The 288,358-nt window shown below is 35.5% G+C and overlaps 1 protein-coding gene across 4 annotated transcripts; it reads left to right on the forward strand.

Annotated features, from left to right (window-relative positions):
• Positions 1 to 37,894: 37,894 nt before the first annotated feature.
• COL11A1 (collagen type XI alpha 1 chain) lies at positions 37,895 to 216,578 on the forward strand (the record flags this gene model as incomplete). 4 transcript variants are annotated; one of them, XM_080916365.1, is made up of 67 exons in its annotated part: positions 37,895 to 37,997; positions 60,090 to 60,257; positions 66,588 to 66,801; positions 72,414 to 72,576; positions 92,821 to 92,946; positions 98,001 to 98,117; positions 98,677 to 98,769; positions 100,440 to 100,694; positions 101,294 to 101,356; positions 102,456 to 102,497; positions 103,209 to 103,271; positions 104,625 to 104,699; positions 105,669 to 105,752; positions 107,726 to 107,782; positions 110,451 to 110,504; positions 113,507 to 113,560; positions 113,665 to 113,718; positions 113,892 to 113,945; positions 115,020 to 115,073; positions 115,170 to 115,214; positions 116,313 to 116,366; positions 116,869 to 116,913; positions 117,116 to 117,169; positions 117,671 to 117,715; positions 122,798 to 122,851; positions 125,499 to 125,543; positions 125,936 to 125,989; positions 126,102 to 126,146; positions 131,824 to 131,877; positions 133,815 to 133,922; positions 136,720 to 136,773; positions 141,204 to 141,257; positions 141,382 to 141,426; positions 141,534 to 141,587; positions 141,708 to 141,752; positions 146,156 to 146,209; positions 150,785 to 150,838; positions 156,983 to 157,036; positions 158,200 to 158,307; positions 158,689 to 158,778; positions 159,045 to 159,098; positions 169,709 to 169,816; positions 174,713 to 174,820; positions 175,603 to 175,656; positions 177,290 to 177,343; positions 177,676 to 177,783; positions 184,600 to 184,653; positions 186,432 to 186,485; positions 187,695 to 187,748; positions 189,891 to 189,944; positions 190,529 to 190,636; positions 190,911 to 190,964; positions 191,547 to 191,600; positions 192,703 to 192,756; positions 196,090 to 196,143; positions 196,262 to 196,369; positions 196,926 to 196,979; positions 205,677 to 205,730; positions 206,630 to 206,737; positions 207,206 to 207,259; positions 207,354 to 207,389; positions 207,483 to 207,536; positions 207,854 to 208,103; positions 212,693 to 212,805; positions 213,865 to 213,933; positions 214,760 to 214,993; positions 216,432 to 216,578. In XM_080916365.1, 67 exons carry the CDS (start codon positions 37,895 to 37,897, stop codon positions 216,576 to 216,578), a joined length of 5,415 nt encoding a protein of 1,804 aa, XP_080772491.1. The 4 variants fall into 4 exon arrangements, with proteins under 4 accessions (XP_080772491.1, XP_080772490.1, XP_080772492.1 ...); XM_080916364.1 differs by lacking the exon at positions 98,001 to 98,117 and adding an exon at positions 98,338 to 98,490; XM_080916366.1 differs by lacking the exon at positions 98,001 to 98,117.
• Positions 216,579 to 288,358: the final 71,780 nt, after the last annotated feature.

Below are 288,358 nucleotides of genomic sequence, written 5' to 3' on the forward strand. Positions count from 1 at the left end.
GCAAACCTGAAATCTAGAAGGAATGCTAACAAGAGCAACTGCCCAGATCATGGTAGCAAGAAAGAAGGAATAGAGAATCCAATATCCTTTTTGAGGCTGTGTCTCTGGAGACCTCATGTTCTTAAACTGACTCCCTTCACTTTAAAGTTCCATCAACTCCAAGTAGTACCCAGGGTGGTACCCGACGAGAATGTTTTATATCTAACCCATAGTATTCTTACCTATGACTTTCGAAAAGATTTTTCCCATTTTACAATTCAAAAATACGTTAGCCCACTTTCTGCCAGGGACACCCTCTCACCAGCCTTGACACCTAGCTAGCCTCAAAGCTGCAAGGGGAACAACCCCCAACATGAGTGCTAAAGAATAAGATTTGGACGGTATCATCTTTGGGAGTTCTGGGTTGTAACATCTCAATGTGCTTTTCTTACATATTTAAACATAGTAGAATTTGTAGTCTCTGTTAAACAGAGCTAGGGCCTAGAGGAAGAATATGAGGGGATAAGCATAAGAAAAGATTTTATTAGTAGAGGATAAAAGTTATGTGGGGCCTCTTTCATAGTGATGTGTTCCATTCCCTGTACGATTGTGGCCTAAAGAATGCTCAGGTTATAGAGGAATTAGATGTAGGTTGGCTCCTAATAGAATAAGAGAAGATCTCCAGTTTGTTTGACCACAAGCATTCCAGTCCAGATAATCAGGCATCATTTATTTGATTTCATTGAAAAAACAGGTTCCTGGTGTGGACAATCCAAGTCTCTCCAATGCTTAATTTATGATGTGCTTCATGCAATTTTCCATTATCCCCACTGATAATATCCATTATCTAAAGATGTAGAAAATATTTGTGACAATTATGATTCTCTTGTTCTCCATCTTTCTGTCTCACATGCTTTCCTCAATTCTCAAACCCATACAACCCACTACAAAACAAAGAGAACATGATACTAATATTTCAAAGACAGAGTAACAGACACTCACTTCTCGTTAACAGAAATACATTGACATACACATGAAAATACATTTGGCATTTTTTTAAAGATAAAGGTAGTCTTACAAAAACCTCCAAAAGTTATAATTTATTAAAATGATTTGAACTTGGAAATGCACAAAATCATGTCCAAAAGTATTGGAATAGGCATTGGCCCTATTTTTCAAACTGTGAAAACAAAACAACAAAGATATCCTTCAAAAATTGAAAGGTTGGATAAAGTATGACACATCAGTGCAATGAAATTTTATTCACAACACAAATTATTTATCAAGTACCATCTAAAATAAGGAAGTCTGTCAATTGCATAATAATAAATGAAAAGAATACATACTAAAGAGGCTTTTAATAAAACTTTAATATGATTATATTCATTGATGAGACGAGAACAATTACAAAATCAGTTACTGACAATCATTTCTGGGTCTGATTAAGTGAAAAAAGATATTTTTATTATGTAGAGCTACTTTGAATGACATTGAAAGCCAATTATACCGCATAAAATTTGACTTAATGTATGTGAATAAAAATGATAGTATCCTTGACTGGAAGTAAGAATTTTGAAATCATTCTTCATAGAAGATGATGATGGTGATGATGATTCTGGTGATGATGGTTGTAGTGGTGGTGGTGATGGTGATTGTGGCATTTGTTGAAAGGAAATAGGATCCAAAAAATTGTTCAAAATAACTCCCCAAATCTATCCCATTTCCTATCTCTGTGTAAGAAATTAGAACTTTTCTAACAACTTAAAGCAACTTACTTTATTTTATATAGCTAAAATGAATCTCACCAAACTGTAAGTTGTCAACTAGCCACAGCTTCATCTGGAATATTAAATAGAGAATGATATTTTGGGTCTGGGACAGTATTCATTTGCTTTCATATAAAGAATTGGAATGTTCATGTGTTGTAGCCATTCTTTTCAGATTGTTCTTGGCTTCTGGACGACATCACTAGTCTTATGTCACACAGCCTTCATCCTAGGCTGTTCAAAATATGTTGCCAACTTTTCCAGGGCCCGTGGGAGACCAAGTTCAAGTTTTCTCCTGAAATGTCATAGCACTGTTCAGATCAGTCTAATCATACAATACAGGATAACAATTGCAGCTGTGTACATCTGCTTTATCACACTGTATTGGTACACAAATGGCAAAACAAAAAACAAAAGCCTTCCTTCTGTGTTTTGTATCTTTCTGTTACTGTAAAAATCCCTAAGATAATCATGTTATAAATAAAATGGTTTTATTTTGGCTGTGTCTTTATAGTGTCAGTTCTTTGGGCCCATGGCAACCAATCTAACATGTCATGATGGTTGAGTCTGGAATCTCAGAAACAGACAAGAGAATAAAGTCTCATAATGTAATCACTTTAAGAACGTCAGTGACTTAAGATCTTCCACTTGGCGCAACCACTTAAAATTTCTCCTACCTAACTGAGAACCAAGACTCAATGGATGAGCCTTTTGGGGAGGAGCACCCCAGATGTAAACTTTAGTATTGATGTAATGTGGAGTCAAAATCCATATTTTTTAGAGACCACAGTGTGTAAGGCAAGAATTGTACTTAATGGCCAGGCCATCTGCTCTCCTTGGGATCAGGAACAAGCAAGTGACTCCCGCCCCAGCTGCAACAGGGAGACTCTTATAAGGTCTTTCAAGACTTTTGCAAGCAAACATATATTAATAGAAGAGAATTTTTTACAATTAGCATAGACCAGGTCAGAAAGACCTGTGCTAGAGTAGATAAATATACACCATGATGGCCTAATATTTTCAGACGTGTTTTATTGGATTGAACTCAGGACCTCATGCTTATGCAAGGACTATGCTGATGGAGCCATCTTACCAGCCCTTTGTTGCCCTTTTAAGATGAAACAAAGGTCTGTACGTATGTGACTCAGAACTAGAGGCTGGTATTACATGCAACTGGTTAGGCAATACAAAGATTAGAGCAGTAAACATCCCAGTAATATCTCTTTAGTCATTTTACTTTTGATGTTTTTGTTCTGATAAATCTGCATCGTCTATAGTGTTTTTTGCAGATCTACTTTCATGTTAACTGGATGCACTGTACTTAAATATAGGGAAAGACTTATGCTAGCAACATATGAAAACTATACTATGGGGTAAGTTTAAAGGGCTTTACAACTAACTATGTACCATTTTATTATAAAATAGTACTACATATTCAAGAAAAATTAAAATATTCATTTCTACTTAATATATGAATAATAAAACTATTTTGAAAGTTTGAATGATCCGAATGCAATAGAAAATACATAATTAAATATGTATCACCTCAACTGGGTTTGATAGGTTAAACACTTTATAATATAACTCTGGGCTAGATTGAAATCATGATGTAACTAGGTTCTTTCACACTTCTATCGAAATGGATAAAATCCTCTATTATGATGCATTTGAATCCCCAAAAACTGTGGCCCAGAATAAGTCTGTTTTCTCTTAAGGTATTTCTGTCAAGTGCTTTTGTCATAGCAAAAAAGCATGATACAGGTTCATAGGAATGTAAGGCTATGAGGAAAAGAAGGTATTTAATGGTCATGCATGGATTATCAGGTGCTAGTGCTTCAGTGATACAAACTAAAGAACAGCTGGCATGAAAATGGAAGCTTGGGTCTTCAAGCTGCTGGGAGATTTTACATAGACTATTGCTGGTGTTCTTTGACAAAATCTTTCAGTGGTATGTCATCCAATAGTCTAAAAAAATATGTTTTTAAACCTATTTTTTGTAGTATCACTAGAAAACAACGAACATAAATCTGAGGTATCAACAAGGTTTTATTGACAAGAAGAGAAAAGATTTGTTGACCTCTATGCTGAGTTCTTTTAGCCATATTGTGATTTTCAAAGCCAAACTATGGCCATAATCTCTGAACTACTAACTTAGTATCAAAAGAACATGCTTCTGAATTCTTACATTACTTTTTAAAGCAATTTTTATTTAAGTGACTTTAGCCTGTTCTATTGTTTTTGTTGATATTTGTGACGAAGTTGCCAAATATATTATAAAACCTTCATGATTTTTTAGCAGAAAGAATTAATTTTATCCTTCTATAATTCCCTTTCTTCTTGTCTTCTGGTAGCTATAAAATATAATGCTAGTTAGTTATTTATTTACTTTCAAACTAGCCCATGCATTCATTGACAGTAGAGACACCCTTATATTTCATTTGTATACTTAGCCATGGTTATAGTAAGTAGCGATGTAACATGGTTCAGGAATATAGTCCTATGAGGAGCATATAGTTTTTGAGAACAACTCAAGAAAAACAGTCTTGATTTTCTTTTCCTCAAACCAGGGAATTATCCTTGGGATGTTTTTTTGTGTTCTGCGCCAGGTGTAGTGGGTAGGAGTGTGTTAACTTAAGATTACGCATTATAGTTTTCTGTTGACATTCAGTTGTTTAAACTATCCTCTATAGGCTTCCATGGTTTTGCCATGGACTCCTCCATGCCAACTCACCATAAAATATACCAGCAGAGTATGTCAAGAAGTTTTGCACCTAAGGACCAAAATTCACTCCATTTCTCATTTAATACTTGTGTATTTGAACAGTTTATTTTACTATTATGAAAAGAACTGGTGAACTCTTTCAAATATATTTCTTTGTGCTCTAAGTTTGCCATGGAGTTTCAGTTATCCACAGCAAGGTAAACCTTAGAATATTGGGATATATGGGCTGGAGAAAGCATCATTAGAGTGGCTTGTGATTATTGCACATGGTAGGTGCACATAAGTGAAGTAAGAAGAGTCATGGAAGTAAGGCGTTGTAATGATCATATCACTGAAGACTGTTAAGGAGACACATTTTAGAGAAAACTTTAGTTTCAGCTGCATAGGTTACATAATGCACAGTATTCTTGATGAATGCAGAACGGTCACTCACAACGGCAAGTTGTTAGGTAGACAAAACAGTCTATAAGTATGAAAGTAACTATTTTCAACCACAGGATTGCCAGACGTTAAGACAGAAATAGAACTCAAAAAAAAATAAGTTACAAATCCCCCCTCCCTAACCACTAATGCCACACCCTTCCCACTGTGCATTTAGTGTGAAATAGTTTTTAGGTTTCCTTTCATGCTTGTAGGCAACTGAACTGGGGTGGAAAAATTAAAAACAGACTCAGCACTACAAATTCATTTTTTCCTTTCCATTTAAGGACCTTGAATCTAAAACAAAAATAATTTCAAAGATTTCATAGAAATTAGAGACCAAAAAATGCAGTTTTATTCTAAAAGATCTCTTTTGAAAACACACTGCTGCTCCTAAAAATAAGCAAAGAGACTGTTCTGTTGAAAGAGGACCATACAGATTTCTATTCCTGGGAAGTGCTATCTTTCATAGAGACACATTAATAAGGATTTTATTTCTTCAGACAAACCTTGACAGCAGATTATTCAAAAGACGAAGCTACCCTTGCTGCTTTCATTACATTAAACTATTAATTGGCTGAATGCTCTAATTTTTCCAGTATAAAGGTTCATTGGTGTATTTTCTTACAGAGAATTCAGAGGTGAAAGGAGCCTGGAGTCCGGAGACCTAGTAATTCATGAAAGGGCTTCTTTTTTCTCCATCTATTTCCTGTTTTCCTACTCCTTCCCCAGCACCAGTCCAGCTCAGAGTAACACAGTGCTGCTGCAGAAATAGCTGAAAGCGACATTAATTATTGTATTTATTTACTTTTTGTCATTTTTGGGTGGCCTGCCTGGAGACGGTGAAGTTTGGCTAGCGGTACTGCCTTACAGATGTGCTAAGTTTAATTTCTTTTCTCTGACACAAATGATAGCTTAATGATACTAATTTCAGCTAGACAGGAGACTTGACTCCTGAAGCTTGAAGTCACAGATTAGAAATATTTGTCCAACTCAATACCAAACAGTCAAACCAGGAATTTTCATGGCTATGTATTTATCATATATTAAGTTGGAGACAAGTGATTAAACATACATTTTTGAATTCCAGTGTTGTGACAATTAGTGTATACCATAAGAATTCATTTTGTTGTTCACAAAGACTCAAACCTCAAAGTCCTTCAGATGTTACAGGATGATTATCTTCTTAAAACATGTATTGCATTTTCTCAAACATGTATGTAGTAAATCAGTAGTAAATAAATTTCTCTTTTAAACAATGAAGTCTTTTTGAACTAAATGCATTTATTAAAGAGATTTTAATGGAGTAAAGTTGTGATTAAAATAAGGCATATGAAACTGAAGAGTCATGAATAGAAGTATTCAGAACACCACGAGTCTGGAAAGGGTTGTTTTAGGGTACCCATGGTTTTCCCAGAGTTCACGCCTAGACTAATTTACTTTGGTATTTCAAACCTCACATTCTTTTTCTCACCTCAGACTTCGTGCTCTCAAGACTTTTGAATTCTTCTTTCATAATTTTAGTCTTTCTTGTCTTTTTGAAATGTGAACTTTCCAAAAATAGTGTATTTGTACAACGAAGGAAGTCAGTTTTCTTTCTTCATCATAACCCCCCCTCCCAATTCCAGTTTGTTCCATAATAACTGATCTTTAAAGCAATGAGATCAGATTTGCAGACTGGCTGGAATTTTCCACATCGTTTACCTACCTGCTTAGGCTTTGGTTTTTGCTAACCCCTCTACTTTATTAATTGTAAGGGTTACACAGATGAAAGGAAACATTTCATTCTGAGATTAAATAATTTTCAATTGCATTTTAAAATATTTTGGTATTATATTTTATGACATGTTGACAAATGTTTTCTGAACATGGTCAAAGACAGCTGACCGGTGTCGGGGTGGAGGAAGCATGTCATGAAAATATGAACTTGGTAATGGTAGTACTTTTCTCTCCCCTTTAAGAAACATGTTCCCGGGGGTAATGCTAAATGTTTCCTATACTCGATTTGCAGGGAATATTTGTTTAATATTCCAGAAAATTAATCACCAAACCTTTTTCTGACTTTCTGATATAGACACATTGAGAATGTATCTCTGGTGTCTGTTGGGAACAGAGTTTTTACCCAGTTTTAAATTTAATGAGAATATGTCAAATTTTTTAAATTCAGTTACTTTTTAATTTTTAAATAATGAGTAGATCAGTTACTGATGTTGAACAAATTCACTTCTACAACATTTATTGGTGAATAAAATTAGATTTTTTTAAAACTCTTGAAAGCCATGTTTGCATAACTTCAACCATGGTAAGATATTTCTGTTTCATAGCTTGAAAAAAATATATATAAACCTACTTCCTCACACATGCTTTTCTGAACACTTTACTACATGAGAAGTTAAGAGAATTACTTCCTTTTGTATAACCTTTATACTGATACTACATTTGGATTAAAATCTTACAGAAGTATAATTGTTTATGTCCTATTTTGCTCACATTTTTCTTTGATTTCTTAGTCCAAGATTTCCATCCGTGAAATTGCTAAGACAAATTAGAACAATTTTCTTATTTTTACTAATTCAATTTAGTTTAGATCATTTTGACAGTCTCAAATATATACAAACCTTACCAACAACTCATACTTTACTCCACTCTATCACCACTTTGAGCTCACAAATTTCTCTCACACATTTGTGAGTTGTAGAGGAATTTTAATCCAGCAACATGAATGCTTTGGCTGGAATACATTAGAACTCATCTTTAATCCCAAACAATGTATGTAAGGATATTTGGCATAAGGAAGCAGCCATGTTTGAAAGTGACATTTAATCAAGGGACAGACATAGTGAGATGAGATAGGAAAACATTTGACAGAATGAGTCAATACACCCAACTCTCTTGAGAAGCACACAGGGAAGAGGCTTTATTTAAGGGTGCATGCAGATAGAGTCAGGGAGACAGAGTCAGTCAGATCTGTTAAGTCAATTCAGTTCAGTGCAATGGAGTTGAATTTGTTCATGAGTCCATGTACTATACTGTAGGTCAACATAGGCAAGTGAAGAAAGAGAATAAGATGGAGCAAGTTGAGAACAAATTGCCAGAGTTAGTCTGCGGTCAAGCAGAGTAATTCAGTGAGGTGTTGATAGAAGGCAGATTGAATCAGTCAGTTCAGAGAAGAGTTTGAGCCAGACTGGCTGAGTTGAACCAGCCAGCCAGAGGTCAGAAAGAAGTAGAAAGGGTGAACTTACTCAGCAGTAAACTTCTGTGACAACAATTACATTGAGATTAAGCAGGGCTATCTGTGTGGTCATTGGTTTGAAGCATCTGTTAGAACCTGGTGAGCTCACAGTGGGGACATGAGTAATGACAATGGCTTCTTTTCCAGAGTCTAGTATATCAGAGGTAAATAACCAGTATATCAGAGGTAAAAAGTCTCCCTGTGAGACTCACTCATTGTTGGTAGAATGGGTGTTATTGGTTGGGTAAGTAGTGTGTGAGCCCAGAGCACAATTTTATTACTCCATCATATTAAAAGTGGATACAAGTTTGGAATTTCCAGAAATAAATGTATTCTTAATGCTGCATCATATTCCATGTCCATCCCCATAAAGTTTCCACCATAGTCTACAGTGCTTTTCCATTTCTCCATTAAAACCCATAGTAAAAAGTATAACAGAAGACCTGGGTGTCACTGTAGGCAAGTTTACATCAGAATTTCCACCAGTAATTTCCACCAATAATTGCTAACTTCAGTGATTAATCTGAGATGTACTCTGACCCCAACAAAAGAGGTGACCTTAATTTACACTGTAAAAATGCCATAAATTTTTAAGTATATTCATAAAAGAAATACTAGTATTTTGTGGAAAAATAATTAAAATCTCACCATGTTTGATTTTATATCCAGTAAAAATGCACTTTTTTTACTTTGAGTGTAGAGACAAACTTAATTTTGAATGAGATCTTTGTAGATTTACAAAGATCATTTTGTTTAGGTCTTCTTCTGAGGCTCAGCTGGGATCCAATTATGTAAATTAACATTTTTCTTTGAAAATGCTAAATATTTAATGTAAAGTTTATAATACTTTTAGTAAGTAGTTGTGTGAGAATTTTAAGAATGTTTGTATTGTACACCACTACTATTTAAAGTGTATTTGACATGATTGATTTATCCACAGGAGTAGAATTTTTTAGAGTATTCTAATAACATCTCTATATGTGAGTCACAAAGTCTTGTAAATAGTTCTCATTTTCCCAGTGTAAGGGAATGCCAAGGTGCTGAGGTGGGGGAGGGTGGCTGGAAGAGGGAGAACCTTCATGGAGGCAATGGGAGGGGGGAGGAGAGATGGGATTGGGGGAAAGGGGATATCTGGAATGTAAATATAGCGAATACCAATAAAAACAAGAAAAAGAAAAAAAGAAAGTATATCATAATGTCTTACTACCTTTTAGAATAGGTTACAACACAGAGAATGGGTTAATTTGATAATAGAAAGTCCCCAAATCTTACTTACAACATATACTTTATATATTTTTAAGCACAAATAGACCTCATTCCTTGAATGAGGAATATTGGAAAGACATCTTGAAGTGTGCTGGACAGAGTAGAATGTGCCTGGTGTACCTATTTTCTTATTTTGCCAACTCTATGGTGCTCTTGATGTTCTCAGGGGTCTCATAGATAGACCCATGTTGTAGCTTTTCCTCTGATGGAGCTTACTTTTGCTCAAGAATCCCTCTCTCATTATCTATGATCAGCAGGAATGCTATGTAGTCAAAGTTGCATATTAGACACCACTGTCTGTTGATTATTTAGGCTACTTACATCCATAGAAATATTATATGCCTGATACTGCAAAGTTTGTTGCCAGTCACATCATTGTGGAATATGCAATACTCCTCCTTTTAGGTATCACTTAAGCTTAATTTCTCTCTAATGACCATACAGGAACACCAACTGCCATCTATCTATATGTTATGTAGATTGAATTAAGATTATATCTGTTCTTTAGTCTGAATTGTATCAATATGCTTGAGCTTTTTTATATTAAACTATACCTACATTAATTCTTCTTTCCAACAAAAATTTACCTAGACCAAAAAACAAAACAAATAAAAAACAAAACAAAGAAATCAAAATACGTACAAACTTACTAACCTGAAGATTTCTGATTAGACAGTGCATACAACCACTTAAGTGCTGGTTAGAGATTCATTGCACATGTATAGCATTCATCAGCTACTAATTTGAGTTAATGACAAGAAAAAGAAAGAAAACATTGAAAGCAGCTGAACTTATGACATAGTACATTGAAAAAGCATGCAGGTCCTTATAGTGGATTTTTCTACATAATATAAAATGTGTTTAGATACATACTTACTAAACTGTTATTTACTAATCTGTTGTAAATATCTAATATATTTTGACCTAATGTTTAACTACATTTTTATAAACCTATCTCTATCTCTTTTGGTTTGCTTGTTTTTGTTTTGTTTTGTTTTTCCACTGATAAGTGGATATTAGCCCAAAAGCTCAGATATAAATCACAGACCATATGAAGCTCAAGAAGAAGAAAGACCAAAATAAGTCCTTATTAGAAAGGGAACAAAATACTCGGGAGGAAATACAGGGACAAAGAGTGGAGCAGAGACAGAAGGCCATCCAGTGACTGCCTCACCTATGGGTCAGTCCTTTATGGAACCACCAAACACAGTCTCTGCTGATGCCATGAATTACTTGCTGTCAGGAGCCAGATATGAATGTCTTTTGAGAGGATCTGCCAGAGTCTTACTGATACAGATTAAGATGCTTGCAGCTAATGATCAGACTGAGCATGTGGACCCCAATGGAGGAGTTAGTGAAAGTACTTAAGGAGCTGAAGGGGTTTGCATCCTCACAGGAAGAACAGCAATACCAACCAAACAGACCCCACAGAGTTCCCAAGGACTAAACCACCAACTCAAAGTGTACACGTGGAGGTACCCATTCCTCCAGCCACATTTGCAACAGAGGGTGGCATAGTCTGGAATCAATAGGAGGGAAAGTTCTTAGTCCTGTGAAGGCTCGATGCCCCTGTGTCAGGGAATGCCAGGGAAGGGAGGCAGGAGTAGATAGTTGGAAGGGGGAGTACCCTAATAAAAGCAGAGGGAAGAGGATCAAAGAGTTGGAAGGGGGAGTACCCTAATAAAAGCAGAGGGAAGAGGATCAAAGAGGGGCGAACCGGAAATGGAATAACATTTAAAATGTACATACATAAACTCTCCAACAAAAAAAGACAGAAAGAAAGAAGGAAGGAAGCAAGGAAGGAAGGAAGGAAGGAAGGAAGGAAGGGAGGAAGGGAGGAAGGAACGAACGAACGAACGAATGAAAGAACGAACGAAACAGGGTTTCTCTTTGTAGCCCGAGCTGCCCTGGAACTCGTTCTGTAGATCTGCCTGTCCTTGTACTTATTGACCCTGACTCTGGAGTTATTAGATTAAAGTCAGGCACCACCACCACCACCACCATCACCACCCATAAAACTATTTCTAAATAGAAGTTTCTTGGTTTGTAGTCTATAATAAGAGAGGCAATTAATTATTAAAATTGATAAAAATTACTTATTAACCAATAAAATTATTTTTTTGCATAAAATCGAAAGTGTCGAGTCTACTTGAAATTGAATCATTAGAAATTAGCAATGGTACAGTACAGCACGTCAATATAATAAGGAATTCAAGACTAATGGCCACAAGTTATAACCATCAAGGGAAAATAATGGATACGTATGATTGACTAATCTTAATCACAGTATAGGAGGAACATTTTAGAGAATACCAATAAGACAGATAAGTCAGAGAGAAACTGTAAATTTTAGGAAAGAACACACTAACTTTTATTTATAAAAGTTTAGAAGCCAGGCATGTCATGACTTCAGGACAAGGGAACTCAAAGAATTAAGATCAAGAGTCCAAGGACATTCTTGACTACTCAGTGAATTCTCTACCAGCGTTGGGACTATGCATAACCAACCCATCCCTTAAGAACATTGTGAATCAATAGAACAAATACGTCAGAAAAACAGCTGGGCAGTAGTTGCAAAGAGGAAAAAAATATAACTGAAAATACTCAAAGTACATATACAAAGCTCTAGTCCTTGTAAATTCACTGGTAAATTAAAACAATAGAGAATTTCTCTCTTGACAGTACCAATTGACAGTACCAATGTGGCATATCTATTTTTGTTGTGAATAGAATAAACAACTCTTGCTTACATAATTAAAGTAGAGCCTATTTTGTCATATATGGGAGGCCTTGGTAAGATAAATGTCTAGTAAGCTTTTGCTTAGACCTATAACTTTCAGTTTTATAAGTATATTTCAGTTACATAAAATTTAAAGGGGAAAATGAGCAAACAAGAATGTATTGTGACTGCATATTATGTCTGTTCTTTTGTGACTGGGTTATCTCACTCAGGATGATATTCTCTAGATGCAGTCACTGATAATTGGATACTAACCCCAGAAAGCTCTGAACACACCAGAAGCAACTCACAGGCTGAGGAACCGCCAGACTCATTTCCAGAGTGGTTGTACCAGTTTATGACCCCACCAGCAGTGGAGAAGTGTTACTCTTTCTCCATATCCTCGCCAGCATCTATGGTCATCTGAGTTTTGTATCTTGGCCAATCTGACTGGTGTGAGGTGGAATCTCAGGGTTGTTTTGATTTGCATTTCCCTGATGCCTAAGGATGTTGAGCACTTCCTTAGATGTTTCTCAGCCATTCGATAATCCTCAATTAAAAAATTTTTGTTTAAGTCTGTACCCCATTTTTTAATAGGGTTGTTTGATTCTCTGGTATCTCGCTTTTTGAGTTCTTTGTATACCTTGGATATTAGGCCTCTATCTGATGTGGGGTTGGTAAATATCTTTTCCCACTCTGTTGGCTGTCATTTTGTTCTCATGATAGTGTCTTTAGCCTTACAGAAACTTTGCAATCTCATTAAGTCCCATTTGTCAAACTTTGACCTTAGAGCTCGAGTTATTGGAGTTCTGTTTAGGAAATTTTCTCCTGTGCCTATGAGTTCTAAGGTTTTCCCTAATTTCTCATCTAATAGTTTCATTGTACCTGGTTTACTGTGGAGATCTTTGATTCACTTGCACTTGAGCTTTGTACAAGGAGATAAGAAAGGGTCTATTTTCATTCTTCTACATGCTGAGTGCCAGTTGGACAACACCATTTGTTGAATAGGCTGTCCTTTTTCCATTGAATGTTTACAGCTCCTTTGTCAAAAATCAGGTGACCATATATGTGAGGGCTCATTTCTGGATTTTCTATTCTATTCTATTGATCCACGTGCCTATTTCAGTACCAGTACCATGCAGTTTTCAGCACAATTGGCCTGTAATACAGCTTAAGGTCAGGGCTAGTGATTACTGCAGATGTTTTCTTGTTGTTGAGTATGCATTTCACTATTCTAGGTCTTTTGTTATTCCAAATGAAATTGCACATTGCTCTTTAAACACACTTTTATGACGTTTGCATGTATTGGAGTAAATTGAGGCATCAAACAAGTCTCATTATTCAGATTTGTAAGTTGGAAATGATCACCTTATTCAGCAGAGATGATCGGTTGCTAATATCCTGAATAAATCATACTTTTGATTCTTTATATTTCTTCAAATCCTTTCAAAATGAAACTAGTAATCCAGACCTGTTGCTACTGTGCAATTTTCTAAGCAGAAGGCACAGTGACACTTGATATGGTTACTTCTTAGGTAATACTATTGTGGAGGCCAAGTTCAGCTATGTATCCCTGTTATAATTCCAAAAAGTGCCATTTATAGAAGGTCATCACTTTACAGACAATGACATTTAGTAACAATATTTTCTTTGATTACGTGTTGGTCCTATAATTGAGGAACACTTATCATTGGAAAAACAAAGACACAAAGACAGAAATCATAGTTGCATGCATTATATTAAAAATAAATTAATATTAATTAATTAATACTAATTGATAATTAATAAGCCTAGCTACTGTGTGCATGACTGCTAAAAAAATCCTGTGTAAATAGAAAGGACACATCTCTCTATCTCATCCAAGAGCATTTCTGAACTGATACAGGTTGTGTTTTGAACTTCCACATCAGCTCCCAAAATCATTGGTAGCATCTGATCAAGTTAGAGCACAGGTGATTTTATTTACGTCTAAAAAGAAAGTGGGGATTTCTTTTTACCTGCTACCATATGTTATAACTAAAAATATTTGCAAACTACTCTCCTATACTTTTGCAAAAAGTATCAATATTATAACATTTGCCTTTTTGAAAGGTGAGTGACATGTATAATTATTAATGTGATAAGGAACTTTTTTTCAATCTGCACCTTTCAGATTCAAGACTCTGTGTGTTATGTATGCACTTCTGTAGTAAGGAGAGAGAAGAAATAAATCGGTTTTCTTCTGACCTCCAGATAGAAAGTAGCTTGTTTATTCTAAACATTCAGGATAATTATAGTCACATAAACACATTACATGTTCAATAGTTGACTCCTGGTCTCCACCCTTGTGCTTCAGCGTATGTGTGTCCCCACATATATTAATAATTATAATTTTAATAATAATGCTTTAAACGTGTATAAAATGGATTTATAGATATGTCTTAGGCAAAGACACCCATAAAATAAAACAAATTAAAATAAATTGGTTTAAAATAGAAGAATATAAAAATGTTAAGGTAATAGTTTCATGTATTAAAGGCATGAAAAAGTTTTATAACAGAATTTCTTCTTACCATTTGTGTTTATTTTTTAATAAATTTTAATATAGTTGATATTAAGTAATTATGTAGCATTGTATGTATCAATATATTGTACTTAGGAAGCTGACCATGTAAACAGTAAAGCCCATATATTAATATATTTAATATATTGTTTAATTATATCTACATATTAGTATATATTAATAGTACAGGAGAGGTCAATTCCAAGTTGTTATCTTTATAAAATTACTCTATCACTGTCTCTAGCCAAAAGCTTTTCACATATTATGTGAAAGGACAGTATATTCCACAAAATATTCTTATTGCTAAACAAATTTCATTTACTTTACTAAAGTATACATTTGGCCAAATGTAATGTGCTCCAAGTGATCTCATTGACTAATTACACTACCATCAGGGATACCTATGGAGGTGATGAGTCAGAGTCAAAAGAAATAGCTAGCAGTTTGAAAGGTAGCTAGCTATACAATGTCATCAGTTTGTCAAAAAAAAAGGCTGTTGGGTTTCTTAGAAAGATACTATTATGCTGTCAGCCAGCACTAATCATGACTTGGCTAGACATCCTGAATATTGATAACTTCATATTCTACACCACACTGAGCCTGCTCACCATCGGGCTTACTGTGTGATACTCACTGCTTTAACAATATGGTAAATTACAGATGCTGGGCTTAGTCCCACTTTTTATATGTTTATATTTTTTTCTTCATCGTAGATGGTCTCTTGCCCACAAAACAGATTTAAACTCCATTCTTATTCCAGTAGTTCAGAATCTTTGATAATCCTTTTAATAAAATGCTCACAGAATTATTTAGCCCTGGTGGTACTGTAATACATTAAAAATTTCTACATATCAGATCCTTGATCCTCCATAGAGCCTTTTCCAAATCTAGCTTTACAGAGGGCAAAAAAAGTAAAAGCCTAGCATAAGGAGGGAAACTACGCCCCCCAAAAAGCAATCAATTTTTTCACAACAAACCCAAAAGAAGAGAAACACAAAAACAGAATTCAACCTCTAACAACAAAAATGACAGGAATAACAAATTTCTGTCAGCCTATGTCTTTTTATTGGGGAATTGAGTCCATTGGTGTTAAGAGATGTTAAAGAAAAGTGATTGTTGCTTCCTGTTATATTTGTTGTTAGGGGTGGAATGATGTTTGTGTACCTACTTTTGAGATTGTTCTGAAAAGATACCATTCTTGATTTATCTAGGTTATACTTTCCCTCCTTGTGTTAGAGTTTCCAATCTATTATTTTTGGTAGGGCCGAATTTGTGAAAAGATATCGTATAAATTTGTTTTTGTCATAGAGTATGTTGGTTTCTCCATCTATGGTAATTGACAGTCTTGCTGGGTATAGTAGCCTGGGCTGGAACTTATATTCCCTAAGGGTATATATGATATCTTCCCAGGATCTTCTAGATTTCATTGCCTCTGTTGAGAATTCTGGTGTAATTCTGGTAGGTCTGACTTCATAGGTTACTTGACCGTTTTACCTTACTGCTTTTAATATTCTTTCTTTTGTTTTGAGCGTATAGTATTTTGACTATTATATAATGGGACAAATTTCTTTTCTTTTCTTTTCTTTTCTTTCTTTTTTTTTTTTTTTTTTTTTTTGTAGTATGGACAAAGCCAACCCTCCTACCCCATCGACACATCTGACGAGAAGTCTGAGATACTCTAAAGCCTTTATCCTGCACATGTCTAGCTATCATTGTGTGCAGCTTTCCTTATTCTCAATCTATGTCTAATCTGTCACTTGTGCCTTGTCATTGATCTGAAACTTGGGACAAATAAGTTATCAGTATCACTGGTTTTACTTCCAGATTGTGTCTTCATATCTGCCTAAGAATATGATGTTTTTTTTTTAAACGACTTTATTTTACAAAACAAAGATAAATGTACAGATTTTAAGCATTTTTTGCTTAAAATTATACATTTTTGTCAGTACTGTTTTTCAGACATTGAGATAATTTTTACATAAAACCATGTGAATATATTTTTTTAGTCAGTACTTGATTTTTTTCAAGGGCTTGACAGTATGCATTGAAAACCTAATAGTTAAAATAAGCTTAAAGTACATGCAAAACAAAACGCAACATGGAAAAAGTCAAAGTCTTCTTGTTATGTAAATATATGTATATTTTTTGTTTTCTTTATTTCTTGGACTTCACACAGTCTGTGAGTTGTTTCTGGGGGAGTGCAAGCCTCTGGGGTTAGCATCCCACTATCAGTGACTGCATATTATGTCTGTTCTTTTGTGACTGGGTTATCTCACTCAGGATGATATTCTCTAGATGCAGCCATTTTCTTAAGAATTTGGTCAAGTCATTGTTTCTGGTGGCTGAGTAGTATTCCATTGTGTATATGTACCACAATTTTTGTATCCATTCATCTTCTGAAGGACATCTGGGTTCCTTCCAGCTTCTGGCTATTATAAATAGAGCCGCTATGAACATTGTGGTGCATACATCTTTGTTGTGTATTAAAGTGTCTCTGCGGTATATGCCCAGAAGTGGAATAGCTGGGTCTTCAGGTAGTACTATATCCAATTTTCTGAGGTATCGCCAGACAGATTTCCAGAGTGGTTGTATTATCTTGCAACCCCACCAACAGTGGAAAAGTGTTCCTCTTTCTCCGCAGCCTTGCCAGCATCTGCTGTCATCTGAGTTGTGGATCTTGGCCAATCTGACTGGTGTGAAGTGGAATCTCAGGGTTGTTTTGATTTGCATTTCCCTGATGGCTAAGGATGTGGAGCACTTCCTCAGGTGTTTCTCGGCCAATCGGTGTTCCTCAACTGAAAACGTTTTGTTTAGCTCTGTACCCCATTTTTTAATAGGGTTATTTGATTCTCTGATGTCTAGCTTTTTGAGTTCCTTGTCCACCTTGGATATTAGGCCTCTATCTGATGTGGTGTTGGTAAAGATCTTTTCCCATTCTGTTGGTTGCCGTTTTGTTTTCTTGACAATTTCTTTAGCCTTACAGAAACTTTGCAATCTCATTAAGTCCCATTTGTTAATCTTTGACCTTAGAGCTTGAGCCATTGGTGTTTTGTTCAGGAAATTTTCTCTTGTACCTATGTGTTCTAAGGTGTTCCCTAATTTCTCATCTAATAGTTTCAGTGTATCTGATATAATGTGGAGATCTTTGATCCACTTACACTTGAGCTTTGTACAAGGAGATAAGAAAGGGTCTATTTTCATTCTTTTGCATGCTGAGTGTCAGTTGGACCAGCACCATTTGTTGAATAGGCTGTCCTTTTTCCATTGAATTTTTACTGCTCCTTTGTCAAAAATCAGGTGACCATATACATGAGGGCTCATTTCTGGATCTTCTATTTTATTCCATTGATCCACATGCCTATTTCTGTACCAGTACCATGCAGTTTTCAGCACAATTGCCTTGTAATATAGCTTCAGGTCAGGGATAGTGATTCCCGCAGATGATTTTTTGTTGTTGAGGATGGATTTCGCTATTCTAGGTCTTTTGTTATTCCATATGAAATTGCACATTGATCTTTCCAATTCCATGAAGAACTGGGTTGGAATTTTGATGGGGATTGCATTGAATCTGTAGATTGCTTTTGGTAGGATGACCATTTTTAAGATGTTGATTTTTCCAATCCATGAGCATGGGAGATCTTTCCATTTTCTGAGATCCTCCTCAATTTCTTTTTTTAGAGGTTTGAAGTTCTTGTCATACAGGTCCTTCACTTGCTTAGTTAGAGTCACACCAAGGTATTTCATACTTTTTGTGACGATTGTGAAGGGTACGTTTTCCCTAATTTATTTCTCCACATGTTTGTCCTTTGAGTACAGGAAGACTACTGATTTGTTTGAGTTAATTTTGTATCCAGCCACTTTGCTGAACTTGTTTATCAGCTGTAGGAGTTCTCTGGTGGAATTTTTGGGGTCACTCAAGTACACTATCATGTCATTGGCAAAGAGTGATGTTTTTATCTCTTCCTTTCCGATTTGTACACTCTTGATCTCCTTTTGCTGTCTAATTGCTCCAGGCAGGACTTCCAGTACTATGTTGAATAGGTAGGGGGAGAGTGGGCAGCCTTGTCGAGTCCCTGATTTTAGTGGGATTGCTTCAAGTCTCTCACCATTAAGTTTGATGTTGGCTGTTGGTTTGCTGTATATTGCTTTTATTATGGTTAAATATGGGCCTTGGATTCCTGTTCTTTCCAGGACTTTTAACATGAAGGGGTGTTGGATTTTGTCAAATGCTTTCTCAGAGTCTAGTGAGATGACCATGTGATTTTGGTCTTTGAGTTTGTTTATATGGTGGATTACGTTGATGGATTTCCTTATGTTAAACCATCCCTGCATCCCAGGGATGAAGCCTACTTGGTCATGATGAATGATCATTTTTATGTGTTCTTGGATTCGGTTTGCAAGGATTTTGTTGAGTATTTTTGCATCAATGTTCATAAGTGAGATTGGTCTGAAGTTCTCTTTCCTTGTAGGGTCTTCGTGTGATTTAGGTACGAGGGTTATTGTAGCCTCAAAAAATGAGTTGGGTAATATTCCATCTGATTCTATCTTTTGGAATAGTTTGGCGAGTATTGGTGTTATATCCTCAATAAAAGTCTGATAAAATTCTGCACTGAACCCGTCATGACTTGGGCCTTTTTGGGTTGGGAGGCTTTTGATGACTTCTTCTATTTCTTCAGGTGTTATAGGGTTATTTAGATGGTTTACTTGATCTTGGTTTAACTTTGGGACCTTGTATCTGTCTAGGAATTTGTCCATTTCCTCCAGATTTTCCAATTTTGTTGAGTATAAGTTTTTGTAGTAGGATCTGATGATTTCTTGAATTTCCTCAGTTTCAGTTGTTATGTCCCCACTTTCCTTTCTGATTTTGTTAATTTGGATACTCTCTCTTTGCCCTCTAGTTAGTCTGGCTAGGGGTTTATCAATCTTGTTGATTCTCTCAAAGACACAACTCTTGGTTTTGTTGATTATTTCAATGGTTCTTTTTGTTTCTATTTGCTCTATTTCTGCCCTAATTTTGATTATTTCTTTCCGTCTACTCTTTTTGGGTATATCTGCTTCCTTTTGTTCTAGGGCTTTTAGCTGTGCTGTCAGGTTGCTGATGTGAGCTCTCTCCAGTTTCTTTTTGGAAGCACTTAGGGCTATGAGTTTTCCTCTCAATACTGCTTTCATTGCATCCCATAGGTTTGGGTATGTTGTGTTTTCGTTTTCGTGGAATTCTAGAAAATCCTAATTTCTTTCTTTATTTCTTCTTTGACCCTGCTATCCTTTAACAGAGCATTGTTTAGTTTCCATGTGTATGTGGGCTTTTTGTTGTCTTTGTTGTTGTTAAAGACCAGCCGTAGACCATGGTGATCTGAGAGGATGCATGGGAGTATTTCAATCTTCTTATATCGATGGAGGCTCGTTCTGTGTCCAATTATGTGGTCAATTTTCGAGAAGGTGCCATGGGGTGGTGAGAAGAAGGTGTATTCTTTTACTTTGGGATAGTATGTTCTGTATATATCTATTAATTCTAGTTGGTTCAAAGTCTCTGCTAGTTTTGCAGTGTCCTTGTTCAGTTTCTGTTTCCCTGATCTGTCTATTGGTGAGAGTGGGGTATTAAAGTCTCCCACTAATATTGTGTGGGGTGAAATGTATTTTTTCAGCTTTAGTAGGGTTTCTTTTATGAATGTGGGTGATTTTTTATTTGGAGCATATATGTTAAGGATTGAGAGTTCCTCCTGACAGATTTCCCCGGTAATGAGTAAAAAGTGTCCTTCCTTTTCTTTTTTTGATAACTTTTGGTTGGAAATTTACTTTATTCGATATTGGAATAGCCACTCCAGCTTGCTTCTTGGAGCTGTTTGCTTGGAAGTTTTTTTCTCACCCTTTTACTCTGAGATAGTGTCTGTCTTTGTCTCTGAGATGAGTTTCCTGTATGCAGCAAAAGGCTGGATTTTGTTTATGTATCCAGTCTGATAGTCTATGTCTCTTTATTGGGGAGTTGAGACCATTTATGTTAATAGATATCAAGGAATAGTTGTTTCTGTTTCCTGCCATTATTGCTTTTTTGGGTTGAGTTGTGTCTGTGTTTTTTTCTTCTCTTAGTTTTCTTGTTTAGGAGTTTTCTTGTTCTTACTAGGCTGTATTTTCCCTCATTGTATTGGGTTTTCCACCTATAATTCGTTGTAGTGCTGGGTTTGTGGTCAAATATTGTGTGAATTTTGATTTGTCTTGAAATATCTTCGTCTCTCCATCGATGGTGATTGATAGTTTTGCTGGGTATAGCAGCTTGTGCTGGCACTTGTGCTCTTTTAAGGAGTGCATGATGTCTGTCCAGACTCTTCTAGCTTTCATAGCCTCTGTTGAGAAATCGGGTGTGATTCTGATTGGTCTGCCTTTATATGTTACCTGACCTTTTTCCCTTACTGCTTTTAGTACTTTTTCTTTACTTTGGGGGCTTGATGTTTTTACAATTATGTGTCGGGAGGTTTTTCTTTTCTGGTCCAACCTATTTGGAGTTCTGAAGGCTTCTTTTATGCTCGTGGTCATCTCATTCTTGAGGGTAGGGAAGTTTTCTTCTATGATTTTGTTGAAGATATTTACTGTGCCCCTAGTTGATACTCTTCTCCCTCTTCTATTCCTATTATCCTTAGGTTCAGTCTTCTCATTGTGTCTTGGATTTCCTGGACATTTTGGGTTAGGCGCTTTTTGTTTTTTGCATCTTCTCTGGCTGTTATGTCTATGTTTGCAATGTTGTCTTCTGCCCTCGAGATTCTCTCCTCGTTCTCTTGTAATCTGTTGGAAGTGCTTGCTCCTGTGACTCCTGATTTCTTTTTTTGGTGTTCTGACTCTAGGGTTATTCTTTTAGTGTTTTCTTTATTGTGTCAATCTCTTTTTTAATTTCCCTCTTCCATTCCTTTATTTCTTTGGTTCTGTTTTCCTCTAGTTCTTTGAGTTCTTTGAGTGTTTTTCTTGTTTTTTCTTTAAAAGCTTCTGAATTTTTTTGCTTTTCCTCCCTTTCTTGTTTAAGTAACTCTATCAGCGTCTTGAGGCATGATTTCAGGTCTGTGTCTTCTTTTTCTGGAGTGTTTAGAGTTCCGATGTTTGCTGTTATGGGAGAGCTGGGCTCTGGTGTTGCTAGATTGTCTTGGTTCCCTTGGGATATACTCTTTCTCTTTCCTCTTGCCATTTTGTTGTCAGTGATATGTTCTTACCTTTCCCTTGTATCTGGTCTGTGTCCCTGGTTCTCCACTGGTTGAGGTGTCAGATGGGTCGAGACCTGTTTTATGCCTCAGAGTTGTCGGGTGTGAGCAGAAGTTCCAACGTTCTGTTTCTGTTTGCTGGATCAGGCATGGCAGGGCAGGGCAAGGCAGGGGGTGCACTTGTGTACTCCACAGAGATCTTTCTGCTCCCCTGCAGCCCAGGTCTCCCACCCACCAGTTGCTCAGCCTCTATGAGCCGCTGATCTGCCTGGCAGGTAGGCCAGGCTCCGCTCTGCGTCCGGAAGTCGCCTCCGGGTGGAAACAGAATTTCTAAATTTTCTGTTCTCAATCGCAGTTGCTCAGCCTCTATGAGCCTCCGTTCTGCCTGGCAGGTAGGCCAGGCTCCGCTCTGAGTCCCCAAATTTCTTTTCTTGTTCAATCTATTTGGAGTTCTGTAGGCTTCTCATGTGTTTATGAGCATCTACTTCTTTAGGTTTTAGGAAGATTTTTCTATAATTTTCTTGAGGATATTTACTGGTCCTTTAAGTTGGGAATCTTCACTCTCTTCTATACCTATTTAATCATAGGTTTGGTCTTCTCATTATGTCCTGGATTTCCTGAATGATTTAGGTTGGGAGCTCATGGGTTTTTGCCTTTCGCATTTTCTTTGACTAGTGTGTCAATATTTTCTATGGCCTTTCCTGCCCCTGAGATTCTCTCTTCTATTTCTTTTATTCTGCTGGTGATGCTTGTATCATTAATTCCTGATCCTTTCCTGGGTTTTCTATTTCCAGAGAACTGTTGTTGTTTCCCTTTGTGATTTCTTTATTGTTTCTATTTCCTGTTTTATATCCTGGAACAATTGGGGACAGGCTCCTTCTACTGTCAAACTGAACACCCCAGAATTAACCATGTGGCACAGATCTCAGGACACAAATACTGTCCAGAGAGAGAGCTGTTCTCCCAGAAGTACTGACACACCTGAAATTGAGACTTACAGGAGGAAGAGGCTCCAGTCAGAAACAGTAAAACCAATTAACACCAGAGACAACCAGATGGTGAGAGTAAAGCTCAAGAACCTAAGCAAAAGAAACCAAATCTACAGGTATCATCAGAACCCAGTTTGCCTACTGCAGCAAGTCCTGGATACCGCAATACACCTGAAAAGTAAAATATTCAGATTTCAAAACACATCTCAGGATGATGATAGAGGACTTTAAGAAGGGCACAAATAACTCCCTTAAAGAAATACAGGAGAACACAGGTAAACAAGTAGAATCTCTTAATTGGGTACACAAAAATTGTTTAAAGAATTTCAGAAAAACATAACCAAACAGGTGAAGGAATTGAACAAATCGATTTATTCTTATTTCTTTTTACAATGCTGAAGTCCAAGTAGATCAACAACCTCCACATAAATCCAGATATGATGAATCTAAAGAAGAGAATGTGGGGAAAAGCTTTGAATACTTGGGTACAGAAGAATACTTCCTGAACAGTACACCAATGGCTTATGCTTTAAGAGCAACAATTAACTAATATGGGACCTTATAAAATTTAAAACCTTATATAAAGCAAAGAACACTGTCAATAGAACAAAACAGCAACTGACAGATTGTGAAAAGATATTTACTAACCCTACATCAAATAGAGTGCTAATATTCAAAATATACAAAAAAAAAAAAAAAAAAAAAAAAAAAAAAAAAAAAAAAAAAAAAAAAAACCCCTCAGGAAGGTAGACTCCCGAGAACCATTAAAAAGTGGAGTACAGAGTTAAATCGAGAATTCTCAACTGAGGAATCTCAAATGGCTGAGAAGCATCTAAAGAAATGTTCAGCACCCTTAGTCATCAGGGAAATGCAAATTAAAATGACCCTGACATTTCACCTCATACCAGAAATGGCTAAGATAAAAATGCAGGTGACAATAGATGTTGGCTGGTAGGAGTGCAAGCTGGTAAAACCACTTTGGAAATCAGTCTGGAGGTTTCTGAGAAAATTGGAAATAGTTCTATCTGAGGACTCAGCTATACTACTCCTACGTATATATCCAAAATATGCTCCAACATATAACTAGGGCACATGCTCCTTTATGTTCATAGAGGTCTTATTTATAATAGCTAGTGGCTGGAAAGAGCCCAGAGGTTTGCAACAGAGGAATGGATACAGAAAATATGGTATATTTACACAATTGAGTACTATTCAGCTATTAAAAACAATGGCTCCATGAAATTTGCAGGCAAATAGATGAAACTAGAAAATATCCAGAGTGAGGTAACTCAATCACAAAAGAATACACATGGCATATACTCATTAATAAGTGGATATTAGCCCAACAGTTCAGAGTAATCATAATTCAACCCACAGACTATGTGGAACATATGGAAGAAATACCAGGGTCTTGATAATTCAGTCCTGCATGTGGGGGGGGGGCAATATGATTGTGGGAGGTAGAGGGAGAGGAAGACCAAGAAGGGAGGAAGGATGGGGAATAAATAAGTGTAAAGTATCAGAATATGGAGGAAATGTGAGAGAGGGACGGAAGGTTAGGAAGTTGAACAAAAATATATAGCAGGGAGTGATGAGGAATTGGGGAAAGACACCAGAGTATCCTAGACATTAGGGAAATGTGAGGCTCCTAGGACTCCACAGGGATGACTTTGGGCAAATTGCGCAGAGAAGGGACAGATAGATAGAACCTGCTGAGACAACCTATAGTAAATAGACAAGGCCCCTTGGTTAAGGGATGGGGCCACCTACACATCTCAAAGTTTTTAACCCAGAAATGCTTCTGTCCAAAGGAACAACAAAGACAAAAAATTGAAACAGAAGAAAGGGCCAGCAAGAAACTGTCCCACCTGGGCATCCATGATGTCTACAGACATAATACCCAACAATGTCGCCGTGGTAAAGAAGTGCTTGCTGACAGGAATTTAGTGTGTTGGTTCCTGATAAAGTTCAGTCAGCAACTGACCAATGCAGATGTAGATGCTTGGCACCAACCATTCTTCTTGAAACCAGGAAAATTGAGGACATGCTTTATTTTGATCCCTTATGCTGTTTAGTGTGCCTTATTGTGGTTGTGAATTTTAGGTCATCTGGGAATATGAAACCTCAATTGAGAAGATACTTATATCAGATTGGTTTGTAGGCAAGTCTGAATTTTCTTGGTTAGTGATTGATGTGGGAGGACCAAACCCAGGATGGATAGCATAATCCTGAGCAGGTATAGTAAAGGTAGATGAGTTTAAAGAGCAAAAATTGAGGTAGGGCATTCCCAGTGCCATTGGGACACAAAAATCAGTGCCTGCGGGAAACTGATCACCCGGGAGTACTCTCACTCCTAAGCCCATAGGTGAGATGCCACTTTCTCTCCACTGGAGTATCCAAAGACAGACCCGCAGGATCTCACAGGGCATAGGAATCTCAGGGCTGCCTGGGACTGAACCCTTCCTGTCTCCATCTGTGCCCAGAGCTAGGGCAGTCCCACTGCCACTGGGACACAAAACCTGCTCCCAAAGAGCTGATAACTCAGGGGCATTCTCACGCCTAAGCCCACAGGCTCACAGGCACATATAAAGGACAAGCTCCAGCCAGAGACAGCAAGACCAACTAAAATCACAGATAACAAGATCAAAAGAGATGAACACAAAAATCAAAGCAACAAAAACCAAGACTACCTGGCAACATCAAAACCCAGTTTTCCAACCACAGCAAATAGTGGATTATCCAACACACAAGAAAAGCAAGATTTGGATTTAAAATAATACATCATTATGACAATAGAGGACTTTAAAAAGGAAATGAGTAACTCCATAAAGAAATACAGGAGGACACAGGTAAACAAGTAGAAGCCCTTAAAGTGAAAACACAAAAATCCCTTAAGGGGCTACAGGAAAAACACAGGTGAAGAAATTGAACAAAACCATTCAGGATCATAAAATGTAAATAGAAGCAATAAAGAAATCACAATAAAATACAACCCTGAAGATAGAAAACTTAGGAAAGGGGTCAGGAGTCCTACATGCAAGCATCACCAATGAAATACAAGAGAGAGAAAAGATAATCTCAGGGGCAGAAGATACCATAGAAAACACTGACATAGTAGTCAAAGAAAATATAAAACACAAACGTCTCCTAACCCAAAACATCCAGGAAATCCAAGACACAATGAGAAGACCAAACCTAAATATAATAGGTATAAAAGAGAGTGAAGATTCCCAACTTAAAGGACCAGTCAATATATTAAAGAAAATTATAGAAGAAACCTCCATAACCTAAAGAAAGAGATCACTAAAGAAAGAGTCACTGTTGCTGATGCCAAGAAGTGCTTACTAACAGGAGCCTGATGTGAATGTCTCTTCAGAGTGTCTGCCTGAGCCATAGCCATACAGTTGAGAATGCTTGCAGCTAACCATTGGACTGAGCACTGGGACTCCAATGGAGGAGTTAGAGAAAGGACTGAAGGAACTGAAAGGGTTTGCAACCCCATGGGAAGAACAACAATATCAGCCAACCAAACCCTCCAGAGCTCTCAGGGACTAAAACAACAACCAAAGTGCACACATGGAGGGACCCATGGCTCCAGCTGCATATGTAGCAGAAGATGACAGTGTCTTGCATCAATGGGAGAAGAGACCTTTCATCCTGCGAAGGCTCATTTTTCCAGTGTAGGGGAATTCCAAGGTAATGGGGTGGGAGTGGGTGGTTGGGAGTGGGGTATGAGGAGAAGGTATGAGAGGGGGAAATGGATAACATTTAAAATGTAATTACACAAATTTCCCAATAAAAATGAAAAGAGCAAAAAAAAAAAAAAAAAAAAAAAAAAAAAGCAAGATTTCTGTATAGTCTCTCCTTTAGTTCCAGCCTCTATGATCCTGGCACAACTTTCGTCATTATCAACAATGTATGAGTTAGGGTTTTATTGCTGTGGATAGACACCATGACCAAGGCAAGTATTATAAATAACAACATTTAAATGTGATTGGCTTACAGGTTCAGAGGTTAAGTCTATTATGAAGGCAAGAGCATAGCAGTGTCCATGCAGGCATGGTGCAGAAGGAGCTGGGAGTTATACATCTGCATCTGAAGTAAACTAGAAACAGACTGAGCATCCTCAGACAGCTAGGAGGACTGTCTCCAAGGCCACCCCCAGAGTGATACACTTCTTTCAATAAGACCACACCTTATCATAGTGTCACTCCTTGGTCCAAGTATAATTAAACCATCACAAACTGATCCACAAGCTACAGAAACGACATTTTACTCTAAGGCAGTTTTAGTCAATGGTTTACCTCAGTGATTGAAAGATCTATCTGAGATAGTTTTCAACTAAACAGTAGTTTACAAGCACATCATCTTAAAAAGCAGAACCTCCTATTCAGATAAAAATCTGCCTGAGAAAAATTCTCACTATGACCACAGAACCTTATGTTAGATTTATGAAACTATCTTTTCCCCCTTTGATATGGGGTGTTGTAACTGAGCTATGGTTAGTCTCAAACTTATGTAGATACTGACTTAGTCCTCAAATACTCTAATCATAGACATAAATAAGTGCTTTCTATAAAATTTTTGAAAATAGTCTCAGCAAAGATGATACTATTTGACCCAGTTCAATCAATACAAGTGAAAAGGAAAAGAAACCATAGAAAGTGTCCCAAATGGGCTGTACATAAAGACAGTTGTTAGAGTATATTTTAGGAGAATATACCCATAATTCAGGAAGCTAGACTCGGAACTACAGATAATAAAATATCAAAATTTCACTGGACATCATCATTGGGTTAAAGGGAAAAAACATGTCTTGCTTCAGGAGGATAAAGAACAGTATTTGAAGTCAAATTTTCTGATAGTTTCAAGTGATGCAAACTCATGTGGTGTTTTGCTGAGGAAAGGCCCATGGGAGGACATATGATATTTGGAGAGAGCATGAATAAGAGTCAGTGGACAGTGATGGTTGCCTGCATAACTAGTAATGTAATGCTTCATCAGTCTGGTATCTTGTTGACCTTCATTTCTTTAAGCGAGACAGTGAAGAGAACTGGAGTCCTGGCTGGTTCTGCTTTCTTCCGCTGACTTGTGCCAATTCAGCAGAGGCCTGGCAGTTTCTACTGGATCATGCCACCACTGCAGATTCATATTTGCTATCCTAATATGACTGAACTGGACTGCTGGCATCCTGATAAATGGAGATTAGAATTGCTTCACAGAACTATTTCTAAAGAGGTCCACACCACCTTGTCCTATTTACCATCTTTTTCTCTCCTACCTTTGGATGGTAGACTAGAATGGGGCTCCAAATATTGGAGAACTTTTATTACAAGTAGGTTTTGAATTGCTTGCCTTTTGAGTTTGTACTTTTTTGAATGAACTAAAGTGTAATGGTGGTTTGAAAGACAATGGTCCCCATAGGATTACAGGCAGTGACACTATAAGAATGTGTGACAATTGTTTGAATATATGTGGCCTTGTTGAACAATGTATGTCACTAGTGGATGGGCTTAGAGGACTGCGTGAACTGTGAAGCCTGGCCAATGTTTCTGACACTTTCTACTATCTGTAGATCCAAATGTAGAAGTCTCAGCTATGCCTCCAGCACCATGTCTGCCTTCGTGACACCATGCTTTTTGCCATGACAATAAACTTCAAAACTATAAGCTAGTCCCAATTAAACATTTTCCTTTATAAAAGTTGCTATGTTATGATGAGAAACCAAGTATTGGTTGATATTTTCTTTTCATAACCATTTGCTTGTGATCATAAAATGAAACTTCATTTGTGAGTATTAGAAACATTATAAGAAGTGACTAATAAAAACTGTATCTTCAAATTTCAAAATAAATAAATAAAAGTCACTATGGTACTGATATATATATATATATATATATATATATATATATATATATATATATATAATTCTCAAACTTCGTAATATTATATTGGGTAAAATACACAATTAATGGCAGGGGGTGGTAATAATGTTTGCACAGGCAGTCAGAAGTATGGCTCTGCAAAGTCACTTCTAAGGAGAACTACTGGTGCTTCTCCCTTTACCTGCATGGGTACATTAGTATTTTCCTTCCAGTGAACCACAGATCACCTTATTATTGGGTTAGGTCTGAATAATGGAACACAGGTAAGATTTTATCACTTGTGAGCCTGTCTTTAAGATGCCCAAGGTTTATTGTCCTAGAGCCCTGAACAAACAATTAGGACCACCAGCTAGCTAGCTGGCTGTTGAAGCTACAGTCAGAATTCAGCATTTCTAGCTTCTTCAGCTGAGGCAGCAATCATAAAAAAAATTATCTTTTATATGTCAGCTCTAGCCAACTCTCAGTTCCTGTTACTGTGTGAATGAACAGGCTGATTTTTTTGTTCCCCCACAACAGTCTAACAGAGCCCAACAGACCTACAGCATCATGACAATTTAAGTACTTGAAGTACTTAATTATAAGTTGGGTTGTTTTGCTTCTCAGATAATTGACATAAGATGTTAATGGCATTTCATTTTTAGTTGGAGACACTGGAATTTCCTCAGCTGTAATTTCCTTACACAGTGGGTCATTCTTATCTAGCTGAATGCCAGTGGACAGCTAACTTAACTTTTGTGTTTTCTAGCACATTCTCAGACACCTTTGTCAGTGCCTTCTTTTCCACAGAAATCCCCCAAGTTTTTTGGACACAAACTTTTCAAAAACTAAGTATTTCTCCTGACTTGGGGGAGGATACACTTAGAAATGAAGGCCATCAAGCAGCATTTCCTAGACACATTTCGAGCTTCTCTTCTTCCAGTTCTTTGCATATACTTGCTGCCAGGGTCTTCCTGATCACACATGATCTCTTCTTTTCTATTCTCTGACTATGCCCTAGCATTTTCCCCGGAGAGCTGCAATTTTCTCTCATGCTGATTGCTTTTCTTGAAAAATACCCTTTTATCTTTGTCCTAACCACTGAGACTGTGAGGAATACAATCTTCTTTCAAGACAAGACATAGGAGGATGTCTTAGTAATACAGCTGGAATGCAGGTTAAGACCATATGTTAAGACTATACACAGTAAGGGCAAAAGGACATTCCAAGCTTGAATTTAGTAGAAAATTAATCAGGTTTAAAATATATATATCTTTCTATTCTGCAGTTAGAAATTTTAAAAACACACATTCTATATATCATTCCAACTGCATATACCAATTTTCCAAATTGGAATTGTATTTTACTTTATTTTGTATATTTATTTGAGCTTGCTGTTTCCAAATATGTGTGTGTGTGTGTGTGTGTGTGTGTGTGCTTACATATTTAAAATGTGTTTCATTATCAATTTATTAAAATAAAATTTATTTCTTCCCAATAATACTTCATTTAAGACCACACTAATAAAAAAATTTGCTTCCAACTGTGATTTCTTACAGAAAAATAATTTTTTTCATGGTCGTTAATTAATTCATTATTAAAATTTTACTCCCTTGAATATAAGTAAACTTGTATATTTTAGGCCAATATAAATATTTATATATAACATACTACCTACTTAATTTATGATACTGCTTTTTATGTTCACTTAAACATATTGTATTACCACAATAAACATTTTTTTATTTGTAACTCAATGCTTGAAACCTTACAAAGAATCCTCTGATATTTTCTTCCCTCTATTCTGAACCAGGTATTGAAATATTTACAAAAATGCAGCTACAATTTGTTGAGAACAAATAACAAAGTGGGACCTGGTCAATGCAAATGCCCGTGGTTACTGGTTGTGTTACAAGCATATACACAACCTACACAGAATCTATATTTTGGGCAGGAGGACATTGGTGCTGTAGGGAACTTAGTTGGAAGGACTAATATTTCTGATTCTTTTTCTATTCTGATACTTAAATATCCCAGTAAACTTTGACCCATGCAATGTCAAACTGTCAAACTCTCTTGATTTTCCTGGGTTGAAAAGTACTGTTTCCACATGACCGCATCTGGGACTAGCTGTGATAATTATTTTATATGTGCCTTAGAAACATATGACATCCTGAAAGGATGTGTCCACATATATTGTTGGGTAGTGAATTTTCTTACTGTGCTTATGTAGATTAGTTATTCGAGTGTGGAACAGAGTTAACACCTGTCTTGTTTTTGACTGACTGACATACACTCTGAAAATTAGTATACCAAGAATTTGCAGACAAGATGACTCATACTAATACTGAATGTCTTACAATGGTATAGGTATCCTGTTGGAGTGTGCACAACCACCTCTCAAGCTGTGGTTCTAAAAGGATTTTTAAATTCCAAAGATAGACAATAAAGGTTTGTGTGTGAAAAAAGAAAAGTACTATTATGTAAGTGGAAGAATAAACTATTTAATCTTTCTTCTGGATTGGAAGGATCCCCTTAGTACTTAGGTGCTGCAGTGTTATTGTTCAAATCCAGGCCTCAGACAGAGAAAGCCAGAGATTCATATATAAGAAGACAGTTCTCTTGAACAATAGTGAAAAAACTCAAACTCTTTTGTGTATCAAGGAGCATAATCAAAAGGGACACTTATTTAAATGTCAGTAAACCCTTAGGGCAGATAATGAGAAATGGAGATAACATTTAAGATAAAGTGAGGTTTCTGGTCACAGAGTTTGTATTATGTAAGGAGACAGTTTTTAAATTTTATAATCCTGAAAACTTAAAATATGTTCATATTTTTTGTTATTGAAACCTTCCTTTAAAACTTTGTGATCTTGTTTATTTAATATGAGTATACTTGATCTAATGATTGGTTGACTAATTGTATTCAGTTATCTGTATGTATGTTATGCGAACTTAAGTCTGCTGTGGAGCATGTATATTTAAAGTGCATTTTTTCAAAAGACAAAATTAATAACAAAAACAGAATTGTGCAGATTCAAATGAGTTTCACATATTCCATCTGTTTCTGTATTCCTAATTGGAACGTTGAATGTCCCAGATCCTAACCTTAAAAATGAAAGCACTTAAGTTGGCATTTTTTTAACCTCATGAAGATGCTATAAAGACTAAAAAAAAACATTAAATAATTTTCAAAAATATTTTGCTTATAATAACAAATATGTTCCACTTTTGGTGAAAGAAATTGTTCAGATTAAAAGTTACTTTACCAATGTTTATGTCCATATGTGGTTCACAGTCTTTGCAGATTAGATTGTAAAAGCTTTTGTAATAAGATCTATTGTTTGTCCAGTATTTAAATGTGCAATAAATTGACCATACTGGAACTGGCAGAAGATACATTGTTGGGAGGAATTTTAAGCACTGAGGAACTGTAAAACAAATTAAGTTGAAGTTATTCAATACAGATGTTTTTAAGAATAAGATTAATTTCACGTTTTTAACTATATTTACCTGTTTTAAATATCATGTGGTATCTGTTGGGAAACATATAAGAAGAACATATATATATATGTATATAATTACAATAGACTTGATGAATAATATTAACAAACTGTTTTATGTGATTCTTCAGGTTTTCAGCATATTTTTACTATCTCTTATTAAGAAAAGATTTCAGAAGTATTAATAGTTGGTTTTATTTATGTAATAGCAATGGAATGGATGCACATGGGAACAGTCTCTCTGGATGACTTTTTCTTCAGTCTCTTCTTTACTCGTCCCTGTATTTCCTTTATAGAGGAACGATTCTGGGTTAAAATTTTGAGAAGGGTGGGTCATCCCATCCCTCAATGGGAGGCAGTGCCTAACCTCTGAATATGGTCTGTGCAGGTTCTCTCTCTCCTTTGTGGATATTTCAGCTAATGTCATCCCTGTTGGGTGCTGAGAGCCTCTTGCTTTTCAGGCATCTGGGACTGTCTGTTGGCTGACCCCAGTTCCACATCCCCCATTGCTACACACCTCTGTTTGATTTTCTGACATTCTGTACAACTCCTCCATCCCCTCCCATACGTGATCCTGCCTTCCTTTATTTTCCCCCTTCTTCTCTCAAAATATGTCTATTTTTTGAGTAAAATTTTCACTTAAAGTGTTTTTTCCCCATTCCTTCAGAGTTTCCTATACATATACAATATACTTTGGTTCCTTTGCTTCATCCAAAGAATCATGTAAATAATTCCATTTAATGATGCTAAAATTCTTACATCAACCAGCCCTGGGAATGAAACTAACAAATCTCAAGTTTAATTAGAACAACCTTAAATAAAAAAACAGCATTGTAGGTCATCAGTGAAGTATTACCCTTTGAAAGGTCATAATGTCAACAGAAAATTTAAAACGCTGTATTTTCCTTTTGATGGTGGAGATGTTAGTGCTTTTCTGTCATTTTGTAAGACAGTTTATTATATGTTTGAGCACTCACAAATCTCCATGGTATCCAAAGACTCTATTAAATCCCAAACCCACTCATAAATGACAAAGCCAAATAGTAAAGTTTTAGCCTGAGTCAGTTCTTTCTTTTTTTCTTCTTCTTCTTCTACTGTTGATTGGAAAATTAGGAAACAGAAGTCTCTTACCTTCAATGAATGTAGTGTGTACATGGTGTGTGTGTGTGTGTGTGTGTGTGTGTGTGTGTGTATGTGTGTGTGTGCATGCGCACACGCACGCATGTGTGTACAAAGATCATAAGGCATCAGATCTGTAGCAGGAATTACAGCTGGTTTTTGTCAGCTCACAGTGGCGTCAAGAACAGAACTTTGGTTTTTTTTAGTTGAGCAGCACGTGCCTAAGCATATCTTCAGCCCCACTAAAGGGACTTTAAGAGCAAAATTATTAAAGAATTGAAACAAGTAAATGGACATGACCAAGCCCTTTTCTTTGCGGGGGTTCACGTATTCTTAAATTTACATTAAGCCCTTTCAGATAGTGTGCACCTACAATCTCTCTCAGTTGGCTCACCCAATGTTGCAAATGTGAAGTGTTCGTCAGAAAATTCTGATGGAAATTGGCCTAAATATGAGTTTCTTTGAAGTTCTGTGAATGATTTCATAGACAAAGTACAAAAACAACACTCAGTTGTCATTGTGAGTTCTTGTGAGTGTGGTTATGCTATGGAAACAAACAGAACTGGCATCTTTGAGCTTCCACTTCCTACAAGACAATGACCCATCTGTGAAGGAGGAAGGCTGACTGCAGGCTTGAGCAGACGAACTTCTTCCACTTATGTAAGAGGAAAACTGTAAAGTGAATGTCAAACTGCTTTTTCAGTTTTTCCTCAAAACAAATGGCCTTAAGTTCAGAAATAAACATTAAAGTCTAACCCTGAGAGTTTTGTAAGAAAAAGACAAGATTAAAAAGAGTTTAAAAGTATTTCTACAAAGTTCAAGTCTTCTCTTAGTAATTAGTATATTAAAAGATGGAAAAACCATAGAATTTTAAAAAATTTTTGTTTGGTTAAAGTGTGTGTGTTTGTGTGTGTGTGTGTGTGTGTGTGTGTGTGTGTTCCTATTCATCTATTAAAACTAAGAAGGTAGAGGAGATATGCAGATAGTTTAGGAGTACAATTTTTGTAGCATATAAAAAGTGCTTGATTCTGTCCCCAACACTGCAGGAAGGAAAAGGAGGCGGTTAACATGGGAAAAGGAGGATGAAGAGCAAATGTTTTAGAAGATGACGTGCTTTTTATGGCATCTACTTCCTTTCCTTAATTCTACCTATTGTAATTTAAGGTTAGTGAATAGCTCTCGACCTCTGTTCTAACAGTGTTTGCACTGGGACACCAATCTTAGATATTGTGTCTTTAGTGTCTGAGTTATTGAGGTCCCAGTACATGAAACCTTGGCTCGAAAACAGGACTGTCTTGATTCCTAGAATTTGTAAGGACATTAAGGAGGAGCTGTCGGATTTCCCCAATATTTAATAATGATCCATGGCTCTGAAGATTATCTAAGAATTCAATTTCTTTATCTCACTTGTTAATTAATCCACAATTAATATTGCTGTATTAGTTCTCTTATAAGGCAATACAGTTAAATTATTTAAAATATCGTTATAAAGAAAGCAGTTATTCTTTATATGGTTTTATGTGTTTGTATGAATCTTACATATCAGAATTTATTGTACAATGTTGACAGCATGCCTTTAGCATTTCTTCATTGTCATAATATACTTCATATCATTAACTGTTCTGCAATCCTGAGACCTGCATCAAAGCCACTGTCATATTCTGTGACATTTTGAATGTTTGTATTAATAATTATCAGTGTCAAACAGAGAAGTCACCTAGGAATAACTACTGGGCATTTTTCAGAGTGAAGCTAAAGGCAGCTTGGATGGATCACTCTCTTTGGTTTCTTCCTGTTTGCTGCATTTATCCATTCTTTCATTGGGTTCATCTGAAAGTCTATGGCAGGTTTCTGGGAGACACACCATCTGGCGGTCAGCTACAGGCTAAAGAGGTTAGACATAATTACACTTCACTGTGATTCCAGTATGCTTCCTTCCAGAGGCATTAATTCAGACCCAGGTTATGCCTAGTTGGGTAAAGGCCAGAGGAATTCAGACCACAGAGTACAGACGCATAAGACAGCAATAACTCTATTCACTCAAGACATTTTACCTGAAAGAACCCTTTCACATGGAATGAGGTCTGAGATGTGAGCAGAAGGCAGTGCCTGAATCCTTCTCTCCCTGAATAGGACCATGCCACAGAGCTCTCCATACACAGGAGAGTGAGGGGAAAAGAATTTAGAACACTGGATATGTTGCTGTGAGCTCTGTAACTGGCCAGCTCACAGGTATTAATTAAATTAAAATTAATTAAAATTAAATTAATTAAAAATGCCCAGTAGTTATTCCTAGGTGACTTCTCTGTTTGACACTGATAATTATTAATACATATTAATTTAGTAGTCCTAAATTAATATGTACTCATTTCATGGTTTTATATTTAATTGAAGACTTAGAAAATGACTTTTACATGCAAACAAAATTGGGCCGAAAAGGCAAGTATAAGAGAAACTATGAATTCATACACAATTTCCATCTCAAACTATGAGGCATTACAAAGGTGCTGAGTTACTTATATTTCCAACACAAAATCTTTAATTTGTATTTAGACAAATTAACAGGTTCAAATACAACATGTTGGCAAACTATTTTGGTAAAAATATGTCAATTGATGATTTGAAGAAGTTGTTGGCCCCAATTTTCTTATAAATGGCACTCCAACATTCTGCTGTGCTTATTACAAGAAATAGGTGGCTCTTTGGCATCAAACTGTGATATCAAGAAACTTCATGATTAGAAAATAGTTCTTTGGTGAAGAGAAATATATTTATATGGAAGTATTTCTAGTTGCTTTTAATATACTCCACTTCCAATTTTTATTAATTCCAGCTAGTCTGCCAGCCATTAAAATCGTATGAAAGCATTTTATATGGTCCAGTGATTCATATTTTAACGGATCACCTACAAAAGACTCCATGGTTTAAAGCTTGGCATCAAATAACAAATTTAGGGGGATAACATTTGAAATATAAATATTTTTAAAAGATAAGCTTAATTAAGGGCTCTTAAGCATTGATACAGCTTAAATACTCACAATAGGTCCGTGATTCTAGTCTCTCTGTCTGTAGGGGGAAAAATTCATTTACCCAAAACATCTCTATTGAGTGGCTAATGTGTGCTGCTACCCCATTGGACGCTGTTCCTACTTCTGTCCATTGCTGAACATTGAACGTGGCACTGACTGTCGGAGAGGCATGTTTCAGAAATAATTAAAACCAGAAAGACCAATCAAAGGATGGAATAATTACAGTATGGGAAAAACTCACCAGGGACTCTAAGGTGTAGATTTAAGGGCAGTTCAGTGAGGAGGAGATGGGTTATTTAGAAACATGTCACACTTGTTTGGCTTTCCTTGTGGAGGGACCAAGTTTTCAGCCCTAGCTCAGAGCCAGACCCAGGAGAGAAACTGGTCTCTGCTGCTTGGAGTGTTGCAGGTAGCTTTTCTGTCTTTAGTCCCTCCGTTTCAGTTTCAGGAATTGCTGGCAGAGTGACTAATCCTTTAGTTTCTGCTGCTATGGGTTCTTGCTCTCTCCTTTTCTCACAGGCAAGTCCCTCTGTGAGCTCCGAGCAATCTTTGACCATCTGTGAGCTTAACTTTCAGCTCACCAACTAGATTTTACCTACAAGATTAGGATTTCGATCTTTAGAGCTTTTTCATACCACCTTCATTCGTGTCTGGTTAAAATTATTAGTAAAATACTTTTGGGTGCAGGCAGCACAGAGCCCACTGGTTCCAGGTTCTATGGATGTTAGGAAGGAAGGTTTTTGGAGAGGGATAAAGTTACCGCTGCTGGTCCAGGACTCCAGCCCTGTGGCCAGTCGCTGGCTTCCACCCTTCTTTCCCTTCCCCCCACCCCCCTCCGAAGAAAGAGGGGCTCCCAGACAGTGCAAGTAGAGTACTTGGTTTTTATTGAATACAGAAGCTACTCGAACATCCCGTGTGCTCCAGGGCTGTCTTGCAATTCCTTTCATTCCCAAAGAGCAGGAGCCCAGCATTGGTCCCGCCTAACTCCCTCCCATTTTTTCTTCGGGGATTTGGGGAGGGGAGAGGAGAGGGGAGATGCGGAGTGGCTGGTGGGCTGGGCCTGCAGAAGTCTGGGTCCTCCTGGGAGAGACTGGGCGGGCTCAAGGCTGCGGGGAGGCCTGTGATTGGGTGTGACATTCAGTCGGCTTGTCAGTTTCGCGGACACGGGGGAGGGGTGCGGGGAAGTGGGCGGAGGAGGGGGCTGCGCGAGTCTCTTGTCCAGCCCACCCGCAGCATGAAGCCTTTAGGGGTGCTCAGTGCTTTCAGCTTTTTTTCTTGAAATCCTTCATCTGTCCTCAGTCTGAAGGCAGGGTCAGGCGTAGGACGGGTCTCAGGGTCGCAGTCTTCTGCGGGGCCACCCCAGAGGGAGAGGAGGGGGCGAGAGACAGGAAGGAAGCGAACCATCAAATTAAAAAAAAAAAAAAATTAGAACCCTTTGACTTTTTTACTCCCTCTCCCTTCCGGATGGCTGTGTAGCAAACGTAGGCGACACCTTTGAAGGGACGAAGTTGGTCTGCAGTGGCAATTTCCTGGGGTTCACAGTTGTGAGCGCCGGGTTTGGAGATGGAGCCCTGGTCCAGGTGGAAAACGAAACGGTGGATCTGGGATCTCACCATCTCAGCCCTCGCCTTGACTTTTCTCTTCCAAGCTAGAGAGGTCAGAGGAGGTAAGTAGAAAAAAGAAAGTTTTTGGGGAGGTGGGACATTGCCACCAGGCTTTCTTCCTTTGGGGCCCTTCCCCCTTGTCTTCTCCCCCACCACTTCTTTTAAATAAAATCCAGATTGTAGCTGCTAGCAGGTTAAGAGTGGAAACTGGAGAGACAGCGAGATGGATGTAGGCGGATCAGTAATGGGCTAGGAGATAGGTAGCAGGAAAAAGATCTGTCAGCCTCCCAGTAGGAGCCCGTCATCCCTTTTCATTTTCTTTGCAAAAAGAAAAAAGAAAAAAGAGAAAAAAAAGATTACCTTGAACAGGAAAGTAGTTGTTCAAAGCTTTTGTTTTGGCAACAGTCTTTACTCAGAGTCCTCTGTCCTTTGAACAAGTCTTTGGGTATCTTCGGATTCTAAAGGGGATATCTGTTGAAGGGTGAACTGAGGAGAAAATACAGAGAAAGCGTATAAAGTGAACCGTGATAAACTTCTTTGTCTGCAAGGAAGTGAAACACACGGGCTGTTTTTACTTTGGGGGATATAAGAGAAACCAGGGGGATGGAGCTGGAAGATTGGAAGCAGTTTGTGTGTGGCATTTTGAAATGCTTCTCAGTGGAACACATTTCACAGATGATAAAGTGGAGTTCAGAACTGCTTGGGGCTGGGGGGGGGCAGTTTCCCCTAGATGTTTAGCCCCTTTCCTCCTTTACAGGAACCCCCTCATCCTTACTTCTCTCTCTCCCCCCTCAAACAGCTTCTTCTTGCAGGTTGGATATACAGCTCTCTTGAAGGGTGATGAAAGTCTCCAAGCAAATGGGGTGGGGGGCGGACAACTAGGGATTGGGAGGAAGAGGAGGGGTCCCGGGATGGGAGGAGGAAGGTAAGAAAAAGTTCCTACGTGGCACTACCAAATATTGAATGGCCAGACCTGTGTAGCTGACTGTAGCCCTGTCAGTACCAGAGGAGGGAGAGCGACTTCACTCCTCCCTCTGCCTGCCTCCTCCCTCCCCTGCCCCCGCCCTTTCCCGAAAAGGCATCTGGCTGCAGCGGTCCCTTAGGTGCTGTAGAGTCGGCTGGCAGGAGAAAGCCCTTTGAGTTGGTGAGCCTTAGCAATTCACAGTAGAAAACCAGCTTTGTCAGGACTGCAGAGAGAAGCAGGGGAATAGGGAGGGTAGGAGTGAATGGGTTGGAAATGCCAACCCAACTCTGGAAGCACAGCTTTAGTAGAAATCTGAGCCTGGCCTTTGGTCTTGATGCCCATGTCTGAAGCGCTCCCAGGACAGAGTTAGCACATCAGGAGGCCTAGCCCTAACACTGGACCTCACACTCCCCAGGAATAGGCTGTTCATCTTGTGATGAGCTTTAGTAACCCTGTGCCATAGAGGGGCTCAGTTCGAATTTTGCAGTGATTTAAGCTAATTTACATTGATTCATTTCAACTTCAAGGATAACTATAAGCATCTTTGAAAGTAGTCTACTTCAAAAGTTGGCAGTTTAAGTTTTGGGATTCTGTCGCCTGTTGGGTTGGGCGTTTGGTTAGCAGTTCTGCCCTCTGCTGGTTTTCTACCGCAAAGGAAAGTCTATTGGTGATACTGAAACAGCCTCACTTGCCTAAGGAAGAATCCCAGCTTGTCCACATACACGGGCACATACGAATATTCTAGTGACAGTTATTTGAGGGTACAGAATCTGAGGCATTCTGCAGTGATTGCCCATACATTGGTTATCTGAATGCCTTTTCTTCCCCGAGATATTTACTTTTCCCTACTAGGGTTTCCAGTCAATCAAATTAACTTTTCCTATTGTATAAAGCTAAAGAGTGTGAGAAAAGGTGAAGCATAGGCCATGTTCTTCCTAATGAAGTAGTTTGAAAATAGTATAAGTCATCAGATAGCTTCCTGGCAAGATCTGGGTGTTTATTTTTATGAAGTTGGCAGGTACTCACTACATAGTGGAAAACACTATTTTTAAATAACTCAGTCTTCTGGGCATTCATTCTTTATACTTATTAAAATTCATAACAGAAATAATAGTAAGTAAATGCTTAAAAGGGAAACACCCTCTCAAATCCCCAACCACCACAGAAAGAGAAACTGACTTTGTCTCTAGTATTTAGGACCATAGCTAAAGGGCTGAGTGAAATTTAACACGGCTTTCTAAATGCAGGAATCTTACTCTGGTGTTCTAGTGTTCTCTTGACTTAATGGGTTTCCCAAAGGTGTGTGGCTTAACCAGAAGAAAATTTAAAATGGGCTGGTTTCCATATAAAATTGGAACACTCATAAACTTTATAATATATTTCATAATTTTTATAATGAAATTAGACTCTTAAAAACAATGCATAGAAGAAGGTTTTTGTGGATTTTTTGGAAGAGAATGGATTAATGACATAAATTAATATGTTGATTTCACATATTATTTTATTCTGAAAATCTAAAGTAACTTGAAATACTTAAATACACAGTCTCTACTATGATTTCACACACACACACACACACACACACACACACACACAAGGAAAGAGAGAGCGATCCTGAGAAATGCTGTTATTTAAAGGGTACATTGACATCAACTTTTGTTTGATATATTTGCCTATCTATTCTTCACCTCAGGAATTCAGGGATTAAGTGTCTGCATAATTAGTACATAACTTACATAAACAGGACCTGGGATTTATGTGAGATTTACAGTGACTGATCTTTGCTTGTGTTAAAATACATACTTTATTGTGTGTGCTTGAAATCACAGTCTCAAGAAAAACTGATTAAAGCTTAATATTGTGACCCATAATACCTAGTTGAACTAAAACAAACAAACAAACTAACTAACTAATTATAATGGCCTTCTGCCTTTACTTGTTAAGCCAAATGTGTCTTGTAAACTGTTGGTAAGTTCTAAGAGGAATTTGAATGGCTTGCCAGCAGTGAGTAGACAGGGCCGCATAGCGCTGTTCTGAGTGCCCGGGATCAGCAGGAGAAATGGTGTTGGCTCCCAGAGTGTGCTGATTCAACCTGTGAGGAACTCAGATGAGTCTCTGTAGTTCAGCAATTAGAGTAATTAAAATAGTAGATATGTTCTTGCGAATATGTGCAGTACTTGGTAGAATAATTAATATTGTGGTTTTTAATAAAATGTAAGAGCTCGTGAGTGAAACCATTTTGGCCAGGGTTACATATCAAGGATTAGTTGGGATAGTGTATATTTATTTAGTTAACAAGGATTCTTTAATAGACTGCCAATTTTGTTTAGTATTGTAGTATGAAATTTACAACAGTTTGAAACAAGTTTATGTAGAAATGAGAAATATATGTAAAAAGACTGTGATTGCTTATTGTCTTTTTTTTTGATTCCTTATTTTTCTGAACTTGTGAGTAAAATCAAAGGGCAACACTGTTTAAATTATTCTTAAAACACAGCAAAGTAAACACCACTGAGTTTTGTACTGTGTGGATGGAATTTATTTTCTAAAGTTTTCTTTTCTGACACAAATTTTAGTCTCGTTAATTTTTTAAGGCTCTAGTTTGTTTATCATGGTGTATTTAAAAAGAATTCAAGTGTTTTTTTTAAAACAGGCTGACTTATTTAAAGGAGTAAAAAGTACTCAGATAAAATTTCTCTCCTGAGAATTCTAGGGTTAGAATTTGCAGTAAATGCTAACAGTCCTCCTATTCATTTTACTCAAGAGGAAACAGAGGCACAAAATGGTGCTTTTTAAGTAATCCTTCTCAGAAGGAACTTAAATATTGTAAAAGATTTTCTGAGTGAGTAGGATGGAACCATATAATATCGAGATACATTTCTTTTATATACATCAAACTTGATCACATGGCCAAGTCCATGTGATGTGCTGGGGTTTTCATTGGCAAAGTGGAATTTGATATGATACTGTAAGAAAATCAGGTAACATGCATGCATGTTAAAATTTCAATTTTCTGAGTTTGGAGAAAAGCAGTGTCTTGTCATTTGATCATGTACACATTGCTACTTCACCCTGTGAAGTAAACACCCGATTACCAGCATTGGAGTAGAAAGGGCAACTGACTCTAAAATTTTTGTGTACATTTATTACTGGTTGAAGACATAGTATTTAGTGATAGTAATAGAAATAATAGTAAGAGAAGACACAATTTCAAAATATAAATAGCCCAAGGATATATATATATATATATATATGCATGTTCATGTATGTGTAATATATATGTATATATATGTATATATATTCCAATGAAGATATGTCATTTCTGTTCTCTTTCTAACAATTCTAATCATATAATATATACTGTATACATCATAAGGCTTTTATTTATGTGTCAGAATAATTATGTTGCACTTTCATACATGTCAATCATTTTCTAAATATACAGTTGATTTCAAAAATAAGAGAATATGGTAGCTAAGAGTCAAATGAAAGTTTTTATTCTGGATTGGTAAAATATTTAAAACTACAGAAGAAGCCTTTACATTGGGAATAACTGTGCAGTTAATTAAGGAAGAACTCGGCCTGATGATGTCTGCTGTACTGTGTGTGTCTAGTGTCACATAAGTAATTGTTAGCACATAAGAAAAGACTACATTAACTTCAAGAAATACTATCTTCAAGAGCTAGCATATTTCGGAATGACGGGTCGTCCTTTTCTTCAGGAATTAATGTTCCTAGGGACCCGTGGCTGTTACTATGGAAGGAGCCATCAAGTTTTTGTAATATTATTTAACAGTACTTAGGGATATGAGGGTCGTAGTCTTAACTCTTAAATTTTTGACTGATTTATTTTTAGGTACTTCGAAGGCAGAATTTTATTGTATCGAATGTGAGCTGCTTTTCTCCTGCCAGTCACCTATGGAGAAGTAATTAAAGGCAGTTCACCTAACCATTAAGTATTCAAGCTGAGGGCTGCTCTGCATTTCTGCCTTTACTTCCCCCATTTACTACTGGGAAAATGTGACCTAGGCTTAAGTGGAAGAGGCAACTTTATCTGTCCCTCTCTGTCTTCCTCCCTCTTTCCTTCCTTCTTCTGCTTGCTAGCTTTTTTTCTTAATATTTTCAAATCATAGTAGTTTTATTTCCTAATAAAGAGGATGCACTGACACAGACACAGACACAGACACACACACACACACACACACACACACACACAGAGAGAGAGAGAGAGAGAGAGAGAGAGAGAGAGAGAGAGAGAGGTTATAAATAGAAATGTCATAACCTTCCTTAAAAAACCCTCTTCAATCTATTTAAGTGAAATTAAGGGTCACTTCCTGTATCCTCCCTAAACTGAGACTTTTCATTTTCCTTGCAAGTTAATTAAAAATATATGGCATTTATTTTAATTTATAATTGTCTATATTATTAGAATGCACCTAGTAATTCACTTCTCCTTTCACAACAGGAGTATGGTTTGATTTGTAAGGGTAAGAGGTTTCTTATAAGATTATTCTCTAATTTTCAGTTGGGCCAGGATAACATGAACAATACTAGCTTGCAGAGAAAATGAAAAGACAATTTTAGAGGGATTTAGAGAGTAATATCTATCGATCAGTTGCAGTCTCTGGCTTACTACTGACTTGGCTAATGGTTCTTTAGACATTGGCTGATCACCAGACCTACTGTTATCTGGTAAAACAAACTCATTGCTTGCTGCGTGTGGAATTAGAGACAGTGCTATTAGTTTAGCAGAAAGAACTCGGAGAAAAGAAAGGTTATCGGATTTCAGAGTAAGAGAGCAGCTTAAATACACCTTGACAAATGAGAACTAAACAAACCTGTGTAAAAGTGCCCTAGCACGATCTACTTATGCAATCGCCTCAAACCCACCTTTTTTCTTTCCTTTCCCACCCCCTTAAAAAGCATTTCTTTCTTATTTTAACCAAATTTAATTGCTCTTGAATGGCCCCGGGACTGTTCAGCAAATGAAGGTCCCTATTCACAGAACCTGAGCTCACAGAGTATCAGTAGAAGCTTCCTTCCTCTGTCTCCCTAGTAAACTGACATCCGGGCTTCAGGGAGCGAACCCTAGACAGCATGTGTCGGTTGGCTCTGCTTCCTCACTGTGATTTCACATACAACTTCCTGAGAGAATGACTGCCAAAAAGAGCCCTAGTTGCAGTCTTGGACAAGGCTGGTAGGAATTCTACCAGCATTTTCGTACCTGGTGATCTTAGTCTCTGCAGAAAAACAGTAAAACTGGTGCTTGCCTTTTCTAGGTAGACTGGAGTCTGACAGAGGAGCACAGCCTACTGTCTGCTGTCATAGTTCTTTTGAGATGTTGATGGTGATTTATTTTCATTGAGAACTAGAGTTACTGTCTAAATGACTAGTGTTGTATAGAGTAGCCCTGTGTGTCCAGCCTATGATAGATCTTTTCTCATCGTTCCAATCACACCCTCATTGACCCTACAGTTGTGCCATGGTAAGGCTCTTGCTTTTCTTCTCCTTGTTATGGATCTGGTTCTCGAAATTATTTGTTTTCTTCTTATGCATCACGGACACACTCATGCTTTATGTCTCAAGCTTTAACTCCAATATCACAGACACATAAAACTCTTCTCCATATTCTCTGGCTCATATAACAGCGAGAATGTACACAGCATACTTGCTTGTTATATACCAGGCTGTGTTGGGTATACTTTATACAGAATATTTCCTCATTATGATGCATTTCTCCAGAATAAACTGACATAAAAGACCCAGACTATTTGTGAGGTGACTGAAATCAGCAAGTAATCATAAATTGTCTACTCAAGTGTCAGGCATGGTCTTGTATTAAAGTCTTAGCATTTGTCTTGCCTATTTCAATGAATATTTCCTGTGGTTTTTTGTTTTGTTTTGTTTTGTTTTGATTATGGTGCACTGATGCCTAAAATTAATGTGCAAATCTTATACCAGTTCAACTGTATAAATACCTGAGTGCCTCTATAGGGAACTAAACAGAGCTCTTGCTAAACTACTGTCTTACAAATCAAATTTCTCCTCTCCTTACATTTTAGTTTAATGATAAAAGTCTAGTGCTCTTACTCTTTGTGCAAACCTAAATCACAAAGTTTCGGGAAACCTAAAATGATTGTTGTTGGGAGCTGTGATTTCGGCTCCCACTGATTTAATAAACAATATCTGTTAGATTCATGTTCTGATTGGCTTACTCAGCTAACAATGGCACTCGGTGACTGTTACTTCTTCTAATCTATACCAAGAAGCTTAAGTCATTTTTCAGGGAATTGATGGTTGTGACCTGGTTTATTACCTCCAGTGTGTAAGGGTCTGCCCAGATAAGCCAAAGAGATCCTTTGAATGTTACCAACAAGAGTAATGCAGAAAAAGACAAAAGAAGAACAAAAATTGAAACACTATCATTATTCTGAAATTCCTTATTTCTTTCAGCAGTTGCTGTATAAACAGTAACTGATACAGATTATTTATGTTCCTGTTGTCTATCATGGAGGCAGATAGAATGTATATATTCACAGTCTGGCTTATAGTATCTTCTTCCACCATTTCAAAGACTGAAACAAGATAAAAATTTAGTTGTTAGTCATGTGAAGCTAAAGTTTGAGGACTTTCTCATGTAATGGTATCAGTAATGACTATATTTCTCCTCTTCATCCTCCTCCTCACCCTTCTTTCTATTCACCATCCTCTTTTATTTTTTATTTTCATTCCTTTGTTCATTCTCCTCCTCTACGCCATCCCTCCTTCCCTTCCTTTCTCCTTTCCTTCTTTTAGGAGACAGGGTTGTTCTATGTATCCCTACTAACTTGAAACTCTCAATGTAGATAGGGCTGGCCTCCAATTTAGAGATCCTTTTAGCTTTGTCTAGCAATTGCTCTGATTAAAGATATGTACTACCATGTCAACATTTTTAAAAAAATCTTTGTTGTTTGTGTCTGTCTGTGCATAAGGAAACACCCTAAGCTATTATTTCCAAGGATACACCAATCTCAGCCTTGAATCCCCACCCAAGGGTCTCTTTCCAAGTAGCCTAGGCTGGCCAGAAACTCCAAAAATACACTTGTCTCCACCTTTCTTTAATGGATATGAGAATTTAAGGATATGCTTTTGCTAATATTTCATTGATAATCTTGTATTCTGTATAAATTCATGTAATTAAAAAAAAGACAAAACCCTTTAACTTTAGCTAATTTTTTCAGGGCCCATGAATACTATATATCAGCACATGGACATCAGAGAATTGGTTGTCACCCAAGATTCTCAACTGTAATGGATTTATTTTAAAATCACACCTCACATACAGTTGTATTCACAATGCACCTATAAATATATAAATTAATAATCTTATTTTATAAGGGAATAGTTTAAGCAAATGTGCCTAGACATTTGTAAAACCCCTTTGCAAGACACGTAGTTAAAATTTCTAAATCTTGTGAGATTTTTCATGCAGTCACCCACAGCATCCAATCAGCACACAATTATGATATATTTTTTAATTTCTGATAATTTGTACTTTTAGTCCCACTTTGACTTAAAAACCAAAGTATTTATTAAAAAATTGCTACATTCCAATGATTTCCTGAAGATGAAGTTATATTCATATTGTTTAAAATAACTATATTATTAATTAAATGGCTTTGTATGATATTGGTAGACTCTCAACTCCTACCATTGTTTTTTAACCTGTATCTCTGTCCTTAGTTAAGGTTTATAAATTTGATTGCCTTCTCATCCATTTGTTGTACATTGAAGCTAGTCCAGCCTTTGTATTCTCTAAACTGAATCACTGTCTTCCTAACCTGTCCGTCTGTCGTCTTCTGAATTTCTCAGCTCATGGCAATGTAATTAGTTGTGGTGTTCAAACAAAAATCAAACTCTCAGAACTTGCCTTTTGGATTTTGATCCCTTTCTTTTGTAGCCCACACACAGCTCATTCCTACTACTGTATACTCTCTCTTCCCAGGGTATCCAGAATCTGACACAGTAATGCATCTTTTACCCCCAGATTATACCATCTCATACCTGCAGGATTGCAAATGCTTCTTTATGACTATCTGGCTGGGTCTCATGCTCTGAATTTTCTCAGGATTTTCTCAACTTTGAAGTCTTAGTAGTTTGACAAAGTTACTTAAATGAGAGAGCTTTATTTCACCTTAGTTTTCTGTGCATTTAAAAACTGATTGGAAAATAGAAATATAAAATTTCAATCCTATCACTTGTCTCTCATGTAACCTTCCAGTGGATTTCCAAATCAGTTCAATAAAATTCAGTTTCCATGGACACTTTATAAAATGTACACCTTACACTTATATCTCTGACCTCACCTCTTGAAGCCCTCCATTCTCTTAGGCTTTGTTTTATCCTGTGTCTCCACAGTTCTGAGTTGGTTCTTGCACTAGGTTCCTTGTACACATTCCTGTTGCTTCCAATGCAGTTAAGCACAAACAGTCAGGCAGAGTGCTTTCTCTGATGTCAGAATTAACTCAAATGTCATTTGATCATGGTGGAGTTTCTTGTCTTTCTTGTTTGATGCCACAATTCATGCTATAGTAAACTTTCATGAACTCTTTTTTATGTTTGCTCACTTCTTGAAACACTGTAGGTTTGAAATCTGTTCCATGTAACAAATTAAGTACTAACATTTAAAGATGGAGAAGTTATTTTCTTTTCCATAAAATGTAGAACTGATTATTTTGACCTATGTTATAAATTATTTGTGCTTTCGAGTGTTAATAGAATCCAAGTGTCACAGCTAACAATTCCCATCTTGATACCACTTTAGCTTTATACATTTTCACACACTTACAATAAACAGTCAAAAAAGCTACAGCCTTTCTCATCTGATGAGTACAATGGCCATCTATTCATGTGTTTAGAAAGACCATACTGTGTTGAAATTGCCATATTAGCTCTCTATTTTTTCCCCAGGGCTTTTTGCTGTGATGGCAGCTAGATTTAGATATTCTTACTCAAAGAACTAGAAATCAAATTAAGTATTGTCAAGGATATAAAGACACAGAAAATTATTTTTATTGATTATTTTATTTATTTACATTTCAAATGTTATCCCTTTTCCCAGTTTTCCTTCCATAAACCACTATCCTCTGCCCCTCCTCCTGCCTTTATGAGGGTTCTCCCCCACCTCCCACCCACTACTGCCTGAGCACCATAACTTTTCCCTACCCTGGGTCATCAAGCCTCCACAGGACAGAGAAGATCCCCTCTCAGTAATGCCCACCAAGGCAATGCTTTGCTAAATATTCAGCTGGAGTTATGGAACTTCCCATGTGTACTCTTTGGCCGGTAGTTTAGTCTCTGCAGCTTTATGGGGTCTGATTGGTTGATATTATTATTCTTCGTATGGGTTTGCAAACTCCCTTAGTTCCATCAGTCCTTGTCCTAACTTCTACATTGGGGTCCCCATTCTTATTCAGATGTTTGGCTGTATACATCTATATCTGTATTGGTCAGGCTCTAGCAGAGCCTCTCAGAGGACAGCTATACCAGGCTCCTGCCAGTAAGTACTTCTTGGCAGGAGCAATGGTGTTTGGGTTTGGTGTCTGCAGATGGAATGTATTCCTAGGTGAGGTAGTCTTTGGATGGCCTTTCCTTCAGTCTCTGCTTCATTCTTTTTCTTTGCATTTCCTTTTGACAAGAGGAATTCTGAATTAATATTTTATCTCTCTTTTTTATTAGATACTCTGTATTTACATTTAAAGTCTTATCCCTTTACCCCACCCCACTCCCATCCCCCTCCCCCTCGATTTGTCTTCACAAAGGTGCATTCCCTTCTGATCCCCCTCTCTACCTCATTACCTTGTCATTCCCCTACATTGGGAAAACATGCCCTCTCTGGAACAAAAGCCTCTTCTGAGTTAATATTTTTGAGGTGGGTGAGTAGCCCCATCCCTCAACCAGTAGCTGTGCCTATCCACTGGATATAGTCTCCATTTCAGTTAATTCCTTTCCTGTTGCGTCCTGGAAACCTCTTGGGCCAGGAATCTGGAACTTTCTAGTAGCTACCACTAGTTCCCCTTCCCCACTGCTACATGCCTATTTTCAAATTCCTAACCCTCTGTATTTCTCCTGTTTCCTTCCATCTAAACCAGCCCTCTTTTTACCTCCCATTCCCCTCTCCCTTCTAGATCCCTCTCTCCCTCTACTTCTCAAGATTATTTTCTTCTGCTTTCTGAGAAGGACTGTATCATCCGCACTTTGATGTGGTCTTCTTTCTTCTTAGGTTTCATATGATTTGTGAACTGCATCATGGGTATTCTGAGTTTCTTTTTAGCTAATAGCCACTTATCAGTGACTACATACCATGTGTGTTTTTTTGTGACTGGGTTACTTCACTCCAAAGGATATCTTCAAGTTCCATTCATTCTTCATTAGGATTCAACTCAAGATTTTGTGCTTTATTTATTTTCTCCATCTCTAGATAGTTAGGATAACAAACAGCTACTAAGGGAGTATCCATACATTTCATTTTTTAAGAAGTACTTTGTTTTGTTTACATATATATATATATATATATATATATATATATATATATATATATATATGGAAATGAGAATGGGGATAGAGATGGAGTATAGTTTATTTTTTGTTATTTAAATAAAAATGTTTGTTGTGAAATAGATTAAAAATATTTTCAAAATATTTTTAGAGGTCATAATTGCATTTGATGATTTTGGTTTATTTTTTCTGAAGAGATTTTCAAAATAGGATTATATTTTTTTAACTGACAAAATTAATTATAAAATTCAGAAAACTCCAGGCGATCAACTGAACAGTTTTTGTCTATGCCATTCTCAGCTTGATGCTCATCACTGTTTGAATATCAGATACTCATGTTTTGTTTTTTCAGGATGGCTATTATAATGTGTAGCCTTAAAATACTTACAATTATTTTGATTTGTAGAAATTAGTATGTAAGTAAATATACAAACTTAGTGTTAATGGTCATATATTTAAGATGATAATAAAATTGTTTTTGTAAAAGTGAATTAAAATGATTATTGACCTGAGCATTCAGGAATAATTAATACAAACTGAATAACTGTAATTATTTAAAAAGTATTTATTTATTTTATGTACATTGCTGTTTTGACTTCATGTATGTCTTTTTGTGGGTGTCGGATCCCCTGGAACAGGAACTAAAGACAATTGAGTGCTGCTTTGTGAGTGTTGGGAATTGAACTTGTGACCTGTGGAAGAGCAGCCAGTGACCCACCTCTCTAAACTGCAATTGTAATTGTTTTTAGAAATATATTGCAATATGATGCTGTTTATAAGCTGCCCATTCTTGCATATACATAGCACATCAAACAAATTAGCAGTAGGAATGGCTAGTCTTGGCAATTCAAGTTGACGCTGAACGTTCAATCCCTAGGAACCAGAGTAATGGATTATTGCAATGCATCATATAGATGCTGGTTTCGAATCTAGTTCTCTTCAACTGCAGCAGACGCTTCTAACTTTGGAGCATCTCTCTAGCTGAGTCCCTCTCCTCCTACTGAGGCATGATCTCACTCTCTATCCCAGGCTGCCTGGAGTTCATTACATAGTTTAGACTGGCCTCACACTTCATGGACTCTTTCTGTCTCAACTTAAGTACTGAGATTACAGGAATGAACAACTGTTGCAAAATTGAATATTATATGTTTTATGAAATAAAATATTTTAAATATGAATGTTATATGTAAGAACAGCAATAAAAGGGTAATACTATCAGTATTTTATCTTCATACTGTGCTGTGGGGTGGGAAAGATGAACATGAAAGTGGAGCTTCTAGAATCATTGATATATTAGCTAATTAATTGCAAATAAGACAATATCAAAGCCAAAGGACAGAAAAAACACCAAAAAGCCCTTTGGGGCATTGTGTATCTGTAGAATATAAGCACATGCTTTTTGGTTTACTTTGTTTTATGATTTAAATTTAATTTTCTTTTGAGAATTTTATATATAAATAAAATATACATTTTTATGCCTTCCTTTTTTTCTTGTCTTCCCTCCAACTTCTCCTGTATTTCTCGCAACCTCCCCTCATACTTATGAGTTCTCTTTCTTTAAATAATATATATTATTTTATATTTATTATCTAAAGAAATATATAAACATTATATTAAAGAGGTATAGAAATATTGCACACATGAAAACACCACAGGCACACACACACACACACACACACACACACACACACACACAGAGTCTGTTTTGTATTGGCCAAATACTCCTCAGTGTAATTGATATACTCAGTGGCACTTCATTGGAGAAAACTGATTTATTTCTCTCCCAGCAGGTATAATTTGAAATAGCCTCTTGGTTAGGGATAAGACTTTGTGTTCATTTCCTCTTCACAGTCCTGGGATTTTGTCTGGTTTGAATGCTATTGCAGTCTCTATGAGTTCATTTTTTTTCTGCAGTGTCTGGAAGACATTGTTTCCTTGAAGTTATTCATCATGCATGGATCTAATATTTTTTCAACCTGGGGGGCTTCGAGGGAAGGGATCTGATAAAGTCATTCCATTTAGGATGGATTTCTCTATGTGTGTATGTCTGTGTATGTCAGTGTGTGTGTATGCATGTGTGTAATATTTGTTTATTTCTTTAATAAATGATCCAATGTTCCTTTAGATAATAAATGTAAAATATTGATATTTATTATTCAAAAAATAATTCATGAGTATGAGGGAGGTTCTGAGAAATACAGGAGGAACTGAAGGTGAAACAAAGGAGGCAGGCATGAAAATGTATATATTTTATTCACATATAAAATTCTCAGAAGAAAATTAATTTAAATTATAAAAGCAAACCAAAACAGAATTTTTGTGTGTTTGTGTGTGTTCTAGAGATGAGTGTTCCAAACTCACTTTCTCACATTTCTCTCTGCATATTGTTTAGTTTTGGGTCCCTGTGTTTTCCTCTCGGGTTATGACATATCCAGTCTCGGTGTCTTGACCACCTTAACAATGTTGGATATGGGCTGCATCTCATGGAGTGGGCCTTCCATCCAAACCATAAGTGTTCAGTTCCTCCTGAAACATTTATGCTACATTTGCACGAGCGTACCCTGCATTCAGGTTGCTGATATAAAGTATAGGGTTTGTAGCTGGGTGATATTAATCATCACTGCCCTTTTCTGGTGTATACATACAGAGTGCCTTCCAGCACCATGAACACTGAGTAGAAGTGAAGTTTCTAGTCAGGCAACAGCATTAACTTCTCCATGCTTTCTGACATTACTAAGTGCTGTCTTCAGCAATAGGGCCGTCCCATCGGGTGATGGAAGTATGCAGGTCGGCTTGGCAATAGCTGTGAAGGGGGTGATTTAAGGGGCACTTTGGGCAATGGTTCTGCAAATTTTAACTCATTCCTGGGACTGGAGATTTTCCTTGTTCCATGAGATGTCTAGTTGGAGCTTTATTTCCTTCATTATATGGTGACTCCATTTAAATTATTTCATATACACATTAGTAGGTTTCCATATGGGTTTTCAAATGTTCTTTAGTGGTAGTTGTTTCTCTTTTTAGTCCCTCTATTACTCTGACAGCCCATCCTCTTCCCAATTTTGTTCTTCTATTCTAATCCCCGCCCCCTTTCTCTTTGTAACACTATACTCTATGTTCCAGTCCTTCATAGAGACATCTTCTTCTCTGCCCTGGTCCTTAACCTGATACCTAACCTCTGTGCTCATTTGTATTTCAACACACAAGTGTAAAAATAAAAGTTAGCATGTGTATGTAAAACAAAACGTGAAATATTTGTCATTTTAGGATGATCATTTTTAGTTTTGCAGTTGTGAATTTATATGTGAGATTCACCTCCTGCAAAAAGAAGCTTCATTGATGAGCTCGGGGAGAGACCTTCTCTAGGTCTGTGACCTCACCAGCAATCAGTAGTTTGTCGGGTTCAAGTACCAGGTATGGGTTCCCTCTGATGGAGCAGGCATTAAGTTCAACAGGTTACCCCCAAGACAAAGGGAGTATGAACTGTTGCACTAATGGGAGACTTGCTGCTTGGTTGTTTTCATGGTCATAGGCTGATTGCTTTTTTAACCTTGGCAGCTTATGTACCACCAGTGGCTAATATGGAAGCTAGGTCTTCGGGTCCTTTCTGGCTAATTCCTCCATGTATGTCCTATGTCCAATGTGTGTGCGTCTTCTCCAGTAGAGTTCTACCTTCAAGTTCTAGGAAGAAACCAAGGGCATAATTTTTATGCAGGTTTGTTGTAAATAATTGGCAACATCAAACCATTTATAATTTTTTCATTCTGTTAAAGAACTTCCTAATGAAGTCAGTAAAAGAAGATAACAGGAACCACCTTGATCACAGCTTAGGAAAACTGGAATTTTCGAAAGCAATTATTTGTAGTGGTTCTTTTTTTTTTTGGAGAATATTTATATATTTTAGCTTCTTTTCTCTGGGATTAAGAATTATTATCACACTAAATTCTCAAAAAAGGAGGCTAAGTTGGATATGTGATCCAGGAAGGGTTTTAAGAAGCTTACACAAAGTTGTTTCATTGTTGCAGTTGTAAACTTGGTGAAGAGAATGCTTGCTATTCAAGCATGAAGCCTTCAGAGCACCAGCATCTATGTACAGTTTGGGTATGGTGGAGTCTATCTTTAACTCCTGTGTTGGGTCAGGGTGTGCAGAGCCAGGTGGGTTGGAGGAGCTAAACCTCTAGCCAGCTTAGCTCTCAACTGGTGAGCTGTGTGTTTAGTGAGAGATGTTGCCTGAAAATATAATGGGAGTGTTAGAAACAGTCATGCTGTGTTAACTAACACTGTCACACACAAGTATGTGCCCACAGCCACAAACACAGGTATGCACATTAACATATACACATTTGTGCACAAAAATTATAGCTTTTGAGCTTGACTTGGAACTTTGACAGTGTCACCTACAGAAATTGAGTTAATAATTACATGTATAGTGGGCAGACAACTTTTGTTAAGACCTCTCATGAATTTTGAGAACTGTCTGTATGTTGATAATCAGTAAATTATAATATATGCTCACTGTCTCTTATGGTTCAATACCATATAATACATACATTAGAATTATAATTTTTAAGAATTATTTTTATTTATTAAATTTTACTTAGGAGGAATATGTGGGGGAGTGAGGAGGGAAAGGAAAAGGATTTAGGGGTATACTGAAGAAAATGATAATATGACATACAATACAGATCACATTGAAAGAATTATACAAATACAATGGAGTGTGTTACCTTGGGGAGAAGACTGCATGTCAAGAGGTTGACATAACCTTCATGAAGGAATAAAGAATTTCTGAAGGATTCTCTGGTGGACATTTAATAAAGATATTTACTAGATCTTAGCCTACCGGATATCATCACTGCTGTGTATTAAATTCATCTGAAAAAAAAGAAGTGTGTTTGTGTGTGTGTGTGTGTGTGTGTGTGTGTGTGTGTGTCTGTGTGATAGTTTGTGCTGGATTCCCAGGTATGCAGTACCCAGAAGCAGGAGTGTAAATTGAATGTCATTTTGTGCAGCAGTGTCACTTCAAAGCCAATCTGCTCAAATTAGTAAGGTTTAGTCCAGAAAAGAAATTGTAAAGAAAAAGTGATAGGCTTATAGGTTATTTTAGGTCAGACAAAGAGGGCTTAACATGTATGAGGCCCTAAATAAAATCCCAGGCTGACCCAAACAAAAGAAACCAAGAACAGCAACAAATCCCAGAGCCAAACAAATAAAGCCCAAAGGAAACAAAGCAAAAGACTATAGTTACGTTCATTTTTATGATCTATACTGACTTTGTTGAAGCCTTGGAGAAGTAGCTTTAGTGTGTGAAGAAGAGCCATAGGTAACCAGAAAATGTATGTAACTCTTTCCCAGTCTTTACAGGTGGATACTCAGTTTATGTTGCATATATGTCTCAAGTCAGAGAAGGCCTTTTGCCATTTAATAATGCACAACCACTTTTATGTCAATAAAAATCCAGGAAAGGAAGAAGGCAGTGCTGCTTCCTTAGAACAGTCTTCCAAGGCTTGTCCTTTAAGGTGTGGTAACAAATTCATCCAGGAGAAAGGTCTTTGGGGTCAAGAGCTTTATTTGTACCTTTTTACCGGTTCTGAAATTGTGGTAGATGTATTTTCTGTGTTCACACCTCACAGGCACTAAATGGTGGAGGTAAAACTCAGAAGCAGTCAGAATTTCTAATCCTATAGTATACAGGCTTTCACAGTATATGGAGAAGTTGGGGGAAATGCCAAGATAATATGAGAATCAAAATAGTGGGTGATATTAGGATGAGGCAGAAAGATTCAACAGAAAGAAAGGATTAGAAACCTAGGACCAAACTTCTGAAATGGTGTGAATATCTAAGAGGCTACTTGAAAACACAGGAAGAACATGAAGACCCTCAGAAGCCTTGTTTCTTGATGAGAAAGTATACGGCACTCAGAGAAAGATACTTCCATATATTTTCACATGTATTTTGCTCATTTGGTCATATATATATATATATATAGTCTGTGTGTGTGCACATGACTGTGTGTGTTTGTGTTTTTTTACCAGTTATGTACAATTTTATGTATGTGTGAGTATGTGAGTGTAGTATACATTTCTGTGTATACATCTATTATCTACTACTTCTGGAATACATATCAAAAGATAGACAAATACCTTAAAATATATGAATGGCACAATGCCAGTATAGGCACACTACATGAATGTTCAAAAAAAAAAAAAAAAAGACAATATATTTTAAAGATACCATATTGGATCTATCCTACTTCTGACTCAGGCAAAGTGTTAATTTTTTCACATAGTGGGTAAGGATAAATATGTGTGTATATGTCCATATCCTCAGAGTAGACAAAAGTGTTTGGTGCATCTCTTTTAAGTCCCACCTAATATTTCTACAGTGCTGACTGTGGTAGTATTTCTGGGACAGTGAATATCAGAATGACATGCACTGGGGTGGAGTGGGGGTTGAAACTAGGAGGAAAATTAGGCATGACCAGGCCAACAAGATTTTCTATGCGTGGAATGTGGATGCCCTTTGGAAGTCAGAGGGGTGCACTGAAGGAATTTCAGCAGCAGAGTTGCTTGAAGGCTAGAATTTAGGAAGCTTAATCAAGCAGTGGAATGCAGAGGGACCAGGAAAGTCACTAATGCTCTTGAATGGCTTCTGTAGGAATGATTAGACGCCCGTGTCCTGGTTTCCTCTTTGATGACCTCATTGTCTATAATAGAAGACAGGAAAAGTTACTGAATACAATACTGTACCGAGTTAGGTATGCCTGAAGATGCTTCACCATGGGCAAGGAAATAGAAATAAAATACCAAAGCCATTGCTTTGAAGTTTTAAACAGTTGGAACTAAGAAAGCCAGAAGAACTTTTTTGCACATACTGTACATATATGCGGAAAGCAACAGGAACTACATTATAAGTGTTTAATAAGTGCTGTGGCTCCTGGGATGGCAGGAGGAAGCTACAGGCACAGTTTCAAAATGAGTTACACTAGTTGTGTAGAAAGAAAGAAAACAGAATTTGTTAGCTGAATTTTACTTTCTTTTTTAAAGAAAATATTTCCTTTTAGAAAATTAATTTAAATTGAAACTTAAAAGAGCAACAACAACAACAAAAACCAACAGCTGTGAATTGGGGACTGAGTGGTGACATCACACATTGTCCCATCAAAGAAATTTGTCAAACTTCAAGGGTAGAGTCTCTACATTGAATTCAGAAAAAGGAAGATGCTCGCATAATATCCATTTCAAACTGGAAACGGATACTGTTTGTGTCCTTGTAGATGTCTTGTGTTAGCAGTCACTCGTATGAAAGCTCTGCTTCATCCTGTGCATGGGTGATGGATGTTCAGTTTGAGCACAACTTGTGCTTTATTTTTTATCATTGGATTCCAGCCTCTTAGGCCCTGTTCATATGTACTCTAGAGACTCCTTCAGCTCACAGCAAGAAGATAAAATAAAATAAGTTGATAATATGTTGTGGTTTTCAGTCACATTACTTCTCTGGGTAATTTATATCCTGAAATGTGAATTGAGCTTAACTTAAAATAAATATCAGCATCAGGAATCAATTAACTGGCTTACAATAATTTCAGACTATGTTCAGTACACTTTAAGTTTCCTTCTGTGGTTTTCATCTGTGGGTTATTGCAGTTACAGTGGGGGTGCAAAAAAAGACTGCACTTACACAGAGCCCGAGAGTACCCTTAGCTTAGCCTTTGATGCTCAGCTCTTTCCTCTGCATAGCAGGAAAAGGACATGTTATTCATGAAGATTCCTGCCTTTAAAGTACTGAGGCTGGTGACAAGCCACATGTTAGGAACTTTGTATCTGGTTGTTAGTTTAAGTGTTATTTTCTTAGTTTTATGACATGACAAAGTAAGATAGTAAGAATTGTCTACAAATAGTCTTTTTAAGGAGTTTTAGTGAAAACCAAGTTGTAAAAGACGATTCAGATTTTGAAACAAATATTTAAAAACTGAACTAAAGGGCGCCTATATTTGAAGCCTTCAGCCTTTCTTATATTCACAAATATTATTTTTAACACTATATGTTATATTGACTCATACACAGATTTTTATGTATCAGCTACAATCCATACATGCAAAGGAGTTTGTTATTAGAGAAAATTCTATTTGTTATTAGAGGAAATTATATAAAAGGCATGGTCAGTAAAGAGCTACCTATGTACATATACAGATGTACAAGTCAGTGTTCCTTGAATTAATGAACTAAGGGAGAAATCATGCCCTCTTTTCCTCAACTCTCATTCAGTTGCTCATTCATAGTTTCTGTGAGAAATTGAGTGTCCTTATAAGTAAATATTCACTGAAGTTACAATTTTCAAAGAACCAGAAGCTGGTGAGTTTGTCCCTTGAGAAATGAGATTAGGATGCTGGCTTCTTATTTCTAGAATCAATCCCAATTTCCTTCTCATCAAGTCCTTGCATAAATAATATACTAAGGTGTGTACTGTGGTAGCAGTTCCTGTTAACCTACTATATTAGAGAGAATTTTCAGTCATAAATAAAAAAGATAGCAGTTTCTGTATACTCTTAAAAGTACACATGGCCTCTTACCTAGTGACCAAAGCATTTTAGCACCAGCCCAGTTAAAATCTAAGAATTTTAAGGGCTATATCTCAGTCATGGTGACTAACACATTGGGTAGCAAATAGACTAATTGGAACATTTTATTTTGAAGACACACAGAAACAAACACATGATAAGTATACTGATATGACAGGTTCTAACACTCATTTGTAACAAGGGTTATTCTACTTGGTTCATGTATTAACTCAGAGGCATGAATGCATTGTCTTGAAACAGAGATTCTTTTTTTAAAAACAACTTTATTTTACAAAACAAAGATAAATGTACAGATTTTAAACATTTTTTGCTTAAAATTATATTTTTGTCAGTACTTTTTTTCAGATTTTAACATAATTTTTACAAAAAACTATATGAATATATTTTTTAGTCAGTACTTGATTTTTTTCAAGGTTTGATGGTATGCCTTGAAAACTTAATAGTTACAATGAGCTAAAGTACATGTAAAACAAAATGTAACATGGAAATAGTTAAAGTTTTCTTGTTTTGTAAATATTTTTTTTGTTTTGTTTTGTTTTATTTCTTGGACTTCATACAGTCTATGAGTTGTTTCTGGGGGAGTGCAAGCCTCTGGGGTTAGCATCCCACTATCAGTGACTGCATTTTATGTCTGTTCTTTTGTGACTGGGTTATCTCACTCAGGATGATCCTCTCTAGATGCAGCCACTTTTTTAAGAATTTGGTTGTCATTGTTTCTGGTGGCTGAGTAGTATTCCATTGTGTATATGTACCACAATTTTTGTATCCATTCATCTTCTGAAGGACATCTGGGTTCCTTCCAGCTTCTGGCTATTATAAATAGAGCCGCTATGAACATTGTGGTGCATATATCTTTGTGGTGTATTAAAGTGTCTCTGGGGTATATGCCCAGAAGTGGAATAGCTGGGTCTTCAGGTAGTACTATATCCAATTTTCTGAGGTATCGCCAGACAGATTTCCAGAGTGGTTGTATTAGCTTGCAACCCCACCAACAGTGGAGAAGTGTTCCTCTTTCTCCGCAGCCTCGCCAGCATGTGCTGTCATCTGAGTTTTGGATCTTGGCCAATCTGACTGGTGTGAGGTGGAATCTCAGGGTGAAACAGAGATTCTTAATGTTCAAAGCGATCATGTATGTCTTCATCTTTGTGGTTTATTGAATGTAATGAACCTACAAATTGTTTGTTTGTGATCATTGTTTTTAGCACCCCACAGAAGTAGTTAGATGATTTCATGGATCAGAACTCCATGACTTTTAATAATTGAATACAATTCTTATCGTATGTATCACATGAGATTCATTCATTTAATTCTTTCTTTGTTTCAGAATTTTGCTGCAATGAGTAATGCCAGAGTGGACACACTTTGAATTCTTTAGACAAGTAGCTTTTGGAATTTTGAAGTTCAATGTTGCTTTGTTGTTTTGAGAAAATATGTAATATTACTTTAAAAAAATCTTAGAATAAGGAACTTTATGATATTGCAGATTTAAAATTTATATTAGGGAATGTTTGATACTGATAGTTCAGGATAAGAAGATGGAGTGTTGCCTGCAATTGTGCACCTATCAACAACTGAACTAGCTACTATGAATGTACTTCAACCCAGTAGTCACACCGTTGGCCCTGGTTAAACTAAATATGTCATAAAATCTGAGAAATAGACTGGTAGTGATGAAGAAGGCTTGATAGGAATAGAGGATAAAGGAAAGTATGAGTAAATGTTATTCAGAATGCATCATTTAATATAGGTATAGAATTGTTAAGCCACCAACCAAAGAGTAACCATGGAGCAATGCCGCATATGTAGCAGAGCCCTTGCTTCTGGGAAGGCTCGATGCCCCAGTATAGGGAAGACGTGGAGGGAGTGGGTGGGTAGGTGGGGGGACACCCTCATACAGGCAGGGGGCTGGGGGATGGGATAGGGGCTTTCCAGAAGGGAATAACATTTGAAATGTAAGTAAATAAAATATCCAATAAAAAAGAATTGTCAACAATATTAAATAATTAAAATATCAAAACTAAACTGGTATGTTAAACTATTAAATTATTTTAAATTTTTTTTCACTTATTTTTCAGCTGCTCCAGTTGATATACTAAAAGCCTTAGATTTTCACAATTCTCCAGTGGGAATATCTAAAACAACGGGATTTTGCACAAACAGAAAGAATTCTAAAGATGCAGATGTTGCGTATAGAGTCACAGAGGAAGCACAAATCAGCGCCCCAACGAAGCAGTTATTTCCAGGTAGGTCTCCTTTATTCTTGACCTATTGCTCATGTTGCTGCCATTGTCGATACAACTTCTATTCGTTATTTGCCTAACAGTCTTTCTAATGTGCTATGAAATATCCAGTGACAGTATGGAATATAATTTTTCATATAACAAAACCCAAAGCAATTCTAATCACCAATGATATAATGAAAATATCTAACTGCCAGGCTAATTTAATCTGCTAACAGAGACATGCTTATTTTCAATGTTTAATCAAACAATTCGTTATGCTTTCAATAGAATATAGAAAGGCAGTGTTTTATGACTATTTCATATTCATGGAGTGGGGATTGAAGGAAACTGTTACAATTAATAATTGATCATTTAACAGTCAGGTAGATTAAGACAAACAGTGCATATTTTCCTAATATTAGTGTAACTATTTACTTTTAAAGAAACTATGTTTTTCATTTTGGTAAATGTCCACTTTGAATCTTTTTACACATTAGTCTTATATGAAGTTTAATATAGGGTGATAATTTGAGAATGAATGGCCTCTATAAATATGTGAGTTGTTTCCCAGTTTTGGAACTGTTTAGGAAGGCTTAGAAAGTTTGGCCTTGTTGGAATAGGTGTGGCCTTGTTAGAGGAAGTGTGTTACTGGGAGTAGGCTTTGAAATTTCAAAAGTCCACATCAAGCTTGGTTTCACTCTCTCTACTTCCAACTTATGGATCAGACATGAGTGTTTAACTACTGTTTCAGTGCCATATGTGTCTGGCACCATGCTACCCGCCATGATGATCAGAGGCTGTCTGAAACTGTAAAGAATGAATTCCTTTTTTGTTATAAATTCCCTTGTTCATGTTGTCTCTTCACAGCAGTAAAATAATAACTGAGACTAGGCACCACTCACACATACTCAGAATTCTGGTATTAAGAGTTTTGTGAGACTTTACCTGGTAAATCTTCATGTGATTTTGATCAATTTCTGAAGATTATTTTTCCCCTATGGGAGAGAGTTGAATCCAATGTTATAAAATCTTTTGAAATAATAATAATACAGAAAAAGATGATGGAGTGCAGAAATAAGAATTCCTGATACTGCGTTGTCTAATCATGCAGCCCATCACAATGAATGCTGTTGATGTATGTCAGGTGTTTAGCCTTTAATTTGTGCTTTTGTCCCTATTTAACAGAGGGGTAAACTGAGATCCACAGATGCTTTTTAACTTAACCAATTTTATTTAGTTATGGTGATATAAGATAATATAATATCAGTATTGCATATTTAATCAGACTTCATTTTTATGTTTTATGATTTTCCTCCAAAATTAACATTTCAATGTTCCATATTGTTTGTTCTTTCACTGTATGAAGAGCTCACTTCTGACTCTATGCATCCGTTTTTAAAAGTGAAAAAACAGGATAAAGCAATTCAATATAATAAGCAAAATATTATTTTCATGGGATATTAGCTTCTTACCTTTTTTTTCTTCCCTCTTCTTTCCTTCTTCCTTCTTCCTTCCTTCCTTCTGTCCTTCCTTCCTTCCTTCATTTCTTATATTTTCCTTCTGTTTGTTTCATTTTTGCCTTTTTTGTTTTATTTATTTTCTTTCTTTCTCTTTCTATATCTTTTTTCTGCTTTCTCTTCTTTCCTCTGTTTGTGTGTCCCTAACAATGCCCCCCTTTCCTTCCTTCTTGCTATGAGGGTCTCACTCTGTATTTCAGGATGGTTCTCAAACAAATAAACTTTCTGTCATAGCCATCTGAGACACTACCATAGTCTGTTCTAAGGTATTTGCAAAACATATTTATCCTGGAACTCACTAAAATTTTCATTATGTTTTTGGATTTCCATTAGTTTTCGCTGAGAAAAAGCAATATATTGACACAAAATATTATAAGCAATAATTCTTTTGTACTGATAATTTAAAAGTTGAAAGTCTTTAACATATTAAGTCCATACCATGTTTTGAAATTTAATTAAAAACCTTAAATAATTATAATGTGGCATTCACTTTTCATGTCCATGGATAGCTTCTATAGCTAATAAGAAATTTGCATAGAAAGCAAAACTAGATGTGAAGTAGTGGAACTTTTTTAGCAATAGTAGATAAGATATAGTTCATAATATTTTATAATTGGCTCATTATTTCAAAGTCATAATAATTTAATTAGTATGGTGTTTGATCTTTTCTTCTTTGAGAATTATTATAGTTTATGCTGTGGAATCCTGTCTCATCCTAATTAGCAGAACTTATCTGTGCGATTGCTTTATACCAGCCAGGACTCTTGTGTTCTGGCGATGGTTCTTGTAATGATATTTTAGATAAGAGATCTGTATGACAGGAGTCTTATTTCAGATAAGAGACTCCTATAATAGGTAATCCAAATAAATCCCTTCTTAGTGATAACTTCTTACAGATATTGAATACATTCTAATTTGTAATGATGATAATAATAACAACAACAACAGCAGCAGCAACAATAATAATAATAATAATAATAATAATAATAATGATAATATGCCATTAAATATATCAAATTAGTGAGCATTATTTAAAAAGTGGTGCATTTTTTGATAAAAAGCTTCAGAGGATTGGGCACTTCAGCAGGCATCATTGATAGCAGCCATGATTTTCAGGAAAAAAGGTTAGTATAATGTTGCAGAATTGAAATATATGTCTTGCAGCAATCTAGGCTGAGACTTTAAACTAAAAAAACAAAACAAAAATAACCTCAAATGTGCAATGCAATGAAATAGAGCTCATGTTTTAAAGTCTCATTGACACCTTTGGAAAATATGATATAAATATTCTGAAAAAAAAAAGAAAAGGAAGAAAGAAAAACCCTGAATTTTGACTTACATCTTTACAACTCTGAAAGGAGGAGGGTATTTCAGCTCAATTTATGGATGAAGAGTTGAATGGATGGAGTGCTTTAGTTGGGTAGCAATGCATAACCATCTAAGGCACCATATATAATAAGACATATGAAGTATCTAAACATGCTTACAGAGCCAATAGCTAATGGAACTGGAGCCAAATTCTTTTTTCTCCAACTAAAGTATAATTTTCAATGAATGCAAAAATGTTCTTATTCCTAAATTTCAAAATTAGCCATAACCATTAAAACATAAAAATTTTTTTGAAAGTTATTTTCTGCTTGGAAAAATATTGAACAAAATTTAAATCCCTAAAATTATTTTTACTGTGAGTTTTCATATACTATTTACTAGTGGAGGAACATCTGTTATTAAAAACCCATTGTAAGAGTAATGTCAGAATGTGTGATACGCTTGGAGAAAATCATGCTGCTTAATACAGATACAAATTCTTTGAAATGAAAATCAATTTTAAATATCAGCTTGTGACTTTGCAAGTATTTTCTATTGTCTTAAGTCTATGTTTATATTTCAATATGTGAATATTTAAGATGTTAAACTTTCTACCTGATTTTCATATTAAATATTGATAACTATTGTTTCATATATTTAATATAGTGTAGGACTAGTATTGTATTAACTTTTGTTAAATTATAATTAGAGTTTTCAAAATTTATACTGTATAAACTCAGTGGCTTATTAAATGTTCATGCTTCCCTCATGAATACAATGTTTTCTGATGTCTCATCTTCCCTAAATGTGTTTCTGTTAATTTTCTCAATAAAGTGAACAAGTTATCTTTTATGCAGCTCATAATTTAATGCCTTTTTTTACATTATGAGATCATAGAACATTAGAAGTTATTTACCTTGGGTCCTCTTCAGTTATAAACTAACTTACTTAAGTATATATTACATTAGCATAGAAATTACAAAGCATGTTGTTAAGCAATGTTCTTTGTAGATTTTCTATCTCACTTCTATGGTTATTTCTCTTCTAATGATATTCAATATAAAATTTCTAATATATTTAAGTCAAGTTAGAAGACAGAGATATACTAGAGAAAAACATTCTTGACCAGTATGTGTGAGATCCTGGGCCATCACACTAAAAGTTGAAATTGAAGAATATATATCTATATGCATAAATGCTTAGTATATTCTAACTGGTTGGAAACAATGACTGGATAGGTAGGTTGAGAGATTCTGTAATTAACACCCAAAATTAAAAACAAACACTTTTTAGTGTGGTGTTTAGTACTGACTTAAAAATATATAGGAGCCAATTTGTCAATGCTGACTCCTTTTTGGTAGCATGACATTTAATTTTCACAAAGACTCTGTAGTTCAGTCTACATCATTTGCCTAGTGAAAGGGAAATCTGTAGTCTGCTAAGAATATCTTGTGGCCGGTGGATCTGACAAGACAGGATTCTTTTTTATGACAATTTATTTATTTTTAGTTGTGTGAAAGAGTACATTCATTTGTATGCATGTGTGTGTGTTTATGTGTATCCTTTGTGTATGTACGTTCATCTGTATGCCTGTTTGTATATGCATATCTCTGTCTCAGTCTTTCTGTCTCTGTCTCTGTCTCTTTGTCTGTCTGTTTATCTCTTTCTCTCTGTGTGTATGTGTGTGTGTGTATCTATGACAGAGGACAATTATAAGTTTTGATTCTCTTTTTTCACCATCTGTGAAAATACCTGGGTATTAAATTCTGGTCATCATTGTTCTTAGCAGCCCAAGATCTCAGATTATGTGAGCTACCATATTAGTTCCCACTCACCTAGTTTGTTCATATATGTGCAGTTAATAAAAACAAAACCAAAACACATTCTTACTTCCTGTCACTGTTCCTTTCTGAATACATTTAAAAAGCTTCCCATCCAGAAAACATCTTCCTCCTACTGTTATTCCCAGTAGACTCATAGAGTTCCTTTTTAAATGATGCTCACTGAGGCAGCCATAGTCATTCCAGTGTATTTTAAAGAGTGTTTTCACCATAAGAAATAGTGCTTTGATGACCATTAAATATCTCTGCAAAGAAGCATCTTCTCATAATTAACAGAAATAGAACTGCATAACTGTGTTATCTTTGGAATTTGTACCCATGATAGTCATATTTATAATGCCATTTTAAATATCATTTTACATTACAACTTCTAATTTAATTAAAGAATGAATGGACTTGGTATTAAAGCTTTTGATATTGGTTCAGATAACAAAAACATGTATTTGTGAATGGATAATATTTTAACTGAAGCAATAAAATTCTAAATAATAAAATAGTACATGTACATATATATGCATATATATATAATATATAGTTAGTGGTTACATATCATATATAGTTACTTTGAAAAATAAAACCTACAACTCAGATTGTAATGTTTCCATTGTAATAATAGCGGTTCAAATATGAAAAAGGTATATTGTATTTAAGGCAATTTTTGAAATGACAAATTTATCAATTGCTTAGTAAGCACCTGTGTAGGTCAGGTGACATTCTAGGTACTTGAAGTAAGATCATAGAAAGAGAAAACAAACATGACAGTGTGCCTTTCTTACCCAATAACTCTGATTTTCAGTAGCATGCTTTTCAATAATGAAACTGAACTGTGTTCAAAAATCTCCTAAGTATTTAGAGAGATATTGAAATTAATGATTTTATATTACCTTATCATAGTGCCTTTTCACAATGAGCATGTACAAGAACAGTGTAGACAAAGTTGCAATATACAGCATTGATATCATAGGAGTGGTAAATAATATGGTTTCGGGTGCTGGAGAGATTCCTCTGCAGTCAAGAGCCCTTTCTGTTCTTGCAGAGAACTGGAGATTAGTGCCCAGTGACCATGTTAGGTGGGCCGTAATGCATGCAACCTCATTTCTATATAATGTGATGTCACTGACCTCCTCAGACACCTGCTTGTCATGGATTCACAACACACAGATACAAATACTCTAAAGAATAAAATAGGGCCTGCAAGTTGACTAAGTGCTCAACTAAGAGTTCATGCTGTTCTTGAGGACCTACATTCTGTACCCAGCATCTTCACTGGACAATGCAAAGCCACCAGTAACTTCATATTCAGGGTTACTGACACCTCCACCCTCCTTGGGTACCTGCACTAATATGCCCCCTTCTATTTCCTGTCTGCTCAGATACAAATACTTAAAAAGAGTTTAATAAAGTGCTCTGTTGTGATGGAAATTGTACTGTCATCATGATAAGCTTTTCAGAGTGTGGGCTCAGTTTCTCACAATCATTATACTTTAAATAAATAACATTTGGACTTAATTTAAATTATTACACAGAGAAAGCTTGGTGCTCATATGATTTCCTCTCCAACCACACTACCAGTTAAACTGTTTCTTGCTTGAATTGAGTTATCAGGGCCCCATAAATGGTTCAGATAAAATGGTCTGGGTACAATTTGGAAATCTGTAATTTCTAACTCATTTTGGTCTTTTCAGGAGGAACTTTTCCGCAAGATTTTTCAATACTGTTTACAATAAAACCCAAGAAAGGAACGCAAGCTTTCCTCTTGTCTCTCTATAATGAACATGGCATTCAGCAACTCGGTGTTGAGGTTGGGAGATCACCTGTTTTTCTATTTGAAGACCACACTGGAAAACCCACGCCAGAAAACTATCCTCTCTTCTCAACAGTTAACATCGCCGATGGCAAGTAAGTCACAGAGTGACCAAATATGGTAACCATATTAAAAGCGATTCTATTAACCTTCATATAGTCTTTGTGAATTGTCTGTTCTAGTGGTTATTGATGGAAAACACTGATGTAGTCCACTTCATAGTCTGGGACAATAAAGGACAACAAGGCAGTAGTGAGAATAGGAAATTAAATGTTGGTAATGTTTAAAGAAATGATAAGAGAGAAGTCCACTCTCAGAATGGAATCCAGTGGGTTAAGACACTTGGGCTAAGAATGTCTATCTGGGTTCAGTCTGTTGGACTGACATGGTGAAAGCAAAGAACCAAATCCCACATGTTGTTTGTTTACCTCACCATGCACCCAGCATGTGTGTATTCCTCAATTGATAAATGAGTACGTGTTGCAAAAATTAAAAATCAGCCAACTAAAGAACAATAATGTATTAGCATGGGGGTATGATAGGCACACTGGGCCAAGACTTGCATGCCTACTGCTTTAGCTAGAGAGGAAGCAAAGGCAAATGATCCTGATCCAGATATTCTGAAAAGCAAGGCTGGAACAGAGAATGAGGAGGATACAAATTGTCAGGAGTCCCAGAGGCAAATCACATTGTAGTGTCTGGAACAAGTTGGAGTTTGATTCTGGGTGAGCTGTGACCTCATTTAACTATTCTAAGCAAAGAAATGGCCTGATAGGAATACATATTTTATTGTTATTTATGTGTATATGTGTGTGCCTGGTCTTTTATAGGTGTCATCTGAGTATATATGGAGGTCATAAGAGGGCACTAAGGACCTTGCGACAGGAAAAATTGGCACTTGTAAGCTGCTCAGTGAGGGTTATAGGAACAAAATGTGAGGTTTTTATTTTTTATTTTTATTTTTTATTTTTTGCAAGAGCAACAAGTGCTCCTAATCTCTTAGTCGTTTCTCAGTAGTAGTAATATTGTGTAGGCAGACCTTATAAATTTGACTCGTGCTGTATACTATTTTAAGCACTTAATACACTGCCATCTTAGCTAGTAAAGTTTATATTTGATGGGAACTGAAGCACGAAAATTTCAAATGACTTAAATGTAACAGAGATGACATTTGAAGCTTATGCTATACGCTTGTCAATTCTGGATATTCTGAACCATAGATTACGTTACAATCATGTCCTTTTCCTTAGAGGCTCATTAACCATGAGCAAATGTGTGTTAAATTTGCATGATGCTTAAGTATTGCACGTGGAACTGCAAAATCAGCTTTAAGGGATATAGAGCATCTGGTTATAGGAGTTGAAGGCAGTGTAAAATAAAATAAAGATTCATTTTGTTCTTAGGTAGGATGACCAAACTCTCTCATTTCAGTTATAGGGAAAACTAAGCATCTATAGCCATTTGTGTTATGATATTATGAGCATAATAAGCTCATGTAAAGAAATATAAAATATGAGTCACGTTGCTTCTATTCCAATACAGAGATTTTTATTTCTGGAAGATATTTATTTATTTATTTATTTATTTATTTATTTATTTATTTATTTATCTATCTATTTATTTATTTATTTAGCTTTTAGGCAGAGGTGTGTGTGTGTGTGTGTGTGTGTGTGTGTGTGTTATCATTTTTTAAAGAATGGGGTCCCCAATGGAAGAGTTAAAAAAAGGACTCAAGGGGCTGAAGGGGTTTGCAGTCCCATAGGAAGAGCAACAATATCAACCAGAGCTTCCAGGGACTAAACCACCAACCAAAGTGGAACCAATGGCTCCAGCCCCATATGTATCAGAGGTTGGTCTTGTCAGACATCAATGGGAGGAGAGACCCTTGGTCCTCTGAAAGCTCCAAACCCCAGTGTAGGGGAATGACAGGTCAGGGAGGCACAAGGGAATAGGTGGGTGGGTGGGAGAGCACCCTCACAGAATCAGGAGGGGGGTGTCATAGGGGTTTTTTAGAAGAGAAACTGGGAAGGGGTAAAACATTTGAAATGTAAATTTAAAAATCCAATAGAAGAAAAAAAAAGAATTTCATGCATACTGTCTGAGGTACTGTATTTACATCATTTCTAAACCACCTTCTCTCTCCTGCAACCCCTTCTTCATCAATGGAAGAACTGCATAGTGCGGTGTGGTATGTCAGTGTGAGAGACTCTTATGAGGAGGTTTTTAGAAAGAAAATATAGGAGCAAGTTTCTGTTTGTATTGGAATGTAAAGGAAGTGTGCTCCTACAGAGTGTGTTTGCAGGAAGCAAGTATGTGATCAGCTATAGGGTAACACAAAGCAAAACTTCCAAGAGGTTTCAAGAGCACCAGGAGGCTTCTAGGAGACAGAAAACAGAGATGAGCATCTCTGTGGAAAGTTGCTAGGTTTCATCAACATAAATTATAAATTTATAATTCATAAATAATGTGATTTTTATTTATTTATATTTTTGGGTCTTATTTATTTGGGGTGTGTGTATATGGAGAGAGAGAGAGAGAGAGAGAGAGAGAGAGAGAGAGAGAGAGAGAGAAAGAGTGAGAGAGAGAGAGAGAGAGAGAGAGAGAGAGAGAGAGAGAGAGAGAGAGGGAGGGAGGGAGAGAAGAGGGAGAGATGGATCTTTGTGCATGTTGATGTGGGTGGGGTGGTGCGTGTTTGTGTATGCACTTGAAGGCATGAGCACGTGGAGGTCACAGGGGACGGCAACCTTGGGTATTGGTCCTCAGTAGCCATTTGTCTTCTTTATTTACTTATTTACATTCCAAACAATGTCCCTTTCTCTCCCCTAACACCACTCCAGTTCTGAGGCCCACTGAGTATCCATCCACTCTGACCTAGGGTTTGGCACATCCTCTCTCACTGAGGCCCTACAAGGCAGCACTATTGCAGAACAGGTACCACAGTCAGGCTTCAGCTGTAGAAGAGAGTCTCTGCTCCAGTTGTTGGGACACACACATAGAGACTGAGATCCATGTCTGCTATGTATGTGCCTACCCTGGAATCCAACCCTGGAATGCTCTTTGGTTGGCTGCTCAATCTCTGAGAGCTCCAAAGGGTCAAGACTGTTGGTCTTCTTGTGGGGTTCATTTCCCTTTCAGGGCTTTTAAATTTCCTCCTAACTCTTCAATGAGGATCCCTCTGTCCAATGTTTGACTGTGGGTGTCTGTAACTGTCTCTGTCAGCTATTGGGTAGAACCTCTCCCAGGACAGTCATGCTAGTGTCCTGTCTGCTACCATTACAGAGTATCATAAATAGTGCCAGAGACTGGTGCTTGCCTATGGGATGGGTCCCAAGTTAGGATGGGTATTGGTTAGCTATCTCCTCTGTCGGCTTCATCTTTGTCCCTGAATTTCTTATATTCAGGACAAAGTTTGAGTGACAGATTTGTGGTAGGATTGTTGTCTTTATCCTTTCATTAGGAGTCATGCCACCTACAGATGGTGGCCTCTTTGTGTTCCATGTCCCCACTGTTAGACATCTCAGCTAAGGTCAACTGCATTGATTCCTGGGAGTCTCCCCAGACTAGATCTCTGGGATTTCGTACAGATTCCTCTTGACTGCGAATAGTGACAGATTTCCATTCTTTTTTTCTGACCCTCTGCATCTAACTCCTGGATCTCTCTACACCGTGTCCTGCCTCTGCTCTCTTCTCTCCCTTGCCTCTCCTACCCGGGTACTTCTCTCCCTCTGTCTCCCAAGACTGTCTTGTTCCCCCTTCTAAGTGAGATACAAGCATCCCTGCTTAAGCCTTCTTGCTTAACTTTTTTGGGTCTATGAGGTGTATCATGTGCGTTCTGTACTTTATAGCTAATATTCACTTATAACTGAATAAATACTATGTATATACTTTGATGTTTGGGTTACCTCACTGTGGATGATATTTTCTAGTTCCATCCATTTGCCTGATTTTATTTTTTTCTGAGTCAGGGTCTTACAGTGGTATGGAATATTATTTTAAGGATTAGGCTAAACTGTCTCTGCCATCTTGGCACTGGTATTAGAGCACTGGACAATTCTTTGTCCACTTGTTTACAAGAAGCTAGGTATTGGACTCACATCTTGATTGCGTAGCAAGTACCTTATTGACTAAGCTATTGTCTCAGCCCCGACATTCATGTTTTGATAGTTGCTATCATTACAAAGGTATAGAAGCACAGACCATTTACTACTAATAGGCTAAAGAGATGATGAATTCTCCTAATCCAAGAATCACCAGCATTTGTTTCACCATAAAACAATTGTGATGTTTTATTGATGGTATAATAGCATGAAAGAAAAGGAGCAATTAAGCACTGAAAACTCAGTTATTCTAGTATTATTTAAATGATTGTTAATTTGCATGCTAAACCTAATTTTTGTCATATTATTAGGAAATCTTAAAATAATAAAAAAACAATCAAGTTTAGTGTTCAGATAAGACATTAGCAATTAAAATTACTTTTTATTTTTTTTTACTAATGAGAAGAACATCCCTCAAGACAAGGAATGGTTTAAGTTAGCATACAGCTTTCTTGGCATAAAGTATGTGTAAATTTTACTCCCAGTGTATGATGTTGCTCCAATGATTCTTCTATAAGTCTTTGCTCAATTCAAACCTTTCCTAGTTGAATGTGCTCGTGGAAATACCAAAGATAAAGTGTGTATGGAAATGTACTTGGTTGTTACCACGAGCCGTGCCAAATATCATGAAACAGACATTCGGGAACGCTCAGGAAAGTTTCTGGGCATTTTATTTTATGGTTCTACTCCTAGACACTTCTGGAATATTAATCTAGCACTTTGATTTGGAAGAAAATATAAAGCACAGTGGCTTAAAAATCCAAGAGAATTTCACTTAGTGGTTTCTGTGAGCACCAGACATTGTTAATAAAACCCTTTCTAGGATGCAGGGCGAGCATGCATGCTTCCAAGGGCTGGCCATATTCCCCCTTCTAAGCCTGTCATCACTACCCTGAATTAACTCGGGCAGTAGCTGCAGAGTGAACTGAGCCTCCCACTCCACACATGCTCTGACTGCTTTCTCTCAGTGTTTCCTCCTCTTGCCAGCTCCAAAGAGAAGGAAAGATATTGTGTCTCAGTTTGGATCCTGCCCACGGTGGTGATCTATAACTGTCTTGAAATTAAAGTGGAAAAAGAACATGAAAACACTTGAAATAAATGGAGCTCGGGACAGAGTAGCACATTGTGTTTTACAATTAGAACATTCAGCTGCTCCAGATGGAGCAGCCATTCAGTCAGGAGACAGACCCTTTTATAGCCGCTCTCAGGGGATCACCGGAGCAGAAGTTTTTCTCGTGGAATTCCACTTTGGAAGAAAGCATTTACGCACAGAGAAACTATTGGTTACCCATATCTATCTCAATCTCTGTCAAATGTGCTCATCAGAAAACAGCGAGATTAAGCTTTGGTTTCTGCCCCACAAAGTAACACCGAGGATGGGCAGTCCTTATCTGCACAGGTGCTTAATCCTTCCTCCCATTTTAGGAAACTGTGTCCTTTTGAGTACCTGGTGCTGGACTGGGTAAACAGTAAATTGTCGCTAAGCAAACTACTGAGGCACAAGTGTGCCTCTGTTTTTGTACCATTCCAGCTCACCGTTGACATTTAAAGCTGATTTGGCAGCCAGAGCCTTTGAAGCTTACAAAAAGCATTACTTCGGTTTTTTACAGGTGGCACCGGGTGGCAATCAGTGTGGAGAAGAAAACTGTGACAATGATTGTTGATTGTAAGAAGAAAATCACAAAACCCCTCGATAGAAGTGAGAGATCGATAGTTGATACCAACGGAATCCTGGTGTTTGGAACAAGAATTTTAGAAACAGATGTTTTCCAGGTAAAAATAAATCATGTTTATTTAAGCTGACTGTTGTTACATCAAGTGGGTTAAGAATTCTAGCAATCCCTATGTAGTAAAAGGAAGTTCAAACTCCAGAGGGTGACCTACTTTCTTCCTCTTTCAGTGGAGTGGTGATGTTTTCTATTGTTGGGCCAAAGGATGATTAGACAGTGGTTACTGCAGGGCTTTATTTGAGCACAAACATCCAATTCTCCTGGCAAGACAATCCATTTCAGTCCTGAACTTTATGGTTAGTACTTTAGCTTAGAGAAAAGACTTTGACTTCCTTTTCTAGATGATTAATTCAGAGAATATCCCAGTCATCTACTCTGCCTAACTACCTTTTTCTCTTAGAGTGTTTTCTAATAGAGATTATGTTGAATTATGTATCTAATAGAGAGATGAATTTAGGTTTTAAAATCTCCCTTTACAAAATAAAGAGAAAGTCCTGGTGGAAGCTTTTACAGTTTCATTGGCTAATTATCACTGACTCTCAATCTGTCATTGTATTTGGTAACTTTTGGTTCTCTGTCTTTTTATAGTATAAACAGAACTGAGCTCTGACTTTATTAAGGGATGTACAGAATTGCTAGTGACACAGATTCTGACTTAATTTTTGTGATATAACCACATATAGCTTTATAATGTGATTTTATTTATGTTGTTTATGTGTGATACACATGAACATGTATTAATGTGAACATATGTCTACAAATGTAGATAGTATATATTTTTAAAGATACTGAAGTACTGCATATGTTTATATGGATCATCTGTGGCACAGCACTTAATACAATGAAATCTCATGATATTTTCAGGTTCTATATTTAGGATAATATTCATTGTGACTTTTTAAATTACTGTAGCCTTAACCCTTTGACTATATGTGCTATTATGATAAATTATTTTATGGGTGAATTGTGAGAATACGTAGTTATAATATACTTTTGTACATTGTTATATGTTAATTTAGTATGCAAGAATAAATAACTTATTGGATGTGCGGATATTATAGAAAAGTTGTATAACTTCTACTTTTGCAAAATCTAACTTTATAAGTTCATGAACAGTTTCATAGGCTACTTTACTTTTGTGATCCAAACAAATCTAATTTTCTAGCTTTGTGAGTGAGTGAAATGTAAGAACCTTAATAGAATTTTTCCTTCTCTTCTGCCTTTCCTTTTTCTCCTCCCTGCTTCCAGTGACTGATTTTATAACATAACATTTAAAATCTCAAATAACCACAACTGTTAATTTGAAGAGTGTATTAAAAATTAAAAGTTTCCCTCTGTGAAATTTGTAGTTAACATGACAGTGAGCAGTGAGAAATTATTCTTCCAATCTGTTTTGCATTTTGAGTATTGTTGGCACCCCATGAAACTTTTTATAGGGCACTGATTTACTGTTAATCATTCAAATGTAAATTAACTTACCTTTTTTATCTCTTCCAAAAGAAAATGCTCTTATTTTTACATTGTAAAGTCATTGAGCAACTGAGGGTAAAATAATGAATTGAATAGAATTTCATATTTATCTAATCCAACTATCTGCAGCCATCCTCTTTAAAAGGCTGACATGTACTTTTCTTGACAAATATTGTTGCTGTCTGGATGTATAAAATGCCACACTGGACATTTTTGTATGTGAAAATATGTTATGGAAAAATAAATGCATCAAATAAATACACTTCTTCAACACTGTGAGCTTAGTCTATCATATCTAAATATGTGGTCACTGATGTAGTTTTTCTAAAAGTTTAGTCAAAGTTCTTTTGCTTTTGTTTTTATTTATACCTTGGCTCTTGTGTCGAACTTCTAGTCCTTTGAATTTTTTTTGTGTGAACCATACATAGTGAAGCATGTAATAGTTTAATGTTTGATTAATAATTACAGTGATCATGCAGCTGTGACAACATTAGATATTCATTATCCTGAACACCGCCAGGTCACTTTTTCAGAAATAGTGTGACTCATTTAACTGGGACTGACTTAGTGTATTTAATTTCACGGATACCCTGACCCACATTTCTAGAATGATACCATTATGCTACAGTGGACATCACATATCTCTTTGTTTGTATCACAATGTGATTTTTAAGAAGAATTCAAAGCAAACATAATCAAAAAATGATTTAAGTTTCTCTGAAATGGTTTCCATGAACCCTCTGTGGGACATATGCATTTCCAGTCTACACAGTGTGTCTTTGGCATAGCGGAAGAGTAATTCTGCAGATGTATTCTGGAATGACGACCTTCTGATTTTTAACCCCAGGAACTGGCTTCTCATGAAGCTCTCTATATTTCAGTTCCCCATTTTTTACTTGAGTAATTGAAAAAAATCATGCAGCGGGTGCAGATGATGCCCTTATGCAAATGTGTGCATTTGTAATTCGTAAATTATTATGGTTGATAATTTACTCTCGTACTAATGTACCAAAGTGTCTTTCATTATGATTTCATGTCTTTTGATAACATGGAATTTCAAATATTTTTGTGCTGTTTTTTCCACTGGGGTAACTAGCAGGGTCCTCTGTCTTAATGGAAATTTCTAGTGGGTCTTTTTGTTTGTCCTGAAAAAAAGGAGTTATTTTTTTTTTCTGTCCCACTGCTCATGTATCAAGAACTTTGGACAGTTAAAACCTGTCTGTACCCTCTGGTAGTAACAGCAGCTGAACTCAGGCCATATTAAGAGGAAGCTGGTCTGGCTGGAGGTAGATACACAGAACACAAGGTCCATCCAACGGGAATTCACAGGCCTGGTTTATCTACCCAGAGTAGATGCTTTAAAGATGAGATCAGGACAACTCCTTCCTTAAATCAGAGCTCAGAGCCATGGTTTCTTAAGTTTCCGAAGCACTATCCATTTATTCTTCAGCATTTTAAACGCTGTCAATCAAAGACTCATTTACTTCTAAGACAAACTGTTGTCAGGGTGGCTGTCTTATGAGCTGCCAGCCAATTGTGATGGCAGACAGGAAACCAGTCAGGAAAATTCTCAGAAAACATGAAAGATTTACATTGTTGTTGTTGAATTCACACCAGTCTGTGAGGGTAATCACAGAAGAATTAAGTGGCCAGCTATGAGATATCCTCTGGCTGGTGCTGAGGCTTTCTGAGCTGATAGGTGTGTGTGCTGGGTTAGGACTCAGCCCTTGGTAAGAGCAGTAAAGACTCTTATCTGCCAAGCCACTTTTGTATCTCCTCACAAAACATTTCCCATTTTCTGTGAAGAAATCAAGGGATGACACATTTAGAAGTTATTCTATTTTGGTAGTATTGGAAGACCCCTCAAATGTTAAATAATAACAAATGATAAAATTACCTTAAAGCCATTAAGTTCTAAACAGGTCAGAAACTTTATGCTTTCTTTGTGATAATTTCTGAGATGCACCTTCAAGGAGCTGTACAGGAGTAGACGTAATTTTCCTATGGAGCAATGACATAGGATGAAGGTAGTATTTCATTTTATCCATGTCTTTCATTTAGATGAGTTTGGATGTAAATCAGTAAAGCGTCATAGAAAATTTTGAATTGAATTATAATTGCTCGTTTGTCTCTGTTAGAGCTTCTCTCTCTGCTTGCACAGAAGTCCCTGAGATTGTATTAGCTTCCAGAGTGAGTTGGGGGGACTAACAGCAGAACTGTTGACTGTGCCCTCCACAAACATGGCTGTCTTTTCCATTTAGGGAGTTTCTTACAGAGTTCTTTAGTTATTCATATTCTTAAATGCCACGTTTACTGCTTATTTGCAAAAAAAAAAAAAAAAAAAAAAAAAAAAAAAAAAAAAAAACCCAAAAACTGATTGACTTTTTGTGTGAAATTTATATGTTGGAATGGTTTTTAATCTTTTCTGAGTTCCAACTTTTATTTTGTTTCCCCTTTGATTAAGACAAAGATGATCCTATCAGTTACAGATAGTCAGTAGAACTTACAGACCACTGTGCATTCTGTCTCTTACTTCTTTAGTGCATTAACAGATGAAATGGGCTGATTCCTTGAGAGACACAATCAGCAAACCTCACACTGGAAGAACTAATGGAGCTGAGAAAACACATACCCAATACAGAAACCTTCCTAAGTGTCTAAAAGTTCTCTGTGATAGGAGAACATGGGAATACTTTTCACCTCATGGAAAATGACGTCACTACAGCACCCAATTTTTTACAGATGAAAAAATTAAAAAGTAATTTGTAGACTATTGTTCCTCATGAAATTTTATAAAGAGCAACAATGTAGCTGTAGATTAAACCACATAATTTAGAAAAACAGCTATATATTATTGCTAGGTATAATAATATTTCCTGAATTCCTTTCAACAATTGAAAGTCAATGAACATAATCACACCACTTTGCTAAAAGAAAAGAGAAGGGGGCAGGGTATGGTGAGCCACACATTTGAACTAAGTCCTGGAAATCGAGAGCCAGAACAGTCGGTGTATCATAACCAGCCTGGTCTACAAGGAGGGTCATGCCTTCTAACTGTAGTTGGAAAGCTATGAGTGTGTCACTATGAAGTATGATATCAGCTATAAATTTTATAAATACTCTTTTGTCAATTTGAGGAATATTTTTGTATTAATTGTGCTGAAATATTTCTACAGTGACAAATTACTGTCCACTGTGCAGCCCTAGCTGGTGATTCAGAGCCTTTAGTAATGTCTCCTCTGTTTTTCAGTTATTATTTTCATTTTCATTCTATTATTATCTGAGAAATAAAATTATATAATTAAGTTTTTTTTTAATTTTCAAAAGGGAATTTGGCTCACACCATGGTTCATTTCAATGTGAATATCTGTCCACTTTAGGTTGGTATATATTTAAAAGGAAATGCCAACTATATCTAATTGACTAATAGTGACGGTTAGTGGACTCATGTCTTTCCTAGGCTCTCCTTGCTGTCTATGACTGGTTTTGATGGAGGCTTGTTTATTAAGTACCCAAGAGCATTAGTCATTCATCTGCCCATTCTCAAAACGGCAGTTCTGTGGCCTTGTGCATTTATTAGTTAGGATCATGAATTAGGGATTTTTTTTTTGGCCAGATTATTTCCAAATTTAGTTTTTAAAAATATATTCAGTCATTGTCAGCAACTTAGGGCAGGAAAAACATCAGATCTGTAGCAACAGGTTACTGCTATGTGATTATGTCTCCTGGGATTGTCTGAAGCTCAAATCATCAGGTACTCACCAACCTAACTACCTAAACAAAATCTTTCTTATAGTTCTTAAATATTCTGTTCTATATTTTGTGTTACCTGGTATTTCTTGTGGGGAAATAGATCCCTCTCCGCCCCACCCCCAACCTTGAGTCTCCTGCATGTTACTATACAAATTCTATACCACTGCACCACACTCAATGTTTCCTCTTTTCATTAAGTTCTTTTGTGCACTTTGCATTTAGTCTGAGTAGTTTTTTTCACCATTGCTTCAAATGAGATTCTTTGTCCTGCTGTATCTATGCTTTTCATATTCTTATAAACTTACACCATATTTCTGCTAGTTTTATTGGTCTATAACATGGATTTTTGAGTGATTATTTTGTACTTGTAATTAATTAACCATCTGTGCTTCCTTACCGTACTTTGTTTAATTAAAATTGTAAACATAGTCATCAGACATATAAAAAAATCCTGTTATGTCAATTCTGACCTTCCTATATCTGATTCTAGTTTTGATGTTATTTCTTCACTATAAATTGTGTGTCTTGCCTAATAATATGTCTTGTAAATTTTCTATTGAAAGGCAAACATGGTAGACTGAGTAAAATGATCTGTGGTAAGTGTCAAGAAGAGAGAGCAACCGGTAGTCATTGTAAAGATGAACCTTCTGGGGCCTCTGAGCTTGAGGAATGTTTGCTTTTTCAGTGCTTCTTAGTTCTGTATCCTTAGGTGAACGGCAAGACTCAGGTGGGCTGGAAACTACCCATTTTTCTCGCTCTAGGTCAAAGGCTGAATTTTGATGGCCAGCTCTGCATGTTTTAGCAGATTTAAAAGCAATTCTTCTGCACTTTCGTTACTAGGCATCTGCCAGAATTAGCTCTCTGATTGTTACTGTAAAAAAATAGAACTCTGTTGTTATTTATAGAACTCTTGAAGATAACTTACAAAGGGGTGTGCACTTTACTAAGTTTCAGTGGAGCATTTAACTTCTGGGTAGGTTGGTATTTCATACAATCTTGTCTGTTTCATAAAAGGAAGGTGAAGGAGGCATGTAAAATAGTTTTTATTTTCAGTTCATCCCCTTTTAGTATTCTTTAAATTGGTTTCAATATATAGCACATGATGCGGTTTTAGAAATAGATTAAAGTTCTTGTTATTCCCAAATATTTAGATGCTTCTCTTGTTTATTTTTTTTCTTACATCACATTCAATCTTTAACTTTTCTCCCTGTTCTATGAACAGACTCAGAATTTCTTCCGAAGTTTTAGTCACAGCACTTCTTACCTTTTTATCAGACTCAAATCCTGGATTCTGCTCAGGTAACTCAGCACCTATAGAGAGCCTAAGTCTGACTCTCCTCCACAATGTGCCTATCTTTGCAGACCTCAGGCCATTTTCTATTTCACTTCTTCCAGAAACCGCTGCTATCATCATCAGCCTAGCTAGGGTGTATTGGAATCTCCTGCCATAGGATTAATGGCAGTTCTAATGATGAAACTTGAAGGTGTAATTCTTTATGATATAAACCAAGCACTAATAGCAAATTTTGTTTTGCCTCATTCTCAACCTCCAAAAGTGGTATAATCACATGATATTAGAATTCATTTATGGAACAATATTGTTCTGAGTTCTCTGTGAAATGTCTCTGATTACAAAATACAAATGTAAATTGTATTGTACAAAATCTTGTCTGTGTCCCATCCATATTGAGGAAGCGTTGCACAGGATATGACTCTTAGGAGGGTGAAAGTGAATAGAGAATGAACAATAACCATTTCAGATGTTTCTCTTGGGAAGTTACAAATGAAGCTACACACATCATTCAGTGTCTAAGTAGCACAATAGCTGTTTAGGGAAGGGAGTTATGATGAGGGTAACCAAGTGTTGTGATTTTGTAGTTAAACTATATTTGGAGGGATTAAAGCTGTTTCCCTGTAGGATTCCAAACTGATTTGTTATTTCCTACTGAAATCATTTGGGTAACTTACTGAACTGAGGACCATTTGCAGTTCTTTGAGAGATATATCTTTCCCAAGTTAAGGTACAATGTAGTCTTAATCACCAGAGATGTGTAACTGAGGCTTCAGTGAACTGAAATAACTGAATCTTTGTCTGCTGATGAGTTTCACAACCTCCCACATGTCTCATGAAATCTATAAAGTTTACCCTAGTACAAGGACCAAGTTCTTTACCATTCCTTGTGAACTGTTGATTTTTTTTTTTTTTTTTTTTTTTTTTTGAGAAGTGCGAAATGAGGAAAGAATGATTCTATCTTTCTCCTCCCAACTGGTAAGTTTCCCAAGCTCTAGTGGATGGCCTTGCCCTCTCTACTAAGGGGCAGCACTAACTGAATTTAGTGGGTCATTAAAACAAACGCACAAAACAAAAACATAATAACACTGAAATGAAAATGAAAAGGTTTATAAAGGAGATTATGGAGGTGAGGCACGGAAGTAGTGTGGGAGGCATGTATGACCAAATTTGCTATACATGTGTGAAATTCTCAAAAATAAGAAAAATATAGGAAATAGCATTTTAGCCAATCACTTCCTTCATTGTGCTATTTTCCGGTCCTTACTCAAACTACTTTGTCAAAATTCACTGTTCTATTTTCGAGCCTAGCATATCACTTACCTAGTTATAGAAGAGGTGCTTTTCAATCCACAAATTACAAATAAAAGTGACTTGCATAATTAAAAAAATAATATCACTTTGCTATGGTCTCCAAGTATATATAAATGTATATCTTTTCGTTCTCATCCTCCCATTGATGCCAGACAATGCTATCCTCTGCTGCATATGCACCTCTCTATATAGCAGTTTTTATAAAACAGTTTTACTGCTTTCATGTGTGGACATGCTTCTTTTGTGTGTGCATACAGCTGTGTCCTTACGAGTGCATGCATACAAAGGCATTAGGTGGAGATCAGGTGTGTAATTCACTGTCTTTATGGTTTAGTTTTTGAGACAGACTCTCACAGAACTTACTGTCATTGCTTGATTACACTGGCTAGCCAGTCAGTTCCAGAGATCCTTCTGTCTCCACTTACTTGGTAAGAGGTTTACAAGGCACATGCTTCCAGACCAGGCTTCTTCTTTTTTTTTTTAGTGGGTTCTGGGAATTGACTTCACATCCCCATGCTTATACCTCAAGCAAGTAATCAACAGAGCCATCACTCCTTGGCCTCTCAATCTTGTCAGCTCCTAGTTTAACTCGTCAGGCTTTGTTTAGAATTGGGGTGCCTAATTGGTACATGACCCTTTCTCTTGGCTTTTCTGTTTTAAGAGACCCTTAAGTATGCTCTGGGCCATATGCACACAACACTGGTTATATCAATTCTTGAGAGTTTCCTTTCATCATGACTGGAAGGAGCATCTGGTTTTGACTTTTGAACATGTAATCACATTCCTGAATACTGCAGACTGAGTTCATATGACATGTGTGGTGAATAACAAGACATAAAATGTAACAGATGACTTACACCCAGCCTTGAGGACATGGGTGGGCGCTCCCTCCTCCTTTCCATCAGAAGGCTGTGTGATGTCCTGTTGCCCACCTGCACGTAGAATCACTGCTGCCTCAGTGCATTTTGATTATGAGATGGGGGTATGTGCTTTATATTTTAGGGCTTTATTGACTTCATATTAAAATTTCCAATATAGTGTATATTTTGACTGAGATTGCTTGTAGAAGAAAGAGGAAGCATTTAAAGTAGAGTTAGATTCTAGGACTCTGTACAGATTACAAAATCTCACCACCATGCACATGGTGCTCATTGCTCTAAGAGGAACTCAATTATCTCCTGCTACTTGGTATAGTAAAATACCAATTTGTCAGCTCTCTCCTTCTGCATGTCTGTCCATGTATAATGATTGTATAGATTATCCTTAAACAATTACTCATCTCTTCTCTTCTTCATTTTAAATGTTGTTAGTTGAGTAGCCCCATTTGACTGGCCTGTGAGAAGTTTTCCTGATTGCTGATTCATAGAGGAGGGCTCAGCCCAATGGGGTTGGCACCACCTTTGTACAGGTTGACTTAAGCGCACAAAATGGCAAAATGGTAGCTGGAAGCAAGCTATTAGTTTTTTTTTTTTTCTCCAAGTTCCTGCTTGAGTTCTTTCCCTGACTTCTGATGTGTTGTATTGTGGAAGTGAAGTGTGAGCTAAACATTTCCTCCCCTTGTTGATTTTGGCTTTTGTAAATCACAACAGAAAGCAAAATAGGCCAGCACTTCACAGGACTATGAGTATGTGGGGATAATAGGAAAGGAACTCATTATGTTAGGTTTCTAATGTTGCTCCTCTGACAGTAAATGTGAGGCATTTACAGACATCAGTTCTTGAAGTTCCAGTTGGATGCAATGGGCCTTAACTCTTTTTTATGATTTAAAGCTACAGTTACAAAGTTTAAAAGAAATCTTTAAACAATTAAAACCTATTGAGTTTTCTAGGACAAAGTTGTATTTCATCATCTTTTCTGTCCTACGTTTTATGACAAACACACTGTTTATGTGAAATTTTCTCTAAATCCAGGGAGTATACCAGGAATGTAATTACTTATGTTATTGTTGACTTACATTTAGAATGTGCTCTTTTAAATGCATAGTCTAGTTTATGTTCTATAAATGCTTGTATATAGTTAGGAAATGAGTGAAAAGTACTTGGCAAATCCATGAAGTCTTGTCTACTAATCTCCCTGCTCAGGTCTCTATGGTTGCTAGCCACTGTTCTTGGCAAATAGCTCCCCAGGGAGAGAAAGAATGAGACAATGGCTGATGGTACCTCTTTGCTTATAATACCCCAGGGACTTTTCATTCAGAGCACAAGTTTTGTCTTCGCACATGTCTGCAGGTTACAGCTCGTCCTCTGGAGTTCTCTCTGACTTCATGGACATTTCCTTTCTTCTGTGCTCCTACATATCCACAGAGTACCCATTTCTTGAAATCCACTACTCATGGCATATTTCCTACATATGCACTCACCAGTCCTTGTGTTTCGTGGGTTCTTCCTTGGTTCTATTTTCCCCACTCTTAGCTCATTCTTGCTGTTCTTTAGTTAGTAATTTTTTTTCCTTCTTGAACCTGCTGTCTATCAGCTTATTCTTCTGATTGTCACCCTTATTCTTTTTTGTTCTATATTTTGTGATTGTTTCTGGGATTCTAGCAGTTACTTATCTCCTGTCTGGCTCTAGAATATACACTTTGTGAGGGCGAAAGCTTTCTGTAGTATGAGAAAGCATAGAGCCAGGCCTGCCATACAAATTATTTCATTAATAAAATTTAAAAACTAAATATACTCTCCATGAATTGTTAATTTAAGAAGCATAGATGATCTGTGGTGTCAGAGAAGCAATGGCTAAAGTCCTGTTAGCCTTTTACTAAATGTTGTGTTGATTTTACTTATTCACTATGTAGAGTGGTCTCATATGAGCACTTCGATGTAATATCCCTTCTTCTTTACATTGGAGAGTATAGAAATTATAAGATTAAATATATATTTCTGTGGAAGACTGTTCTGTAGAGTCTGGTAAATGTTCCTTTAATTAGAAACACATTTAAATAATGTAGAATACAGTTCATATTCATAAAATTGGTTTCTTCAGTTGGCTTTGCTGCACTATCAGAGCTATGTGGGCTGTAGTTAAGACAGTGATTCTGTGGTGTCTGTCATTCCTTCCTTTGAATTAAAGTCCGGATCCAATTGCTTATGTACATTTCAATCACACAAAAAACTCTAAGCATTTTGGCAGCTTTCCTTCACCCCACAAAATACTGGAGAAAGTATCATTAACTTATGAAATGTTAGGAAAAGCAACAACTGGAACAACAACGGCAGAAGCAGCAACAGCAACAACAACAAAACAACGCTGTTATGAAACTTACTGTCTTGATAAATTCAGAGGTCTCAGCATGGCAGAAGTATATTGTTCAACTGATTGACTCTGCTCGGTAGTCTTTAAGAGTTTTAAACCCCAGTCGGATTTGCTGTCAGGCCTCTTCCTGGCTATGCAATCAGAAACTCTACCAAGACCCACCCTGATTTTTACAGGAATTTCTAATATCAACTTTGAATAGATATTTGGGGATGAGAGGAACATTTATTGGACCGTGTGTCATGTGTTTCACTGCCGAACCCTCTGCAGTGACTGCCAGACTCTTCAGGTCTGTCAATTTGTTTCTGTTATGTGAGTTTTTTTTTTTTTTTTTTTTGTCTGTTTTTCCTTGGTGTGTTTGGCTTGTGGATAATCACTTTCAGATTCCTGAAAATATATTTTCTTGGAACATACTTTTGCAGCAATTACAAGTGAAATCTATAGCCACATCCCTTAAATTTTATACTGCTATTTCAATTGCCTCGGAAATTTTATAGAGAAAAATAAAAACCTTTTAACAAGTGCAATTTTAAGTTTACAAATAAGTTGCACTGATGATTTTAAGATTTCCATGCAAGAAAAGTATTGATACTTTCTAAATATTTATAGTTGTTTTTTATTATAGAAAAGTGGCTACAGATTGGCACCAGAGCCAGGGAGGCTGAAGATATGGCCACGCTGACCTACTTTTAGAATGTGATCTTGCACATTTCAACTGTATTCCTGGGAATAAAAAGAAAGAAAAACCCAGTGGAAATTTTCATCACCCCTACTCTTGCATTTTCACCCCAAAATCTAGATCACGTGGAGTATACTGAGGCTTGTGCGGCCCAGCAATAACAGCTATGGCATTCTTAACTGAGCAGTCAATAGTGCAAGGTTTCTGAAGAAAAAATGTTCCTCTAGGCTCTTCTTGTCCTATGATAGGAATAGGGGCCTTGGAGATTTTTGAGATTCCTTCCACTGCTAATGGTTAGCATCCCTTGTACTTTCTTTGGCAAGTGATGGCTCCACCACACCCTGCTTGCCTACCCATGTGCTATTTCAATAAGATTTCTCTGCTCTCTTGCTGTGTCCAAGCTATAATGTTTCTCACCTGCTGCCAGTTTGTCACTCTGCAGGTGACTTAAACTAGCCCATTGTCCCTGTGCTAGTAGTATCAGGATGCTTTGCAGTGTTCAATAAAATCTGTTGTTTCTAAATTTAATCTTAGAGCACACCTAAAATGCCTCTAAACTCCTTGGCAAGCAATAATAAAGGTGACCTTCATTCTCATGCCCTAGACAATTCTCATTTTCATATGAATTCTAAGCAGCTAGATCTTCTCTGTACACATCTATGTTGTATATATGGCACATTTTCTTTATCCATTAGTCCACTGAGGAGAAAGGATGGCTCTGTGGCTTGGTTGTTATCAGGGGTGACAAGGTACATAGGTGTGCAGGTACATGTACATGTTTGTTGACTTAAGAACATCTTCATATACATCACAAGTGGTAGGTTGAAAAAGGTAAAATAATTCCCTTTAAAGATTTTGAGAAAACTCTGATTGGAAGACTGACAACACTTCCAACTACTATGTGAAGATTCATTCCTTACCACACATTTGCCCTCTTGATAATTCTTATCAGGGTGAATTTCAGTGCAGTTTTTGGTTTACATTTACCTTATGACTAAGAATGCTGAGGATTTTTTATGGCTTTATTTGTCATTTATATTTTTGAGAGCCATTTTTTCAATTCACTTAACCTTTTGTAGTTTAGGTTACCTATGTGAGGAAGATATAAGTCTTGAGTTTTTCATATGTACTGAATCTTAATCTCCTGTTGAGTGAACACTGGTATTGAATCCCTCCTGCTCTGTAGGCTGCCTCCTGACTCTGTTTTATCCTTTGTTGGGCCGAAGTATTTAGCTTGATGAAATTTTATTGTATAATCTTATCATTATATTTGGAGGTCTTGAGGCCTATTTTGAAAGTAACTTCCTAGGAAGATTTCCTCAAGTAGTTTCAAAGTTATATTAAGGTATTTGATTAAATTATAATTAATTATTTTATAAAATGAGGCATAGACTTCTATTTTTTTATTCTACATCTGGATAGACAGGTTTCAGAATACCTTTTGTTGAGGAGCTGTTCTTTTTTCAAAATTTCAATGTCAAGATAATCTAAACCCTCCTTGACATTTTTAGACAAAATCTTTGAAATGATTTTATTACTTGGTAACAACTTTTGTATTAAATGGTTTGCATTATTTAAACAAAATTACAGAGGAAACTATCTTAAGAATAGTTTAAGTAACTCACTCCTTGGAAAGTTGAATTTCTACAGTCAGTGGACATCCCTGCTTTGGCCTTTGATGAAGAGAACAGATGAGTACACATCATACTGGAGCTATATAATGGAGGTGTGAATAGTGGCAATGGAACAAGTTAAGAAGAGGACCCAGAGTCCCAAATCCAGTTTGAGAATTCACCTACCTCATGGCCAAAGTATCAAATATTTCTCTACCTTCAAAAATTCTACCACTGTCCAATATCCCCAACTCCCTGTAGGGACCAAATTTTATCATGGGATCTTTCAGAGACATTAAACATCCAAACTATGACAAGATTTCAAGCAAGAACTGAAAACGTTCAAACAGTGACTTTAAGGGTAAGGAAGAGAGCTTTCTGTGTTAAGCCAAAGCCTGTGGTGGAGGAGAGCATTTCCACCTTTCCAGCCCTTTGAGATGTTTTTCATTTTCTGTACTCGTAAGAGTCTAGTGAAAGACAATCTAAGAAAAATACTTATGGTGAAAAGAGAAAAAAGTATTAACAATATGGTTTGGGGAGATAGTATGCCTTTTGTTCTTGTTCTTCATCTTCTTCCTTCTCTTGTTCTTCCTCATCTCCTTGACACTAAGTATTATTACATCAGAAGAAAAACATTTACCCATAATTATCTTATTTATGTAGTCTACCACTGCACATTTCTCCCATGTGAAAGTTTCTTCCTCCACCCCCCCCCCGATTTCTATCTTCTTTAGAGTAACAAATATGAAACAATAAGTAAGTTTATTTCCTGTAACATTCATTGTTGAATGGATTTAAGATCGATCTGTAAACAACCCAAATTCAGAATCTGGGTACTTGCATGTTAAAATCCTTGTATAATGTTATTTAAAACAATTAGGTGAAAATAATAATTTTTATTTAGACTATATCTCTTCTATTTTTGGACTAATATCTAAAAAATAAAAGGAGTTTTTACTGGTGGGAATTTAATAACTTCCTTTTTAATTAATTAATTTACTATACATTCCAATTGCACCTTCCCCTCTCTTTTCTCCTAAGAGTGTCACCTTCTGTCCTCTCTTCCCTCTATCCTCTTTCCCTTTTTTCTCAAAGAAGAGGAGGCCCCCCATTGACATTAACCTTCACTGGAATGTCAAGTTGCAGGAGGACTAGGTGCATCTTTTATTGAGGTTAGATAAAGCTGCCTAGGTAGGACAAAGGGATCCAAAGGCAAGCAATAGAATCACAGACAGCCACTACTCCTGCTGTTAGGATTCTCACAAGACCAAGTTGCACAGCTGCTACATATGTGTAGGAGGCCTAGGCCCATCCCATGTATGCTCTCTCTTGTCAGTGGTTCAGTCTCTCTGAGCCTCCAGGTCCCAAGGTTAGTTGCTTCTGTAGGTTTCTTGTGATGTTCTAGACCTATCTTGCTCTTTGAATCCTTCCTCATCTCTTCCACAAGATTCCCTAACTAGCTAACTCTTATTTGCTAGCAATATTGTATAAAATGTTTATGTAGTGTTCATTTACACTGAGATACCTTGCTATATGTTGCAAGCTGATAGAGAAAAGGATGTTCTATGGGAAGTACAGATGCTAGATAACTTTGGGAAACAAAATTGCAGCAATGATTCATTATAGTATGAAAGTATATTGTAGCAGTAATATTATAAAAAAGGGAGAACGGTTCCAGTACCATGCCAAGCTACTTCCTGCTATTCTCTGTCCCAGGAGCAGCATCCCTTCTGACTCTCTGCCCCCAGTGGTGTCTCAGATGCAGACCCTGCTCACATGTTCAGCAACAAACCCCTGTGCTTATTGTCACAATTCCCACTAGACCAACAAAACCAAAACTTTAGTAACTTGTAATTTATCAATCAGATTTATATCAGTAAATTCTCACTCCACAAAATGCCCACACAATAAACTCAGAGCTAATTGATATTGGTATAAACTGCCCATTTAAATAAGACAAATTTTACATAATAATCCATCCCTTATAAGATATTCATAGCTACCTGTGGCTATTTAAAGCTACACGAAGATATATTATCTTCTTCCTCCTCCATCTTGGCTTCTTCTCCCTTCCATCTCTCCTCTACTTTTCCAAAACTCTGTCTCTGCCTATCTTTTTCACTGCCTACTCACAGGCCTTGCCTTTTCTTGTACCTACCCTCACCTAACAATAGACGTCAGTATATAATTCCAGAAATTTCTAAAACTTTCTGAGATGCACAGTCAGTGGTTGCTTTGCTTCTCCCCTTTAAGAAATCCCTTATAAGGAACAGAGATGGAAATTTTAGAATGAGAGAAACTTCCAAGTTTTAATATGAGAACTTAGATCTAGGAATTAGAGCAAACAGAAACCTTATGGAAAGTTCAGATACTCATTGCTTGACATTAAGGAGGCCATCCTATGTCAGTTGTAATGGGACATTAGCCTGACGTCCCAGGTAGCTATCTGGTTATATCTGAAAATGTGATGACATTCCTGTAGTTCCTTGGGAAAGCAAATATTCCATCTACAGGTTGTATCATTCAACTAACCATGTATTGTAACAGCTTAGCTGATCCTTAATTTTCACTGTTTATTCTATGAGGATTGGTGCTGTATGTCACAGACAGTGGGTGGTGAGACTTGAAGTCAAATAAACATTGGCTGGTCTCATGCAGACTGGCCATTTAGAACCAAAAGCAGACTCTTAAGAGTTATATACAGTAGACTGAATTTACGTGATTAACCTAAATTAAAAAAAAATCACCATATAGAATATTGTGTAAAACTTTCAAAACAAAAGAATTCTATCCCTCATTACATATATATGTAATTCTATCCCTCACTACACACACACACACACACACACACACAGACACACACACACACACACACATATATATATATATATATATATATATATATATATATATATATATATATATACATATATAAATGAGGTGTGTGATTTTGAGAAAGAGAAAGAGTGCATTACATTTGTTCTGGATAAGCTTACATAATTATGTGTATAACTGGCAGTGATGGAAGTTTTGGTGAGGTTCTTCTGCAATGCATAGTCCCATTCACTCATTTGTTCACAAAGTTTTATTTTCCTACAATTATTTTGCTCTCTTCTGGTAAAGTTCTACATTCTATGTAAAAGTATTATATTGTGTGGCTAGTTGACACAGCTGTAGATCATGAGGTAATCCCATGATTTCTACCTTGACCTTGGCTCTTAGACCATCCGAGAACTAAGATGTCTTTTTATGCCTCCAGTGCTACAGCACTACAGAAGCCAGTTTTACTTGGTCATCTCACCCTCCCCAGCTCTGGGAAATGTTATAGCATCAAAAATAATATTTACAGCTCATTACACCTGTTATAATACTCAGGTTTATTTATAGTCTGTGCTCACAACACATCATATGATTAATACAAAACAGTGTGTGATGCTTTCTGGGAAAATTAGATTTTTACAGAAATTTCCACTATTTTCTAATATTATGTTTTATGACTAACTGTTAAATACTGAAATAAGAATTTACAGTGGAAACATTAGTAACTCCCCATTAGTGAAGTAATGTCTAATAAACAGACTAATAAGTGGTTGGAAAAACAATTTTCCTTTCAAAATCTATTTTATGAAATAGAATTTATATGTGAGACACTTTATCTTATGTGTTCCAGCAATTAAATATAACACTTGATAATTTGTACACCTGGAATGGATGTTCTTGATAGGACTTCTCAATTGGTTCATTTTAATTCCATTAAATAATCTCACTGTTCCAGATATTTGGAAAGGAAAATTTGGAGGTAGGGGTTCCAATTAAAACCACTCCAGACATTTCTCTTTGTGCCCAGTGATACACATTTATTATTTTATGAGGCACCACAATAAAGAATTATGCATTTAGCATACGATTTGGAATAAATCTTCAGATCTCATAGTCCAGATGCAGCTGCTGTGTGCTTGACTGAAGAGTTTTGGTTCATGGATGCTGACAATATATTTAGCTACTTGTATGCACTTTTTGTGCCTTCAAAAATTATTGGTATAATTCACCTATATATTCACAAAATGTTGAAAAACCACTCAGAAAAGAATTGTAATTGGTCAACTTCCTATACTGCTTCATGATATAGCCAAGTAAATATTTTAGATTGGAAACATTTATCATAGTCTGACCATTAAAGTTCCCTATAGTATTTTTATTTAGGTATGAACTGTACTTGCTGTATTTCATGTTTCAGTGGAAATTAAATTGGCTTATCTTCTCCTTATTGGGATACTACTTGATCATACATACATACATACTACATACACACATACATACATACATACATATGCATGTTCAAAGAATTATTAAGAGAACCAACTAATGAATTAAAAACAAAATAAAATTAGTAAATAATTTGAATACATATAACAGATAGAGAATTTGACATCTCTCTGGTTATAGAGAACTGTGTATAAGTTCAGGAAAAATGTAAGAAAGGTTGGCATAGCTCTTTTAATGCTGAGACTAATTACCAAGCAAAAAGGTTCAAATTCATAGATGTGCTCCAATATATAAAAAGCATCCTGACACACTTGAAAGTTCCAAGTTTTCATAATGGCAAATGGCAAACTCTCATTCATCACCATGTATTGGAACAGATATTTCTGTGTTCAAAATCAAAAAGAAAATATACAAATCTACAAGCAAGCAGTAACACCAGCATTACACAGTTTTTATCTAAGGTATAAGCAAAGTTCTTAGAAAACTATGGCATGGGCAAAGAAGCACACACACACACACACACACACACACACACACACACACACAAACTCATGTAAAACAAAACAAATCAACTAGAAAATTTATTGACCTTGCATAACAAGGACATTAAGTCAACAACTCTGATGTTGCCTGTGAGTTCCTTTTCAAGTGCATAGGTTCTTAAAGATCTAATTTTTAGAGAATTTCATGTAACATTTTTACTATATTCACCATTTCTTCCCCCTTACATATTGTATGTGTACATATGTGTGTGTATGTGTCTGATTCACATGGCTTTTAAAAAGCCTCAGTTTATAAAATGTCTGAAATAACTGGAGTCAGATTCACTAATCGAACACACAGTCAATTAAGTATATTTTAAAAGTTCTCATAATCATTGAATACAAATTACTGTTATTAGATCCTTGAGTGACTCAGTGGCTAAAGGTGCTTGGTGCCAAGCTTCATTACCTGAGTTTAATACCCAGGATTTAAAAACTTCAAGAATTTCCTATATGCATATAATCCTTGCACAAAAATAAATAAATAAATAAATAAATAAATAAATAAATAAATAAGTAAATACTATTGTTATATTATCAAAAAGACACAGAAAAACAACTGTTAGGAGGATGTGGAGAACACTCATGAACTATTAGTGAGAATGTAAATCAGCCTAGTCATTTTGGAAAATGTTATGACATCTTTAGAAATGGTTACAAGCTCAAATATTGTGAGATTATGTTTTTGGTTTGTGCTAGTGAGACTCTCACTATTATGGCTGGAGACACCCAAGGAAAGTAGAATTTACCTTAGCTCCAAGCTTTGTGCTCTAGTCAGACACAGTTGGGAAGGCATAGCATCAGGAGTTTGAGACACTGGCTTATTTTGTTCATACACAGGGAGTAGAAACCCATGAATGAAAGCAATCAGCATGCCTTCCTCTTTTTTATTTATTTCAGGGCCCAAACACTAAATGACCCTATCCACATTTATGATTCCCCTTCCCAACTTAATAAATAAGGAGAAACTTTCTGACAGATGTTGTCAGAGTTTCTTCTCCTACTCTTAGGTGATTAAAGATACAGTCATTCAAATTTATCTCTCTTTGTCTCTAATGCTGTATTCAATATTTTGTATGTTTGTATGTTAGTCAACATATATTCACAGATAAATGAGTATTGTGGTATAAGTTCTTTCCATGTTCTTAATTTTCAAGATTTTTATATTTAATGTTCACTATTTCACCTAGACCTAAGTAATTTTGGTGATAAAATTTCAACAAAGATGAATTAATTTTGAAATGGTTCAAAGTTAACTCAGTAGAAACAGTCAGAACAAGCTCTCAAATATAAATTTCAGCTTATAAATAAATAAATAGATATTTATATATAAATGCTTATATATATAAATTTATTATATATTTATATGTATATAATTTTACAGGGCTTTGTCAGGGTAAATGACATGTGGGCATAGTTATATTTTCTAAGATAGTTATAGTGATTTGTTACACAAATTCATTTTACAGTATGGTCTTGATGAATTGGATGTGTTTATTGTGTTGTTTCTAAAATTCAAGAAACTTAAATTTTTTAGATAATCTTAAATAACTCTAAAATTTGTCTCTATATAAATATATACAGATTTTTATATAAATAGTTTTCAATGTTTGCCAAAATATTTTTTCTCAACAATGTAGCAAATTCCTGCTTTTGTATTTATAAATACTGGTGTTTTTTCTGCATTCATTTTTTTGTTCATCTTTGTAAGTGAGTATTATTTTTCTTCTGAACATGATTCTACTGAGGTATTCACTTCCAGATTTCCCTAATAATAGCATTTCGGTGTAAACTAATCTTCTTTATTTTCATGCAATTTCATATCCTTGGCCTGTATTTTATTTGTCTTTGACTAATATTCAATTGTAAATTCTATAAAACTGAATATTAACAGCTTGATTAATATATAGTACATTTTCTGTACCAGAAAGGCAGAGCAGTGTAATTGATTATTACTTTCTCAGTCATATAAATCTCATATCATCTTCATAATGATATATGTTTATTTATTTCTCTTCTGCATACGTATAAATGCAGGCCTTTCAACCTTACAGTCTGCAGGCATCTGCAATGCCACAAGCTGACTTTCTCTATTCCTGACTCTTTTCAGGGTGATATTCAGCAGTTCCTGATCACGGGTGACCCAAAGGCAGCATATGACTACTGTGACCATTACAGTCCAGATTGTGACTTAACATCCAAGGCTGCCCAAGCCCAGGAGCCGCACATAGATGAGGTAGGATACAAGACACAGGAGGCTTTGAGGTCCAGACGTTTGCCTATGCCCTCATTTATGGCATACTTACTCAGTAGGAATTAAACTATACTTTTTAGTAAGCATCCTTGAGGAAGAATTGGCTCATAGGTAATTTGGTATGTATTTTCCCTTATTCAGGGTTGATTCCTCAAAGCAATATTCCTTTCCTTTGCTTTAAGGAGTTAAAACCATTTAACTATGAAGAGAGTGTGGTTTATGGTGTAGTGGCCATTTCCCAATTCTGGACATTACTTACTGAAGAGAAAAAAAGTATTGAAATTTGTCTTAAAGACTTTGGGTTTTGTTATGTAATCAAGACATTCCTCAGCTTTAATTTTCAAAGTATATTTTCTCATAGGAATGTAAACAGCTTAAACAAGAAATAGTTTGTGCTTTAATTTCTAATAAAATGATGGGTTTTGTTTGGATTATAATGTAAAACATTTTTAAGGTTATCCAGTTTCATCCTTTTTGGCTTCCTTTTTCTCCTTCCAAGCCCTCCTTTGTCCTCGCCTCAGACTCTTCCAGACACATTAAACATCCCGATCACTCCTGATAATGGTACTTGTATGAATATGGTCTCAGGGTTGAATGTTTGGTAATAGATATTAACTGTTATGTTATTTTTCTGAAGAAAAAAAATATATTTTGAGATTTCTCTTCTTTTTAATTTTTATTTTGTTTTTTAAATGACTTTTTTCTTTTACAGTCTACTTGTTAGCCCCTCCGTGTCTGTCCTCCCACAATTCTTCATTATATTCCTCCTCGCCTTTTCTCCAAGTGGATGTCCACCCCACTTCCTGTCCTGGTCAGGCCTCCCTACTCCCTGGGTCCTCATGTCTCTAAGGTGCATCTTCTCCCACTAAGGCTAGACCAGGAGGTCTTCTGCTGTATATGTGCCTAGAGCCTCAGATCAGCTTATGTATGCTGCCTGGTTTTGGTGGGTCTATGTCTGAGAGATCTCAGGGGTCCAGGTTAGTTGAGACTGCTGGTCTTTCCATGGGGTTGCCCTCTTCCTCAGCTTCTTCTTAGGCTTTCCCTAATTCAACCACAGGAGTCCACAACTTCAGTCCATTGTTTGGGTGTGTCTGCTTCTGTCTCAACAGCTGCTTGTTTGGTCTCTCAGGGAACAGCCATACTAGTCTGCAATCACACGGTACCATCAGTACTAGTGTCAGACCTTGGAGCCTCCCTTGAGCTAGATCCCAGTTTGGACCTGTGTCCAAACTTCCTTTATCTCAGATTCTTCTCCCTCTCTGTCCCTGCAGTTCTTTTAGACAAGAATATTTCTGGGTCAGAGTTTTGACTGTGGAATGGCCACCCTATTCCTCCACTTGATGCCCCCTCTTTCTACTGGAGGTGAATTTATTTAGTTTTCTCAAAACTAAGATTATCAACTTGAATGTTGAGAACAAAATTCCATTTTACAAACAAGTCCAACAATATATTTGTCCTTTTTAGAAAATATATTATTAGATAATACTTTTGAGTTTCACTGACTTAAAATGAGTGGATTTTTTAAATCTGTTTTATTATTATAACTGATACAAATTCAAGTTGGATTTTATAATTTAAAATTGCAAAATTTGACATCACTTTAATTTGTAATCTATGTAACCCCTTGTAATATAGATAAATTACATTGTGTGTGTGTATATATATATATATATATATATATATATATATATATATATATATATTACATTGTATATATATATATTACGTTGTGTATATATATTACATTGTGTATATATATTACATTGTGTGTATATATATTGCATTGTGTATATATATTACATTGTATATATATGTATATATATATATATCTCCCATTCTCTTGCCCTAATCTGCCCCACAATTTACCAGTAGCATCTTTTATGAAACAGGGTAAAGGTCTTATAAAGCCAATATGAAGGAACTAAGAAACATTTCTTGAATGTTTTGTTAGTTCAGGTTTCAAGTTCTTTATTCTGTGATGGTTTCTATGCAGAAAAACCATTGGGTTAAGTGTAGGTTTCTATGACTGATAGATCAAATGTATGTCACTAGTGCTGTGCTGAAAACTAATGATATTTATTTTGCCTTTGCCACTTTTTGTAAGAAAAACAAAATCTCTTTCCTATAGCAAATATGATTCTGCTTGGTAGAAGAAGAAAAGATGTTCTATGGAGTATGATTGAAAGTTGCTATTCACTTTTAAATCTTATTCACTAATTCATATTATAAAAGGTTTTATTTTTAATTATTCATGAAGAATTGACTCTATGTACATTGATAGTTAAAAACAATAAACATTTTATATTATTACTAAAAGTTAAGAAATGCTGTAAGCAGCTTTTATGATAATTTTAGATATTAGTCATGAAATGTTTCATCATATACTGAATGCATATTTTAACAGTTAATTTTCAGGTACTCTGCCAAAAAATAAGCAATAATATCTTCTGAAGTTAAGCATAAAGTATAATATGGAGTATGAGTCAGACACATTGCTTAATATTCTATTAACAACATACATAGATAAACTTACTGTTTTCTAACTCATTTTTCTTACATAACATATCTAATCCACTCTGAATTCAGTTGAGTGTGCATGCCGCAGTCACAACCTCATCAAAGAATGAGAGATGGATGCTATAGATAGACTTTTTTCTCAGTCCTAAAAATTTCATACATGAATGGATAATTTATGTGATACAGCATCATAAGTAATATTAAAATTATGGCTCTGGCCTCTCTGTACCATGTTAAATTATCTTTTTATTTTCTAAGAAATTGGATATGCAAGTTCAGTATGAGACTTTCTCAGTGTCTCATGAATGCTCTGTTTATGTGTAAAGAAGAGCTGACTGTCATTCTCTTCTTCGATGGCTAAAATGGAGGGTGAAGCCGAGCGAAGGAGATAGTCAGTGAAAATATGTAAGAAAACTGGCTTTCTCTCATGGATGTCTTCCGTCCCTGTTGTCTGTCCTTATTGTCAGAAGCAGATGCACAAAGGCACAGTTTTGTTTTATTTTGAATTGTTTTTAAACAAGTGAAGAAAGCATATGTTCATTTTCAGAAGACTCGTCTTCAACCAATTGAAAATTTCTGCTGGTGTGCTCATGGAGGAAAGATGAATTTACCTATCACATTATAATTTATTTCCATTTGTTTTTCTCTATTGCATATAGATCCTTCCCTCATAAATACACCCTGATTATAGTTTCTTATCCCAGTACTCGTACTTCTTCCCCACTTCCTCTTCTCTTACTTTAGCTTCAGATCCATACACTTTCTTTCAGTTACTAGAGAAATCCTCTACAAGATAACAACCAAAATGACCAAAACCTAAAACTATAGGATGAAGCAAAGTCTTTCATATAAAAGACTCTGCCTCACAGTCAGGAGTCCCATAAAAACACCAACTAAAAGCTCAGTATATATGCAGCGGACCTGGAACAAACCCACCAAGGCCTGTGCTTACTGCCTCATTCTCTGTGGGCTCATATGAACTTGTTTTAGTTCATTACTATTGCCTTTTTCTCTGTGTCGGTGTCCCCCAGCCCCTCTGGCTTCTGCAATCCCTCCAACTTCCTCTTATGCAGGAGTAGTTGAACACCCTGCAAGGGGTGGGGACCTGATTAAGAACTCAAATTTAGACCCTTTTAAGGCATAATGTTTGCCTCTGGGTCTCTTGTTCTTGTCTGCTGCTGGAACTGTCGGTCCAATGACGGTTGGATAAGACACTGGTCTATGTATACAGCAGAATATTCCCAGAAGTTATTTTGTTGATATTTATTTTTAATCACCAGTGATGTTCAGTGTTATCTTAGGTCCTGGTTCTTGGTCATCCAAGCAGTTTTTGGTATGGCCTCCCTGTTGCATATTTGGCCTTAAGTCAAATAAAATATTAGCCACGCGCACTAGGTCTGTGCCAACATTCCCCTAGCATATTCTTCAGGCAGGACATGTCTTTAGCTCAAAGGTTTTGCAGCTAGGTTGATGCCCTTGCCTTTGCTTTTGTAACCTGCAGGGTACCTTCTCCCACAAAAGAGACAAGGACATAAAGGAAAAGGATGCACACAGGCAACAGATTGCCCTTTCTGCACTCAGTGAGTTCCATAGGTGTTGTCCTCAGAACAATCCTTCATTTTAGCAACGGCTTGCATTGTTTGAGGAATTCTATGGGACCTCCTTGGCCAAAAACTCACTTGAATACAACCTTTTCCCAACACGGGAAGACTAACCTGCCTACAGGATATGACCAACTGAGATTCTGTCTCCTCACTAACAGAATTTCCACCATTATATTTCGTAGTTGTCATTGGCTACATTGTCTAGAAACATTCACTCATTTTGATTGAAAAATCACTAAATAACAGGTGTGCAATTCTAGGTTTGGTTAGGTTTCATTCAGAGGCAATGAGTAAATTAAGAATAAATTTTTAAGTTAGTATTTTCCAGATATGGTCATATTTATTCCCCTTATTTTAATTTTTAACACTTTCCCTATGTAGATGTAAGTATATTTTCATATTTTCATAAGACTCTTCCTCCTTTTTTATGCATTGAAAAATCATACCTATTTAAATACTGCCCTTGTTAGTTTTATTTTTTCTATGCTTGCGATCCAAGGCACTGCTGACATACATTAGCTGAGTGCTTGTCCACTAAGCTGGAGCCCCAGAAAAAATAATAATTGTTACAGGAAGATATTATACAGAAGATATTTGCAAATCAAAATTAAAGCAAATATTTAACAACTATTTCCAAAAACATGAATTCTGCCTTTGAATTAATATTCAAGGTTTAATAAAAGTTTGACTCATGATTCAAACTTTTATTTTTCTTAATTGCTTGTTCTGTTCTGAGAACGCTTGCTTGATAACTCTGATGTTCTTAGCTTCTGTGTACAATAGAATGGTATTTCTGCTTCACATATGATCTCTCTTAACGTTTACTTTGTGTAAAGGTTAAGAAGATTTCCACCCTGTTGATAATATTACTTGCAACTAACCAAATTGCTCAATATTTGTTCCCTTGCGACGTAGTATGCACCTGAGGATATAATCGAGTATGACTATGAATATGGGGAGACAGACTATAAAGAGGCTGAGAGTGTAACAGAGATGCCTTTTGTCACTGAAGAAACAGTAGCACAAACAGAGGTAAAAACAAGAACTGTCTTTTGCATGTGGTGTCCACTGTCCGTTGTTCTTTCGACTTTTATCTATCACTTGCTTCTGTGAATTAATAACAGGCTTTATTTGACAGAGACACCTCGAGGAGAGCGGACCAGTTTTACATTTTCATTTCCTTTCTTTTATCCATACTTTATTTTCTTTCTCATTACATGTTTTCCATTCCATCTTTCATGACATTTTACAGAAAAAGAAATCCAATTACACAAAGAAGAAGAGGACATTGGCCACTAACTCAAAGAAAAAATCTAAAACGTTCACATCCCCCAAATCTGAAAAATTTGCCTCCAAGAAGAAGAAACGTAATCAAGCCACAGCCAAAGCCAAACTAGGGGTCCAGGTAGCAAGAAAAAGCAATCAAGATCTGTCCTAGATGAGATGGAAGATCTCTGATGAGTCTTGGTCTTAACCAAATTAGATCAATTCCAATTTGGCTAACACTCTAATACAATTAAATCATAATTTTCACTCACTTGAGGTTACATTGCAGATTTCCTAACCCCTGTTCTTCTGAATTTATCACCAGGCAAATATTGTGGATGACTTTCAAGACTACAACTATGGAACAATGGAAACTTATCAGACTGAGTCTCCTAGGCGGGTATCAGGATCGAATGAGGTAATTGAGCAGCAATCTCAGCGTGGCTTTCAAAATGTGTAACATATTTTGCTAGATTTCTTAGACAAACATCCAGTTACTGAATCCTTTGAGTTGCCACTGATAGAGAAACAGAAGTGTTGGTTCATAATTAAAAAAAAAAAAAAACCTGTAGTTACTATTGATGTCAGTTCAGAATTTGCATGACACCTTACTTCATGCAAATTCTATGCTTTTCAAATGGAATTGGCTGCTATCATTTCTTTTTTTACTCTTACAGCTGAGCAAGCTGTAGCAAGCTTTTATCATGTCACCAAGAGTATTCAAGGCATGATTCTTCCTGGGGAAGAATCCTCTGACATGATCATTGTATCATCAACTGATACAATTCACATTTTATTGCTTAGGAACATCATTTTAATGACAACCAACATTTACATTTTAAAATTATTCAGAATGTTAATTATGATCAAATTAATGTGGTTTAAGTGTTCAATTATTTTCCGTGTAAGTGTTCCAAGATATGTAGGTCTGAGTAGGTCCTTGCAATTTTTGATTCATGGATGCTTTGATCATGAAATAACAATCAGTAGAAAATTCAGTTTAATATCTTATACCAATTATTTATATTATTATCATAAATAAATTAGTATTAGGTAAGTGCGAGGAATTTAATTATTTGAAACACATCTATTCTAATAAAATATAACTAATTTAATCTCATCCTTTAAAGTTATAAGCATAGATTTTAACTTTTCCTATTCTGCGTCCTTTCCTGTGAGAAGTTACAACAGTTCAAGATGTTGACTTTCACATATAAATTCATTCAACTGTTTATATCAGTGCTGAGAACATAAATTACATCATGGGCAAGGTGTAACTTCCTCAAAGAAGTATTTTATACTTAAGGCTAAAATTTTACAATTGTTGACCTTTTTAAACCCAATACAGTAATGTTATAGTAATGACTAAACTAGTACTTTTATTCATATAATGTTCTATAATGTTTCCAATTTAGTCCCTATTTCTCTACTATTTATATTGTTTGTCTTTGAGAACAAATTTTCAAATGTAATTCAAAGGGTGACAAGGAATATTATTCAATTTTAACATGATTGCAATCATAACACATGTTAATAATAGAATTTCCCTATGTGCATGACACTCTGAATAGCCACCAAATAGAATAGTTTTCAGATACTGGTGCTAATATTTAACTGACAAGATCGAATATCAAGTTACAAGACTGATCTTTGTAGCAACTGTATTTTGCTTTATTTTCCAATAAGATTTTAAAACTAAGCAAATATTCATAATTTTATGAATAATATTATTCATAATATTTAGACATGCATACTTTATTTGTTCAGATCATAAGCTATAAAGTAATACCTCACTGATGAGCAAATTTTCCCTAGTGAGAATAAGCACTCCTGCTGAATCCTTGTGAATAGTTGAAGTTGATGGGCAAAGGTGCTTCGAAAGCAATATGTCTTTGTACATCTGGGTGTATGTACAAGCATATTTTTTTCAGTGATTCTGAACAAACAGCCTCTTCCCAGGCTCTTGCCTTGCTTGAGTAATGAATTCCCTTCCTTTCTCATGCCCTTATGGTGTAGTTATAGATGCTCAGCTTGCTTTACTAACAGTAAACTTCATGTTCTCCAATTCCCTGCAATGTAAATGAATAGCCAAATCCAGTTGAAGAAGGTTTTACTGAAGAATATCTAACCGGAGAGGATTATGATGTCCAGAGAAACATTTCCGAGGATGTTCTCTATGGAAACAAAGGACTAGACGGCAGGGACTCTGATCTTCTGGTAGATGGAGATTTAGGTGAATATGATTTTTATGAATACAAAGAATATGAAGAAAGGACAACGACTTCCCCTAATGAAGAATTTGGCCCAGGTGTCCCAGCAGAAACTGATTTCACAGAAACAAGCGTAAGTCAGCACTACGCTCTGAGCCCTGCGCATGTCTTATCTTGGAATGTTTCTGTGTTCATTCTGATGTGTTTTCAGGATTAAAATGCAGCTGCAGTCTTATATTCGTTATGAACATTGACCAAACCCTAGAGAACTATGATAGTTTCTTCCCAGGGGGAGTTGACAACAGTTGTTATCTTGGGCTTTCTCTGCAGTCTTCCCTGAAATGTACTGTAAATAGAATTGTTCCCCAAATTTCTCATAATTGATAAATTTAAATAACCCTGTCATTGTTTTTCTATCAGCTCTAGAGTTTCATTTTTGACTGTTTTCTTCATTCGATTTGGTGATATTTCTTATGTATTCAAGATCCTTTTGAAACTACAAATGGATTTAACTTGCTGCAAAACAAACATAGAGAAGCAACAATTTGTATTTCAATAGTCTTCTTGTTTATTGAAATTCTTAATGTTTCTTTTGTGAAAGGAGCATGTTCTGAAAGGATGCTTTAATTGTATCTAGATGGTTACGTTTCTTTTCATTGTTGTTGTTAAAAATTGAAATATCACTCCACTTACTGAAAAATGTTTAGCCTGTTTTTAACTTTCGCTCAATAGATAAATGGCCATGGTGCATATGGAGAAAAAGGCCAGAAGGGAGAACCGGCTGTGGTTGAACCTGTAAGTGCTTTAGAATATGTTTTAAAGATTGCTACAATCGTTTAATTTATGAATTACAGTTTCACTAAGTCATTGTGTATGTTCATGCATTTTCAATGAAAAGTCTAATGTTTATAATTAATCTCAAACAGGTGTGTGGGTAGTAATGACTTTTATGGAAAGCAAATCTTCAGTAACATAAAATTATCACACATTTATGGAGTTTTGAATTCTGAAAGTGAGTGATAGTTTTCTGGTCCAATTCTTTGTTTACAAATCTGAATTTGCATGTTTTATTCTTAGATTTCAAAAGTTTGGGGGTTGAGATATGATTGCCATAGGTCTCCAGTCTGTGATTTTACGGAAAATGTTTTTAATTACCTTATTAGAAATATTATCCAAAGTAAATTATACAATAATAAAATGAAATGAATAGCCATGCACTTGAGAGAGATTTAAGGAGATGGAAAAGGAAACAGTGGTATGGAGAGGGAGCAGTGAGTGACTGTGGACAGTACATATGACATTTTGTGAGAACCTTTAAAACCACAATGGTCTCTAAAACTTCATTTTGTTTACTTGCATGGTTATGTGGAACTGTCATTTGTATTCCTTCAATAAACTCTCAAGCTATTGTTAAGGGCTACATATTTTCAAGAAGGAATTTTAAAAATACAATTTTCATTAGGCAGCAACTTGGAGAAAGCAGTGTAGTAGAACTGTAGGTTGGTTGTTTAACAGTTCATTTTGGACACACGAAATTATTTCAATAATCACAAAGAAATAGAGTTTTCTGGATTTAAAGTGTTTATGTATTTGGGTTTTTTTGTAGTTTGATAGTATCTTTGTTGTTGTTCTTGTCATAAATTAATCAATTAAAAGCATGAGAAGACATCTCTGTTGTGCTCTCTACGGCGCCTTCTGAAGATATTTGTCTGGTTATTTATCTTATTTTCAGTTAGTTCACACATTAACTAATAGCAAACGTTATGTCTTCTATTATTTTCATTTCCCACAGAAAGATATTTTAAATGCTTTATATCATATGAATTTAGAATTTACTTTAAAATTATTATAGTTAGTGGAAAGGCTAAAAGTTACGTGGCTATTTTTGTTGTAGGGAATGCTTGTTGAAGGACCACCTGGGCCAGCAGGACCAGCGGTATGTAAATGATATTTTTGGCTTGATTTTTAAAATTATGGAATATAGGATTTCTGCCATATACCTGAATTGTTTATGTTTTAGGCTGATTTGATTTAGAAAAGAAAGCAGTCAAGCGTAGGAGCTGTTTGACATGACCTATTATTTTTAATTTGTTTGTGAGAATGACTCTATTGACAGAACTGACAGTAAATTTTGAATATTTTTCTTCTTCCTTTCCATATTATATTTGTGCATATGTGTATGTGCCTGTGTGAGATAGAACATTTTTGTCAGAAAAATAATATGTGCCTTTGTGCTTTTAAGTAGTGGCAAAACCAAAACTGTTAAAATGATGACAAGGTAAATGATTTCTTGTTCAACTGTACTACCACATTTTTGAGGTCTAGTCTTATGAATAGCCATTTCTTCAGTAGGAACCGGGGACCAGCCTTCACCATGGCCACTTTTCATTGGCATGCTTTCCTTCCTGTTTTCCCTTGGCGTCTGCCTCCACACTGAGAACAGACCCATAGAGGAGCATTTGTGCTGGATGCAGAACTGTTTCCTATATGTTGTCTTTGTACAGGAAGCTAAATAGAGCAGTTGTTTGGGAGTCAAGAGTATATTTATAAAATATAAATGAGGCACGCTTTGAGTGTTAGAGGCATGCCTTTACTGGATACTAACGAGGCAAGAAGTTGCTTCTGATCATGTTTTCTTTCTCTGCAGGGTCTTATGGGTCCTCCAGGGCTACAAGGCCCTTCTGGGCTCCCAGGAGACCCTGGTGATAGGGTAAGTGAAAAGGGGGGAGTTGTCACTTGACAACTGTGCCACGCATGGTCTTAAAATTAATCTTATCCACAAATTAACATGGTACGTTTTGTTCCATTGGGAGAGTGCGCTGAGAGCTGTACAAATTTAGGATTATTGTGACTTTTTACTTAACTTTACTTTCAGACACGTTTATATAAGGATAAATATTTTATCTGCATGATTAGTGAGTTAATTTTGTGGTCAAGTTCCCTGCACACATGGGCAATTAGAGTAGACTCAGTTTTTCAAATGTGAACACAAGAAGTTTAATCTTAATATTCGTGTAAACATCCTTTTTTCGAACCTCTCCTGTATAATTTTAGATATTGAGTTTCATGGAAATATTTGTTTGCTTTTTTATTTAATGTATATGTGAGTGGTGTATGCATGTATCTCTATTTACATGTATGCTTGTTTCTACCTGTGTGTGTGTGCACATATATGTCTTTGTGTGTGCTTATACATGTGTGTGTATGCATGCACATTGTGTCAGTGAGTATGAACATAGACAGGTGAAGATGCCTGTTGTATTTATTAATCTCACTCCAACTTAACATTTTGAATTAAATTTTCTAGTTGAACAAAGAACCTGCTAGCCAGCTTTCCCAAGAGATTTTGTCCTTGCCTCCTGCAGAGTTCTAGTGTGTGTGTGTGTGTGTGTGTGTGTGTGTGTGTGTCATTAACCCATAATTTTATACAGGTATATATATTCATTTGATACTCTAAAAATGTATATTTGTTGTAAATTTATGCAAAATTTTACAAATGTACATGCATGTACTCGCACATTCAGTACATCTTTAAATACAATTTCAAGACAATTTAGTAATGAAAAAAATTTAATGTCAGTTTATCATATGAATTTTAGTACATAAATTAATAAAGTGCCTACTTTGCTGATAGTGTAACATAGATAGAAGATACACTTTAACTAATTTTTTATTTGTTAAATACATATTGCCTAAATATCCATTAAGTAATACTTAACCAAATTTTGTGAAATTAAACATGTTTGGAACTGTAGAAACCTAAATTTTCACTTTTTCTTCATATCAATATTTCCTCCAGAATATATAGGATAGTTTCATAATATGTAATTTTAAGATATATTTTCAACTTCAAACATAATTTGCATTATGTTTCGGTTGTGAATTAGTAACTGTGCATTATTCAGGTTATTTGCAACAAGTAGAGTGAAATGCGTCCTGTCCGTGCTTAATTACCTAAAAGAGGTTAGCCAATGGAGAGGGCAGGAGAATTCCCAGCAATTACAGGTTCACAGATATTTTATATTATATTAATTAATCTTGTTCACTCCATTTCCTTTCCTAGGGCCCACCAGGACGTCCTGGCTTACCAGGGGCTGATGGCTTACCCGGTCCTCCAGGAACCATGCTAATGTTACCAGTAGGTGTTAAAAAGTATTTTATAAAAATAAATTTGACATCTTCTCATTATGTAAAGAAACAATACTGTAACTGAATCACTGAGTAGAACATTCCGGAAGGATAGGAATGGAGGATGTCAAACAGACCTTGAATGTAGGAGCATTTCACTGAACAGAACTCTGGTAAATAGCCCTCTTTACCCTAAACCAGTTTTAATCTCTGATTATTTTTCGTCAAGTGAAGTGTGTATAATCTCTCCAATCATGTGAGTAGTCTAGGATGGAGATTAATTAACAACAGGTTATTTACCACATTATTATAACGTTTACCCCAATATTGGCTAGCACTGAAACACTGTCTTTAGGGTAATCATTGCTCAAAAATTATTTATTGTAATATTGAGTATCTTATAAAATTACTTAGCTTCTATACATGCAAGAAAATCCATTCATCGGTGTAATGAATTACAAAGAAATTCTTGTGTGGAGTGGAAAATTAAGTCCTATGCTATCTCAAGTCAAAAGCGAGGTCGACCTTGAGAATTTTACAGAGTAGTAATAGCAAGCATCTGCTTCAGGGTAGATGAGAGAGACTTTTATATTTACTTATGGTCTTGGAGATTCCAAAGATTTTGTTTATCAGAGCAGAACTGCTCTGTAACTTTTGCTCAATCTGATATACTTGCAATTGCTATGAGTGAATTGCCAGGGTGGGTAGCACTTCTGAAGATTAAAGAGACATGATGTTTTATTTCAAAAAGAATATCAGCAATAAAATTTGAAATAAAAATATATTTAGAGTTGCTCTGAAATTGATAGAAGGGACTCTTATGAGACTGAGACAGAATTGCTCACACAACCAGAAGCCTCATTATGAAGTGACCTTGAACATTTGTAAATATTTTTATTTAATTTTAATGTAATGTCTAAGGGACCTAATGCCCTTAACCTGCCAAAGACCGCTTTGTGTTCATATTATCTTCTCTTAGTTCCGCTATGGGGGTGACGGCTCCAAAGGACCAACAGTCTCTGCACAGGAAGCCCAAGCGCAGGCGATTCTTCAGCAGGCGCGGGTAAGGAAACATGAAGTCACATTCACATGACCCTGACTCTGTTTCAAACAGCAGTGTGTGAGCTCATGGAAGAGTGTTTCTATGTATCACATGGAATTTACATGGAAAAAATTAAAGCATATTTATATTTCCAGTAATAACAGTTACTAAGTTGATATTTAAATAAATGACTCTTGTATTGCTACATGCAATGCTGACATTATCCCACCACGGCATACAAAGCTCCTATTTTTAACTGAATATTGAGAGGTTATATACAGCATTCCTCATCTTTCACATCCTGACTTTTCTCTTCTAACTTGTGAGCCTGTAATTATGGCAATAATTGTGAAAACACACAATGAAAGAAATGTGTTTCACTAATTCATAAGTTACCAGTCACATGAAATGTGTAGTATAGAGTAGAGTTCATTTAGGACCTGGAAAGGGGAGTTGGGAAGGGAGTAGAGACTTACAGACAGACTGACAGACTGACAGGACAGACAGAGAGATAGAGATGAAGAGGGAGAAGAGGAGGACTAGAAGCCATGAACACAAGGAGAGAGAAGAGAAATAGAGTGAAGTGAGTAAGAAGGTAGGAGAGGAAGAGGGTAAGAAATGAAGAGAGCGAGAGAGGGAGGAGGCTATCAGCTCTTTTTATAGTAAGTGAGGCATTGCCTGGCTTCTGCCATTTAACTGTGGAGCAGAGCCTAGAAGGAATGATTAGGACCATTGAGCCAGGGTGAGTCAGGTAGACCACTTTCCTGACAAAACATGGTGGCAATTCCTGATAGGCTTCCTACTCCATGCTTTGAATTTGGATGGTTTGGTCTTGAGCAGGTTTTGAGCACACTGCTACAGCATCTTTCAGTTCATATGTACAACTGTCCAGTTGCCTCTGGAAAGCACTGTCCCATCATCGTCTTCCATCTTTCTGGGCCTTAGTGTCTTCCTGCCTCTTCTACTTTGATCCCTGAGAGAGGAGGCATGTGCCGTGGTACCTTATTTACATGAGCACTCGGCAGTCTCTCATTCTCAACTTGTCACATTGAGAGGACCTTATTCAATTACCTTCTACTGCTAAAAATGCCTGTAAAATGAGGCCTGAGAGAGTCACTAATCTATAGCATGATGGAACTTTTACAGTTGTTTTATATGAATTGTCATCTTGTTTTTAAAAAAAGAGTAAGATTTTAAATTTTAGTTTTTCAGAATAATCTCATGAATTAAGAAGTATGTTGACCAAACACTCGAGATGAGCTATTGTTAGAACTTTAGAGATTTTACTGGTTTTGTTTTATGCATCATTTTTATGATTTTGTATATTTTCAATCATGCTTAGTTTTAAAATGCACATTCATGTTTCACTTGTTAATATTTATAACAGTAGACTAAATTAACTTAACATCTATCAAGGGGTTTTTCTCTGCTCCTCATTCTAGGTTCTTAAATACCCTAATTCATATTTTTGTTATTTTTATCTAATGTAGTTTTTTTTTTAATTTTTATCTAATGATGAAGCATCCAAGCAGTCTATTGTGTTCAATTCTGCATTGTGTTGCCACAATATAATCACCATAATTCTTCCTAAAATACTACTAGAAAACATTTAGCTTTACTTGTTCACCTTAATAAAAGATCTCCAGTGAAGTCATGACTGCACAGTGAAGACAAAAAATGCTCTATTATTTTGGACTGTGTTTCACATCAGAAAGAAAAACTATTGGATAATCTATTTTTTTCTGAAATCTAATTTTAATGTATATTAATTTTGGCAATATACTGTACAAGACTGTATAACAGTTTGAAACAGGACCAGTCATTAGATAGAACATTCTAGTTAAGTACACGTCAGCACTGACTACGCTTTTCCAGCATGTTGCTATTATACCTTTGTGAATCATATACTATGCAAGGCCATCATGGCCAAATGACTTGCAGTAAAACATAATACTAGGCAAGCCTTCCTAAACGTGATCGTTTTTATCTTCTAGATTGCTCTGAGAGGCCCTCCTGGCCCAATGGGTCTTACTGGAAGACCAGGTCCTGTGGTATGTTACATAAATTATATGTTAAAAGTTTCTTATTAATATGTTTTTTTCACAAAATCTTCAAGACTCTGCTCATTCCTCAGGCTAGTGAACCTATTGTTTATGACTTATTTTGACTCACTTAAAGTGTTTTCAGATAAATTTTTACTAAGTATGATCATAGGTGTTTAGAGAAGCTATCATCAAATTAAAGAAAAATTTAACAAATGCAATAGAGTTACATATCTGTCACTTGAACCATAATTATAATTCATTTGATTTCTATTTAATTATTAAAATTCAATCTCCCAACTATTCTTGAAAATTTATTATGTAACTGAGTTCTCACTAAATTGCCTGTGAAATCTTTTCATATTTCATTTTATTGAAAATAATATTTATACAGGATATTTTGATTAGTTTCCCTTCCCATGCCTCCTCTAAATGTCTTCTTTCTTAATATATATCCATTATTTAAAAAAAATTTACATTAAATTCTATTTTGTTCATATTCTTCTTTTCCTGGAAGTTGGAAAGAAAGAAGTCACAGATGATAAAATAATACACATACATAACCCAGAAATTTTTCATCAGAGGAAACTCTTACAGCTGAAAAGCAGTTTTAGCCAAGTAGCTGAATACAAAACTAATTCATAAAAATCGACCTTCTATATACAAATGAGATTTGACTGAGAAAGAATTCAGGAAAACAAAACCATTCATGAAAGCCTCAAGTGATATAAGACATCCTGGGGTACCTCTAAACAAAAATCGAGTCATTGAATAAAGGAATTTTAGAAAATATCAGAAGATGCAACGATTCCCATTGACTATGAATTGGGATGATTAACATAGTAAAAAATGCCAGCCTATCTAAAGCAACATGCAGTTAAATTCAATACCCATCAAAATTCTAATACATTTTTTCACAGATCCTAAAAAGGTAGTTTTGGGCTCTTGTGGAAATAAAAAAAGAATCATGATAGCTAAAACAGTCATGAAGAATAAAATAATTTCTGGAAGGCTTACCTTCTCCAATTAATGTTGTATTATATAGCTATAGTAATAAAACTAGCTTGGTTAATTAAACTTGATAATATGTTAATCCCTGGTACTTTAAAGACTATAAATAAACTGATCAGTACAGTAATTTAATACAATAAAAATTTAAAAGGTATTTCTGCTTTTTTAAGTGTATAGTTCCTTAAACTAAGTCTTAATTTCCATTATATATAATATGTATTATATATATTGATATATACTCCTACGCGAGATGTTCAGATAACATTCAATAGGACTTCAGTTATATACACCTTTGAACGGATTATCAAATTTCATTATTTATTCTCACTGTTCTGATTTTCAAAACACAAGAAGGAAAAAATACATTGTCACTTAACAAAGAAATAGATTTTATTCACATGTTGGTGATACAATTAAAGTATACACACACTGGAGGAATATGGAAATATTTTACAGAATTTAGGATATAAAGAAGGTAGAAATGATATCCCTGTTCCTCTTTTTTCCCGTCAATTACATGATCATTTGATTATATGTAAAAGAATGTAACTACAATCTGAAGGGCAAGTGGTGCAAATGTACCGAGAATGAAACACAGCCAATAAATTAAAAACCACTTGACCTCTCTATAACTGTATTCAGTTCAGTATAATTTAATTCAAGATATTGCTCTTATTTTATGATGAGAAATTCGTTGCAAAAGTTCTTTATTAGAAGCTTGGGAGTTATCATTATAATTCTGAAAATTTAAAAATATATTCAACTTGACTTCTCATCTTTCCCGGGAGAGAGTAGGAGTTATTTTACTTCGATGTCACTAGGCGGCGCTAGAAAGCTTCCTTCAGATTATCAAGTTTTGACTTTGTTTTGTTTTGTTGTAACTCAGTTTAATGTAACGTACACTAATTAAAATAAATCAGAACACCTGTAAACTCACTAAATGATCTATAACAATTGTATTAATTTTTAATATTAAAACTTTTAGACAGTACAGATTCATATTATATATCCTTAAATTTCATAACTCCTTCCTAAAGCAAGTGCTCTCCCCCTGAGGTTAATTTGCTTGGCATCATTGTGCTGTTCAAATTATATAAGCATTTGTAAACTATACTTATTATAATGATCCATTTTTATAGAAAAAATATCAAAACATTCTGAGGAAAAATCTTTGATATTACTTTACAATAATAATTATGGTACCAATATCATCTTTCTAAAACAATTTACTACTATAAAGTGAAGTAGCTGAGCATTAAATGTTTATAAAGAGTTGGTTTTGCACAGCCCATACTGTGTGATTGAACTCAGTATAGGCCTGATTCTGAAAATTCACTGCCCTAGTAACACTTCACAATGCAATGGTGGCTCAGGCCTTGTTTACCAGACAATGTTTGTTACAGTAAACATTTTAAAGAAAATTTTAGTGTGATTTTAATGCTGGCTCTGTTCAGTTGTAAGTGGACTATAGATCTTTATATATGGTTCATATATCAGTATGTACTTAATATGACTAGAAGAATCAAACTTTAGACATAGGGCATTAATAGCTCATTGCATTAAAAATATCAAAATGATTAAGAAAATATGCTTATTTATTTTGAATGAGGTAAAGACTATGAGTGACTTAACATTAATTGCTTGTCTGTTTTGCTTTTCTCCTCAGGGGGGTCCTGGTTCAGCTGGAGCCAAAGGTGAGAGTGGGGACCCAGGTCCTCAGGTAAGAACCAATGCTTTGTTCTCTTTGTTTATTTTTATTGTTTCTAATTATGTAGTAGAACAACAGAAATGTTAGGAGTAAAGAATCTAATTGCAGCACATTTAGTCACATTCCATGGTTTTCATTGAAAATAAAATCTAAACAGACCTTTGATTTTCCACAAGTTGGCTGATTACACATTTAAATTCTGGAACTGGCAGGTTTGAGAGTAGATGTCCTTTTCATGATGCTATTGGCTAAAGAAGCGATTGCTTCTGTGTTACCAGGTTCTCTCCTCCTTTCTAGAGCCAGTAAACAGACAGTAAACTTTGCATACTTTTTATGACAATTGCTTAGCTCACTTCATGCAAGCTTATGTCCTTTGTGTATTAGATAAAAAGCAGAGATATTATATAGCCAGTATATTTATGGTATAAATAAGAAAACAAAAAACTATTCAATTACAAAATACTCATTTTTAAATGAAAATACTGTCAAATAAACTGTAGAATATCAATTCACATTGACTGTGGAGTTCTGTATTGTTTACCCTCTTGTATTTTTTCTTCTTTGTGGCTTTGTAATCATACTTTAATTGTACCTAATAATGTGTTTCTATGCGATGTTTTGCACACATATATTTTGGTTATATTCATTTACCATTACCCTCTCTGTAGTCTTTCCTAATGATACCAATTACTTAACTATAATTGGATTTATTTCAAAATGATAAGAAATAATAGAATTAGAGCTTATTTTATACTTTTGTAGCTATGATTAAGATTAAAATGTTCTATAAATCCAGACAATTCTTTTGTTAAATTTTTTATAATGTTTCATTATTTCTTCAAGAGGATCAAATGAGGTATTTCAATCATCTTTACTTACAATTCCTCCTAACATAATCTGTCCCCAGCCTCAAACCCTGACATTTCCAACCTGAAGTCCTTTTTCTGGTCATGTTACTTCTGTTTTCTTTTAAATAACCCATTGGCTCCAGTTTGTGCTGCCCATACTCATGACATTGGGCCATCCACTAAAATGTGACTATGGTACTAGATGCTGTACTTTAAAACAATTCACTTTATATCCAAATATCAGCTCCCCTCTCCACCCAGTACCAAATCTTCAGATACTCCCCACAATTCCTCCCTCCTCAACCCCTCATTGGTCCACTTCCCCCTCAACACATGAAATCATTGCAGGGCTAGCGACATCCTCTCTCACTGAGGCCAGACAATGAAGCCCCGTTAGGAGAATTCGATCAACAGGAAGGCAGGCAACAGATTCAGGGACAACCTTTCCTCCTGTTGGGAGACCTGCATGAAGCTGTGCTTTTAAATAAAACTGACACTAACTCCAACAAATACCGCAATTACAAGTGACAGTCACTCGATCCTAGAATGCTGAATGGCTTGACCATATGCAGTCAACCAACACTGCTGGGAATTCATGCGGGCAACAGCCTGCCATGTCCAGAGACACACAAGCAATTGCCAAATATTCCCACTTCACACTTACAACCGTGTTTGACCCACAAATCGCTTGAAACCACTGGCCTATTCTTTAGCATAGAATTTTGTACATTTTTCAGAAAAAAATTACATGACATTTTGCCTTATAAAATATTCTATTGCATTTTTTGTTTTTTGTTTTTGTTTTTAATAAAGAGCAGTGTCTTCAGATTCATGGTATTTGGGTGTATCAACACTATACTAATTATCTTGGTTATAAATAGAGCATTGTGTAGATACCACAACTTCTTGTGACAAAACCCTAAAAAAACTGATAATATTTAGCCAGCCCAGATGGGTTAACCTTGCTTTCAGTGTTTAATTAGCATTGCTCTAAAAAACAAGATGGAAAACACTAAGTGGTTCACTGTGAATTTCAGGGAAATATTAAAATAAAATACACAAGAAAGACAATTGATCATTAAAATTTGCAAAGCAACGTACATACATATCTGCTTACAGAACTGGAGAATCTGAAAGACAGTATCTGTTTTAGGACATATAGTCTTTGCTGAGCCTTTAAGTCCAAAAAGTTAGGTAATATTAAAGAAATATCTTGTTCATTAAAATCTGTCTGTATTGCACAACTAGATAGATGTCCATCAGTTAAATGTATTACTTTCAGAAGCCCCAGGTTTGGTTCTCAGCGCCTACATGGCTGCTACCAACAACATTTCAGTCCGGTTCTGATGTTCTCTTCTGATGTCTACAGGCTCGTGCACATGCACAATGTACTTACATATGCCTGGGGACATTCATGTAAAATAAAATTAGTTATGGATAAAAAATAAACGTTTATTGAGTTGGTAAGCTGGAATATTTTCTCTTCCTTTCTGGTGAGATTCATAGTAGACTCCTCTCTAACACTGTTTTAAGTTAGACTCTGACTTCCAATGATTAGACACTGTCATCTTTACATTTCCAGCACAAATATTTGGAGCCTTCAGTGGGAACATGATTCAAACTAGAGCAAGACTGTCATAATTTTGTGGATAGTTGAATAATCATTGTCCGAGATTTAGTTGAAAACTTCAACACATAATCATGTTATAGGAGATTTCACTGTTCTTGGAAGGTGGTTCAATCCAATGTGATCAGTGGTTTGGGAGATGAATCATCCAGGAGAGTACAATGAAAAGGAAAAGGGTCAAGTGTTTCAAATGAGAACGCGATGACGGCATTGAGATTGCTCAATGACTGCTTGTGGAAACCATCTTCCTGACAACTGAGCGTGTAATTGATCATAAAGGTTATTAAGTACATCATTATATTTCTTTTGTTTGACTGTATTTGCATCTACATAAAATACTTTGCAATATAGTTGTTTCTATGAGAAGCTCCTTAGAAAACTGCTATTCTGACTTCCGCTTTGTCAGCATTTTTATGCTAAAATAGTCGTGTGATTAAATAGTTGTAGAAGAACACAGAGAATATTGGTTTCTAAAGCCATCTCTTTTGAGGATGACTGATTGAGATTTCTACATTGTGATTTCTAATGTTTTCACATAGGGTCCTCGAGGTGTCCAAGGTCCTCCAGGTCCAACTGGAAAACCCGGAAAGAGGGTATGGTTGTTTTTCCTTATGCACTTCAGCCACTGGTTAGTTTGTTTCTTTGTATTTACTGTTATGTTACCGCCTTTACTGAATCTCCCATCCTGCATATTTAGGGCCGTCCAGGTGCTGATGGAGGAAGAGGCATGCCAGGAGAACCAGGCTCTAAGGTCAGGACTTTATAACTGTGTATTCGTAACTGTGTATTCGGATTGTGTTTGGCACTTTATCCTTGACAGTATTACAATTCAATATGACATCTATTGAAATTTACAGTTTACAGTGAGGTTACAGTCCTGACCCAGAATGAAAATCTCATGGTAATGTGATTGTGATTTTACAGGGAGACCGAGGGTTTGATGGACTTCCGGGTCTGCCAGGTGACAAAGGGCACAGGGTAAGATGTCCCACCACATTCTTCTCCGAGATGTAATAGTAATCTTAGGAACTTAGGTAGTTTGGAAATATTTTTGGAAATCAGAAGAAATAAATGAACACAAATGTTGGTGACTCCATTTGGTAAATTTTTATAGTTATTGGATACTGAGAAAGCATAGATACAACACACATACCGGTATGTTTGCTCACTCCTTGTAGACATTAAAATATTTCTTATGTACAAAAAGAGGCAGAATCTCTGCTCGGATATGAGGAAGATCATGATAATAGAAGAGTTGGAGAATTTAAATGAGAATATTATTTCTTGAGCACTGCATTTTCTCTACATTTTTTCTTGTGGAAATAACTCAGAGGAGGATGCCTGCAAATATCCTGGCAACACATTGTTGCTTTGTGATGCACACTTCAATGAAAAATCTCATTAACTGTAAGGCTAAAGAAGTCAGCATGCTGAATAGTAACAACCACTAGGTTATTTTTTAGTGAGATATTGGGGGGCAGTTTTAAAAACAATAAGAATTGGCTGTTTGTATCTTTCTTCACCAGAATGAAGAGCAAACCTAGGACTGTATTTTGGTAAATTGGAGAGTAAAAAGATAAATTTAATCTTACAGTCACCTAACAAAATAACATTGTACACCTAACACATAATAGGATGAACATACAATTTTTTTGTGAAATAAAACTTAAATTCCTTTAAGCTTTCATGAATTGTGCTGATTTAATATGAGTTGTCCAGAAATTGAGAAGTAAATGATGTACAAGTGTGCTCATTCTTAAGAGACTCATAATTTTTAAATGATTCATTCATTAATAACTTCCTGAAAATATTTTGCATATGTTTTCTTTAAATTGTTTTTATTAAATGTTGAGGGGAAAATGTTCTAGCATACCGATTTGTAAAACCTGTTAGAGTTTAAAATTTTACTACGGGAACTACTCTAAGAAAGTTCAAGGCGAGGTAGGTTTCCTTGACGACTGTCCAGTCGTGCCTGGTGACAATAACTGACTTCTGTACTTGTACCCAACCACCTTGATTCCTGGATTTATCCCATTTTTGTTTGTTCCTTAGGGGGAAAGAGGTCCACAGGGTCCCCCTGGCCTCCCCGGAGATGATGGAATGAGGGTATACTGAGATTTTACTTGCTTTACTTGTTTACGATTAAACCACCAAAGAACAAAGTCCTTTGGAAGTCACACCCTCCATGTTTGTCACACATAGGGAGAAGATGGAGAGATCGGGCCCAGGGGTCTTCCAGGTGAAGCTGTAAGCAACACTTTTCCTTATTCTCAAATACCAATCTCTTTAATGAGGAACAGTGTCTTCCACTAGTTAGACAATGCTAAGCTCGGGAAACATTGCATTTTACACTAATTAGCCATGGAATTTTCATGTTAAAAACTGTGTACACAGTTGCCTTTTGCTGTGAAGGAAAGAGTTGTGACTTGTTTGAGACTGTAGCATCTTGCTGGTTACAATTCTGATATTATTTAGGTTTTGTTGCAGTTTTTTAATTAATAAATTTATTTTCTAATAATACTATTAGTTCCACAATTGATCTTTTATGCAAATTAACCTTGCTTTCAGAAGCAAGATAATAAGATGTTGCATACTACCCATACAGATTATATGACTCGTTTCCAATAAAGGTGATAATAAGGAAGGTCAGTGGAGGATATTTACCCAAAGCCAGATCAGGAAAAGAAGCAGACTTGTAAAGGCTTCCTAACTTCAGCTTTCATTTGCTTCATTACAAAGCCAGCCAGGTCAATTACAGTAAAGAAAGTAAAATGAATGATTACGTTTGCTTACTTTCCTACAGCTGGGAAAGAACTTTGAGGAGAAGGGGACAGAAATGGGATTTGCCTGTAACTGCTAATAATTTAAAACCCTTCAATGTAGAAAATGGTTCTATAATTGCATAGATAAATACCCAGCTGTTTGTTCTGAAAGGATGCTCTTCCAAGATGTAATTTATCTAAAAGGACAATGAATGAGAGTCTGGACTTTTCTGTTTGTTCAATCTGTGTCATCATAACAAAATTGAGTTATGCCAATCAAGTCAGAAAATGAAACAAAGGCATCTTATTATGAACATTAGACTATTTTGTTTTAAAAACATTACAAGTGATGCATGTGTAAACAAAATTGAATCTAAGAGAATTTCTATACTACACACTTAGCTATTTTTCCTTTTGTATCTTATAAACATTCGGTATTTATTAAAAGTTTCTTTAAACACTCTCAGTGCACTGATAGAAGATGAGTAAATATTTTAAACTCACATACCATATTCAAAAATTTAGTGAAAGAGGCCTGTTCTGAAGGCATTTCTTATGTAAGCTTTCTTTTTTTTATTCTTAGGGTCCACGAGGCTTGCTGGGACCACGGGGCACTCCAGGACCTCCTGGGCAGCCTGTATGTATCGCTGGGAACATTCTCAGTTTTCTAGGAGAAAGCTTGTTGCCAAATGTATATTTGTGTGTGTGTGTGTGTGTGTGTGGGTGTGTGTGTGTAATGTATATGTATAGGTATAGGTATATGCATATGTATATAACTCTGTAAAGAAACTAGTTTACTGAGCTGCTGTACTCTGAGTTCTATGGATGCTGGCTGTCAGGTTAATTGATTTCTCTCTTCATTGTTGATTTTCCTGTCTGTTTACATAGGCCTTATACTTTTCAAGATTAATCATAACACACAATGGAAAATGAGGCTAGATTATCTTCTGTTGGGACGTGGATGGAAGGCACTATATAAGCCTTCCTTAATTTTTGTTAAATACTGAATTCTCATTTTGGTTAATTTGTAAAAGAATATTCAGTCTCTACAAGCTACTGGTTAGCATATTATAAAAGGGTTTATTTTATTTTCTCTTTTACTATATAAAGTTTTACATCTATTTTGTTCTTCATTGAAGGGTATCGGAGGAATAGATGGCCCCCCAGGACCAAAAGGAAACATGGTATGTACTTTATATTCATAACTAATGTCAACTTCATGGCACTGGACTTAGTGCTGTTAAATTTAAAATATTACACATTACTAAATAAATTTTCCAGACTTCATAAGTGAAAACTGAAACTGATTTGGCCCTAGTTTTCAACAATTAGGATAAAAGACTATAATGCAAAAGCCTTACTAATTACTTTCTTTTTCCTATGCAGGGTCCTCAAGGGGAGCCTGGACCACCAGGCCAGCAAGGAAATCCAGGACCTCAAGTAAGTCTAAGCCACTCTCCAAAGATGTTTAAACTGTGAATGTAAAAATCATTTTCTTTATCCAAGTTCAAAAGAAAAGGGACTTATTCGGTATTCACAATGTGCCATGGTGAAAAGCCACACCTGCAGAAGGTTCTGCATGGAATCACATTATAAACTCTTGCAAAGAGGACCTTATGAAAACTCCTCAAACTGCTCCAAAACTCTCTGTGAAGCAAATGAAAAACAGAGAGAGAGACACACAAACAGAGAGAGAGAGAGAGAGAGAGAGAGAGAGAGAGAGAGAGAGAGAGAGAGAGAGAGAGAGAGAGAGAGAAAGAGAGAGAGAGAGAAAGAGAGAGAAATGTTTTAGGGAGAATAGGGAAAGTGATGGGGAGGGAGAGATTAGAGAAATAGAGAGAGAGAGATTCTCATGAATTGATCCAAGTGCCATAGATTTAATTATCTATTGAGAAGACATGTCTTTGTGAAATGATTCCTGACTAAATTATTTTACAATAGGGACTTCCTGGTCCACAAGGTCCAATTGGTCCTCCTGGAGAAAACGTAAGTTGTTCTATTGTCCTTATGATCACTGGTGAGCTATCTTACAGAAGGGGTAAAGCCTCAACTTTTGCATAAGTTATCTCCGTACTTTATTATCAAAGTCATATAATACCCTGTATTAGAACCATAGAGATGAAAGTTGGACATGATATATTTAAATGTCTGATAGAATTAATTTAAACATCTTTAAGGTATAATTTTAAAAGTGTAGGGTTTCGACTTAGATTGCAGGTAACATTATCATTAATGATAATTTCAGTCACTAATTTGATGACTGATTGTGTTCCCTTTATTTTGGTTCATCTTTACTTACTCATTATTTAAAAACTGTAATTTGACTCAAAGTATGTAAACTCTGAACTTCTTTACTCTTAGAATTAGGCATTCAGAATGGAAACTGTGGAATTGCACATTAAGCTTTATACTTTCAATATCTAATATGTTTTATGCACTTATCTAGTATCCCAAACAAGATATCCATGGCAGAGTTATAACTTTAAAAAAAAAAGTATAATCTTTTCGTCTAGTTCATTATGGTATATGAGAGTTTGATTTACATTGAAGATTTTTTAAGTAAAGAAGCTTATAAAATATAACTTCAACAGGATTATATTTAAATAATAAACTTTATTCTGTGTGTGAGTGTTTTTCTTCTATGATTGCCTGTGCATCTCATGTGTGCAAGCCCGTGGAAGCCATAAGAAGTCATCAGGTGCCCTGGAGGTGCAGTTACACATTGTTTTGTGCTGTTAAGTGGGTGCTGGGAATTGAAAGAAGGTTATTAGGAAGAGCAAACAATGCTCTTAACCACTGAGTTATCTCTCCAGCCCATAAAATCTATACTTTATTGACTGTAATATATTTGCTTTCAATAAAACTTGTGTGATCTGCTTAAATGATACTTGTAACTTTCCTCTGAACCATTTTGGAGTAGGTGAAAAAATAGTATTCTTGTTACTAACGCAGTGTCTGGATGACAATTAATAGAGGACTTAAAGGGATGGCTTTCCCCTGGTTTCTTCTGTGATACTCCCTAAGCTGTACTTCCTTTCTGTCTGATTACAGTACAGTCCTTAACTGGCTCGTAGTGATTTTTTTTTTTTTTTACTTTTGTGAATTTTAGTGAATATAACTCATTCTTCTGAGAAAATCAATACATTTACTCATATATAATTTACAAATTATAGTTATCTTGTATAACATTACATGAGACAGTGTTTTTTTAGTGAATTTACAGAGTTGTAGAAACAATTTTTAGAATATTTATACCACCCTAGGAAGGTTTTTCTGGGTCCCCTTTCCATCCTACAATATTATTCAACAGTCTGTTTGCTTTCTGTCTGTACACTTTCTGTCTACCTGGATATTTTAGAGTAATGAAATGTTGATGTTTTAAAGCATAAATTTCATCATAGGACTGAGAAGGTCTTTCTGCTTATTTTTATAATGTGTTTGGGATTTACCCAAGTGAGAACATTATCTATAATCTGATCCTTTTTAACAGTTCATATTACATTCAGAATTCTGCCTATTCATTTATCAGTTGATTGTCATTTGAGTTGCTTCTACGTTTTAGCCATTTTCCAAAAAATGTGGTGCTGTGAATATTTGCAGAAAAGTGTTTGCATAGACATATGTTTACTCTTTTATTGTACATAGTAAAAGTACTAGATTATGTAGTAAGCACAGTATACTGGTTTTTGAACATTCTAAAGTATCAAGTAGTTGAACATATTTTTTTCTTTCCATCCGTGATAAAATACATGGAAATACTAGTTTTTCCACATGCTCATTAATACTAATCTCGCTCGGTTTCTGATCCGTCCTATTGATGCTCCAAGTTCTTTTCATCATTCTCTTAGTTAGCATTTCCTGAACTTGAGATTTTTTTATTTTTATTTTGTCATTTCCACAAACCTCTCGTTTTCTTTTGACCTCCTGGCAGGGGTTCACTGTGTCACCTTTTTCTGACTTGAAACTCTATTTGGTCCAGGTTGGCTTCTAACTAACTGGAGCCTAGTTGATTCTGTCTAATCCCTACTTCCTTCCTTTATGGACTGTTAAAGTTCATTATTAATGGGACTGAATCAGTTTATTAATGGTATTGAAAAAGAAGTATTAAATTTAGGGATGTTCTAGAGATTATTTGATACCATTAAGATTGGCAAGCAGTACATTATTGATCAGCTCTGTTGACCTTAAGTCTGTTTTGGATCAGTAAACTTAAACTTGATTACTCTTCTATCTAACACTTCATAAACATCACATCCATTTTATAAATTGCATTTGAAATATGTAGGTGTTAAATTTCCAACAGGCTCTTATTATGTATTTTTGGATTCTTTAGAGGGATTTTCTCCTTGGAAAAGTAGGTATATTTGAATTCCTCTTTTAGAGCCCAAAGTAAATTATATGGTGTGGCTCATTGCAGCTTAGTTCACATTGCACTCCAGTATTTTTTGTTGTGTTTTGTTTTAAACATATCTTCTTTCTAAATTCAAAGACAATCTTGTCCCATCAGATAATTTGACAGGAAACTCGAAAATCAGATATTTAAAGATTGTGTATATGGTCTCTACTTAATCTCTTGTCTGTGTCAGGTAGTGAATATTTTATTTATCTAGTATTTTTCAAAATCACTTGTTACTTTACACTTTTTAAATAGTAATTGCATCATGTGTACTTTCATATTTACTATTATATTGAAATTGGATATTTTACTATCTAAGAACTTTCATATAAAGTTATGTCAGCTAGCTTTTATTATGTTTATAATAAAGGTTGCTAGTAGTTTGCAATGATAAAATACCTCTGTTATTTATTCTGACATGTTTGACAAGGAGAGCATTTCCTGTGATTTAATTTGTGAGTTTAGAGTTCATATTACTCACATGTTAATTGATTTACAGAAAGCAAATGATGTGACTCTATGAGCTCAGTGAGAAATACCAAGACACAAAGTAAATGTCTCTTAAAGACAGTGACTTTGAGAACTTGAACGGCTATACATATGCATACAGACTATGACTATGTCACATGTCACATGATAACAGATGTTGATATTTCCTGGGACTCACTCCGACACAGTGAATTATGCATATAAATTGCTTAACATAGTGAATAGAAACACTTCATAAATTTTAACTTTTATTAAAATATGGAACATATGACATTCATTCATCTTTATTGCTACCCTATCAGGGAAAACATGGGAAGTCAAAATTGCAGATAAAACATTTTGTTGTCATGAAACCTCCATTCGATAGAAGATAGATTGAATTCGGTTTCATTTAAAAATTATCTTATTTTTCAGGGTTTTAATATTTCTTGTCTTTCCTCAAATATATATCAATGGCAAAGGTCCACGTAACATTTTGTGCCAAACCATCGGCTCCTCTACTTGTGACAATTATCCATGAGCTCATTCTGTGTTGGTGTTGTGGATTTGTTTTAAAGAAACAAGTCCAGTGTCTTGAAATTAAAAAAATACTTTAAGTGACAGGCAAAATATTGCAATTAAATATTCAGTGGGTAAGGTAATGACTGTCCAATATGATGGGGAATATGATGGGGCTGCATATTGTTAGAAAGAATGGAAAACTTTAAGCCCTTCCAGAAGGATACAAGGAATATATGAAAGCCATTTTCAAAAGAGGATTTTTCTCCTGCTTTTTGTTACACATGATTTAATTGGTGCTTTTCTGTAAAGCTTACCAGTGCTGGTCAGCATGGGTACAATTCTTATGTTAAATACCCTCTACCATGGAGATGCTGTGAACTATCTTTGAGATTCAGACTTGCTGATAACATCCCTTTTCCTCTATCAACTATTCTGAAGTCCTGGCAAGTGACATGGATTGCCAGTAATACTTCCTAGGGCTTCATAAATATAATATCCCCCATAGAACGCCTAAGTTTCTCTTAAGTAAGGGTTTGCTTGCAATATTTTTTAAAGTGATCTACATTTAGGGATGATGAGCTGACATCAAATTAAAAATTCTCAGTAGTTAAAAAAGACCAGAGTGATCTACCGACTAGTTACATTTTATTGTTTCTTTTGTTTTATTGTTAGATGCATATTAGCTTATGCTCCTTTTATATCAAAATATATGTGCATTTAACAGGTCCTAATTTATCATTCAGGGACTTATATTTGCTAGAGAAGTTTAAGAATCTGGTTATCTGTCACTAGAATTCTGAACTGCATTTATGTTTGTTAGTAATAGGACAATCTAAGAAACATGTGAACAATGTAGCAAGCATATGTGCAAATCTAAATAATGTAGGTCAGTAAGCTTTTGCAGCCTGTAAAAAATCAAGAGATATAAATAAGATGTGTATGGACTGACAAAATAAAAAGTTTTTTGGAGTAAACTTATTCTTCATTGAGTAGAAGTGTAGTGTAGTGTAGGAAATATATTGTTAATGTATTCATTTATCACCATTCACTGATCACCATAATCAAGAGTCCTGTGATATATAACTTTTATGTATGTAATGCTTTTATACAACCTACAGGACATTCATTTGGTCACAGTGCCACAAGCATGCTGGGAATAACTGGCTCCTCTGACATTAAGAGAATAGCATTAGGAATATCTTGTCTCTATTTTAGTCCCCTGGTGCCACTATGTGTATTCAGTCTATTAGTTTTAAAGCGTGTGGCAGAGCTTATAATTGCATCTTTGGATAGACACTAATAGAACATTGTCAAGGTGAATATCCAGAGCTCTCCTCTGAAATTTTACTTAGTGTCAGGAGTGAATGTTTTTCTGAGCTGCATCCTTTGGGTTCCTGTTCTGTTAGTGACATTTTATTGTATCACTTAAAAACTAACTTGTCGCCTTTAATAATGAAACATTGAAATCAGCCAAGCTGACTGAACATAGCATATTTGGACATCTGTTAAGTTTAGGTCTCACTTGTCTTTATGGACTGTGGTTTTGGTTATAAAGTATTTAAGACACTGCTAAATATTTAGTGAAGGAAGACACCCTCTCAAGTTCATGTTGTACTGATACCCACCATGTAGAGATTTTTATTTTTCTTTCTTTGAAATCATATTCTTTTCTTTTTGATTAGGGACCACAAGGAAAACCAGGGCTTCCTGGACTCCCTGGTGCTGATGGACCTCCAGTAAGTCAAAGCTAAGCCATTGGGAAAAAGTAATTTTTACATGTATCTTATAAATAATTATGTACAGGCAGTAATAAATGTGGATTGCTTCAGTAACTGAACATTCATTTCTTTAGAATACAATACAATTTCTATAAAGAAATAAATGCTCCCTTTTTTGAGAAGATTCATAAGCTCATATTAGCCTCTGTATAAATTAACCCACATGCTTCACCCCAGAACTGCCCAAATCCCTACTTCATAATTCCACATGTTTCTCTCTTACAGCTATTTCGGCCTGCTTGTATTTTCAGTGGCTATTATTTTTAGTGTCTGTTTCTTCTCACAGGGAACATGAGTTCATCCACTTTTTAACTTGCCTCTCAGAGTCTTTCAGCCTTAGGATTTCCATTAATAAAACCCCATGACCACCACCAACCTGGGGCAGAAAGGGCTTGTTTAGTTCCAGATAATCATCCATCACTGAGAGAAGTGAGGACAGGAAATCAAGTAACATAGAGAGGAACTGATGCAGAGGCCATGGAGAAGTGCTGAGCTGGTCTTGTCCCTCTTGGCTTGCTCAGCCTCATTCATTGTAGCCCTCAGCACCACTTGTCTCAGTTGGGTAGCACACAAAATGGGCTTGGTCCTCCCAATCACCAAACAGGAAGATGTTTCATAGGATTGTCTGTAGGCCAGTCTGGTTGGGCCATTTTCTCAATTGCGATTTTCTTTTTATCAAAGGACTCTAACTTGTGTACTAAACATAAGCAGACAGCAGAGACACCAGGCGATGGTACACAGCAGGCATCTCTTTCTTCCTATAGTGCCTGTGGAAAATGCTCAGACTTTAGGGGCATTCCTCCTCTGCAAATATAGACACATCGATAATTTACTCTTTTTCATAGATACATATAATTTCTGCTTTTATTTTTAAAGTATTATTTATGTTGTCTCTTCAAACTACTTACTTAGTTTAGTGACAAACAAGACACAGGATTTTCTAGTCTGTTTGTACATGTAGATATAAAGTATATTTTTTATTTAAATGTACATTGTTTACTTATGACATCCCAATATTATGATGATATGATTAGTATCTTCAGTTTTTCTCTGTATTTCTATCACGTGTTCTTATTGGCTTTTGAGGGTGTTTTTGTTTTCATAGAGAATACCAACCAATTTTTTATGAAAATTTAATTTTCTTTGTTTAAGATATTGAGACTGTATTGGTAATAGAAGGATATATTAACTCATGTACTTTACTTTTGATAAATATTTCATATTTTTTGAAACACACTCAACAAATGTTTTTTTCTAACTACCAGTTTTCAATGTAATTAAAAACCATGACACTTGTATATTTTTTATAATCTTTTCAAATAAAGCATATGGTTCTTGGCATTCATGAATCACCTCACAAACCACATGAACGCTGATCTCAGTGTGAAAGGGATAGCATGCTGGGCTTATTGACCTGGGACTTGTTGATTAGAATTGACAGATCTAGATTTGGGAACTAAACTACAATACTGAGTTAAGATCCTACAGGATTTTAAAGCCAAAATCTACAAATATCTGGGTGAAGTTATTTTACCAATCATGATTTAGAGATAGGAGGTTTCCTTCAGAGCATGTCTTTGTGGTACAATTATTCTGTTTCCATTGGTCAGGGCATTCAGCTGTGGCAGAGCGCTTGCCTTGTCTAATATTCGAGCTCCAATTTCTTCCAGGGTGGAACTTGTCTCAAATTCATGTCTGAACTTGTCAGCTAAGATGTCAGTTACCCAGTAAATGTCTCTTTTTGCCACATAGGATCTCAGTTCCAAGGGAGGTCTTGGGAACTTAAGCTTTACTAGACCATTCCTCAAAATGAAAGTCTCATTCAAAATAGTTTCTGATATAGGTGCACATGCCTCTTTTTTGTTGAGTGTATCCCAGGGGCAGATGATACAATAAAAACTTAAACATAGGTACAGGAAGAATTGCCAGATGGTTGGTTTAGGTTCAGGCTTATTGTGGGTAACTATAAAAAGTAGTTCTACTGACTCCTATCATGATTGGTTCCCACGGGCACAGAACAAAATAAAGTATGTAATCTGTCTTGGCATTAGAAACTTTCGTAGTGACCCTAGAAATATATGAGAAAGTTTCCTTTTGACAGGAAGAGCTAAAGGGGTTTGCAACCCCATAGGAAGAACCACAATATCAATTAACCAGACACCCCACTCAGAGCTCCCAGGAACTATACCACCAAACAAAGACTACACATGGAGGGACCCATGGCTCCAACCACATATGTAGCAGAGGATGGCCTTGTTGAACATCATTGGGAGGAGAGGTTCTTGGTCCTGCAAAGACTCTTTTTTTCCAGTGTAGGAGAATGCCAGGGCTTTGAGGTGGGAGTGGGTGGTTTGGAGAAGGAGCATTCTCATAAAATTAAGGGAGAAGGATGAGAAGGGGGACATTTGAAATGTAAATACATAAACTAATAAAAAAGAAAGTTTCCTTTTAATGGTAGGCTATTCAGGTAACAATTTCCTAGGCCTTAATACTCCATCTATGGCATAAAAATGATCTGACGTTGTTAAAAGAAAGGGGGTATTTAACAAGGTTAACAGTTACTATTAATATCATGTCTTTACAAGTGTATGTTTGCTCCACATAGGGTCATCCTGGGAAAGAAGGCCAGTCTGGAGAAAAGGGTGCCCTGGTAGGTTACAGAGCATCTATTGAAGGTCCTGTCGAATTTCAAGAGCTTTTGATATGATAAGCAAGTATATCTATGATAGCTAAATTTAACTTTGTGATAATTAATATAGAAAATTGTGTTATAATTTTTATATAAACAATTCTCATTGTGGCAGTCTACATATTTAGTGTACAGAGAATAAATTATCATAGTTATGATGAATTCTAAGAAGAATTGTTAGATCTCTGAACATTATTTATGTGAATATTAAATGTTTACTTTGGATTTCCTGAAACATTTTACAAAACAGCAGAATATGAATAAAAAGTTTTGCCAATGTATGTTGCAATGTATGTAACATACATTTCCATTTGTATGATGCATACATGTAAGTCACAATAAATGTTTTACAGGGTCCTCCTGGTCCTCAGGGGCCTGTTGGCTATCCAGGTCCTCGTGGGGTAAAGGTAAATGCTGAATTATTTACACATTATTTCATTTCATGGTGAAGTATTGTTGTCCTTTAATGTTTTTTTTTTTTTTTTTTTTTTTTTTTTTTTTTTTTTGGTATTTCCCTAGGGAGCAGATGGTGTCAGAGGTCTCAAGGGCTCTAAAGGTGAAAAGGTAAAATTTGATTTTAGGTGATTTTAATTTCTCAGCATCTATTGTATAAAAATTAAAATATAATAAGTGGGTTTTAAAATATTTTTTGAAATACATAGAATAGTTACTTATATGCTAGACATTGTGAATATAAGTTTTTCTCAGCACCTGTATCAAAAATATATGTGGTCCCGAGGAAAGAGCTAAATTGTAGCATAGATGCAAGAAAATGTCCCAGATTTGTCCCGAATCCTTTTCTAATTATATGAGTTTACCTTGGTTAAATCTCAGGTTTTTCTTTCTGCATGGGTTGGCTATGACATGAGGTTCGTAGGGCTCATTCATTCTGTCTCTACTAGAGGGGTCCAAACTCATAATCAGAAATAAATAGAAAATATAACCCCCCCATTTGTGTGTGTGTGTGTGTGTATGTGTGTGTGTGTGTGTGTGTGTGTGTGTGTGTGTGTGTGCGAGAGTGGAGAGAGATAAACAAGTTTTCTTACATAATGCTGTATTCAAGCAACAAAAATATTGGAAGGAAATAAAATTAAAATCAATCAAATTATTAGAGGTAGATAAATGTAGGTGCCTAAGGCTAAGAGAGGTTATGATACATTAATACGGCTTAAAATATTTCTTATTAATTTTCGTAAAGAAAATTTCATTTAGATCTATTTAAGTAAACATATTAGCACATTCTTAAATTCTTTAAAAGTAAATTTTCAGTAATAAGTTATTTTTATGATTTTAAAAATTTGTACATGTATTTCTCCTTTTTAAAATAAAGTTGTAAGAAAAAATAATATAAAATATAAATGCAAAAGAAGAAGTTATTTTTGATAATCAGGATTAAGCCTAACACTTATTAAAATTGTATATAATATTTGAACATAAATTACATACACAATCAGGTTCATTAGTTGTTTTGTTGCAATTAATGTAAATATTTAAGACTATTATTCTACAATTATTTTAAAGAAATAATTTACTGTTGAGACTTGATATGAATATTCCTTGAATACATTTGGTTTTAATAGGGTATAAATAGCTAAACAGAAGTTTGTTGTATCTACCAAAAGTTATTTTTTTGTACACAAAATACTCCTAAAATATATTAAATATGGACAATATATTGTTAGTTTTGTTTTTGGAAAAGTGTGGTGCGTTTTCAACTAAGTCTTCTAATTTGATGACAATCACATTTCACCTTTATCATCATAGATGGACATGGCTTAATGCCTTTCTGTGTTTCAAGGCAGCAGTGATGCTCTGCCAGTGATAAAGTTGAAATTTGCTGTGTTGTGTGTTGTCTGTGCTTTGACATATGTACTTGTTCTTGTTAAACAACCATTCATCTGGCCTTCTGGGATTAGTACACACAAGACTTTTTAGTGGTCCATGTTTAAAAGGAAGGTGTTACTTAGGTGGAGTGTGGTACGTTTCTGGAGGGATATCACTTTCAAAGTGCAAACTAAATAAATTATGAATGTTAGGAAGCGAATGAGAACACATCTGTGCAAAAAATGAACAGCAAATCCTACATCAAAGCACCAAAAAACTATTGGTTACCTAGAAGTATGTTAGTTTCACAGGAATGAAATGGCAAATAATTAAAGTTTAAATTAGAATCAACAGTCTGGACTCTAATACCTAGAATAAATGACAAGGGGATAAACTCTTTAAATTTTTAAAACTTTGTCTTTAAATGTAAATTTGTAAATGTTCTTTCATCCTACCTAGGATGACAAACAAATGATTTATTCTTTATCTCAAATTTGAAGACCCTAGGTAAACGGATTAAGGTTTTTAAAATAGTCATTTCTATTTGTGTCATGTTGAAATGAATTTTAATATCATGTTTTTGTATTAAAATAAAATATAGTAGGTTACATAGTCCATAATAGATTAAGAAGAGGGAAAACTGTCAGAAGGCAATGTAGCCTATATGGTAGAAGCTTCTCTAGAACACTACTACTAAAAAAGTCCAATCACCAAAATTTCAAAAACCTTAATGTAAATAAAAATATTCTCTATACTTTATAAAGATAGTTATCAAATGGGGAAAGATGGAATTAGTACACAGAGATTATAATTCTCCATGATTTTGATTTCATATCTGTCCTGATAGCTCCTAACACAGCTAAAAAAATAACAAACAAACAAACAAACAAAAGAATCATGTAGGTGAACTATTCTGTGGCTTTAATCAAATTCCACATCATCTTTTTGTATTCCTAAAATTAAAATTTGTGAATTTTAGAACTTGGAATCTAATAACTTGACATGTGATTTGTTTAATAATGGTGACCAATAAAATGCATAAGGAAACTGTCATAATTTCTTATTAATCAGAAATATTTCGAAGGATGTCAGAATAACCTTTCTTGTTTTGTTTTCCAAAAAATGAATAACAACAAAAACCTGGGTAAATGTATAAATTGAAGCAAAACAAATTAAAACTAAGGCAACCTACTAGGATTGTCAAAAACAATCCTCACAACTCTTACTGATTCTTAGACACAGTACCCAGCTTTCCTTAAACTGAACTTGGCAAGTCTGTAATGACCTCTGTCTCAGGGGAGACAGCAATGACAGTCATGGATAGGCAGCGAATGGCCAATTTCAGGTCAAAAACCTCTGCCATTGCTCCTGCGGCATTCAGGTCACACAACAGCCTGCTCTTTAAAGGCCATGAAAGCATCAGGGTTTACTCCTGTGGAGTCTGCAGATGCTCAATTTAAACATGGTGTAGGTTTCTGTCACCATTTCCACGTTTAGTCATTGCATTTGACTGCATCGAAGTATTTTTTGATATTCTAGATATCTACTTTGGAGCACACACAATATAAAAATTAATTTTATGAAAAAAATTAACTCAAGAGAATACCAAAGCAGAATTATGAGCTGAATCTTCAGCTAACAGTACGACTGGGTTAGAACACAAAGGCGTGAGCACCAGCTGTGGTTTAGGGTTAGCTGTGGTTTGTACAGTAACTCTAACCAGGGATTTGGAACTCAGTCCCAGGACCTGGATGGCAGTGGAAAGATGGTTAAGTTAAAGGTCAAAAGGAATGATTAAGTGTTAAATCCTGGCGTGTTCAGGGGCTACCTTACATTCATCATTAAAATGTTTTATCTTATTCTTTTTACTATTTATCCTTTAGAAGCTTCCTTATTTTCTTTTGTTTTTAATTTTGTTCTATTCTTTTTTTATATAGTACACCCTGCCCACACTTTCTCTTTCCTCCACTTTTCTCAGTTGTTCTTCTATCTGAATTCTCTCCCACATCCACTTCTCCTGTTTCCCTTTTGAAAAGAACACACCTGTCATGGTTGTCAACTGGTCACGGCATAACAAGTTACAATAAGACTAGGCACCAAACTCCTCATAGCTGACAAACCCAGAGATAACCCAAATCCCACTGTTAGGAAGTATTTTGAAATTAAAATAGAGCAATCATTTGTTGCATGTGTTTAAAATGTCATTTATGTATGTGTAAATGTATACCTATATCCATGTAATAATAATTATAATTAATGAAAAAGAGACCAAGAACTTGAAAGAAACAAGGAGTGGTATATGTGAAGATTTGGAGAAATGAAAGGGAAAGGGGAAATAAATAATTATAGTATGTTCTCAAAAATAAAAGAAATATTCAAAAAGAGAGGTTATGCCATTGAATAAAGAGAGAGACCCTGCGTCTGGGAGGTGTTGGAAGATATGGCCAAGATATATAAATCAGTCTAGAAGTTTCTTAGAAAATTAGACATAGTTCTACCTGATGACCCAGTTATTCCACTTCTGGGCATATACCCCAAAGATGCTCCAACATACAATAAGGACACATGCATCAAAATATTCATAGCAGCCTTATTTATAATAGCCAGAAGCTGGAAAGAACCCAAATGTCCTTCAGTAGATGAATGGATACAAAAATTGTGGTATATTTACACAATGGAGTACTACTCAATTGCTAGAAACAACGACTTTATGAAATTCTTAGGAAAATAGATCTAGAGAATATCATCCTGAGTGAGATAACCCAGTCACAGAAGAACAGACATAATATGCAGTCACTGATAATTGGATACTAGCCCCAGAAAGCTCTGAATACCTCAGAACTCACAGGCCATATAAAGCTCAAGAAAAACAAAGGCCAAAAAGTGAAAGCCTCACTCCTTCTGAGGAAAAAAAAAAGTGTATAGCGCCCTCTCAGAGTGTGGTACTCCTGGACCTTAAATCATTAATAAGGTCAGAGCTAAGAATATAGCCTTGTGGCATTTTTTGTTATTCAAAAATCATTATGTTTAATCTATACTTATCAAAAAAACTCTGACTGTTTCCATGTTACATTCTGTTCTATATGTACTTTATGTTTATGGTAACTAGTAGATTTTAATGCATACTATCAAACTTCTCAAAAAATTAATTACTGACAAAATATATTCAAATAGTGTTATGCCAAAATGTCTTTAAAAATCTGTACATCTCTCTCTCTCTTCTTCTCTCTTTTTAAAATAAAGTTGAAAAAGAAAAAAAAAAATCTCAAAGAATGAATAACACTGTTTTATCTTCAGCCATTGTTGGTACCAGAAAAAAAATCCTCAAAATGCTTTGTATGACTCTGAACACAATAAATTTGTATTTAAGATATTATAAAAATGTAAATCACTTTGTTTTCCTTGAAATTAAAGAAGCAGTAAGGCTACTTTCAAATTTCCAGATGAGTAGCAGCAAATGTTTCCACAGTCCAACTGTCCCTTCATCTACCAACGGTGCTCACTGTCTGCATCATCTTTCTGAGCAAGGGAGGGAAAAATTATCAATCTCTATATGTAAGGGGAATTGTGAAGTTGCTTATTCTTTACCAGATAACACAAATTAGAGACCAATTGAGACACAAGGTATTTATTGGATGAAAATTACATAAAACCATAAATATTTTTTCTTCTTTTATTATATTTGGTATTTTAAATATTTTAAAATTTAAATATACATTGACCATATTTTATGGTCCCCCAAGTCCATTCAGATCCTTTCTTTATCTCTCACCTCTTACCTTTAAGTTCTTTCTTTATAAAAAAACCGTAAACCCCCCCCCCCCCCAAAACCACAAAAGTGCACCAAAATACAATACCGGAACAGAAAACAATATAAAAACATACTAAATAATTTGGCATCAAATTGTAAGTAATAAAAACCCAGAGATAGTTATGGAGGCCATTCTATGTGGGTCAATTCCTCCTGAACAGGAAATCATCCCTGAAGTGTTTCGTATTCCCAGTGTCATACCATTGAAAAAAAACTTAACATCACAAACATTCTTATGTAGAGATGTGTAAAAACATTTCCTTGACTTTATTTATGTCAATGAAAAATGTTTAAATATTCGTCTTTATTTATAAATTTCAAAAAATGCTAACATAAAAGAATAGCCATTTTCTCTAAGAAACAGGGAAGACATAATGAATATATATGTGCAAACTTCTGTGACTTATACCTAATCATTGCCTAAGGATCATAGGACTCTGGAAATGAGGGAGTATGTTAGAGATGGAACTGATGAGGCATGGTTTCATGACTGGAATTTACCTTTCTCAGGAGCTTCTTCTAATCATTAATATTCATTTTATATAGGCTTATTTTGGGTGATTCTAATTATTGGTTAACATTTTCTTTATTCATGATATTTCTTAGGGTGAAGACGGCTTTCCAGGGTTCAAAGGTGACATGGGTCTTAAAGGGGACAGAGTGAGTAAAAAGAAGTCGTGCACTGATCTATGCATGTTGACATACTATGCTCTAGTTAAGGATTCTACTGCTGTGATAAAACACCACGGCCAAAAGAATCTTAAATAGGAAAGGATGTATTTTCCTGATAGCTACAGGAACAGTCTGTCACCAATTGAAGTTAGGGAAGAACTGAGGCAGGAGAGAAACTTGGAGACAGACCTGATTCAGAGCTATGAAGCTGCTGCTCACGGCCATTCTCTTATTGACTTGGTCAGTTTAATTCCTTACTCCACCCAGGACCCTTGTCTCAGTCATCCTGTTTTTTTGAATAACAAAAACACACACCTGAAATCACATGAGCCAATCTGGTAAAGGCATTTGTTCAATTGAAGCTCTTTTTTAAAGAATGGCTCTAGTTTGTTTCAAGTCAACATAAACACCAGATAGCATAAGGTTCATATATTTTTTATAAGTATATGCAGATAGCAAAGGTTAAGTGAAATGTCAGACAGTTCAGTTCAGTTCTCATGTAAAGACTTGACAATGTAGTGTTTGTAGAGACAGTGTAGTGCCAGTATTCTTTCTATGTTATGTTAAATTTTATAGGTGCACACAAATGTATGTATGTATACCTATTGGGTTACTTTCTGAAAAAACCATCATGGTAAAAGCATAGATTTAATAGAGAAAGTACTTACTACATCTGACCTCCAGTCATTTGACAGCTTCATCAAGTGCTAGATACTTTTACTCAAGTCTACATTAAATAAGAATTATTTATCAGTCAACTTTGCTTTTGGTTTATTTTGAGACCAGGATTTATTTTGTAGCCATAGCTAGATTTGCATGTACTATGTTGCCCTGGCTAACATTAAACTCACAAACATCACTTGCCTCTGCCTTCTGAGTGCCGAGATGAACTATCCAGACATAAACTATCCAGCATGCTAGACATGCTTTTAAGAAAAGCTATGCTTAATAGAGAGTTCAGAAGGATACATGTACTAAATGCATTTTATGTAGTGTTGAAGATGTAACTCTGTATTATGTCAATGCTGAGCTAAATAGTCAAAACATTTTTGGTAGTTTTACCTCAACAGTGGATTGATTAAGCTCTCACCTGAACAACATCCATATAAAATTGAGTAACATTGTTTAAGGAAGTTTCAGAATAGAATGGTCAAATGAGTAGAAGAAAGGAATGTGGTTTTATTTTAAATTTTGTGTATGTGTTATGAACTTTGATGCTTGATAGCCATATTTTACAACTTCTATGCATTTTAATGTTATGATTTTCAGAATTGCAGAGAGAAAAGATAGTGTTTTCTCACAATTTATATCTGGTCATAATTTATTGTGAAATGTATTGGCTGACTTGGAACATATTATATACATTACAGGAAGATTTGTTTTATAACATATAAATACACAATCTATCTCAACAAATAAACTTCAGAGTATTTGGGATTCTATGAAGTTCCCCTGAAGGCTGTCCAGGATTTGAAATTCAGCTTCTTATGTGTTTATTACAATTCTAAAATGTCCAAAGTGAAGATTTTTGTGCTCTTAATGATAATTCCAAAACTGCTTTGTAATCTTTTTCTTTATTCTTTCTCTCTTTCTCTCTCTACTTGCCTACCTTTGTCCCTCTTTCCTCTCTCCTTTCTTCTTTCTCTTTCATCCAATATATATGAAGCAATATGGTAGCATATATCATACCACCAACCTACCACAACATTTTGCATATTAGGCCACATTCAGCTATTTACTCAATAATAATATGCTTATTGATGTCAAATTATTTCAACCACTTTCTCCAAAGCAAGTGGGCAAGTAAACATTACATGAAGCAACAAAAAAAGAGTCAAAAAACCTGATTCTCTAACAGACTAGAATCTCTACTTACATTTCTGTATGTGGTTTAAATGAATACACAATGTTACTTTGCATTTCAGGGCGAGGTGGGTCAAGTTGGCCCAAGAGGAGAAGATGGACCTGAAGGGCCCAAAGGCCGTGCAGGTCCAACTGGAGACCCAGGTCCGTCTGGCCAAGCAGGAGAGAAGGTAGGTGGTTTATCTTGCAGGTTATACCTTATAGAGTGTTCTGGGTAGTTATAAACATAAATATTACTAATGTGAAGTGTTTGTATTTGGTGTGCAGTACTCTTAGGGTAATAACAGGGCACTTAATCCTGAGTTGGCCACATTCGTCTTTATTTTCCTGACTTCAGTAGGGTTTTACTGCTGGAAACAGACACCATGGCCAAAACAACTCTTATAATGAGAATATACAATTTGGGCTAGCTTACAGGTGAGAGGTTCAGTCCACCATCATCAAGGCAGGAAAATGGCAGTATCCAGTCAGATGTAGAGCTAGAGGAGCTGAGAGCAGATAGCAGATAGCAGAAGACTAACTTCTAGGCACCTAGGATGAGGGTCTCAAAGCCTATGCCCACAGTTACTCATGTACTCTAACAAATTTATACTTCTTAATGGTGCCATTCCCTGGGCCAAGCTTGTATAAACCATCACATCTCCCATGGGGAATCATGAACAGACAGTTTTAAAACTTACCCATGTTTGTTTTAGAGTATAAATGTGCTAAATATTAAGGATACGGCATGTGTTGTTTTGCCAGACCAAACAAAATTATGTTTGTACCATAAAAAAGTAGGTGTTTTTCTTTTAGTATATAAATGTATTTTCATTGGGGTATTAATTAAAGTATATACAGAGGAAGATATATACTAAGAAAGTATAAATAGCTTTTTTATCCCATTGATATAATACATTTGATTTCTCTTTTTTGTCTAAATATTTTTCTCCAGCAATAACTTATATTCAGGAAAATAAAGAAATTCTATTCATTATAAATTTGTTATATTTTCACCTCCACACTTTCTGTCTTAGATGGAAGATTTGTTGGCATTGTGTAAACATTGTGAAAACTATACTGACAGGCTGTCCCACCTCTAACCATTATTGTGCAAGTTTTACAGGGTTCATGCTTTGAAAACCATTTTCCCTGGTGAAATGATCAGCACTATGGTTTTTAGTTACTGGGTGAAGGAATTCTAGAAATCAAGGCTTGAAAGCACTTACATGCCTGTTCTTGTTCTTCTTGTTCTTCTTCTGGTTCTTCTTGTTGTTCTTCTACTTCTTCTTCTTCTTCTTCTTGTTCTTCTTGTTCTTCTTCTTGTTCTTCTTCTTCTTGTTCTTTTTCTTGTTCTTCTTCTTTTTGTTCTTCTTCTTCTTGTTGTTGTTCTTCTTCTTCTTGTTCTTCTTCTTGTTCTTCTTCTTTTTGTTGTTGTTGTTGTTGTTGTTTTTCTTCTTCTTCTTCTTCTTCTTCTTCTTCTTCTTCTTCTTCTTCTTCTTCTTCTTCTTCTTCTTCTTCTTCTTCTTCTTCTTCTTCTTCTTCTTCTTCTGCTGCTGCTGCTGCTGCTGCTGCTGCTGCTCCGCCTCCTCCTTCTTCTCCTTCTTCTCCTTCTCCTTCTCCTCCTTCTCCTCCTTCTTTATATTTTTTGATGGTTACTGTCACTTTTCCAAATTTCATTGATGACATTCTTTTCTTCTCAGCTTTTCCATTGTGTAAAAATGGTCCCAGATATTATTCTAAAGCAAGCATTGCCTTATGGTTCTCCACATGCAGTATCCCATTGTTACATGTCCATTTCCTGGCATTTATAGCATCATCATCATTTTAAAGAATACAAGTTATTTATCTGAATTCATTTTAAAAGAATTCTAAAGTGAATAATATTATACAATCTGATGTAGCAATTAATATAGAATCCAGATTGCTTTACGATCACTAGAGACATTAATTTGCCTTGAAATCATTGGCATAAAATTATAAAATAAGCAATGGTAGCTTAATATAACCAAGGGGACATCATTAAAAGGAAGCTTCATAGGGCTTGTTTGCATATTCTCCATGTGGGAATTGCTTATCTTTGCAGGTTCAGTTGTAATTCATACAACTTTTTCCTTCATTCTGTAATGACAAGGTCGTATGCTATGTTCTTGCCTGATTTTTTCCCACAAAACATTTGTTCTTTTAAATGTTTGTTTAGATTTTAACATTGCACATATAAATTTGGGCTTGCATTTCCTTCTACTTTTTTGAAAATGTGCACTTTAAATAATGATACTGATTGTGATAAAGTTTTAAAAATGCAAAAAAAACTATATTTTTACTTATAAATTTGTTATAAAATTGTGAACTCCACAAATACTTCTGTCAATTTATTTATTTAGTTTATTACTTGTAGTTCTTTTCTCTCAACTTTCTCTTTTATTTTCTAAAAGAAGAATTATTTGGAGACTAATTTATCAGAAAAACTTCTTAAACCACAGTATCAGTTACACAATTTTTGGAATTAGTTGCAATCTAATTATTTTTAGCTATTTTAGATTGACGAATAAATTCACTGGACCAGAAAAGTATAGTGACATATTAAAGTACCCATATAGAGGAATAATACTCCATGTAAATTGTCATAATTCACTATAGTTCTTAATAAATTCTGAATATATCACCCCAGATTTACCCGGTATTTATTGAACTCGTGCTTAATTAAAAGGCTAGTTATCTTTGGTTATGGTTTAACATTCACAAGTAATGAGGATTTCTCCTTAAGTTGTTATATCCCCAGAGAAGATATGATCATTTATACAGCATTAGTTCTTAGGTATTTGTGAATATTTAAACTATATACATTGAGACAATTTTATTTTTGTGAAAACATTGTGTCATAAACATTTGCATTCTTTCAAGTATCCAAACTCATTCAAATATCCAGAAAATTGTCACAGGAACAATTCTACATAATTTTAATCCTTGTATTTTTCTTGATTTTAGGGAAAACTTGGGGTCCCAGGACTGCCGGGATATCCAGGAAGACAAGGTCCAAAGGTAAAAAATTTGAACTTTGTATGTCTTTGTGATACAGAGTCAAATTAGCAATCTAAACTTAGAAAATTAATTTCAGACATGGAAAAGAAAGAATAAAATTTAATTTTCTTCAGTTTAATACTTATCACCACATAAAAACAGACTTCCATATATAGTAAAATACACACACACACACACACACACACACACACACACACACACACACACACACGGAATGAGGAGTGAGTATACTTCAGAGAACCTTGATTATTTTATGTTTTGGAGAAACTCTGGACACAAGATCATTATGAAAGAAAAGTTTAGTTAGATTCCTTTGATATACTTGGAATAAGGACATGTGAGGGAAGAAAACTCAAACATTTTAGTTATATAGTAGATATTATATGGAAGATAATATTTTATTTCTATTAGCCTTGTGGTTTAAAGTACTTAATTTGTATTTATTTTCTTGTATATGTACATGTATGGCCACATCCCACCACACATATATGGAAGACAGGAACAGTTCTCATAAATCATTTTTTTGCTGTGTGGGTTCCAGGCATCAAACTCTGGCTTTCAGGATTGGTGGAAAGTGCCCAGAACCGGAGAGCTAGGTAGCTGGCTCTGTTCCATTACTTTTAAAATATTGACTCTCATTTATACCAATATTCATTTCCTAAGAGTTTTGTAACAAATCTTTGGTGACTTAGAACAATAGAATGTGTCACCATTGCCTTTCTTAAGATCAGAAATCTGTGACCAAGGTCCTGTTAAGACCATACATTCTTCCAAAAACTCTAGGGGAGAAGGTGTCCTGGCCACTTACTGTTTCTGCTACCTCTGGGATTCTTGGGCTTGTTGATCCTTCCCAGTCTTTCATTTTTGCATGTTCCTTTTGTTCATTTCTTTCCAACTGTGTCTCCTACGGACACTTATTTCTCTATGGATTTAGGAAATATTTGTTTTAATCCAGTGTTTTTGTAAGATTCTTAATAAATGCACATGCTTTTAAGTCAATAAAAGTGATGTTACAGGTTTCAGAAATTTTTACTTGCTTTTATCTTTTGGGGTGCATGGTGTAATAATCAGCTCTACTGATCAAATTTCAGTTTGTGATATTGAAATATTTAAAAACCTTTTAACAATAAAATTACTTTATGTTGTCTGTTTCTTTTAAAACATGGAATTTTCTTCAGCTTATAAACGTTATTGACTAGCCTAGATATTTTGGCTAGTCATTTTGATAGCTATAGGATTAACATGTAAACTTTAAGTTTTGAAATCCATTCTGTTTTTTTAAAAGATGAACTTTACTATGCCATACTCCTGATATGGCCCCAGTGCACTGGGGTTACAAGCAGGGACCATCATACTTAGTGCACTCTTTGCAGAATATGTACATGAGATGTATTTCTATGTTACTTTGTTCTCTTAGCTTTTCTATTTTTTCCACTGTGTGTAGCAAGTGCAAGAGATACAGGAAATTCTGACTCAAGCATGTGTTAATAAATTTCATAGAAAACCTGTGGACGGCAAAGCTTCACCCACTTGCCGACTGAATACCAGTTTTCACTCACTTTCAGATATAGTGTATATTAGACTTGTCATGTGGCTTGGTTATTATGTTTCCAAAAAGCCTTTTTATTTCATATGTAATAAGATATAGTTTTAAAATATGAGTCATTTAAATGTTTTTCAGATTTAAAATGCTAATTATTTCTTTTCCTTACTTGTAATGTATGTATCTGAATCCCTTTACATTCTTTTCAAATATTAGAAATTTACAACTGCTATATCTGTAGAGATCCATTTGTTACACAACCAAAATTCATAATCTATTTCTATTTTATGTTGTGAATTTTTAATTTGTTTCCTAAGATGCATGGCAATCATGATGTTCTTTCATTTTGATTTAAAATGATAGGAAACAGTCATAATATCATTTGAATGAGCACATTTGTATCTTGCAAGTTTATATGAAATTATGATGTATTCCATTTGCTGGGATCAATTCTTTGATCTATATTCTCTGAATTCTTACTATTAAAATGTTTCTTGTCGCAGGGAGATGACGCTTTGTCCTCAATGTCTGCACTTTAGACACCCCCATTTCACACCATTTTCCCCCATAACTCCAGGTTTTTTTGGCTGCAATAAAAATATTAGATTTCTAATTTTAAAAAAATGGTGGTCACAGGAGAGATCAAAGAAAGTATTAAACTGATTTCCTATATAGAACCTTTTGAATTTTTAATAGACATTAGTATTTCATGAAAAAAAAAAAAACAACTTTTGCTGCTAAATTTAAGTACTTTAAGGTCTTTAGCTAAACACTCCAATGTCTTCGAAGCAAAATCAGCTGGCAAGACAAATCACCAAATGTAATAAAAGATAATTGTCTCAGACCCTAAGGCTAATGGTTTTGTAAAAGTTTTATTGGTTAACAGAGTATTTCAGCACTAGCTTGGACTTTGGCTTTTATTTACTATTTTTGATATTTTAAAGGTAATGTTTACTTGAATGTGCATCATGTACTTTGTCAGTAACACATTACATGAAAAGTAGATGGGCTGAGCAATTTTACACACTACGTAAAAATAATTTAAAGACCAAAATTACTAAGTACTAAGAAAAATGTTAATAGTTTATTTGGAAATATGGTAGTTACCTATTCTATCAGAGCAGACATATTTGTTTATATATACAATTTAAATAATGCATGTCAATTACATACCAGCTCATATTTATGTGTTAATTTGTTCCTTTTTAATTAGTTATTTTATTTATTTACATTTCAAAGGTTATTCCCCTTCCAGGTTTCCCTCCCCAAATAGTAAATGCAAAATATGTGAAAATCAAATTGTACAAGCAATACTCTATAATACCTGTACTTTATATTGTATCATTATCTAACCCGGTATTGAAATAAAACATCACAATTTTCTTGACTGCTTGTTTGCTGGTTATAAAACATTTGCTTCATTCACGAGGCAACAGAGCTCACCATGTTCTTTATCGGTATACAGGTGAATGTTCTTTGTCCCATTCAAACTTTTAGCTTCTATTTTTTCTCTGTCATTAAGGGTGGGTCATTTGTAGAGGCCAGTGGTATGAGCTCTAAGTGCCTGTCTGAGTGATTTTCAGCATCAGAAAGTCTGGACTGCTACTTATAACTTTTAAGAGCATTACAGTGTATTCCAATTTATTTTGGCCATTTATCACTTTGGAGACATTATTTTGGTAAGAAATCCAATATAAAGTAGTTGATTTAAAAACACAAAAACAACAAGTATTGCTGTATGTGCTTAAAACATGGAGATGTATATAAACAATAAACCTCTGCTGTTTTCTCAGCTAGGCATCTTACACAATGTTGAATTTCATCTGTGCAATGATTTAAATGAGAAACATAGAGTTTTGGAAACTGCCTTCCCTACAAATGCATACAACTTTTTGAGTAAATTTAGAAAATATTGTAAAATGCTTTAAAATTCTATCTTCTCTGTTTATTTAATAAAAACATTAACTTGCTTGGATAATGATCAAAAATCTCTGAAAGAAGTTTGTCCATATGTCCAATATGAAATGGTGGGATTTTATTATTGAAATTAAGTTATATTTTACTAGTAAAATAGAGCATCAATATTAAATGAACTTATGGGCTTATAACATTTTCAAACAATTATTGTGTATTATCTAATATTATCACTTTATAGCCTATATATCTTTATTGATGAATGCTAAACTTTTTTTTCCTGATCTCTCAGAAACTTTAAAGTATGTATTAATAGATCAATGTTCTCCTTGCAACAGAGCGCATGACATTCTCTAGATTTTCTTGGGTGGTCCTTGTGAAGCATAAGAAATGAAGTGAAGTCTTTGGTATTCTGAACAGAATGTGTTACTTATGTTACCAAACAAATGTGATAATATTCAACACCAGTTAGAAGACAAAAATATAGCTTTTCATGTTATATCATATATTATAGTTTGCAAATAAAAAATAGTTCTATTGAGAGATTTGTACAAATGTATTAACATTCATTAAGGACACACATTTAGGTTATTACTGCACTTTTGAAAATATGATTTTTCTAGAGTTGGAGAAACTATGACCTATTAAATTGAAATATATTTTCATAAAATATTTTTTACATTCTATTTAATAATAAGAAATGTAGTTTACTATTTTAGTTTTAAATTTAATACTAAAATATTTTTATCAATACTTGCAGACTTTCAGATGTCACTGTAAGTTCACTTTCAAATTCAAGAAGGGACCTTGTGTAGTGACTAAAATACAATTAATTTTAAATATTATATTTTTTAATCATACACTTCCGAAGCAAAGCATATATGACCAAATAAACGTTTTCTGAAATAAATGGAGCTTATGGCATGAGGAAGGAGAGTACCATATTCATCGATGGTTATTTTTCTTTTCTTAGGGATCCACAGGATTTCCTGGATTTCCAGGTGCCAACGGGGAGAAAGGTGCCCGGGTATGCTGCATAAGTATATTGTCTCAAGATTACTAGGGAACATGTCTCTCCTTGAGTCTCTGTTTCTCATCCCCATTCACTATGACACACTGCACACTGAAATTCTTTGAACTGTCTTTGTCAGGGAATTGCTGGCAAACCAGGTCCCCGAGGACAACGTGGTCCAACGGTGGGTACTTTGTTTTACTACAGCGATGTAGACTTTGGTGTCCGTTTCCACCTAGTTTTGATTTGCTTGGCACTGGGTCAGTTTTGTTTTTCTCTTCTCTTCCGTAGGGTCCTCGAGGTTCCAGAGGTGCCAGAGGTCCCACAGGAAAACCTGGACCTAAGGTATCATCCGAACTTAGTCTTATTTGTGGCGCAAATCCTTATAGAGGAAAGACGACTGAATGGCAGAGCTGCCTGGGACTTTCTTTTCACCCTTTTCCTTCTTTCTTGTTTTGTTGTCAGGGTACATCGGGTGGTGATGGACCTCCTGGTCCACCAGGCGAAAGGGTACGTATTCCACAGCCACGCAAGGCACAATGAAATGAGTACTTTAGTAAGCATTTAAATTCTGCTAAAGGGTACATAAGTCTATAGGACACATTCACCTACGGTTTCTTACTTTTTATAATTTTATAATTCTTTTCCTCTGCCAAGCTAAAATCTTGCTAGGTGAGGTGCAACCAATTTTTATAGAAACGCGAAAAAGAATGTGTGTAACTGGCTGAAGGTGTAACATTCCGACAAAGATAGATATTTGATTTGAAGTATACTTTGATTCGTATGCTTTCCCCTTGTTCCATGTTAGTGGTCAATTTGTCTCTGGAGCTGGTAATCACATTATGTTGGTTAAATGCAAGTACCAGTAGCCATTAAGTCACGATCAATACACATTCAAGGCAAGATAAAACATCTATTCCAGTAAATAAAGAAACTATTTAGTAAATTGATTTTCAGCTGATATGAAGAAAAGCCAAATACAGCTGAACAACCAGAACCTTCGTTTGACTGCTTGGGTAGGACAGACCAAACATTATTAGAGCAATTATTTGAAAGTCATTGCCTCGCAAGAATTTGGAGTTTGAAAGTTTATACCACATCAAAAAGGATTATAATCAGTCTTTTATTTTTTTTCCTTTTTTGGCTATTTTACTTATTTACACTTCAAATGTTATCCCCCTTCCCAGTTTCCCCTCTACAAACCTTCCTTCTCCCTGCCTCCTGCTTCTATGAGGGTGTTCCCCCACCCATCTATCCACTCCTGCCTCGGAAACCAAGCCTTCCCCTAAGCTGTGTCTTAGTTTTGTAGTTCTTTCAGGTGTGGTAGTGCTTGAGCAGCAGTGTGTGTGAATGAGAGTCCATGTGTGTGCATTAGAGGATCAGTGTGTTAATGAGAGTTCCTGTGTGTGCATTAGAGGATCAGTGTGTTAATGAGTTTGTGTGTGTGCATTAGAGGATCTGTGTGTTAATGAGCGTCCATGTGTGTGCATTAGAGGATCAGTGTGTTAATGAGAGTTTGTGTGTGTGCATTAGAGGATCAGTGTGTTAATGAGAGTCCATGTGTGTGCATTAGAGGATCACTGTGTTAATGAGAGTGCATAAGTGTGCATTAGAGGATCAGTGTGTTAGTGAGAGTTCATGAGTGTGCATTAGAGGATCTGTGTGTTAATGAGAGTTCATGAGTGTACATTAGATGATCAGTGTGTGTGAATGAGAGTTTGTGTGTGTGCATTAGAGGATCAGTGTGTTAATGAGAGTTCATGAGTGTGTATTAGAGGATCAGTGTGTTAATGAGGGTTCCTGTGTGTGGACATTAGAGAATAATCTCTGAGATGGTTTCTGGCTTTCCACCTTTTTTCCCCAAGTCACGTTGTTTTTATTATTGTTCTTCTCTGTGTGCTGGGTTATGTGGCCCAGGTGAGTGGAAGGATTCTTCTGCTGTGTTTTTCATCCCCCATGGCAATAGTGAGCCTGCCTATGCAGACTCGGGTGTTGTGCTTTGTAATAAGGGATCCTGTGGCTAAAACAGAAGTCTTTGCATTAGTATTGTCTTCCCAACTCATATTTTCTACCTTTCCATTTGTAACTTGAAAGTTTGTGAGTCACAAATGGGAAAAGGAAACGCCTGTGATAGATAATTGGGAACTAACTGGTCATGAGAATTTAGGTTTTATTTGTCACAAAATTAAAAGAAAAAAATAAGCATTTAATTAAAGTTTCTTTATGGTCTAGTTCATATTTAATTAAATTACTCACTACATGTTTTTCTTTTCACATGAATTATTTCCAAGTTAAGTGGATTCCTCTCACACATTTTGAATTAATAAATAATGTATATATTTGATATATTTGATGGTTCAAGTAATGTTCATAAAAAGATACACATAATTGAAATAGATGAATCATTAAATTAATAGAACATTTTAACAAGTCATGTAACAACTGAGCTTTTATTGTGCTTTAAAGCACCAATGAAAATACATCTTGACTTGCCAAACAGCTGGATTAAACAACTGTAGTACTTTCAAAAAAACATCAATGGTGAAGATAAGAATGAAGGTTTTTTGTTTTGTTTGTTTTGCTTTTGTTTACATTTGAAACCTAGAATTACTTATTTGTATTAAAGTTATTGAGTTATTCAGTTTCTGGCAGGAACTTTAAATATTATTCACTCGTTTATGAATGTGCTTTCTAAATTAGTTTTTAATTAGCACATAAACTATTAGGTCTATTTATGACATTTCAAAATATAGTTTGTTTTTGTTGACCTAGGCTTTTCTACCCATACCTCCCTCTTCCTACTTTGTACCTTTCCATAGGCAATAATATCGTAATTGTTTCCACTTGTTTCTTCCTCACAAGTATCATGTAGCCAATTTCTCAACTCCTGTTTGTCACTTGGTAAGGTTCCAAGTGGCCAGCCCTGCACACATATGCAAAAAAGTGGCACTAAGTGGGCTCTAATACTCAATAGGCTGTGTGCATGTGTGAGTCTGTGGGTGTGCATCTGTGCATGTGTGCATGTGTGAGTCTGTGGGTGTGCATCTGTGCATTAGTAACAATAGCAGAGAAACTTGAAATAGAGTGTGGGAAACATGAGAAGTTGTAGGAGGAAGGACAATATATTGTAAACATACAATAGTGTGTGATTAACAAATAATTAGCTAAATAAAAATCTTAGTCTTACAATGGGTTTTTAAAAAATATTTACGTTCTCATATGGATTTTAAAGAATAATGGTTTCATGTTTCAACAGGATAAATTGTTCATTTTTAATATTCATTCAGTGGACATCCCACACCATTATTTTTTCTTCCATATTTATTTATTTGTCTGTTTATTTATTTATTTATTTGTTTGTTTATTTATTTATTTATTTATTTACACTCCCTCTGCTTCAACCTTCCCAGACCACCCTCCCACATTTTCACATCATTTGCTTTCGATTATTATATAAATGCTGTAAATAGCAACAGCTTATACTTATTTTTGAGGTAGCACTGGATTAAAATGCTATTGGAATTTTCCCTGTGAAGAAACAACTGATAACATAAAAAGTAAAATATCCCAAGTACCTACTTCAGTTAGCTGTTTTTTTGATTTGCAAACAGTAAATGTAATATTCATCTTATTACACAAGACATTATGTATATTATATAATATATATGATGTCCCATTTTGTATTCCTGTATTTAGTTGATATAATTATGTGCTTGGCAAATCCATGCTTAAATTTTCCCAATCCATTTTCTTGAAACCAAAACAATCTCTGTAACCGGATAGACTTAATGCGATTTAGAGATGTGCAAATAAGCACATGAATTATATAAATAATTATTTATCAAGCTAGGAGTGGCATTATAAATGCCTAATAGAATGTTAGGGGTAGAATGTTAATAGAAATAATTACAAAGTTCATTTTATCTTGTGTACTTAAGAGTGTAATGTAGCAAACAGTGCTGACAAATGGCGGAATGTTTGGTAGGGCTTAGCGTACCACGGTGCCTTAGTAATTATCATATTGCCTCCTATTGCCTGTGTATTACAAGAGACAAGTCTTTTGGAGTGCATTGAAGTTTTCATTTTGGAGGTTGATTGAAACTTCATTTAATATTTCTATTTATTAAGGCTTGCAGCCCATATTGAGAGAATATATACTGTGAAACTTCTCATGCAGATGGACATGCTCCATTGCTTTTGTTCATTGTTTTTAATTACTTAAATTTGTCCTTTGACAAGTTTCATATATGTCCATAATGCGTCCTGATCATTCTCAGACATCTCTGCTCCCAGCTTCATCCCTCCAGTGTTTATCACCTCTCTCCCCACAATTCCCCTCTCACTTCCATGGATAAGCTTCCTTTCAACCACTGGGATGATCTGGAATTCTCTCTTAGCACCCGCTGAGCTCAGCAGGGGGTGCAGTGTAAAGAGTGGGAATCCCAGTCTCTCAGATTCTCTCAGTGACTCACAGTTCAGTCACAAGCCACCTCCTGAGCCTTGTCTTGCATGACTGTTCATAAGGCTGCTCCTGCATGTGTCAACTGAGGTGATCACACTTGCTTGTGAGGTGGGTGGTGAGTCTACTTCTGGCCCTCTGGTCCTCAGTATTCCTGGAGCCTTTGAACCGCATGTATACAGCTTGTGTAGGAATCTTAGCATTTTGTATGAACTATAAATCTTCACAGTTCTCTTGAGGTAAGAACGTTGGTGGGATGTGCAATTTCTCATAGTTAGAAATCATTTCAGTTCTAGGTTAGACTGTTCAGACTATTATATTATCATGCTTTCTTTTCTAAAATGGGGCTATTTGTCCCCGTACTGTTTTGTCTGATGAAGCAGAAAGACGCATCCTTAGAGGTTTATTGTTAAATTTTTTCTAATTTTGCTGTTGCTGTTGTTGTTGTTTTCAGGGCCCTCAAGGACCTCAGGGTCCAGTCGGATTCCCTGGGCCCAAAGGCCCCCCTGTAAGTGTACCATTTTTTCTTTTGCTTTATTGAATAATATTTCCATGCTTGGTAGTGACAGCTTATAATTTTAACACTTTCAAGATGTAATTACTATAAGAAATACTTAAAATATCATTTAAATTCAAATATTAAAGAATATATTTTTAGCCTTTTACGTTCATATATGTTTTGGGAACCTAATTTAGATGTCACTTGTTAAGGAGTACATTAAATCAAAAATAGAGTAGTACAATTGTTATTTCTCAATCGTTTTTATACTTAATTTATAAAACTGAGAATAATTATTGAATAGTTCATGTATATTTTCTTGTTCTCTTCCACAATCAAATGGAGTCTTTCATGCATCTTTAATGAGCACATCCTAACCCCCTAACCAAGATTGTGATGCTTCATAGACCACATAAACATTTATTTATCCATTTATTGTCACAGTTTTACTTCTATAATGTATTTGATTTTGAATGCCTATGTTTTCCTGGGTGGCCTTAACTTACTGTGTAGCATAGGCTACGTCTTACACAGATTTCTGCCTACTTCTGTCCTCTGAGTGCTAGGATTAATGGCATGAGCTACCATGCCAGTCTTCAGTATATTCTCAGAACTTTTTATGAAATTTTCTTAGTTCAGTGCCTTTTGAATGTTATCGTTATTAACCCTCACAAAGTTATTGAATACTTTGTTTTTGAACATAAAAATATAAAAGACTATTAGGTAGGGTCAGTTCACTTCTTTCTGCCTGTCTGTCCCTCACTTTACTGTAAATTATAACGAATTTATACAGCAACTTGGTTCAGAGGTTATGGAATATATTCTGTCCCCAGAAGGGGCAGCACTTTGGACATTGATGGAGATATAGTCTACTTAAGTGGATTTCTCCTCCCCCTTTCTCTTTCTCTTTCTTATTCTCTCTTAGGAGAGACGTCCTAGCCATGGTTTATGACCTTGCATGTCATCTGACGAGACTGTAATGCTTACATAAGTTGTTCTTCATGCGCACGGAAGTTGTTCTGATAAACTGTTCATCTTGAAATATAAGCATAAATGAAATGTTAAATATGGGCACCTTTCTTTACTTTTTTTTTGTTTAATTTAGGTAGTATTTAGAGTATGTTGGAAAACTATTATGTTCATCACTTTAAATGTATCAAGAAAAAAATTTCATCTGTCCTCAGAGTTGAAGATAAGCTCAAAGAGCTGACATTAAAACATGTTTCTATGGCCTCTATGTGAAATTCTTATATACTATCTGCATTTTATTTATATGAACAATAAACTCAATGTAATGCTTCAGATGCAAGTGAAATTATAGTTCATAAACTTGCACATGCACTTCTTTGTGATTATTTTCAATAAATATTCTAATATCATGTATTGAGATGGTTTTTCCCCAAATAGTCAAATGACATAGATAGCCTTTTTATATATTTTCATTCATTTGCATTATTATAAATGCATCCCTGTAATATAGTCCTGCTACTAGACAAAACATGGACTGATCTGATTTTTGTCAGATCGTTCAGCCTTTTCTTGACTGTTTTGAGTAAGCGTTCCATAGTCGACTATGCACTCGTGTTCTTTACCACAATGCATTGAAGATACAGAACAACCTTACACTTAAGTGTACAGTTTGATTAAAGAAATGTCACTTTAAGCAGAATTATTATATAATATTTTCTGACAAATTTATAAAATGTGAAATAAAAGTATTTGCCATTTTTTTGTCATTATTGCATAACATTTGCACAAAAGACTGTTAGGGGAAGCAGGCAAGCAGTATTTAAGTCAAGATGTAAATTAGTCTCCTACAAGTAACTACTTCGTCTTCTATTAAAAAAATTATGTAGAAACATAAAAATAGTTGAGGCTTGGGGTGTTTCACTCAGAATCAGTAAATCTCACACCAATTTAGACTTTTTTTTTGAGGTTGTTCTTTGGTTGTTTCTTTCTCTTTTTTCTTCCCTCTTCTTCTCTTCCCTGTTCTCTTCTTTTCCTTCTCCAGCTCTTCTTACCTCCCTTTCTCTCTCCTTTAGTCTCTCCCTTCTTTCTTTCTTTTGTTAATTATTTCCTTCAAGATGTGGTCGCAACACTGTAATGTAGACTTTCCTGGATTCCTCTTCCTCCTCCTTTGTCTGTCTCCCAAATATTGGGATTCTGGTCTAAGAATCGACTGAATACCCTGTCTCATGGCAAAGTTGCACTTTTCAGGACTTTATGTCATTTGACCACCAGTATCTAAATTTGACTATCATGTTGCACAGAATTCAATTTTAGTAGAATCCACACTCATTGTCAGTTAGAAACAAGAAGACATCTTTAAGCAACTACTAGTGTTATCACAGAGGCCCATGATGACTACGCAAATCTTCATGTAGATGAATTTGCTCCTTCTTTAGTCTTCCAACTTCATTGAAGGATTGACCCCTCTTTTAAGAATAAAATGTTATTTAAAATCAGTGTTATGAACAGTCAATATAGTTATTTCAAATATATTGCATACTTTTGAAATGTATACTTACTTCAAGGCATAGCTTGATAATATTGCTCTTTGACCCATTAACCGTATTCCTTAAAATCACTAGGAACTCCACTAAAAGCCAAGATGTGTTCATTCTAACATAGAACCATTTAAATTTGAGACCACTATTTCAGAAGATGATCATTTTGCTATTTTAAATATAACTTGTACCAGTAAGGAGCAAGCTACTTACTGTTTACACTCACAGGTTCATCAAGAAACATGTATAGGTCTCTCACTTATTACTCTACACATATTTGATGGCATTTCAGTGTCCTGAGGAAGAAACTAGGTACATATATTATTCTTCATGTACCATCATATTAGTCTGAAAACTTTATAATATCCTCATATTGATAACATAGTTCTCCATCTCTCTAAAACCGACGGTGATACAGAAGTGTTTTAATATGCTGTTTTGCAAAGTTACAATCAAATCAGTCTACCAGCAATTAACTATGTGTTTCTGTGACTCTCTAAGCTGTGGGAAAAGCTACATACTTCATTACTATACACCTAATGGACTGCACAGAGGTACTGATATGTGCATTTTTTTAAAAAAAAGTTATTTTACAAAATGGGCCCTTAACAGCTCCTCATTTATGTTTAGTGGATGAGGTCAGCAGTGAACTCATCTTCTTGATCTTGGACACAGTAAAAACAATCAGCAAGCCTTGATCATATGAACTGTCATTTCAAAATAAAGGTGCTAATTCACTCAGCATCCTATGTGTCAAGAAGGAAGGGATCAGATAGCAGAGATTGTTTGGAATGCTGCCAGAAACAGCCCTGAAGACTGCCAGCCAGCCATTCTAGTTGTCAATTCAAAGTTGAAAAAAGATGACTATGAATGTATTCTTTTTTGAGTCAAAGACTTTTGTTCAAACTGGCTGGATATTAGCATGTACAAAAATAGATGGTTGAAGATAACATTATCTAAATATTTAAAAGTAGCAAAGGGTGGTATGCTAGGCATTAAAAATATCTTGATTAAAATGACTATCTTCATTGACTCAGAATAGAGACAATGTTTTATCCACCTTCTAAATATATTTTGAAAAGCAAACTAATGCTGAGTGGCTTCTGAGGAGTGTAGACTACAAGACTGTTGAAAGAAGCAGTCAGTCACTATTAAATATTTAGAATGAAGAGTGGCCTTTGAGGGGAAAAACAACTTTTCATTGATTCTGCAATTTTTTAACCACATAGTTAATTGCTTCATTTCTTTTTTCAGACATGGCAAACAGCCCCCTTTGCAGAAGGTGGTCATATAATAAAATTTTCCCTAGCTTTCATGAGTACTTTACTTCTTAGAGCGTATGTCAAAAACATTTCTGATGAAGTCTAGAACTGAACATTGGTGGGTTATTTTGTTTGTTTCTTTTTGTTTGTGTTTGTTTTGTTTTTCATGTACTTGGAACAGTTTGACAGGTAAAATGCCAATAGATTTGCAAGCTTCCATTTCTTCTTCATCTTAGTCAGAAACTCAGTGACCACTAGAGGACAGTAGCTTCTCTTTTATCCACATTTCAGTTACTTGGAATTCAATTGTGAATGGATCTCTAAAACTGAAAACAGGAAAACACACTTTATTGTCAAACACTGGATTGTGGCAGGACCTTCCCCTAATGAATAAAGATTGCAGGAGACCAATCACCAGGCAAGAAGTAGGTGGGACTTCCAGGCCAGAGAGGAAAGAGGAGGAAAAGGTGGCTTGACTTGAGTTTTGGACAGGAAGAGCTTGGATGAAATAAGTAATGTTTTTGCTGAAGTAAAACGATAAACTTATGCATATATGTTTTTAAAATACAGATGCATATGAAAAAATTTCCTTAAGATGCAAAGTGCTTGTATACAGTTCTACAGAATTGCCATTGTTTCTGTTTTTCATTTCATTCACAAAGGAGTACATTAAAAAAACAACTAAATATCACTTTATATAAGCATAAAACCATAAAAATGAAATTTTCTATTAAATTCAAGATTATTGTTACCCTTGGGCTATAACATGGGAGCAGTATTTATGAGATTTGGCTATTTAATGTTTGTTATTTCAGGGCCCTGCTGGAAAAGATGGGCTACCAGGACACCCTGGACAGCGTGGAGAGACTGTAAGTGACTCTGATTATTATTACTATTATCATTATTATTATTATTATTACTATTGGATTGGAATTTACTATGTCTCAGACTACAGTTTCAAAAATCCTATTTTGTTATTAGCAGTTACATTTTTAGTTGAAAACTGGTGTAATGAATGGATTGCTTTTTTTCTTTTCTCTTTCCCTTCTTTTCTTTTATGATGTGCCCTGACATAATTTGTAATGTACTATCCCACTCAATTTTATGCCCACTGTAGTTAACTCTTCTTTTTAAACATTCTTTTCCCCTTTTTTGAAATAGATTTTTTCTAATATAGTATATCCTGATTATAATTTCTTCCATATTCCTTCCTGTTTCTCCTTAGAAAAGAACAGACATCTAAGAGATAACAATGAAAACTGACAAAATTAAATATGATGAGATAGGATAAAAATTATCCCACAGAGGCTAAACAAGACAACCCAACAGAAGGAAAGGAGTCCCAAGAACAGGCACAAGACTCAGAGACCCGCAGGGTCATACACTCAGGAGCTCACTACAAACACTAGACTGAAATCTATAATAGATATGCACAGGAGCTGGTGCAGACCCATAAATTCCCTCTGCTTCTTGCTTCAGCCATGTGAGTTAAATGCCATGCTTAGTTGGTTCAAAGGGTGTTATTGTAAAGATTACTTTTGTTTCCCCAGAAGAAGTGAAAAGCTAATAGCTGTGTGGATTCATGGAGCTTTTGCTTTTGTGTTGTACCTATCCCTAGGCCTGGAAGCCTCTTGTCTCTGGACAATCTAACCTTCTAAGCTAACTGATTCAATTTGGCTGCTTCTCTCAGCTTCTGACTGGATAGCTCTGCCTGGCATCATATCTCTATCCATCCATCTACCTATCCATCCATCTACCTACCTATCCATCTACCTATCCATCTATCTATCTATCTATCTATCTATCTATCTATCTATCTATCTATCATCCATCCATCCATCCATCCATCCATCCATCTATCATCTATCTATCATCTATCTATATCAATCTATCTATCTATCATCCATCCATCCATCATCTATCCATCCATCCATCCTTCCTTCCTTCCTTCCTTCCTTCCTTCCTTCTTCTTTCTTTCTTTCTTTCTTTCTTTCTTTCTTTCTTTCTTTCTTTCTTTCTTTCTTTCTTTCTTTCTTTCTTTCTATCTCCTAATGCTCTTAAGTAACCTCTTTTTCCTGTTTCTTCTCCTGAAAGTTGTCTATATTCTTTCTCTGACAATTTCTATTTAATCCTCCTCTGATCTGACACCTTGCCTCTCAGATATAACTTAAACATTGCTTCTACATTTACCTTCATTGTTTGGGATTAAGAGTGTGTACTAAGGGTGTGCCTATATTACATCAGAGGGATTAAAGTTGTGTCATTCCAGTCAGATAACAAAGACATACAGGGTCTATAGATGTGATCGCTTACCAGAGCAGCCATGTTGCTGTATTAAAATTCCTCTGCATTTGTTCTCTAGGTGTCCTCCCTCCTTTGTGGTTTTTACAATCTCCATGTAATTCCCTGAGCTCCCTGAGGAGGGATTTGATAAACACCTTCCATTTAGACTCTATATAACATTTGGCTATTAGTTTCTATATCTGTTCCCATTCACGGCCATTGAGCCTTTTATTAAAATATTTTAGCAAATGCATAAATAGGCCCAATTGCTGGCCTTACCAAGTTCACTTGGAGAACTAAGATGCTTGCTATTATATTTTTTATTGTTGCTACTAACATTCTAAGAATGATCTAGCAAAGACCATATCATTTTTAAATATATCCACAAGAAGCCACATGGACCCTTCCACTAAAATCTGTTCGCAGATCTACCCACCCAAACCTCTGTCTTCATTGTTCTAAGGAAAACATACTATCATAAGTCTCATACATAAAGCAATATGCTTCTATCTGACTGAGATGTTTTCTGAAATGAGATTTGTAAGAAAAAAATTGACTGAAAATATGCCTCATGTCTAATATGAAAAGGTAGATCAAAAATTATAATTTGATTTGTATATTCTGTGGCAAATACAGCTGTCACCCAAATTGAACAGCTTCCTTATGTTGGAATTCTTGGGCAAATGGAGGTTTCCTGATGGGCTGCTGTGTTTGTTGATTTTCTTTTGTTACTCTTAAACTCCATGTCTATCTAGCTCAGTGAGCTGTTATTTTAATCAGATATTTTCCCGTTGGCCACAATTTCTGGGAATCAACCACTGGATCTCAACGTTAGTTAATTTTATGTACTATTCTTGAGGAAATGAGGACACAGACTATCCTTGACTATTTTAAAAGAACCACATTACCACATTCTGCTACCATTAAAGCGTATTTAGAGTTCGATGCCAATGCATCCTAACAATGCTGAACTGCTATTAATCTTCTGCAGTGCCAAAGGCTTTCCATCAGGAGAAATCCAATTTCTGTCTTGGTCACCATCTCATAATTGCTGATATAAAGAGTCTTAGTTTTACCCAGAAAGTTCTAATTTTCTAAAAGCATATCAAGAAATACATTTTTTGGGACCAAAGAAGAAAATTGACTCCTGGAAATACTATCTCCAGAGTTAAAAATTAACCTCTAAAAGTAACACTCAAATCTGTCAAGGCACTCTTATTCAAATTTTGCAGGCAACAGTCTTACGGAAGTCATGAACCTCCAGAGAACAACTCCAAAGCACTTCTAAAGTGTCTTTTGAAGAATCAATAGGCAGAGAATTAATAATTAAAATCCTGCCATTTCTAAATTTATTCAAAAGTAGTAGTTTGAGCATGATGAAAATATATTGTATAAAATTATCATAAGAAATAATTTAAAAAGTACTTGCTTCTTGTAAAGAAGCTATATCACATAAAACGTTAAAAGGTGAAACAAGAAGAAAACCAAAACATTAGTTAAGGGCTCCAGGAAGTTTCTATCTGGTACCTTCTCACAGACAGAATTAGTTTTACAAAATTGTATCAGGATTTCCACTTGTAAGATAATAGTGAACAATCTTATAGCTAGAAATTAACTGAGTTTTTTCAACTTATTTTGTTGATTGAAATTCATCAGTTTCCTGTAAAAGAGTCACAATCTAAAGTGGTGATTTTTTTGTTGTATGTGTTTTCTTTTTGCAGAGAATAATTTATTTTGTTATATTTATAATTTTTGTCAATATTTTTTATTCACTTTCACCATGATTGCAGCCCCCCCCCCGTTTTCCCTTCCCTTAGTCACAGAGAACAGGGAGTCCCTCTTGGGTACCACCAAGCCCTGAAAGAAATAGCAGAACTAGGCATCTCCTGTCCTTCTGAGGCCAACCAGGTAGTATAAGTATGGGAAGGGGATCCAGTGGCAGGCAAAAAAATCAGAGAGATCCTCAGCTCCACTTGTTAGGGAAACACATGACTACCAAGCTGTACATCTGCTACTAATGTGTAGGGGCCTAGGTCTAACCTCCTAATGCTCTTTGGTTGGTAATTCATTTTCTGTGACACTCCATTGGCCCAGGTTAATTGGTTCTGTAGGTTTCCTTATGGTGTTCTTGACCCCTGATCCCTCTCAATTCTATCTCACAACTCTTCCACAATACTTCCTGAGCTCTCTCCCTGATGTTTGGCTGTGAGTTTCTGCATCTGTTTCTATCCACTGCCAGATGAAGCCTCTACAGTAAAACATACCTTCAAAATATATTTGATGTTTAATATATTGAAATTCCATTTTACTGTTGGTGAGGTTATCCAGTAAAAACTATGAATACTTTTTTATATCTTAAAAAGACACATATTCATGTGTGGGCCCCTTTCAATTTCAGTATTGAAAATAAGATGAATTCAGTTTTTGATATCCTGATAGAAACTGTATTTTATTTTGCATTAGAACAGATTTTCTAATTACTCATTAATGTATGAAATTAATGTTTATTCTCGGAGACTTTGGAAAACATTAACTTAACTTAAAATGCCGTATAATTAAAACATCAGTTTTAGAGTATGGGAACATAAAATAAGAAAAGTCTACCAGAATTGTAATAATTTTACTTATATTATTTTATTAACAAATTCATTAGTTACTTGCAGATGCTCTGAAGTATTGAATGGGCAGGCATATGGACAGTTCTACCTGCCAGCTCTTGACAAAACCAATGTTACACAATTGAGCTAACAGCCCTGCTAGCTCAAAACTTGTGTAAGTTTTCAACTCACTTTTTACTCAGTGGAACATGAACTTTACTCAAGTCACTTTAATCAGTTCTTATTCCATTAATTTTGTGTACTTATTTATTGTCTTGCATTACTAAGACGAAGCCGTCATAAAATGTTGTTTATAAGGGACAGGGATGATTTTTTCTTTCAAATCAAGTTAATTAACAATTTGGAGAATGTAATGTAGACCTCAGGAACAGGTACATTTAAACACGTTGCACATGGCTGTTTCAATGCGAGGCCAAAAGACCAACATGGTTCAAATATAGGACCATTTTCAAAGAAAAGCTGTAGTGTTGTAACTAGTAGCTGGCAAAGTTGATACTGTGTGGAAAAAATTCACTGATCTGGATATATATATCACCTAGTTGATTTGATTAACTTATTTATGGTGGTGGTTCAAGGTAACATAGACAACTCAGTGAACCTGACTTAATTTCTGAAGCTGTTAAGAAAATAACTGGCTATACATTGGATGTCTACTAGGAAATTCTAGAGAAGGTTGTATGTTAACTACTTCTCACATGATGGAGCAGAGGTCTGAGGGAACTCTGAGAACTGAAGAAGCTTTTTTTGTTTTTTTTAAATATTATCCAAAACGTCCAAGCATCATACAGGAAATTTGCTGAAGAATTACAGCCAGGTATCTCTCTCCATGCTAAGATGAAATGGTCCCACACATTATTGGTAACATCCAATTGAGACCCCTCAATAAGGACCACGTCTCACCATACATCAGTATGGGGCAGATGTTAGAGTTTGCTGGTATGGTGTATATAATTGCAGTAATAGAGATTATTGAAATAATTCAGGGAGTATTATTTGCATGTGCATACACGTATACATTTATATATGTACACATATACTATATGCATATTCACACATGTGGTATACAAACATGTGAATGTGTATTTATATGTGCATGTACATAGCTGATCACTGATTTTCAGATTCACCAGTAGCTTCAATGTTATAACTAGAAAATATTACGTAGATTCTCTGATAATAGTCTTCAGAATGACTTAGTCTTGCCATTGAGATTGTAGCACAAAAAGAAATATCATCATCTTAAGTCAAATTATAAAATAGGAGAAATGTACTTCCTTTCTCTAGACTATGAACTGCAATAAAAATTCATATTTATTTACTTACCTATATTTTTGTCGTAAATAATTGAATCATAATTTTTCTTAAGTTGTGATTCAAGTATTTGTTTCTATTTCTTTCTTCTTTGTTTGTTGACACTGCTTCTATATTTTACTCATTGAAAGCATTATAAACACTATTTCCTTTTATTTGGAAGACTTTCCCCTCCCGTTCTTTTTCTTTTTCTTTGTTTTCCCATACATATATATCTTCAACTTTGAAATGTAAACTATATGGCTTTAGAAATAAATCTATTACAATGAAATCACATGGAAAAGGTAATCCATGAACCAGGAAGAATGTATATCCCAGTATTCCCAAAACCTGGTTTATTGAATACTGCTCACCAGTCACAGTACGCAGCTCTTAATTATTGATTGGATTATTTCAAAAGTGTAAAGAATAGTACTGTTCTGGCTAAAATGATGACTCGTCATGCAAATGATTATCTTCAGAAATAGGTTTTACATACCATCTATAAACATTGCTTGTTTAAAATTCGATATATTATTGGATGTGATGCAGCAGTGAAGAAATACAGTTTTCTTCCATCTTCCTTTTATAGCCCAGTGTTTTATTTTATTGAAAATACAAATTGTACTGTGTTGTTAAAAAAATGAAATAGAATATTTTGGACATTTATCAAAATAAATACAGTGTCTCATGACATTTGAAAATAAACAATTTTAGTCAAAATGAGACTTTTGTTTAATATGTTATTCAATTATTTTTCAGATTTTTAATTTTTGTTTTATTCTAACTATAGCTTTGAATCATTGCATTTTATATTTTTAGGGATTTCAAGGCAAAACCGGGCCCCCTGGGCCAGGGGGTGTGGTAGGACCACAGGTAAGTCCTGTTATTTTTCTTCCAATTTTTCCCTTTTTTTCTTTAGTCAACTGACTTAAAAGTTTAAAATTTATCAAAATAATTTATTATGGTTATTACTACTATTTTGGTTTGACTTAAAACAATTTCTCAAGGCATCCAGTCTGGCTTTGAACTCATTATATAGCTAACAACAACTGTGGAAAGTATGTTTCTATATTAACAAGTAAAAGTTTCAGTAATTACAGATAAGACAATTTAAAATTGGAAATGTATGCAAGAAATGGAGACACATGTGCTCTTTTCCCACATCTAAACCAAAATCATATTTACTTTGGGAATGTTGTTCCACAAACAACCACAGTAATGTGTTCTGATATTTAATGGTCTCAGCTGCTAGAAATTTTCTCAGTATGTTTTTTACTTATTTAATTATGTTTATGTGCTTAAAGCATTCATTTTCCTGTGGTGACAGGTCATCTGGCTGCCATTTCCTCTATACCCCAAAAGCATTCCTTAATCCCAGCTTTACAAGACAAACAGATGACCCTAATTCTCCCTCAGCATTTGCTGTAACTTCAGGGAGCTGACCTTTTAGTGCTGCCTCAAGTGCAAATGCATGGACCGGACTCGAGGGTCCCCATTGTCCCACCTTAGACTTGCTCAAATGAGTATGACTATCTGTAGTGGGGGGTGCTGGTGTCAAGGAAATGTCGAAGACAACTGCTTTATTTGCTTGGAATCTCAGAAACTCTGAGCTGTTATCAAGCAGGGAGTGATCCTCTGAGTACACCCCCAAAGTGGCAGCAATGCCTCAATATTTTAATGTTCATTTGACAACTCATAAAAAGACAGATAAGATGAAACTGTCATTTCTCACCCGGGGTTTTAGAAAATAATTAGGCTAGCCTCCCTCTTAAGTGATTCTAATATTCAGGGGGGGAAACTATCCTGTGCACTTTCTTCTGTACCTGGCACATCTGGCTATTCTCACAAGACTACAGTAAGCTTTCCAAACCCTTGCCAGACACACTCCTTTTGTTAAGTTCTAGGAACTGTTCTGCTGCCCATCAGACAAATGAAGGAAAATGATTTCATGAAGGAGAGTCATTTATGAGTTTGCTTTCTATGTATTTGCTCAACATGAAAGAACACTGTAATACGGCGTTGCTTGTTTCCTTTAGGGACCAACGGGTGAGACTGGTCCGATAGGTGAACGTGGGCATCCTGGCCCTCCTGGTCCTCCTGGCGAGCAAGGACTTCCTGGTGCTGCAGGGAAAGAAGGTGCAAAGGTACCACAAGCTCACGGACATTCTCAAAGCTCCGGTGTATTCCTCGTCACTTACCGTGGGGGTTCTATGGTTTTTCATACTATTCAACCTCAGAACAATATTGCATGCAGAAATTTAGTGTGAAACTATTGTTATTTAGTGATATTGCTGAGTAATAACACAAGAATTACTCCACTGATCATCATATTTGTGTATACCCTTACATCTGGGTGTTATTCTTTATTTTCGTATGCATGGGACTCCTAATGACAGCCTTTAAATTAACTGACATTCAAGCTCTACTTTCACGTTTTCTTTAATTAACAATAAAAGATATTGTTTTGTTCATAGAAACCCATGTAGACATTACACTTTGCAGATAACGTGTATTATAACTCCTAGGGAGATCCCGGTCCTCAAGGAATCTCAGGGAAAGATGGACCAGCAGGAATACGTGGTTTTCCGGGTGAAAGAGGCCTTCCTGGAGCCCAGGTACAGTCAACATATATGTCAAGCATGTAGATAAAATTTTTACTAGAAGCTTTTTTTTTTCCATCAGAAGCTTTTTTTCCCCCTCTGAGTTTAGTCTGAGAGTTATGAGTAAACAAGGATATATATATTTCATAATCTTAATAGACATGTATAGCCCTACATGTGTTTGCTTCAGAAAATGTGTAATCTTTCTTTTGTCAGTCACACATCACTTACTTATCGTAAACTCTCATGGGTTCAATTGCATTGTGTTTTCACTTTTTCAGGGCGCACCTGGGCTGAAAGGAGGAGAAGGTCCCCAGGGCCCGCAGGGTCCAGTTGTAAGTATGATGGTAATAGATATCCATGCTGTCTACAGACATAAATTACAGCTCCTCTCATTACTCTCATGCTGCGACTCCACTGTGTAGGGGAGAGAAAATAAACAAGTGTCAAACAAAGCATTCAATGCCTGTTTTCTGCTAATTGCAGGCAAGAATGAGGCAGGAGCAGAAGTCTTTAGTTTAGAGAGATTTGCTCTGGCAGGAGATTAGGAACCATCCTACCTCTTAGATTTTTCAACAAAATAACTCAGAATTGTAAGCAAAAGAAAGTCATCGATGGGGCTGGAGAGATGGGGCAAGGATTTAGAACACTGACTGGACTTCCAGAGGTCCTGAGTTCAATTCCCAGCAACCACATGGTGGTTCACAACCATCTCTAATAAGCTTCAATTTCATAGAAAACATATTCTGGCTGATTTAACTGCTCAATGACACTTGAATATTTCAGTGATATAAAAACATCAAAAAAAAAAAGAAAGGATGTTATTTCTCGTGCTAGTAGTGACTTCACCCAGCAAGCTGTGTCACATTATAAAAACATAGGTTGCGTGTGAACACCAGCTTAGCTTCGCTTTCATTCCTATAGGTGAGTGTCAACTGTGGAGAAACTGTGCAGACCTCATGATTTTAAAGCCACCTTTGTTATCCGCAGTGCTCTGAGGCAACACCAGATACGATATTTAGAAGCCCATTTCCATTTTATCTGCTTTCTCCCCCTTAAGCCTTGTTAATCATCTTCACGGTACTTCATCTTCACTTCTACCACTATTTCCTTTGTTTAGTTCTTTTGCTCTCTTCCTGACAGTGTTTTAACTCTTCTCCTTGCCTCCATTTATTTTCCTACTCTTCCTCTGACAGTTCATTTTCCAATAGTAATAGAATATGAATTTAATATAGTTCCTTAACTATGCTATTATGTCATGAAGCACACTTGGTCTATACTGCCTTCAGAATCAACTAAATCGCCATGGTTGACAAATCTTCTTTATAATGTGATCTTAGTGAGAATAACATGACTGGATCATTATTTATGCTGCCCTATATTCTCAACCATGTGATATATTGACACCCTCACATTGCTCCAATCACTATACAACTATAAGTCACCAACAGGTTCCTCAGCTCCATGGGCTCCACCCCCTTCTTGGGGTCATCATTGACTTCACATTCACAAAGCCATGTTGCCTGCTCTCTCTCTCCTACTTCCAGATCTCCCCCTCTCTCTTATTTTCTCACTCTCTCACACACACAGGCACACACACACACACACACACACACACACACACACACACACACACTCATAATTAAAGATAAAATATTTAAAACTAGGATTTTAAAAATCACAATATGAAGGTTATTAAAATACTTTCCTTGTGTTTTTAATTAATTTAATAATTATATGTTATTTTATTTTCTAACTGAGGGCTTGTTGCTATTCTGTAAGTGGTAGAAATTTTTTTATATGCAGAAAGCAACCATATGAGAAGAGGCAAACAGGAAGTTTTTGAACTGTTTTCAACATTTTCCAACTTGTAATGCATGATTTTATGCAAACCTTGTTGATTTCTCTTTTGTTATTTAACCTTAATGGTTTGGATTCTAATTTCTCCTTTGTGAATTATTTCTCCTTGTCCTATCTTCAATAGCTTAAATGTCTGTTTGTCATAACTCTTTCTTGTCTCTGTTCCCACTCTTTATTCTGCTGCATTTTGTTCATTTATCAGATGAGAGAAAAGTGATTTTTAGAATAGTGGCCCTGGTGACTCTTAAGACATGTGTTCCACTTTGTTCATAAGCACAGAGTTGTTATACCCAAAGCATTGTAATAACCTCGCCAACCAAAATAAGCCCATACAAAGAAAACACAACTCAGTTAATATGAATACAAGATGCTCATCTAGACTGGTTAGCAGTACCACTACACTACACTATTTCCCAGCTATGAGATATCTCATAACTTTCATTTTCTCCAGGCCACGTGCTTTAGCTACATCTTCCTTCCACCTCTTCTTCCTTCATACTATCCTTCCCTCTCCTACTGCTCTCAAACTCTTTCACCCTCAAACTCTTCAGCTCTGTCTTCTCTTCCCCTTCCCAATCACTGGCTCTAGCCTTTACTTCACAAGTTAAAATGGGGAGAAGGTTCTGATGAAGTAACTATAGTGATTAACTCTTCTGCCTAGGGTCCCATCTTGGGAAAGCAGAATAGCATCAAAATACAAGCAGTGCCAGGGCAATCCACCACAAAGGAGTGTCAATCTGTATACAAGACAGTGGTCAGGGCGAAACAGTGCATCAAATAGTACAAAACTTTGAGCTGATCACTCAAGGTTTATACTACAAACTCTAATAATATTTGATATTTCATGTACATTATTATTTTATGTGCTTTAAACTATGCCAGTAGGAGAGTGTAATGACTTCATAATATTGTAGTAAAAGTCACCTTGTTCACCATCAAAAGATGGAAATACAGTTCTTTTTTCCAATATACATAGCTTTGGATCATAAGAACTTGCTTGTGTTTGTTTTCCTCAGTTGGCTTCATTTATACTGAATGCTGATGAGATGACTTTTATATGTTTTAAAAATCTCTCTTGAATATGAAACGAGCAATGAAAGTAACCGTTCATATAGGTTCTTTCGTGTCTTCTGTGGAAAGGTTAGAGAAACAGCCCCTGCCCTTACTTGTCCAAGAATTCACACAGGCTCCAGAGCTTTTAGTTTTGTTACCATTACAAGGATTCGAGAAGATAGAAATTTATTGGAAGGTTTAAAGATTACTAAGTATAAAGCATTCTCTTTTGACATTTAGAAACATGAAGATATGTTTTTTATAGTGGTTAATATCAAATATGGATCTAATAAGAACCTTTGCAAACCTTTGAAACTGCATAGCTCACAGCTGCCTATATCACAAAGAACAAAATAATAGTTCTTTAGTGTCTTTTATTTTTTATTTGATATATGGCCATTGTCAATTGCTGTCATAACTCATGGATACAATCATGGTGTGTAGAAAGTGCTGTCTCCTACCTAACAACACGACTTTAGTGACAAAGTAGAACCTCCTCATCTTTACTGACTTCTATCACCTTTCAGTTTTGTTAATAGTAAACGTTATATATGGTTTTTAAGTATAGAGCTGCCTGGACATAACTATCTATAATAAATTGTATTCCTGTTGTCCGATAAGCATTTCCTAAAGATCTTCAGGTACATCACAATACTAAACATTTCATGAGCTGGATCACAGGCTATTTACGCTCCTATTTTATTGCTGGGAAAATGAATCTAAAACAATTTAGTCAGGAGCAAAAAAGTGTCAGTTCCAGTTCTGGAAAGAGAAGAATCACATCACCAATGGACACATTTACTTATGGAAAGCTTTGTTGTACCGGTTGCTACCACAAGTGCTTGATCATTTTTAAAATTTTGAGCACTATCAGTTTAACGTGCATTTATTGATATACATGTGTGTGTGTATATATATATATATATATATATATATATATATATATATATATATATATCCACTTTATTTATAATTGTTTTGTTCATATAATGATTTAGCTTACTACACAGAATAATTATATTTATTACGTACACACTCAAAAGTTTTTATCAATATAAACACCCAACCTTTTGAAAAATGTTAAGCTTGAAGATGAGTGTCTCAGATCTGTTTCCTGTGTCCTGTGAGCACAGACTCCCTTTGTCTTGTGCTAAATGTAAAAACATGACCTAAAATCGGGATGAAAGTAAAGAGAGGACTCCGCTGTTGTTAAGCTGAAAGTTTCATTTGTTCAAGGCTGTTCTGAGATTATTTAATACTTCCAAATTTGCTGTACATAATTTATTTAATCAATAAGAACCATCAGAGATTTTTACTTTGCATTTGTTTGTATAACAATGCAACAAAATAGAGTCATTTTTTTTTCACATTCAATTATTGCAGATAGTTAGGCTGTAATTTCTGTAATAACTAGTAGAAAAAAAGTAATGGATTGGTGTTGTATATTGGGGCACACGCATACCCTAAAAAGCCCTTTTGTCTTTTCTTCCCATCATTTGTTTTAATGCTGATGAGATCTGACAAGTTCATGATAAATATTTTAACAACAGAAAAGCAATATATTTTGTTATTAATTTTAATGCAGCCTCCAAAATGAAGATAATAACCTGAAACATAATCTTCAGAATGGTGTAAGGCTGAAAGTAAAATAGTTTGTTTTAGAAAATAATACATTTTTTCACCTTTATTTAAAAAAGCAGAGGTACATATACAGATTATTGAAAGCATTTTAATGTAAATATATATGAGTATATTTTTCACAGTACTTGATATTTTTAAATGTTTGATAATATGCATTGAAATCTTACTATTTACAAAGATCATAAAGTATATGTAAAACAAAATGTAACATGGAAATAGTCAAAGTATTTGGTGTGTAAAAATTAAACATAATGATTTTTAACTAACAGAAGTTGCCACAAGGCTATCTTCTTAGCTCTTGAGTTATTAATGGTTTGAGGTCTAAGGGTACCCCACTCTGAGAGGCTGCTATACACTTATTTTTATTGTTTTTCTAAGGACTGAGGCTTCTACTTTTTGGACTTTTCTTATTTGTGAGTTGTTTGGACTTTTATCATCTGTGAGTTGTTTTTTGGGTATTCAGAGCTTTCTGGGGCGAGTATCTAATTATCAGTGGCTGCATGTTGTGTCTGTTCTTTTGTGACTGGGTTACCTCACTCAGGATGACATTCTTTAGATACACCCATTTTCCTAGGAATTTAATAAAATCATTGTTTCTAATAGCTGAGTAATAATCCATTGTGTAAATATACCACAATTTCTGTATCCATTCATCTACTGAAGGACATCTGGGTTCTTTCCAGCTTCTGGCTATTAGAAATAGAGCTGCTATGAACATTGTGGTGCATGTGCCCTTATTGTATGTTGGGGCATCTCTGGGATATATACCAAGAAGAGCAATAACTGTATCTTCAGGTAGAACTATGTCTAATTTTCTGAAAAACCACGAGACTGGTTTCGAGAGTGGTTGTACCAGCTTACAACTCCACCAGCAGTGGAGGAGTGTTCGTTTTTCTCCACATTCTGACCAGCATGTGCTGTCATGTGAGCTTTTTATCTTAGTTATTCTGACTGCTGTGAGGTAGAATCTCAGAGTTGTTTTGATGTGCATTTCCCTGATGACTAGGGATGTCGAGTATTTCCTTAGGTGCTTTTCAGCCATTTGATATTTCTCAATTGAAAATTCTTTGTTTTTCTCTGTATCACATTTTTAATAGGATTGTTTGAGTCTCTGGTGTCTAACATCTTGAGATCTTTGTATACATTAGATATCAGACCTCTCTCAGATGTGGGATTGGTAAAGATTTTTGTCCAATCTGTTGGTTGTTGTTTCATTTCTTAACAGTGTCCTTAGTCTTACAGAAACTTTGCAATCTTATTAAGTCCCATTCATTGAATGTTGATCTTAGAGCACAAGCCATTGGTGTTCTGTTCAGGAAATTTTCCTATGTGCCTATGTGTTCTAATGTTTTCCCCACTATGTTTTCTAATAGTTTCAATGTACCAAGTTTTATGTGGAGATCTTTGATCCACTTGCACTTGAGCTTTGTACAAGGAGATAAGAAAGGTTCTATTTTCATTCTTCTGCATGCTGACTGCCAGTTGAGTAAACACCATTTGTTGAAGAGTCTGTCCTTTTCCATTGAATATTTTCAGCTTCTTTGTCAAAAATCAAGTGACCATATGTGTGAGAGTTCTTTTCTGGATCTTCTTCTTTTTTTTTTTTAAGAGGTTTTAATTGATTTAATGCTGTTAGGTTGAGATTCATTCCCCTTAAGAAATTGAAATAAAAATATCATATATTATCTCATATATATATATATATATATATATATATATATATATATATATATATTATATACATATGTTAAATATCAATAACAAAATTTTTCTATATAATAGTCTTAAAATGTTAGAGAGAAAAGGGTGGAGATAGTATTTTTGGCTGGAAGTCTTCAAATAAAATTATAAATGAGAAAAAGTATAATATTATACAAGAACAAATGTATCAGTCATAATGTAGGAGAGAAAATAACATGATGCAAAGGTATTTCTAACTCATATTTATGGGCAGAGCTATAAGTTTGAAAGCAGAATTACAAACATTACAGATCAATAAGAATAGACTCTATTTGTTGCAAATGCACATTTAGCCTTGTGGATTGAATTCAACTAATTCAAAGTATAGGACACTTGCAAGATTTCCAGAGTATGATTTCTTTATTTTTTTCTTTTTCTTTTTTTTTTTTTTTTGCTTAAAATTATACATTTTTGTCAGTACTGTTTTTTCAGATATTAAAATAATTTTTACATAAAACTGTGAATATATTTTTTAGTCAGTACTTGATTTTTTTCAAGGGCTTGACAGTATGCATTGAAAACCTAACAGTTACAATGAGCGTAAAGTACATGCAAAACAAAACGCAACATGAAAATAGTTAAAGTTTTCTTCTTTTGTAAATATTTTTTTTTGTTTTGTTTTCTTTATTTCTTGGACTTCATACAAATTGTGAGTTGTTTCTGGGGGAGTGCAAGCCTCTGGGGTTAGCATCCCAATATCAGTGACTGCATATTATGTCTGTTCTTTTGTGACTGAGTTATCTCACTCAGGATGATATTCTCTAGATGCAGCCATTTTCTTAAGAATTTGGTTAAGTCATTGTTTCTGGTGGCTGAGTAGTATTCCATTGTGTAAATGTACCACAATTTTTGTATCCATTCATCTTCTGAAGGACATCTGGGTTCTTTCCAGCTTCTGGCTATTATAAATAGAGCTGCTATGAACATTGTGGTGCATATATCTTTGTTGTGTATTAACGTGTCTCTGGGGTATATGCCCAGAAGTGGAATAGCTGGGTCTTCAGGTAGTACTATATCCAATTTTCTGAGGTATCGCCAGACTGATTTCCAGAGTGGTTGTATTAGTTTGCAACCCCACCAACAGTGGAGAAGTATTCCTCTTTCTCCACAGCATCGCCAGCATCTGCTGTCATCTGTGTTTTGGATCTTGGCCAATCTGACTGGTGTGAGGTGGAATCTCAGGGTTGTTTTGATTTGCATTTCCCTGATGGCTAAGGATGTGGAGCACTTCCTCAGATGTTTCTTGGCCATTCGGTGTTCCTCAACTGAGAACGTTTTGTTTAGCTCTGTACCCCATTTTTTAATAGGGTTATTTGATTCTCTGGTGTCTGGCTCTTTTGAGTTCCTTGTATACCTTGGATATTATGCCTCTATCTGATGTGATGTTGGTAAAGATCTTTTCCCATTCTGTTGGTTGCCTTTTTGTTTTCTTGACAATTTCCTTAGTCTTACAGAATCTTTGCAATCTCAATAAGTCCCATTTGTTAATCTTTGACCTTAGAGCTTGAGCCATTGGTGTTTTGTTAAGGAAATTTTCTCTTGTGCCTATGTGTTCTAAGGTTTTCCCTACTTTCTCATCTAATAATTTCAGTGTGTCTGATTTAATGTGGAGATCTTTGATCCACTTGCACTTGAGCTTTGTACAAGGAGATAAGAAAGGTTCTATTTTCATTCTTCTGCATGCTGACTGCCAGTTGAGTAAACACCATTTGTTGAAGAATCTGTCCTTTTCCATTGAATATTTTCAGCTTTTTTGTCAAAAATCAAGTGAAAATATGTATGAGAGTTCTTTTCTGGATTTTCTATTCTGTTCCATCGATCTACCTGGCTGTCTCAGTACCAGTACCAATCGGATTTTAACACAACTGCCTTGTAATATAGTTTGAGATCAGGGATGGTGATTCTCGCAGATGATTTCAACTTGCTGAGAATAAATTTTGATATTCTAGGTCTTATTTTATTCCAAATGAAATTTCAAATTGCTCTTTCAACTCTATGAAAAGTTAGGTTGGAATTTTGATGGAGATTGCATTGTATCTGTAGATTACTTTTGTTAAGATGGCCATTTTTACAATGTTGATCCTTCCAATCTGTGAGCATGGGAGATCTTTCCATCTTCTGAGATCTTCTTAATTTCCTTATTCAGAGATTTGAAGTTCTTGTCATATAGGTCCTTCACTTTCTTAGAGTCACACCAAGGTATTTCATATTGTTTCTGACTATTGTGAAGGGTATCTTTTCCCTAATTTCTTTTTCAACATTTGTCCTTTGAGTAGAAGAAGGCTACTGATTTGTTTGAGATAATTTTATATCCAGCCACTTTGCTGAACTTGTTTATCAGCTGTAAGAGTTCTCTGGTGGAATTTTTGAGTCACTTATGTACACTATCATGTCATCTGCAAATAGTGATATTTAAGAATACTATGTAAATCTACACATGCTGTACACATCCTTAGATTTAAATCGGCACTCCATCTTTCCCAGTATACAATAATTGGGTTAATATTAAATGTTAGGCACACTTTACTTTTAACAAACACCTTTTGCTTTCTAATTAAAAACCACAATTACGTGTCAATCATAATATATCCAAGCAGAATAACCTACCTTATATCTTATAAAGAACCTACAAGTGAATTTAATGTTTGAAAAAAATTTTTGACTAAATTTCAGTGACTGAGAATTCAACCATATCTAATGTTCTACCTAGTTTATAAGAGGACAAATGCATATCATTAATATAACTGTATTCAGTTCCTTCTATTATCACTTAATTTGTGTTTGTATAATTGGACTTATACATATGTGTTTTATTGGTGTTTATATGTACATATTTGTACATACATTTATATATACATACAGACATATAAAGATGCATAGATGTATAAATATACTCACAAATACACGCATATATAATATATTTTAAAACACATATAAATATGCACACACACACACACACACACATACACACACATATATATATACAAACATATATATTATAAAATACTAAATGCAATTGTTTTGCAACCGGGCCCTTGGTTAGGATTTATAAAATTTAATTAATAAGCAAATAATTTCACACAGTTCTTCACTGATTACTATATAACTTGACAAATAAATATATCATTGCCCCATTGATTTATAACATTATTAAGAAAAAAAGTTATGTCTTGATGTTACTTTTTCCTTTTATAACATTAAATTTGAAATGTTTCAGTTTATTTAATAAGTTTTAAAAATACTTGGATGAGAAGTACTTTATCATAAAAGAAATATGACAGAAATTTATATAAAGAATTTAAGTAACAATTTATTATCTATAGTCAATGAGCACCATAGGGATATTGAATGGGTGTTGAATTTAAAGAATTTCCCAGAGTATAATCATGGAAGTATTGGTATCCTCAGACAGGAGTGGGAGACATCATCGTGTAGATAGTGTTGAGGGGGTTCTAAGGTGAGAGTCCCTCATCTTAAATTTTTAAACCAAAATTGAAAATGGATGAAAAAATAGTAAACTGCAAGATACTATTGTTGCTGGTGCTGTTGTTTTCCTTGTCTGTATAATTAACTTTATTTTAATGAGAATATAAACGAGAACAATTCAGATAACCTGCCTTTGTTTAATAATGACACCAACATATTCAAATTATTATGTCCGTAAATCACTTCCAATCTAATATGTATGTTTAGTCAATAAATCACTGTTAGGAGATTTCAAATATTACTTATGTGCATTTTTAGTACTAAGGAATGCTACCATGATCATATTTCTGTAATTTGCCGCTACAATGAACTAACATGGTATATTGTAGCATAATGGTCCATCTATAAATCTAATTCAAAGACAACGCAGTACTGAATGTTTTAACTAGATTGTACTTAAGTTATGCATAATTTAATATATATATATATATACATATTTCACGATTCCAGCATTCGATATTTTCTTAAATTGTTTCCTTACATAGTAAATATGAAAAAGTGTCTCCAAGATTATGTTTTAAATTTTTATTGTATATCTTAAAGAAAATCAGTTAATGGACATATGGTGTGTCCTTTAAAGTTAGTTATGCAAATTTAAGCAGATGTGAGTTATCTCATACTCTCCAAATAAGACCAGCCATCAGTAAGACCAAGATAAAATTACAAGCTCTTTCTGAGTTATAATTCCAAAGTATGTGATAATGGTTATTAACTTTATTATATAGTATATATTTGAGAACACTTAAGCTCAATTTTGGGACAAAAATATTAGCAACTTTGAATTAAGAGCAGTGGCCAGTAACTGTGATGGCAGATCTGCTAATCCTTTGTGATGTAAGAAGAAAACTATGCACAGTTCAATACAAATCTTATACAACCTTGAATGTTGTCATAAAAACAAGCATTAGTAGCTACCATCTCAAAAACGAGAACTTTACAGTACCTTTCAATTCATTGAAAGGTTTTTAATATCAACATCTCTTCTTAATACAAGAATTAGGATGTAGCCCCTTATTTGGTTGGTATGTTTACTTTTGAGATCTTAAAACTCTTTCATGTTTAGCTTGATACTGTTTAGTAGATTGTATTTTTATTGTTAAGTGATTCTCACGGCATTGTTTGTTTCCACTATTAATAACAAGATATCCTTGTCCTCGTGGTCTAGGGCTCTCCTGGAGAGCGAGGCTCAGCAGGTTCAGCGGGTCCAATTGGTTTGCCAGGACGCCCAGGCCCCCAGGGTCCTCCTGGTCCAGCTGGAGAAAAAGGTGCTCCTGTAAGTAATGCTGAGGGGAAATATAGGACAGTGCCGACCTGCACACATGATTACTTTTTATTGGAGAATATTAGCTCTTCACACCTCACTGCATCCTCCCTGCAAATGTGCCTGGCATTGGAAGACAGCGCCTTGGATTCTTACAATAGAGAAACTTTGAAATTCAATTAGACGAGATGGCATTTCCCCACAAGTTATGACGCCCTGATATCTGGGAGGGAGTGGAGTGTTATTCATGTAAAAGGCTCCTAATTTTGCTCATTTAAAACATAAAATGGGAGTTTTGATTAAATTTCACATAACTTGCTGCTTTATATTAGAGAAATGTGAACTTTTTATACCTTTTGGGATACGAACTTCATCTCCAGTGTTCCCATAGCTCATAAATGTACTCCTCAGGACATATTTAGCTTCTCATCAAAGTTGAATTTTGTGCTCTAGTAACTGAGATGGGAAACATCTGATTATTACATGTTATATTTATTGGATTTAAAAATTTTGTATCTCAATTAGTGTGGATTTTAGCCATTTTATTAGTTTTGTCTCTTTTGTTTCTGTCTTTGCTTCATCGAATTTCATAAAGCACACTTTCAACGTTCAAGATGAATACACAAAGTAATTAAATCAGGATAGATTAAAAGTGTGAAGATTCACATGAATATAGCTTAATACTTTTTTGGTAAGATATGAGATACACAGTTGTTTTTGAACCTTTAATTCAAAATATTACTGCCCTTTATTTGCCGTCTTTGTCTTTAGATATAGAATTATATCATTGTCCATACATTTTACTTTCATTACTCTACCCTGATATATAAGTGCTTCAGCCTTTTCACTTCTGAGATAGAATCCTACCCTGAATAATTCTATATGAACAATAATATACTGAGGGCTGATATGGAAGCTATGAATTAAAAAATGAAGGGTCTCAGGAAACCCTTGTTTTATACACACCAATGACAATGAAAGATGAAGAGTGTGGTATAAACCTTTTTATATCTAGTTACTTCTGTAACAATGAATCAAATCAATTCCTAATACAGCCATCTGTCTTTGTTCTTATGAAATAATCACCTTCACTAGGCCCCACCTTCTAATCATTGTCCCCTTGATCACTAGTTGAAAAAATTCCTTATAGCTAGATCTCATAGAGACATTTTCTCAACGGAGGCTCCTTTCTTTGTGATAACTCCAGCTTGTGTCAAGTTGTCTTTGATTCCACTTAATTAAAAAATGTAGGGCATATATATATGACTTGTGCAATGAAGGATGAATACAGATAAAAGGGACTTTGTTGCTTTTCATACAAATTGAAAATATAAGTTCTATGATGATAATATAATCAATGTTTTGATTTAAATTGAATACATATTTGACTTATAAGTTAAAATACTGAGTCATATACCAAAGTCAAAGGCATTGTCAGTTATTTTAAAAATTAAGTTAAAGAGACTGTTGAAAAATACTTAAGTAGACCAAGGTTCTACAAGTCCAAACAGTTGGTGATATCCTGGCTAGCAGACTACAGGTACTCAGATCACTGTGCTTTAGTGCAGAGGAAAACGAAGTGATAGCTACTGAATTAAGGAGTTTTAAAGGAATATAAGTAACTTACTAACAACTTACATAACTTATTAGAATGTAGCTCTGGTAGTATGAAACTACCCACAGATACCTGTAGAAAAGTTTTGCCTTGTGAAAGTGTTGGCCAACACGTTCACTGCATTTTTTGTTGTCCTACAGTCAAATATCAATTTGGCCTGAGTTAAAATTTTTAAGCAGTTAGTTCTCTGAAGACACAGGTTCACATAGAATAAATGATGAGAGAGACTGTGTGTGACTCCATCTTGTCCTTCAACTCCCTAACCACCTGAAAATATCCTGAACTGGAAAACAAAACACAAAAGTGAGCAGAATACCTACCAATGATAAGATTTTTGGCTAAAACAGGACCTCCAACTTAGCAGTCCAATTGGAATCCTTGAGAGAAAGAATTGGAAAGGGAAAATATAACATCTTTCAATTTACAGCTGTGGAGAAATATTTTGATTGGAAAACTTATTCTTAAAGATAACTATGATTTCCATAGATGAATGTCATCTCTTTGGACTGTAGACAAAATGCTCTGTTAATAATGCATCTTTTGATCATGCAGTTATAGTTATGTGGTATGGGGGAAAAAGGCCAATCTGAAACAAAGTGAAACCAATGCCTAATTAACTACAAGAGAATTAGACAATAGAAGTCAGGGATTTGAAGGAAAATCAGTTTAAAATACTGTTTTCTATAATACAAGTATGTGTTTGTTTGACCAATGATGAGGGCCCGATTATAAACCTGGGTTGCCATTTGGAATAATCATTTAGAACCAGAGCCTCTCATTCACATGCGATGCAGGACTGGGAGAGAATAAAGAACAAAACTCAAACTGGAGAGAGACAATATGGATAGGAGTTGTGAAATATCGGTTAAAAATAGAGTAAAATGGACTATTAGTGATTATAAATCATCACATATGCAATAGACAAGTAAGACAAGTAACCTTTGTTGAATGATTTAAGAGACAAAGAACAATGAAAGCAAAATACAGAAAGTAAAACTTGTATTTGAAATATTAGGCAGTTATACCCTTGAATGAAGAAAGTGGACTTTTAAGGTATATAACCTTTGCATATGGGTTACCTCAGGTTAGCCATGAAGCTCAAAGTAGGATGCAGTATCGAAAGGCAGAGGTAGGAGTGAATGGAATTCCTCCATACCATGAATTCATTTCTTTATTTCCAAATAAAAATAAAATAAATTAGAAAGGAATATATTATTAAACAAAACAATGCATAACAACTGCAAAATTTGAAGTGGAAAAATCTTCTGACTTCCAGCCAAGCAGAACTGATTCGAGAGCTCAGTTCTCTCGTTTATTTAGTTCATGATTATAAGTAAGTTCTTGACATCGAGGCTTATTTCCCCATGGCTGAAAGGAAGACAGTCAGGAATTTGAGGATTGTGTGTAGTTACGGTTCTGAAGCATTATAGGGAACTGTGGTATTTTCACCAAATAACCATCACAATTGTCATCATCTTGTGAAATGACTCTGATAAAAGAAGCGGAGCGATGACCACTGGATAATACAGGAGAGCTCTTGATTGAGGAGAGATGAATTCTAAGAACTGTGATATTAGTTGCGTTAGTAGTTAAGCAATGTCAACAGTTAAGTTTGTAGCAGAAGTCTTTTGTGCCACTTGCCATTGGATTTCAAGTCCCAGTAGGAAGTAGGGTAAAGTAATGTCTTAATGTTGTTCTTATTAGTGTCACAAAATACTCAGGATAGAGAAAATTTTAGGGGAAAGGGTTTATTTTAGCTCACATCTCAAGGTACCCACAATCATAGTGTGAAAATTAAGGTTTCAAGAGTTTGAGGTACTTGATCACGTCGCATGTCTATTAAAAGCAGAGAGGAAGTGATGAGCCCCTGCTTCCTACTCAGTTACCCTTCTCCATCTTATGACGGTCTAGAATGCAACAACACAGGAATGGTGTCCACCAAGGTGGAAAAGTCTGTCTTCCTCAGTTAATGCAATCAAGACAGTCCCCACAGCCACTCCCAGAGACTTCTGCTAGGTAATTGTAACTTCTGTAAACTGAAAGATAATCCTAAGCAGCGTAGTGAGGCAACTGATCACTCCATAGACTGAGAAGCAAATCAATTCATCTAATGATATCAGTAAAATGACCCGACTGGCTCTCTCCGTATGGTAGAGAATTAAGTGGAAGAAAGGACAAGGCATGAATAGATGAAGGCAGCATGTGATTTTAAGTATCCCAGAAGAAGGACACTGATATTTGTCAAGTTTCAGTGAAGAAGAAACTGGAAATGCTTTTTATATTAGGCAATAAATTAGGAAATGATTGTCACTTTCCTAGCAGTTATGTGGCCCTGGATTTGATACCTACCTCTCCCAAACTATTGTTTTAAAGAGACAAATTGGAGACTAAAAAAATTAACATAATTAGAATAACCTACCAGGTCAGGACCCTGGGAGATAAGTGGCTGACACAGAAGTAAGAAGATCAGTAGCTTCTCAGTTAATGCAATAAGAGAAAAACTACCAAAGACAATCAAGAATGTTGCCTTGTGCAAAACTGGTAGAAATACTAGTATTGGGAAATACATTGTTTTAGAACTCAAAGCATACTTTTTATGGCTGAAGAAGTTGTTTTTATCAGCATATCTCTATCTTTACATTGTCCTAAATTTACAAATGAAGAAAAAAAATGATGCTACTCTTAAAAAGACAAAGAATAATGAAGAGAGAGACACAACACATGCTGTTTGCTGTCAGGAAGAACAGATATGAATTAAAATATCGCATCTTACAGGATCAACCAAACACTTGTAAAAATGGGAACTGGGTGCATATAAATTCTATCATAAAATTTTATTTATGTTTGAGTCTAACATCATTAGCGCAGTGAAGACAAGGTATAGGTTTAGAATGGTTCCAGAGACAATAGTTGTCTGATTTGTAAATATTTGCTTGGGAAAAAATATTTTTTAAAAAGCATTTTCTCAGTTGCATCTAATAAATTTCATAGAGTGTAGCCAGAGACTGATAAATTATTAAAAGAAACATAAGTTTTTCTGGCATTATTAGTTACCTACAGAGTAAACTTTATTGTTACTGTTTGCTGGTTGCAACTTGAAATTTGTTTTCCAGAAAGATTAAATAATTTCTGTGTAGATTTGTAGTTGTATGTTTATGTGTATTTGTGTTTATACCCTCATGAGAATGCATGTTACATGTATATACTCATTTTATATACCTGTGCATTTTTTAACTGTGAAAACTTATGGGTTTCTTAGAGCAATTTAATGAAATCTTGTATTTTCAACACAGGGAGAAAAGGGTCCCCCAGGCCCTGCAGGTAGAGATGGAGTACAAGGCCCCGTGGGTCTCCCAGGGCCTGCTGGTCCTGCTGGCTCTCCTGGAGAAGATGGAGACAAGGTTGGTGTGATTGTTCATATTAGTGTATCCTATCAAGGACTACTAAGTGTTTTCTCAGAAACTCTATAGCTAATCAAAAATTAAGTCTAAAGTGGAAGATTTGTGGTTTTTATCTTTTTTTAAAATATACTTTTCTATATAATTAAAAACATATATAATAGATGCATAATATGTAACAAGAGAACAATAGTTTCATATTTTTAAAAAATATGCTTTTTAAAGAAACATAAATTGAAAATAATTATTAGTCTATGTTTGGTCCTGATAGTTTGTGCCACAAGAATAAAAACAGTTTGTAGATGCATTATTAATCCTTTTTAACAACATATAAGTAAATCGTCCTAACATTTTATACAAAATGTGGTATTTTATTGTTTCAACTTAGCTTTTAATTTTATTGTTATATGTAAAAATTGTGAAATAATATTCCTATCTTGCTAATTTGAAAACTGGGAGAATCGGGGGAAATAAAGTACATTTGGTTACCATTTCCCTATCGGTATAGAGATCAATGTAATTCAACTGTCTATTTGTGGTGTGATATTCAGGGCAAAGTCAGTTTCTAAGGTACATTTCTTGTAGTCCTTCATGCTGACTTGGTTTTTCTATGAATCACTTACAGAAAAGCTAAGAGTCAGAGCAAGCATTTGCATTAAAACCATGTTTTTTAAATTCTAGTATGTAATTGCATTAAAAGTAAAAGGTTTGAGTTTCATGATAATAATGGGACTGCTGGTCTGATAACTCAGACTTAAGTTTTAACATGCATCTTTTAATCACAGGGTGAAATTGGTGAACCGGGCCAAAAGGGCAGCAAAGGTGATAAAGGCGAAAATGTGAGTTCCTTACAGTGTGGTGGGGAAGCATCATCCCTAATCCATTGGCATGGACATATTGCTATAGTAACTTTCAGGTGAAGCACATTTTTGTCATGGTAGTTGTTTCCTGTGAATTTAAGTAGAAATAACTTAAATGTGTAACTGTTGATTTTTCTGAACTAGTAACCGAGGAAACTTTTGTCCTAATTAAAATACACAGTGAAAGGGTTTTGAGAGATGCTTTGGAAAGCAAGAACACTTGTTGTGTTATCATGCAGACCACTGTTGAGATCTCTGAACCTATGAACAATGCAGGAGCACCTGTAAGTTAGTCTTGGTTGGGGTTCTGTGAGAGACCATTACTCAGTGAAGTAAATCAAAGAGTGACAGGACAGCTTACTCAGTCCTTTTATGCCTGTGTATATACAGCACACATACAACAGACATACATACAATACGTGTGTGAATGTGCAAGATCAATTATATTTATGTATATGTGTATATCCACAAAGGTTACAATTCTCTTATAGTTTCTGTAGTTAGTGTTATTAAGTCAACCTGTATTCACAAGACTGAATTTTATTTCATTCTGTAATGACAAATATCGGTTAATTTCTAGAATCTCACATATGTGTAGGTGGAAAAATTTTTTTTTGAAATTTTGACATCTTACACTTTAGAATCACAGTCCATCATCAAAGGATGAGAGGGCAGGAACTTAAGGCAGGTGACTGGAAGTGGGAGCTGATGCAGAGGCCACGGGGAAGTGCAGCTTACTGGTGTGCTCTCCAAGGCTTCCTCTCCCTGTCTTATTAAACCATTCAGTAGCATAGGCCTAGTGCTAGCACGCCTTGCCAATGAGCAAATCCTTCTTCACACATCAGTTACCTCTCAAGAAAATGATCCACAGGTATGCACACAGCCCACTCTTGTGGGGCAATTTCTCAACTGAGGTTTTCTCTCTTAGCTCTTGGAAAGTTGACAAAAAACATAAAAAGGATAATGCCTGACTCTATTTATGGAAAGCTTGATTAGTTAATACAAGAAAAATGCTTATGTATAGTTGAATCATATTATCTATTGAAATCTACTGTAAAAATAGTTTTAAGCACTTAAATATGTAACACTTGTGTGTGCACAGACATTCTTGATTTTTATATCACACTATATTCTATGAACAACATCTTAAAATCTTGTTTATAATTTAAACAAACATTTTTATGCGATTCTTCTGATATATAATCACTAGAGATGTCTAATTTTTAAAAACATTTTAAGATATGTCTTGAAATTGGTTTATGTTAGTAGAACAATCTATTCTTAGATATCTAGAACATTCAGATACAGAGTGTTTTCACATTTTAATAAATACCAACTTAAACTTGACATACATGAATATGACATATGTAGGAAGCTATATGTCTGCAGGAAATAAAATACTTGATGGTTGCCATACTAATTACAAAGCCATTGAAATATTATATCTATTTCCAAAGGAATATAAAGATGCTTAATAGGTCTTGGTCAGCCATTGTGGTCTTTTTCTTTTGTTTGGTTGTTGTTATTGATGTTTTGTTTTCATTTTGTTTTTAATTTGACTGATGTATTTGATGCTTTGCTTTTAAGATTTCTGACTTGTATGTCACTTTAGGGTCCTCCTGGTTCCCCGGGTCTTCAAGGCCCTGTTGGTGCCCCTGGGATTGCTGTAAGTATTCTTACCTCTTTATTCAATAAACATAGGTACTTTTAGTTCACTGATTAATCTTATAAACTGTTAGTCATATATCTATTTACATGATGCTGTGTAATAAGTTTATTTGTATGTTAAACAGTAACTCAATATAATTAGCTGTATTTTTAAGAATGACACCTTTTAAATAAGAACCAGAGGGATATTTAATATCTTTGAACATTATTTGTCTACTGGAACAAACTCTAGATTCAAATAATGCTTGTGAAGCAAACAATGGCATATTTGCCATTCACAAAACGTATAGTGTTTTCTCCAATATTAACCAGTATATTGCTATTCTCTAGGGAGGAGATGGTGAGGCAGGTCCCCGCGGACAGCAGGGAATGTTTGGACAAAAAGGTGATGAGGGCGCACGAGGATTCCCAGGACCTCCTGGACCCATAGGTCTTCAGGTAATAACCCTCTGCATGATATCCACTGACTTCTTACTCTAGATATCCAGGGGCAGAGACACAAAGTATCTGTGTATATATGCTTTTGGTAGTGGTAGTGATGTGTGTGTGTCAGAGAGAGAGAGAGAGAGAGAGAGAGAGAGAGAGAGAGAGAGAGAGAGGGGGAGGGAGGGAGGGAGGGAGGGAGGGAGGGAGAGGGAGAGGGAGAGGGAGAGAGAGAGAGCGTGAAACAAAGACAGAGAAAGAATGAAAAGACTACTGCTTTTTCATTAGGAGTTATTCATTTCATTTTGAATATGAACTTGAATATGCATTTACTTGGTTTCTGTTTCATATCAGGCCACACTGAGATTACCATTTTGTTTTTAAAAGTGAACCAGTCTTGTAGCTCTAATAGTTAAAACACACACATACACACACACACACACACACATACACACACATGAAAGACTTTTGTGGAGGAATTAGTATATTAGATAGATAACAAAATTTAAAAAGGTTTCAAGTGGCAGACCAACTGCAGCAGTGTCTTAATAACAGGCAAAGGAAATAGATAATAGATCAATGAAAACTGCCAAGTAATGATTCTACAGTTTATGAAATGCATTTAAAAGCAAATATTAACCCTGGCTAGCAAAAACTATTCTCAACAATAAAAGAACTGCTGGGGGAATCACTATCCCCAACCTCAAACTGTATTACAGAGCAACAATGATAAATATCTTTATGGTGTTGGTACAGAGACAGGCAGGTATATCAATGGAATACAACTGAAGACCCAGAAATGAACCCACACACCTATGGTCACTTGATCTTTGACAAAGAAGCTAAAATAATCCAGTGGGAAAAAGACAGCATTTTCAACAAATGGTGCTGGTCCAACTGGCAGTCAGCATGCAGAAGAATGCAAATTGATCCTTCCTTATCTACTTGTACAAAGCTCAAGTCCACGATCAAGGACCTCTACATAAAATCAGGTACACAGAAATAAATAGAAGGAAAAGGGGGAAGAGCCTTGAACAATTAGACTTGGGGGAAAATTTCCCGAATAAAACACCAATGGCTTATGCTCTAAGATCAAGAATAGACAAGTGGGATCTCATGAAATTGAACAGCTTCTGTAAGGCAAAGAACATTGTCAATAGCACAAAATGACAACCAACACATTGGAAAAAGATCTTTACCAATCCAACATCTGATTGAGGGGAAATGTCGATATATACAAAGAACTCAATAACTTAGACTCCAGAGAATGAAATAGTCATATTAAAAAATGGGAGCAGAGCTAAACAAATAATTCTGAACTGAAGAATATTGAATGGCTGAGAAGCACCTAAGAAATGTTCAACATCCTTAGTCTAGGGAAACACAAATCAAAATGGCCCTGAGATTCCTCCTCACAGCAGTCTGAAAGGCTAAGTCAAAAATTCAGGTTACAGTAGATGCTGGTGAGGATGTGCAAAAGGAAGAACACTCCTCCAATATTTGTGGGCTTGAGAGCTGGTACAACCACTCTGGAAATCAGTCTGGTGGTTCCTCAGAAAATTGGAAATACTACTACCTGAAAACCCAGCTGTTCCACTCCTGGGCATATACCCCCAAAATGCTCCAACATATAACAAGGATACATGCTCCACCATGTTTACAGCAGCCTTATTTGCAATAGACAGAAGATGGAAAAAACCCAGATATCCTTAAACAGAGGAATGGATACAGAAAAATGTGGTACAATTATACAATGAAGTACTACTCAGCTATTAAAAACAATTACTTTATGAAATTCCTCCACAAATGGATGAAACTAGAAAAATATCATTCTGAGTGAGGTAACCCAGTCACAAAAGAACACACATGGTATGCACTCACTGATAAGTGGATATTAACCCCAAATCATGGAATACCAAAGATACAATCAACAAATCATGTGAATTTCAAGAATTTGAAAGACCAAAGTGTGGATGCTCCAGTCCTTCTTAAAGGGGGGAACAAAATATTCACAGGAGAAAATACAGAGACTAGTATGGAGCACAGACTGTAGGCAAGGTCATCCAGAGACTACCTGACCTGTGGATGCATCCCATATACAGTCACTGAATCCAGACAATTGTGTGGATGCCAAGAAGTGCATGCTGACATGTGCCTTATATAGCTGTCCCCTGAAAGTCTCTGCCAGAGCCTGAGAAATACAGAGTTGGATACTCTCAACCAACCATTGGACTGAGAAAGGGGTCCCAAATGGAAGAGTTCGAAAAAGGACTAAAGGAACTAAATGGTTTTCAACCCCAGAGTAAAAACAGTATCAACCAACCAGAGCTTCTAGAGACTAAACCAACAACCAAACAGTACACAAGGAGGGATCCATGGCTCCAGCTGCACATGTAACAGAGGATGGCCTTGTGAGGTGTCAAGGAAAGGAGAGACCCTTGGCCCTGTGAAGGCTCCATATCCCATTGTAAGGGAATGACAGGGCAGGAAGATTGGAGGGAGGGTGTGGATGGGTGGGTGAATACCCTCATAGAGGCAGGGGCAGGGAGGATGGGAGAGGGGTACTCCAGAGGGTATTCAGGGAAAGAGGTTAACAAAAATGTAAGTAAAGAAATTATCCAATAAAATAAAAGAGTAAATAAATAAACAAAAGAAATGTAAATAAATAAAATAACTAATAAAAACAAGAGTAAAAACCAAATTAAATTGTAAAACAGTAATGAACACAAACCATTTATATGAATTCTATTGTAAATTTCTCATGCAGAACATTGTGAGATATTTAGTTTCTCCTCCCTTTTTATTTGTTTTTCCCTTTCCACTTGAGGATGACAGATTTTTGCAAACCTTCGAAGCACCTCTCTGTCTTCTTCCACTGATTGTGACGAACCAGCCAATTGCATCTTTGAGTGATGGTAGCTCAGTTTTAAATGACATTCATGTCTTGTATGAATATTTGTCACGCTAGTGATTTTTCCCAAAGTGCAACCATCTAAATCACAAAACCTACAATTTTGTGCAGTTATAGAATGTTATAGGAAAATGATATAAGTAAATATGTAATTTTTATTTTTATAAATGAAATCATATAAGTATTAATTTTAATATTAAATATATATGGATAATGTTGTACCAGTTACATTGTGATACAATATTTTACATTACAATATAAGTTATTGTTGTAAAATAGCCAGTGAATGATTACTTGCTAAAATGATAAAACAATGTTTTAGATGTATAGTAGAAAATCAGAAAATCTTTACTTTCCTGTTTTATTCTGTTTAACTCTTTTAAAGTTGTTAGGTAATTATAAATATAGCTGTGAATGCTGCTTATCAATATGTGTGAGAAATAGCACATTTTAAAAATAACAAATAGGAATGATAGCCACAGTGTCAATAAATTTGTAACCTTTAATTTCCTTTTTTTCCAATTAATCTGTTTCTTTTCAATCTTTATAAATTAGACATTAAAGTATAAATTGCATGGTTGAAGAGTTTGTCTTATACTTGGTATTTATAGAACCAATAAAATAATTAATGAAATTATAATTAATGAAACATGTAAAATATATAATAAAATATCTTATTATATGTCGTATCAAAAAACAATTCATATAAAAAGTGCAAAAAATGCTACACTTGGGCTATAAAGATTGCTCAGTGGTTAAGAGCACTGACTGCTCTTCCAGAGGTCCTGAGTTCAATTCTCAACACCCACGTGGTGGCTCACAATAATCTATAGTTGGATTTGATTCCTTCACTGTGTGTGAAGACAGCTACAGTGTACTCATATACATAAAGTAAATAAAATTTTGAAAACATGCTACACTGTTCATAAATATTTTAAAAACAAATTTAAAAGCAGCTAATATAATTGGCAGTTAATAATATCATCTATATTGTTTAATTGACTCTATAAATGATTGAATATTAGCAATTTTAGTAAATATAAATAGCAAACATTAACCTGTAATTCAATGAGTTTGGTATAGAATTTATTATTTAACTCCATTAAAGACTCATATGGTTGTGAATATATATGTTAAATATGTTTACTTAAAATTACAGACACATAGATTCTTGACCAGAATTTATTTTGTATTCATTTATGTATCAAGTGATTTTAAATTAAAAATGTTAAAATAAATCTGCTTCATCCATGTATCAGAGAAAAACTAAGACATAAGAAGCCTGAGTAATGGTAGCATTCGCTCATTTATTCTTTGCAACCAGAAGGTTCCATTCATTTTGTCTCCATTAACTTTAATAGAAAGAACATTCTGCCTTAATTGGCTGAAGATACAGTCAAGCATGACATAAAATAGTTCCTTTGTTTAACCTACTCTACTGAACTATCAGAATGATCATATGTGTAAATAGAAAGGAACATTTCAAATCATGCTTGTAATATGACAAAAAGAAACTATGTTCCAATATTGACTATAGTTCATCTGGTATGCACTCAAAACTAAAAGAATATGAACCCCTGGGCAAAGATAGAAAATGTAATTATCATTTGTAGGGTTTTAAGACTTCATTATGTTTAAGTTTCAAAGCACTCTAAAGACAACGGTATCAACTGAAGAGTTCGCTCCATTGGTGTTTAATGGCATATTGAAGTGTTTAAGTCCTGTACTTCCCAAACTGGAAAGTTTCTGAAGTTATAGCACTCGGATCTAAACTTTTAATTATTTACCCCTGGCAGACTTTAGGTAGAGTGATGCCTTTTATACTCAGTCTGATTAGTTTTTCTTCTTCGTTTTTTTAATCTAATTAAAATTTTAGAAGCTGCTATCAGAAAATGGTAATGATTTGGGAAATGTATAAGTTGATATCTTAAATATCATACTGACATTTGAGAAAGAAAAAAATAAAGCAACAAAATTCACATTAAAGCATCTTTTTGAAAAAATGGAATTGTGCCACATTGGAAATACCTGCAAATCTGTCCATTAGAGCAACTTCTTCCCTGGGAGTCGGGTGCAATTAGGAGAACATAGAAACTGTTTTCTGGGCTAAGAGCAGGACAGTGTAAGCTAAGTAGAATGAACTCATCAAAGTTCGTCTTGGCAAATGAGTAAGCATTGCTCTGTGAACCCAGTCCGTGGCTGTAAGCCAGTTGAATAATTTGCAGCTCTTACACTGAAGTTCCAAACTCACAAGTTTCATCAGAGTGATGTCTTTTAGCACTGTTGCCATGTTTACTGCTCTGTTAGAATTTATAACAATTTTATAATCTTGAAATTAAAATAATTTTGTATAATTTATAGTATTTGTATAGATAATCACATCATTAAAGTCATTAAAAGCCCGCTACCACTTGTTTTATTCCTGCCCAATAAGAATCATTGGTTTTCCCATGTGTATTCCCTTGTTAAGTTTCTGCTATGTGTGCTTATTTGTCAGTGATTGGTTTTTCACACGTTGTTCTTCACTGTGGCATTAATATCCCACTAATTCTGCTATATTTAATCAAATGTGTGTTGTCCTATTTTTCAAATCAGTTTTTAAAATTAAAATTTTAAATTCAAATTTATTTACATTCTAGTCATTGTCCCCCTGTTCCCTCTTCCACAGTTTCTCATCCTATTCCTTCCTCTCCTTGTCTCCACCCAGGAGGTCTCTTAGTTCCCCGGGGCCTCAAGGCTCTCAAGGATTAAATGCATCTTCTCCCACTGAGTCCAGACCAGGGAGACCTCTACTCAGTATGTGTCAGGGGCCTCAGACCACCACACCCTGAATATTCCTGGTTGGTGGCTCAGTCTCTGAGTGCTCCCTGGGGTCTTCATTAGTTGAAACTGCTGATTTTTCTTTGCTATTGCTCTCTCTTTCAGCTTCTTCAGTCCTTCCTCTAATTCAACCATAGGGGTTCCAAAATTCAGCTCAATGGTTGGGTCCCAGTCAGCTGCTGGTAGGGCTTCTCAGAGGACAGCCATGCCAGGCTCCAGTCTTACATGTAAGCACCGTATAACATCAATAATAGTGTCAGGCTTTGATGGCCCCAGAGGAGAAGACTTGGCAAATATAAGGAGCTTCATAGCTTGTGGATTTTTAAGATTTGGAGCTGAGATTCATAATGTACTTTCAAAGTATATTGGAATACCATTTTTGCTTACCTGTTATGTAACTGAAAGTGTTACTTGATTGGGGCTTTTGAAAATAGCTTGTTATTTTCAAAATATAAAAAATGCATGGAAAAGCATAAAAAGTCTACACTAGTTCAAAACAGAATAAAGGGTTACCTGTCTGTAAGATCACAATTTATAGCCATTTACCTTTAGAAAACTCAACAACTTAATATATTGTACAAAACATGGATTGTACTTTTAAATGTTGCCATAGATTCTGTGGCCTGTAGGAAAAAGATAAATTTGTTTCTGGGTCATAATTTCCCCCTACTTTAAATTTACTTACTGCTATTACATATTAGCTAAATTCATCTCTTTTTGGTGTGGGGGCGGGAGGAAAGGGAGAGAGCTAGAGGAGGAGTGCACAAATAAGCTTGGCTCGTGGTGCATGGGTGTGGGTTGGAGGTAACTCTTGCTTTGGTCTTGCCTTTCACCGTTTGAGACACTGTTTCAGTGTTGGCTGCTGTGTTGCTACTGCCTAATAGGTCAGTGAGCTACAAAGCATGGTGCTCTCTTTACCTGCTACCTCTTTCCCAACCCTTAGATTACAGATGTGTCTGGTGTAACACAGGTCCCAAGGATGCAAACCCAGAACCTCACATTTGTGCAGCCAGCCTGTTAACATCTTAGACATCTCTCCATCCTTCAAATGTATCTTTTTAAATACATGGATAACTATATTTAATTATGTTTTTTTTCAGGGGTTGCCAGGCCCACCAGGTGAAAAGGGTGAAAATGGAGATGTTGGCCCCATGGTAGGTTTGTATTCTCCGGGGATTCAGTGATGTTGTGTATACCCTCAGTACATATTTCTTCACTACAATTTGTTATTTTTAACAAAATGATTTTAAAATTGTTCTTCTTTCCCTCTTAGATTCCAAGTTTTGTATTCATACTTCATGCATAATAAGCAAACATTGATTCTGTTTCAAATATATAAATGGTTCTTCTTCATTCACTTATACGTTGTTTGCATCCGTGACATTGGGTGGTTTGCATATTTAATGAATCCAAACAATTTGTGTGACAATGCCACAGCAGTGTTTTGTGATCATTTTGCTTTGGATATGGGTGTGGAATACATAAAGAATCAGTAGCATTTATGTAGGACATGTATAATTACTAACTATGGAATAAATTAAAATTTATTATACGTTGTAACAAATTCTAGATTGAATGAAAAATGTACTGTTAACTAGAGTATTGTAACAAATTTTTGTCTTTATCATTAGAATCCTTTACTTCATTACTTCAACCTAATCTTTCAAATATATGTGGCAAGGAAATATTTTTCCAAGTATTTGAAACTGAATGATATTGTATAAATATATTTATTAATTGCTATCTATCCAACATTGCAGACAATTTTAATTTACTTTTAAAAGAGTAATCATAAACAATAACAAAAAGCAGGAAATTCATAAAATCCCATTGAATAAGAAACCAAAATAGACAAAGGAAAGAACAGTAAGGCAAAACAAAACAAAACAAAACAAAACAAAAAACAGTGCACAAACAAACCAAAATGAGGCAAAACGATTCTTTATATAAGAGTGCATTTGTGTTTGTTTTGTGTTGGCCAGCTTCGCCTTGACATGGGGGTCTATTCGTATTTTGAAGGTTTCATAGTTGTTACTTATACTCATTCACTTTAATAACAATACCAAGACTTATTACTTTGAAAAATTTTATAATTTATTCCTATCATCAGCAACTGCGGGGATGACACAGTATACATGAAGGACTAGGCGGTACTCGGGAGCACCGACGGACACGCTGTAGTTCAGGTCTACTGGTGCAGTCCATGAACTACTCATTCATTCTCTATGAGCATATGATAATAGGTCACATTAGAAAAGGCTTCAACTTTGCCATGAGATTTAATGTATTTTTAAAAAATACTAAAGACTAGGTATTTCTAACTTTCTATTTTATTTAATATTATATCATATGACTTTATTTATTTACTTTACCTGGAACAGTCTTAATTGCAACTAGATATAGGGGATGTTGGCCAGCAGTGTTCTAACAAATCTGTTTGTTGAGATACTTTCAGCATATATCCAGAACATAGATGGTTCATTTTGGAAGTTACACCCAACTGTTACTTTCCATTTTAGAATGTCAAACCTAAAGTCTGTACACACAATCATATACACACAAATTACAAACAGGATCCTTTCATTTAATTTTTTAATTTTAAAACTGGTACTATTTGTAGTTTTTGTTCCAACTAGATGTTTGGTTTACACTATGGTATATTCTGTTATAAAACATCATTGTGCATTGTGTGAATAATATGTACTTCCTGTGTTGTTCTTCCATTCATTTTTTTCTGATGCTAACCTCCTGTCAATGTGTGCAGGGTCATTTGCAGGTGTAATAGTGTCTTCATTTTGCATGTTTATTACTCTGATGTGCTTCCATGACTGTGATTTTATAAACACAAGCCTAATATAATTTTCCTGAAATATAAAAATGTTCACTGCATCTGTATGTGATCTTGTCAAACTTTGTTATTCGTCTTTTCCAGGGTCCACCAGGTCCTCCTGGTCCACGAGGCCCTCAAGGTCCCAATGGAGCTGATGTAAGCACTGTGAATTGTATGCTAGTTAGTTACGAAGGAACTCTGCACTTGCATTGTATTCTGGCAAATGGTTTATATGATACAGTGGAGATAATCACATTATGGTTTCTTCATAAAAGTGGACGGGAACGCAACAACTGTCTGCTGGGCCACTGCATTATAGAAAGAATCAAATGGCTTTTCTCATGGATGTATCACCACAAGTATAAAATAGACACCCAGTTCACACTTAATATATACTTACAAATGAAACATATCATTTGTTTTATGAGAAAACATGTTCAGAAAGCATCTGTATCTGTGATATGATAAATGTTCTGGAAACGATTATTGAAGTCTTCACTTTAAGCTTTCTCTCCGGCAGTGATTTGAAAGCATTGTAATTGGCTTTGAATGTAGCAGTCTAGGTGTGTGCCCTGAATACCCGTCACATATGCATCCATATAAAAGCCTTTCCTTAAAACTTTCCCTCATGCACTTTCAGTCTGTAAAGCATTCAGGGAAATATGTACACCTGCGCTCCCTTTCTCGCAGAAAGGAAATGGTTTCTTCTTAGCCTCTTAAAGAGAACATTCTCAGGAAAAACTGGTCCAGCACTCTGAAGAAATTCTATAGAATTGGGAAATGTAATAATGTCTCCATGCTGGTATTACCTTCAATAGATTTCTAGGCCTGTGTGAGCTACTTCTGACTTCATGTTTTACAAATGAAGCCACCTGTTCTCCACATTCTTTTGCATAGGACTTATTTTTTTATGCCTGCTTTTAATTTCATCAGATCAGAACTAATAAAAGAGATCAGAAGCGGCATACTGGAAAAATATGTGGGGCTTTTATTCTCCTGAAGATATTTAATGCCTAACAATTTATAAAGGGTTTGATTTCCCTATGAATTAAATCATTCTTACATGGATTCATGCCTTTGATTCAATATAAAATCATACCATAAAACTTCTGATTTTCCTATGGGCACAGATATAGGAATTGTGGTTCAGTTACCAAACAGAATCTACGTGATGCTGGAAGCAGATGAAATATAGTAAAAAAAAATTTTTGTTAGTAAATGTGACAACTGAAGGATTTGTTACTTCTTTTCTACCCCTCAACTTACTCAGTACTACTGTGCATAATGCTTTCTTGAACTCTCGAGATACATGTCTGTGAGCTGAACATATCATTAAAGGTATAACTCTCTTTGTCTACACTGCAGGGACCACAAGGACCCCCAGGCTCTATTGGTTCAGTTGGTGGTGTTGGAGAAAAGGTAGGGGCATGCTGGCTAAAATAGGCAGAATTCAATGGCTTTGACAGTTGTGGGACATGTTTTGTAGGCTGCTAACATGAGTTTTGCGCTAAGTACTGTACATACATTTACATCTTCAGTATTGTGTATTCTAGAACCTACACAGATTGAAATGAGGTTCCGCTGCTCTTGTGTGCTTTGTCTTGACACCTGTGGCGGCAGTGAACGCTGGGTGTGGATATTTGTTGTTCAGTGCTGTCTGGAGTTATCGTTACCTGCTTTTGTGGACTGGAAAGTTGAGGCTTGGTTAATTACAGTGATTTGGGGAATGTTTCTTCATTAGAAAGTGACAAAGCCAATCTCCACTTCAACCATTTAACGTCTGATGAGACTCCAGTGTCCTTCATTAGTGACACTTGGTACTTAAAGTAGAGCAAACACTTTTCTACAACTGATCCGGGGAAGAAAGGCATCTTTCACATCAGAAAACAATTAATCACTGATTTTTGTCACCTTTTCCTTACCAACACTTGAGCCTGTCTTTGGCATTTTTCAAAGCAGTTGGCATGTGCCGTAACGTCTGCACTCAGAACAGCTTCTTTATCTGGTAAACATTATTTCATCTTTAAAAACCTTTAAAAATGTCAAATTTATTCTTTGATTTCTTATTTATGTATTCATTCTCACATCTTAATAGAATTTTAAAGAAAACCATCATTGATATTCGCTTCCTTTCAGAAATTTTTTTTGCCAGTTTTGAAGGAACAAAAGAAAATCGTTCCATAAAATATTGTATAGGAAAGACTGTGTAAAATATTTTAGCAGCGATGTTTTGTTCCAATCTTAAAACGTGATTATTTCCTTTGCTATAAATTCTTTTTGACACATTATTTTATAGTTAAATTCCCTTGTTTCCATTAAGTGAGTTAACTCTTCAGAACGCAGTGTAATGAGATTAGACTCTGCTATATTGCTGTTTACTTCTGCTTCACATTCCGCCTCCTGTATTTATAATTAACTGCATATGACTCACTATTCAAATAGCTCATTAATTACTAAATTAGAAACAAATTACACTTTCTAGTTCTTCATGGGTGAAGCAGGCAATTTCTTTGACAATTGTTTTTCGGAGCCTTGTTTATAATCTCAGAGTGAAAGCTGTATGCCGAGATGGAACACAATTATTGGAAAAAAAGTCTCATCGAATCTAATTGTGCTAGCATACAAAGCACATAAAGTCCAGCATCCATGACACTGCTGTTTAAAAAATTCCACAAGCTTTACCCCTATGCCTTCTTTCTTGAGAACATGTCCTAAGGGCCCTGATACAGCCCAGTTTCACCAGACAATTCTTCATGCTTCACCTATGTCCTGAGGATTGGAAATGCTAAGTGAATTGTTTTGAGCTTTCTTCTTACACATCTTCTATGAAACTCAAAGTACGCGCCTTTTCCCAGATATTTGGGGTTTGGGGGAAGTCTCATATTATTGTAATGTATGTCATATATATTAAAGCAATTTCCTAGGCAATTGCTTTTTCACATAAACATTATAAACTGGATAACATTCATAACATTTTCATTTAAATATAGACTATGGTTTTCTAAGTTATTCTTTATTGGTTAAATGACTTGGAAAAAGTGAGAGCATAAAAGCTGTCAAATTTATAATATTTAAACACTCAAATTCAGGAACTTTGATAACTTGCACTCATCCTGTGAGTGTCTCACTCCAAATTCCACTAAGCTGCTTCCAAAGGATTATTAGGATAGTCTGTTGTATTTTGTTAGCAAGAGATTGAATTTATAGTTTAGTAAAATCAATTTGTAATTTTACATCAATGATCCTGGTTATAATACGATTTTGATGTCACACAAATGCAGACAGATGGAAAACGTTCCGATGTTTGGTATGGCTTGGTGGTGATATTGGTTTTGTGCCTGATAGAATTTATCAAAACTACACCAGCGTTTAGTCTGTTTCCGCACTTGAATTGCTGACATTAGTAATCCTAATTCCCCTTCCTATTGTTAGATTTTTCAATGTGTTTTAAGCCATACATTCATGTAGTGGATGGTCTAAAATAAAAGGGCATGGTGAAGGTATTACAGATAGAAAACAGCATTTCTGTGTTTTAATCCTCATGTGATATTTTCTTTGTAGGGTGAACCAGGAGAAGCAGGGAACCCGGGACCCCCTGGGGAAGCCGGCACAGGTGTAAGTCCTTTAATAGGAAAGCCATTCTTGGGCTTTCACTTAAAAATTATTTTACAGTGTTTATTCATTGAACTTGAATCCTAATGTATTTTCTTTTTATCATCCCTTTCCACCTCACTAAATATAAATATAACTCAAAGACAATATGTTTTATAACTGAAAATTCTCCAGATGCTTTAATTAGTATATAAGTTATGAAAGACTACATTTGCATGAGTGAAGTCATTATAAATGTAATTTGTTCATTATAGACACTGTGTTTGGTGAACTGTTCATAATAGAAACAAACCAACAAACCTTGCTGCATTAAATAAACATGTGTTAGTTAAAATCGATTATTATAACATAAATTAAGCTTCTATAAAAATACTCTGATCTCTTTTCGATCTGGAAGTATTTTTACCGTCTAACTTTCAGGGTTCATAACTGCTGACCTTTAGTAACTATGGTTCAGATTTTGATCAATATTTTTCAATGCAGAATATAGACTCTAATGGCAGAGAACGTTCCAGCCCACTGTAGTGATGCAAAAACCTTGAAAGTGAGATTGTAAAGTAACTCTTCCTTTTGTTTGTGCTCTGAAGGGTCCCAAAGGAGAGAGAGGAGAGAAAGGAGAAGCTGGGCCCCCTGGTGCTGCGGGTCCTCCTGGTATTAAGGGGCCACCAGGTGATGATGGGCCCAAGGGGAACCCGGTAAGTGTGTCCCCTTTAAAGTGAAATTTGTATCTGATTTGTTTCTTAGCTTTCCTTAGGTAGACTAGAAATGTGGGATTCTGGTGAAACCAATGTCATTACATCGTTTTATATTTTCTCACGCATTCCTAGTTTCTTTTAGTCTTTTTTATTCTTCTATCTGGAGCACATATCTAATCAGCCTTTGACATAACTTTAATCTGTTAAAATAAAAATACACCGTTGTGAAACTTCCCTTTTATTCTGTTTATTTTCTTTTATAACATCTCTCTAGGGTCCTGTTGGGTTTCCTGGAGATCCTGGTCCACCTGGAGAGCCGGGTCCTGCTGTAAGTGTCATGAAAAAAATAAAAGGATGCTTTGCAGGAACTGTCCCCTCACTCTTTAGAAACATTTCTTTTAATGTAGTAAAAGTGAACTTCTACAGACAGAAAGCCAAAATGAAGAAAACAGTAATCACATTGATGATAAGATCTAATTGAGGATTCTTGCACCTTTCTTATATGACTCTCCTCTTCCTTTGGACAACTACCAAGACTTTTTTGGTTTGCCCAAAGAGACTAGAAAAGAAACACCTATGCCTTCATTTACAAAGTTCAAGTCTTTCCTTGTTAATCTTGTTTACTGTGTAAACCGTACCTGGAATTTCCTTATTCATGTTCCTGATGAAAGGAAGCACTAGTGTTCTACACTAATTGTATCTTCATACATTCTTTATATCAAAAAAGTACTTCACCCTCCATTCGGTATGGAAAGAGCAGGAGACACCATAATCTAAAAAGTATGTATTATAGTATTGTTTGTCCAGTTTATGTCAACAGTACCCAGAACAGTCTGTTGACATTTTGTATCTTTATAATAAATAAAATAGAACAAGAAATATCTGGGTAAATTTTCACTGTCATTTACAGGGGCAAGATGGTGTTGGAGGTGACAAGGGTGAAGATGGAGATCCAGGACAACCAGTAAGCAAGAAACCTTACTTATTTTCTAATCTTGAATAGACTCATAGATTTTAAAAGAGGTAATTTAAAGAAATCAAATTAAGTTAAATTCAGCTAAATGCATAGTCTGATTTTATATATTATGTATGCATTTCCAAAAGTATGTCATTATATGTTTATGTGATTGTCCTATTATATCATTTTTATACTAGTATTATTTATTTTATAAAGCTTTTATCTATTCTTCTCTCATATAATATTTATAGAATGCAGCTTTCCCCCAACTCCTTTTATTTTGGGCCCTCCACAACTTCCCTTTTCTCCCCAAAAAGAACAGGCCTTCCAAGAACACCAACTGGACATGACACAACCAAGAACAACCCTCACATGAAGGCTGGATGAGTCAGCCCAGTAGAAGGACAAGGGCCACAAAAGCAGGCAAAAGAGACAGAGACAGCCCACTCTCATTGTTTATAAAAATATACTTTCAAAGTATAAACAAGTTATATAAAAGAAAGACATTCAGACTAGTAGCTTGCTGGAGTTCAAGCCAAGAAACGAAATGAATGTATAATGTGGATATTTTAATATTTTTGGAATGATACTGTGTCTAGCCCGGTGAGTTACTTAGAGAAGCAAAAAATATGGAAGCCATTAACTTAAATAGGTTTTAACACAGCTGTTCTTCTTTCAAGGATTTATTCATTAGGTGGTGGAAGCCTAAGGTATAATTATGCACCCATCACTCATAATTCTCCTCACAGGAGCATAAAAATGCAAATTTTGTGTGAGAAGTTTAGAGGCAATAGGTAGATATACTCAGGGTTTGTATAATAAAACCTGTACACATGTCTGTTAGGTGTGTGCTAAATACCTATTGCCACTTTTTAAAGGAAATCTGGACTACTTTCTTGTATCTGTGAAAAATTTTTCTGAATAAAATATTCCAGCTTATTCTATGGATGTCTACAGAGAATTCATGTATCTGTGTGGTAGGCAAGGCTTTTAGGAATGATCGATGGTTGTACATGAGACAAGAGTCAGTTTCAGTTTATATAGGGAGGAATTAGGTTGGTTATGAAAAATACCTAGCTTATTAAACAGTGCATGTTTACATTTATAGGGTCCCCCTGGTCCATCTGGTGAAGCTGGCCCTCCAGGTCCACCTGGAAAGAGAGTAAGTGTTTTTCATTCTTTATTAGAATTATTTACTATGTGTTTAGATTGGTGTTAACCATGCAAGCTGTAGGCAGCATCCGAGGAGGCTGAAAAAATAACCACCTCCCTCAATGTGTCCGAATCATCACTAACTCAGAATGCACGTTTTTCTGTCATAGTTTGGATGAATCAAACAGCTCCTTCATTGGGAATTACTTGTTTGTATGAACAATGTTAACTGCTGTTAAATAATTCTAATGCATGGTGTTCTCCAAGGGGGTGAAATATCCAAAGCTAAGTGCTCACACTTGAAAGCATGAATGCTTATCAGTCGATGGAGAACAGACATGCATCTATAATTTAGATTGTTTTATGTTGTCAAACGCCATAGACTTGGTGTCTTGTTAGGGTTTTTTTCTGCTGTGCAGAGACACCATAGCCAAAGCAACTCTTATAAAGGCAAACGTTTAGTTGAGGCTGGATTACAGTTTCAGTGGTTCAGTCCATTGTTATCATGGCAGGAAGTATGACAGAGTGGGACAGACATATTTCTTGCTGAAGGAGCTGAGAGTTCTACATCTTCATTTTTGAATTAGATACTCTCTGTATTTACATTTGAAATGTTATCCCTTTGCCCACTTCACTCCCCTCCCCTTCCTCTCTACTTGTTTTCATGACATCTTAATATGAAAGCAACGAGAAGGAGATTATCTTCCTAGGAAGCCAAGAGGAGGCTCTGGATTACACTTACCACTCTTGAACATCTATATGAGACCTCAGTGCCCCACCTCCACAGTGATACACTTCCTTTAACAAGGTTATGCCTTCTTCAATAAGGCCACACCTCTAAATAGTGCCCCTTCCTGTCAGCCAAGAATATTCAAACCACCATACTTGGAAACAAGATTTTTAATGAAACAAGATTTTATAAAGAACTATAACATTAAATTAGTAGCTATTGTCACAGTAACTGTCAGGTGAGATGTGTCAGTAGATAAAGGTGACTGCCAGCAAGACTGATGGCCTATGTTCAGTTCTCTAGGTCCACATGCCTAAAGGAGAGAACTGACTTCCATTGTTTTCCTTTTACTCATATATGCATGCCTTGACAGACATGCAAACAAGCACTAAATAAACAAATAAATAAATAAATTTTTAAAAATTACAAAAAACAAATTTTGAATATAGAAGAACCAATAAAGATTTTACTTTAATTAGAAATAATAATGTTGTGCACTAATAGACAGGAGTTTGGTATTTTAATGCATATCTATAACTCACTGACAAAACAGGTTAATAACCTTTCCCTCTCTTTGTAATTTTTATGTTCAAAGGTTCTGCCTTTGAGATACTCACAAACTACATGTTAGATTATTATGAACTGTAGTCATCCCAAAAGTATACTGTGGTCTATCAAAACTAAGATTTTTATCTTTTCTGTATATATGCACCAGTTAACTAGGAATGCTCTGTCCTCCTCCCTCCATTCTCCTAAGAAATAGCTGTTCTACATTCAGTTATTTTTATATATACGTGAGGACAGACAATTTTCTTCTAGGGGCCGTGTCTGCCTTATTTCATATGACATACTGTCCCCTGGTTTCATTCACAGATGACCAGATTTCACCTCTCTATATGGCTGACTAATATCCCATAAGATATAATTGCCACATTTTCTGTCAACATTAATCTGTTGGTTCCATATTTCAGCAGTCATTACTGGTGTAGCAATGAGCATAAGCATGTTTGAAACTCCTTGCTAAGAGGATTTAATTCCCCTTGGAAATATAATCAGTAAGGGGAGAGGCAGACCATATGTTAGATCTCCTTTTACTCTTTCTAAGGAACCTCCACACTGTTTTCCACGTAGAAATTCTGTTTGGAATTACTGACACGACGTATGGCAGTATCCATTTCTGGATCTTTCCAGCCTTTGCTGTTTTGCTAATAGCCATTACCTTGTGAGCATTTCCAAAGTGTCTGTTGTTCGTTTTTACTTCTTTGGACAAACGTCCAATCAAATCACTGGTCCATATTCAATCAAAGCCCTCATTTGGTAGCTGTTGCTGCTGATCTGTCTCGTTCCTTTTATGTTCTGCACTTTAAGATTTTGTCAAATAGTTCATCCCCTCCTATGATTTTCTTTCTCTGTAGGAGTCTTTTTATTTGACATTGTGCCATTCATATCCTTCTGCTTTCCTGTGTTTTGGCAAATATCAAAAATGAGGGTTCATGCAGATGTCTAATACTGTTCCCATTATGCTTTCTTCACGTCGTTCCATGTGTTTGGTTTTATATTATGGTCTGTAATCCAGCCCGGGATAATTTTACAAAGAATGATACTTGAGGATCATTACTCAATATTCTTTTTAGTGCTGTTTAAGAGAGCCTATTCTTTGTAAAATGCTTGATTTTGACCACTTGTTTAACATTGGTTATCTGTGTGGTTTCTTTCTGAGTAATCCAATTTAATCCACCGGTCTGTCTGTTTTGGGTTCTTTGTTGTTGTTTGGTGTTGGTGGTGGCGGTTTTCTTTTTCTGGTGCTCTTAACTGCTGAGCTATCTCTCCAGTGTTCTCAGTCAATAATTTGAACTGTGGTCATTGAGAAAGCTGAACAAATAGGAAGCAAAAGGAGCTGGTAAAATATAAAAGAAGTTACTTAACGATCATTAGTTCATTATTCAAATGTTTTTCACATACACTTTTCTATCACATTCTGAGTATAATCTCTAATCCTGCAGTTGTAAAAATGACATTATTTTTAATCTTACTTGTTTTTTAATTAAATCTTCCAATAGGAGTGAAACGACTCTGTTTACCTATATGATTGTGTTACTTTTATAAAGGTGCAATTATTTTTTGATATATACCAAAAACTCGGAGTAATTCTAAATAAGAAATAACTTATAGTGCTTACACTCACAGTAAGTACTTTACTCATCATCATGTCTGAGTCTTGCTTTCATCATGTAGCTCTGGAACTCACTGTGTAGATCAGGCTGGCCTCAAACTCACAGCAATCTGCCTGCCTCTGCTTCCTATGTGGTGGCTTTAACATCATTCACCACTATGACCAACTATTCAGTAGCATTTTTAAAAGAATTATCTTTTTACTGTCTACATTGATGTTATATAAGGATCTTCAGCTTACTTAGTGATTTATCTTAAATTATCTAAATGCCATTTTTTGACATGACATTCATGTTCAACTTCAACATTGTGTTTTAACCAGAAACATAAATATGAAAGTACAACTTAGTGGTCTATCGACAGTTCCCAAATTTGAATACAGCTTCCCAGCAGTGTTGATTTTGAGGTGGTACATATCTAAATACAATTTTATGTTTACAGGGTCCGCCTGGAGCTTCAGGTTCAGAAGGAAGGCAAGGAGAAAAAGGTGCTAAGGTAAAACATGTGGAGGAGATGTGTTAGGCAGTTTTGTGCATGCATCAAAACACATGTGTTTAACACACTCAGTGATAATATGAGCTTTATTGTGCCCACGTGTTTCCTTTGCAAACAGGGAGAAGCTGGTGCTGAAGGACCTCCTGGGAAAACTGGCCCCGTTGGACCTCAGGGTCCTGCTGGAAAGCCTGGTCCAGAAGGTCTCCGAGGTATCCCTGGTCCTGTGGTGAGTATTGGTACTAAAAGAGACTGCTCTAAATATAATTTTAAGTTTTAAAACCTATGAGTTAAAATTCCTGTAAGGTTGTTGATTCAAAACTTATAATATGCTCTATCAGCATCAATTATTTCTACTAAACTTATTAAGTAACTTAATTTAAATAACTTTATAATATATGTAAAATATTTATCTCATTTATTTTATTTATAAAATTTTATAAATATTAAAATTTGTAATTTATCTTATAATTTTGTGAAAAAGTTCTCATTTATTAATACAGAAGAGAAAACTAAGTTCTAATATGATAGCATAGAAAGATTTCAGACATATCTCAGAACATGTCTGTAGATGTACATGTACTTATAAATATATGTGCATGCATACATGACTATTTATACAAACATGGGTTCGAGGAATATAAAATTAAAAAAATCTTACACTATTTATATGCTGTAAGGTAGTAAAATATACAGATACTAATTTTTCTTTTTATATGTCCAACATCTAAAAGTAATAGGTATTCCTTTGTTTGGCAAACAAAGTTTCATTTTCTTTTGTGTAGGGAGAACAAGGTCTCCCAGGTGCTGCTGGCCAAGATGGGCCCCCTGGTCCTCTGGTGAGTAACATTTTTATTTCATTATTTATGAAGAGCTCCCAAAATAAACTTGTTGTGAGTGTTTAATTTATAAAGTGGTTTGTTCTTTTCAGAAAGACTATTACACATTCAAGGAGAAAAGTAGTCCTGATAATAACACAGAAAGATTGCCAGTTGGCCCAGGGAATATTTCTTTTCATCCACTGTACATGAGAAATCTCTTTTCCACTCAGAGTCAAGTGCTAGTGATGGAGTGGCTAGTCATTTTCTCAGTGCAGACAGTTCTACAAAATTCATAGAATTACACTTTGTTTCCTGGTCATGTTGGCACATGAAGTTGGCAGCTGCCCACGTAGATCCTCTCTTTGTATAATAAATAGGACATAGTATCTTGTGCTCTATAAAGGCATGCTATTGTTTTTATGTTGAAGTCAGCACTACAATGACCTCCACATAAAAATGGCATGCTTGATAAAAGCAACAAAGCACTATCTGGGTACATCATAGGATCCAGAGTCTCTCTTGCTAATCTGGGCATGAAGCAAGATTGCAAACATGACCTTTAATATCATTATTTAAGAGGTCACTTGCTTTACAAATTGATTCAATGTGGTAAATTGATTTTACATTACTATGTCTAAGGGATTAATTCAAAACATAAACAATACTCATAGCAATGAGAGGGTACATGATGGAATTCACTTGAAAGAACCACAGCCTTTCTTGAAATAATTTGAACTTTATTTTCATTTCCCTTATCCAAAATGTAGACAGCCCAGGACACACCAATACCAAGTTCTTGTCACTGAGGTCATTTATTTACCCCAGAGGGACAGGGAAGGGTACAAAAGACAAAGAAAAGAGATAGAGATCCAGAAAAAGGAGAAAGGTGGCAAAGGAGAGGGAGAAGAGGTAATTGCATTGGAGGTGAAAAGGGCTGCCTCTGGATAGAGAGGGGGAAGATTGGTGCTTAAGCAAAGGACAGGAAAATGTATAGGAAAAGAAGAATCTCTGTATTAGAATGAGGTTTTTAATTTTGATTGGGAATGCTAATTAAAGTAGATACAAGAGTCTGGACTTTAATAGTTTGATAGCTGGATCTTGTAGTAAGCCTCAGGAGTAAGTGGCCAAATAAGGAAACATACCTTGGTGACTAGCTTTAGGAATATGGTATAAGTTTTTAGCAATGCAGAAAGAATGGAGAGAAGGGTAAAAAGAGAAAATTTGCTGGCTGAATGTGTTGGTAACTGAGTTGAAGCAGGAGATTACTATGTATCTACTCTATGTAATCTCGTTATCATAAAAATTGAGTCCTGGTTGAATCTGGTCAGTTCCAGGTCTGCACTAGTATTGGGGAAACATCCCCCTTTCATATGAACTCCTAACTGCAAATCCAGTCTGGTAGAAAAACGCTTTCCTTAAATACCTACCTAAAATTCACCATGGTTATTTATTTTTTCTGTTAGATTTTCAATAAGTATTCTGACCTTTCAGCAGATGAAATAGAAGACCATGATTCGAGATTTCCTTTAGCTAATGTTAAAAATAAAACCATCAGACAGAGAAGCTGATTAAAGTCTGCAAAATTCGCATTTCTAATGCTTAAGCAAATTTACAGTATAAGAAGGTAAACAATAAAAATTCTATTTAGAAAATTGCAATTGTAAGCATCAGGAGGGCCCAACATGGGCCTTCTCATTCCATACTGCTGGTTTCATCGGGGAATAATAATATGTGGGTATGCTTTTTCAATGAGTCTCGTATCTGGAAAGTGTTTCTTAATCCTTGGGAGGGGAGAGGAGGAAGAGATGGCTTACGACGGGCTCCCTTTCTCAGCTAAGAAGGATTTATTTTAGGAGTTACACATTTTAAACAAAGTGAGAAATATCTTATTGGTACAGGTAAAATCCACCCACTTTCGAGGCAAACACACTTAAAGAAATCAGCTGCTCCCTGGGCTGGAAGAATGACATTAGAAATCCTCCCTCATCTCCAGTTTTATATTCTTAAGAATAGTGAGAGACCCGATCCTGTCCTATAAAGGGATGTGAAGTTTAATTAAAGATAATTGAGACGTATTCCTGATGTGTTCTTGTATTTACTTAATGGGTTCTCAGTAAAGCACTCACACACCAATGGACAGCTGTGCCACCATATAAAGAATTCTCAAATGCAAGAAGAAATTGTATTTCTAACAGTTACTTTTGTACCTTTGGGAGTGTAACTAAATGGTTCCTAAATCCATACGTGTGTGTCACCAACACTCTGGGTTAGAAGTCACTGCAAGGAAAGCAGAGTCATATTTAGAACAATGAGAACATATCTTTGTGCCTCCTGTTACACTGGCCAGCAAAGAATCTCCTTCTCAGCTCACCTGTGTGTTTGCTTTCCTGATTTAGAAGTATGATCCAGTTACTAAGGAAGGAAAGGGGCTTAACTGAGGATAAATGTGGAAGGTGATGCTAAAATATCTGAAAGTTCAGAGAAGTTTGCATTGGAGTTAAAAATTAATCCACTTGAAATTTATATGAATAATTCCTTATTCATAATGGACTTTGGTCATATTTACACATACATTCACACTCACTTCTAAGATTGTTCAGATAGATAGATGTCTGCAAATGCTTGCAATAGGTATTTTACTTCTTGAAGTTGCCCATAGTTTTCTACACATAAATATTCAACCATATCAACCACAGAACTTAATAAAACCTTCTCATTTTGTTTTGTTAAAATGGTTGTGTTTTAAGTTCATTTTGAAATGTGTAATCTCTTTATATAATCCAGATTAACCTTGATCTCTTTATTTAACTTGCCTCAGACCACAAGTATTGGATTTCAGAAGTGACCCATTATGCTCAGCTATGAAGAATATCTTTACCATAATAAGTAACTTAAACATCTATCTATCCTCTCTATATGTGTATATGTTTACACATCACACACAAAGAAACACACATATACATGTACGCACATACTCACACACAATTACTCCACAGAATTAAGGACAAATGTGTAGCACATATGAATCAAACAAAACTGATAAGACAATGATGACACTGTTGTTTTGTGAGTAGAAGGACTCACTTCTTGAGTGATCGATGTTTTAATGGGTGTATCTAAAAAGATAAAGTTGAACAAATTCAGAAGTTCACTACAAGAACAAAGTTAAAATTATTAAATAATTTAAAGCATACATCTATTATTTGTAAGCATAATTAATGTTGTGGTAGTTTTAACCTTTTTTCTGTTATATTATTTTATATTAAGCACTTAATCGTTTCAACAATGGTGGAAAATTACTTGTATTGTTTTTGGTCAATTTTAATATCATAAGTACATTTTTTAGAAAATAAAATGATATTTGACAGTATTAATTTGAAAACATATAAATGTAAAGAAGAGAAGAGATGGGTTACTGAATTATAGTTGGAATATTTTTTTTTAATGTTCCACATAAAGTCTGTAACAGGGTTGTAATACATGATAAACTACAGTGATTAAATTGGTTTAATTGTTAAGGTATCTGCTCTTTTAAAAAATTCAACAGTACTTTTAATTTTACTTTCTGAGTCAAGTTTAGGGTGTACATTTTTTCTTAGAACACAGTGCTATACAGTATTGAATTAAGGCCAGAGCAGATAATTCACAAGGAAAGATGTTGCAGGGAAGAGTGTTTGTATCTGTATTGCGAACACTTATGAATGCCTGGTTCCTCTTTTCCTTTTCTCTTTATTACTTATGAATTTTGTATTTCCCTAAGGGTTTTCCATTTTACAATATCCTGAAAAGCAAATACCAAACATGAACCCTTGGAATTATATTTTTATATTCAGAGTTGAAGTTTTTAATATCTTACATGCAAAAACAAAACAGAGAGATTATAACTGTCTTCCCTGTCATGAAATTACTAATTTCTGTTTTTAGGCAATAAAACATAAGACTGATTTGAATTAACAGCATCATTCCCATTCCTTAATGGACAGTATTTATAGAAAAATACCTCAAAAATAGATTTGACACTCAAATAATGTCTTGTATACATCTTCTTAATCGTGAGCAAATATGATTGCTACAATTTCTCATTTCATCATTTTATGTTAAACAGTTATGGTGGAGTAAGAAAGATGGTTTGTTCTCATACATCAGGAACATATCTACAAGTACTGATAGCATTTGTAATGTGCTTTCTTATTTATTTGGACATATTTTGGGCTAGATTTCCTCTACATTATGTTAATATTAGTATAATGTTCTTGTTAAATGCTGTGGGTAGACTCAGGTTTTGGGGGTGAACATTTGTGACTAATAATGATTGAAATGTGGATGCCTACTGAATGTTATGTGCCAGTTCTTCCTTTGATAGTAGAATTTTTATAAACTGTCTCATGTGCTTGATAGACTAACTATAAAAGAAAACCATAAGAAATATAGTCCTTTCTCATGTTTTAATTCTATTACGTATTGTTATTTGACTAGCATGAATCAGATTCAACCAAGATTTGTTTTTTTTTTTTTTGCTTATTCACTTTACACACCATTCACTGCCCCTCTCCCAGACGCCCCCTCCAGAATCTCCCCCTTTATCTTCCTCCCTTTGTCTTTTAAGTGGTTGTAGGGAGCTGGGTATTCCTCCTCTTCAACCAAGATTCTTAATGGTTTCTGCTTTTTGTACAAGTCCATAGCTCGTTATTATTTGTATGCATGTATGTATGTATGCATGTATGCAAATATGTATGTGTGTGGTTTTCTCTCTTATACTACATTCTGACAACAGTTTGCCCTTCCTTACTCCTCTCAATAATATACCATGCAATTCCTCTTTCCCCTACATCTACTTCTCAGTTTTCCTTCAGGAAAAAAACAGTCCTCCCAGGGTTATCAAGCAAACATGATATAACAATAATATCAGGCACAACCTGTCCTATCAAGGATGGATGAGGCAACCCAATAGGAGTGAAGGGGTCTCAAAACAGATCAATGGGTACAGTCATGTTTTCTTAGAACTATTTTCTCATATGTTCATACGTCTTTGTTCCTATGCCAGTGATGCTATAAGCTCAATATATTATCACTTGATTGTTTCACTTACCTTTTATATTATGTCCTTTAACATGTACTACTAGAGGTTCATATAAAGCTATTTTAACAATGTGTTACTAGGAAAAATATTTTTCTTTTCTGTGGGGTTGGGAATAAAACCTTGGCCTTTAATGTACATATATATAGGTGCATGCTGGGTGGATGTTCTAAAGCAAAGCTACACTTCCAGTAATATTTCTTTTACTACTCTTTTTTTTTATTGCTCTGTTTTTTGGTGACAAGGCTTCATGCTCAAGCAATGACCTTGAACTTGCTGCTTTACTGGAGATGAGCATGAAATTCTGATCTACATGACTCTGCCTCTCAAATGTCCTAAGACATTTATAAGGCATTAATGAGTAAAGCAAAAGAACAGGCATCCAACCAATATTCATTCAATTATTAATGTTAAATTTTTAAATATATCTTGTTTATGTTTTTCTTTTTTATTGGATATTTTATATATTTACATGTCAAATGTTATCCCCTTTCCTGGTTCCCCCCCTCTCCCATCCATCTTCCTTCTGTTTCTATGAGGATGCTATCCTCTCCCCACAAACACTTCCACCACCCTGGCATTCCCCTACACTGGGAAAATGAGCCTTCAGAGGACCAAGGCTTCCCCCCCATATTGATGCCACACAATGCCATCCTCTGCTACGTTTGCAACTGGAGCCAGTGGTTGGTTTGTGGTTTAGTCCCTGGGAGTTCTGAGGGAGGGGTGTTTGGTGGTTGACATTGTTCTTCCATAGGTTTGCAAACCCCTTCAGGTCCCACAGATCTTTCTCTAATTTTTCCATGAGGTTCCCATGCTCAGTCTGATGGTTGGCTGCAAGCATCCTCATCTGTATCAGTAAGCCTCTGGCAGAGCCTCTTAGGAAACTGCCATATCAGGCTCCTGTCAGTAAGCACATCTTAGCATCAGCAATAGTGACTGGATTTGGTGGCTGCATATGGGAAGGATCCCCAGGTGGGGCAGTCTCTGAATGGCCTTTCTTTCTTTCCTTCAGTTTCTGCTTTACTCTTTGTCCCTGTATTCCCTTTAGACAGGAGCAAATCTGTGTCAAAATTTTGAGAAGTGTGGGTGGCCTCATCCCCCAACTGGGGGCTTTGCCTAACCTCTGGATATGGTCTCTACAGGTTCTCTGTCTTGTTCATGTTTAATGTGCATCACATTTTTTATGCTTCTCTGGACTACATCACATGACTGAATTTGGGACCTGGTAATACAGAGGCATTTCTTTTGTTTGTTTGTTGTTGCTGCTTTTGTTGCTATTGCTGCTGGGACTTTCTAGTGATTTCTCCCCTCTTGTCCCCCACCCCACACTGCTGCATATTTCTATTCATTCTCCTGGCCCTCTGGGCTTCTCTTCTGTATGTGATTATTTTTTAATACCTGAATAATGCTCAATATAAAACAAGGTGCCTGGTTTTATTGCAACTTGATATGCTTTGCTTAGTAGATGTCCCTAGGAGGACTTTTTCTGAAGAGAAACTGGAGGAGTGGATCTGGGAAAGAGGTACTTGCAAGAGTAGAGGGAGAGGATAATGCAATCCAGATGTAATACACAAAAGAAGAATAAAGAAACAAAAGAAAACAAAACAAAAAGAAAGGTAGGAAGGCAGACAAAAGAAAAGTAAAAGTCTCGTTGTATTCATTGCAGACCAATTTTAACAATTGAAGAACTTTTGTGCACGTCTCCAATGAACAGCCAGGAATGAACTCTAATTACTTAAGTGGGGAAGAAATCCATAAAATTTATGCTTGTTCTTTGTTATGTAATTGAAGAAGTAAATAATGTTGGATCCAATCTACAGACGTTAGGTCAAGTCCTTGAGTTTTTCATGGGGTTTTGTAAGCTCATGTCTGCTTCTTTGTTACTAAAATTAAATAATATTAAATTGATCTTTTTCAAAACTGGGGCAGTACCCATGGCTTAGAAAAACATATAGCTAAAAGGAAGCATGCTGATCTTCTTGACTTTGTCATCTGTAAACCTAACTGATACTTTAGGCCCCTGAGCATCCAGCCAAATACATCCACTTGACCTTGTCAGAGTCCTTAGTTTTGCAAGCATTTAAATCACAGTAAACTTCCAGTGCAAAGAAAAACAGTAAAGTATCACATATTCTAAAAATAGAGCTTCAGACGAAGTCCTGTATTACAAATGTTCTAAAACCATTTCTGGCACACAAGTAGGAGAAATTCAAACATTACTTTTTATTCCTTAATTCTGTCCAGTCAATTCTTATAGTAAATATTCTTTTCATTCACTTTCCTTTCTGTGATGCAGGAGCCTTTTCTATCTTTAAGATAATGGAATCTAGTTCAGTTCACTTCCATTAAAACTCACCTTCAGTGGTTTGTCAAATTGCCCTGCCATTCTTTAACACATATTGCAGTATCCTTGGTAGTTGTCATTACTCTGAGAAGCTTAGTGTGGTAGGCTAAAAGAATGTTGTCTATCAATCCAATTCCTGGATTTGATTCCAGGTCAGTTCTTATAAGACAAGTGCATGTTTAAACAAGGTAACTGGACACAATACTACATCATCGATATTGCTGTGAATATTGAAAATATAGGATTAAATCATAATAGGATCATTGAGTATCTTAATATATACTTCTCTCCAGAGATCACAGTGAAATATGTTTATATTCAAGACAATATAAACAAAATTGAGGTCAGAATTCAGAGTGTTAGACATTGCCCACGTGGCTTCAGGTTCATATCACTGAATCACCACCTCATTCTCTACAGAATTAGCGACCGTTCCAAAGCTGTCCCAATAGAGCTGTTATGTAAACACAATGAAATGAGATTTATGTGTCTTTTTCAAGGTTTTTTAATATCATTTGGTTTTACAAGCTTTAGATTATTTTTTAAATATTCCTGAAAATATTGTAACCTTTGAAATTAGAGCTTATCATTAAAGTGCTTATGGACTGGATGTATAATTTGCAAATTTATTCTGCTTTAAGTACTATACTTAATAATTTATGCTTTCTTCTCAAACACAAATCCATATGTCTTCTACCTTAATTCAGATTTCACACACACATTTAATTAAAAATCATCAATATTGTAATTCCTCATTAGTTCCATAGCATTTTAAGATCATGAGTTTCTCTACAATTTCAACAAATGTAGTAACACTCATCATTTTTAACCTTGACTGAACTTCAGATTTCAAAAACCAAACTGCCTCTGCAGCACAGATGTGAATGTTTAGTCCAAAGCCATTGTTTTAGTTACTCTTCTTGACGTTGGGACAAAATATTGCCAAAAGCAAGTTAGAGATGGAACGTATTTTAGCTTTAAGGTAGATGACAAAGAGAACATGTCTGGGACCAGCTACTACTATCCCTGGTGGAGGAACTTGAGGCTCTGTTCTCACCTGAAGAAGGCTGAGCAGGAAGTAATGAGGAAGTCCTATCCTTGTAACACCCAGCCACCCTGCTTTCCCCATACCATTCTGTGTAGCCATGAGGTCAAGAACCCAGAGTTCTACAGCTTTCTAGAAGATTACTACCAAATGGGGACATAATTAAACCTATAGTCTTGTGTGGGACATTACACATTAAAACCAGAATGCTTTTTCTCAATATATTTAATTTCAATTATTTTTGTTCAGGGACCTCCTGGTTTACCTGGTCTCAAAGGTGACCCTGGCTCCAAGGGTGAAAAGGTAAGAGGAAATATGTGTTATTAGGATTTGATCACACACACACACACACACACACACACACACACACACACACACACACACACAAACCCAAATGTGATAACTTTCTCAACCTCACTTAAAAGACACTTTCAAACTATACTTCTGTCTTTCTGACTATAGAAAAAAAATAACAATTTTCAGATTCTCAAATGTATTTAGAGAAGAGTATGCAGACAGTAGTGAAAATGGTTTCAGCAGGAAAGCTATTTCTTAATGATCCCTTTTAGACACCTTATGGAGAAAGCATGTGATTATGCTAAATAACTCTCCCCAAAAATAGACTGAATAGCAGAAATGACTATTTTTCTGTTTTAAGCATGAAAATAAAAGTTTGAAATCATAAATTTTTTTCATATAATAATATGTTCTCCCAGAATTTGTATTGTGATTTACCACATAAAGAAAATGAGCCATTTATATAATGGAATTACAATCCATTTACATCTCCAGAACTCTGTTAAGAATAAGCAGTCCCTAAAGAATATATAAGATTTCATATTAAATGAGATACTTACTGAAATAATGAGCTCTCTGGTTTTTATGTTACCAGTATGCCATTTGGACGTCATTAGGTTTTTCTTAAGTTTATTGCAGATGAAGCACTAATGATTATTATTTTTTGTAGAAAGTACTTTTTCTATTTGTAATACTCCATCCTTAATAAATGCTGTTCTTCCTGTAAGCAATAATGACCCACTTAATTATATGGAGGCTCTAAAGACTAAATATCATGCACAAGGTTTAACAAAAAATTCTTTATTTCTTTGACATTATGTTTTATGAATTCCACATTTAAGTATTTTATGACTAAAATTTTATCTTGTCTATAACATATATTTCTACTTTTTTCATTTCTATAGGGACATCCTGGTTTAATTGGATTGATTGGCCCTCCTGGAGAACAAGGGGAAAAAGGTGACAGAGGACTTCCTGGGACTCAAGGTTCTCCAGGAGCCAAAGGCGATGGGGTGAGCACAGTCAGGTGGCTTGGTCATACCATTAGTCAGCACGATACATTTTCACAGTGGCAGTTTTTCACAGATGATCACTAGAGGGCTTAGGGTATTCATATTCTTACCTGCTTTAGTTCATTGTCTTCAAAAAATATTTAAATAAATTTAAAATATGATTTAAGTTTTTTAAAAAAAGGACAATAATGTAGATGTTTGTACAACTTATTCTGGGTTTCACATTGCAATCCGGTCTTATTTTGAGAGCTTTGGGGATTCCTTAATGAATGTCTGTATAGTCCTCATGGTACTATATATCAAAGTTATATATTGCAATGAAAGGTCTTGGATTGCCAAGCAAAAAGTAATTTATAGTGAAAATTCTGCACTGCCCATAAATTTTCAGATTCTTGCAATATATGTAGCAAAACATGAAAAGAAAATGAACTAATATCCTTATTAACTGTATGCTGTTTGTCCCACCAGGGCATTCCAGGTCCTGCTGGCCCCATAGGTCCTCCTGGTCCTCCAGGATTACCAGTAAGTACAAGACAAATATGTGGGAAACAGCAAGTATCCTGGTGCAACCTATTGTCCATGTGTTTACATGTGTGTGTTTCCTTGTGTTTTCTAGGGTCCTGCTGGCCCAAAGGGGAACAAGGGATCTTCTGTAAGTGCTTGTCTCATTTGAATGGTAGTGTTTCGATGAAGTCCATTGCATTTCTTTCTCACTCCATGGCTTGTCCTGTTCTCTTTCTAACAGGGACCGACTGGCCAGAAGGGTGACAGTGGTCTGCCAGGGCCTCCTGGGCCTCCAGTAAGTGTTTGTAACAAGAATGACACACTTTGAGCAGGCATATAGGTTCAGAACAGAGTAACTTATGCAACATGTCACCAAAAATACATACTGTTAATTTACAGATAATCTACTAGTAATTATCTGCTTTGTAAACCTACCTCAATATCTCTACTATATTATTTTAAAAGAAAATATACATTTTCATATGTTATATATCATTAATTTAGCAACTGATCGCTAAGCTGATTAATTTTTTAAAAGAACATAACTAGTAAATACAGTCACAAACTATCTTAGTTTTTGAAATAATGACAGTCACATCAATTTGCTTGCAGGGTCCTCCTGGAGAAGTCATACAGCCATTACCTATTTTGTCACCAAAGAAAACAAGAAGACACACTGAAAGCGTCCAGTCCGATGCAGGTGATAATATTCTTGACTACTCTGATGGCATGGAGGAAATATTTGGCTCCCTCAATTCTCTGAAACAAGACATTGAACACATGAAGTTCCCCATGGGTACACAGACCAACCCAGCACGAACATGCAAGGACCTGCAACTCAGCCATCCCGACTTCCCAGATGGTAAGTCAGTCACAGAAGTGACTTGTTGGTTCATTCATTTTTGTTAATATAGTTAATATAGTCTCTAAATAAAAGTGAAGCAAGTTACTATCATTTTAACCATGTTGATGGGGGATAGCCAACGTATTTATGGCATGCATTCCAAGAAATGCTTTCTAGAGTTCTCTACACAATCATGCTTTACGATATTTTGACAGTATTATTTTTGGATGCTTATTGTTAGCACAGATGCATTTGTCCATGCAAATGGCTCACAGCATAGTATTCTATGTGTACACATATGTAAACCACTACATTTATTACAGACTGACATAATAACATCTTACATTAAAATGATTGTCTTAATATTAGCTAATATGAATATGTTAATGTGGCTTAGTACATTAATCTGAATAACATATTAGAGTAAGTAGCTTAACAGCTGAATATTTGAGCTCTGGGCTTAAGGAATGTAATATTTAGGAGTAATGATGACCTGTGGGAAAAATTTAGTTGTCAGGGCTGGAGGGAGTTGAGAACACTAGCTGCCCTTGCAGAGGATCTAGGCTCAGTTCCAGAACCTGCCTGGTAGATTGCATTGTCTGTAACACTAGTTACAGAAAATTTTGGTACTTCTGCCCTCTGCAGGCACACGCATACACATTACACTTGAACACAGTCAGACAAAACAATCAGAGACATAAAATAAAATTAAACCCTTTTTATGAAAATCATTTTCCTTTGTTGCACATGTAGCCAGAAACAAAAAACAACAACAGAAAATAACCTAGAACCAGCTCAGTAATAATCATACTTGACTGTGCCTGTAGCCTAAGAATGCTTTGTATCTATTCTTTCTAAGAAATTAACAGTTTCTGGTTTGATAAATAGGTGGTAAAGTTACCTAATTAGTTATTTAATGATTGGAAGTACTTATCCAAGTCTCAGTTTTCCACTGTATTCTGAAGTATATCTATTTTTTCTTTACTCTCAGGAAAGAATATTGTGTTGTATGACTGATTTTAAATTAATATTATAATTCATTTATATATAACTCAGTATTTCTAGAAAATTCAAACATAATTCACAAGTAGCAGTATAAAATATAAACATCCACAAAAATGTTATTATCTTAAACATAGACTGTTAACACTAACAGACAGTAATTCGATCCTTCATAAATGCAAACTATGGTTGCTAAGTCTGTACGTCAAAAGATACATTTAGTTCAGAGACTTATAACGAGATTCTAATTTTTATCTGCTATCATACAAGCAATGAGATGGTGTCATTTAGCTTAACATATGCTAGAAAATTACTCTTCCTACTCAGTTTAAAATCATTTCCAATGAATAGATTCCTGTTGGGTCCATATGACACTTAAAAGAATATAAATGAATATGACGATGTCATGCGAGTCATACACATAGAACTCTATAAATGATTTAATCAGGCAAACTGATCACCAGGTGTAAAAGATAAGAACATTCATTAAATTACAAACCATGTATGATGCAGAAGAAAAGCTGAAATGAAAAGCTCTTTAAAAGGGATGAGCTCCCTGTGGGATGTACGTTCCAATAATGTCAACATGGTAACCCACTTTGTTAGTTTTTTTTTTTTTTTACATTTCTAATGAAGTGAGATTATCTTTATTTGTGATATATTTACAAGTCCTCGTAGTGTAATAAAAAAATAACCTAGATATAATCCTCTAGTTGTGTAAATAGGAAAACCCAAGATTGTATATTTTGATACAAAAATAATAGGAATATATTCAATAAGTGAAAAGGTTGATTCTGATCAAAATATTGTTAATAACTTTAATAGCATATTTCTTCTGAAATGATAAAGAGAACATCAGCCATGGTAATAATCTAAAAATTATTCCAAGAAAAATGTGAGGAACATTTGCAAAATTATATAAAGCAAGACCCTGATATCTGTGTAAAACCAAAAAATAGCTCACTGAGAATAAGCAGTCATGAACAGCCTACAGGGTAATGTGTAGTAAATTATCAAAACACAAAACCTTGTCAATGTCTCTGGGTAAGGAAGTGGTTGACTATTCTATAGAAAAAAAATGATTATGCCAAGTTTAGAGTTAAAATAGGTTTAGCTGAGTGCTGAATAAATTAGAAACATATTGAACATGGTATTTATGGTGTATGGAACATTTTAAACTTTTTAATGTTTTTAGTGTGTGCATTTTGTCCATTTTGTCTCTCTGCCACTCTGTCCCCCCGTGTGTGTCTGTCTCTGTCTCTGTCCCTCTCTATCTATCTATCTATCTATCTATCTATATATATATATATATATATATATATATATATATCCCTATCTCTTCCCACCCCCCTGTTTCCCCAACCCAATACCTGATAAGGATCCCTTTTCCCCTCTCTATCCATTTTCCCACCCAGTTCCCTCCCTCCCCTCTTCTGTGATGGCTTTCTCCTCCCTCCCAAGTGGGATTATGGAGTCTTCACTTGTGCCCTTCAGCTTGCTAACTTTTTTGAGTTCTGTGGATTATATCCTGGGCATTCTGTACAATTATAGCTAATATCCACTTATTAGTGAGTACATACCATGCATGTCCTTTTTGGTCTGTTTCTCTTAAGTGCGGATCCACCTCCCCATCAATGAAAAATTGTATCTTAAAATTTAACCTATTAATATTTAATTCTGAAGGATTTTTAAGGGCACTTTTTATTGAAATAATTGATACAAATTTACTTTTTATAGGAACCAAAACTATACATTTCTAGAACACACAAAATAATAAAAATGGTGTGAGTGCTAAAGTTGTGGATAACTTTTATTTACTTATAAGATTTTTTCTAAGAAACTTGTTTCATATGTGAAGAAATTGATGGAAAATGAGAATATTTTTGTTACATAAGGTATTGAAGTTACATGAAAAATATATAAGACATCAAAGTTTAAAGAATATTTCCTGGTTACATGCAGTATTAGATGTTAAATAATTAGATGATACTGTATTTTTTAATTTCTCAGTACTAAATGAATTTGAGCTTTATAAGTTTTAAATGGAACTGGGACGATGGCTCAGTGGGTAAATCTTTTTCATCAGCATGAAGACATGAGTTTTGGTCCCCAGCTCTCTCACAAAAGATGGTTCTGCATGGACATATCTGTAATCCTAATTTTGCCAGGGAGGAGTAAAAAAGATCCCAAGAGCTAACTAGCCAGCTAGGCTGTCTGAGTGGATGAGTTCAAGATATAATAAGAGACACTGTCTCCAAACAAAAGATAGAAAGAAATATCAAACATTGACCATTGCCTTTCATACAATTACACATACATGTGCAGATGCACGTAAACATATTACAAGTAATCGTTAACACCTCACACATAGATAATTTAAGCCCATAACCAGGGCATTGCTTTAATTTGAATCAGTATTTGAAATGAAGTAGAAACATAACTATGGCAGGAAAGAGCAAAGGAATTATCACACATCCAATTTGTCTTCTAATAACCATGAGTTAAAATGCATTGTTATCTAAGGAATAACTTTATGTTATTGTCATTATTTACAATCTGCACTCACAAAGCACCAAATATTAGTCATTAACATAACCAGGTTTGTTCTATAACATTTCAGTAATGGGTCAATAGTAGAAACCAGTTCATCTTAGGATAGCATTAAAAAAGACATTGAGTTTAATATAAGTTTTGTTATTAAATGTTATAGCCACAAAGGAAGCATATCAATCACCTTGTTTTGTTATGAAAGACCTCCGAAGGGAGACCCTCACTCAAATCTCAGGAGAGGCGCGCACCCAGTGAGGCACCGAGACCAGACTTGCTGCAATCGCACGAGGAAGTTTATTGAAAGTGAAACAGAGTGAGATCTCAGGCCAGCATGCTGGGGTCGAGACTCATACACCACGCAGGGGTAGAGGAGTTCGACCCTGGCCTAAACTTGTAAAGGGCTTATAAAGGCAAAAATCACAAAGGAGGGGGAGGACAGGGGGAATGAGGAAATTCAAAGGGGAAGAATCATATACTTTTTATCAGTACACCCTCGGGCACACCTAGGTTGTTGAAACATTCCACAGAGGTCATCCAGACCTTCTGTGGTATTTTGGGAACTCAAATCTCAAGAAAGTGGGATTTCCTGGGTGGGATTTCCTGGGAGCGATTTCCTGCAGAGGAAATCCCTAGGGCAAGGAATCAGTGTCCTTTGACAGCCTTTTACTCTTCAGTTACACATGAAAAAAAATATTGATTTCAGCACTGAGATAACTAAGGTGTGATGACATGTGTGGAATTTGGGCTCAAGCCCACTTTATCCTAATTTGGATAGGGGTTTATTTTGTATGGATAAACATGATGCTCAGAGACAAGAAAGGGTTACAGTTAAGCAGCAATCAAAGTATGACTGGAATGCAAAAACTAAGGAGATTATTTCAGAGTGATTACTTAGGCTATTTACAAAGATTTAAGCAAAAGAAGTGTAAAGTGGCTCTATTCCAATAGACAGGTTTTTCTGACAAAAACAGCACAGAAAAGTTCATATCTGATGCCCTTCATTTTGATGCTATTTGTTTCGTATATAAAGTTTTAATTTTTTTCTTAACTTCCAGGTGAATACTGGATTGATCCTAACCAAGGTTGCTCAGGGGATTCCTTCAAAGTTTACTGTAATTTCACAGCTGGTGGTGAGACATGCATCTATCCAGACAAAAAATCTGAGGGAGTAAGTACCAATCTATTTGGCAGTTGATGTTGACACTTCCTGCCATGTTTTTGCAATATTGAACTAAACAGGAAAATTATACTGTCGTATTTTCATTTATCTGCTTTTCTCACAGGCTAATTAGAACATTTCATTTGCATAAACATGAATAAGGCACCAAACTGATGTTCATAGTTTACACATACTTCTTTCCTCTATTTTGTTACCCAGATGTATTCTTTAGGCACCTGCTTGCTCTCAAAAATTCTATGGCTTTCCATGACACAGCACAGCTGAATCTCAGATCTTAGAGAGTGTATGATATTCTCTTCATATTATCACATGATAGAACTTGCAGCTGCCTATTATGTTGAAACTGGAACATTTTATAAATTATTAATCTCTTTTTTAAATGAACACATGCCAACTTTACATAGAGTTTAAATATTTAATCTCACCAAACAAATTTCCAGATTCTTACTTCCCAGTATTTAGGTCCTTGAGTTTTGTCTTTAGAGACACAGGCAGACCTTCCATATGAAGAACTGTAGACAACTCATATAATGGTGTTTTCTGATATTATATAAGTAGGAGAATATTTATTCATTCTACTCACTTAATAAACATCACCTTCCTATCAAGCAGTGTGGCAGACAGAGGGATAGAAACTACTTCAAGTTAGTCAGCTAATTATGTGTGGAACGCCTTTAGAAGAAAAGTTAAGTCTATGATTTGAAGCTGGTTGGGGAAGGCATTTTCCTTTGGAAGAAGTTATTTACCTAAAACTCCTATTTCTGCTCCCTGATAGCCTGTCATGTGGTTTTTGAGTTATTCTCTTCACCCTTTTTATTTTTAGCCAGAAAATCTATCAGGAAGACAATAACTCAATCTGTATCACATGATATTCAAAGGATCTAACTCGGTGTTTGCTCATACCTTATTTTGTATAATATAGCACCCATACTATTTAGAACAATTTTGGCCTCCTATTCATACCAAATTTTTCTAATATGCATGCAGAAAGTGATATTCATAATTTGTATCCATTTTTAAAGTTTTTCCATTTTTTTTCCTCAACAGGTAAGAATTTCATCCTGGCCAAAAGAGAAACCAGGAAGTTGGTATAGTGAATTTAAGAGAGGAAAGTTGGTATGTTGCTACCTCCACATCCAAACAAAATTGCTTAAACTCCTTAGGTGAAATTCCAATCCGTTGTCGTCAGGAGCTGAACCAAATGCAGAAGTAATGCTACACAGAGTTCCATAAGCTTCCAGAGTTCTCAGCCCTTAGGTCTTAGACACGAGCAATACCTTAAAGCTTAAAGCTTTGAATAAAAATAACTGAAAGGATTTCTGACAAAGGAAGAATAATCATATGAGAAATGCAGTTTAGCATCATGAAGTAGGTGTTTTTTTTTTTTTTTTTTTTTTTTTTTTTTTTTTTTTTTTTACTAAAAGTAGCAAAAATGAAAACACATCATCTATTTAATATGTTTAACCCCATCTATTCTAATTTCTGTCTCTCTAAAATCCAATTACTCTTAGTTCCTAATTTCAGTAAGAGTTTGTAGAATATGTAATTGTTCCCTCCTGGTTAGTTTTATGAATATAATACACAATTGACAGTTCATATTTATATGAAACCCATGCTTACTTAAATATTTCAATATCGTTACCAATTCCATATAACAGTTTGCTAAAGTTAAAGTAAGACTAAAGCCCTAATTAAATTATATTATATGTTTTTAAATGATTTTTTAGCTAATTAAGAATTTCTCACCATTTTCCAATAATTCTTTGATTCTTGTCACATTTCTTCATAAGATAATGGTATTCCCTTTAGGATCACTAAGACCTGGCAGCATCATTCACAGCCTGTATTTAACCATACCAAGAAAGAAACGCTATAAGAAAGTAAAAGTAGTAAAAAAGGAAGACGAACAGTCCTTATATGCCTTGTTACTTCTTTCTTCCAGCTTTCATACTTAGATGTGGAAGGGAATTCTATCAACATGGTACAGATGACCTTCCTGAAGCTCCTCACTGCGTCTGCCCGACAAAATTTCACCTATAATTGCCATCAGTCAGCTGCTTGGTATGATGTCTTATCAGGGAGTTATGACAAAGCACTTCGGTTTCTAGGATCTAATGATGAGGAAATGTCCTATGAGAACAACCCACATATCAAAGCCTTGTACGATGGATGTGCGGTGAGTCTCGTCTCAGTCTGCTTTCTTTCTAGGGAGTTGGGCTTGAGGAACAGTGGGCTGTTTGTTAGGGTTCAAATCAGATGTGCTTCTTAAAATGGATATCAATTTTTATGAAGATTTAGTGCTTAGCACTGACATATTAAGATACAACATATTAGAAACAACCTAGGCACATGTACATATAATACTCTAAAATACAGACCTAAATATCTAGTTTTGACAATCTAAAAATATTAACAACAGTCACTCAAATTAAAATAATACAAAAACAGTATATACTAACCAACCCCTGAATCCAAGAGTTTAAAAATTATAGAGAAATTGCTATTATATCATTCATAGATTTTTGTTGCTGTTTGTTTGTCCTTTGGAAGAAACATCATACTAGCTTTGGAGCAATTGTATATTTTCCCTTTTTCTGGGTTTTTTTTTTTTTTTTAACGTGGGAATTCTAACCAATAGCTATTGCTTTAATTTAATGACTCAAGTGGTTTCAATTGCAAGCAATAAAGTTCTTGGTTTTAGCAATGTGCATTTGGTACAAGAAACAAAAAGAAGAGGAAAAAAGAATGAGGAAAAGATATAGAAAACTCTGCAGTGTATTGTGCAATTATGGTTAGAAAATTAAAATATAATAGTAGAAATATTTGACTTTTAACTTACTGATCTAAATTCCTACACTTTTGCCATCAAATCTTGTGGTATGACTTTGGGAGAATGGAACCTAAAAGTGAAGTGGGCTAAGGTCTCCTGCAAGAGTTTTATTGAGAGCATCAGACAATGTGTATTCTGAAGGTTAAGTGAGGTCAAATGAGCAAAGAACACATGAACTCAAGATGAATAGAAATTCAAGCCCAGGACATTCTTAAAAACACCTTTTGAATAACACAAGCAAGAAGCAATGTGTAATTGAAAGTAAACACACTCATATTTGCTACACTTTGGAAAGGCACAAAAGCATATTCCAAGAATAATCCCATGTTTAGGAGGAACATGGGTCACAAGACCCTTGTTTGGTTTCCTTGGAAATTCTGTCAGAATTCTTATTACACAACTCCATTCATGAACAGTGTTCTGACATACTTCATTCTGCTTTCCCATAAAATAATTTAATTTTGCTTTGGATCCTTTAAATCTAAAATAGTAAGAATTTCTTATCTATTTACATTTATATGAAATTATGTGTATTGACTCAGATTTCTTTTAACCATCCATAATCAAGGAATTGAAATAATATAACAAGTATAATTGTTAACAAAGTTTAAATCTTTATGTGACATCATTAATGTCTTTTTAAAAAAAAAATGTTTACCTACTTATTGGAGATCTCTTCTCTCTCACTTTTATAGCTCAGATCAGATAGTTAACTAAGAAAATAACATGAATTTTAATAATATTAAGTGATGAAATAACTTTTAATTTCTGCTTAACTTTACAGTCTCGAAAAGGCTATGAAAAGACAGTGATTGAGATCAATACTCCGAAAATTGATCAGGTTCCCATCGTCGATGTAATGATCAATGATTTTGGTGATCAGAATCAGAAGTTTGGATTTGAAGTTGGTCCAGCTTGCTTTCTTGGCTAAGATTAGGATGAAGACCATATGAAACCAACAGAAAAAAAAATACCTTGGTGCCGCCAACCCATTTTATGCCACATGCGAGTTTTGAATAAGGACGGTAGAGAAATTGCGTTTAGGAATCACTGGTGCCTTCTGGGGGCACAATCAGAGGAAAGAAGTTTTGGTAGTCATAACGATGTAAGGTAGTGTGGCTGAGATGGCAAAGGGGCTGATTCTTGATTCTCAACCCTCATCTCTCCTTTTCCTATTTGGATTTTGTTGGTGCTGTAGAAAACAAAAAGAGAGAAAATATATATTCGTAAAACAATGGTGCTCATTCCCATTCATCAAAGATATAGTAAAAGTGTGTTCAATAAATTGTAATTATTTTATGTACAGTTCTACACTGTCTTCCCTGTGTCCATCTCCAAACTTGCACGTGTCTCTGAATCCCACCTAGCTCAAATTTCATGAGAGTTGTACAACTGTGACGGCAATAAATATGGTGATACCAAAACTCAAGTTGTATTTCTGCTGACTCTCATTGCCTTTCTCTGATTAATAATAAAATGCCTCGGTATATGTGGATGTGGAGGACCTCAGTTATTTGATGTCACTGACAAATTTCACAGTGGTCAGACTCAAGACTTTCAGAGCACACGCCTATTATCCCTCTTCTGTTAACAGTAACTTGCTGAGTTTCAGCCAGAAATGTCACACATTTTAAAAGTTAATTCAGTGCGATACCTCGAATATTTCCTTCTCAGAGCCCAGATTTCACCAAATACTTGTATATATAGAAAACAATAAATTTTATATTTTTAGACAGGAAAGTATGTATGAGAAACCTTTTTAACATCCACCCAGAAAATAACTTTATGTACAATTATTTCTCTACTTAATCTTCTTTCATTGTCTTCAGTGTGCTTCAGTAAAGCCAACTGATATTAAAGATAGAAAATAAGCAATTATTTATGAATTTGTCCAATGTTAGGTTTTTAAACAATGAACTTTTAAAATTCAATATAAGTGGCATAGTAATAATAGTCACAAATATTTTACTTGCCCAGTAAATACAATTCCTTCATTTTAAAATAATTATTTTCAACATTTGACCAACCTAGTAGCTAAATACATATGGTGGGCTGTTTCAAAAGTCGTATTTGCTCAAGACAATCAGACCCTCTCTCTTTTTTTCCACTAAGGTATTTTTCTTTCACATACCTTGTACTAGCAATAAAATTTAAAAATCACCAACTGAATTTTGTATCTATTTTAAGTAATATATGTAAGACTTGAAAATAAATGTTTTATTATAATTTCTTATATGAACTGTTAAATTAATTGATACCAGATTCCACTGGAACATTTATCAGCTGATAATTTAACTCAAAGAATATAACCTGTAATCTTGACATTTAAAGCTGAACATTTGTAATTCGGAATTTCTTTATTTCTGAAACAAAGTTTGTAAATGTCCTTTGAAGGAAGGAGATATGAATTTTATCAATAAATCAAGTCTTGTCTACCTGGATTGGTCATTTTCTTTCTTAAACAGGTTGTAATTCACTCTTATCTACAGAAGGACTTTTGATTGTCATAGTTGACCATCCAGATGATGTAACCCTTGCATGTTAGCCTTCAAAGATAAGTTCTCAAATATATAACATAGTTAATGATGGCATATTATATTTCCAAGAAAATGATAAACTATACTTAGTATTTCAAAATGGCTTTTATAGGTAAATGTTTTACAAAGTCTCATACAGGTTCAAGAACTAATAATATTTTCCCAGAAAATTATTGTCTTTAAATCACACATGAAATAATGTGAGTTTACAAAGAAAGTTTTCATACATCAGCTAATTTAACTGCATTAAGGAAAGAATGTGTCTTATGTTAATTTATGCCAAAGAAGTTGTCTTTTTAATGAAATAAATTTGATAACTAAGATAAATGCAGACATATTCTGTTTTTTTCTTGTCTGGACATGATCTTTTACCTTACATGAGGATTTTTCCTCTCTTTTCTTGAATGATTTCATCTGAAAAATAAATAAAACTTTATGGAAAAGTAAAAACACATTTATTAGATGACATTTGAACAAATGAAAGTTATTGGGATTAAAAGTATAGATGCTTATTTGCTTTTGTGCGAAGAATGGGTCACAGGTAGTACCAGGAATTTCTGGCTTAATCTTCTTTCCTAAAATAAGCTATAAGCCCAAAGTAAACAAAATAACTTGAAAGGGATTATCTTGAGTGAATCAACATCTTATTCTAATTGTTTTAATGGAAACCATGACAAAATATCATCAATTTTGGGAAGATTACTCTTAAATAACTCTTGGGTACATGTCAGTAATTTCTTTGGTCATATGTACAAAACAAACACAAACAGGCACACACATGCACATACACACACACACATACACACACACACTCACACACACACACACACACACACACACACACACACACACCACACAGGGTTTTATAAGAATTTCTTCATAGGAAAACTCTGAATAATTTATGGAAGAGTACATTTATCCAACATATGCACAATAATAACCTGTTCAATAATTAATAGTTTAGAAATGCTTTTATTTTAAATCATGCTTTGACATAAAATTCTATTAGGAATACTTTTTAAAAATCTGTAGGCTCTATTAAATTTTGTCCATATGTGCACATGAGATTTACCAGAATTTTTTACAAAAAAAAATGTTTCTGCTGTCCATTTTCTATAGCTGTGGATATTATTCGTGCTCAGTACATGCAATGTCATAGGCCTACTTTGAAAAACTGTTATTATACTTTCTAGTCATCATGACATGGTTAGTAGTGAAATTTTTAGTAAACCATCTCTGTATTAAGATTAGAGCATCCATGTATTTGTAATTTACTGAATGCCTAATAGTCATACATGACCCTGTGAAGTTATTATATAAATACCAGATGACTAGCCTCTAATTGAACATCTTCCCAAGGGCTACCTCTACAGCAAATGCTAGGATGGCTGGCAAAAGGATATGGGACGTTTAGGTAGTTTTTGAACCAATCACATGGTTAGACTGTTTGATAAATATATGAGTTATTTTTTCAGAACCATATATGTTCTTAAATGAAACAATACATAAAATAGTCCTGAAACTTGTGTTTTGTTAAATACATTTCATAGTCTGCTTCTTGCAGAATGATTACAATGTATAGATTCAGCATTTACCCCATATCTTCTAAGCAGTAGCAGCTGTATATTTCCTACTATTCCATTACTATCATTAGCACAGCATCAATTCTTGACATAAAGCCTAGAACACACACACACACACACACACACACACACACACACACACACATACGGCACACATAGTTCACATTTTCTATAAATACCTAGTCATGAGATGCAGAGTATCAGATTTGGAACAATTTACAACCAACACCAAACTGTGGGACAAGCCATGCTAATACGCAGCAATTCCAAAGTCATCCCACAAAGCACCTCGAATCTCTTTTTCTTGTACCAGAAAGCTTTGCTTTACAGAAGAATGAGTTTAATAGGTTCAGAGCTCTCTCCAGTTCTACTTTGCTCACCTGTTGGCATTGGCTGTAAGATTAGCCATACCTTGATGCACATACAGCCCAGAGAGTCATAAAGATTGCATGGTGGTTTATCATGAACTAACTGACGGAAAATGTCCTGCATACAACACTACAAATTCAGTAATTACTACCCATCAGTCTCTGTAGAACCCTCAGGTATTTTCCCTCTCAATCTAGTGGTTTATAATTATGAGGAAATTTGATCTGGGTAAAACAATAATGAGAGTGGCATAAAAGAGTTAAAGAAACATGGTTAGCCTTTCTATTAAAAGAATACAAAATTTTGCAAATTCTGCAATCTCTGGAATGCCCTTTCATTATACCTAGGACTTACTTAATAGAATCCTTTTAACAGAACCTTGAAAGACTGTTGGCAGGAAGACAGATAAAGTACACATGTCTACTACCTTCATATGCCTATAATTAACTAAAGAGGCAGACATGCTTCTGTCCATATAGAAAGATTTAGATTTTATAAAATAATAACTAAAGCTTAAATTCTTACACGTCTTCTATCCACTGTCATTTGATCACACATTTTAAGCAGAGACTTATTTCCCAATCCACTAGTATGGAAAGCCTCTGATCTAAAATAAATATTTGCATGCCTCCTTGGAAAAGAATAGTCTGCAGCACAAAAGAAAATGTATCTAAAATGACAGATTTTTTTTGATCAAACTTATGTAGATTTAGCATTACATTTAGTGGAACAAAGGTACCTTGGGGGATTTTATTTGCAGAAACCACCAAACCAGCATTCTGCAAAAGTTGAGTAACTGAACTCTTAATGACACAAGCTTCAGTACAACAATATATAACGAAGTTGCTAAATAAAAACTTAAGTAATAAATTCTTCATGTTATATATTCATATGTATGTGAAGTTTTACCTAAAAGCACATTTTACTCAAAGGCATATTCAATATAAATTTAAAAATAGATAAAATTACACCTGGAAAAATGACTCAGCGTTAAGGGATAGTTATGCTTATATGGAACCTGGGTTTGATTTCCAAATCTCAACTTAGACAGTTAGAAACTGTAACTCCATTTTCTCTAATTCTGTATCCCTCTTCTGACTTACATGAGCACCTGTACACACACACACACACACACACCCACACACACACACACCACACACACACACACACACACACACACACACACAGAGAGAGAGAGAGAGAGAGAGAGAGAGAGAGAGAGAGAAAAGAGGAGGGAGGGAGGGAGGGGAGGAGGAGGGGGGAGAGACAGAGACAGAGTCAGACACACAGAAAGAAACTAAAATAAAAAATAAATCACTGGTGACCTTAAATTTTTAAAAAATATGGTTGATAAAAGTGTTGACATCAATTCTATAAGTTGTAATAATGAAATTCCTGAAAAATTTCTAAGTGTAAAAAAACATCTAAAATTCTAAGAACATCATGTTTCATAGGTGATTTGCATATACTGAAGATAAATGGTGCATTTTGTGCCAAACTGTAGAATAGTGTCTCAATTATGACTTGTCTTTGAGAACCTAACAGAAGAATATCCAAGGCATATCTTTAGATCAGTTCTTTTTATGTAAAATCTTCATCTCTAAGACAGAGGAAGAAATGCATCATCAAATAAACTAAAACAGTTCCGAACAGATCTTCTAGCAAATAGGTAACTTCATTCAAGCAAAGCATCTGGAGGCAAGCTCAGTGCTAGCATTGCAAATCTTTGCCTTCTAGTAAGCTTCTCAGCAGAATCCTCAGTGATGCAAATCTGTCAGAATCACACTCATTGTTATCCAAAGCATTAGTATTCCTGAAGTCTCAGAGTTGTCTTTAAGCAGCACATCTGTTCAACAAAAGGAACCACATTCAGAAGTGTGTGTCTTTGGAGAATCACAAGACCCAGTCAACTGAAGAGAAAAATAAAACATTTATACTTCATCCATTTCTCTGTACTCACTCATTTCTACATAAAGCTTGTGCTTTATTGAAAGCTTTGTCTGAGAGGAGCCATGCATAATTGTCTCAAGAAGTTTGGGGATCTGACTTGCATATTGATCTAGAGAACACTAAATTATCTGATTAACAATTAACGACTTTATAAATGCTCCATGCACTTATTTCTTCTATTCTTAGCAAATATATAGTTTTATTATTAATGTTTATATACTTAAAACCTGTACTAATGCTTTACAGCCACTAAATTAAAAGAGTGATTATCATAAAGATACTTTTTAGTACTTATATTGTTTTATGTAGGCAGCTATGTTCTTTCTGACTGATTTCTGTGAACTTGGCATCCTCTGGAAAGCAAGCATCAGAAAACTGGCTATACATCTTGACAAAATAGTTTAAAACTGATTTCAGAATTTTAAAATGACTTCGAGAAGGTTCTTATTTGAACCATGCAAGAGGTACAATCACACTCTCTCTAAAGAGTGGAAGGTTAGGTACCAGTGGAGAAACTCAGTGGCTAAGAGTACTTGCCACAAAACCTGACAACACACACCTGATTGTTCCCATGCCTTTGTTCCACATAAACATGCCTTGTGCTTTATTTCTTAGTTTCCTTGTGATCTCCGGCATCCCAGACCTTAGAAGTCTTGCTTCCCATGCTTATCTAAGTTTCATTTGCACTAAGATCCAATGTGTTTTTTAAAACTCTTTGTTACTATTAATGTCTGCAATATTTTCTGGTCACTCACACATACAGGCTTGTTTTCAGCTTTGAACCCACGTATGAACATAATTTCCTCATAATTTTATCCCTTGCTTACACAGCACTTTTAAATGTTCTGCATTACATGGTAGATTTTCCTATACAACCAGAGTCAACATGTATAGCATTCATAATCAAAAATTATCTCTGATTATATAATAAGCAGGTTATACTTTAAATTCCAAATTCTGAATGTTTTTTAAGATAGGAATTTAATCAGGTTTATTATAATAATGGAATGCGGGCCATTATTAATAAATCTTCAAAGAGAGGAGAAATTTGAACCAGGGACTGGCAAAAGCAGGGAGCAAACAATTGCAGAAATTTTTCTATCCCCTATTGTTCACCAAAATCATCACCGCTCAGTTCCTAACCTCTAGAAGAATGCTACATTCAGCTTCTGCTTTTAGAGCCTCTTAGTTTGTAGCTTACTTTTTGTACAGCCCTACAAACTATTGTAGTAAATATTTAATCTTAATCTGGGGTTTCTTTCTTGTCTTTGTCCATTCAGTTCCCAGATAAAAAACACATGACTTTTATGTTTATGATAAACCGTCAAAGCACTTCAAAGCTGGACAGGTATCTATCTTTATGCTATGATATTTACATCTCTGTCAATAACCTGGAGTTCTAACTTTCCATATTGTATCTGAGCAGCTCTTAAGTGCAGTTGGCCAGCCTTCATGGCCATGTTTCAAAGACTGGCCTACCCCTGTCTCCACCTTCTTCCCTCCATTTTCTTGATCTTTGCCTCAGATCCCAATTCCTGGAACTATAAACCGACTAGCTCTTTCTTATCCAGCCACAGGCCTTCGGAATCTTCATTCAACCACAGGTTTTAAGATAAGGAGCAAGGTCACATAGCATTAATTTGTCAACAGGCAAGATTCTCTTATCCCTGGGGACAACTGGGCCTTGGAGGCCAGTATTTAGCATTACAATACATAACAAAAGACCAAACTTTAACAATCATAATATGAAGTATTAGATAAATGTTTGTTTTAATTTATATTACTGCAGACAGATGAAAGACCCATGAGTATTCCCCAATGGTGACAAGCTCCTCAGAGTGGAACATGTAAAGAGTGAGTCACACAGAAATGTATGGATCTCATATTTTCAGTATAGAAAACAAGACACTTTGCTTATAGGTGTAGTCATGGAGAAGTAAAATGTAGATCGTTAGATGAATGATACTCACCACATACCCTCAGAAATGAAAAGAAGAAACACCTGCAGGAGTGAAGAGCAAAAGCTGGTCAACAAGTAGCAAGGTTCCAGAGCACAGTGGGGTTTTTTGATCTGCGCAACTATCAGACAGTATACGGCTGACAGATTTTAAATATAAATGGGGGTGTAAATTAATATGTGAATATGTATAAAGGAGCAACAGGCTGAGCTAAGGCACACATGCATTTATTTCTTCTGGGAATATAATGGCAGTTGAGGCAGACATGAATTCTTACCTTTCAGAATTTAAAGGTAATATAGACACTAACAAAAATAATTGTCTTAGCCATGGATCATTAATATTCCTATTTTGTGGTGCCACATTCGTAGTAATAAGTGTAACCCCCTGGCTGTCACAATCATATATTTATTATTGTTATATTAACCCTCTTAGCATTTGCTGTAGTTCATATTCAAGCTAAAGTTTTCCCCTTTCTATTTAGATTATACCTATATGATAACGCAGACTGGCTCCCCAAAGACATATATATCATACAGTTAACCAAAACCATTCCATGGAAGGCTATTAGAGAAACAGAACCAGTAGAATAAAATTGTATTAAGATGTGATTTATTGGATTGACTTACAGAATATTGTTTGGGCAGTTCAAAATCTGCTGGTCCACATAACAGAGACTGCAAACTGCTCAGCACATGAAGTGACTATATCTTCTGTCCAGACCATTGCTGCTGTCCTGAAAGATTCCATGGAGACACAGCATTCTTCAGTCCATGTGGGAACTCTGAAGAAGTTTGATGCTGAAGTCATCAAAGCCCAGCTTTTTAGTAGAAAAAAATCTCATGACACAAAACCTGTGAGGGAAACTTGCTCAATTTCTTTTATATGACCAAGAAGTTTCCTCCATTTTTTTCCTTCATAACACTGGAACATTCTCTGAGACAATGCTGAAACATCTTGTAAAACAGTTGGTAGTTTCCACAGGCTATGGACACCTTATTCTGACGCACGAGAAACAGGGAATAAATAGGAAGCCATGCCTCAGAAACTTGCTTAAACTTCCCCAGGTCTGACCGCTGAAATTGAAAATCTAAAAACTGTACTTCAGAGAAAAAAAAAAAAAAAAAAAAAAAAAAAAACACCGGAAATAGAAGCAAGCAATCATCTAGAACACAATTTCAAACACCTGCTGATGATTTAGTCTCACCGCCCAGCTCGGGCAGAAGAAAATTCAATACTGCTCAATGAAGTAAATAAACTATGGTGGAAAATAAAATCCCAGCACCTGAGATAACAATTGTATTGATGTCTGCAGAGCCTGCGTGACAGATGCACTTGGCTGTTACTGCAGGGCCAGCTGCACTGCTATATAGCAGCTTGTGGCATCATAAACTTTACAGTGGAGACAGACCTGTCCCCAGGACAGAGTGATTTGGGCTGATACCTATGTTGTGTCCTTTGGGGGAGCCCAGCTCAATTGCCAGCAGTCAGCTAGACAATGATTCTTTGAATCAGAGGGGAGCTGTTTGCCAGATGGAGCTGAAAAAAGACAGGAGACATGATTCCTCCATAGGTAGTCCTTAAACTGCTCTTATTCCCCATGCCACCTAAGGCATATTATTATAAGCCGCAGGAGAAGGCTTTAGAGGATAACTTCCTAACACTCCTAGAGAAATTATTAGAGATTAGAGAAATCCTAAATTGGAGACCAAAGAGACAGGTTTGCCCTTCAGAACTATCTTAGTTACTCTAAATAATACTGGCCCCCACACTATTTTATTTTTTTTTTAATTATCTGTTAACCTTTAAGAACCCTAAATCCAGGCTTCTATTGGAATCTTGAAGGGCCTAATGGAACAGAAATGAGTGTCCAGCCTTTGTTTTTGTTTCTTTTTTGGTTGGTTTTTTTTTTTTTTTTTTTTGTTCTTGCTTTTGCTTTTTGGACAGGGATATATATTCTCTAATTGGCTGTGTCTTTAAGCATTCCTTACTGCTTTCTGTGTATTTAGCATACATTATTCAGTTAGAAAATAATAAGTCATTTTATTCCCGAGGACAGAATCAATATATTGAGAGGCAAAAAGATCAAAAAATGATTAGGATTACAGATTATTGATCAAAAATTAAACCTTTCAAGAAAAATCAATGTTAACTAGCAATATATTACCAAATACAATAGAAACTACATGATTAGCCAGTTATTTGGGAAAGTGTGTTACATCACAAATAAGAGAAAATAAGGATATGAAATAGACTCAAGTATGGGAGGGCTTATACTTTATTGCCATAATAGTGAAATTATCCCAAAACTGGAATATCCTATCAAAGCAAATGTCTTCTGCTTGTGGTCTGCTGCTTTGAAATCTGTGAGATTTGAAAGAATCCATAAATCATGTGATCAGCCATTTGAAGTATGCTTTCCTGAGTCAGTTTCCCTTCAACTGTGAGATAATGGATGCAAGAAGGGAAGTATTTCTGATACTGGGAATGACACCACAAAGGAGGAAATAGAAGTAACTTGCCTCAGTAGTAAATGGAAACACTGTACTACTACTGATGAATGACATCCTCCTCCAGGCTGTGAAAAAGTCAAGGCCAGTGAAAGCATAATTCACGTTTTCAAGAAAATCTGTTGAGTCTAGAATTTGTAACTAAAGTAAAGGTGAAGCATCTACCTGTGGGGTTCTGTTGTGGTCTGAGAATCTCTGAAGGAAGACCTCCGACTCAAATAACATGCAAAGTCAAAGAATGTTTGTTCTGCAGAAATGACCAGAATATGGAGGTCCATCGTCCAGCAAAATGGTGACCAGGAGGGGAGCCAGTAGGCCCCCTTTTATTAAAAGTTTGAGAAATTTTCTAACATGGTTGGCTAGGTATGCAACAGTTTCATTAGTACAAATTCTGATTGGTTGCTATATTAATTTTAGCATTTTTGGTCAGGCCTCAGAGAAATTGTCCCAAAACAGGGATTGTTATCTCTCTGGGCCAGATGACCCAGGAATTGACTCAGTTTGTCACAGTCTTAGCTAAATGTCAGGGTGTCTATTGATTAAGAACTCACTGTCTTACAGAAGCTTGCCAGTTTCATGAGACCCATTTACAGATCTTCCAGCCTGAGCCATTAGAGTTCTGTTTAGGAAATTTCCTCATGTGCCAATGAGTTCAAGGTTCTTTCCCACTTTAAATTATATTGGATTCAGTGAATCTGGTTTTATTTTGAGGTCCTTGGTCCACTTAAACTAGAAATTTGTGCAAGTGACAAATATGGATCTATTTTTATTTTATCTAAGATACAGACTGCCAGTTAGACCAGCACCATTTATTGAAGATGCTTTCTATTTTCAACTTTATATTTTTGACTTTATTTTCAAGGATCAAGTGTCTGTGAGAATTTTTATTGAGTTTTGTTTGTGGTTCTTTTTTACATGGATGAGAGTGGGTCCTCATGTGGTTTAGGTGCTAAAGTAATTGTGGCTTCATAAAATGAATTAAGTAATATTGTTTTCATTTCTATTTTATGAAAGAAATATTGAATATATGAAGGTCTGGAAGAATTCTGCACTAAAGAATTCTGGTCCTAGGCTTAAAGCTTTTGTAAGGCAAAGGAGGTAGATAATAGAACAAACTGGCAACCTACAACTTGGGAAAAGAGCATCACTAACTCCACATTCCGTAGAGGGCTAATATCCAAAATATACCAAGAACTCAAGAAGCTAACCATCAAAAGAAAAAAAAAAGAAAAAAAGAAAAAAAAAAAAAAAAAACAGGTCTAGAACTAAACAGAGAATTCAAAACAGAGGAATCTCAAAAGGCTGAGAAGCACTTAAAGAAATGTGCAACGTAGTACTTGGTCATCATAGAAATGCAAATTAAAATGCCCCTGAGATTCTACCTTACACCAATCAGAATGGCTAAGATCAAAAACTGTTGACAGCACATGCTGGCAAGGATGTGGAGAAAGAGGGACACTCCTCCATTGTTGGTGGGATTGCAAGCTGATATATCTACTTTGGGAATCAAACTGGAGATTTCTCGGAAAAGTGGAAATAGATTTAACTGAAGTCTCAGCTATACCACTCTTAGGCATAAACCCAAAAGATGCCCCACCATGCAATAGGGTCACATGCTCCACTATGTTTAGTGGCCTTATTTGTGATAGCCAGGAGCTGGAAACAACCCAGATATCACCTATTAAGAATGAGGACATCATGAGTTTTGAAGGCAAATGGATAGAATTAGAAAATGTCCTGTGTGAGGTAAGCCAGAGCCAAAAGGATATTCATGGTATGAACTAACTGATAAGTGGATATTAGCCAAAAAATATACAGCATACCCATGATACAACACATAGGACTTCACAAAGTTAACAATTCATAGGACCCAAGTGAGGATGCCTCAATTCCACTTTGAAGGAAGAAGAAAATTGTCACAGGGGAGAGGGAGACAAGGACTTAGGTGGGAGAGAGGACAGAAAATGGAAGGGGGAGAATAATCAGGTATTGGGTGGCAGAACTGAAGCCCTGAGGGTCAGCAGAAAAAAATGGTAACAGGCAACCTCAGGACGTATGAGTTTGGGGGAGGATATTCTAGAGTGTACCAGAAAGCTGGGATGTAGGGAGCCGTTTGTGCCACACCCAAACATGGCGCCGGCTTCCCGCTGAGAACTCAGCAAACAGAGCTGTTGCCCAGCCAAGAGACTTAATGCGCATGCGCCACATGTGTCATAGCCCGCTCTTGGGGCATACTATTGAGTTACTGGAGGGCGCACCAATCAGGTAGCAACACGAGTTTCCTAGGCATATATAGCAGTGCATTTCTCCCCCACGTGGGAAGAAGAGGAAGACAGTGGAGAGATTGAGGGAGACCCCACGTGGAGGGATGGCAGAGAGATACCACGTGGAGAGAGACTCGGTGAAATAGATTGCGGGAGGTCCCGCATGGACAGAGACTGGACAGAGCGATCGCACGTGGGAGACTGCACGTGAGAGGTCGCCTAGACAGTAGAACCCGGTAGGGAGTCCCCGGCTCAGAGAGAAGTTTCCTGCTCAAGAAGCCCCCTGCTCAAAGTGCTGTTCAATAAAGGTTATCTGCAGAAGAATTTGTTTGTTTGTTGCACGCTTGTTCCTACCGGCGGGAAGTGTGGGCGCTTGACACTGGGAGGTTAGAGACTCTCAGGACTCAAGTGGAGGAACCTTGGATAAATCCTCTACAGTGGAAAGAGGGAGTTTGTGGAGTTTACCTCCACTGGAGGGACAAGACATGAAATAGAGAAATGGGTATTCCATCACAGAGTCAAAAGCTCTGACCCATAATTGAATTGTTCCTGTTTTAAGGAACTGCAGGGGAAAACAATGGAGAGGAGCATGAGAGAAAGGAGGTCCAGTGATAGGCCTTGAGGCATGGGCCTGACACTGTTACTGATGCTGTGGTACTGATACTGATGCTTGCAGACAGGAGCCTAGCATGTCTGCCTTCTGAGAGGCCCAACAAGCAGCTGAGTTAGATGCACATACTAGTACCCAACCAATGGATAGTAGTTATGGACTCCTTGTTGTTGAATTTGGGAAGAAGCTCAGGAGGAGGGGACCCCATTGAAAAGGTCATTACTCTCAACTGACCTGGACCCTGAGATCTCTCAGACACTGAGCCACCAACCAGGCAGCATATATCAGCTGATATGAGGCCCCTGTCAAACATACAGCAGAGGACAATCTGGTTCGGGACATTTTCTTAGAGCCATGGGGTGGGGCTATAGGAAGGGAAATGGTCAGTGGGTGAGGGAGAGAAGATGCAGACCATGAGGGGGGATAAAGCCTGTGAAGCCTGGCTTGTAAAAATAAACTAAAAAATAAAAAAAAAAAAAAAAAAAAAAAAAAGGGACCCGTTGTCCATGTCCATGGTTCTTCCGAAGAACTTTGGCTGCTTCTTTGGGAAACTGAAACTTAAGGCCAAATGCTCCTGCCTGTTTTAAAGAATAAAATGTTGTGTTGGCTCCTCTTAGTTCCTGTGGAAAAACTGAAGTAATCTAGAGAGAAAGTTTTGCCTGGCCATTAGCATCAGTGGCTAGGCTGTTCAAGAGAAAAAATAAACAAAGCCACAGTGAGTACTATCACAGTTTGGAGAGTCAGTGAAGATGAAGTTGATTGACTATTGCAGAAAGATTCTGATCCCCGATAGCAACCATGATCCATTTCAGTGCCTGTATTAAAGATGGAAGCAGAATGATATGGTTTCGTTTGATATTATTTTTCCTTTTATATATGTGTTCATTTGTCTACTTATTTACTTGTTTCCCTTTAAAGATTTCTTGAGGTTTTTGAGAAGGAAGTTAAAAAAATTCTTTAAGCCATTAAAATAAACTTAGAATAATTCTAGTAATTAAGATGAAGCAATCATATATGTTCCCCCTCCTTTGTACTTCATTAAAGTAAAAAGTTCCACAGTTTTGGAAACAATCATGAAAAACTTTTGAATGATCAATTAGAGAAGAGCAGAGTATCCTGGTTGTGAATATAGTAGTAAGATTCTACTTTCATTTTTTAGTCTCTGCTGGTGCACACATGGGTGACTCCATTACTGCTGATCAAGTGCGAAATTCATGACTTCTCTACTGCACCTCTGATTTCACTTCAGTAGAAAAAGGCAAGTCCTTTATTGCTTCTCCATCAACTAGGGATGTGCTTCAGGTTCTGCTCTGGTTTCTATTGGCAACAGAAGAAAGAGCTAATTACTGCTCAAAAACAGTAGGACATTTTGACACTTCAGCATGGAGGTGGAAATGCTCTTTAAAACTTCAAAAGTTTGGGGTTTATGTTCTTTCTGGGCCTTCCTTGGTCCCAGTGGTGTCAGTGGGTTAAGCGTGAAGAAATTATTTACTAAGCTTTTGGCTGTGCTGGGATATTCCTGCCCTGACCCTTTGGATAAAGAGAACAAGCCTTCTTTTAGGCTTTGTTAACACTATTGGATTTCTAGTTTCTTCAACCCTGAGTCTTGTAAATGTATGATAGAAGAAAAAATGGACTGAGTAATGACTTAAAAATACAAGGCCACTTCAAGCCTCAAAATATGCACTTATTTTAAATGTTAGTTTCACAAAGATTACTTCATTATGGATTTACATAAATTCTAATCCAATGGTTCTCAACCTTCCTAATGCTGCAACCCCCTTTTTTATTATTGGATATTTTCCTTATTTACATTTCAAATATTATGCTGTTTTCTGGTTTCCCCTCAGGAATTCCCTATCCTATCCCCGTTCTCCTGACTTGAGAAGGGTGCTCCCCCACCCACTTATTCACTCACCCCCCCCCCATGCTGGAATTCCTTTACACTGGGACATCTAGCCTTTACAGGGCCAAGAGCCTCTCCTCCTATTGAGGCCCAAAAATGTTATCCTCTGCTACATATGCTTCTGGTGCCATAAGTCATTTCATGTGTACCCTTTGGTTTGTGGTCTAGTCCCTTGGATCTGTGGGGATTATGGTTGGTTGATATTGTTGTTCTTCCTTTGGGGTTGCATACCCCTTCATCTCCTTCAGTCTTTTCTCTAACTCCACCACTGCAGAGCCCATTCTCAGTAGAGCATCCACCTCTAAATTTTGCAGGCTCTGGCAGAGTCTCTCAGGAGATGGCTATATCAGGTTCTTGTCAGCATGCACTTCTTGGCATCAAATAGTTTGGTGAGGGAATAAAGGATGTATATCCAGGTGGGGCAGTCTCTGGATGGTCTTTCCTTCACTCCGTGCTCCACACTTTGTCTCTGTATTTAATCCTGTATTTTGTTCCCCCTTCTAAGAAGCATTGAAGTATCTACACTTTGGTCTTTGTTCTTCTTGAGCTTCAAGTGGATTGTGAAATGGCACCTCAAAGACTGGGAAAAGATCTTTACCAATTCTATATTAAATAGAGGGCTAATATCTAATCTATACAAAGAAGTTAGACTCTAGAGAACCAAATAACCTTATTTAAAAATGGGATACAGAGCTGAACAAAGAATTCTTAACTGAGGATTATCAAATGGCTGAGAAGCATCTAAAGAAATGTTCAACATTCTTATTTATTGGGAAAATTCAAATTAAAACAACCCTGAGATTCCACATCACACCAGTCAGAATGGCTGAAATAAAAAAAAAAATTCAGGTGACAGCAGATACTGGTGAGAATGTGGAGAAAGAGAACACTCCTCCATTGTTGGCGAAATTGCAAGGTGGTACAACCAGTGTGGAGATCAGTAGGGCAGTTTCTCAGAATATTGGACATAGTACTACCTGAGGACCCAGTTATACCACTTGTGGGCATATACCAAAAAAATGTTCCAACATATAACAAGGACACATGCCCACTATGTTTACAGCAGCCTTATTTATAATTGCCAGAAGCTGGAAAAAAAAAAAAAACCCAGATGTTTTTTAACAGAGGAATAGATACAGAAAATATGATACATTTTCAGCATTGCAGTAAATATTAAAAAGTTTCTATTGTTACTGGTTGCCCCAGTCACACTCTGCGGAAGCCACACCAGGTGGCAGGAGCTGTTCCAAGAGCTACAAGAGCTGTGCCAGTAGCCCTTCCAATGCAGAGCTGAAGTGAAATATCATAATTGGTTAGTTCCCAAACCAGGTGCCCACATATCTCATTCCACTGGCCTGGTAAAAGCATGACTTCAGAATCATTAACTTATCAAAAAGTTTTAGATGTTAAATTCTCAATTTACAAACCCTCTATACAATAACCTTTCAACCAGTGGACAATGATACAAATTGCCCCTGCAGAAGAGATGAATTAGATCTATAGAAACCCTTAGAAATAATCATAACAGCCTCATCAAGGTAGAGTTGCACGGAGAGAAACATACACATCTGCCTCCATCCCCTCTTCCATCAATATCTACTTCCTCTCTCCTCTTGCTACTCTTCCAATCTCTTTCCCTGCCTACCTCTCCACTGTCCAATCACATATCACCTTAACATTAACCCACACAACACTCTTTTTGTATACTTTAAAAACAAAACAAAACTTTGCTTTTAAATGTAAGCTGTGATTAACTATTACCACTTGAAAATATTCTGAATTACTATTTTTTTTCTCAAAGTTAATTAGCTTGTGTAGGCTATAAAAAAATAGTCTTCAACTCAGTAAGAAAGTTGAGAGTGGCCAAATATCTAAAAATATAGAAAGCATAACTGGCTTCCAGAGATGAGACAGGTTGCAGAGACAAATTTCCACTATCAGTCCCCTGTTAGAAACCTGTGAGAGTAAGTATTCAGCCTTCTGGCCCAGAATCTAATAACAGAACTTTGAAATGCAGAAATCTTGAAGGGCTGACCACGGTAGCTCGACAAAGATTATCAGACAACTATTCTGCATAATGTGTCCCTTTCTGGACAGTAATAGTGTGTAGAAGAAATAGGCAGTGTCTTCACAATGGCTGCCTAGCCACAAAGTAAACCATACCTGAAGGTATAGATGTTCGATTTCTTCATTAAATCCACCAAAGGGGGACAACTGTAGGAAGCAGAAATGTCTCAACAAAAGATAAATAACATTAAATGTCAAAATTTATTAGTTTCTGATGTTTTTGAAAGCCATCTAACTACAAAAAGAATTTCTAAATTGTTACGCCTTTAGTACTATTGGCCATTTTTAATTGGAAAATCTCAAAAACACCCTTTAGTTGACTCAGAACCATGAGTTTTCTATCTGGCCCTTAACTAGTATTGTATAATCAACAAAAAGCAGTGTATAATACCAGTTATAGGACTGGGTCTAAGCCTTGCATGCCCAAATGTATTGTATAGGTACAATACCTATATGAAAGGAATAATACATGGAAGAGGGAAATTAAAACTGAAATTGACACAATAAAGAAAATGCTAAAAGAGATAACCCTAGAATCAGAACACCAAAAAAAGAAATCAGGAGTCACAGAAGCAAGCATTTCCAATAGATTACAAGAGATCGAAGAGAGAATCTCGGGGGCAGAAGACAACATTGCAAACATAGATAAAACAGCCAGAGAAGATGCAAAAAACAAACAAAAAGCTCCTAACCCAAAATGTCCAGGAAATCCAAGACACAATGAGAAGGCCGAACCTAAGGATAATAGGAATAGAAGAGGGAGAAGAGTATCAACTAAGAGGCACAGTAAATATCTTCAACAAAATCATAGAAGAAAACTTCCCTACCCTCAAGAATGAGATGACCACAAGCATAAAAGAAGCCTTCAGAACTCCAAATAGGTTGGACCAGAAAAGAAATACCTCCCGACACATAATAGTAAAAACATCAAGTGCCCAAAGTAAAGAAAGAATACTAAAAGCAGTAAGGGAAAATGGTCAGGTAACATATAAAGGCAGACAAGTCAGACTCACACCCAATTTCTCAACAGAGAATATGAAAGCTAGAAGAGCCTGGACAGACATCATGCACTCCTTAAGAGAGCACAAGTGCCAGCCCAAGCTGCTATACCCAGCAAAACTATCAATCACCATCGATGGAGAGACGAAGATATTTCAAGACAAATCAAAATTCACACAATATCTGACCACAAACCCAGCACTACAATGAGTTATAGGTGGAAAACCCAATACAATGAGGGAAAATACAGCCTAGTAAAAACAAGAAAACACCTAAACAAGAAAACTATAAGAAGAAAAAGACACAGACACAACTCAACCCAAAAAAGCAATAATGGCAGGAAACAGAAACAACTATTCCTTGATATCTATTAAGATAAATGGTCTCAACTCCCCAATAAAGAGACATAGGCTATCAGATTGGATACATAAACAAAATCCAGCCTTTTGCTGCATACAGGAAACTCATCTCAGAGACAGAGACAGACATTATCTCAGAGTAAAAGGGTGGGAAAAAAAACTTCCAAGCAAACAGCTCCAAGGGGGAAGCTGGAGTGGCTATTCTAATATTGAATAAAATAAATTTCCAACCAAAAGTTATCAAAAAAGATAAGGAAGGACACTTTTTACTCATTACCGGGGAAATCTGTCAGGAGGAACTCTCAATCCTTAACATATATGCTCCAAATAAAAAATCACCCACATTCATAAAAGAAACCCTACTAAAGGTCAAAAAATACATTTCACCCCACACAATAATAGTGGGAGACTTTAATACCCCAACTCTCACCAATGGACAGATCAGAGAAACAGGAACTGAACAAGGACACTGCAAAACTAGCAGAGACTATGAACCAACTAGAATTAATAGATATATACAGAACATATTATCCTAAAGTAAAAGAATACACCTTCTTCTCACCATCCCATGGCACCTTCTCGAAAATTGACCACATAATTGGACACAGAACGAGCCTCCATCGATATAAGAAGATTGAAATACTCCCATGCATCCTCTCAGATCACCATGGTCTACGGCTGGTCTTTAACAACAACAAAGACAACAAAAAGCCCACATACACATCGAAACTAAACAACGCTCTGTTAAAGGATAGCAGGGTCAAAGAAGAAATAAAGAAAGAAATTAAGGATTTTCTAGAATTCAAGGAAAACAAAAACAAAACATACCCAAACCTATGGGATATAATGAAAGCAGTAATGAGAGGAAAACTCATAGCCCTAAGTGCTTCCAAAAAGAAACTGGAGAGAGCTCACATCAGCAACCTGACAGCACAGCTAAAAGGCCTAGAACAAAAGGAAGCAGATATACCCAAAAAGAGTAGACGGCAAGAAATAATCAAAATTAGGGCAGAAATAGACCAAATAGAAACAAAAAGAACCATTGAAAAAATCAACAAAACCAAGAGTTGTGTCTTTGAGAAAATCAACAAGATTGATAAACCCCTAGACAGACTAACTAGAGGGCAAAGAGAGAGTATCCAAATTAAAAAAATCAGAAAGGAAAATAGTGACATAACAACTGAAACTGGGGAAATTCAAGAAATCATCAGATCCTACCTCAAAAACTTATACTCCACAAAATTGGAAAATCTGGAGGAAATAGATGAATTCCTAGAAAGATACAAGATCCCAAAGTTAAACCAGAACCAAGTAAACCATCTAAATAACCATATAACACCCAAAGAAATAGAAGTCATCAAAAGCCTCCCAACCAAAAAAAAGCCCAGGTCCAGTCGGGTTCAGTGCAGAATTTTATCAGACATTTATTGGGGATATAACACCAATACTCGCCAAACTATTCCAAAAGATAGATTCAGATGAAATATTACCCAACTCATTTTTTGAGGCTACAATAACCCTTGTACCTAAACCACACAAAGACCCTACAAGGAAAGAGAACTTCAGACTAATCTCACTTATGAACATTGATGCAAAAATACTCAACAAAATCCTTGCAAACCGAATCCAAGAACACATCAAAACGATCATTCATCATGACCAAGTAAGCTTCTTCCCTGGGATGCAGGGATGTTTTAACATAAGGAAATCCATCAATGTAATCCACCATATAAACAGACTCAAAGACCAAAATAACATGGTTATCTCACTAGATGCTGAGAAAGCATTTGACAAAATCCAACACCCCTTCATGTTAAAAGTCCTGGAAAGAACAGGAATCCAAGGCCCATACTTAAACATAATAAAAGCAATATAGAGCAAACCAACAGCCAACATCAAACTTAATGGTGAGAAACTTGAAGCAATCCACTAAAATCAGGGACTCGACAAGGCTGCCCACTCTCCCCCTACCTATTCAACATAGTACTGGAAGTCCTGCCTGGAGCAATTAGACAACAAAAGGAGATCAAGGGGATACAAATTGGAAAGAAAGAGATAAAAACATCACTCTTTGCCGATTACATGATAGTGTACTTGAGTGACACCAAAAATTCCACCAGAGAACTCCTACAGCTGATAAACAAGTTCAGCAAAGTGGCTGGATACAAAATTAACTCAAACAAATCAGTAGCCTTCCTATACTCAAAGGACAAACATGTGGAGAAAGAAATTAGGGAAAAGGTACCCTTCACAATCGTCACAAAAACTATGAAATACCTTGGCGTGACTCTAACTAAGCAAGTGAAGGACCTGTATGACAAGAACTTAAAACCTCTAAAGAAAGAAATTGAGAAGGATCGCAGAAAATGGAGAGATCTACCATGCTCATGGATTGGAAAAATCAACATCTTAAAAATGGCCATCCTACCAAAAGGAATCTACAAATTCAATGCAATCCCCATCAAAATTCCAACCAAGTTCTTCATGGAATTGGAAAGATCAATGTGCAATTTCATATGGAATAACAAAAGACCTAGAATAGCGAAATCCATCCTCAACAACAACAAAAAAAAAAAAAAAAAAAAAAAAAAAAAAAACATCTGCGGGAATCACTATCCCTGACCTCAAGCTATATTACAAGGCAATTGTGCTGAAAACTGCATGGTACTTGTACAGAAATAGGCATGTGGATCAATGGAATAGAATAGAAGATCCAGAAATGATCCCTCATGTATATGGTCACCTGAATTTTGACAAAGGAGCAGTAAACATTCAATGGAAAAAGGACAGCCTATTCAACAAATGGTGCTGGTCCAACTGGCACTCAGCATGCAAAAGAATAAAAATAGACCCTTTCTTATCTCCTTGTACAAAGCTCAAGTGTAAGTGGATCAAATATCTCCACATTAAACCAGATACACTGAAACTATTAAATGAGAAAGTAGGGAAAACCTTAGAACTCATAGGCACTGGAGAAAATTTCCTGAACAGAACACCAATGGCTCAAGCTCTAAGGTCCAAGATTAACAAATGGGACTTAGTGAGATTGCAAAGTTTCTGTAAGGCTAAGGACATCATCAAGATAACAAAACGGCAACCAACAGAATGGGAAAAGATCTTTACCAACACCACATCAGATAGAGGCCTAATATCCAAGGTGTACAAGGAACTCAAAAAGCTAGACACCAGAGAATCAAATAACCCTATTAAAAAATGGGGTACAGAGCTAAACAAAACGTTTTCAGTTGAGGAACACCAAATGGCCGAGAAACATCTGAGGAAGTGCTCGACATCCTTATCCATCAGGGAAATGCAAATCAAAACAACCCTGAGATTCCAACTCACACCAGTCAGATTGGCCAAGATCCAAAACTCAGATGACAGCAGATGCTGGCGAGGCTGCGGAGAAAGAGGAACACTTCTCCACTGTTGGTGTGGTTGCAAACTAATACAACCACTCTGAAAATCTGTCTGGCGAAACCTCAGAAAATTGGATATAGTACTACCTGAAGACCCAGCTATTCCACTTCTGGGCATATACCCCAGAGACACTTTAATACACAACAAAGATATATGCACCACAATGTTCATAGCGGCTCTATTTATAATAGCCAGAAGCTGGAAGGAACCCAGATGTCCCTCAGAAGATGAATGGATACAAAAATTGTGGTACATATACACAATGGAATACTACTCAGCCACCAGAAACAATGACTTAACCAAATTCTTAAGAAAATGGCTGCATCTAGAGAATATCATCCTGAGTGAGATAACCTAGTCACAATAGAACAGACATAATATGCAGTCACTGATAGTGGGATGCTAACCCCAGAGGCTTGCACTCCCCCAGAAACAACTCACAGACTGTATGAAGTCCAAGAAATAAAGAAAACAAAACAAAACAAAAGAAAATTTACAAAACAAGAAAACTTTGACTATTTCAATGTTACATTTTGTTTTACATATACTTTAGCTCATTGTAACTATTAAGTTTTCAAGGCATAAAATCAAACCTTTAAAAAATCAAGTACTGACTAAAAAAATATATTCATATAGTTTGATGTAAAAATTATGTTAAAATCTGAAAAAAGTACTGACAAAAAATGTATAATTTTAAGCAAAAAATGTTTAAAATCTGTTCATTTATCCTTGTTTTGTAAAATAAAGTTGTTTTATAAAAAAAAAAAAGAAAGGAATAGTACTAATCTCAATTGTGGCTAATTCCTCCCTGTTAAATTATGACCATTTAAAATTCTTTATAAAAACAACTTTAGAATGACCACCTTCACCCCCTAAAGTCTAGAAAATGTGGGTGGCAACTCTTCATGTTTCTTCAAGCTGAATATATGGGCATTGAGAATTTAGAAGAAGGGAGGGGATTGAAAAACCAGACCGGCTTTAAGAAGGAAAGCCACACTGACAATTGTTATTGTCTCTGATATCTGGAATCAGGCCAATTCAGCATTCTGATGATAAGCTTCACCATAGCTGAACATTCTGAAATATGTGTGTGTGTGTGTTTGTGTCTGTTTATCAAGAGAAACATTACAGTATTGAGATATATTTTTGTTTGATCCTTTTGAATTTAATTTTTAGGTGGTCTCCATCAATCAATTCTTCACTATAGGGGCATTTCTTCTCAGGTTCCTCCCTTAGAGTTCTGAGATTCTCACATCTCCCATTTCTCTGATTTACCCCATATGGTCACCCCATCTCCTACCTCCTGAGGTTGCCTGTTTTCAATCATTCTGCTGGCACTTAGGGCTTCACTCCTGTCCTTCCCCCCAACACCTAATCATGTTTCCCTATTCCCTTTCCTGTCCCCTCTCCCTCCCTCCCTTTGCCTTTAGTGATTGCTTTTTTTCTCCCTCCCAAATGGGAATTGGATTGAGGTATTTCTCAAGTGGGCCCTTCAATATACATATATATTTGTTTGATCCTCTTGAATTTAATTTTTTAGGCAGTCTCCATCAATCAAATACCCACTATAGGGGCATTTCTTTTCAGGTTCCTCCCTTAGAGTCCCGAGACTCTCTCACCTACCATGTCTCTGATGTACCTCAAATCTTTATTTTAAAAAATAATTAGTTGGAATCCCATTTATACTCTTCTGACTTACAGTATGCCATGCTTTTTGCTTTAGTACTTGAATGATGCTACCAGTGTCAATTGAACCAGCCAGAGCAGATGGTGCTGACTCAGTGCGAGGCCTGTACAGTTTATGAAAAGTCTGTTTCAGAACAAGCAGAAGGTGGCTTCCCAGGGGTCATGAAAAGCTGGTGTTCTGCCTTACACAGGCTCCATTCACGCAGCTTTAGAGTAATACCAAATTTCCATTTCCTTCTTTCTTAAATCCCTGTTTCAGAGTTGCAAAATTCAAGACCTTCCTAAACAGAAAGCAAATATTTAAAAATGTGTTTCCTACTTCCTACTGAGTAGACTTCCTCAGATACTTCTTAAACACAAAGGTCTTAGTTCTCAAGAGATTTTTTGCCCACACTGAGATTTGCGCATGAAATGCTTTAATCTCTCATTTCCTAAGAAGCCTGTACATTTTGAGCCAAAGCAAAAGATGACATTGTTGAACAAGATTCCCAGATGGGAGAATTCCTTCCCTCATTGTGACTGTTTTTATTCTCCCTGGCAGCAATTGCAATTTTTCATCCACACTGCTTCTGACATTTGCCTCTTCTACTTAAATAGCAGAAAACAAAACCTGCCTTTCTCCTCCTTTCTGTTTCAAAGCATAGGACATTTGCTCAGAATACATTTTACTCAAATGGCCACTTATATTAATATTATGAAAGAACTGACCTAAAACAAATTATTCAATTACTAGTTGTGAGCTAAGCTTATTTCTCAAATACCCACGTTAGCTTCTTCAGTAAAAATAGCTTTTAGATTAATTTTAATTTTATTTTTTATTTGTGTCAATGTTTTGCCTGTGCATCATGCAGTTCCATTGTAGTCAGAAGAGGGTGTCAGACCTCCTGGGATTAGATTTATAGATTTTGTTAGGGTTCTCTAAATTAACAAAGTTTAAGCTGAATAATTCTCTAATCTTATAAATTGGATTTATTGGTGTGACTTACAGGTTGCCATCCAGCTAATCAAACAATGGCTGGCTGTGAATGGAAAGTCCAAGAATTTGTTCAGTTCACAAAGCTGGATATCTCTGCTTGTTTTCAGTAGATGCTGAAATCTCAAATATGTAGGCTTTCATGCCACTGAAGGAATGGATGTACTAGCAAGGTGAGGGAAAACAGGCAAAGATCAAAGATCAAAAGCTTTCTCTGCTCTTTCCTTATAAGATGTCCACCAAAAGGTGTGGCCCATATTAAAGGCATGTCTCCTTACTTCAAGGACTCATTTAATGGTGTGTGTCTTCCCACATCAAAGGTCCAGGCTAGAAGTGGATTTGCTTACATTAAACAAAGCAAGAAATCACTCCTAAGTGTGTTTCTCATTTTCTGTATTGTAGTTCATTCCAAATGTAGTCAAATTGACAACTAAGAATCACTATCATGCAAGTGGTTCTGATCTGATATATGGATGCTGGTAATTGAACCTAGGTCTTCTGGAAGAAAGGTCAAGAGTCAGAAATTAATCCTCTGTTCATGATTGTGGTACAAAGTTAATGAGTCACTTATTAAGGGTCTTACTTTATTTACATTTGTAGAAAATAAAAACACAATTTAAAATATTATAAAGCAAAGCCCACTAAGCGTTTGAATAGATTGGTCTGAGATATTTTGAAAACATGAAACCTACAGCTAGGGCTTTTTCCAGGCCTGTTGGCATACACTTGAATTCTTAGTACTGATTAGACAGGAAGGAGGACTAGAAGTTAAAGGTCATTTTCAGCTACACAGACAGCATTGCTCTACATGAGCCTCTGTATGAATAGTAAGTAAACAGACAAAAACAAACCTACCATCTTAGGCTGCACGCAGCAGTCTAGGAAACACTCTTTCAATACAATCAATACAGTTATTTTGTTAAAAAATTAAGTTTGAGGTGTCTGGGCATTATTTCATAAAGTGTTTGCCCAACCAAAGACAGTCAAGTCTCATGGGATATTAAATCAACAGCCACAACTCTATATTTAAAACACACACACACACACACACACACACACACACACACACACATACACATACACACACACATGCACACACACACACACACACATACACATACACACACACATGCACACACACACACACACACATACACATACACACACACATGCACACACACACACACACACACACACACATACACACAATTAGAGTTCATATACATCAGGAAACAGCAGATTTCCTGGAAATTTCTCAAATGTTTTTGATACATGATCAAATAAAACTTTAGCTAGAAATCTAAACATAATTTTACCCTGAGTATGAGTGTAATTTTGAAGTATTTGTAGCAAATCTCATCATGCTAGGACAATATTTCTGATGTAAGGGAGGGAGAGAGAAAGAGAATGAGAGCAAGAACAAGAGAAAGAGAGATAGAAAGCTAAGCAGTAGAGAGCGGAGAGTGAGCAAAAAAATCGGTGGAGAGGGGGAGTCAGGGAGAGCAAAAGTAAGCAGCTTTTAGCAGAGCCCACAATGACATTGGTCATCAGCCTTTGTTCTTCCTTTGTTCATTTCAGATTAAATTCAGTTTAAAAATATGGAATATAAGATGTGTTTTAAGGACTGACAAAATGCTCAAAGAGTGTAGTGAATGCTGCTGTCCGGAGTGGTCTTAGCTCGGGATTGCAACCCACAGAGCACAATTAGAGGATAGACCACTGTAATAACAGGAAGATTTTATTTCTTGTACATGGGGTTGCTCATCCTCGCAGGGAGAGCCAACAACAAACTCAAAGAGCACACATCTTTTATACTTTATTGTGAAGGGGTGAACTACTATCATACCATTGGTCAGCAGTATAATTTTGAGAAAGAGAAGGGGAAGGGAGAGGAAGTGGGGAGAAATTTTGGTGGTAATGTTGTTGACAATTTGCATTCTCTTTGAAATTCCATACAGGGAGGGGTAGAGTAGCTGTTCCTTAAGCAGTCATTTTTGTTTTGTCTTAACTTAGCTTGCTCAGTATGGCTTGACCTGTCCACTAAAACTTTGTTTTTACATTTTCAGAAACTTGTTTATATATTTTAAAACTTTGGGGATTTTATCCTTGTTTTGTTTCTCAGAAGTGGGTGATTAGAGCATGAGTTAACTGTGACATGTATCAGGACCTTATCTAGGGCTTTCTAGAGGCCAAGTAGCTATCAGTAAGTATATATATATATATATATATATATATATATATATATATATATCAGTCTGTGTTGTTGTTGTTTTTTCTGAGAATTACTCTGGGCCATTGTTTTTATATGTCAGGCACAGGCGGGATCTCATAGCCTTGGTATGACTGGAAAATCTCTGAGTCTGACTTTAACCATTTCTATGTCTTTAGGGTCTCACATTCTAAGAATGGGGTGTTTGAAGAAAGTCTTAGAGCCCCTAAAACCTTGTTTTATACACTACCAGTACACTGTTTTCAAATGTTCTTTGGGCTGTAGTTACAGAATCATCTTGTGATGTGTTGTCACTCTCATTCTACAACTAGATTTCTGCAGCTATACACTTGGCTTAATAACCATTCCAATGAAAGGGAATGAACACAATTTGTTAAATTATTCATGATACTCAACGCTGTCTCTTGCTCATTCTAAACAAATGAACTATGAATCCTGAGGGACTATATATCCTAAGCATTCAAGTGCATAAAATGAGGTACTAGGTCCAAAAGATAATTCTGTCTGTCTAACATTAGACTTTTTTTATTGGATATTTTATTTATTTACATTTCAAATGTTATCCCTTTCTCATTTTCACCTCTAGAATCCCCCATCTCATACCCCTGTCCTCTACCTCTATAAGAGTGTTCCCCAACCCACAACTCCCTCCCACCTCTCCACTCTGCCACTCCCCTACACTGGGCCAATGAGCCTTCACAAGACCAAGGGCCTCTTCTATCACTGATGCCTGGTAAGGCCATCCTCTGCTACATATGCAGCTGGAGCCATGGGTCCCTCCTTGTATACTCTTCAGTTGGTAGTTTAGACTCTGGCAGCTCTGACATGTCTGGTTGACCTTGTTGTTCTCCTTATGGGGTTGAAAATCCCCTTAAGCTCCTTCAGTTCTTTTTTCAACTCCTAAACGGGGGACCCTGTTCTCAGTCCAATAGTTCACTGAGAGCATTGGACTCTATGTCTCAGAATCTGGCAGAGCCTCTGGAGACAGCTGTATAAGGCACCTGTCTGCATGTATTTCTTGGCATCCACTATATAGTCTGGGTTTGGTGAGTGTATATGAAATGAATCCCCGGGTATGGCAGTCTCTGGATGGCCTTTCCTTCAGTCTGTGCTCCAAGTTGTATCTCTCTATTACCTCCTATGAATATTTTGTTCTGCATTTTAAGAAGGACTGAAGCATCCACTTTTTGGTCTTCCAAATTCTTGAGATTCTTGTGGTCTGTATCTTGGGTATTCTGAGCTTTGGGGCTAATATCTACTTGTGAGTGAGTGCATACCAAGAGTGTTCTTCTTTGATTGGGTTAACTCACCCAGAATGATATTTTCTAATTTTATTTATTTTCTTAAGAATTAAATGATGTTATTGTTTTTAATAGCTGAGTAATAATCCACTGTATATATGTATCATATTCTCTGTATCCATTCCAGTGTTGAAGGACATATGGGTTCTTTCCAGCATCTGGTTATTATAAATAAGGCTGCTATGAACATGGTGGAACATGTGTCCTTGTTATATGTATCAGCATACTTTGGGTATATGCCCAGAAGTGGTTTAGCTGGGTCCTCAGGTAGTAGTATGTCAACTTTTCTGAGAAACTGCCAGACTGATTTTCAGAGTGGGTGTAACAGCTTACAATCCCACCAACAATAGGGGAGTGTTCCTCTTTCTCCACATCCTCACCAGCTTCTGCTGTCACCTGAGATTTGATCCTAGCTATTCTGACTGGTATGAGGTAGAATCTCAGGGTTGTTTTGATTTGCATTCTCCTGATGACTAAGAATGTTGAGCATTACTTTAGGTGCTTCTCAGTTATTTGGTATTCTTCAGTTTAGAATTCTTTGTTTAGGTCTGTCCCCATTTTTTAAACAAGGTTAGTTGATTCTCTGAAGTATAACTTCTTAAGTTCTTGTTATATATTGGATATTAGTCATCTGTCAGATGTAGGATTGGCAAAAAATATTTTCCCATTCTGTTGGTTGCCATTTTGTCCTATTGACAATGTCCTTTGCCTTACAGAAGCTTAGCAATTTCATGATGTTCAATTTCTTGATTCTTGATCTTAGAGTATAAGCCAATGAAATTTCAGGAAATTTCAGGAAATTTCCCCCTCTGCCTATGTGCTCAAGGGTCTTCTCCACTTTTTCTCTATTAGTTTCTGTGTATCTGATTTTATTTGAAGGTCCTTGGTCTACTTGGGCTTGAGTTTTGTAAAGGTAATAAGAATGGATTGATTTGCACTAGCACCATTTATTGAAAATGCAGTCTTTGTTTCTAAGGTATGGTTTTAGCTCCTTTGTTAAAGATCAAGTGATCCTAGGTTTGTGGGTATTGCAGTAAATATTAAAGAGAAGACTTAGCCTTTTATTGGGTCCTGTGCTCTCACTTTCTGGACACCACTCTAGTGTGGAGCTGAGCACACACACTCTGTCATAAGGTCTACAAGCCACCCTCTCCATGAGATTTCCTTCCCAGGTTGTTCACTCTACCTGCTCTATTGCTTCTGTCCTGGGTGGATATAACCCCTCTGGTGTGTTCCATTTCTTCACAGCCCAACACAAATATTGCTCTAAAGCCCAATATCTTATTAAGAAGGTTTATATATTAAATTTTCAATCCACAAACTCTTTATACAATAAACTTATATCCAGTGGACAAAGATGCAAACTGCTCTTTCATATGAGATGAAAAGACATATAGAAACCCTTAAAATATTTATATCTACATATCCTCAATTAAGATCAACAGGATCTATATCCTCCGTTTCCAGCTCCATCTTAATTCTTCCACTTCCTAACTTTCTCTCCGCCTCTTCTGTTTCCCTTGCCTTTTTCTTACTTACCACTCCACTGTACAATCATGTATTATGTTAATATCAAACCATATGTGGGTTAATTTCTGGGTCTTCAATTTTATTCCATTGATCAAGCTGCCTGTCTCTATACCAACACCATACAGTTTTGTTTGTTTTAATCAAGATTGCTCTGTAATTCAGCTTGGGGTAAGGGATTGTGATTATCTCAGCAGTTCCTTTATTGTTGAGAATGCTGGTGTTTATTATTTTTTTTTGTTTGTTTGTCTGTTTGTTTTGTTATTCCAAATGAAGTTGCAAATTACTCTTTCCAACTCGATGAAGAATTGAGTTAGAATTTTGATGGGGATTGCCTTGAATCTTCAGATGGCTTTTGGGAGATGGGCATTTTTACTATACTGATCCTGCCTACCCATAAACATGGGAGATCTCTCCATCTTCTGAGATTTTCTTTGATTTCTTTCCTCAGAGACTTGAAGTTATTGTCATACAGATTTTTCACTTCCTTTTTTAAAGTCATATCAAGGTATTTTATATTGTTTCTGACTATTATGAAGGGTATTGTTTCCCTAATTTCTTTCTTGACCTGTTTATCTTTTGAGTAGAGGAAGGTTACTGATTTGCTTAAGTTAATTTTGTATCCAGCCACTGAAGCTTTTTTTATCAAGTTTGAGAGTTCTCTGGTTGAATTTTTGGGGTCACTTAAGTATACTATTATATTATCTGCAAATAGAGATATTTTGACTTCTTCATTTCCAATTTGCATCTCTTTGTTTTTCTTCTTTTTATTTCCTTCTAATTGCTCTGGCTTGGACTTCAAGTACTATGATGAATAGGTAGGAAGAGAGGGGGTAGCCTTGTCTTGTCCCTGATTTTAATGGGATTGTTTTAAGTTTCTCTCCATGTTGTTCAATATTTGCTACTGGTTTCCTGTATGTTGTTTTCGCTATACTTAGGTATGGGCCTTGAATTCCTGATTCTTCCAAGACTTTTAACATGAATGGATATTGAATTTTGTCAAATGCTTTCTCAGCATCTAATGTGTGCTTTTTTTCCCCTTTGAGTTTGTTTACATAGTAAATTACATTTATGACTTTCCATATATTGAACTATCTCTATATCTCTAGGATGAAGTTTACTTAATCATGAAGGATGTTCATTTTGATGTGTTTTTGGATTCATTTTGCAAGAATTTTACTGATTATTTTTATAGATGTTCATAAAGGAAATTAGTCTGAAGTTACATTAGATATTTTTATAGAATTTGCAAACCATCTTATCATTTTATTGGTACATTCTACATGTCAACTTAAAAGGAAATAATTGTATTTGATGATATTTAGAAATATTTATTTTAATTTTCTTTATTCATTGACAGTTTCATTCATGCATACAATGTATTGTGATTATAGTCAACCCTCCATAATCCTCTCTTATTTTTCCTTCCTCTGAATTTCTTCTACTGCCCAACTAATTCCCTCGTGCTTTTGTACCGCCTCCTTTCCTCTTTTTTGACCCACTGAATTTGTTAAGGTTGTAATCATGATCAATAGACAACTCATCAGTGTCTATATCACTGAAGAAAATGACACCCTTTCTCTTGGAAACCATTAACTCTCACAAAGTGGCAGGCCTCCTGGCATTTGAAGCTGAAGGTATCTTTTGCAGGTCCCTTGGCTGCTATTTGCATATAATCAGTACAGCCCTGTCATAACCAGAAGGTAATTTACAGCATTCCTCCTTACCATCTTATTTCTACATTTTGCCTTTTCTTCTCTGATGCTCACTGTGCCCTGGACTACTTCTTGCCTGACTCTTCCTGTTCTTGTGAGTTGGATAAATCTGAGAAATTATTTTATAAAGTCCTTAACTCAATGGCATCAAGTTAGACAATTAGATGAAATCCACTTATGTCAGTTATTGTAAAGTCCGGGTAGACAAACTGCCCTTTTCCCAGAAGCAAACTAAAAGTAGCACAGTGAAAGTCATTTGAATGAAATCTTTACTCTGTACCCAAAGGGGTTCTATAAAGGCAGGAGAAGAAGGGGCTACACCTCTTCTGATAATAATAAAGAGAGTGCTTGTTAGTCTTACTGATGTGACAGAATAGGCAGACCCATTAGATTTTCACAGCCAATAGTATATTTTAGTAGACAAATAAGCAACATATATATCCCTAAGAAAGGTAATGGACCTGATTCTTGTGGAGTTTTTAGTAGTGAAGTCATTATGACAAGGTAGTACAGAGGATCAAAAGGAGGAAACAAGGTGGAGGTGGAATGTTTGCAAATAGATTTGCTGGTCTGAATGGAAGAAACTATTGGGAACTCTCACCTTCCTAACCACAAAGAATGTAGAATTGGGTATATGCAGTCATGTAAGTTATTCAAGCAAGAGTTACTTAACATTTGTCTTATAGTGAGGTTTTGTTATTGTTGCTTACCTAACAGGACCTTAGCTAGATGCCCTCTCCTAGCTGGGAGTCTCTAGCCTTTCGTGTTTATTACTCATTCTAAAAGATGAAGCAAACATTTTTTTAAGCTTTAGAGTTTAGTTCAAGTGGTCGTTTAAGATTTTACTGCCATAAGTATAATCACATACATTTTAAAAGTTCATCTTTAATGACCAACTGTAATCACATATGTTTGTAATGCCAGCCCTCAAGATGGTGAAGAAGTGCAGTAAATCCTGCCCATGTTACACAGCTAGACTGTGACTCAAAAGGTGAGTTTTGAAAATGAGAGTTTCAAAAAATTCAGCCCATCTTTTAATAGTTGCATGTCTCTAACTATTCAGGGGAAATTGATGTACTCTTTCATTAGACTGGCAGTGTGAATATTAATTTGTTTCATAATTGCTGGCATACTTATCAAACGTTGAAAAGTCCTACAATGGTAAGTGTGGAACATCTATCTTACTTGTAAAGAATGCAATATGATGGAAGTAATAAGATTACTACATGTTACAATCCTTTATGTCAGCAAGCTAGTAAGATAAGTCTTCCATAATAACATATGACTTTGTATTCTAAAGGTTTTCCAAAGGTAAACATATTTATCTCTATAATCAAAACTCTTTATTTGTTTATTACTTTTTTGACTCAAGGTTTCTCTGGGTAACTGTGGTTGTCCTGGAACTTGCACTGTAGACCAGATTGGCCTTCAACTCATAGTTTCACCTGGAATCTGCTTCCCCACTGCTCAGATTACAGGTGTGCACTATCTGTTAAATCTTTTAACATTAAGGTTGTGAAGTGCTTATGATGTGCTTATGGAGATGACTAAAGAAGGTTGAACTGATTCCAATGCACTGAATTACACACAGTTAGTAAATTGAATTTTATGAGCTACAATTTGTAGGAAATGTAATCTTCTGCCAAACTTGCAGATGAGAGGTAGCATAGTCACCATACTGACATGAGCATAATATGAGCTGAAATTTTACTAGGATATGTTTAGATTGTTGAATCATCAAATATATTCAAAAATATGTGTATTACTATAGTTAGCTATTACTGCTCTACATAAATGTATGAATTATGTTTCTAAAATAACTCATCCCTGTTGAGAATTTAAATTCAAAATTGCACAGGAACTGAATAAAAGTCTCGGACAAAATCCTCCCAGCTTCTGACTTCACCCAGAGCTGACCTTGTGTTACAGTTCCCTATACCCAGATCCTGTTAGAAGTGAACACACAGAAGTGCTGACTCAGATGAGAGCACAGGTAAGAGAACCAATTCTGCTCTGAGAGACCTGTCTAGAGCCTTTAGGACACAAAAATCAGGAAGCATTTTGGGATATGATACTCCCAGCTTCTGTCTGTACCCTGTGCTGACTCTATGCCATGACTCTTTGTACCCAGATGCTGCTGAAGGAGAACTGCCCCCCCAATAATGTTGACATACAGGCTTCCAGGAGGATCTAGCTACTGTCAGAATCAACAAGAACAGAAAATACCAAAAATAAGAAGATGGCAAGAGGCAAGTCTAAGACCCAAAGTAACAGAAACTAAGGCTACTTATCATCATCAGAACCCAGCTCTCCTACCAAAGCAAGTCCTGGATACCTTATCATACCAGAAAAGTAAGATTCTGATTTAAAATCACAACTCATGATGATGTTAGAGGACTTTGAGAATATCAGTAAATAAGTTCTCTAAAGAAATACAGGCAGGAATTTAAAAAAAGATCAACAGAGACTGCATCAACTAGAGAACCACTCTATATGCAACCACCAAACCCAAGCACTATTGCTGATGCCAAGATGTGTTTACTGGCAGGAAGCAGATATGGATGTCTCCTCACAGGCTCTCTCAGAGTCATATAGATGCAGATGAAAATGCTTGCAGCCAAACATCAGATTGAACATGGGAACTCCAATGAAAGATCTAAAGAAAGAACTGAAAGAGCTGAAAGGTTTGCACCCTCATGGGAAGAAAAACATTATCAACCAGCCAAAGCACTGAGGTAGAGAGAGTAATTGGGAGAGGGATCACCTTCATAGAAGCAAGCTGCGGGGGAGAAAGGAGGAAAGTCTGTAGAGGGTGGCAAGGGTCTAACATTTGAAATGTAAATACAAAAAATATCCAATAAAATTCAAAATAAAAAAGAAGAAATACAGGACAACACCGGCAAACAGGTAGAAGCCCTTAAAGAAGAAACACACACACACACACACACACACACACACACACACACACACACACACACAAGCACACGCACCCCTTAGAGAAATACAGCAAAACACGAGCAAGCAGGTTAAGAAATTAAACAAAACCATCCAGGATCTAAAAAAGAAATAGAAACAATAAAGAAATCACTAAGGGAGACAATCCTAGAGATTGAAAACCTAGGAAAGTTATCAGAGACATAGACACAATTATCACCAACAAAATATGAGAGTTAAAAGAGAGAATCTTGTGGGCAGAAGATACCATAGAAAACATTCACACAGCAGTCAACAAAATGCAAAATGTAAAAAGCTTCTAACCAAAAATATCCAGGAAATCCAGTATACAGTGATAAAGTCAAACCTGAGGATAATAGGTTTACGATTCCTAAATTAAATGGCAAGTAAATCTTCAACAAAAGTATAGAAGAAAACTTTCCTAAAAAAATACATGCCCATAAACATACAAGAATCCTACAGAACTATGAGTAGATTGCACCAGAAAATAAATTCCTCATGTCACATAATAACCAAATCACCAAATGAACAAAATAAAGAATGAATATTAAAAGCAGTAAGGAAAAAATGCACAAGTAACATACAAAGGCAGAACTATCACAATTACACAGGACTTCTCAACAGAGACTATGAAAGCTATAAGATCCTGGGCAGATGTTGTACAGATCCTAACAGAACACAAATGCCAGCCCAGGCTACTCTATCCAGCAAGACTCTCAATTAACTTTGATAGAGAAACTAAAATATTCCATGACAAAACCAAATTTACAAAATATCTTACCAGAAATTCAGCACTACAAAGGATAATGGAAAACTTTCAACATAAAAAGAGAAAATAAATCCTAGAAAAGTCAAGAAAGTAATCTTTCAACTAAACCCCCCAAAAGACTGCCACACAAACATAATTCCACCTCTAATAACAAAAGTATTATGAAACAACAATTGTTTGTACCTAATATCAGTCAACATCAATGGGCTCAATTTTCCAACAAGAATACATATACTAACAGATTGGATATGTAAAGAAGACCCAAAGTTTTGCTGCACACAAGAAACACACCATAGTGAGAAAGACAGATATTACCTCAAGTAAAAAGCTCGAAAATCATTTTCCAAGAAAATGGTCCCAAGAAACAAGCTGGAGTGGACTTTCTAATATTGAATTAAAAATCTTTCAAACAAAAGTTATCAAAAAAGATAAGAAAGGGCCATTCATACTGGTCAAAAAAAAAAAAAAAAAAAAAAAAAAAAAAAAAAAAAAAAAAACAAGATGAAATCTTAGTCCTGAATATCTATGCTCCTAATGCAAGGGTACCTACCTACATTCACAAAAGAAACATTACTAAAGTTCAAAGAATACATTGTACCTCATACAATAATAGTGCAAGAAATCAATACCACACTCTCAGCAATAGGCAGATCCTGGAAACAGAAACTGAACAGAGATATAGTGAAACTAATCAAAGTTATGAACCAAATGGAATTAATTGATATCTATAGAACATTTCATCCTAAAACAAAAGAATATACTTTCTTCTCAGCCACTATTGGTACCTACTCTAAAATTGACCATATACTTTGTCACAAAACAGGCCTAAACAGATACAAGAAGAATGAAATAATTACTTGAATCCTATCAGATCACCATGGATTAAAGATGGTCCTTAGTTATAACAAAAATAACAGGAAGGCCACATACACATGGTAGGTAAATAATGCTCTACTCAATGCTAACTTGGTCAAGCAAGAAATAAAGAAAGAAATTAAATAATTTTTAGAATTTAATAAAAATGAAGGCATAACATTCTCAATATTATGGGACAAAATGAAAGCAATGCTAAGAGGAAAACTCATAACTCTGAGTGCCTTGAAAAAGAAACTGAAGAGAATGAGAATGTACAGTAGCAACTTGACAGCACACGTAAAAGCTCTAGGGCATAAATAAGCAAATAAACCAAATGGGAGTAGAGTGAAGAAAATACTCAAATTTAGGACTGAAATCAACCAAATATAAAAACAAAAGAACTTACAAAATATCAAACCAAAACAAAACAAAACAAAAACTAACAAAAAACCAAAAAAAAAAAAAAAAAAAAAAAAAAAAACAGAGATGGTTCTTTGATAAAATTAACATAATAGATGAACTCTTAGCCAGAATAAGCACAGGGCACAGAGATAGTATTCAAATTAACAAAATTAGAAATGAAAAGGGAGACATAACAACAGAAACTGAACAAATTCAAAATATAATCAGATCCTACTTCAAAAGTCTATACTTAACAAAACTAGAAAATCTGGATAAAATCAACAATTCTGTTGACACATACCAGGTATCAAAGTTGAATCAGCGTCAGATAAACCATGTAATCAGTCCCATAACCCTAAATCAATAGAAGCAGTCATCAAAAGTCTACCCACCAAAAAAAAGCTCAGAACCAAATGGACGTAATGCAGAATTCTATATGACAATCATAGATGACCTAATACTAATACTCTCCAAACAATTACACAAAATAGAAACAGAAGGACCACTACTCAATTTCTTCTATGAAGCCACAATTATGCTTATACCTAAACCAAACAAAGACCCAACAAAAAATACTTCATACCAATTTCCCCTAGGACTATAGATGCAAAATTTTAATAAAATTCTCACAAATTGAATCCAAGAACACACCAAAATTATCATCCTTCATGATCAAGTATGCTTTATCCCAGTAATTAAAGGATGGCTCAATATATGAAAATTCATTATTGTAATTCACTATATAAACAAATCAAAGGAATAAAAACACAGGATCATTCCATCAGATGTTGAGAAAGCATATGACAAAATTGTATATCCCTTAATGTTAAAAGTCTTGAAAAGATCAGGAATTCGAGGTCTATATGTAAACCAAGAGCCAACACCATAATAAATGGAGAGAAACTTGACGCAATCCCACTCAATCCAACCAGACAAACCTGCCCACTCTCTCGCTACCTAGTACTTAAAGTCCTAGCCAGAGCAATTACACAACAAAAGGAGGTCAAAGCGATACATGTTGGAAAATGAGAAGTCAAATATCACTATTTGCAGATGATATGATAGCATAGGTAAGTGACCCCAATAATTCCACCAGAGAACTTCCCACCTGATAAACAGCTTCAATAAATTGGCTGGATATAAAATTAACTCAACCAACTCAGTAGCCTTCCTCTCCTGAAAAAATAAACAGTCTGAGAATGATTATAGCAATGGATACCTTCCACAATAGTCAGAAAAAATATTAAATACCTTGGTATGACACTATACAAGGAAGTGAAGGATCTGTATGATAAGAACTTTATGTCTCTGAAGAAAGAAATCAAAGAAGATCTCAGAAGATGTAAAAATCTCACATGTTTATGGAATGGCAGGATCAATATAGTAAAAGTTGCTATCTTGCCAAAGCCAAGCCATCTACAAATTCAGTCTAATCCCCATCAAAATTCCAACTCAATTATTCATAGAGTTGGAAAGAGAAATTTGCAACTTCATTTGGAATAACAAAAAAACCCAGGATAGTGAAAACTATTCTCAACAATAAAAGTTCTCCTGACAGAATCACAATCCCTTAGCTCAAGCTATATGACAGAAAAATAATCATGAAAATTCTATGGTGTTGGTAGAGAGACAGGAAGTTAGATCAATAGAATAGAGTTGAAGACCCAGAAATGAACCCACACACTTATGATCACTTGATCTTTCACAATGGATCTAAATCATACAGTGGAAGAAAGATAGCATTTTTAACAAATGGTGTTGGTCCAACTCAAGTTCAGCATGTAGAAAAATGTAAATTGATTTATTCTTATAATCTTGTACAAAGCTCAAGTAGATCAAGGACCTCCACATAAAACCTGATTAATTCAAACTAATAGAATAGAAAGTGAGGAAGAGCCTAGAACTAATAGCCACAGTTAACAATTTCCAGAACAGAACACCAATGGCTTAATTTCCCAGAATAAGAATATACAAATGGGACCTTATTAAGTGGCAAAGTTTCCGTAAAGCAAAGGACAGTGTCATTAGGACAAAATGGCAACCAATAGAATTGGAAAATTCTTTGCCAATACTACATCTGATAAAGGGCTAACATTCAATATATACAAAGAACTCAAGAAGTTAGACTCCAGAGAATCAAATAACACTATTAAAAAATGGGGGGACAGAGCATTCACAACAATGAATTCCCAACAGATTAATATCTAATGACTGAGAAGCACCTAAAGGAACTTTCTGTACCCCTAGTCATCAGGGAAATACAAATCAAAACAACCCTGAGATTCCACTTCACATTTGTCAGAATGGCTAAGCACAAAATCTCAGGTGACAGGAGATGCTGTTGAGGATGTGCAGAAAGAGGAACTCTCCTTTATTGTTGGTGGGATTACAAGCTGGTCCAACCACTGAAGGAGTCAGTCTGGTAGTTTCTCAGAAAATTGGGCCTAATACTACCTGGGAACCCAGCTACACCACTCCTAGGCATATACCCAATAGATGCTCCACTATGTTAATAGGAATCTTAATTATAATAGCCAGAAGCTAGAAAGAACATGGACATCCTTCAACAAAACAATGGATACAGAAAATTTGATACATTTACACAATAGATTATTACTCATCTACTAAAAACAATGACTTCATAAAATTCTTAGGCAAATGGATGAAAACAGAAAATATGATCCTGAGTGAGTTAACCTAGTTACAAAAGAAGATATATGGTATGCAGTAACTGATAAGTGGATATTAGCCCAGAAGGATGGAATACCTAAGATGCAATTCAGAAACCACATGAAGCTCAAGAAGAAGTAAACCCAAAGTGCAGATGCTTCTTAGTCCTTCTCAGCTCAGGGAACAAAAATATCCACAGAAGAAAATAAGGAGACAAAGTTTGAAGCAGAGATTGAAGCAAATGCCATCCTGAGATTGGTTCACATAGAGATTCAGCCTATGTATAGCCACCAAACCCAAACAACATTGCTAATGCCAAGAAATACATGCTGACAGGAGCCTGATATAGTTGTCCCTTGAGATTCTCTGAAAGATCATGACAAATACAGAGGCCGATGCTCACATCCAATCATTGAACTGAGAATAGGGTCCCCAATGGAGAAGCTAGAGAAAAGATTTAAGGAGATGAAGGGGTTTGCCAACACATAAGAACAATATTTACCAACCAGAGCTGCCAGTGACTAAATCACTATCCAAAGAGTAGAAATGAATGAACCCATGGCTACAGCTGAATATGTAGCAGAGGATGGCTTTTTGCTGCCTCAATGGGAAGAGTGTCCCTTGGTCTTGCTAAGGCTCCATGCTCCACTGCATGGGAATGTTAGGGCATGTAGGTAGTAGAGGTTTGGAGGGTAGGGGGGCACCCTCATAGAAGCTGTGGTAAGGGATACAGGATGTGATGCTTTTGGAGGGGAAATCAGGAGATAAGATAATATTTGAAATGTAAGTAAAGTATATCCAATAAAAGTAAAATGAAAAATTAAAAATTGCTGTTAAATCTATACATTTAGAGTAGCACAAAGCTTATAAGAACCCTTTAACTACCTGTTTTAATAAAATTGAATCACAAGGTTAGACAATGGGTTCAATCACTGATTTCATTTTCAGCCTGTTACCAATAATGTCTAATTATTTTTTTTTTTCAAGAAATAGTGGAATTCCAATGAAGTAATTCTAGAATACTAATAGATCATTAGAATGCCAGGAATGATAATGGGGTTGTTATTAGCAAGTTCTACAGTACACTTATTTGTTTGGATGGTTTTTGTTTGTTTGATTTCTTGTGTGTTTGTTAAGTACCGCAGTTAAAATTCTATAAGCAAGTGTGCTCTAACACTGAGATATGAGTACAGTACCTGAAAAAGGTTTTCTTTCTTTTTCTTTCATTTAGTGTCTTATCTCAGTTATTGAAACTTATGGCTTATTAGTACATTCTGATAGACTATTTTGTACTTTTTCTAATAAATAGCTACTTTAGAGACCTATAATGAAGCCAGCTGGGGTTTTGATTAAAAATATTTTTATGTTAAAATATTTTAAAAAACAATGGAGATGTATTGCATAACAAAAATCATGGTATTTATATATGTTTTAAAATGTAATGGAAAATAATTAAGTATGCAAAATCATTTTCTAATAGCTAATTTTTTATGAGTAAATGCAGTTTTTATCTCATAAATGATTAATGTGCTAAAACTGCAATTTCATTAAAATATTTGAAAATTTGAGAAGAAACAATCAGGTTAGGAGTTTAGCATATGTTCTGCTCATTTTTAGGTTTTTATGATTACATGAGTGTCTTCCTATAGGACAGAGTTCATATGTAACATTGTTCACATAAATGTTGTTATGCAAACTTATTGAATTAATGTAGTTACAATACATGGCATAAGATAGATCATTATATATCTTAATGTTTTATGTTTCCAGATAATTTTGAATATATTTGGAGAATGAGGAACTGGTAGTAAAAACAAATAAATTATGTAATGCAAAGCATTACAAAATTGCCAAAGTTCCCCAAGTAAATAAAATGTAGTAAATAGAACTGAATGAAAATAAGAGTGTAATTTATTTAGTCTTTTAGCACTCTGGTACAACAGATGTTTCAATTAATAAGGAAAACAGTCTTGCTGAGTGGAGTCATGTTTTATTTCCCTCTTATTTCTATGGCATTAGGAGTTCATATGCTTTGCCTCTCCCTGGGGCCTATGACAGGGTTGATGATGTGCATTCCAAAAAGGGACAGCTTCAAAATATTTAGGAAAAAAGTAGTACTCTATTGTAATATATATATATATATATATATATATATATATATATATATATATATATATATATATATATATAAAACTAACGGAAGAATATTATATTTGAAAATAAAAAAAGTGTTAGAATTTAATATCAGACTACAGTGTTATAAGATCGGTATATCATAAAATCAGTCTTGCAAAGGGAAAGACCTAAAAACAGCTAGGGTAACAATCATGACCCCAAATGTAAGTATTCAACATATAATCATTCCAAATCTGTAAAGAAAAGAAACACTTAGCAGAGTGAATAGGGCAATCTAAAATTCCTGGAGGAACTGGTGTGTGTATTCTATTGACACATCGCTGCAAAAGTACTGCTGGCATCGTCTAACAGCTCCCATCATCCATAGAACATATTAGGTAATGGTTACTTTCTATCAACAAGAGGCAGAAAGATAACATTGGAGTTCTAAGGAGGAAGGAGCTTGAAGAAAGAAATCGTGAAAGACTCAACACACACACACACACACACACACACACACAGAGAGAGAGAGAGAGAGAGAGAGAGAGAGAGAGAGAGAGAGAGAGAGAGAGAGATTTCAACTTGCATTTTACCTATATTGACTTGCTTACTTGCTGAAGCATATGATTTTATCTATTGCAGTATTTTCTTTTGAGAGCAAAGAAATTCAAACAACACCATCTCTAACCCTTAGTAGCTGGTAATACTTAGGCCTGTGATATTTGTAAAAGCTTTCTTTCTCTTTGTGCTGGAGATTCACCTCTAAAGGAAGTGGGATCTGTTGCCTAGAATCACCATGATGAGTGATGAATCAGAACGAAGGGATACCTGGGTGAGAGGATGTGAATGGCTTTTGAGTCCTTACACATACTCTACCAACAAATATTGTCTATCCACTTCCCATAAGGAAAAGGTTATTCATCCTGAAAGTTCATTTTTAGTTGCTTATTCCAAATATTTCTGACCCCAGCTTCCAGTTTTATTTCAGTGTTGTGTAGCTAGCATTATTCTGGGAGCTCAATATTATATACAATTTCACACACACACACACACACACAGACACACACACACAAATGAGTTATTTGTTTCTGAAATCATTGATTGTACCTAACATATTGATGTTTCTTGTCTAGCTCAAATAGTGAATATAAATCTTAATATAGAAAACTTATTATCATTCTGCACAATTGATTTAAATTAAGTAGATTATAAATAATACCTAGATAGCTCCCTATGATAGACAAATATAATATTTCTTTTCTGTGGCTCAGGAAATATCACAGGTGAGGAGGCACACTGTACGAGGCAGAAGCTGAAGGAGCATACTTCAAAATTTGGTATTCTAGTCAAGACTTGCTGATCTCATTAATAAATATTTATAGATGTGGTTACCTGCATAACATCAAGCTTGGCAAAATTCCAGAATAGATGTGAGACAAAATTTTAAACTCCACTTTCTACCCAGAAATTCTTGGCATTCAAGTGTTAGTGGTAAGAGAAGATCATTCTTTTTGTTGGATTTGACTGCAGGTAAAATTTTTATGTTCTAGTTGATGCATAAATCCATGAACATATGGACAGGAATAACTTAATTATAGCATCTTTCTCTAGGTAAGGCATGCAGTTGGAAGAGAAACACACTGAGGGAAAATGAGAAAATTTGGAAGGGACAGAATGAAGATTAGATATGATTATATATCCTTGTACATGTAAGAACATTCATAATAATAAATAAAAGAACCAAACCAATCCTCATATCAATATTTGAGAGAGCCACACGGCATCTCTCACCAATCTCCCTATGTGTCTCCCCTTAAATGATATCTGCCTGCTTTCACATCTACCTACATTCACCTATCTACAGTCTTATGCTATACTACTTGAATTACTGAAGTAATTCAACTAGTCTTTGATATTTTATTTATTGTGTGATTATTCTACTCAATCACCAAGCCTCAAATATCAGGCAGTTGGGACCCACTTCCCAAAGCTCTACTGAAACTTTACTACCCAGGCTGCTACACCAAAATGAGTAAATAAAAGTATTCTTCTACTATCTACATCATCCACTAATTCTCCATTTTGCTGATAGAACTAAAGGTTCTACCTTCCTCTGACTGTCATTGAGGATTATACCCATATATGAATTCAATGGAGTAATAACAGGGAGACCATTGGCATTGCCCAAGGGATACCCAATGAAAACAATGAAAGTGTTGAAGCAGAAACTACCTGTAATGATACTGTAACTGAGCATCAGGAATCTGATGAAATAATTAAGGTGTGGAGTGCAAAGCATGGAAACACATGCAAATTTCTGACAACAACTGGATTGGCTACAGTCAGTCAGCTGGATGCTCATGGGTCGTTAGTTCTTATGACTCTCTGTAGCTTAATGAAGGGCTTCCTGGCAATGAACAGAGTTTCCATTTGGTTCCATGTCGAATTTAAAAACTTTCTGGATTGTATAAGATAAACACTTTGTGGAGGGATTTCTCCCTTTGTACTTTGACTAGATTTGCATCATAAAATAAGCAAAAAGAAAAGAAAAACAAAACATTTTTTTTTCTAGATCAGGGTTTCAGGGTTCAATACAATTTTTTTTTTGAACACACGCAATATTTTAAAATATTACAATTGTTGATAAATAGAAGAGCAACCAAGATACTGATATACTGAATTCTGCAATTCTTTTTATATGACTTACGCTCAGAAATACAACTTGATCCTTTTTTCTATTTAATATCATGCTTTATGGAGATATTGGGCTGCTGACCAACTAAAATTTTCTCCTTTGCTGACTAAAGTTCTTGATATGGAAGGTACTATGTATCTGGCATAGAAAAGTAGTCATCAATATCACCCACTTGACTACCCTGTGAATGACAATATTGACCTGCCTGCAAGATAAGTTGGTGCAAAAGTGGCACAAAAGGTATAGGATTAGCCAAGATCTCTTTGATGGGATTTGAGGTTCATTCAATAAGATGAAATCTAGAAGTGACCAATGATATGAGACAATAAAGGTCAAGAACTTAGGGAAAGACCTATTATTATTACTCCACTAAAGGAACATACTGATAAAAATGACTTTGAATGACATAGTTCCATACTCATAGATCAGTATATTGCTCAACCCTCATAAAAACCCTCGTAAAAGACTCCTGTTCTTATAACAGACAATGACTAACATAAGGTCTTCAACTGAATAATGCACAGAAAGTGAGAGAGTTTTGAATACTCAGTTCTAAATGAGATATCTTTATTAAACTCTAAAGTCAGGGATCTTAGGAGAACAGGAGTGAGGAGGATTGAGAGAGCCAGAGCAGAAGTAATGGGTCACTTTTGGTAAATGATGTCTTCACATACAACAGAATTGAGGAAAATATGAGCTAATAGTGATTACGACATCAAACACAATTCCTGCACAAAATCAAACAATACCAAGTTATATTATAGATAAGATACAGTAGTCACAGAGTATCACCATTAACCAAAAGGCTGTTTGCAATTGATATTTGCTGGGAGATGGAAAATCAGCTTCTCTAAAGGAGTGACACTGTTTATCAACCTAACTCAGGGCAAATGCAAGAAAGTTTAAGGGTAATTGGCTAACACACAATAGACTCAAAGCTTTAAAAAAGAAAATCATTAGATATAGTTTTATGGGTTGTCTCTTATTCATTTGCTTTTTTGCTTGTTTTGTTTTGTTGTTGAGATATAAATTGAGAGAGAGAACAAGATAAAATTGGGTAGATAGGGGTGTGACAAAGATATGGGAAGGGACTGAGTAGAAGAGGATAAATATGATTAAAATATATTGTTGGAAAAAAAGATTAAAGTCAAGAAATTGAGTCCCTGTATTAGTTAGGGTTTTACAGCTGTGAACATACACCATGAACACGGCTTATAAAGGACAACATTTATTTGAGGCTGCCTTATAGGTTTATAGGTTCAGTCCATTATTATCAAAGTGGGAACACAGCAGCATCTAAGCAGACACAGTGCAGGTGGAGTTGAGAGTCCTGCCTCTTCATCTGAAGGGTCCTAGCCAAATATTGGTTTCCAGGCAGCTAGAATGAGGGTTTTAAAGTCTATCCACAGCAACATACCTACTCCAACAAGACCACACCTACTCTAACAGGGCCACATTTTCTAATAGTGCCACTCCCTGGGCTGAGCATATACAAACCATAGGAGTCTCATTTGACATAACATCTAATGTGTCTCTGAAGCATAAAGGAAGATGGGACAGAAAATTTGTAAAAGCTAAAAAATTAATTTTGGCTTCTATGAAATAGACATTACTAGAAATGGCTACATGAACTAGAAAGACCAGAACACTGACAATATCAGTGGACACCTTAACACTGAAGAGGAAACATTTTGTGGGGTCCTGCCCTTGATGAGTAAAGGTACTATAAACTACTGGGAGGAGAATTGACTGTTCCCAGGAATTAGGCCACTTACTGACTATACTAAGCAGAATGCTGAACCTTGAGACCAGTAAAAATGGACTCAGCAAATTATATTTAAAAACATTTTAACATATACATATATATGTATAACATACATATTATATATTTAAAAAATTTAATGAAAGAAAAAGAGAATATTAAATTAGGGGAAAGCGAGTAGACTGATAAATAAAGATTGGAAGAGTTGGAAGAGAAAAATGAAGGGGGAAGTAATATAATATCAATTGCAATTAAAATGTTAAAAATAATTAATATGTTAAAAGCCAATGAATACAAATATAGACAAATACAGTGTATTTGTTCCTCTCATTCTTTTGACATACACCTATTTTGTTAGGTACCTACACTCAATTCTTCAAACATTATCTTACAATTTATTTAATTGTTTTATTTCTAACAATGACCTAAGTTCCCAAACTCAGAAGTTTACTTTATATCTTAGTATTTAGATATTATAAGTCTACTATTTTTTAAAAAATTATAAATAATAATTTACTTAAAGAGATAGAGTACATTTTTTAAAGCACATTGGCTCGGGTTACATTATCAGTTCTCTACAATACACACTTTTTGTTTTATTGAATATTTTAATGTATATAAACAGTTATGGTAATAATACATTTGCTGATGCCATTCTTCTAGTTGTGAGCAGCTTGAGAGTCAATGTGTTATGATGAATTTGGTTACATCCCAATTTTCTAGACCAGTGTTTTTTAACATGTGGGTGGAGATCCCTTTGCTGATCAAAGGAACCTTTCACAGGGACATTCTAAGACTATCTGCAGATCAGCCACTACATTATGATTCATAATAGTAGAAAAATCACAGATATGAAATAGAAACAGAAAAAATTTTTTTTTTGGAGGTCACCGTATCATGATGAACTGTTTTAAAGGTTGCAACAACAAGAAGGTTGAGAACCACTGTTCTAAACCACAAATCGACTGGTTATGTATTTGTAATCTATCTAAGTAAAATACTCTTTCCTTTGTAAAGAAAAAAAAAACTCATTTTTTCCTTTCTAAAATATTTAGTCTCTTTTTGTTATTTGCAGTAGGATCTTAGTCTTTTAAGATACTCCTTACTACATCTTGTGTTTCCTTGACTTTGTGCCATCTGATTATATATAATGTATAATTCATTAGGACAAACAGTACCAACACAAACAATTTAAATAGCACATTTTTTTATCTTAGTTATGATGAGTCTATGTATAAAAACAAAAAGATGTCAGTAGTTTTCTTTTTTCATAATGGCTTGTAGATGGATAACTTGTTTTTCCCTCTGTTCAAAAGCATCTTGGTCTCCATCTATGTACCTAGGCTTCCTCTTTTAAGCAGGGAGGGCTACATGAAGCAGTACACATTCTTATGGCCTAATTTTAACCAAAGGCTTCCTTAAAGAATCTATCCCTGATTGCACTCACATTTTGAGGTTTAAGTACTTTAGTACCCAACATGTAAGTTTTGGAGGAATATAATTAAGTCTTTAACTATGACTCTCATATTAACTTTATCTCAGACTTAAAGCAATGGTTGTTATAGGAGTTCAACTATGAGATGGAATTGATACTTTAAAGAACTGTAGCCTAATCTGATGAGATGATATGTATATAATATATTATTTTCAATGCGATAGAAATGAAGCAATTATGTTGAACAAAGTTAGATGTATCCTGTATCTGCGGGATAAAAGTACATGAGAATAAATTTCTTTATATTATTTTTTAATTGTTAGGATATCTCCAATGAAAATTCTTTTTGTTGGAAACATTACTGTTTTAGTTTAAGTGTTATATTTTTCCCTAGCAAAATGTATTTTGAACTTTTAGAAAAATGACTAAGTAGAGTTATTAAAATTAAGAGTAAGTTTTTTTACATACACACATGAGATATTAAGTATAATCAGTAATTACTGTGTACATGAGTAGACTATCTAGAAGCAACTAAGAGCTGGTGTAATTATAAATTAGCTGTAATAATTATGACAAAATTAGCCATAAGAAGAGTCATATAGACATATTTCTTTTCCTATAATCATTCACTGAAGATTCAAGCATACATTTAATGCATTACTCCTTCAATAGAGTTCACACTGTTGAGCAGGTTTTGGTGGCCATTAATAAAAAGTTATATTTTCATTTAATATTTATTTATTTTTTGGTTAAATAAAATTAAATATGAGCTACGCATAGTCCTAAAACTCCAACCTATTCTTAACATAAAAATTAATCCAGATAAGCCTGTCAATTACCTGCATAAGGACCATCAATTCAGGAAGGATATAGAATATTGACATAATGTTATTGTTGGACTGTATAAAGATTATCCTTGCATTATTCAAATGCTGTGGGTTTTTTTTTTTTTTTTTTTTTTTGCCCCATATCTGGTTGCAATCCTGACACAGTATTATAATACTTATTCTAAAAATCACCTATCTCAATTTTGTGTAAATACTGCTCTCCAGTATCTCAGATTGGAAAATAGAAGGCTGATCAGCCAATGACCAGGCGTCAGTAATTGTGTCAGGTCCTGAACCCCACCTCTACCCCTGCCGGATCCCAATCTGCCCATCATAGAACCTCCTTTCCCTTAGTCTTTTCTCCATTTTTGTCCCTGCAGTTTTCCTAGACAGGAACAATTTTGGGTGAATGTTCGTGACTATGGGATGGCAGCCCTATTCCTCCTTCTGCTGGAGGAGGGCTCCGCAAGCTTCTGTTCACTGCTGTAGGGCAAAAGCCTTTCATCTAAGGCTTTTCACTTTGAGTCCTGAGTGTCTCTTACCTCACAGGTCTCTGGTAAATTAAACCAAACTACTCAATCAAAAAAAAAAAAAAAAAAAAAAAAAGGTAGGAGGGTGTATAGAACTAAACAGAGAACTCACAACAGAGAAATGGCAGAGAAGCACTTAAATAAATGTACAAAGATTTTAGTGATCAGGGAAATGCAAATAAAACTGATTCTGAGATTCCACCTTACAACAATCAGAATAGCTAAGATAAAAAATTCAGGTGACAACATATGTTGGCAAGGATGTGGAGAAAGAGGAATATTCCTCCATTGCTGGTGGGATTGAAAACTGGTACATCCACCCTAAAAAATCAATCTGGAGCTTCTTCATCAATCTGCATTCTTAAATTGACAGCCACAAAAGAATAATTGTTTGCCAGATACTCTTTCAGAGTAGCCTAAAGCTACAGCAAAAAGCAGGAATTATTTACTCTACTTGATCTTGTCTTGCAAGATTCCATCTTATGTCTTCATAGAGAACATACACATAAAATACAACAAAATTTAGAGACATTTTCTATTAATTATATACAGTGCTTAATTTGAAAATAAAACTTAATTTTAAGTTTTTGCATATGAGGACAACCACTTAGTGCTGGGAATAATATTCCAAAGTCTTGATTGTATACCTAAGCCATTTAAGCAAAAATAAAATACTTTTTAGAATTAAAAAAAATGAACACAAAAAGTACCCAAAGTCATGGAATACAATGAAAGCTGTGCTAAAAGAAATTTCATTTCACGGAGTACCTCCAAAAAGAATCTGGAAAAAGCATACACTAACAGCTTGACAGGACACCTGAAAGCTCTAGAACAAAATTAAGCAGATTCATTCAACAGGAGTAGACTGAAGGAAAATAATCCAACTCAGAGCTGAAATCAACCAAATAGAAGCAAAAAGAACTATATAAAGCATTAACAAAACCAAGACCTGGTTCTTTGAGAAAATCAACAAAATCAATAAACACTAAGACAGACTAACTGGAGGGCACAGAGAGATTATCTGAATTAACAATAGCAGAAATGAAAGGGGAAACATAACAACAGAAACTCAGGAAATTGAAGAAATCATCATATCCCACTACAAAAGCCTATACTCAACAAAACTGGATAATTCAGAGAAATAGACAATTTTCTAGACATATACCAGGTACTAAAGTTAAATCAGGGTAAACTATCTAAACTACCCCACAATTCTTCAAGAAATAGTAGAAGTCATCAAAAGCCTCACCCCCCCCCCCCAAAAAAAAAAGAAATCCCAGGATCTGATGGGTTAGGAAAGAATTTTATCATAACTTCATAGGAGACCTAATACCAATACTCTCCAACATATTCCACAAAATGAAAACAGGGAATACTACCAAACTCATTCTTCAAAGCCACAATTATGCTCCTTCTGAAACCACACAAAGACCCTACAAATAAAAGGAACATTAGACAAATTTCCCTCATAAACATGAGGGTGCAAAAATACTCAATAAAATTCTTGCTAACTGAATCAAGAACACATCAAAACAATCATTCAACATTATTAAATAGGCTCCCAGGGATGCAAGGATGGTTTAATATAAAGAAATACATCAATGTCATCCAGTATATAAACAAACTCAAAGGAAAAAAATGATCATCTCTCTAGATAATGAGAAAGCATTTGACAAAATTCAACATCCCTTCATGTTAAAAATCTTGGAAAGGTCAGGAATTCTTGGCTCATACCAACACATAGTAAAAGCAATATACAGCAAACCAGTAGCCAACAACAAACTAAATGGTGAGAAACTTGAAGCAATCTCACTAAAATTCGGAACTATATAAGGCTGCCCACTCTCTCCCTACCTATTCAATATAGTATTGGACATACTAGCCAGAGGAATCAGACAGCAAAAAGAGGTCAATGGGATACAAATTGGAAAGGAAGAAGTCAAAGTAACACTATTTGCACATGATGTGATAGTATAAATGAGTGACCTCAAAAATTCTACTAGAGAATTTCTACAGCTGTTAAAAAAATTACCACAGTGTCTGGATATAAAATTAATTCAACCAAATTGGAAGCCTTCCTCTACTTGAAGGACTAACAGGATGAAAATAAATTAGAGAATCTACACCCTTCACAATAGTCACAAAAATATAAAATACCTTGGTGTGACCCTCACCAAGCAAAGGAAAGATCTATATGACAAAAACTTCAAGTCTCTGAAGAAAGAAATTGAAGAAGACCTCATGGATTGAAAGGATCAACAGAAAAAAATGGTCATCTTGCCTATGGCAATTTATAAATTCAATGCAATACCAAAATTCCAACTCAGTTTTTCATAGAGTTAGAAAGAGCAATTTTCAAATTTATATAGAATAATAAGAAACCCAGGGAAGAAGAGCAGAGACACAGAGCAACAGGCCTGGTGAGAACAGGTTTTGACTAGCCAGGGGGCACAGAGATCTCTGTGGAGCACGTGGAAAGTGTGTCCCTGACCAGCTTGATGCAGGGACCCAGGAACCCGGCATTAGGCCCTGTGTTCCCAGTTGGTGGCTTTTGGGTGCATAATAGGTTCTTGGACCATCCGCCACCAGGAAGAGCAGAGATCCAGGGACACAGGCTAGGTACAAGGAAAAGCAAGAACCAATCACTGAAAACAAGATGGTAAGAGGAAAGCAAAGGAACTAATCTCAGGGAAATCAAGACAACCTGGCAACAATAGAACCCAGCTCTCCCATCACAACAAACAGTGGAATGTGAAACACTTCAAAAAAAGAAGACTCAGACCCGAAAACCTACCTCAAAATGATGATAGAGATCCTTAAACAAGAATGGGAGAAAAAGCATAAACAATTAGAAGCTTTTAAAGAAGAAAAAAGAAAAACACTCAAAGAACTCAAAGAACTAGAAGAAATCAGAACCAAAAAGATAAAGGAATGGAAGAAGGAATTTAAAAAGGAAATGGAAACAATAAAGAAAACACTAAAAGAGACAACCCTAGAGGTAGAAATACTAAAGAAAGAAATCAGGAGTCACAGATGCAAGCATTTCCAAGAGACTACAAGAGACGGAAGAGAGAATCTCAGGGGCAGAAGATAACATTGAAAACTTAGACAAAACAGTCAGAAAAGATGCAAAAACCAAAAAGCACCTAACCCAAAATGTCTAGGAGATCCAGGACACAATAAGAAGATCAAACCTAAGGATAATAGGAATAGAAGAGGGCAACGAATATCAACTAAGAGGCAAGAAATATCTTCAACAAAATCATGGAAGAAAACACCTCTACCCTTAAGAAAGAGATGACCACAAGCATAAAAGAAGCCTACAGAACTCCAAATAGACCAGAAAAGAAATTCCTTCAGACACATAATAGTCAAAATGCCAAGTGCCCAAAGCAAAGAAAGAATACTAAAAGCAGTAAGGAAAACAGGTCATTGAACATATAAAGGCAGACAAATTAGAATCACACCCGATTTCTCAATAGAGACTATGAAAGCTAGAAGAGCCTGGACAGACATCATTCAGACCCTAAGAGAGCACAAGTACCAGCCCATGCTGGTAAGCCCAGCAAAACTACCAATCACCATAGATGGCAAGAGGAAGATATTCCAAGACAAAACGAAATTTACACAATATCTGACCACAAACCCAGCACTACAACAAATTATAGGTGGAAAACCCAATACAATGAGGAAAACCACCTCAAAGTAAAAACAAGAAAACTCCTAAGCAAGAAAACCAAAAGAAGAAAGACACACAGGCAAAATTCAACCTAAAAAAGCAATAATAGCAGGAAACAGAAACCACTATTCATTGATATCTATTAATATAAATGGACTCAACTCCCCAATAAAAAGATATAGGCTAATAGACTGGATAAATAAACAAAACCCAGCATTTTGCTGCCTACAGGAAACTCATCTGAGAGAAAAAGACAGACAATATCTCAGAGTAAAATGTTGGGAAACAAACTTCCAAGCAAATAACCCCAAAAAGCAAGCTGGAATGGCCAACCTAATATCAAAGAAAGTAGATTTTCAACCAAAAGTTATCAAAAAAAGATAAGGAAGGACACATTTTAATCATTGCAGGGGAAATCTGTCAGGAGGAACTTCCAATCCTTAACATATAGGCTCCAAATACAAAAGCACTGATATTCATAAAAGAAATTCTACTAAATCTCAAAAAATACCTTTTACCCCACACAATAGTAGTGGGAGACTTTAATATCCCACTCTCACCAATGGACAGATCATGCAAACAGAAACTGAACAAGGACCATGTTAAACTAGCAGAGACTATGAAACAATTGAAATTAATAGATATCTACAGAACATATCATCCTAAAAAAAAAAAAAAAAGAAAAGAAAAAAGAATATACCTTCTTCTCAGCAGCTCACAGAACCTTCTCAAAAATTGACCACATAATTGGACACAGAACATGCCCCAGCTGATATAAGAAGATTGAAATACATCCATGCACCTTTTCAGATCACCATGGTCTAAGGCTGGTTTTTAATAACAACAAAGACAACAAAAAGCCTATATACACATGGAAACTAAACAAAGCTCTATTAAACGATAGCAGGATCAAAGAAGAAATAAAAAAGAAATTAAGGATATTTTAGAATTCAATGGAAATGAAAACATGACATACTCAAACCTATGGGATCCAAGGAAAACAGTTCTGAGAGAAAAACTCATAGCTCTGAGCGCTTCCAAAAAGAAACTACAGAGAGCATACACTAGCAAACAGAATGAACAGTTGAAAGCTCTAGAACAAAAGGAATAAGATACATCCAAGAAGAGTAGATGTCAAGAAATAATCAAACTTAGGGCAGAAATATACCAAATAGAAACAAAAAGAACCATTGAAAGAATCAACAAAACCAAGAGCTGTTTCTTTGAGAAAATTAACAAGATTGATAAACCCTTAGCTAAACTAACTGAAGGGCAAAGAGAGTGTCCACATCATCAAAATCAGAAAGGAAATTGGAATAATAACGACTGAAACTGAGGAAATTCAAGAAATCATCATATCCTACTACAAAAGCCTATACTCAGCAAAGCTGGAATACCTGGAGAAAATGGATGAATTCCTAGAGATACAAGATACCAAAGTTAAACCAGGACCAGGAAAACTATCTAAATAATCCCATAACACCTAAAAAAATAAAAGCAGTCATCAAATGCCTCTCATCCAAAAAAATCCGAGGTCCAGATGGGTTCAGTGCAGAATTATATCACATTTATTGACGAACTAATAACAATACTCTCCAAACTATTCCACAGAATTGAATCAGATGGAACTCTACCAAACTCATTTTTTGAGGCTACAGTAACCCACATTCCAAAACCACACAAAGTCCCTAAAAGGAAAGAGAACTTCAGACCAATATTACTTATGAACATTAATGCAGAAATACTCAACAAAATCCTTGCATATCGAATTCAGAACAAATCAAAAAGATCATTCACCATGATCTAGTAGGCATCATCCCAGGGATGCAGGGATGTTTTAATATAATCAATGTAATGCACCATATGAAAAACTCAATGACAAAAACCACAAGGTCATCTCACTAGATGCTGAGAAAGCATTTAACAAAGTTCAATACCACTTCATGTTAAAAGTCTTAGAAAGAACAGGAATCCAAGGCCCATACCTAAACATATTAAAAGCAATATACAGAAAACTAATAGCCAACATCAAACTTAAAGGTATGAAACTTGAAGCAATCACACTAAAATCTGGGACAAGAAAAGGCTGCACACTCCCCCATACCTATTAATCATAGTATTGGAAGTCCTGGCCGGAGCAATTACACAGCAAAAGGGATACAAATTGGAAAGGAAGTAGTAAAAACATCGCTATTTGAAGATGATATGATAGTATACTTTAGCACCCCACAAATTCCACCAGAGAACTCCTATAGGTCATAAACAAGTTCAGCAAAGTGGCTGGATATAAAATCAACTCACACAAATCAGTAGGCTTCCTATATTCAAAGGACAAACATGTGGAGAAAGAAATTAGGGAAAAGATACCCTTCACAATAGTCACAAAAACTATGAAATACCTTGGTGTGACTCTGACTAACAAGTGAAGTATACCTGTATGACAAGTACTTCAAACCTCTAAAGAAGGAAATCGAGGAAGATCTCAGAAAATGGAAAGATCTCCCATGCTCATGGATTGGAAGGATCAACATTTTAAAAATGACCATCTTTCAAAAAGCAATTTAAATATTCACTGCAATCCCCATCAAAATTCCAACCCAGTTCTTCATTGAGTTGAAAAGAGCAAATGTGCAATTTTATCTGGAATAACAAAAGACCTAGAATAGCAAAATCCATCCTCAAAAACAAGAAAACATCTGCGGGAATTACTATCCTTGACCTCAAGGTATATTCCAAGGCCATTGTGATGAAAACTGCATGGTACTGGTACGGAAATAGGCACGTGGATCAATGGAATAGAACAGAAGACCCAGTAATGAGCCCTCATGTCACCTGAAATTTGACAAAGGAGCTGTAAATATTCAATGGAAAAAGGACAGCCTATTCAACAAATGGTATTGGTCCAACTGGCACTCAGCATGCAGAAGAATGGAAGTAGACACTTTTTGATCCCATGGTACAAAGCTCAAGTGTAAGTGAATCAAAGATCTCCACATTAAAGCAGGTACACTGAAACTATTAGATGAGAAAGTAGGAAAAACCTTAGAACTCATAGGCACAGGAGAAAATTTCCTAAACAGATAACCAATAGCTAGAGCTCTAAGGTCAAAGATTGACAAATGGGACTTAATGAGATTGCAAAGTTTCTGTAAGGCTAAACACACTATCATGAAAACAAAATGGCAGCCAAAAGAGTGGGAAAAGATATTTACTAACTCCACATCAGATAGAGGCCTAATATCCAAGGTATACAAAGAACTCAAAAAGAGAGATACCAGAGATTCAAACAACCCTATTAAAAAGTGGGGTACAGACTTAAACAAAAAGTTCTCAGTTAGGAATATTGAATGGCTGAGAAACATCTATGGAAGTGCCATCAGGGAAATTCAAATCAAAACCACCCTGAGATACCACCTCATGCCAGTCAGATTGGCCAAGATCCAAAACTCAGATAACAAAAATTGCTGGAGAGGTTGTGTAGAAAGAAGAACACTTCTCCACTGCTGGTGGGGTGGTAAACTCATACAACCACTCTGGAAAAAAGTCTGGCGGTTCCTCAGAAAAATTGACGTAGTACTACCTGAAGACCTAGCTATTCTACTTCTGGACATTTACCCCAGAGACACTCCAAAATACAACAAAATACATGCACCACAATGTTCATTGCAGTTCTATTTATAATAGCCAGAAGCTGGAAAGAACTTATATATCCTTCAGTAGATGAATGGAATCAAAAATTGTGGCACATTTACACAGTGGAGTACTACTCAGCTATCAGAAACAATGACTTTATGAAATTCTTAAGAAAATGGATGCATCTAGAGAATATCATACTGAGTGAGATAACCCAGTCACAAAAGAACAGACATATTATTCAGTCACTGATAATGGGATACTAACCTCAAAGCTCTGAACACCCCAGAAACAACTCACAGACTGTGTGAAGTTCAAGGAAAAATAAATGTAGGTCAGCTTTTCACCCTGTGTACGTATTAGCTCAGCTACACTGCTTTGTGAGATTGTGTTGCTTTGGCTGTTATCTGAGAATGGTGCCTTTATTTCATGTTTGTGGATCAAGATCTTACTTTCAAGACAACAACTATGCTTTTCATATTGTTTCAGCTTTTAACAATGTTTCTATATTTTAAAGCCCTGTACTCTGATTAGCTTTTAATTTTCATCAAACTCCCCTAATTTCGCACCTGTTTTTGTTCAAAGGGTTTTCTGATAATGAACAGCTAAGAACACAGACATAGAGAAAAAAATTATGTATTGGAACTGTTTGTCTGAACCTTACAGATGTGGATTAAATAAATAAAGGGAAAAAAAAAGAAACCCAGGATAGAAAAAAACATTCTCAACATCAAAAAAAAAAAAAAAAAAAAATCGGAATAATCACCATCCCTGACCTCAAGCTGTATTATAGATCAGTTGTAATAAAAACTGCATTGGTACAAAGACAGGAGGATAAATCAGTGCAATCAAAAACCCGAAATGAACCCAACACACCTATGATCACTTGAACTTTAGCAAAGCTGCTAAAAACATTCAATGGAAAAAGGTTAGCCTATTCAACAAATGATGCTGGTTCAACTGGCAGCCAGCATGCAGAAGAATGCAAATCAATCCTTTCTTATCTCCTTGTATAAAGCTCAAGTGCAAGTGGATCAAAGATCCACTGGCTTTTATGAATAAGGTTGCTATGAACATGGTGATGCATGTGTCCTTGTTATATACTGCAGCAACTTTGGGTTTGTGCCCAGGATTGAAAGCTGGGTCTTCAGGTAGTACAATTTTCTGAGGAACCACCAGATTGGTATCCCAAGTGGTTGTATCAGTTTGCAAGCCCACAAACAATGGTAAAGTGTTCCTCTTTCTCTACATCTTTGCCAGCATCTGCTATTAACTGAGTTTTGATCCAATATATACGGGATATTAGTCCTCTATCTGATTTAGGATTGGTAAAGATCCTTTACCAATCTGTTGCCTGCCATTTTGTTTTCTTTAAAGTGTCCTTAACCTTACAGAAACTTTGTAGTTTTGTGAGATCCCATTTGTGGATTTTTGATCATAAAGCATAAGCCATTGGTGTTCTATTCAGGAAAATTTCCCCTGTGCCTATGTGCTCTAAGCTCTTCCCCACCTTTTCTTCTAATAGTTTCAATAATAGCCAGAAGCTGGAAAGAACCCTCATATCTAACAGAGAATTGGATACAGAAATTGTGGTACATTTACACAATGCAGTACTACTCAGCTATTAGAAAAACATGACTTTATGAAATTCTTAGGCAAGTGAAAGGAACTAGAAACTATCATCCTGAGTGAGGTAACTCAGTCACAAAAGAGCATGTATGGTATACACTTACTGATAAGTGGATACTAGCCTCAGAAAGCTCCAAATATCCAAGAAACAATTCACCTTATGAAGCTCAAAAGGAAAGAAGGCCAAAATATGAATGCCTCAGTCCTTCTTAGAAAAAAGAACAAAACCCTCATGGGAGGAAAACAAGGTCAAATACAGGAGCAAGGATTGAAGAAAAGATCATTCAGAGACTGCCTCACCTAGGGTTCTACCCAATATGCTGCTACCAAACTCAAGCACGATTGCTGATGCCAAGAAGTGTTTACTGGCAAGAACCAGGTATGGATGTCTCCTCAGAGGCTCTGACTGAATCATTCAGAAACAGCTGAAGATGCTTGCAGCTACCATCATACTGAACACAGGGACCCCAATGAAGGTACTAAAGGAAGTACTGAAGAAGCTGAATGAATTTGCAACCTCATGGGAAGCACAACATTAACAACCAACCAAACCCTCCACAATCCCCAAAGTCTAAAACACCAACCACTGAATACACATAGAGAGCCCCATGGGTCCAGTTGCATGTATAACACAGGATAGCTTTGTCTGGCATCAACATTAGAAGAAGCCTTGGTATAGTAAATGTACGTTTTCCCACTGTTGGGTAATGCCAAGGCACTGAGGTGGACTGGGAGATTGGGAGAGGGTGCATTTTCATGGAAACAAATAGAGGGGAAAGGGGAATGAGAGCAAAATGTTGGTGGAAAGATATAGCATTTGATATGTAAATACAGAACATATCCAATAAATTATTTTAAAAATATTATAAATGTGTAAAACATGAATCAGAAAATTGCCAGTCACTCTTTTTTTTTTTTTTAAAAAAGGTTCTCATATATCCATAAAGTTGAGCTCACTATTTAGTCAAGAATAAACTCGAACTCATTCTCCCTTCTTCATTTCCCGTGGGTTGGAATTACAAGTATCTGCCATAATACTTGGCATATGCATTGCTGGAGATCAAACTTAGAGCTCTGTAGATGCTGGCTAAATTCCTTGTTCTGAAAGGCATACCATTATTTATATACTTGATAATCATCTTTATTATTGAAAATAATCACAATAAATATATTGTAATAGCGATACTGTTACTGTAAAAATTAAGAAAACAAGGTGAAAATTGTGCTTTTCTAACCATATTACTTCTAATCCTGTTTATAGAAACTATACAAGCCAACTGTGTCACAGATAATAATCATTAGGATTTGTAGCTGAACTTGTCAATCCTTCTTCGACATCTGCTTATTCTAACAGTTGTATTGGTAGTGCAGTCTGAACCGAGACAGGCAAGAATCACAGTAAATCAGGAGAATGACTCCCTCTTATTTCCAACCTCGGGCTCTGTGCAATCAAACAAACTATGAACATCTGCCTGAATTCTGATTGCCATGTTCCCTGATTCCATGTTCCCAAATAAGCAGCAATTAGTCTGTTCAGTATGTGTCAGAAGACCCGTCAAGTCAATTCAAATTAAGACAGAATAAATTGAATCCAGTTGGCATTGTGCATATTTGTACTCAAAGTTTAAGCAAGCATCGACTGTGCTATGTTATCTCATATTTACAAGAAAAACATGAACATATTGTTACACAATTCTAGAAGTAGTTATTCTCCAATTTAATTTTACTTATGCCATTGCCTGAATATATTTTGGTGGGCTTACAATTTTCTTAAGCATATTATCTTCTTTCTATCATTTAACTCCTAGATACACATATATGTCTCATATAATGAGATATAAGGGTTTTCATAAATTATATTTTTAAAAACTTAACCTTTATTTAGTCGGTGAGTGGCATTTTCTTTTTAATTTTTCAAAAAGTGGAAATGCCTTCAGCATCAACGGTTACATTCCTATAGGTACAATTGGATGTAATCTTATTCGGTCAAAACTTTTCAGTGCTGTTAAGCCTAATAGGAGAATTAAATCTTAAAGAATTTCTGTTGCTATCTGGAATCTCGTATGCTCTTAGTAGAAGAATGTTTGAGAAGAATGATATCAGTTATATATTCAATATCCCAATTTTCACAGGTAAACAAAATCTCGTGTTGCACATCACTGTGTGCTTTGGGTAATTTTTAGGGACAAGGGCACAAATGTGCTAAGTTCTAGTGGATTTCTAAGAAAATGACCCATAGTGTGCCTCTATTATAAAATTGCACACCAGATGACTCACATTAAGGGAAAATTAAGAAAATCCAAGAGGCCAAACCTACTCCATCTTGGGACAGGACACCATGTTAATAAAACAAAAGCTTGAGACCTTGACCTACAAATGAATCAAAGCTGCACCTAAGTACCAGGATGTGGGGCGCTGCCTGCACATTCTCCATTACAAGATGGCACTGACAGCCGGCTGGAGTTAGCAGTAAACAAGTCATGTGCGCACGCACTGGGTAACTTTCCACTCCTTGAGCTCTGCCTCTCCCGTGGTGTCATAGGGCCTGATGAGTTTCAACCAATCAGGCGGCTCCACGTCCAAGGCGAGGACTGATTCCTATATAAGGGGAAGGGCTAGATAGTTCGAGGTCTTCGTCTTCACTTGTTGCAAGCTTATGCTCTGCCTCTCGAGATGCATTAAAGCTTTAATGCAGAAGAATCCTATTCGTGTGCTGCGTTGTTCTTGCTGGGGAGACGGTTGCGTGGGACACCAGGAAGGACCCAATCCATGACTTGTCCTTGGGCCATACCGCAGAGTTACTCCTCATCTACTTCCCAACAACAGTCATGTACTTTCAGATCATTTGTGATTGTGCTTGGTCTTGCTTAGGAGCACCCACCTATCAGTTTACAAGTCACACCAGGATAAACCCTCTCATTTTCTTACCATTTCCTTTAAAGCCTTGTCCTGCTGAGAGCTCACCTTGTCCTCTGAGACCTCACAGCTTCCCCCTCCTCTCTCAGTGTCAGTGAGTAAGGTATGGCCCTGTCTCAAGCTTGTAAATAAAGACCCTCGTGAGATTGGAGTCACCTCCTGGGTGGCCTTTTGGGATTGAACAGCCCAACACATCAACTTTAAACTTTAATGTATCTTTTTGAGTCTTACTCACTTTTCCATTGTTGTTATAAAGTAACCTGACTAAAATCAGTTAAGGGAGAAAGGGCTCATTAAGATTTACCATTTAAAGGGATAGAACATCAGGATACATCAGGGTACAGAAGTCATGATGGTGAGAGTTAGAGGTATCTGTTTACACGGTGTTAGTAGCTAGGGAGCAGAGAGAGTTGAATGATTATACTTAGCTCACTTTTTTCTTATAGAAAAGTGCAGATCTCATCTCAGAGAAAGAAGTTACTAACATTAAATAGCCTTACCACCCCAATTCACCTAATCTAGACCATGTCCATTTTAACTGTCAATCATATTTCTCTTATGGTTTTTGAGTTTTCCAAGTTCACAATTGTGCTTGAAAACCTTTGTCTACTTTATCAGTGAGAGAAAGAAGAGAATCTGAGATTATGACTGAATTTGGCAACAAGATAACTAAAAGAAGGGGGGAAACATTGGCAATTTTAAAAGATTCAAAATAATTTTGCTTTTACTTTTACAAATAATAGGCTCAAAGTGACAACTTACAAATATGTTCTATTATTTCTATTCATTTGGAGGTTGGTGAATGAATTTTGAAGCAGAATAGATTTGAATAGGTTGGCAGTAGCACTAAATAAAAACAATATGTTGGTTAGAGGAACATATTCCTTTCCTTGCATGCAACTTGAACATCCAGTGTGTAGTAGGCAGGCAAGAAACATTCCCAAGTGGTTCTATACATAAACATCACATATAAATGATTTATAATACATATAGGTTTTCACCATAAATTTCAGCTGTTAAAATGGGCATGTCTGATGAAAAAATAAAACACATAAGGAAAAATAAGTAATATGAACTTAAAGTGGATAAATAAGGCCATAGAGAAATTCTTCTGACTCATTTATGATGCCTTGCAGTAGATGTATCCTGGAGCAGAGATATCTGTTTTAATGGGTCTGGGGCAAAATAGAGATTTTATTAGTGCTGAAATGTACAGGATTTTGGAGGAGTTGTGAAAATTCATATTTACGGTGAACACTCTGATGAAGAAATGACATCTCCAAAATGAAAACATTAAATGCACTCATTTGGATCAAACCTTGTGAGTTTCAGCCACTTCTGAGGTTTGCAGGAATTAAGATCCACACATTGTTCTAATTAATGTTCTGCTTTTTAGGTACACTTTTGATGTTAAAGAGTAGGGTCCCATAACCAGATGGGTCCCACATAAGCTCCTGAATATTGATATTTACCGGTCTTCTTTATAGACATTTATAAACATCTTTTACTCTATGAGAGAAAATATGCAGAACAGAACAGTTAGGTTGCTCCATTTGATGAGGAAGGTTACAGGAATAGTTTGCTCCTTAGTCATCCTAGCATCCTGGCTGACAGCTGAGTTTGTTAATTATTATTTCCCAAACTAATATCTAGCAGACACTTACCTGAAGCTTCCACACTTTCACCCTTGTTTCCTCTTAAATATTAATGAGTTTTGCAGAGCCTGTGTTAAAATTAAAAGATGAGGTTAAAAAAAAAAACACTTGGTTTTATATTGGGTATTAAATCCAAATGTATAGACCTTTGCCCTGTCATCATATTTTTTTTATTTTATTATTAAATTCAAGTTATAACCCACAGTGATAGTTCTTCAATACCTAATCCTGTAGAAATAATGTTACTTATTGTATTATTCAAACGTTAATTTCTGTGTTCCCATATCTGGTTGAAAAACATTGCCCCCAATAATGTTCTGAGTGGGCAATAAGAAAGATTATCAGTCAGTGCATGGGCAGGGGAAAGAATAGTTCTGGACGTCCTTTCAGAAAGAATATGTGGAGGGTGTGGAGTGTTGCTGGCTGGGGTGGGTGGTGGGTATGTGGGAGAATTTATCAGAAAGAGAGAGAGAGAGAGAGAGAGAGAGAGAGAGAGAGAGAGAGAGAGAGAGAGAGAGAGAGAGAACAGGAGAGAGACCTTAAGAAACCATCTGGGAGCCAGATTCATACTTAAATGTATATAACATTAGGATTTTGGTTGGAAGATAGCCAGAGATTACAATAGAGTAATTCTGCTCATTTGTTATGACTTTAAAGCTTGTCAAATAAATAAAATATTCAAAGTTATTTGGGATCAAGTTGGGTTAAGAGAAAAGGTGAGGTAAACATTGATAAATAGCTACTAAGACAGTCCCATATAAGGTGAAGAGAAAGAACAATTTAGGGGTATTAATTGCCCTTTTCAATTAAGAGGTGTACGACACCATTCTGAAATATTTGTTTAGCCTGTTGTTGGTTATGTTGCTAAGATGAATAAAGTTGCACCCATATTTCCTTTAGCTATAGTAACAATCAAGGAGTGTGCAGCTCTGTTTGATAAGTTAAGAGGTATATGTTTTGTCTTAGTTAAGTATTGTAAAGATTGCTCCCCTCCTTTATTGTAATTTTTGGTATAGTTTTTCTGGAGCTGTGGAATTGGGCACATGAATATAAGTGCCCAAAGAGTCCAGAAGAAGAAATATTGCTTCAAAAAACCAGAGCTCCAGGTGCTAGTTAGCACCCTAACTCTGATACTGTCAGCAGAACCTGGGTGCTCTGGGAGAAGAACATGAGCTCTTTACTGCTGAGGTGTTGCTCTAATCCCATCCCTGGACATTATACAATAGGCCATGAAGGTACTGAGACTCCTCCAAGATTCTTCCACTTAATGCCATATCTGGACATATAAGAATCACTATGTTTCATTTATTTACATAAAATAACAATTTTTAATTTTTCACATAAATAAAATAATTTGAACATAAAACATTAAACTGTTCTGGGCAACCAGAAGTCAATGTATTTGTCCAATTCAACACTCTCATCTTTTAACATGTGTACCAGCATAAATAATTCTTTGTCAACAGAAACTGTGTGATAGGCATCCTGCTGTTCTTGACAGAAGAATACTGAAATTGTATAAATAAATGGTTATTTAGCTTGGGTTTTCTGTTATAGCCTAAGAATTATCCTCTAAATGTAGACAAAAACTTTAACCTCAATAAGGTTTGAATCTCTAAAAGGCAGATAGGTAGATAGATAGATAGATAGATAGATAGATAGATAGATAGATAGATAATCTCAGTTTGATGGGTCCTCTTTTACCTTCATGTGGGGTCAAATTGTTTTTGAGATCCTTCCCCTCTTGGATCAGGTCTTTCCAATCTCTCTCATGGGTAAACTATAATTTTGCCTTGCGTTGTTAAATAAACATCTTCTTGAAGTGTCTGTTTGTATACTGTATTTTTTTCCCTGTAAAATGAGGTCAAAGGAGAAATCTTATTATGCTAAATAAAATGAACACAAATATAATTAATATTTTTGCTTCTGTAATTTTTTTCTCATCTTAGTCATGTTACATTTTAAAGCTTTAGTAAAACTCTAATAATCCTTTCATCAAAATCTTAGCTTGTCTCAGATATGAGCTAAATAGTAGCTGAATATATTACTTTTAATTTCCTCTCCTGTTGATAGAAAGCCACTGTCTAGACTTGTATTTTTCTCAATATAGTGAGAATAAATTTTTTAAAAATGCATCAAAACTTTTAATCTAAGTCAAAGTCATGGTCTAGGTGTGTATATACTTCCATTTATAGTTTGACTTATTTTAAAATTTGATAAGTATATGACTTAATTGCATTTTATTTTAATCCAGATACCAATGTATTAGATAATAGTCAAGGTAATTGAGTGAGTTTTTTACTATATGAGTGATATGTTTAAACATAATATTTAAGAATTTAAATTGATTTCCAAGTACTTATAATCTAAGTGAGAAATATCCATGCTTATTCCCCTCACTACAAGATATAAGAAGTGAATTTAGTTCAGGTATTATACTGAGATAAATTTATGTGTTATGGTGATGAGATCCTTTTATAGATAATGGATTCTGGGAATGTTTAATTGTCACCTTAACCAAAACAATATTGATAAATTCTTTCAAAAAGCAAGAGACATATCTGCTAGCAAACATTCTGATCTCATAAAGTTTTACCAACATGACTGCCAAAACTTGAGCTGAACATGAACACCAGGAATTGGCGCACCAAAGTGGAAGGGAAAGCTCACAAGGCACCATCCCTACACAAAGAAGTACAGACAATAGAGCAAAGCTGAGAATTGGTAACAGGAGAAGTGACCCTTCCCAGGAACAGCACACCAACTGGTTGCCCCTTGCCAGGCAGGGTGTCCTGAAAACACACATAAAAACAATGATATAAAGACTAAACAGATAGGAATATTTAATGCATGCAATAACAATTAGTAAAGAAAAGAGGCCATGAATCTGAAGAAACACAGCAAAGGGTACATTAGAGGGCTTGGAAGGGAAAGGAAAGGGAAAAGTGTCTTAATTATATTATGACCTCAAAAATAGACAAATAAAAAAATACAAACAAATATACAAGAGTGAGCTAGCCGGTGCCACCTAGTTTGCATTGCAGAGATTGTACCTGTTTTATTTCATTCATTTCGAGGTTCCAGCACAGTCTTTCCTTTTGTTGAGTTTTATAGATACCTAATTTGCTGCAAGTGATCTGTCTTCATTTAAAGCTTCACTCAAGAGCCTTTAGCACTTACTGATGCTAACAAGAGAAATCCACTGTCAAGAGAAATCCAGGGGAAATGGCAAATAGTATGTGAAGAAAATACATAAACACAGACGAGGCTCTTGTGGAAATTAAACATGCAAGCAATAGACACAACCTGACAAATGAACATTTAAAGGAGAGACAAACTACAAATCTAAACAGAACATTTCAGGGAGTTAGCCATACAAGATTTACCATAGAAAGGTAGATAATGTTTTGTTTTGTTTAAATCTTTCATTTTCCTTATCTGTAACAAAGACTGTTGACTGCAAGTTTAGAGATATCAAAAGAAATTAGAATGAGATTTTTCCCCAATAGTTAAGGTGAATAAACTTAATTTATTTGCTAAGTAAGCTTGGATTTGTTGGCTATTTATTAACAGGCTTGTTTATTTTCAGGTTGATTTGAAATAAACAGATAAGAAAAATTGGCAAGTAAGATATTCCTTGTCATCTAGCTCATTTTAGTATCCCCTGGGTATTACTTGTTAATTCTGGTTTGACCTCCATCCTAAAAATATGAGTCTGTGAATCTAAATTTCTCAAATTTGACAACAAATAAGCCTTGTTACCTTTATGAAAAATATCATTACAGACTATTGCAAAATATTGTAATTCTGCTGTTATTTTGATACTATATTAATTGAAAACTTCATGGTAGGGATGTTTGTGAAAAAGTTTTGGGTAGAGTAATCAAATATTGATATTAATGAAGACTCAAGTTTGAATATCCAGAACTTAAATTAAAACAGACAAGAACAGTGGATGCTTAAAGCTAGGGTTTGCAATCTCACTGCTTGCCTGGGGAGTAGAAAGGTGAAGAAAAAAAGAGTCTCAGGAAAGTTAATGACTAGTTATCCTGGCATAAGCAACAACAAATACTGAAGAGATCCTGCTTCAAAGAAGGCAAAAGTTGGTGTTGACTCCTGAAAGGATCCCCTGTCTTCCACATATGTGCTATGGCTTGCATGTGCCCACATTTATGCACAAAAAATACATTGCATAAAATCACACATTGTACATGCACACACACATGCACACATACATTAACAGAAAAATGTTGCTTCATTTATTTTTTAAAACTAATCTCATCATCACTTTTCTAGCTCCCCTAATGTCCAGCTCCCCTTCCAGATTCACAACCTCCTCTTTTTAAACCATTGTTGTTATATTTATTTATTAATGAATAAATATATGAATATAACTGCTGAGTCTGTTCAGTGTTACTTGCCTATGTATGTTCCTAGAACATATGCATATTTGGCATTGGATAAGAAAGCAAATAGCTCATCCCTGAAAATGGCTAATTCGTCTTCTCTTAGAATTTATTCAGTGCTGTTCTTGTTCATGTAACGGTAGGACTCAATGGGATTTTTCTCCATTTATATTGATGGGGCAACAGTTATTTCATTCCACTTTCCTAACCATACAACTATCACTTGCAATATTTCAAAATTGAGTTCTATTTTATATTGTCTTTCTTATGCATATAATCAACTGAAGAAAAATTAATATGAATTAAGCACTGTATTAGGTATTACTGTTATTAAAATGTTATTCTGTATGAAAACATATAGGCCATGGTGGATATTTACTTTCAACATTCTGTGGTAGATAAATATGAATGGCACATGCAAACAATGGAATAAGATTTAGCCTTGTAAAAAGGAATGTTCTGACATTGTTTAAAATATGAGTGAATCTTGATGACATTTTTATTGGAAACTGTGGTAAGATACCTCCAAATATCTACATATTTGAATGCTTCATTGCCTGTTGGTAGGATCCTTTGTTAAGAATTAGGACATGTGACCTTGTTGAAGATGTGTCTCTGAGGGCAGGCTATTCCCAGTGTCTCTCTACCTATACCAGAATATCAACATATACACACTGAGCTACTCTACCAATGCCTTGCCTGCTCTTGAGCTGCCATTCTCCTCGCCGTGATGGTCATGATCCCTAGCCTGCTGGAACCTTGAGACCCAAGATAAACACTTTCTTGTATGAGTTGTTTCGTTCATAGTACTTTACTACAGAAATAGAAAACTAACTAAGACAGAAACCACAGGGAAAATATTGGGTATTGTTAACTAAAATGAGCAGAAGCTTCAGGACATGGTAAAATGCAACACAGATCTTTACCAACTCTACCTCTTCTCTTATTCTCTCTCTCTCTCTCTCTCTCTCTCTCTCTATATATATATATATATATATATATATATATATATATATACACACACACACATATATATTATTCTATGTATATATTTTATGTAAAAATTTTGAGTTAATTATTTATAACTTAAATAGGCCATGTTAATTAGCAACAAGAACTGACACAGTTAAGGCATTGTTACTCTTGCAAGTTTTTTCTTTGCTTTAAGAGATTATTGACGCCTTGCTATTAAACTAGTCACAAGGTCCAAAGGCTCAAGTTTTTAAGTTGGCAGAGTTTCTTGCCAGACTTTCATCTTTGTTGAGCATTTCCCAGTGGTTTCTGAAATGAGTCCCTCTGAGGATATTGTTGAAAAGCTGCGTGCACTGCTGCTCATTTAAGCCAAGAAATGTTGCAGAGCTGCTCACGTGAGCTGTTCTTAATTGTTCCTGAAGTAGCGACTGAGGAATTCGTGCAGATGGATTTATCATAACATGTTGTTAGCGATTTTGTACAACTGCCTTTTCATCCTAAGGAAACCCTGGAGGAAAGATTAGCATTCAGGAACAGGGCTTGCATGTTAATTAATAGATGCCTAAAGTCTTAAGTTTTACTTATTAATATGCTAAATATGTATAGTGAAATTTGTTTTAAAAAATCAATACTTTAAACTCTGAGCAGGTTGTATTTATGTAGTAAGGGACACAAACAGAAATATACTGCATATATCTATAAAATGTGTAAAATTTTGTAGAGAACTTATTAAAAATATGCATGATTTGAAAAAGAGCAAGGTGAATAATACACAGAAAATTTCTGACTTGTAAATGTATGTAACTTTGAAATGGTTGTAAGAGTAATTTCAATTTATACTTGTGTGGATATTCTATTCATTTTAGCATTTCTGAGGTGTATTACAGCTACCTCCTGGGACACTAATAAATGAGTTACATTAATGTAGAAATTCACATGATAACTTTTTGTTGTTATTCTTGCTTAGAGGAAAAAATGGCTCATTCATGAACATATCTATACTATATCACTAATAATTAATTTTGTCTTTATTTAATTGACAGCATTTTTATATTCCCTGTATTAAAGGACAACATATTAATGCATACCATCCAAAGTATATAATGTTCTTTAATAAATCCAGTTCTCGGCATTTGATATGTAGAAAGTTATGTAAAGTTTAAAAAACGTGCACTATTTTGACAACTTTTTGAGCTTTGTTATGTAACAAATTCAGAATAATTTATATCTAATAATATGAAGATCACAATATATCGGAAACATTACACATTCTCTGAAATGAAAACCTGTAAGCCACATCCATTCAGAGTAATCAATAAAAGCTTGGCTGACAAAAGGAGCCTGTGAACCAACAGTGATGAGCTGCAGTGTTCCAAAGGTTAACCTGTTGACATTTATAACTCTTCTGTTCTTATTATCCAATGGAAACTATTTGAGTTCAGGAAGGCCTTTTGAGATGTAGGCTTGAGAGTAATTCTAACCCTTCGAGTGTTAGCCAAAACTGGTTGATAAGCAACTTCAGTGCTGTAGAATCTTTTCTTGTCTTCCTTTTTTCTTTTTAATTAATCATTTTGTGTGTTTACATGTCAAATAGTATTTCCTTTCTCAGTTGCCACTCCCCACCCTCCCTTCCCCTTGCCCCTCTCCTTTTAATCACAGTGAATGACATGAATTGCTCCCAGGCTTCCAAAAGAGACTGTACATTTAAACAAACAAATTAACCTTTGCATGATATAATTTTAAATGAAAAAAAAAAAACATGATTAGAAACTTATTCTTAACAATATTTAATTTCTCTGAATTTTACCACTTTCCTACATGAATTTTTAATTCAATTTATTGTTATATTTTGATAATAATTTATTATATTATATTTATATTGTTACATTATGTTTATATTATAGAAAGCATATTATATTAATAGTATATTATTATTATAATATTTATTGTTATTCTTCACTCATTCCACTCACTGCTTCCTTCCCAGTCACCCCCTCCCAAAATCCATTTCATATGCCACATTCCCTTCTCCTCTGAGTCGGTGGGGCCTGCTGGGTATCTCCTTACCCTAGCATTTCAAAACTCTGCAAGTTTAGGTGCCTCCTCTACCACAGAGACCAGACAAGACAGCACAGCTAGAACATATCCCATATGCAGGCAACAGCTTTTGGAATAGTTCCTAGTCAAGCTGTTCAGAACCCACACAAAGACCAAGCAGTACATTTGCTACATGTGTGTAGGGAGGCCTAGGGGCAGTATGTGTATGTTCTTTGATTGGTTGTTCAGACTCTGAGAGCCCAAAAGGATTAGTTGACTCTGTTGGTCTTTCTGTGAAGTTCCTATCTTCTATACTTCCTCCTATTCTTCCATCCTCTGTTTGGCTCTGGGTGTCTGTATCTGATTCAGCTCTTAGATGGAGCCTTTCAGAGGACAACAGACTCCTGTCTGCAAGCATAACAGAGAATCTTTAATAGTGTTACGGATATGTGCTTGTCCATGGGAGGAGTCTCAAGTTGGTCTGGCTATTGGTTGGCCATTCTCTCAGTGTCTGCTCCATCCCCCATGCCTGCATTTTTGTTAGAAAGGCTAAAGTTTAGATTGAAAATTTTGTGGGTGTGTTTCTGTCTGTATTGCTCCACTGGGGCTTCTGGCTGACTACAGGATGTGGTCATTTCAGGTTCCATATCCCCTATATATTGAATCACAGCTAAAGTCATCCCCATTGATTCCTGGGAGTCTACCTTATTTCCTGTTCACGGTCTTATTCTCCACCTCCTAACCCATGTCAGTTGCAGATTTCCATTAATTTTCCTGGACATCTACTCAACTCCCTGTAGGATCTCCACATCTGATATGGAACCTACCCCTCTTCCAGTCTATTTTCTCCATCTGCCTCTTATGACTATTTTATTACCATTTCTAAGTGAGATTCAAGCTTCCGCTCTTGGACCTTCCTTCATTTTATTTTATGTTCTTTTTTTTCAACTTTATTTTAAAAAGACAGAGATACATGCATAAATTTTTAAAAGAAGTTTTGCATAAAACTACCATATGAAGCTTAAGAAAAAAAAAAGGAAAGAAAGAAAGTACCTTGCTTCTTTAAGTGCTTCTCCACCATCGTGATTCTTCTGTTGAGAATTCTGTATATATTTTTGAGCCCCAGTTTTAAATTGGATTATCTGGGCTGTTGGTGTCAGGATAACAAAAATAATTCTGAACAATAAAAGAACTTTGTGAAGAATTATTATCCCTGACCTCAAGTTGTATTACAGAGGATTAGTGATAATAACTGAATGGTATTGATACAGACACAGACACATTAATCAATGGAATTGAATTGAAGGCCCAGAAATAAACCCACACACTGGTGGATATGAGTTTTTTGTAACGAAGCCAAAACCATACAATGGAAAAATGTAAGCATCTTCAAAAACTGATGCAGGAGTAACGGGATGTCTATGTGTAACAGAATGAAAATACATCCATATTAATCATTCTGCATAAAACTTAAGTCTAAATAGGTCAAGGACCTCAAAACAAAACAAGATATACTAAATTGCATAGAAGGAAAAGTGGGAAATGCCCTTGAATTCATTGGTTCAGGAGAAAATTTCCTGACCAGAGCACCAATGGCTCAAGCTTTAAGTTCAACAACTAATAAATCGGACCTCATGAAACTGCAAAGCTTCTGTAAGGCAAACGACTATCAATAGAACCAATAGCAACCTTTAGATTTAGAAAGAATCTTCATCAACCTCACATCTAACAGATGACTAATATCCAAAATTTAAAAATAATTCCATATTATTTTTAGAATATTTATGTTTTAAAGGGACTAATTCTTACTAAAGAGAAAACACAGGATGATTAGAAAAGTTAAATTTTTAAATTCCATCCACTTAACAAATTCAAAAATTGTATTTCTATTAAAATATAAAATTTGAAATAAAAAATATTCTCTGCAGCACATTTGTTATTTAGTATGTATATTGTAACCTGTTTTAATTTAAACTACACATGTAAATTTAACTTTGTCTTTGATTCTATTGGTGTATATCAGAAGCCATTAAAATAAACCTCAAAATATTCTTTATTCTTATTTTTTCCTCATCAATATATGTTTAATATGGGAGAGATATTTCAAATATTTTCTGGAAAAAGTATAAATCACAAATTCTAGGCTCAATTGATCAAAGTGTGAGTGCTTCAGTCCTACTTAGAAAGAGTAAGAAAATAATCACAGAGGTAGGGGCAGAAAGGAACCTTGGAGGGAGAGGGAAAGGTGTTGGAAAAGGAGGGCCAGGATCAGGTGTGGGAGGAAACAGACGGTCAGTAAATTGAACAGATGATTGTAGCAGTGAGGAATGGGCAACTGGGGGTAACCACTAGAAAGTCCCAGATGCCTGAAAAGCAAGATGCTCCTAGAACCCAGCTGACATGATATTAGCTGACATACCCAACAAAAAGGAGAGAGAACCTGTACAGACCATATCCAGAGGTTAGGCACAGCCCCAATTGAGGGATGGGTCACTGATACAAAAATACTCAACAAATTCCTTGCAAACTGAATCCAAGAACACAGCAAATTAATCATTCAACATAATCAAGTAGGCTTCATCCCTGGGATGCAGGGATGGTTTAATACATAAAAAATCAACAACATAATCCACCATGTAAACAAACTCAAAGAAAAAACCATATGGTGATTTCACTAGATGCTGAGAAATCATTTGACAAAATTTAACACCACTTTATGTTAAAAGTCTTGGAAAGACCTTACTTTTTTTCAAGGGACCCAGCTTTGGTTTTGTCTTTGTCAGGGTTTCTATTTCTGCATAAAAC

Source organism: Micromys minutus, assembly GCF_963924665.1.
Source record: "Micromys minutus genome assembly, chromosome: 4".
Taxonomy (NCBI): Eukaryota; Metazoa; Chordata; class Mammalia; order Rodentia; family Muridae; genus Micromys; species Micromys minutus.